General features: G+C 42.2%; 4 protein-coding genes across 4 annotated transcripts; 1 reads left to right on the top strand and 3 right to left on the bottom strand.

Annotated features, from left to right (window-relative positions):
* Positions 1-84,133: 84,133 nt before the first annotated feature.
* Positions 84,134-211,322, top strand: dpp6a (dipeptidyl-peptidase 6a; the record flags this gene model as incomplete). The annotated part of the gene is made up of 26 exons (XM_079181593.1): positions 84,134-84,298; positions 161,589-161,703; positions 171,616-171,714; positions 185,158-185,252; positions 185,731-185,805; positions 187,289-187,341; positions 188,245-188,326; positions 192,741-192,861; positions 199,667-199,821; positions 199,912-200,009; positions 200,521-200,644; positions 200,746-200,784; positions 200,923-201,030; positions 201,297-201,388; positions 202,468-202,515; positions 202,631-202,749; positions 204,216-204,287; positions 206,084-206,191; positions 206,396-206,465; positions 207,214-207,408; positions 207,918-207,972; positions 208,922-209,021; positions 209,786-209,844; positions 209,939-210,011; positions 210,122-210,195; positions 211,173-211,322. 26 exons carry the CDS (start codon positions 84,134-84,136, stop codon positions 211,320-211,322), a joined length of 2,544 nt encoding a protein of 847 aa, XP_079037719.1.
* Positions 211,323-212,364: 1,042 nt separating this feature from the next.
* LOC306711997 (gamma-glutamyl hydrolase-like) lies at positions 212,365-216,526 on the bottom strand. Its single transcript, XM_079181089.1, has 12 exons — positions 216,409-216,526; positions 216,146-216,234; positions 215,844-216,074; positions 215,736-215,762; positions 215,490-215,598; positions 215,326-215,376; positions 214,593-214,677; positions 214,377-214,515; positions 213,957-214,063; positions 213,770-213,860; positions 213,534-213,668; positions 212,365-213,441 (listed from the first exon to the last, which is right to left on the bottom strand). Exons 1-12 carry the CDS (start codon positions 216,450-216,452, stop codon positions 213,323-213,325), a joined length of 1,227 nt encoding a protein of 408 aa, XP_079037215.1. The 5' UTR covers positions 216,453-216,526; the 3' UTR covers positions 212,365-213,322.
* A 2,345-nt stretch (positions 216,527-218,871) lies between these two features.
* Positions 218,872-222,168, bottom strand: ggh (gamma-glutamyl hydrolase (conjugase, folylpolygammaglutamyl hydrolase); the record flags this gene model as incomplete). Its single annotated transcript, XM_079181090.1, has 9 exons — positions 218,872-219,094; positions 219,190-219,324; positions 219,422-219,512; positions 219,719-219,825; positions 220,291-220,429; positions 220,510-220,594; positions 221,179-221,229; positions 221,565-221,673; positions 222,093-222,168. The coding sequence occupies 9 exons, from the start codon at positions 222,166-222,168 to the stop codon at positions 218,976-218,978; spliced, it is 912 nt and encodes a 303-aa protein (XP_079037216.1). The 3' UTR covers positions 218,872-218,975.
* A 1,008-nt stretch (positions 222,169-223,176) lies between these two features.
* LOC306711941 (collagen alpha-1(XV) chain-like) lies at positions 223,177-281,658 on the bottom strand. The gene is made up of 44 exons (XM_079181029.1): positions 281,553-281,658; positions 281,381-281,460; positions 252,406-252,653; positions 252,111-252,281; positions 251,244-251,375; positions 239,284-239,358; positions 238,633-238,725; positions 237,425-237,566; positions 236,979-237,019; positions 236,457-236,645; positions 236,270-236,296; positions 236,085-236,147; positions 235,818-235,898; positions 235,103-235,150; positions 234,731-234,865; positions 233,602-233,655; positions 233,199-233,234; positions 232,752-232,886; positions 232,314-232,373; positions 232,144-232,179; positions 231,825-231,869; positions 231,280-231,342; positions 230,967-231,002; positions 230,761-230,844; positions 230,549-230,614; positions 230,320-230,382; positions 230,071-230,151; positions 229,645-229,680; positions 229,448-229,501; positions 229,149-229,205; positions 228,851-228,910; positions 228,706-228,747; positions 227,908-227,935; positions 227,631-227,699; positions 227,367-227,392; positions 227,154-227,252; positions 226,891-227,044; positions 226,662-226,735; positions 226,416-226,544; positions 225,720-225,767; positions 225,560-225,622; positions 225,048-225,245; positions 224,848-224,963; positions 223,177-224,746 (listed from the first exon to the last, which is right to left on the bottom strand). The coding sequence occupies exons 1-44, from the start codon at positions 281,561-281,563 to the stop codon at positions 224,545-224,547; spliced, it is 3,750 nt and encodes a 1,249-aa protein (XP_079037155.1). The 5' UTR covers positions 281,564-281,658; the 3' UTR covers positions 223,177-224,544.
* Between the last annotated feature and the right edge of the window lie 6,700 nt (positions 281,659-288,358).

The following is a 288,358-nucleotide window of genomic DNA, read 5'->3' as shown; positions in this document are numbered from 1 at the left end:
GCTTTGTGCACAAGTTGCAAGTGTTCTAGAGAAAAGCATAATAATTAGCCTGGGGGATTCCATTTAGTTATAAGTAAGATTGTTCCAATAAAGGAATCTCTGGTCTCATAAAGAAGTCAGGCCTGCCCTCTTAGAGAAAAGTAGTTGGAGCTGAAATGGATCCTTCAGCCAGAGCATCTTTTCAGAGAAAATGAATCCCATCGAATTGAACTCTGAAACTTCAGTCCGCTCCCCAGCGGAACTCCCCTCCTACATTTATTTATTTTTCCGCACATGATCAGTTTACAATGATGTGAGTAATGTAATTGCTGCTTGCCTGACTCGGGTTACCACCGCAGCGTTCAATTCTCCGCTGCAGCAGTGAGACAGGAAACGGCATTTGCATTTCCTGTGGTATGGATTAGTTAACGAGCAGCGGCCTGGTGGTATAAAAGCTGAGTATTTTCCGATACATCAAGCTGACGCAGTTTAATTAGAGAGACCATAAATATATTTAGCTTCAATGGGCTTCCTCTTTTGTTTTAAATAACACTGTGCTGCCTCGGGCAGCAGCATTAACAGAGGGTTAGTTACAGATCCATTTAATCTGGAGGTTTCTGAGGTCTTATGCAAACACTCATGTGCTGCATTACTTTTGTACAAAATGTCTACACGTGTAGTACATGTACAGTAAGAGCATGTATTGCACATTTATTCAGATTTCCAGGCACCATGTTCTAATTCTACAGGAAGGTTTGGCAATATCATCACTTTGTCTTTATTTTTAGGTAAATAACTCAATTTAATGCAGCACAGTACAACACCAATACATGCATCCTTCACTATTGGGGAATTGATTGCCCAGGAAATTTCCCAGCGGCTGCGAGGAAATATTAAATTCCTCTGAGTGAAGTAAACCTCAGCAGAGAGCTGGCTGTGAATTTTGGCTGTGTTCAAGTGGATTGAGAAAGACATCTGCTTTGCTGGAAACACTCAACAGGATGACGCCAAAAGCTGTCACACATCTCTTTGAGGTTTTACAACCTATTGTGTGATATTATGAGAGAGGGTGTCTACACAGCCCCAAGCAGTGGATGAAATATTAATCTGAGGGATGTGGAGTGTAAGAAAATATGTCCAAAACTAAAATACAGGGTGAAAAAAAGACAGATTCATTTTCAGATTTCATCTCTTGTATCTCAGAGGAAATAGTAGATGATAGATTAAGATTAGTTAATGTCTACTGTTATCAGTATCTGATGTGTAACTCAAGGCCTGTCGTGTGTGTGTGTGTGTGTTTAGATAAATATTAACTGGCACAAACCAGAAGCTCCAAACATTTTCTCGTTCCATTCCTTGGTTTCCTTGCTGGAGCTACTTTCCACATAAAGACGGGAGACCACACTGGAACTGAGGGGATTGGACAAATTTGATGAGCGCATGCAACGAAGCTTCTGCTTCCGGCAATTCTGACTCTATCACTCTCAAACAACCCAAAGCAATATTGTTGCTACTGTAGCTTGAAACACGCTTAAGAAGATGACTGAATTGCAGTTGCTTCATGCTGTGTGAGTGGACGGGTAGCTGACAAATTTTATTACATTTTATTACATTTGGCAACACTTACTGGTTCTTCTGTAGCCCCTAACATTGCTATTCGTCAAAATGGCTGCAGAGAGAAAAGTGCATGTTTAACATCACCAACAAGTATGTTCCCATCCACACATATGAGACAGTTAGAACATTCTACCTCCTATATCTTTTTTAGTTTTTGCCTCGCTACATAAAGGCCACTCTTCTTCCTGCATTGCCACTTAACACTAGCAATGGACGATTTTATCTGTTGCAGTATTGTTCACTGCTGAAGGAATTGTCCAACCTTATTAAGGTGTCTGGACATTACATTTGTTGGTAGCATGGCATCGCTGTTGGCTTAACATCAGATTTGGCCCTGATTGACATTGTTCTGCACTGGCTGTCATGAGTGGAAATAAAGACAGCCTATCTTGGAGCTTCATTCCTTTTGTAGTTTTTGTTGTATAGATTCATAGTAGACCGTGGCCTTCTAATCTGCTGTCAACGATATTGCTGTATACAAGCTGCAATACACCCACAGGAAGGGTTAGAGTGAAGGCAAGACAGTTAATGGCTCACACACCCACACAGACGCAGAGGAAAGCTACTGCAAAATAAAATAATTCCCAGCGTTGGTGTGCATTGAAACACGAGTATTCCAAACCCAGGATTATTTGATAAATGATGCTCCTGAGAGGTCTGAAGGCTCTTGTGTCTTGAGTGCTCTTCGCTGGTAATTTAGGGAAGAGGAGGGTAGATGTGTAATGCATGGCAGCGGGATGGGGGCTTTGACCAGCACACACACACACACACACCTCAGGGGACTGATGGTATACTCACCCTCTCCTCCATGTAGGTCGCACTTTATTTTCTTTGGGATGTTGGCTCCATAATGGTGTTTAGCCGAGGGGGTTAGTGAAGAGGAACACTGGCACAAAAGCCCCAAAGAATATGATACGCACTTTGTACACCAAAGCTGAGGGCAGCGCACAGAAGCTTCGGCGTGAACCAGGGAATCTTGCGAAAAGTACACGGTGTATTTCTTACTGTAGTTGCTGACATGTAACTATTGCTTGGTCTTGCACTCATTGTGCTGTTCTTTGGCTTCTCACTCACTTCGTTCTCCGCTTTTAATGATTTCTCTCAGCTATTTTCAACCTGTACACGTTTTCCTCATTTCCTAACTTACTTCACCGGATAGTTTTATTTGGCTGCAGGCAGCAGGAGCACCGCTCCCAAAAAAAATGCACATGGGGCCAATTCCAAAAAGTAATAATACAAGTCTCTACAACACAATAACACGTACGCTGCAATAAGACACTGTAATGAATAATTACTCTTTACTATGTGTATTTATCACAGACATGGGTATTACATAATGCTTGGTTGGAAGCAGCAGCTTCAGTGTCTGTACGGGATGCGTTCAGGCACGTTATCAAGTGTAGGTCACTCGTGTTCTAGCAGTGCTCAGAGTTCAACGCAATCACAGTTCCGCGCTTAAAACAGATGATGCGTTAGGTTACGCGCGTTAAACACAAGCCGTTGTGCATCCTGTGCAGACTGCTTATTGATTTAATAAACTTCATGTGAAATAAAATACACGGATACATATATCGACGCTATTGACCCATGCGTCCAGTCTGACCCCCGCCGCACTATTTTGCCTTCCCCTTCAACAAACGCTGTATGCCGCTTTTTTTTTCATCAGAGAACAATCCCTTTTATTCAGTGTTACTTTTGCAGTCAGGAAAACACGACTTAAGATGTGAGTTCAAACGTGCGAACATGCAGAGAGTCGGCTGCTCTGTTTGTTCCGATGTGACATGAAGGCCGTGGAAGACGGCAGCATAGTGAACATGGAAATAACAAGTCCTACTGTATATCCACTGGAAGACGTGATTGAATTTTGCATTTCTATTAAGCTACATGTAAATTGAGTGTGATTTTGTTGGACTTGTTTTGATTGATTTGCCTCATAGACAAGGTTCTCAATTAAGTGAAACACATTTTCAGCAAAATCAGCAGCCATGATGTCGGAGACTAGTAAATTACAACCCACATTGAAATTAGCTGGTTCCATCCTTTAAATATTTAGCCTCAGACATTTACTCTGGGCCAGCCTCTGCCTAATGGGAGCCCTTTTAATGAATACTAAATGAGCCATGTCTCCACAGAGCGGCTTCACAACAAGTTTCCTGCAATAATGGGATATTTGGCTTAACTGGCTCGGTTGAGAGTTTGAAAAGATAATAGACGCTGAGCATTGATGGTCTCTCTTAAAAAGAAACACCATGCACTGAAAGCAGTTAGCCTTTGGCTGCTTAGATTGGCTAATTCAGCATCATTCCCGAACCTCACTATGGAGACTCTAATGATAGAAACCAGATTCGAGAGGAGTTTATTTGTTCACTTTGGTCCTGAATCTGTGATGTTTTATTTACAGGATAGCCTCTGTAACTCCCAGACCTTCCCTCTGACTTTTGTTTTTGTCGAGAAAACTCTCTCAAGCGGTCTGCTCTTAATATAGCTTCAAACCATAAAAATAAGAATAAGAATTGCTCATATCCACCGCTGGCAGATCCCTAACATTGTCTGCAGTCTGGGAAGAAAAAAAAAAGTGTGTGCAATAAATCAAAGTTGTTTTGCATGGATAAAAATACGCCGTTATCTGACTTCTCAGTTGCAGTCTTTGACCTGTGGGATATTTACACTTCAAACGTGTCTACCTTCCAACAGCCGTTATTCCTGGTGGGGGTGGGTCCTCTGAGCTCAGGTTAGACCCTTGAAGTAAATACGGCAGAACTGTTTGGATCATCCACCTTCCCTCTTGGATGACTGTACTGCCGACTATCCTCTCCATGGTGGGGAAAGGGGAAACAGTACACAAGGTACTTGGAAAGGATCATTAGAGCAGCTGACAGGCCAATTACTTAACCAAACCCAACAATTCCAACTGATGATCGGAAGGAAATTTAAGATAATTTCCTTTATCTAACTTGTGCCTCACACATCTTCTCCTGCAGAGGTCTTCCTCGGATCGCAGATCTCCGCACGGGGCCTAAAATGTCACTCCAGTTTCCATAAGTAACAAAGAGATGAGAGTATTAGCAGTCGACTTCCCGTCTTGGATGCCATTATGGCTCTCAGAGGAGCCATTAGGGGATGGAGGGAGAAACAGCAATGGAGGTGAAGACTGCCATTACTCACCTTGAACTGCAGTAAGTGAGGAACATCAATTACACCGACAGTGGTTCGGCCGTCTCAATGTAATTCAAATAGGGTAACGGGGGAATTGTTATCCTATTTGAGACTATTAATGGTAATGAACTTCACCTCACAGGTGGCTAAATATAAAGAAGCACATCTCAATCTATTCTCCCGAGCTCAGCTCCATGTGGAAAGACATTTACCATTACGTTTTGTTGTGTGTGTGTGCATTTTTCAATCATAAAGCATCATCATTGGGGACCCTAGCCTAGAAATATGAAGTATGAGAACGCTTGTGACGAGAAGTTCGGCAGATTGAATCCCAACCCGGCTGTTTAATTTGAATATGAACACTCTGACTGCGCTGTAAAGCTCATGTTTAATAATTAATCCAGTGGATATGGATTTGTGTCACACAAGTTGTTGTACTTTAAAGCTTCATCATGAGTAACTTGTTGTTTGTGGGTTAGCGTTATGGGCTGGGGACCATGAATGTTCTGTCAAATTTCACTGCAAATCATTGTTAAAGAATGTCCTTGTGATTTTTAGCAACAGACGGACCTGCATTGCCATAAAATGTCAGAGAAGAAAAGAACATCTTTCACTAAAATGATGAAACTTTACCAGAACTCTCATCTCAGTTTGCATTTATAGATGACTCTCTAGAAACCGTTCCTAAATCACATTGGATTGCTTTGCATCACAGTCTCTTTCAATCAAAGCTACAGTATATTTTATGACATGAATTAGATATTTTGCAACACAAAATATCTGCTCGTTGTGACGAAAGCATTATCGAACTTTGTTATGGTTCTATTTGGACAAAGATTAAGGTCTTGGTTAGATATTTAAAAAGTAAAAATAAAACTTGTATGCACTTCGTATGGCAAACATCACCTCTCTCTCACCTAGTGTAAACTCTGCAAACAGATTCTGCATTCATATGCCACGGGACAAGGCGTTGGTGTTGGAAATGCTCTGTTTTTCTTGTGTAGTGTGAGTGGTATTGACCACTTTGAGCAGTCTTGGGTTGAATGCAGGTAAACAGTTTGTTTGTGGAGAACAAAAGCTGCAAAACTCATTGACCAAAATGGAATCTCTGAACCCACCGGCTATTGTCTGACGATGAGCTATTTATTGGTTTAAAATGAGCTTGTAGACTGGCTACTCGTGAAACAACCCGGTCATAGACGTCGTCTCTCAACTACAACTCCAGTCTGACACTTTTCACGTGAAAACTCAAACGCAACACTGGATGTATCTCGGAAAAGGTGCGCCGTTATCTCTCCCCTCTCTGTGACAGCCGGCGTTTCACTCCACCTTCGAATGCGGCCGCTTTGGATCAACTAAAGAAACATTTGATTTCTGACTCGGTCTGACAACATATTGTACAAACTAGTTCTACACCGGTTCGGAGTGTTTCTCGTCTCAGAGGCTGGCAGCTGTGCTCGCTAGCTCACTGCATAAACATAAAAAAAACTGTTCAGAGGTTAATGAGGCTGCATGCGAACGGGCTCCAAAGGACAAACGATGTAATCTCATACGAGTTCGGAATTTTGAGTCATATACTTATTAACTTTCCTTGTCAAGCTGCTTTTAGTCTTATGTGGCTTCTTGGGGCTTAATTTCGGAGATCCTTAAGCCTCCAGGTTCTTTCTGTAACACCCAGAGGGACCACTTCTAACTCTAACGGATAGCTGTAAAAACAAGACTGTGGCAGATCCACCGCGGTTAGTCAATGAATATATCTCTGTCTGGAGCACAGTAGTCTACTGCAGGTACAAAAATTCCCACATCCATAACACACCGCAAGACAGATGGGGCAGAGAGGGGAGGGGGGGGGGGGGGGGGGGGCTGTTTTCATTCTAAGATCTGCACTCTCATTGCATTGGTGGTGAGAGCAAAAGGTTGGCTTTGGATAGATTTTTGTCAGGGCGCTCCTTTGGGACTTTTGTCAAAATCTTTCATCCGTTCGCCAGGGAGGCCCCCAATGAGCAGCAAGAGAGGGGAAAGCTCTCAGGAGGAAATAAGAAAGGAGGCAAAGGGAGAATCTTGAAATTGTACTCAGAACTTTGCAATAAAGCGAGAGAAGTACAAAGTAAAGAGGTTGCAGAGAGTGAACAACCACTTTACAAGGTTTTCAAATGAAAGGATGTTGTATCTGGCCAGCTGTACGCCTTTGCATTGGTTCATCTCTGTGTTTCAATGCCTCTTGTTATATATATATACATGTGGGCAGTGAATCCTCTTTAGATACTGAATGGATTTGAAAGCGGAAACCTTGAATGCCAACCCTCCGTCGTCCACAGAGCAGAAGATCCTTGACATTATTACAACACTCACATTAAAGTCATCATCATCAGGACAAAATGTCAAATTGGTGGAAAGCAACAATCCCCGTAAAACGTGTAACCTTTTTTTTGCCGTGTTCTTTACAGCCTTTTTTCATCCGCAGCCGTTCGGTCACAGAGGTCGAGTTTCGCAAATTTTCCTGACATTTATGAAACACGATTAGTTGGGATATTTGCCATCTGTGCCAAACCTACCTCAAAATCACATTATGCACAACAAGGTGAACAAGCTTCCATGTTACCCCTGAAGATCAGCGACGGAAAATAACATTTCGATGTACATTTCTGTGCAGGTAGCAGTAAAGCATGTAGAGCTTCAGTCCTCTGTGTCTCAAGGTACAGCGGCCTACTGTAAACACACCCGACCCCTCTGTAGTTCACACTTTAAACTTCTGCTGATCTGGAAGTCAAAGAGACACAATTTCAAAGACTTGGGTGCGCCATCGCTTTCAACTTCAAAATAATTCCTCGGCATAAAGTTCAAAGGCAGTGTTGGAAATAGTTTTTTCTGCTCTTCTGTGAGAACTAGAGCGGGGCTTTTTGGTGCCAATTCAAACCAAATCAAAAGAAAATCAGATTGAATTTTCACGTGAGCGCGATCCATTTAGAGCAAGTCGATGGCAGCTCGATCCCGCCACGCACAGGATCACAAACGACAGATGAATAAATAGATAAATGATTAATACATTCATGAATGCAGGTGATGACAGGCTTCCCTTTTTTGTTTTACACGCAAGACTAGCAGAGCATCGCGGGATGGAGAGAAAAGCTTAATTGGCATCCAGATGTGTATTGGTATTGTTTCCCCTGCGATCCATATTATTGATAGAGACTGCACGTAAGCCTCTGATGCACGGATCAATAAGCTCCCAGATGGACTAATTAGGAGTGGCTTTCTATGCACTCTTATACTAGCATAGATTTGTAGCTTAGATGTTTTAGAGATATATATATATATATATGGGGAAAATCCAAATTAGAAATGTTTTCGAAAATATCTTTAAGAGACTGTAAAATACCGTTTTTTTTGTTCTCCTAATTAACATTAAACCACTTCAAAATCCAAAAGGGCATGATCATTTCTCATAATGCCATTGCATATACACTTTTGTTTTTTCCTGACACATTTTCATAAAATAAGGTGGATGCCATTTATACCATCGACATAAACTTAATTTCATTTAAAGACTGTCCTCGCCAGAAAAGCGACAGCACACTTTCAAAGAGCCCCATGTCAATGCGTTATAAACACTTACAATGCATTGTTGTCTGCTTATAGCAGTGTAGCATAAATACTCATATACTTCATAATTGCTGGTCTCTCACTGACGTTTGAGTTGCTTATTATGTTATTTGGGAATACCTAAACTACGAACCGATATCATTCATACTTATTTAATGGAATCAAATGCATATCTTATATTATATAATGCAGGCCTACATATATTTTACTTAGTGTACATATTTATGCACATCCTCATTTGACGAATGATGTATAATAAAGATGGACAGTAAACTGTTCATCTCTTTATAATGTTTATTTGCTTCCAAATCCTCTTGCCTAAAGTGATAAAAACAACAAGAAGTAAAGATCTTTTATTTGTTCAGATTTTTACATAAATATAAAACCAGACTCGGGGACGTCTCTGGAATAAAATCTCTCCCAATCAACGCAGCAGGTGTCAACATGATGAGGTACGCTGCATGGTCGTTTGCTTTTAGAACTTAAAGTGACAGCCTCACAGTAGGGTTAGGGTGTATCCTATATATAAAATATGCTTGATTTTTTATTTATTTTTGTCAGAGAGAACCCACACAGCCCCATGAATATATTCCATTTGATATTCTCTGGGCCGCTTGATCTTGATCCTCTGCTTGTTTTCCTGTGCTATGAATATATTACCAGGACACAAAAGAAAATAATTTCATTTGGGGGGAAAAACCATGGCTGCATGGCTAGGGAGTGGAGGATAAGAATGGCTGAGGAAGGCCACGGTCTTATCAAACACTACTTTTCATAAGTAGTTTTTGGGAGAAAAAAGTGAAAGTAGAACACAGTTTTATCATTTTGTCAAGCTGGCGGCTGTGACTGGAGCTACCAGTTGTTATCAAGCCACTGAAAAAAGTCAATACACTGCTCATTCTGGCAAAATCTCACTGCGGTTTGCACACCGCCAACTCCCACAGGAGGCAGGTATCGCCTTTGATTGCGTGTCCGTGAGGAGGTGTATGTGGTATTGGTGTAAACATTTCATTAAAGCTCCCACATGTGAATTCAGAAAAAAATCTCACGCACGGAAACACATTATGTAAAATAGAGTTTTCCACGTTCCAGCCCACAGCTTTGCACTAATCCGATCAAAGCGAGTGTAACAGAGGATGTTTTCTTCTGATTTAGACCATGTGCACACAGAAGCCGTGTACAGTAGCGCTGAAGGAGTCACTGACGTATGTTGCAACAGTGCTAGCTCATCCAGCAAAGGACAAAATGTAATGGTTAAGAATCTATTTTACTATCTCCTTGATGTAAATTAATGTCAGATTTTACTTTGAGATTGTTTTTGTCATTGACAGTCAACCTAATGTATTATTTTAGGTAAAAGATTAACATGATTTGAAGTTGTTGAATTGACACCCAAATCTCTTTTATGGAATTAAGAAAAGCAAATTGAATTCAAGTAAACCGAATCACAGATTGTTGCCAGTAAACAATTTAGAGAGGTGTTGATCCAACTTGACCCGCATTTTGGAGGATGTAGCTCTTTGTGCTGTTGCGTTTCCATTTTGTTCTCTTAAAAGATGTTTGCAATATTTTGCCCTCCAAACTAATTGACTTTCGTCAGCTTTTGGGTAACTGCACAAGTAGTTTGACGTGGCAATTTGCCTCAAGATGTGATTATCTGTGCTTTGTGCACGTGTAAAGTCATGAGGAGATAATGTGATGTGGATGAGATAATGATTCTGTAGACTCATTATCTTGGTGTGAACCAGTCTTTGTACCTGGATGTACCTGGTTACCCAAATAAGCTGCTTTGTGTCGATGCGTGTGCACATTATTACCAAATGAAGCTGATCCTCTGATATGAGAAATCTAGTTCAAAATGACTTTCTCCTCGTACTAATCAGGTTGCTGTAACATTGACACATCTTGACCTTTTCATCTGTGTGCACTCATAGTCACACCATGCCATGAGTACTTTTCAGTTCAGACAGAAAATATTGCACAAACTATTCAAAAGCATCATCGCTTATTTTCATCCAATTAGAAGAAACCTCGCAGAGGGAACGGGGCCAATCTGAAATGAAATGACAAACATGAAAACAATTATTTTTTTGTGCAATGCAACGGAGAAAAGCTCCTGTAAACTCCAAAATAAGACCCTTCCTTGCCCAATCACATGGACAGAGCCACCATAATAGCTTATTGTTTAACTGGCAGATTTAAGAAAACAGATTAAATCAGTTCACATTGATTAATCAAAGACAAATGAAGCACATTTGGTAGTGAAAGTCTCTAATGTCAGCAACATACATGAGTTATACACAAAACCAAAGTCTTACAAATGTCTTCTCGTCCATATTTGAACCTAACATCACGTTTATGGCTGCTTATGAAAGTCTTGTAAACACAGTGAAGTCAATGCCAAATCCCAAATAGCTGTTGATTGAATTGATGTATAAATATGTCCTTGAGTTCATGTTGAGTCGGGAAGAAAAAAGAGAGGGATTTTAAACCCCCAAAATTAATAAAAGATATTTTTGGCCTCTTCAAAGCAGAGTGAAACAAGTTGTGAGCACAACTTTCACATCTTTTAAGTTAACATGGTGAACTTGTTCTGAGGAGGAGTCACAGAGCAACATGATCTTTCACCTGGAGTTGTGTTTGTGTCCACCTGATGCATGTACTCTCTTTTAGCTCTATGTTTGGTCTCCACCACTTACTTAGGGAATAAATTGTCCCTTTGGCATCTAAATGCTCCACCATGTTTTCCAGCTAGTACCTAACCGTGTCCGTCTGATGTTTGTCGCTGAACAGCTTGTTTTGATATGAGTCAATTCAGTATTCTGATCGCAGAAACTAAAAGAGCCAAATGTGCTGATGAATTACCAAGTGGGTCATGAGAAGTTTTTATGTGGGCGGGTGGAAAAGCAATAAAGCAACTTCCACACTCAAAGACATAATCTGCTGAGAGAATGAAGTTCATGGATTGAGGGTATCACTTGGCATATTTTCACTGCGCAGACAGACGTCAGCTGGAGAAAAACATTCTCGTGCTCTGGATATCTGTTAAATCTCTTGCATGAGTAGATGGATACGTCTATCCACGGAAACAGGAAATCTTTTGGGGAAACATCGTCTCAGAGTTGTAGAGACAAATGTGTCTGTTTGCCAGTCTTTGACATTTTATTCTTTGTTGTCCTGTATGCTTTATGAATGTTTCTCCGGGCTTTCTCCCCTGCGCTGTCTTCATATACATTAGCATGACAGCCCAGGGATGCATATTCAAATTCAGATCTATGATTTGCCAATAAAGTGGTCACCATGGTAACAACTCTGCGGCAGCCAGTGGCCATTCATCTTGCGTTTAATTTAACCCCTCGTTTAGTCGAGAGCTCTCCGCAATCCATCACTCTTACAGTACAGATGACACCGTGACGTGATTTTCTCATCAAACATCATACATGAGAACTGCTGAGCCATTGAAATGCTTTGATGGAAGATACCACAGCTGAATGTAAGTGTCTTTATCTTAAAAAAGACTGGATAAAAGGCTGTTTTGATTTCAGAAGTGAGTGCCGTCAAATCATGCAAAGCTTCTCCAGCTAATAAGAAATCGCAATAGTCTACTTTACGGTTTAATATAGAACAAATCCTGTCACTCTGTGTCCTCAGACGCGTATCACAGCTTTTGTCTTGTATAAGTTGTCATCACGAGAAAGTTATTTGGGCTTATTTTCCGAGATGTGAAGCAATTGTTTTATCCTTCAAGCAATGTGGAACAAGTCAGACACACTTTTATCTCCTGTCACGCTCTCGGCTCTCTTTATATCTATCATCAAAGGTCCTTCTGTCACGTCTCTGCTAATGCAGACTGCAGGAAAAAGGCTTTCACCACTGTCACATTGGAACCGCACATAGCTTACTCCTAGTTTTAGTATCAGTACATTGTCACTTAGGTTAAAATCTGATGTTTTGGTGCTACTGTATGAGGTCACATTCATTTAACCTACTGTTTCCCTTAAGTGTGGCTGTTTGTTCAAGCTTTATTTTCATTTCTTTAAGCATACATATCCTTTTTAACATACTTTTCTGATCTAAGAGTGATCACTCTTCATTGGTAGATGAGCGAGAATGGCAATTTAGTACCGTTTGTAGAGAAACGGAAGAAAAGGGTTGTCAAATGTTTTTCTTACTAAAAGAAACAAAACAAATCAAAGAGTTTAATTTCCCAGTCACAACGGCATTTAAAATGGGGAAATTTCCCAGCTACATACATTTTTTTCAATGGAAACACGACAGATGAATTTGCCCCATTCACCAATGGAAAGTCTTTTATTGATGGAAAGCTAGTGATTCCAAAATGGAAGAAACTGTTGTAGCTTTAGTTGTTACCATCCACTTTTTATTTAAATTGCTCCGACTTAGTAGATAAACTGCGTCTCAATAAAGGAATAGTTTGAGACTTAGCCAATGGTACAATACTAATACATTTTTTTAATTCACTGTGTCAACATTTGGTCCTATTAGCGCTTTGACAGTTAGCAAGCTCGCTAGCTCAAGAAGCACCCTTTCACTTTAAGAAATCTTTATCGAATCAAATAAATACAAATTAAAATTAAATCAACAAAATGGAAATCAACAGCAAACTATTGAAAGTAGAACGAAGCTCAAAGACGTGTTGTGAGCGTGTGTAGTCGTTAGCTTGCTAGCTACATCGAGGAATGAGTTTAGCTGCTCCACTAGAAGATGCATGTGATTTTAGTCTTTATGAATAAAGTGGAAGATTGTTACTTATATTTGTTTAACATATGATAAACGTATCCTTGTTTGGTACATGCCGGTGCAGGATATTGAGTTTAGAAATATGCAAATATGGAAAAGTTCTGTTTTGTTGAACCATGCAGTGTTTTCCAGTCCACCCTTGCCAGCAAAACAGTTACCATATGGCACAATAACTGACTGAAGAGCGACTTCACAAAGCCATTACTGTAATGATCTGTGTCGTGGGCCTGTAAGAATCTCATTTGTCTCTCTTTTTTTCCTCTTTTCTTCCGTCTGCCAGCTGGCAAAGTTACTGATGAAGCAGAGGAGGAGGAGGCCTGACAGCTCAGCTGGTGTCAGTATTTCGTGCAAGTGAAAGCGCACAAAGACATCAGCGCTGCTCCTGCCTCTGCCGTGGCATCGAGTCACCATGACAGCATCTCTGTTTCTTTGTCTTGACACCTTCTTGTGAATAAGTCAAAAACACATGAAGGAGATGTCATACTCGCACCACAGCAGGTTTCCCCTGCAGAGCAAATCTTGCACTTGCGAGCAGATATGAAGGTATTGTTTGCATTTTGTGACTTTTATTCAAATATGCTTTAATCATCACGAGATCTGAGAGCCATACTTGCAAATATTCACCTCACACACTTATGAAATAAATTAATACATATGACGGATTATCACACATTGCCTAGTTACGCATCACACTACTGTAACCCATTGATACCAAACACAGTCTGCTGTCATAACCTACTGTTTTTTTTACCCAACACTGCTACATTTCAACTATGTGACCTGAATACTTAAGTCTTATCTGTGCGAGACAAACCGAGGCTTTCATTAAAGCAGTGTTGTGTCACACACTCCCTGTTTCTGTAAATAAATATATGTGACCTCAAAAAGAAACGTACACAATCTTTATGCAAATGTTGCAAAGGGAATTGGATTAGCGCTCGGTGAAATCTATGCATGTCTGCCTACATGCTTGGTAGCACATATTCTACTCCCACATGTAATCACACAATGAAACCTACAACAGGCAACTGATGAACATCTTAACACGGATGTATTCATCGCACATCCCTGTATAATTGCCACACATGCAGAAACAAACATAATTCAAAGTGGTTTTATTTTAAACCATTTTTCATTATTAATTATCTTCTTTTTTTTTTTACTGTTGGTTGAATATTATTATTCTGTGCAACTGTTATAACATTAGAAAGCTTTACTTTTCAAAGGTTTTGTGTAAAACCGTAAGTGTGAGCTAAGAGGCTGCAATGGGAAATCTTTAGCATCTCTTCCAACTGAATTAGAAATATCTCCTTGTCTGAGGCTTTTATTCATTTTCCTCTCTCAAGTCAATCAATACGCTGTATTCACAGCTTTCATCCCCGACTTGATTTAATCTTAAATTGCAGAGCGCCACATCGTCTCTGTGAGTAGAATCAATTCTGGGAATTTCTAACAAATGTTGGATGGCAGATGACTTTAAATGACCAAGAATTGATCTGACCGTGTTTTTACTGTCTGCACGTTAAAGCTGCTTGCTTGTAGAGGAATTTGAAGAGGTGTTGTTTGAAAGGTAAAATCAACTACTTTTTAATATCTAAAGCACCTAACATACATTCTAGGGTCAACTTTTTACCAAAAGCAAACTTACCAAGATTTAAAGGTGAAACCTGATGATTGTCTGTGTTACAACACGGGGCAAAAGTGTTCAAGAAATAAAAGGTTTATATCAAATAGTCACCATCCAGTTGCATTATGGGAAGTGTAGTCATATCTGTCTCTCAAAAATCTGCAAACTTTATGAACACTTTATCACTCAAACACTCAATACTTTACGTCAGGTTTTTAGTTGGTGTATTCCTCCGGATTCATCCCACCTCAAGTGTAAAAGACTGTTAACAATATTTCGCAGTAAGCATGATGAGCCCAATTATAGTGAAAACTCACGAGGGGATGCAGCTGCCTTGCAAATACTGAAGTTGAATTTGTGAAACGGTTCCTGTCAAAAATGTGCGATGCAGATACGGGTTTTATTTTTGTACTTCCATTATGAGAAATTTCGTCCATTGTTGTTGTTCATTGTTTGTCTCCTTCGCATTTTAATGTGGAACATGGAGATAAAATAATCAAGTTTCATTCATGCAGCACCTTTCAAACAAATCAAATGCAATTCAAAGTGTGTTACAAATGATTTACAAGACGAAAATGCAGAGAGAAAAAATAAATTATTGAAATGTAACACTGAAAACATTGATCCTGAAACAGAAAAGAAAAGGAAAATTAGAGCGAAATAAAATAAGAAAAAATATATGTATAAATACTAAAACTATAGCCTAAAGACACATAAGACAGTGCCCAAAATCTGACCTAGAAATAAGCAATACTAATAAAAAACTAAACAGTAGAAAATACTTAAAAAAAGCCAAACTGAATGGATCAGACTCTAGTTTTTGTTTAAAAATATCAACATTTCCAGCTACTCCCAGATCCTCTGGAAGGCTGTTCTACAGCTCTCTAATGGCTAAAAGCAGCTTCACCAAATGTAAAAAACAAATAACACAAAACACTGTAATTTGGCTAGAAACTAGCTAGCCAGCAAGAAAAGCACAGACAAAACTAAAAAATCCAGAAACATCCATACTGAAGAACTACTATTGTTACAATTGACAATCTGTTCATGTAGCACCCCGTAGTTTATATGTATGTATACAGTAAGAACACATAAGAATGTATGTTTTCAGGGCCTTTTTAATGCAAAAGCAAAGCATACCGTACAATATAATATGCAAATCCAGAGTCAGATAGAGATGGCAGCCCATCCATCCTAATGTCATACCACTCTGTCAACCACTCAAGTGTGAAGGTGGTTATCACCAATAATGTGCCCATGTGTGTTGACAGTTCTCCAGATGTATCCATCAATGGAATGGAAGAGGCTGACTGATCTGAAGTAATAACTAGCCTTCTGCAGGAAGGCCGCAGATTGATGGCGCTGATATCGGTGCGTCATGGAGTGGAAAAGCAAATCATGACTCTCAGCATATTGGGTGAAATCGGTGAATCTGCACCTGAACGTGAGTGCGGTTCTGATAATGACAGGACCATAGTCGGAAATGAGATGCAGTTGTTAGCATTACCGTTAATGACTTCATCTTCACATGTTAACGGCTTCAATCTCATGAGCTTCTGTTATCTGTATGCGCATATGCTACAACGGGGTTTCTCCCCATTTGCAGTCCTGTTGTGTTAACCGGTATTAGATTCATGATAGAAGAACACAGACGAGATTGTGTCTGCACTTATCAGTGGGAAGTGGTGGTTTCATAAATAAATGGAGAAACGGCTCAAAGTCAAATGGGATGTGCTGTTTATTTGAACTACAGGGCCTTTGGATTATATATTTCGCTGCATGAGAACAATTTTACACATTGATCTTTTCTGATGAGGACAAAAGCAGCAGGATTTGGTGCCTGTGTCTCAGATACAATCTATATTCATGCAGAACGTCTATCTGGTTTGACGTGAAGATATCCCAAGAAGGGTGTTCGACTGAGCGATGACATTTTGGAAAAACATGAACGTAATCTGCAACATGACTGGTTGGTGACAATTTGACCAAAAGCTCCCACATTTCTTGTTTGCTTTTGTCTTTTTCTTTTATTACCGACCTGTTGTTTTTAGGCATGCTGTAGGGGCGTCGCTTCAGGGAGGTCAATGTCCCGCTGTTGGTCGTAAATACCTCAACTGTTGAACAGATTGCCATCACATTTGGTTCAGATGTTCAACTCCGACAGGCAAAGCTTAATGAATTTGGAGATCTTCTGACTTTTCCTCTAGCGCCACCAGCAGGGCAAACCTTCCACGTATCCTATGACTCAACTTTGTACAGAAATTCATGGTCCTTGACGATGTGATCCTCCAACTTTTCCTGTAACACCACCACGAGGTTCACATTTGTGGTTTCAGTGAGATGTCTTGACATCTATTTGACGGGTTGCCTTTGAATTTGATGCAGACCTTCATGTTGTCATCCTAATGAAGTGTAATAACTTTGGGGATCTCCTGACTTTTAATCTAGTTCTATCATAAGTTCAAAATGTTTCCATTCATTTGGTTCATTCTCACCAGCCTCAGCTGTACTGTGTGTTTTGTGCTAATTATCAAATGTTGAACTAAGACGGTGAAAATGGTTCCTGTTTAGCATCAGCATGTGTTACATTACCACGCTGATGTTAGCTCAAAGCTGCACTACGCCACGTTACAGCCTCACTGAGCCACTAGCCTGGACTCTTTGGGGTGAATTTGATAGAACCCTTTTAGTTTGTTGTCCATGTGTTGGACTTCCTTTGTGCACCCAGGTATATGCAGTGAAGGCACAGGTGAAAAGTAAATTATTAAGAACACACAACCCTCACGTTTGAAGACTATACTGTAGAGTAGAACTTGTGAAATTGAAATGATGCCCTTGGACTCCATCATCATTTATTGGACTCTTAAATCGCTAATGGAACTTAAGTGGATCAGCTGCGTGCGCAACGACAAACAACCATCATAATGTATAATGTCAAGTAATAACCTGTAAATCATTAGCAGTTTGGCTGCGAGCCAAATGTTCCCTCATTCGAAACAGCAATCAAATAGCTTTTCCACCTGAGAGAATGGGGTCGTCTCCTCTTCCATGCTGGGGCCGAGATCAAAATAAGATTAAACAGCTCATTTCCATATGTTATGGTAGAGGGGCTTCGGGCTTCAAATCACTGACTTTTTCACAAACACGTTTATGACAATTTGATACTGCCACAGTTTACATTTCCTACGATTATGGAAATATATCCAGCAAAGGCGCAGGATTGGTCAGACATTATTGTCTTCTTGAGGAGTCATCCATTATACAAATTATGCTTTGCAATGACATATTTCACAGACTTGATGAGATTGAACTTTAAACAGCATGCACCCAATTTGAATTAGTGCTGCTCTTGTTTACAAGATGTATGCATATCAATGACACGCTGTAGGGGGTCTGGACTGCTCATAACACTGCATGCCATTGTTATTTTGTTACACACATAAACAACATAACATGTAATTTGGTCTGATAATACAAAGTAGAAACACAACGCAGAAGTTTTTTTGTACTCACAGGAGGGAACTTAATGAAACTTTCTTTGTCTGGAGGTTCCAGGTAATTAATTTACTGGAATCTAGTCATTTTGATAAACAAGTCAGTGCTTTCATTTCCTCGTTAATTTGTTGCCTAAATTGCTAAAATTGGGAAAGGATCCAGTCTGTGAACCCTCTCAACCACAGAAATCCTACATTATCACAGATCTGCTGTCGTTATTTATTTGAAAACATGATTGAACTAAATTATGTTTTTGTTTTTTTGCTAAGGACAAACTATTCCGCTCACTGATTCAGATTTGACCGCTTTAACACACACCAACAAAAAGCAAAGCAAAGCAAGCGTTATTGCAGACAAACACATGTATGAAATCTGCTGTCCGCGGGCTGATTCAGGATTAATTGGCATCCAAAGTGTTGCTGAGGAGCCAGAGGTGTGTTAGCAGGCAGGACGGCAGGCAGCAGATGTGGACTGGGATTCGCCCAGCAGCTGCTCTAATCCCTAAATCTATGGGGCGACCTTTTCCTCCTCTGCACTCATTTCAAAGTCAAAATCAGAGACTCAAAACACAACTGGTTCTACTGAATTGCTGTCGTTTTTGAGCCTTAATATTATTTTTCCCTCACATACCTACCTTTAATCTCCCACACAGGTAATCCATGATCACTTTTGCATTGTGTCCAACATTCAGACCATGACATTAAACAAATGTGTGTTTACTGTGCATTCAATTATTCAGATTATTGCTTTAAAGCTCAAGTGTTGTGCATAACATTCAGAGAATCACCTCATTGTTGAGGGTAAACTGAAACAAACAACCCTGCAGGGAACGTTTGAGTGTATTTGTTATTTGCTACATGGAAGAAATGACACATTACGTGACATGGGTTGATCTCAATTTTGCCAAATGAAAGTCATTTTACACTACTTAAAGGTAGCAAGCTTCAACACAACAGCTAATCAACAGCCACTGAATAGTAAATGTTAGTTTTAACATTATTTTACGCCATATAAACACTTCAGCAGTGAGACTTTATAGCTTCAAAGCCGCAGGTAGCTTTGAAGTAATACATATTGGAAGAAGCATTTGGTGACCCAAGTCAACCACAATAAAATGCCTAAATCTCATAAACCGGTCGCCCTGTTAACTCTGTTTCATTTATCAAAGTGAAACGGGTGGAATCTATTCAAGCAATGCGACTTTGCTGCAAAGGCTGTTGATCTCACGTCCGTCTTCTTCACATTGGCTTCCCATCGGCATTCATTTTGAGCTTCTTGTTTTCACATAGAGCCCTGCGTGGTGCATGTCTGACCGGCTCCATTCTCATCTAGGTCACTTGGGTCTTTACTGGTTGTCTCTCGAGTTCAACTGGAAACAAAAGGTTGCTGTGCCCTTGGAGTGGGGTCTGCGCCAATGTGGAACACTTTCCCTTTGGACATTCGATCTGTTAAGTCCTTTTAAAAAGTAGCAGAAGACTCAATTATTTAAACTGGACTCAGTGTCACGTCACGCTGTCCAGTGCTTTTGTTTTATTGTAGGTTTCTTTTACTGTTTTCTTATTTTCTTATTACTTTTTTGTGAAACACTTTGTGGTCTTGTTCTATAAAAGGTTCCTATATCATGAATAAACTTCATTCACTGACTTGCATACATAAATATCTAGGATTTAATTTTCTCTCTCTTTGGTTATCCTATCTTGAAATTGATTTTTATTAAAGTGATGTGTTCAACGCGTCCATGTTGAAGGGATTACCTACTTACATATCTTTTTTTCACCATTTTAGAATCACTCTTTTTGTGTAACCTGAGAGTATTAGAATCGTGATATTAGATAATAACTTCAGGGGGCAAATACTGCCGAAATGTAGAATCTAGTGCGTGTATTAAACCCTTAAATCATTTGCTAAAAACCTGCCCCACTTTATCTGAAAGCATCAGTTTTAAAATGCTGGCCCATCGCATCTAAACCAATTCAGCTCAAACGTATTTGATGTTCTTCTCTGAAGCATCTGCGAAGCTGTTATTGCACAAAGTTTGGAGAACCAGAAGAAAACTGTATTTAACAATTAGGATGCTATTGGGGGGGGGGGGGGGGGGGGGGCGCAGCATCGCAAATGAGATTATCCCCACCGAACATTATCGTGCATAAGTCCATTACCCGGTTACAGCTCGGCAGAAAGCAGCCGACATTAACGTTCACAAAATAAAGCAGGAGTGTGGAGCACTGACATCAATATCTGAGGACTTGCATACCAAAAGGTTATCAAATGGAGATAATCTCCACCATGTTGATGAGAGGCATTTGGAGAAAGAGGATTCCCGTATGAAAGCCACCCACCCATTTTATTAAAGCCACGCACTGAGCTTTACGTCTTGGCATTTCAAACTTTTCTGAAGGTTGATATTTACTGCTCAAGAGCTTTTTCAGAGTTACTAGAGAATGCATCTGGGTGATGCAGATTCGCCTTGAGCTAAAGCTACTTTAGAGGTAGATCTCAGTTGATGTGAAATGTGTTGTTTACTCCTAAAGACAGGCTTGTTTTCCCTCGTTGACTCAGCCTCAACCAAAGTGTTGGACATGTGGAAACTACAGCTGCCTCTCCGGTGGGTAAAGCAAGTTTGGTGTCATTTTTGTCAGCTACGTAGATGGATTAAAATGTTTCTCAGCCTTAAGATACTGCAGAGAACTCTGACGTGTGATTAATACATCTACAGATGATGACAGGAAGTTGAATGGAAAGCCACATTGCTCATGAAAAACAGTCAAGGTAAATGTAGACTAAAGTGATACGTTCTGCTGTTTTGATTTGCCCCACTTTGAACCCTGTAGTGTGTTTGGAGTCTCTCTTCATTAGCTTTAGCAGCCAATGTACCAACCGCATTGATATTGGTCCTAGCAAGCTTAAAGCTGGGGTCTGCAACATTGGAGAAACCAGCAAGAGTCGGCTATATTTATCCAACCAAAAAACCCAGCCTAGTGTTGAATCTCTCTTCCAATGAAAGTAACTAGCAGCACTAGCTCCAAAAGTCTTTTATGGCCCCTCAGCAAAGATACATGCAGGCCTAAACATCTCTGAATCTTTGCAGTGAAAGGGGTCATATGTGTAACAATGGGTTGCCGACATGCACGCCTGTCAGATTGACCGCAACACCTACAATGTCCTCTCCCTCTCTCTGATACTTTCTTTCAGTTTCTCTGGTGACTGAACATTCATGAGGTACAGTCCTATAATTTTGCGACAATTGTAATTTTATTCCTCAATTTAAACATTTTCAACTCACAAAAGCTGCCACCACCAGCGTCTTTCCATTGACTTTGGATGGCGCCGTTTAAAATGAATTTCAGTCTCCGAAAACACCTTAAAAGATTTACTTTCACATGAAACTTCCAACAATCTTCACTGAATGCTGACTGCTACTTATTCCAATATGACTTTTAAACCCTGAAGAACTCCACATGTCCAAACTGGTCATTAATGCTGTCCTCTGGACAAGTCAATAAAGCTGTTTCAGTCTAATTCTGGCATTGGTCCTGCTCCTAAGTGCCTGAAGATTACGGTTTGCAACCCCTTAATTCAGTAACAGCACCAGAGTTTTCATAAGTGTGGCCATTTGCCTTTTGATCACACCATTGTTCTTTTGACTTTCTACCTTTGCAGCGTCAATCTACTCCGAGCTTTTAGAATTTAACGTTCCTTTAGCCTCTACGATAAGAATACACTCCGATGCATGCAGGTTTCTGTGAAAAGATTGCCCCCTAATGCGTTGCAGTCAAGGGACACCCTGCTGATTTCACACTCAAATCTGCACACAGGAAAACATAATAAGCTACGCGATCAATACGACTGTGATGGAGGCCCCCATTCGCTGTAGTGAGTAGTAACAACAAGCAGGCAAACTACTGTAAGTCAGCATTTGTGCCAAATGGAGCGTAAAAACACAACAAAAATGCAGCTCCTCCATGTGGCGTTAAGTTGAGCTTCGAAGCGATTCTTTTAATTCATCATTTGGAAAAGGTTTTTGTTTGGCGTCTCTCTGCCTGAGCCCCTGTGGGAAAAGCTGGTGGTGAAAGAATGAATGTAAAGCCGAAGCCTCTCTCTCCGAGACGATCTATAGGTCAGAGTCAACCCTGGAAGTGACAGCGGGGCGCAAATGTAGAGGCAAACCTGAGTCTCGGATGTCCTTGCCTTTCGCTGTGGATCAGCACTGTCCACATACTGACAACCGGACGCCCACACTGACTGATAGTCTGCTGATAGATTCTGTCAACAGGCTCATTTAAAAGTGGAGAGTGATGTCCTGAAACCAGAAGACTAGAGGTCTTAGATCTAGAAACAGTCATAGTCTGTCTATCAGCAGCCAGGTATCCTGTTGATGTGTCCTTGAGCAGTGAGAGCTAGTCGCTCATATCTACCAGCATACATCTGTCTGATGTGAGATTGTACTCACTCGAATATATGTGCATATAATAATAATAATGAAACAACATGGATGCATGAAAGCTGTGACATTTGAATTCCAAATGCACTGATTGGTCCAATAAAATGTAATTTATTTCAAAGTCATTTAGCACAGTTTTTAAAGAGGGATTGGTAAAGTGTCATGCACGATGCACTTTTTTTCATTACTTTTTAATGTATATATTCTAAATCTAACCTGTTTGTTGGTTAGGAGGCAGCTTCATTATATTTTGCACAGGGAACCAAAAACCTGACCCCAGGTTTTCTGTAGTAATTTGATGAATTACATTTTAATTTAGAGAAAAAGCACCATGTGGACACATTTGAAATGAGAAATAAAGGGTCCAGGCTTATTACAATGGACTACAGTAATATTCTATGGTTCAATCACCTCAACCTACTTGGTAAAACTGATTGAAAAACATCCATCCATGTACCACAACCTCTTCCCTGAGCCTGTTCCCAAGCAGTCTCAAGCCATTGATTGAGACTGCTTGTTTGAAGGATTGCCTGCATGATTTATGTTTCATTTATTCTGAGTAAAGAGGAATATATATCAGCATAAGTCTTTTTATCATTTATGAATGTGTTGGACATATATTGTCTTGATATAATTGACAGATAGGTGATGAATGGAAGGGGAATTGATGCTTCCATACTGAGCATGAGGGTCCACTGCATGCTTTGATGGATATGAAAATAATGTAAAACATTATGCTGTGGTCTTCATAGTTCACAGTTACCCAAATGAACATCCATGGGAGACGCTGGTGAGACGTGTTGCGCAGTGCTCTCCATCGCCATCATCAAGGCACCAAATGAGGGAATATTTATTTTAGAAAATGGGCAGTTCTGGAGGCTCGTGGCACTTTCTGTTAGTTTGTCCTTTAATTTGACACCCACCTGTGTACCGTGAATGCATTTCAATAAGCCAAGTAATCAGCAAACCTGTCTGAAAGTGAGTGACAGCAACTTTGTCACAGCTCAGCGCCACCCCAGTCCATCTAATTGTCACACTTCGGCGGAGGCTTGCCCTCCTAACATTCATTTATTATGCTATAATTGAAACGAAAGAAATTCCCTTCCTCATGTTGAGATAATGATTGTAATTGTCACAAACAATTTGTCACTTGTAATTGTTGGTGTCAGTCATTTTATTTGAATTTGATAGAGGTCACTCAGTGTTTGTGTTATAGGCCACATTAAAAAGACAGAGGAATCAGCCTGCAGTGGCGTTTTTTGTTTGATCAGAAAGTGGGACATTGCAGAGTAGAGACGCATACTGTTGTTTTTATTAAACATATCTGCACAGTGCAGCATCATCTTTTCCTCATCATTGTAGTGTAACTTGCTGTCCCTACTGCTGTTTTCTGCTCTGGAGTGGGCGAGCAGCGGTGACAGGCTTCCTCAGCCCCGTGGCTGTCGGATGCGATGCGCTTGCGCAATTGCTGCGGCGCACACACAAGCACGAACACACACGAATCCGCCTGTGTGTGAGCAGGTTGTTTTTTCAAAAGACTGGAAGAGCGTTAAAATCAGTTAATGTCCTGATATACAGTAAGTTGGGTTCACACCGTCAGTTGAAACAGCTGATTTGGTGGAAAAGTTCTCGGATTTACGTTTGTCTTCGTGACTTATTGGCAGCAGCACTTTGCGTGAAACAACAAACAGGAGGTCTCGTTAAATTCTCTGGACTATCTGGGAATACATTAGACATTTTTTTTCTGGCGAGCAAACACGCTCTTTGCGCAACAGATTACGAGATTCGACATCGGGGGCGATTCCAGCACACCAGGTAACTCCAACACTCATCACATTCATGGGCTCGCCTTCTTGGATGTCAGTCAAACTTTGACACAAAACCACTGCCAGACTTTATTTGTTTTTTGTTTTTTACGCAGAAGTTTTCGCCATGAACCAAACTGCTGGAGCCACAAATGCGTATCGCAGATGCTCCAAAGCTGGAAAGGTAAGGGCATAATTATTCCGAGAAGTTTGTGGAATTGGATTTACTGCTTTCGAGCTTTCATGCTGCAGCTCACGAGGAAGGATGGCAGTGATGCTGGCTGTTAGGACAAGCTTTGCTGGGAGCCGTTTTTCAGCTTGTGGGGTTATTGCGCGTCTGTGCGCTTTGGAGACGTCAGATAATCTGTCCCGGGTACAGTTTGTTGGCTGCAATTATCGGCAGAAAGATGTCAATGTGCAGTTAACAGGCACATTGGTAGCTTTTGAGCAAGAAGAGACAATTTGTGTTGACCACACTGCAAAACATATGGACTTTGTTTCTTCTTCTCAAAGCAATGAACATGCAGAAAACAAGTGCACGTGCAGCTTTTCACACCTCGATGTAATTTCCTGCTCAAACCTCTTCATCTGATGTAAATTGAGATCCAAGATGATGGCACTGAACCACACTGCCACTGTTTTACCAAGCATGTGACCCACATTATAAGGCTGCTTAGAAGAGGGGGGGGGGGGGGGGGGGCAAGGTTGGGGAGAGAAGCAGGAGTATGTGAGAGGAAAGACAGTGAGGAAGCATGATAGAGTCGTTCCAGTGAAACCCTTGGAAGCGAAACAGGCTCCTGTGTGTGCGTGTGTGTGTGCGTGTGTGTGTGTGTGTGTGTGTGTGTGTGTGTGTGTGTGTGTATGTGTGTGTGTATTCTGCTCTCATTCCCAACATATCTGGCTCTGTCAACATGCACCATCAGTGGAGATGATGAAGTATGAGAGCTTATTAATCACCAGCAGATTTCCCAGTGTTTACGAATATGGATTTCTTGGGCTACAAATATTTGGATCTGAAGTGTATTGATTGGAGAAGGTGCTTCGCTCATCGAGGTGTTTGCACAATGATGTGCCAAATGAGTCCTGATGGTGTGGATAAGCATTTACACGCTGTTGCGTCGTGTTGGTTAGCACTCTCAGTTTAATTGACACTGACAGTTTGTTTGATGATGCAGGTCGTAATGGTTCACTCTGGGAATGCAGGGACTTCACAATAAAGGCATGCAGAGCGTCTGCAGAGCACATGATGGTTTAATCATACAATGTTTTGCATGTTTCAGATCTTTTTGGAAGTCCATTTTTTAATTGCATGAAATGTACTCCTGGAGCTACGTGGACAAATTGCAGCTCATTTAATTAAAAACAAAAATATACAAAAATATAAATCATGATTTTATTAGAGAACAAAAACAATATTCTGAAGATTACGTGTTGCAGTGTGAGAAAACTAGCTTGCAAGTGAGCATAGAAGCGTATCAGCGAGGTGAAAGTAGTGGATAAACAGTTCAATTAGTTACCTAAAAATATAAACGTATACGTAAAAGTAGGGATGAACCGATACTGACTTAATTACCTGGATCGCATATTGTTACTATGCATTTATTTGTAACATTAGGAAAGAAATGTCTCAGTCAAACCTGATGTTGCCTTTCACACATAATGACCACAGTCTCTCCAGACAGTGAGGCATACAGCTTATTAATTAAACAATACCATCAGATTGGTACTCGGTGTCGAACGATACCCAAAGCCATCGGCATCAGGACTGATAGAGTCGGAGCGGTGCATACCTCGCTAAAAGTAAAGAATTAACAGTTCAAATTGTTAGCTATAGTCATAGAAAACAGGGTGAATTAGGTGAAAGTAACGGACAAATGGTTGCAACATCCAGCGTCTGCCACTCCAAATTGTAGTACCACGTATACAAACTTGACCAAACTGAGAGATTCAAGATTCAAAAAACGTTATTGTCTTGTCACATAATGATGCTGGGGGCTCACAAACAACATACGCCCATGACTCGCATAACTCACACTCACATGAAATTACATTAAAACACAAACAATGTTAGAAGTAAAGACCATTTGTGCAAAGCTGCATTAAGAATTAGTGACGGTCTAATTGGCCTTGTTTGAAATGGACATTGCAGTCCAAATGATTCATACGATTGTAAGAAAAAAAACAGTGATACTCACTTTTATATAATCAATCATGTTCGATGACTTCCTGTTTGAAATCAGTTCAAATGAACACATGATGAGTTTCTCTGACAGAGCTGTGCTGACATGAGTCTCCCTCCCCATCAGAAATCCATACTTTACATTCACTGCTGCCGGTAACTTACATCTTTACATCCTGTCCTTTGCCTCATATCTGTTTTGTTTGTATGATCAGCAGGCTGATATCGGCGTCCATGCTTTAATATTTGCAAGTGCTTTCGCTCACTGTTTGTTCTAATTCTGGGGTGTTTCATCTCCTCTTCCACATCAACTTTGAGAGAGAAAATAGATTCCGACTAAACTCCTCTCCAAACACTTTTGTCTCCAGATCGCAGAGTCCCGCCAGCAGGACAGTGTGCAAATTCAAACTGCTTTGGTTTTGTTATTTGTGTCCGTTTAAACCGCCGGTGCTGCGGAGGCTTTCTCTTTGATGAGTCGCCTCTCACTCGCTCTCTGCGGAGTGTCTATTTCCAGTCATGTTGACAGTCGGCCACAGAGACGTTTCATCGTGGATTAATGACACTCTGATTAGGTCGGCATGTGTTCTGCAGGCCTCCCAACAGGATAAGCCTCACATGGTCATCAGCTTGTGACAAGCTTTGACAGGTTTGTAAACACCTGAAATAAGAGGAGAGCAAGTGTGCTGAGTCTGGGGATTATTTGGGGATCCTTGAGAATTCCATGTAATGCAATTTCTGCAGTTTGCACATCTTGTTTTGCATGACTGACCCTGAGACGTTAAGCGTATTTCTTCAATAGTCTTTTTAAATAAGCTATTGGCCACGTAACCAGCATTCATGCCCCCATGTTGTTGTTGTTATTTGGTATATTTTTGTCATTCCCATAGCGAACAAGCTAAATGGAGAGCAGCTTTGAATGTGTTTCAATGCAAAAAGATGATCTGGTTTTCTGCAGCACCACCAGTGTTTTGTGTCCCTCTTATCACAGATCAGCAGCTTTTTTTTCAAGGCTCCGTGAGAATCAAAGAGACATATTCTCCACTGACAGTAGCCTCTAAAGACCATCATGCAGTGCAGCAACATCTTGGAGCTTCTGTGCCGTCGAGTAATTCCAACCGTCACACTGTTTCCTGTTTGGCCTGCTTTTCACATTATCGCTCTATCCACCTGCACAAACGGCACAGAGAGGGAGCACCCTTTCTGGGAGTTGTCCAGAGGCCTTCTGGGAAATCTAGGAACTTGTACATCAGGTAGTTTTAAAGGAAGTTCACATAAAAATGACACTTTATCGCAGAATAACTAAACAAATTGATGCCATTTAGAAAGACAATTATTTGACAAGTCAATTAACAGACAATTAATCAGCCACTGTTATTGGTTGATAATTGATAGCCAATCATCATCTTTAAACCAGACCTCCTAACAAGTCTCTGGTTACAGCTTCTCAGTGAATATCTTCTGTGTCTCTATTTTACATCATTATCTTTGGGTTTTGTGCATTTTAAGATGTCACCTTGGAAACGTGATGGACATTTCCAATGTTCTGACATTTTCTCGACCAAACGATTAAACAGCATTAATATTCAGTCTAAGACTGTCAGGGTGGACTGTTTCCTCAAGTCCAGTGTCTGGACAGGAGGCAGCCACTAGAGGGCAGTGTGGTACTTCATGTCGCTGCAGGGAGTGTCGCTTTGTCTTAGAATGTATTCATGGCCCTCTGTCTTCATCCTTTGCTGTCTCTTCTTTGGTTGAGCTTGATCAGCCATTTCTAAAAGTCTTTCCCTGATAATATGCACTGGTTATTTGTTCCGTAAAGATCAAAGTTGTATTTGTGGCTACATTTAATACATCCAGGATTTTAGAGGCTTTTAAGAGTCCCTTAGCTCGGAGATCAAGTCGGAGCTTACACTCTCTTCTGACTCTGTAGTTCATGCGGCTCCTTCTCTTTTGTCTCGTCCCGGTCACAGCCGGCTCGTCTGATCGTCTCGGCCCCTGACAGCCCTGCAGTGCGGTGTGCACACTAAATCCCAATTAGCTCCCCGCAGTCTCAGAACCATTTGCAACTTTGCTAATCTCTGCATCTGCAAAGCCCCGAAAATCCCACCAATTCTTCTGATTATAGTTTCATTATGAGAATGCGAAAGTTTAATTTGTGTGATTTAGTCGAGACACAGAAGGAAAAACAAACAAACAACTAAATTGACTATCCCTTGCAATGAATATGTATTAACTGCTGCTGCCCAAATATAAATTGATCACTGACTAAATCTGTCAGTTGAAAGTATTGGACTTGTGTCCCTTCAAATAATTGGAAATCCCCTGAGGTTCATTTGTCTTTTTGTTTATCTCATCACTATGTGGATTAATTTGTGTTTTTAAACTTAAACTCATTTGTTTCTGCACTCATTAAGCTTCCATCAGAATACAAATGACCACGATGGCAGCCAGTTATTCAGAGAGCAACAGTGCTAAACGGATATTTCAAGGAGCACAGGAGCTTAGCTGAGAGGTCTTTGGATTGAGGTTAGACTTCTTAATTACCGCGGCTTTGTTGGCCAACAGCGGGGCAAGCAGCGGCGCGAACGTGCCAAGTATTGATCCCTGCTCTCATTACACTGCGGGGCCCATTGTAATTCACGGTTATCACTCCGACTCCCTCACACGAGTCTATGGAAATGATCATCGATTTTCCTCTCTTTTTACTGCACTCTTGTTAAAATGGCAGGAGCATGCCTATCTCAATCATCTCTGCTCTTTGCATTTGTGAACTCGAGGAGCCTCTCCCGCTCATTAGCACCAGTAATCTTTTTCTCATCCATGTGACTCTTGGGGGAAGAGGGCCCCGCCGTCGGTCAAACTGAACCCACTCCTGCTGTACAGTGGAGCCCTTTTGCTTTTGAAGACGCTCTTTCATGCCGGTCTCCAACACATAAAAAGCAGCTGTCTGGTTGCAATGTGATCAAGACCGTCTTGGCTCTGTGTCAGGGGAAAAAACAAACAAATACACCTCGATGTTCTCTCTGTATTTGTTTGCGAACTTGTTTAGAGTGTACACAATGAAATTACATTGGGAGCCACATCTGAGAGCTCTACCCTTGTGAAATGAATAATGCAGCACACAGACTCACTCACTTTTAACACCAGTGGGTGAAGCGTTTTTTTCCTTAAATGTGTTGCAGATTGCTAATTCTGCTGTAGTGGCATTTCTGTTTGTAATAACCCGTGGTGTGTGCACTTAATCATCAGGTGCTGCAGCCGCGGCCCCCTCTGCCTGAGCTCTACTACACCGAGGAAATCCTTGAGGAAACAGGAGCTATATTACAGTATGTTAGCCTGGGAAAGGCGTGCAAGCACAACATGCTCGCACATTCCAAGTCCAACGCCGTGTTGGTGTCACTCAGCTGCAGCAGCTCGGCCGCGGCTCTGCTTTTCCTCGGGGGTGATTGACACCACGGGGAGTGTAATTGCATGAGTCACTGGGACCTCCCTGGCCCTTTGAGCGAGCGGTTGGCTTGGCAAAATGCTTGGGTCATGACAGCCCATCTGGTGGCGTATCGCAAGCAGTCAACAAGGCCCTGAGAGACAAACGGCGACACAACAGTAAACCGCCGCCGCTGGTTGGGAGATGGACACTTAAGCCCTATCTAAAATCACAAGCATAACCACCGTGTGCCCCCAGAGGCCTCATCACACCAGACTGAACGCGCTGCATCCAGAGTACCTGATGCTGTCAGAGCCTGTCACAGTGGATTTTACCACTTCTTGTGCCACTTTTATGGACATATGATGCAAAAGAGCCCAATGCATCTGCTCCGCTGAGAGCTCAGAGCTGGCAGCTGGCAGCTAGCTATCTAAGACGACACCCTTCTGTCACTCAAAGCGACCACGCCCTAAGTTGTGCCTAATTTATTTGTAAAAGTCCATAAACGTGTATATTTCTGCTGTAAATTTGGGCATTTTAACATGGGGGGTCTATGGGGATTAACTCACCTTTAGAGCCAGCCAACTTCCTCGTTGGCTTCGTCGCTCATCACGGGAGGTTGCCGCTTGGTGCCGTCTAGCAAGAGCTAAAGTGATGCGAATCACGTTTAAGTTTGGTCTCTGCTGGATAAGAGTTCATGATCTTCAGCGCAAGAGTGACGAGTCTCACGAAGTGAGTTTGTGCATAATGATGCATCTGAACTGGTGAAACCATTAAAATGAATGGTTTCCTAATGGTGAGGCTAAAAAGAAGTGGTTTGCATTATTAACAGTTTAGCTATACGGCTCTGGAAGGCTGTTTTTTAGAAAGATTGCATGGACTGTTGCAGTAAAACATGATTAAACCTGTTTCTAGGCTGCCGTTTGCTTCATAAAGGGACAAGAGACACAGTGGGACTTTCCAACTCATCGTGTAAGAAAACTGCACCTCAGTTTCTCCAGATAAAACACTCCGTCCTCATTAGGGTTTGTGAAAAAAGAACAAACTTGGGCTGGAAATCCAGATGGGGAAAAAAAAAAAGGCTACTTTCTGCTTCTCCAGTCAACACTGTTTATCCTCATATATCCTAAACCCACGCAACAGTGCTCAGGGCAAACTTATGTGTTGAATGTCCTTGGTCAGCTATCCAGAGAGATGTGTACAAATAGAAATACCTGTTCATGGGTATATTGTGCCCGTGTTCTCCGTGCTGCTGTATAGTCTTAGAAAATTGAAATATAAAGAGAACAACAATATCTATAGAGTCACAGATCCGTGTAAACTCGCTTGTAAAAGTTGAACAGCAATGCGAAAATGATTGATTCCTGATTAGTAATCTAACCGCCATTTAGTCTTAAACGCATTGTGTGAAAAAAGTGAAGAAAAAACGTTTTCAAAATGTTTGAAATCTCCTCACAGCAGTGACTGGATATTTACATTTGCAGTGTGTGAATACAAATAAGTCTTGAAGATACAATACATAATGACTTGTCAGAGTTGACAGCTGAGCAGAGTGACAGACGTTTACTCAGTCTTCCAGAATGTGTCAACATGTCCGTCCGTATGCTCGGTGTGGAGGACGAGCACTGAATGAACCATTCCTGGATGTGATCTGATTTCTCTCTGTGCATCGGAGGCAGTTAAAGACAAATATGTCTTTAAACTGGAACTTTTTCAGTTTCTTCCAAAAACATTTTAAACTGTTATTGTTTGTGTCCAGCTCGCCTTAGCCCCTTACATACTATTAGCTTCAAGGGGCAAGCAAGATTTTTTCTATTTGTCAAATCATACACATATTTCTACATTGTGCAATGAAATGCTTGTTTACCTCCTTCAGTACTGTGCTTAACATATAAATATGAAATTACAATATTAACAACAGTACAATATATACAAGAAGGAACATAACTACAAGATAGGTATGGTGGTATGTCCACAATGAAATATGAAATATAGTGCAGAAACAGAATATTAAATATGGTGCAAATAAAAGGATGCAGGGGAATAGCACCTGAAACATGCACTCTAGCTGTAGAAGAGACTCAAACTGTGTTTTTGTAACATTGCTGCATCTGCATGCTGATTGGCCTGTCATGCCAAGCATATATCTGTTTTTAGTCTGGCCAGTTTGTTATTGCACTTGACTTAAACCTCTTTCTCTAGGGGCACAGAGCGTCCACCAGAGCTCGCCGTCTCACTCTTTTGACCTGGGCTTTTACTTCTTGTAAGCTTAATTAGATTTTCTCCAAGTCTTGAAGCATTGAGCGTCTCCAGGTATTTTTCGGCCCACCTGGTTTCCTCTTTACCTGTGGATTGTAGTCCAGGGCTCGTCTCCGGATGTTGTTTTTGTCCTCCCTAAGGGTGTGATCGATCTATTTCCACGTCTTTTGACTGCTAGCTACGTCTTCCTTGTTGCTAATCCTCCACAGTTCCTCATTGGTGGTTTCGATGGGCCACCATAGCTTCAGCATGTAGGGTAAGGATTTGTTGATACACACTTTTATCTTGCTTGTTCGAGGCTTGGTGGTTTTCCACGTCTCAGTACCACAGAGCAGGACAGTCTTGATGTTTGTATTGAAGACTCCTAGCTTGGTGCAGCTGTAGTATCTTGAATGCCTGCTGTGCTTTAGCAATGTGAGCTCTATATGTCCTTATCTGCTCCTTCATTCCTGCTGACGTTGCCTTTTAAGCAACACGATGTTCAATGTCCTCGATGGCCTTCCCCCTGAGTGTGATGGTATTGAGTTGTTTCGGGTTCATGCTCATGGTTTAAGTTTTTCCAGCATTGATTTTAAATCCAAGCTGTCCACTGCTATCATGTAGTCTATCTATCTTCTGCTGCTGAGTGTTGTTTTCAGAGACTAGTGCTATGTTGTCTGCAACATCCAAGTCAAGCTGGAAGAACAAGGTCCACTGGCTTCTCCCCGTGATCCAGTCCTTGGCAATCAGGAAAATCAAAGGAGAGATAAACAACCTTTCCTTAATCTGGTGCATGTTCTTCATTAAAGGGATGACTTCAGAGGGTAGACCAAGGAGCTTCCAAAGCAACAAACAAACGCAGGACTTTCACCCAAGGGACCGCTGTTCGTGTCCTGTGTGAAATCAAAAGTAAACCTTGACTTGCACTTGTTAAGTAACGTCACGTTAGAAAGTCTGCTACGGAAGGTTATTTATTCACGCTAGTAACGTTGTAATGTTACGCTATATGTTACCTCATTATTTTAACACAAACATCTTCTTTTGTCTAACCATAACCAAGTCATTTTAACTGCCTAAACCTAACCAATCATTTGACACTAACCACATGGTATTGTGCAATTCTGCGTGTGTGATACGAGGCTTATATGAAACATATTTATGAGATGTATTGTTGGTCGACATTCAACGTGTCCCCTGGTTTGCAGAAACGTACAATACCAACATTTCTTCCTGGCAACTGAGTTGCTATTAGACCTAAAACGTTCCATTCTATCTCCCACATTGTTTTGCAGCACTCACTCTTAAATTCCTGCCGAATTATGACCAAGGCCTGGACCTGGAGCATTCTCTGATTCCCATCTATGGAATATCTTAAACAAAACCCTTAAAGCTGGATCACTGTGTGAATTCTTTTGTAATTGTAGCTGGATTTTCCCTTTAACCTTAAAGGTTTGGCAGTCAAGTCACAGCGTTTCCGCCAATCATCCCAGAGGGCCCACAATGAGTGAAGTGAAATGTGTGGGCTGGCTTCATGTACGTCCGGTTGGTTGATCAGGGACATTTTCTCTGAAATAAATCGTTTTTGTTTTCAAGGCTGGTTTGCAAAAAGGTTTATTCTTAAGTTAACATTATGCAGCCTGAAAAATCAAAAATCCATACAGCCTTATCAGCCATGGCATTTCAAGATGAATCTGTGTCATTTGATATTGTTATTCGTCATTGATTGGAGCAAATCTGTCGAATAAATCATATTTTCTTTTACTTGTCATATTTTATTATTAAGTAGAGGATTCATTTCCAGTGACGTTATTTCTGCACTTTGATTTAAAGTTCCGTTTCCTGAGAAAACCCCAAGCGCCTTCTTTCTGAACCACAAAGGCTCTTTACAAAAGACCTTTCCACATCAGACCCGTTATGTGGAACCATTTGTGGTGATTCAATAATTCCTCCTCTTCGTCATTATAGTCCTAAATGTGTTCCAGGGAATATCTAGGTCTTTGAAATCCTTTTTATATCCCCTTCCTAAGCCGAGCCTTTCAGCCATAAGCCCTTGAAGACCTCATGTTAGCTCCTGGTTGCTCATGCGTGTCTCTGCACATACACTGCGCAACAAAGAAACCTACGGGTCAAATCCTTTTAATTAGAATCACGTCACTTGATTTCAGGTGAAAGCATATTAGCTTTGTACTTCCTTAAATGTGATCAGTTAAACTCCAGCACGCTGCCAACCCTCCAATTTTAAGGTGTGTTGCACAATTAAGGAGTTATAGTTTCCTGGCGGAGCAGCCTTCTGTTTTTGTCTTGATTTTTAGCTGCTCTCTCTGCTTTACAATGAAACGGTCTCCTTATTTTAGTCCATGTGGTATCATTTTGAAATGAAAAACGTTTGTCGGGGACGTGATATATGTTTCTTAAGATAAACCATCTATAAGTATTGTATTAAAACAGGCTTTGTGTCACTATATGCGTTTAAATTGCCACTTTAATATCGCAGGGATCTTTATTACCACCTTTTAAAAGGGGATTTAAACCCTTCTATATGTGCTGCACATAATCATTTGAACTGAGGCCGTCATTTAGCCCTATTTGGCCTGATTGCTTGGCACTCTGTTGGCTTGGCCGTGACTTTTACATATTGTTTTGCGAGCTCTGTCCTTGTGTGACTGCACTTCCAATCTGCAGGCTTTATTGAAATGTATAGCATGGCCATGCCGCGGCCCATTTTCATATAACCGGTGGTGGAGCCGATTTTATTGACCTATTGCAAAAAGCTGGTGTATAAAAGATCGCACAAGCTTCATCTGTCCCGGCGTCCCTGGCAGTTAAAAACAGATGATTTGTCGCGGTAACTCCTGTGGTGCTGTACATTGCCCAAAAACAAGACGCTGTTCCCCTTGACAATGAACACTTGCCGCCTGAACATAAACAACAATTTTATTGTGTTTCCAGTCTGTGAGCCTCCAAATCAATGCTTTGTAAATCATCCTCGGGAGGCATGCAAACACAAATCCACTCCGCGCAGCCAAAACATGTGTGGACACACTGGCACATTAATACAAATGGATAAAGAGCAATGGGCCAATGCTGTGCACTGTCAGCCAATAATAATGAGAGGAATTCTGGGAGAAAGGAAGGGATCAGTAAAGCAATCCACCATCTTTTCAACTCAATTCAGAAGTTAAGCTGTCATTTAAGTTTAACAAAAGCATGATGCTTTCTGAAATTTCACTACTGCTGAACCTCACCTTGCTGCCTGTTTGTATTAGTTTCACTTAATGGGTTTTGTGCCTCCAGAGACAGGCCAATCTAAAACGAGCAGCAAGCTGCAGACAACAGCGGAAAGTGGGACAGATATGCAGGTGCGATGTCGAAAAAACAGCCTACTCAGCCCTGTCCTTTAGGCTAACCTGGTTTAATGCATAGACCTGCAGTGCATACAAGTGTGCATTCTGTTGCATGGTTCCTCAGAAAAGCTGCCGCCTCAGGGATTTTTCTTGTAGCGTCATTAGCTCATCTCTTAATGATAAAGTTAATAAATGTCTTAATGAACCAGGAGTTTAAAGTTATTGGCGACTCCTAAGGTTTTTCAATTATTATCTTTGATGCTTTGTCAGGTCGACATTCTACCCGGCATTAGTCATTTGCTGTATTTATGACCTTTTCCTTTATATTGTAGCTTTTACAGTTCGCAGCGGAGACTGTGAGGCAGGCACATACTGGATGCAGCATTAGATGTATTACGGCATTGACGACTGTCATGTCCAATCAAATTAATGAAATGAATGTTTGCTGCTCCAGTCATTGATTGACCTTTCCTTCTGATTGGTAATCTGAGACTTGTATCATTAAAGGAATAGTTCAACATTACGCTTATTTGTATTCTTGCTGTGTGTTTTATGAGAAGATTGTTAATGTTTGTACAGTTAACACAAAGGTGGTAACAGGATTTGATTGGCTTAGTTTAGCACAGTGTAACGGTGTAACAGTGTAACCCACATCCGGCTTTGCTGTCCGTGAGCTGCAGTCGGAGCTCCGGCGGGAGGTGGAGAGCTCTGTGTCCCCGGCAGCAGCGTCTCCTCGGCAGAGCTTCGCCTCGCTGCTACGCCGGTCCCCGCTGAGAGCCAACACCGACACCACGCTGCTTGAGGCCCAGGCTTGTCGGACCCTGCTGTAGTTAAATCAGAGGCTTACTAAAGGGACTCTGGTGCTCTTAAAGACTACCACTACCAAAATCAAAAACAAAGTGACACGTCCTTGTAGTAGGACTACTTCTTGGCCTGGTGCAGTCATTTCCTGGAGTCTGTAGACGATGCATCTTGCGAGGTTGAAAGATGAAAGGCCTTGAATGTTCCTGTCATCCATCACTCTGATATCGACACACAGGCATCTGCAGCTAAAATGTACTGCAACCTGCAAGGTAGTCAGGTCGTTTAGACCGAAATGTCACAAAGGGTGTCTTGCTTTAGCACCGCTGTATGATGACAGACCATGATCAGTTCCAGTTTGATGTCGTTTTTTGTCTGTGGAAAGCGCTCACATATCACACATCTCCTGCACATGCAGTACACAGACACTTTTCTTTGATATTGTGTATTTTTACAGTGTTTACCAGACATTTTCCAGTTTTTCTGGCGTGTACACACAGACAATGTGTGAGATTGTGTCACTAATTTGCATGCTGACAACGATTTCTAGCGAGATTACACCCAGCTGATTGATGGCCACGCTGTTGCCCCAGAAACCACCTTGGGCGATGTAATATGACTCTCCCGTTATCAGACACTAAAGCATATTCCTGTAGTTAATCTTCCTAAATGGGCGTTCACTGGAGATATCCAGCATCCACGGGCCTTGACTGGTAATGAAAGACAGCCTTTCCCCCCCCAGTGGCACGTCTGAATGCAGCTCGTTTCAAAGCAGCAACAATTACAAAGAGGATGTCAGGAAGGGAGCTTTGCTGGCATGTTTCATTATTCACTGATGTAGTGCAGAAACTTCCGTGTAAGATCTCAGTACTGTGTCTCTAAATGACAGGAAATTAGTGCTGTTTTGTTTTAGGTGAATTAATTCTATTGATAAATGATAATGTCAGGCGGTAATGCCGCAGATGTAGTCTGGTGCAACGCAAGGGAGGCATTGTGAAAGGACAGAACGTGTAATCGCTGCAGGCAGACAGAGATGTCGTATGTCGATAACGCTGATTTCACTTCATAAGAAGCCATCACGAACGTATATTGATGCATAAGAGAGGTTACACGACAGAAGAGTATATGACACACTCCTCTGCTTTAACATGACAACGCCCCCATGCACAAAGCCAGGTCCATACAGAAGAGAAGTACTGGCCTGCACGGAGCCCTGAACACAACCCCATCCAACTCCTTTGGGATCAACTGGAACACCGACGGCGAACCACTTCTACTCTCGTAGGAGCGAATCCCTCCACCCAGTTTTCAAAACAAATTCCAAAAACCTCCATGGTTTTTGGAATGAGATGTCCAACAAACACACTTGAGTGGTAATGTTTTGGGGGAAATTTTGGCCAAGTGGTGTCATTAACAGACTTTAAAAATCCAGACAAAGTCAATCTCACCGTTAGTTCTACTACTGCATGACATTCATCAGAAGTGCTGTGAAACTCAGTGGGCTGCATCTCCCTGATGGATAATCACCCGGACACGTGCAGAGTACAGCCACCTCCACAGCGCCATCAGTCAACCGTAATGGTTGTTAGCATAACTGAGTAGCCAGGTCTAATCGTTTTACAGTCTGTTGACAGTAGAGTGGGACATGTATGTAAATGTTGATAAGCTGAGATTCTAACAGGCCAGCGGGGAAGGTGTTTACTATCCGTGAGAAGTGACAAGTGATGTTCCTCCCACATTCTCGCTCACTGTGTGTGATCTACCTACAGGGAGACGGCTGAGAAACCATCAGTATGAATCCTTTGCTGATATTTCATCAACACAGCAATGGACCGTGTGTACAGGAATGAATTAAACCACGTATTTTACGGCTTTAATGTAAGCTGTGATTGTTAGCATGTCTGGCTAACCAGCTTCCTTCTTACAGTCGTAACCGACTGCATTTTTATTAACTTACTACATTAGTTGGTGGGGTTACAGGTCACCTTAAAACGTCCTGGAAGAGTTTAGGCTTACGTTAGCAGCTATCTGTCTTGCTCTTTCATTATTAAGTTTACTCTCCAGCAACCTCGGCCAGCGTTGGTCTTCTTCCTCAGCAGCCAAACAGGGTGATGTTACAAGAGAAATAACAGTCTGGTCTTTTTCATTTTTCCTCCTTCTAATAGAGTGCTGCTGGGATGAAGTGTGTTTGTAGGCCACCCTGGCATTCAGCATCGTCCTGCTACTCTCAACAAAAAGCCAGTGGGATTTTGGATTGTTGCAGAAAATGAGCTCTGCGGTAAACGTATATGATATTTAAACGTTTTGTTCAGCAAGATAGTCTTAACAAATTACCACTTTTGATTCTTGAAGCGTAAATGCAATCAGGCGGACGTGTTCGGCGTGATGAGTTAATGACCATCTAGTCTTTTTACTTACTGCATTTTATATCACAGAACAAACCTTAGAATTGCTTAACCATCAAACAAAAACCTATTAAAAAAACACATTAACTTTGTGACGAGGGAACCTGAAGTGCAAAGATTCTAACTCATGGTCGGGTTTTAGGACTCATTCCTGCAGAACTCTATACTAGGACGACCAGTTCTACATTAAGACCATCTCTGGGACATGCAGCTTTAGCCTCAGTCTTTTGGTACCATGTCATGCTTGTGACCACAATTTGCCGAATTAAAATTCCTTTTACAGGGTTGTATTTGTTGTAAACACATTCAGAGACTCTCAGAACTCATGGAGGTTAGGTTAGCTTAGTAAGATTTCAGTCGACAAAATCAACTGTCGCTGGCTAGAAATTAGAAACCTGCTACTGCTGACCTCTGTCTGAAATGAAGGACTTGTTCTTTGTAATTTGGTTAGTAAATCTGCCGCCGTTACCTTCGTAAACTGCATGTGCCGTGTGAGAATGGAAAGCTTGACGGGCATAGCCGGGTGTGTCGAGCGACCACTGCTTCAGCATGTCAAATACCTCATAGTCCTACCTGACCTCTTCAGAAAAACATTCTGTGACCCGATTGAGTCATTGTTGTATTACAGTATATAGGGAGAGAGTAGAAAAACTGATGTAAAGTCAACATCTATTAAAAGTCAAAATAAAGTTTTGTAATAACTCATGCATGCATGCATTGATTTTGCTCTCCCCGTGCTTTCACTTTACACTCGTGTTCACATCCTTTTAGAGTTGCTCAAGTGTGAGTTGTGAAGCCTAAAGCCAGCTGCTGTGCTGGAGGAACTCATCATCCGTCCCTGAGCGGAGGGGAGCAGAGCAGGTTAAAGTGATGAATCTGATCCAAGTTCCTGACAAACGCCTGCTGTTCAAGGCAACTGTTCCATTAATATTCAGATGTGCTTACTAGCTCCGTCATGGGGTGGAGGGAAGCAAAAGTCCCCGCAAGTTGGGAAATAGTTACAGTAACTTTTCTGCCTCGTACTGCAACTACTGAGAAGTCATCGTCTGTGAGGTACAGCAGTTTACGATTCACTGAGTGTCATATTGTATGAAGGTGTGTTAAAGTCAGTGCAGAGCTACAGAACTGAGTAGATCAGAGTGCTGTAAAAAAGGCAAAAAGTGCTTTTCTATAGGTGAGCTAAAAAGTGTATACCAGCAAACACGGAGGCAATCTTCAAACCAAACACCACGACAGTGAAGTTCATGATCTTTCCAGCTCTGTATGTGGCAGTGATGTCGCTAATAGACCCCCTGTATCGAGGCTGCAAGATTAATGTGCACTTCACATGCCTGCGTGCAGTTTTTTTCCCCCTGCTCCTGAATTCATTAGAGATGGTAACGATCTGTCGCACTGACAGTCCGGGGCGGGGAAGGTCAGCAGAAACCTCTTATCTAGATTATGGAGCTCCCCACCAGCGGAGAAGTGCACCCAGCAGTTTTTTGAGAGAAATTCAGAGAAAGATGTTTGAGATGCAAATGTGCTGATAGCGTATGTGCTGAAAGAGGCGCTTCCTGCTGCTCAGTAATGATTACATTTTCAGCTATTTCTGATTTGTGTTTTTTTGACCTGGAGCTCAAAGCTTGAGCCACGTTTACACTGAAAAGCTCCTTGACCCCACATGTTACCACGTTTTAGGACTAGTCTGCAGTCTAGCAGACACTACAGCACCGTTTCGTACTATTTTCTATTTTTCACTTCAGGTTGATTAAAAATAATTTCATTCTTCTTTGAACATCTCTCAGGGTGTCTTTAAAACAGCAACAAGACAAAGGTGACAGCGGCCTATAGGATATCATGGTATCAAGTAATTAAGTTGATAATGAAACCATCGATTTATCCTTCAAAGGTCTCGGTTGAGTTTATTTTGCTGGATGACTGTCGTCACCAGAATGAGGCCTGTTCTCTGGACTCGCTCCACTGGGGATCCAGGCCAATCAATCCTGGATTTGGGGAAGTTTTAATCACTTTTGTCTAAAAGGCTTCCCTGCTAATCAGAGAGTCTTGGTTTGGAACTCACCCAGTCCTTCTAACGCCACAGTGAATACTCAAAAACACACAGTTTCACTGTAGACACTATGCACAATGATACAACATGAGGTTACAAAGCTGCTTCTGCGCAGACTCATCTTTGTGGTTCAAACTAGATGTATGATGTTCAGAACTGTTCTGTGTTTAACAATGAGCTGATATATAGTTAATTTCTGATTTATATTTTTTCGGCAAGATCCTAGATTGGGAGCATTTTGATTGCCTCTTAACGGCTCTCAACATGTCGACGGCGAGCAGGCGGCTCACGGCTAATAGTGCTACAGCGCTAACGGGGCGGCGTTATCAGCTGTAAACGGCAAAATTTGGGCAGTGCAGAGCAGCTAACCTTAACCCAACCGTCTCTGTCTTGACCGGAGGGCGTGTCTTGCCAAGAAGAGCGGTGGGATTCGTAATGACGCAGACTCGAGCTACCCTGAGGGGCACGCTGACACGCTCCAACATGCGCTAAAAGCACACGCTGCCGGCCCGGCTGTGTCGTAGAAGCAGGGAGAAGCTCAGATAATACACACATAAGGATCCTGACTTCTTTTTCTGCTCAGGTAGTCTGGTCACTCCAGTCTTTAAATAGCAAACAGTAGTTTGTTGCTATATAAATGTCCTGAATGTTAAACACAGCTCATTTAATGCAGGAGAATGCCAGTGATAGATCCTGGGGATGTGTATATAGACATTACCATACCTCTTAACGGCCGCCATGGAGCACTTAGGTGAACTGAATGGATGAAGGCCCAATCACACTGACTTTAAATATCTGAGCCGACTTTCTGTCTTTTCTGGTTACCTCCTGACATGGCATTTCTCCATAAATAAAAAACTTGAAGCCCAGGCAATTTAACTATAGGCAATCCCTCAAGATGTATATGGAAGCTCAGTCATTTCATGTGTGTCATTTAATTTGAATCCTGTTTTTTAAAGAACAAATATATTGCCATATAACGCGGCCACTTGTCACTTTTTATGTTTCAAACACTAAAAACAAAGAGGAAGGGTTTGTGTAAATATGCCAGGATGCTGTTGGATTACTTTATGTAATAGAGTGGTATCCAATGAGATAATGTACACCTTAACAGAAGAATTATGTCCTTGTTGGATTATTGTGCAGCACACGATTTATGTACGATTGGAAGTAGAGTTTTTTACTGTAACCATGATCTTTCCTGTGCTTATGTTACCCAACCCTAACTACACCTCAGCCATAATTTAATTTAACTTTTACCACCAAAAAATGGATTAAGATAATTACACAATACTTTTAGTATTCACTTTCTTGCAGTTTCTGATAGGTGGTTGTGTGTTGTGATAATGTAATGAAAGTTACAAACGTAAGTTTTGTATTTTTCATGCTCACTAACCAACTCTGCGTCTCCATATTGGTGTCGGGCAGCAGCTGTCCACACTCCAGCAGATTTCCTCTCCCCAGCAGAGCTCCCATGTGGAGCTATGCGCCGTCGTAGCACTGACCCATCCCTGGCCGGCCATTTTTCTCTTAGCACCCGACAGCAGCTGCCTGCTTCTGGTTCCGCCAACATTGTTGTTACACATGTCCTTGGCCGCCATACCTGTATGTGATGAATTCCAACTTGGCCCTGTGTGCCTAGCAGGGGAGTACACAACATAGCGAATTTAATATTCCATGTGTTCAGGCCAGCTTGTGGGGTCGAGGGGAGTTCATGTGTCGTGTTTGAACCATAAACCCTGATTAAACGTGGCATTATAAGCAAAGCTGTTACTTACAGGAGTTATATGCTGCCAGTTGAAAATGATGTGTTCTGAAGGTTATCTTTTAAGCGTGCCTTTTGACAGAAGAACTCCAGGGATTAGTTATGAAGGAAATAATACAAATAAAAAAACAGCGGCTCAGTAATGAAGCAGCGCAGCCGGGTATACCTATCTTTGCAACTGCTGTGTCCTCTCTCTGTCAGCAGTCCAGCTGGAGCCGGGGGAGCCCGATGCCCCCATTAGGTTGTTTTGACAGCCTTATTCACAGTAATTAATACCGGGCACTTTTAAATGAGATTTATGTGAGACATGCTGTTTGCACTTACCAGTTGGGGGAACCTTCTCAGCGAACTGCTGCTGTGAGTTTAGGACACTCAGCTGCCTGGCTGCATCATCAGTGTACAGGTTGTTTTATTTTTTTATGCAGTACAGTAAACACAGCGTCTGAAGATATGCTTTCAGACCGATATTGATTCACAAAGCTTGAGACAGAGAGAGAGAGAGAGAGAACAAAGGCAGCCTTCATGTCGAAAGCTGATGATGCCGAGGGCTTGGTCTGAAGTGGGTGTTCTGTTTAGCTAAAAATAGTAAGTAGTAAAAGGAATATTGAAGGTAAAAAAAGTTTTTACATCCACACCTAAACTGTATTAAGGCTATAACAGCTACAGTAGGCTATGTAATTAGTTTTCATTTATTTAAGTCTCTTTTGGGATTTGTTATTGATGTCAATAATGGCAATCAATAAGCTTTTACTCTGGGACCTAATGAGCTTTAGCTGTATTTTAGATGGATAAGAGGACATTACACCCACTTTTCAAAGAGCAAGTTCAGAAAAAAATGGAACCACGTGAAGGTTCAAAGGTTCGTATGATCTCCTGCTGGAAGTTACTCCTCATTGTTTGTGCATTTATTCCTACAAAAACCTGCAACACGAGTCAATTTCCGCTCGTTACATGCAAAAACGTCCGTCTTCACAGGAAACGCAGGTAGGTTTATGCAACAAAGCCACTTGGTTAGGTTTAGGAGAAGATGCAAAAAAAATCTACGTACTTGTACTTTACACTAATTTGTTGAAGCCGAGTGCATTCTCTTTCTCATAAAATCAATAAAGGAACGCCAATTCGTAACAGCTTTCCAGTCGGAGTCGGATGAGGAGGGCCTCATCTCTTCAAAACAAAGACAGAAAATCATACAATTGAGCCACTTCTTTAAACAAGGGGGCGAGTTACATTTCCTTTCTCTCAAAATAACTATTTAACCCTAACTGTACAAAACATGAAAGCCTGCTGGCTCTCGTATTGAGTGTTAGGGAGCTTTCAGAAACACCTAAACAGCTGTTACAGTCTGGGTCCATTTGTTTCCACAATAATTGTAAATTAAATTAGATCTTTTTTTGATGTTTAATTTCTATACTTTGTGCCCCAATGAGATGAAATATTAAATAATATAAATACATGTCATGAATAAAAAACAAAGTTTTTTTCTTTTCTTTACTCTGGTCTAGATCTCTTGGTGACCCCTCAGGCCACTTAGGAGGTCCCGACCACCATGTTGTGAACCACTGGTGTACAGACACAGCCATTTGAAAATTGGAAACGTTTGATTTGCAGATTATCTATCTACAGTGGATGGCGTTTCTGTGCCGTGTAACTGCAGATAATTGTCCATAAAGCAGACAGTGAAGAGTTTTGGGGAGAGAGCTGCCTCTGAATAAAAGGACACAGAGTTTCTGAAGGACAAGTGATGAAAGGCTCATTATGGATATTTTCCCTTCTTCAGTCATGAGCTTTCAGGTTACAGAAGATCATCATTCGTCAGCAAACTAGATCAAATTTATAGGAACGTGATTGGCCGACAGCTGAACTGGCGTCAGTTGTTCTGCAGGTTAAAGCTTATGGCCATTGCGCGCTGTCCATCATATTTCAAATGCTAGCTGGCAGCATCAGCATCAGCATCCTGCACAACTGTCCCCCCCCAGAGACCAATGTAAGGAATTCGATTATCTGTTTCTCTGATACAAACACAGAAGAGCATCTAACGCGGATCTTCCTAAAAAGGGAAACCACCCAAACTTATCATTGTCAATTCCCCCCCTTCTCTATGTTTTAATGTGTTTGTACGCAAGGAAGGAGATCTCCACATTTTCAACAGTGCACCGAGGGGAGCCCACGTTGCTTTTTTTTTTTAATCAATCCGCTCGGTTGTAAGCCCACCCACTTATGAACTGGCTCACTACCTACGGGGGTCTGGCTGAGAACTGTCGGGTACGGAGAGCTGACAGAGGCTGTCCAAAAGTCTACACATTTGATCTTTTGTGGAGCGGATCGGAGCGGAGAGGAAGGCAAAATGAAGGAAAAGAGTCTAATAGAGACTGCAAAGATGCAGGGCAACGTAATGGTAAGGTGGCTTTTCCTACATTTTGCATGACGCCGATGAAATGATTTCGTTCCGCAGTAACACATTTTTAGGAAGTGTCCCGTTTCCCGTTGAGCACACGCGCTGTGGCGCACGAGAAAAACAAGAGAATTTTCACGTTTACATTCTGCTTCTTATTTTTAACCCACTGAGGTGTTTTCCTGACAGTTCACGCCCTGTTTTTTTTGTTGATTTCACGTGTTCTCTCCTGCCTGCAAGTAGAACCGAGCTGGCGGAATACGAATCGCAGTTAAAGGAGTTGGAAAGTTTTTTTTTTTTTCCCGTTTTTTTTGACGCCGATCGTAATAAGAGCAGAGTTTTTTGGGGCTTTGCCTCGTGAACATTTTGAGGGCAGAGGTAACCTTTTTGCCCAAGCAGGGTCCCATTAATATTTCACTGCATCTAAAGCTGCGAGGTGCAGGATATATTATACCCTGGCTGTCCTTCTGCTGGGAGCTGCAGGGGCATAAAGATGTATGAGTGGAGTGAATACCAAATGGCTCGTGGGACTCTTGCAGACATTGAGGGGCCGGTGTCAAGACTTTTAAAAGCGTTTGATTCTTTTCATTTAGATTCAGAGTTTATTGTCCATTAACATGTTCCTTCATGCTTTTCTGCTGATGCTATCTTAAAGTTGACCGACTCACTGATTTTCACACAGACCAACTTTCTTCCTGGGCAGTTAAGTTAATGCAAATTTTTCCCCCACGATGACTTTATTAATAGCTGAATAAGCCCTGCTCTGCACACACTCGAGGCCGATTTGTAAGATGTGGGCCACAGCTGTGTGGAGTCAGGCTTTTTCTAAATGGTTCCTCCGCTGAAGATGGTCTTGTTTTTGCTCCCTTTGGCCTTATTTTGTGCGGAGAGTGTTTATCTCTCTTTTATATTCCAGCATAATGAAAAGTAAACACAGGTCTTTATTCTGAGGATTTTGGTTGATTTCCAAATCGGAAAGTCACTTGTGCTGAGTGAGATATAAAGTAAATATTGCCATTCCAGTTGGCGGTTAATGTAGTAGTCCTGTTTACATTTGACAAAGTTTGGAATGTGGGGAGAAACTGGAGCTTGAAGTAATCAGTGTAAACTGAATACCATCAGAAAGAAAAGGGGGTTGAGGTGTTGATAAAAACACGCAGGCTCGTGATTAACACCTCGGTTTAGCCTTTCTTTTTGTTAGATATATTCCCTCCCAGCTAAAGGTGAGATAACAAGTTGACAAACAGCCGACACAGCTCATTCTTCCTAAAATCGTTGGTTTTGACATTTTGGAGAATACAAAGAATGCATGTTAGCTTTCTTGTAGATGCAAAGGCTGATGCCACTCTCGTATCTGTCTTGAACAGCCAGGAGACGGTTAGATTAGCTAAGACGTGTAACGTTTGGCCACATCAGGCTGCAACCTCTGGTTCTGAAGATGCGGAATGATGAAGTGTCTTAAAACCTGCATTCTCTCTACTGACCAGCAGGGGTGACTCCTTCGGTTACAGAAAGAAGTCTGATTGTATAGAATATGAAAAAATGACTCTACTTCTCTCTTGATTTATTACCTCAGTAATGAGTTTATGGTCTCAATCTCTAGTTTCAAGTCTTCAATACAGCATGATGTTCATTTAGTAAGTTATGGTCCGTTTAGAGTCAAATAGACCATAAAGCAGAGTATGCTTTAGGGAGACTTACTGTGATTGAGCCGTATACGGCGTCTCTACGTCAGTCCTCTGCATTCCAAATATGGTAATTGGTTGGTTCATTGGTTGCAAAAAAAACAACATGGCAACGGCCGTAATCCAAGATGGCGATGGCAAAATCGCCAAATTCGAGGCTTCAAGTCTATGGGCCAGTGTCAGAAACTAGGAAACGACCCGCACCTGCTTCCTGTCTTCCCTGCGGCCAGAAGACCACCCCGCCGGTAGTAGAGCAAGTGTGGAATTCAGCCAGCACAAACCCCAGCGCCTGGAGTCACAGCGGGCTGTTAGAGCTCTGGGTCCAACCATTGTAACAGCAGAGACAGAAAGTTTGCTGATCTGACTTGGAGTTGGGGCGCCCCCCCCCCCCCCCCTGAGATTGGACCCCCAGTTCTGTGTTCTGCACCGGCTGAATTCAAGCTGACTGCTAACTGAAGGCCTGTCTCCCAGAGCTGTCGCTCGCCGTTCCCCTGGCGAAGGAGGTTCCCGAGCCGTTTTCTAGTTTCTGCCACTTTGAATTTAATACACCAAACAAACTATCAAAACCTACACGGACCCTGTACCTTTAACGTGACTGACAAGCCCTCAGCCAGCTCCACCTTGTTGTCCTCTCATGTTGGACTGAGGACAGACTGGACGCTACACTGATTCACTGTCGCCTCTCGAGGCACAAGGGTTATTGCAAGACAAAATGGGCCTTGGCTAGCTTGTTAGCATGCCCATTTCAGTAGATATCTCTGCAACAGACTACATAGCTGTCTTTGACATAACATAAACACTGTGACCTCTTCACATTCCGTTGATAATGTTAATTCAATTCTTCAATGTTTCAAACAAAAATTTTGGCCATATCTTACACATTGCACCTATTTATAGTTGTGGAATGGACCTATAGATGATAAATAAGTATTTCATTGCCGATAGGTTCATTATTGATAACTTGATACCACTTTAGTGGTGTCCTTGGCTTTCTGCATTATCAAAATATTCTCTAAAGAGTTTACTGTTTCTTTCCTTAATATCTAACCCTAGCAGTGCATCTTCCAAACTATTTAGTTTCTTAACACACATAAATTCACATATGTTGTTTTTCTGAACATTTATCCTTCAATTAAAGGCATTGATACAATGTGTTGGACAGGTTAAACTTTGAACTCTCAGCAAGAAAGCACATAAGCACAATTCCCCAAAACAGAACCCCCAAATAATTCAAGCCCCTTTGTTAGACGAGGCACTCATCTGAAAATGGAAACAAAATTAGGATTTTTAGAACCAGCTTCCCTCATTTGGAGCAACAATCCTTGCATGAGAGCAGTGGAAATGCACCTGCCTTAAAATGTTTCCATACTGGCTTCATCTCTGAGATGATTCTGCTGCCAGACTCGTGACATTTGTTGGCCCATTTTGGCCTCCTCATTGAGATCTGAACATGTGTGATCCAAAACAGAACCAAGGCTCATTGTTCTCCAGCCCTCCAAGGTGTTCTGTTGCCTCGAGACATAAGGAAGCAAATATTTCAACCTTTTTGATGTCACACAATTGGACATCGATTGCTTGTTTGATTGCCTTTTTGATGCATTCATATTTCTGCATCTCCTAAATTAATTGTTTGATTTATTGATGCAATCAGCTGTAGAAGTATTCAACCCTTGGGGTGGAATTTAGCAAGTGGAAACACGGAAAGTACATGACCCCCAGAAGCAGCATGACCGGTTTATTGCAAGTGATTGCTTCCTGCACAACAAAGCCAACACTCTTGAGACGTAGTAACTGTAGTGTCTCAGTGGGAAGTCCTCTCAATAACGGGGACAAATCTGTACGGACTGATTTATGACCACCTAACATGACAGTCGGACATTGTGGTCCCCTGTTGGGGGATTCGGTGAAGTACTTGAAAATGGATGCCAAAACACCCCCAAGGTGTTGTGTCTTCCGCAGGAAATTGCTGCCAGTCTGCATTCAGGTGCCTAAGGGGTAATGACAGCAAAAATGTTACCACGGAATACTATTATCTCTCCACTTGCAGCGGAGTGTGCGGGGAGCAATCTATGCTTGATGTCTGCAGCAAAATGTATAAGCTTTTGGCACAAGTGTGAGAGCATCCTGAAAGTGTTCAGACGCTCGTTCTCCAGCTCTCCCTCTCTGTTTGTGTGTAATTGTTCTCTGACACGGCAAACATCCCCCTCTACAAGAGCACGGACGCCGGTGTTGTTGAACAACTGATTTGTTTCTCTGGACTGAAAACAAAGAAAAAAAAAAAAATATATATTTTATGGATAGAGAGATTTATCTCTGCAAAAAAGGAGAGGCTTTCAAAAGACTCACCAGGACAGGTTTTGTTGTCATGGTTATTATGTTTGACAGTGAGACTGTTTTTTGAGTTCTCAGTTTGAGTAAACACTGGTATTCCTCCATTGTCTCACGAACTTCAAAGTGTGTGTGGCTGCATGATGCAAAGATTCAACTTGAGCCGCCTCCACTGTAGAAGTATTGTTGTCGCCGCTGTTGGGATTTTTTGGTTTAATGTTGTTTTTATCACTATACTTTTGAATTGCTGGGAGTTTTTTCAGCCGACATACAGTATAATCTCGACCAATATATCTTCCTGGATAGTCAATCTATCTACAGCTCTAATTAGGATTGCTGTTCTATAGATGTGTTGTTTTCTGACAATAACTTACTTAGTGTTTCAGAAGGGCTTGGCGATATGTGTTGAGTCTAGGTCTGACCCCTCTTAGTCGATCGCTCGTCTCTAATTGCTCGTATTGGTCTTCGTCGACTAAGATTTATTTTGTCCTTTTTAGATGCTTTAAAAAAAAGAAAGTATGCCCAAGAAGTTATTTCCTATGAGCACATCTCTGGTAAACAGAATATTTAAAGTGGGGTTTTTGTGTGGTTCTTTGTGGAGTACTTTACAGATCTGTCGATTAGATCAACTTATCGATTAGTCGACAAAATCGACGAAGGCCAAAACGACCGATTAGTCGACTAATGGGCTAAGAGTGGGGGGCAGCCCTAGTCAATATATCGTCATTTTTCACTACCTTAGTGCTGAGGCTCCCAGCCTGGGGGTCAGGGAGATTAAAGGTTGAAATTATTATTACATCCTAATAGTAAATAATTCAATAAATCAAATACTCTGCCAAAACCCCCCCGAAAAACAATCCTTTCTCTGTGTCTTGTCTCAGGCCTTTTAGAAGTCCGTTCAATCGTTACATTCGGGCCGAATAAGGATAATGTTAGGTGAGTGCTTTGGAGGGAGGCCTGAAGGGACGGGCTGTCACTGTCAGTGTTGCCGACTCAAAGACTTTCTTGCTAGATTTAGCGATTTTCGGAACTAGTGCTGCTCGCTACTTTCATTGGAAAAGCGTTGCCAACACTGGGCTGTTTTTTTTTTGTCGGTTGGACAATTTTTTTAAGATTGATGGAAACAATAAGAACCATAAAAAACATTTGTGCCACACAAAATGATATACATACAAACAAATCCGACTGAGCTTTTTTAAGCTAACTCTTTAAACTTTTTCTAATTATCGATGCCAAAGACCGGCAATTAAACATACTCGGTCCCGTTCATTTTGTTACCCTGCTCTACACGTAAATATGTATCACGATATGGCAGATTATTACCTAAACACTCACAAAAGAGACGGTCACAAAGCTACAACCAAGACTGCCCTTAGATGTGAAACTGGTGGATATTTACTCCATCAGACGACAGCAACCCGTGTTCAAACTGTCACCTTTTATTGAACACCAGCCTTATTTGCTGCCCGTTATGTTTCCCCATGAGCACACACTGGAAGCAGATGTGTACCTGCTTTTTTTTTATACTTCTGCTTTGCACCTCAAACAGCTGTTTGCTGTATTATGACTGCTAGTGCACCTTCAGGCTTATGAGTGCATTTTAATGGAGAACCACGCTGCATGATTCAATGTGCGACTACACAGTTAATGCCTTTTCGATAAGAACTTCATGGCCGCGGGCCAACTTGTAGGTGTTATGTCAATAGCTCACTTCACTTGTTTTCATGCCCGGCCATTTCAAACCACGTGAAGAAGAAGTGAAATCACAGCGCTGTTTGTCCAACCTCCGCATGCACGCTGCTTTATTGATCGCTGTGCAATGCCTGCTGCACCCTGCACCATGATTTTCCAGACATCTGGTGTCCGTGCACCTGTTACCGCCGTCTTGTAGTGAGCGAGTGAGTCAGCATTACCATCATAGCTCTTCTGACATTGTTGCTGCTGCAATCTGAGGCTTTCAAAATAATTATCAAACACGTTCTGTAGCAAGGTGTCGGACACATAGTGAGAGCGTTCGAGGGCTGCAACTAATTATTATTTTCATTACCAAATAATCTTTAGACCATTTATTAGTGAATGGATTTATTGATTTATCTTTAAAATGTCAGAACATAGTGAAAAATGTTTTCCAGTCCAACCCGTTCCTAAGGTGTTTGTTTTGTCAAACTGAATTTGATTTACAGTCATGAAAAACACAAAAGTCTTATGTTTAAAATTTGTGAATTTGCTTGATAAATTACTTAAACACTTGTCTTCCAAACAAATACCCAAATGTTTATCAGTTCTATTTCTGCAGATCAACAACTGTTTTCAGCACTGTGTGCATTCTTATTTTGAAATTTGTCCCTGTGGATACTTGTGGGATATTTATGTACTTAATTGGGGTCAGGTTTTTGCAAAATCAGAAACGCGGGCTGCTGGCACTGGGCGACTTGATTTATAGTGACCTTTATGCGGGCCACAGTGTTTCAGCGGTGCCAGCTCACAACAGCAGCATTTCATTAGGCACACTGGAATCCATCATACTGAGTGTTTCCCCTTTGGCTACATTTGTTTGTCGAGCAGTCAAGCGAGGCTGGCAGATGGCTAGAGTTATCAGCTTTTGCAGCGTCGGAGCTGGAATCGTATGACAAGGGTAGTTAGTTGGATTTTTATTTTTGACTCGTGTGAAGTCATCTTGTCTCCTCAAAACAGACTCTTGTTGTTTTCAGTCATTCACCTGGTGGCGCATCTGCTTGTGAGTTCAAAAGGAGTTCAAAAGAGCACAAAATAACTGCAATTGGGTGTTGATGGAGCGGCTGATCAATACCAGTAATTTAAGGATCACTTTGTCTGGTGTTGAAATGTCTGACGTTCAAAAAAACTCACTCTGGGAGCCTGTTCATGTGGCTTTCAATGTGACCTGAGTAGCAACGAGGGCTGTGCTGAAAGCAAACAACATCCAAACACATTTAGCTCTTATTAAACCAAGAAAAGCAAAACAAGATTTGGGCTCAAACCATCTATCGTGATCATTTCTAATTTTGAAAGTGTGAATTTATTATTTGAAGCAAGTCTAAGGCATCTCAAAGGAATCGTTCAATATTTTTGGAAATGAATTGAATCACCTTGAGAGTTGGAGGAGAAGATTAATACCACTCTAATGCAGTATGTCTCTGGTAAATATAAGGCTACAGCAAGCAGCTGGTTACTTGAAACTGCCAAAAACAGTCAGCTTGCTGATTAGCACATTTGTTTAATATGTATAAAAACACCAGATTTTGTTTTATTTAGTTTGGACAGAGCCAGGATAACTGTTTACCAGTCATTATGCTAAGCTAAGCTAACCAGCTGCTGCTTGGTTCATATTTAACAGACAAACAAGAGAGCGGTATTGATCTTCTCATCAAACTCTCGCCAAGAAATACAAAATATATTTTTCCCTTCAATTGTGGATGAGACCTAAAGACAATGTAAATCCAACTCGATTGACAGTACAGGTTAATAAATGCTACTGTTAATGTATCATTAGCTGTCCACGTATCTGACCAGTGATATGTAAATGAATATCTGGTCCCTTCAGTTCATTTTACAAGCTAATCGGTGTCCAAATGCAGCTTGTGTTCATGTTGAGCAGTTACCCCTCTTATCCATGGTATACCTATATTGATGCTTATGTTTTATTGTTACCAGTTATTATTCAATTAAAGGCAAGTCATTTTACTTTTATTAGCTCTTCTAAGCAGGATCAAACACCACCACCAGCAAACTGTAGTAAAACCATTTTATTAGAGTTTCAAGTCTGAGTCTTATCCTGATGGTCTGTTTCCCTGCCAATAGTAAGATGCCAGAGAAAACAACGAGTAATTGTATTATTCTGGCACAGAAATGCAGCCAGTCAGAGACCCTGAAGATCTGTTGGAAAATGCTGTCACTGGCAATCAAACCCATATTGGTAAGTGCACTTATTTTGATCGTTGCTCCATTCATTTTATTCACACCACAGAGATAATTGAATTTCTAAACCTGTTACAGTGGCACCACACTGTGTGCGCAGTGTCTTGTTTTTACTGCCTCATGCATGGAAATGTCCCACATAATGTCCTTGAGACATTCAGAAGCCTTGTTCCCTTCCTTGTGCATACAGTATCTGTTGTCTCTGTCTGTTGCACCCTCTCCCCGGCCCTGAGCAATCAATCACCACTTAGCCAGGCTACAACATGCTGAGTGCTTCAGCAAAAATAATGAGTGTACCGTAGCTGAATATTTCATACACTCCCCATCCATCCTTACATTGTTTGCATGCTTGAGATTAAGGACCCATGCTAGTAAAGGTCTGATTGCGGCAAAGTTAGTCTTTTATGTGGACATGCAGTAATTGGGCTTGTTCCAGTAGTGGTGTTGATTTCTTCCTTCTCTGTTTTTATGTGTAGTTATTCATCATAGTGAAACTGAGATAGTGCCGGCGCGCTCCGTGAACAATGTGCACTATATGAGTTGCAGTTCCTCTTTTCATGAATTGCGAATCCAGGTAAAAGCCATCATCCCATGTAAAGGGGGAGGAGGACATAAAAGACTATGCCATTGATTTGCATGGTTCCATATACACTTTACAGTACCAATGACCGGTTTCCTAAGAATACCATAAGATTTGAGGTTCTATCTCCAAAGAAGCCAGTGGTTTTCGAATAATTTACTGCAGTATGAAAATCAATTATCCTTCCAATGCCAGCCCACAAGTTCTCCTCTATCTTTGGGATCTGGCAGGCTAATGATGGATCATTTTGTTTCGGACAAAAGTCATTTTAAGTAGTCTGTCCTATTAGATGATTGACATCCCACATAAACCATAAGCTGGGCTGCCATTGGTCCTTCAAACTTGGAAAAAAACACGACTTGAGCGTGTAAAATGTAATCTGGTTCTGTGGAGCAGGAAATTAACTTGCAGATGCGTTCAACTTTTAGTTTTTAACATTTATGATCACAGATAACAATGAAAAGGCCTAACTGAGGGATGTAGAGGACCTTACCCGCTGGTGTCAGGAAACAACCTGCACCAGAACGTCAGCAAGACTAAGGAGCTGATAGTGGACTTTGGGAAGAATCAGGACAGGAACTACCCCCCCCCCCCCATGCAGCCATAACTGGACACCCACAATATTATGCAGTTTCCTGTAGCAGAATGCAAGATTAGCCGTGGACAGACAGAGGCGCACACTCACAGACGCACAAGCAACCAACCCCATGATCCTCCTGGCGGAGATAATGGAAAATAATAAATACGGTCTATTGATTCTTATATATAAAAGTTCCGATCTGTCATGGATATGCTGGATTTGAGATATTAATGGCTATTTACAGACTGCATGGGCTAAAACGCACGAGAAGCTTAACTCTCATTTACAATAATCCACTGCATGTTTAACAATATTAGAATATGCAGTGATTTTGCAGGGAAGATGGGGAAGTGTCAGCTTTTATAGTACAGTGGAACAGCTGTCTTATTGCCAGATATTTGTCAAATGTTTGCCTGTAAATGATTATCTCAAAATGTCAATCATAAATAAGGCAATGATTGAAATCAGCGTATATGATGGAATAGAGGCATTAGAATGAGCCAGAGGCCAAGACAAGAGTTGGTTCTGTAGACATAGATGTTCTGCAGAAAGAGTGCAAGTTTTCCCTCTCAGACGACATTACTGCATCACCTTGACAAAAATAAAGGTGAAGAAACATTCTGCGCGATGGATTACACATCTCAAGGAGATTTTCAATCTACAAGTTGACAACTGAAACTGCCAGCAGGTGAGAAAATAATCTCAAAGTATATGTTATACGTTGGAAAATGTACAAACATAAGTGCAATTTGTAGTTAAAAGGCATAAAACAACCAGAATCACCAGTATGGTCCCTTGAGATTGAGCACAGTTGAGGCATGGATTGTGCAAAAAAGGTGCTGCAACTTAAAATCGGGACGAGTTAGCTTTATATTCAGTGCTTTTCGGGGCTGGTGTAGTGAGGTCTGTTTTTGAACAGGACGTGTTCTGACAGGGGTCTGGACCAGCAGACGTCACATAATAAATGGACGGCGTTGCAATTAGATGCTAATTGTCTGCTGTGTAACTCCAGAAGTGTATGTATTGGAGTGAATCTGCGTGTACTGTATAATGCATGTCATAAGCACAGCTTCTGTTTCTCTCACTGTAATTATCTCGACCTACAATGACGGGGAGGGTTGCAGGATGATGAAAGAACAAAAGATGAAGGCCTCTCTTCTCACGAAGGCCCGTTTCCTCCCCTTGCAGAGGAACTCTGCTGTGTCTGTGTTTTTGCTCAGCATTAATGATGATTTCCCACAGTAGCTCTCGTTAGGACTCTGACATGATAAGCTGGTTTCCACCACTTACTCATGGCGTTGAGTGTAATTGCATTTCACAGGCAGACTCTGTGTGCAGAATGAGCAAGCGGACGACTCAATTTGTCTGAAATGGCTACATCTCACTACATCACTTCGGTGTTTACTTCCCACCCTTATGTGTGCGTGTAGATATAAGCTGTAGATAAGTGTGATCTGTGTTTTAATGCAGCGATAGTCTGGGAAACAAGGTAAACATGATGTGAATGATAGAGAGGCAAAAAAAAGAGGAGTGAGACCGACTGACAGACCGAGGGGCAGATGGAGAGAGGGGATAAAGGTCCAATGCCAATTTTTTGACTTTCAAATTGGACCACACTCTCCAACATGATGAGGGAGTTTGGAAACCTATTAAAAACTAAGCTGAGGAAAACAACGTGGCCATAATTCTGCCAAGATTAGCCGCATTCTGTCAGACTGGGCAAGTAAACATCTTTCTCACTCTGACTCTAGAACAGCAGCAGACTCGTCCAAGCTTAAAACAGTGACGTCATGGACAAACGGAGTGGAAGTGAAAAATCGTCCTGTCATGAATTTGCACATGGAAGTCTTCCAGCTGGAATGTGAGTTTGATATTGACCTTTACATGGTATTGAGTTTCCTGACTTTGCTCAAACTAAGCTGTTTTATTTGGGGAATCGATTATGTAAATGATGGTTACAAATCTGACGCAATTCATTATTTGTCACAAGGCAATGAAAGGTCAAGTCTTCAACTGCCTTGTTTTGTTTTTTCCAACAGACTTGAACTTGAAAAAGAGAAAAGCAGCACATTTTTACATTTAAGAAGAGGAAACCTGCAAATCGTTGGCAATTTCTCTTAAAAAAATGACAATCATATTTTATTCTTATATATTCTAGAATAAGCCAGAGCAAAATTCACAAATACGGGACTTTCGTTCACTTTTCATGCCAAAGTAAAAATAAGACATTTTGTCACATGAGCCATTATTTTTGTGAGACGCTCGTCACTTAGTTAGGTTAACGTCAACTTGTTCTAAAGCTAACTTATTGGCTTTGATGCCTAAAACCAAATAGCTTCCTGAAGACGGAAGTTTATTTTGAAAAGACACTATGCATGTTACAAGCTTATATAAGCGCACAGTCACTGACTCGTGCAGAGCCGACGCTAGAGGCGTGGGGTCTCTGGGGGTCCCAGGCCCCTTAATGGACACTTTACACCCCCTGAAAGCCTCAATAGCAACATTTCAGAGCCGCAACAGGTTGCCTGTCTTCACGTCTGTTTGTGGACTCTAGCTAGAGGGGAACGTAGAGCATCATAGTTAGAAGCGTAGCGCCCCTGACCAAGATGTGTTGTTTGACTCACACACAAACACACACACTCCCCTCACCACGGGTTTGTTTGTTGCTTTTAGGTGGTATGCTTGTAAACGTATAACTGTTTGTTTGTTTATCATCATCATCATTATTTTGTGCATATGCGTTGTGATAATAGCTGGTCGTTACAGTCAGTGCTCAAATTCAAACCTTCACTGTTCACTCTGAATGTGGAATAGTACTTTGATTGTTGACATTTTGAGTGAACACCAACTTTTAAGACTTTTAACCACAGTTTGGTTATTGGTCCCTGATCCCAGGGTGGTGCCCCCTTTATTATTAATACACGTTAATAATCCTAGAGATCAATCCTGAGAATGTGTCGTATTTGCTGTTGCAGGGCTGTCTGTTGTAAGAGCTTGACGATCAGCCTATAGGACCTTTTTTTTGCTCTCTGCCTCTTTGCCATCAGGCGGTCTTTGATTAATCTGTGCCATTTGATTCCTGGCAGAGGAAGTTGGGGGAACTGCTGGCTAGAATTCTGGGTAATGATGTAAAACGCAGTCCCTCTGTGGGCATGGCCGTACACAGGGAATTCAATTAGCCTTTTTTTTTTCTTTTTCCTGGTACGCTCCAGAGTCTTGTCCATCTTGTAAGTAAGCGGCTTCTGTTACAGCTGTGACATCAGACAGATGCCCGGCCTCCCTGCTCCGAGCTGTTGTTGTACTCCCTGTTGTGTGGCAGAGGTGCCATAGGCACTTCCCCGGTTAGAGTGGCTGTCTAATGAGATCATTAAAGCTAGCCAGACAGAAAATGAAAAAGCACCTGTTGTAGAGGGGAATGTTGTGTATTCCCTAAACATTAGAAGAATATTACCTCACAGTGCATCGGGAGAACGCTCCGCACTGCTAAATTAACTTTTGTGCACCCCCGTCTTGTGTGTAGCGGGTATATTATTAATTATGATATGGATGTTAGGGATTCATTTGAATTAATTGCAGGTCTCTGAAATGCCTCACGGACTGCTATTTTCTCTCCACAATAGATGCAACACTAAGGGCAATCATGCCATGCATATTTGATTTTCTTCTTTCTTTTTTAGTTTGGTTTCTTCAACAGAAAAAGAAGAAAAAGATTCAGCCGTCTGCTGAGTGAGCTGTGATGTGGTTCGTTACGAGAGAGAGAGAGAAGACGATCACAAAACAATGATCGTGAAAGAACCCAGGATGCAACGTTTTGACGGGTATAAACGTTTTGCGTCTGATAGCCAGCGGTTATTCATGTTTGCAAAGTACATGGAGTCAAGATGAGGTGAAATGCCTCCTCGATGTAGCCAGATACCTTTCTCTCAAGATTTATTATGACCCCCCCCCCCCCCCCCCCCCCCCCCCCCCCACCCCCCACCCCTGCTGCCAGAGTCTGTAACTTTGCAGGGTTGAGGTTATCGAAACTCTGACACATAAAGCTGCTGCAGTGAGTCTGTGTAACTTTGGTTTACAAGGCCTGCTGGATTTACTGTATTTCAGAAAGCTCTCCGGTGAATGGAAATGACAAAAATGTCTTTTTGTAAGCTGATTGTTGACTTGACTATACGGGACTGTAGTCAATACCTTTAGCTCCATTGCTCATAACACAAGAGCCTATGGTAAACACTATTTCAAGTATGATAGAATGTGTAAACTGTATATTCCTCTCACATTCAGTGTAACCGCCACCAAACACACTGCTGTTGAGTCTCACACAGGCGGCTCAGTGAAGCTGAATTAATGGATTACAGTAGCATCCTGGGCTCGTTTGCCAAACCCCACTGATTGGGCAGATGCTCACTGGCAGGTATCCTCCCCGGCAGTACAGTATGGTTCTAGTGTGTGTCTTTACACACACTCGTACATAAACAGGCACATTGATACTGGTCGTATAGAGCGGGACGGATGATTTACAGTGGCTGCTGAATCATGACTGGGCGGAATACCAATGCGTCGATGTTAGAATATTAAGTGATAGCTTCCCTTACTTTAAATCAAGCTTTAAGGGAGGTCAGTGAGTAGCTACGTCTTTTCCTCAAATAATGCAGCAGAAAGCATGCTCCTTCTTCTCTTGACTGTCCTGTTTTGGGAAATTCGGGTTGTCCGTCAGTCCGTCTCGACCGTTTTATCTCAACGTCTCGACCGTTTTTGAATTTGGTGTTCAACGGTCACTGTGACTTCATATCTGTCCCATTCTAGTTATTTCTCAAGAACACCTTCAGTGAATTTCTTAAATAATGCGCAAATGTCCAATTTGACTCAAGGGTGAATGGGATTAGAATTAGGCTGTCGAAGGTCAAGTGACCTCACACGTTTTTTTGGGCCAATTTCACACAAATGTCTAATAGGATGAACTGATTTTGAACCATACATTGATGTAAACTGCAACTTGACTGCTTGGCGGAGACATAGGCCGTGATTTTAGTTTGAAGCTGCATTTTAAGACTTTTTAGTAAGCTTTAAACATTGAAATAATAACTGTTGTTAAGTTTGCTTTGGTTAACATTTTAGCAAACGGTGCCCAATATGCACTCTATCTTAATCCCTGTTCTGTCTCCACCAGCTCCTGAGGGAAATATCCTGCTCTAAAGCTGCTAAAAGCTCCACTATGTTCACCAGCTAGTTGCTAACGTTGTCTGTCGCTTGGTGCTGGGAAAAAAAAACAGTACTATCGGTTTGCCATTGTTTCTGGAAACATCTGCCAGCTGCTGATCCTGGAAACGCAGCTGTGAGAGCGGTGAGACTGAACCAAAACAGTGGTTTTAGTTTTAGTTCAGCATTTTAGGCTGTATGGGAGGCATTTCCGAACACTGGTAACTGTAATTTACTGAGTAAAGAAAAGGCTCTTTGTGACTTTAGTCTGTGTCTGTCTGTCTTGTGTCTTTGACTACAAAGCGAAGCTGGCCTCAGCAGTGTTTTTGTCAGTATGTATTGATCGTGAGCGAAATACCTAGAGTCTGACATGGCCAATTTGTCACGAACAGTAGAGGCGCACACCCAATAACGCTGTACAGGCCCAATTCATCACGCCCTATCGACTCGCCTCAGCTTCTTCCTGGCCATCAATTATAATCTTAGGTAAAGTGATCAGCGCCGTGCTCCGGTTTGTTTATCATAGATGGAATGAGAGTAATTCGAGCTTCTAGTTATTGACTCATTTGTGTTTTAGAGCTAGACACTCAGCTTTCTAATGTAGTTCACAGTAACTGCATTTAGATGTAGCTGTAGTCACTCTGCATCCCATCCTTTCTCTTTTTTTTCCGTACCCTCCCAACCCCATAAAACACCTTCCGATACTCTACATTTACCTTCCGACACTTCCCCCTTCAGTGTCATCTTCCTCAACCTGTCTTCCACAAACTCATGGCATTTCATTTTTCCCCGTCGAACGAGACAGAAAACGCTCCGGGGGTGTGTATTGATAGATACGGGCCATAATGAGAAGGCTCCGACTCGCGGGCTGTCAGGTGAGAGCGCGTCTCAGCGCCCCCTGGAGCCTCGGAAAGGTCAACGTGCCTCTTAATCAAACATCAGGCAGGCCATCCCCACTGTCAGCTGGACGTTGCTTGCTCGCTCCCCGCTGAGTTTAAAGTTCACTCCCATCTGCTCTCTGAAAGTTACCCCGAGCCACAAAATGGCAGCCTTTATGCTCTCATAAAGATGTCGCAAGGTATATTTGATAGCCGTTTCATGCCGGGGCCTGGTGATGAAGAGGCTTTCTGAACTTAAAATGAGCCCATCTCGACTACAGTGCATGTAAGCGAGGCTCAGGGAGGTTGTTTTTTTTATCGACTTTCACACGATGTGCTTTATCTATCGGGTGTAATTGCACATTAAAGATGATTTTTTTTTTTTCAATAACAAGAACGCGGTAAGCTCATGAGATTGGGGTGTGTGGTTTCTTCAGTTCATCCCTTTTGTTCTGAACTTTGTCGAAGCATCTGTTTTTCTTTTGCATCAAAACATGTTCAAGTAAAGAACCGTTAGGTCTTTCAACATGTATCTAAGCGCCGCAGTCTAGAAATGTTTTAAAGTTTTACTCGCAGCAGCGTGATGTACCATCTCAGACCAAAAAGCCGCAGCCTCAGACGTAGCTTTTGAAAATCAACCCTGAAACGCCTGCCTGGGATCTCTCTCTATAGCCTGGACCGAACACGTGGAACTCATTACTCATTTATCGTTCGACGCGTTCCTCTCTGCCAGAGCAAACTTTCTCAAAGAGATTTTTAGAAGTCGAGTCTACTCCAGTTTTCGAGACGCTTTTAACATGAGGACGAGTCATTCATCTCCAAAGCCTTGGCCAGGAGGAATGATACATTACTGTGAGGCCTAATCAAGTTTGGTGTGGCTCATTGGTCCTCTGTGGGCTGCAGCACACTCAAGCACTACTATTTTCCGAAGGCAAATTGGTCGTGGGGATGATGTCCCCCTAATGATTGTTTCTAATGTAAAGCTAATGTAGTGGTGATCAAAGCTTGCCTCTAGAATTTAGAGAGAGAGTGAGTGTGTGCATGTGTGTGTGTGTGTGTAGGTGTGTGTGTGTTTGAGGTGGAGAGAAGAAGAAGATAATTGCCTCTCGGAAAGTTTACAGGAAAGTAATTAGGAGGAAAAGTAAAAAATGCGTAGATGTGTGGAATATTAGATGTGGTGATGACAGCGTTGTTTAATGGGACAAAAGTAGCTTTTAATGCTTCGGTCATTCTGAATACTAGTTAGTGGTAATAAGGGAACTGTTTTTTATGTCTAATGTTTAGATTAAAATTGTATTAAACAGAAGTAGCAAATTCTCCCATTTAAAGGCTAAAACATTTGTTTTCTTGATTAAAGTTCAAATACGTTAATACTTTCATGAAATCAAACCCCGTTTCTGATTCTATTTATGGGCACATTTCTGCATTATTCAGCCAGCATGTCTTATCATTTTAAATTCTGTGTATAAACGTTCCAGTTTCTATTAGTTGTGGGGGAGTCCGGCATTCCGGCACTGGACTCAAATTACCCACCGATGCTCACGGCATTCAAAGGAAGCGATGCAGCATGTAATTAGTGTTTGGAAGTTTATCTCATTTAAATCAGCCTCACTGTTTACTGCTCACTCTTCTACAACCAAATCAAAACTCTATTCAAGGAATACATACTGATCATTTACATGTCAATTACTCACCCTGCGTTACCTTGAATTCCTGAAGAAAACGACAGAAAAACTAGATCAAAACAGTATGATGCCAGTCTCCTTTATCCAGTCGTATGCTCTCTACTACTACCAAACCCTTGCATCGTCACTAAAACATTACTATTTGACTATGCAAATGGTGTTTTTGTGGGTGAAGTATTCCTTCAAGTTACTGCTAATGCTAACCCATCATTTGCTCCTGCATTAAACGCATTCAACAGATGGAATATAGCGTTCCTTTGATGGTAGGCAGTAACAGGAAACCATTGTATTTGTCAGTGGAACTGGATCGTTTAGTGAGACATGGCATCATCTTTGGCATTTTCACCAAAGCAACTGATAATGATCATATTCAATCTTTCAAGAGAATAAAAATCAATTGACGTTGTGAACTGATTGACACTCTATATTGCAGGAATTTCAGATATTTGCTCTGAACTTGCAGTATATTTTAATGGAAAAGAAACTTGCTTGTGTTTCAAAGTCAAAGTGAGCCATGTCTGGGACAGCAGCCATATTGCTCAGCTGGCACTCTGGCTGCAGTGAAATGCATCAATGCGAAGTCTTGGCCTCTCTTTCTCCCTCTGTCTCTCCCTCATCTCGACCACATCCTACCCCTCTTTGCTCCCTCAGCCCGCCGTTACTGTGTGAGATGTAGCACAATTCATCATATATATTCCTACAGTATAATCATATTTGTATTAAATGGAAACTTACAGTTTATTATAAGGCCAAAACATTCACGTCCACTAACTTTTGGCCATTTAGTGTCTGCTTTTTATTTTATGCCCAGTTTGTGATTTCTTCCTCCTCCCAAAACGTAATTAGAATAAAAAGGCGCAGAAAACTATCAGGAAAGCGTTTATTCGTGCCCTCTGAAACAAGGCACTGCTGAGAAAAAGCTTGCACGCACAGCTGGCTCCTCATAGATAAGCAGAGGTTAAGAAGAACTCATAATGCCGATGTTTATTAGTTTCATAATCACGATGACAACATCTTGCAAAATATTCAGGGTTATTGTGTTTGAGTAGCTAATTGTGCAGCCGGTTTGTTAAACACTGGCAACAGCTAGAGATAATATACTGTAGAAAGCCCTGAGAAACATCCAGCAAATAAAGAGAAAAACACAGGCCGCCATTTATGAACAATAATTGCCAATTAATCAGTCAGTCATGTAATTAAGGTTTGATTGGCGTTAGTGTTCATATAAATCAGTTTGTTGGTTGTCAGGTCCCAAAAGATGATGTGTGAAGTGAAGTTTGCCTCTACTGTGGGTGTTTGTGTCCCAGGCCAATCAGCCGCTCTGTAATTATTGGACCTTCCACTTTCTGCAACACAACAACTTCCCTCAAAATTGCTGACAAAAACTCTTCTCAGTCAAAAAGTTCATCTCACCGAACGCACACTAAAATAACAGAAAGTTTGTTTGAGCATAATTAACTTATTGTAGATGCATTTTTCAAGTAGGACATTCAAATTTGCTGTTTGTTGTTTCACGTGCTAAATACTCCTATTTATGTTCTTGTTGTTTTTGTCATGGTGATTCCATTTGTTTGAATCCACTCATACTTGCTAAACTGTAAAGTGAAAAGCAGTCAAACTAATAATCTGACTGTAAATTGTCCGCCCAAAGAAAACGTTAGCAGCAGTTCTCGTTACTGTGAACCTATTTTATGCATTTCATGAAAGTATGGACTTTCTCAAACAAAACATCTGTCAATATTAGAAGTGATGCGTCTACAGCTAAATCTTCACTTTAGTGTACAGCGCACTAATTGGCTCCCACTTTAGACTGCAACGTAATTGCAGCATAAGCTCTTATTTTCATGTAGATTTCCCCTGTAACTAAGGCACTCATTGAAATTCACAGTCGGGGAAATGAATTTCAGGACTGTGCTGCTTCGCTAAATGGAGCAAAATGCATTCTCTCTCTTTTTGCAGTAGAGAAAGCCACATTGTCTCCGGGGACACGTATCAACATTTCTGTGCTGCTAAAATCACTATGTAACCATGGGCGTCCAATGACAAATTTTGTCGTTGACATTCTGCATGTCTCCCTTGCACGGGTAGGAAAACAAATGGATATGGCCGCCCTTTTGAAGGCGGTGTTTGTGTGGCGGAGTTTGTCTATCCGCGCCGGCTCTCGGTTATCATTAGGGGAAGGTGCTGTTTGCCTTCAGTTTATTGTTGTATATATTACTGAGATATAGTAACACCTGGGGAGAGGAATCGTGTCCAAACTTTGGAGTATTATTTCTGCAGCGTGTTTCAGTTCCTATCAGGAAAGACAGCAGTTGAAAGAGGTGGAATGGCTAAGCGTATTGAAACCCTTAAAGATTGCTTGAATAAATGCTCCATGAGGAATATTTCGTACAGGATCTGGCAAATATTTGCCTTTTTTTGCTGCTTACAGTGTGCATGACTTCAGCTTTAACAAAATATTGAAGATGTAAGTGCTGTCATGCAAACCCACGGGGATGGAAGAGAGAGATTTCAAAACTGTCAGGTTTATCTCATGCATAATCGCTTGCACAAATAATGGATGATAAGGCGGGAGAGAGCGACTACGCGGCTTCATATCTGCAAATGAAATGCTTGCCGCTGCTGCGCTGTGGAAGAAAAATACACGGAGGAGAACCACAGTCACCTCTACAGGGACAAACTTTGTTAGGGCCTCACAAACAATAGCAAATAAGCATACGTCGTTACGGCCTGGTAGAGCCACAAATGGCCTGTTAGAAGTGTGAACAGAGCAGTTGCCCTTTATTGCTTTCGGTGGTGTTATGGTGCCTTTGAGTCTCTCTCTCTCTACCGCTCCACAATAAACGAGGAGCTGCTTGCTAACCCAGACCACGTTTACCTTCGGGGCCTGTGTGACTGAAATGCCCCTTTCATCTAGGAGGGATATGTCTGTCTCAATATCCCCCTGGTGTGTATGGCGCTGTGCACACAGAGGAGGAGAGGAGATAGAGGGATGTGATATTTCTTTGTCCACCATAGCGTATCCCCGTTTGTGTTCCTTCTCCCACCCCTCCTCTAATCTCTGGGGGGGGGGGGGGAAGTACGGAGAACGCAATCAGGACAAGCGGGGGGGGGGGGGGGCATCTGGACCTGTCTACAAGGAAACAAGGGGATGGTTGACTGGCAGCGCCTCCAACCTTACTCCGCTACGTTCCGTTGAGCGCCCCCCCCTTCCACTTGTACCTGTCAGCGGTGCAGTGGTTGAGATCTCCGCGGTTCGCTGGTGCTCCCCGCTCGCTGCTCACACAATATCTCTTTATCCTTCGTCGTCCCCCCCCCCCCCCCCCCCCGACCCTCAAGATCGGACCCGCGAAGCGGAACCACGTTTGTTATGCTACGCCAACATATTCTGTATTCTCAAAGGCTCAACTCTTCCCTTTGACATTGTTCAACTTGCAGCAAATTTTCTAAAACACTGAATCGGTTAAGAAGTGTAAGTGAAAAAATGTAAAAGTGTGTGCTAGCGAAACGCTTTATACTTCTGGGGCCTTTTTGTTGTTTGGTTTACTGACTGCACTTTTTCCTACAAGAAGAGCCCAAATCTAAATGATGGTTCATCACATGTGTCACATGTTTTCAATAGAACTAATATCAAGTTGGATATAGCAAAACGAATCAGTTTGAGGTGTTACAAATGTGAAGAGCAATGCTTCTGTCAAGGCTTTCCAGTTTGCACGAAGCAGAGATCAGAAGGAAATTGTTCTTTTAGTTTGAGCATAGAGTAGTAAATTCTTCCTGCAGCAGCAGCTTCAATAGAACATATTTCGTAAAAACGTTAGGTTGCAAGATGCATTTGAAGTGTTTGTTTCAGCTTTTGGAAAAAGCTCCAGTTCTCTTATCGCTCACTTTTGCTCACCTATAAATTCTGAATACTAAACGTTGTCACCTGCTATACAAACACTGGCTGGAGCAGAAGTAGTCGTAGAATCATTACTCCATGGTGTTGGAGGTATCTGAGGATGTGATGTTCCTTTGCTTATTTTTTATTTCCAGGATTTGTAGCTCGCCATCCAGGATGTATAGATATTGTGCTGCTGTTGGCCAGAAGATAGCCCTGAAAGGTTCCGTGGGTTTATGATGTAAGGTCATGGTCACCGGGCGACAGAGACAAGATTAAAGATTAAATTTACAGCCGCAAGCAGCGATACGGTGACCTGAGTCCAGTCTAGATATATATCCAGACACAGAAGAGACAAAGCTTTTTGCATTTGCGCAGAATTCATTGTTGGAGTTAAATCAAAAATCTTCATCTGCACTTTGAGGATGAATAATTCATATGGCCAAATGTGTCCATAAAATAGTCTATAATCACGCTATATAAGATTAGTGCATTCTTCAGAGAAAGAAGGCACGTCTTCTTTTAAATACAGTGAGAACAAGGCCACTAAATAAATGTGAATATTTATCTGTAAATTACGCATGTTAAGTTTGATAGTGTTAAAAGTGGTCCTTTTTGATTTGTTTTAAGATTTGAAACCAACTGGAAGAGTAAAAAGTGAGCATTGGGTTTCTATTGTTTGTATTTAATTGGAGTGATGCAGGGGCTGTGTATTTTTAAGCAAGGTGCAAACCGTAAACTATTGCTCTAGCAATAACTATGAGATCATTTTTTCTACATTTAGTACGTTTTTGGAGAGATGGGTCTTATAAAAGGAAATAAAACAAGGACGGAAAGACAAAGATGGAGAAAGCCATTCAAAACACGCACACGGTGCAGTCGGTACATGCAAAGCGATTGGCTTGGTTGGTAAATATCAGGGGTTTCCAGCTAAAAAAAAACATCTTAAACCTCTCAACACTAAACTGCTGACCAAACTTAACTTTTTTAGCTTTGCTCTCATATTTAATCCTCTTTAAAGTTGGAGGAAACCTATTTATCTGTCCAGTGTGCAGCTGATCTGATGCTGAAGCAGAGCAGATGCAGGAAAGCACATCAGCAGGCGGTGACATTATTGTGGGAAATTACATTCCCCCTCCTGGTCCTGCTGTCATTTACCTTGAGACGCCGCATGACAAGCCTTTACATTATTAAACGCGGTGCACATGCTCCTACATCTGTCACCAAATTGGCCTCTCCTGCCTGTAATACTTGTTTGTCTGAGGTCGACATCCGTCATATGCAGCTGGATTGGCCTGCCGTTGGGATCAATGGTCAGGCTGAGGAGTGGTTCTGACCTTGGATTCATCCCTTCTTCAAACCAAACTCCAGAGAGGCTGGTGGGTGGAATTCAATTCCAAAACTAAAAGGTGAGTATTTATGAGTCCTGGACGTGAAGCAATCACTCCCTGCCCATCCCTATAGCTCTTCAGCATGCAGGAAATGAACTATATGCCAGTGGGATGAGCTTATTTCTTGCTCCACTTTAACTTCTGACAAACTGAGGCTAATGGAGGAGGTGCCTTGGATTAATGTCTCAGCGTTTTGGTTGAAACGCCCTCTCGGGTGAGTGATTGGTCAAGTTGTGGTGTCAGTGAATTACTTTGCCCTTTTGCGTCAGATAGATCTTAAAAGGCGATTAGTCAGAACGTGCGTCGTCCCTCGTCTGTTCTGTCTAAGACAGATTGTTGTGCTGAATGCTGCATTGAGTTGCATTAATCTCTCTCTGCAGACGTCTCGTTTAATTAATATTTTGTCACCGCTGTTGTTTAACCAGAGCTGAATCTCACACTGAAGTGGAGGTTAATTGGTGAAGATGTTTTCATAAAGACAACATTTTTTTTTTTGCATTATTAGCCATTGATATGAGATGCAAACTCCCAACTCGTCAAATACCACAGCTTGGTCAGTGCCCGTCGGCGTCTGATACGTCTCAGCGTCTTTATGGGATACATCTGGCTTTTAACTAACTCTTATTCTCTACCTGCATCCTTCTTAAACGCTTAGAGCAAGTGCCATAGAATAAAGTGCACGATAGTCCGCTAATGGCGGGTACTTTCACCCAGGAGACCGCTGTCCGTGTTCCCTGTGCAACCAAAAGTCAACGTTAACTTTTCTTGGCACGTCAGTTGTTGGTCACCTGACTTGTTAATGTCGTTAGTCAGTCAAGTTAACTGCAACCACGTTCTTTTCCTAAACCCTAATCGTGGCCGAAAACAAATAATTACAGAAAATTTCAGGAAAAAAAATGCAGTTTAAATTTGATAAACTTTGTTTATTGTGCGCTTTGTCATCTTTCTTTGCCAAATGAAAAACACAAAAAAATGCATGTAGGAAGGCTGAGAGAGATTTAGTTTTCTTTGTCACTGTTTTCTTTTTTTTTTCGGGGTATATATATTTTTATATGTGTATTTAGTTTTAATTGTATTAAGGGGGTAAAACTAAGGGAAAGCCACATTAATATGCAAACATCCAGGGATAAAATGGACTTTAAACAATGAGCTACATTTAAATGTTTGCTTTAACAATTTTTATTTTGAGGAATGTGCATAATTAGCACATTTTTGTTTAATTCTCCTCTTTTACTCAATTTTCTACTACCAGAAGCAGCGTTGTGACAAAGTCTAATTTATAGTAAATAGTTGTGTAAGCACATAAAGCGGATGTACAAACAAGTTTAATCTGTTGTGCTCCTTTCTAAAGGTGTGGGGCCTTGAGATTTCAAAAGAATGAAGGACAGAATCTTCCTCCCTCTAAACATGAGAGCAGGAGTGTACGAAGCTTCATCTGCTGGGAGGTTATTGGTCTGCAGTCAGTATTGATTGAAAGTACTTTTTTTTGCAGATAATCTTTGCCATATTGTGGCAGAACTGTTTTTCAGGACTTTTGTCTCTTTCTGAAGTGTCAGTCATTGTCCTCCATGTATTCAAAATGAAAAATCTTCGTCTTTTTGCAGCGTACTTACTGACTCTGTTCCCCTCTAAACCGTAGTAATTGAGATGAGCCACAAGGGAGAAGAAACTTGAAGCCAAGTCACAACTTTCATCTTTTATTCACAAGCCGTTACACAAATGCTATTGCAGACTTCCTTCATCTCCTTAAATCCTCCCCGAAGAGTCTACTTTTTTTGCTCCATGGTATCGCTACATATGGACCTGGCATTATACTTTGATAGTCCTATTAATAACAATTCCACTAAAATAAACCAGCGGCGAGTCTCTCAGACATGGGTTTTATTATGAGCAATGGAGCAATTTGGCATAGAAGCATGTGGGTGTTCAGAGAAGGCCCATCACTTATCTAAATAGCACAGAGTCGTACGCTGCATGTCATATTATTAACTACGGCTGTAATGCAAATTCAATTCAGAGGCCAGATTAAGTTAGCAAAATGCTGAACTGCTTGCTAATCAAAAAAATGGAAAGCTATTTTGAAATGGATTTGTACGATATCATGGTCATTCGTCACCGGGATGACTTGGAGAAATATGTTTTGCTTCCTGTTTTCCACCAAATGTTGCTTGGGTTAAATTTGCCAGCTGGACATTTTAAAGGCATTCACACAGCGGCGCAGTCTATGTTTCTTCTCGCTCCCATTTTCACCGTTGTTTCATTGTTGGAAAATCAGATTATGATTTTCATTCCAGCTCTGTTTTCTCTCCTCCGAGCAGAGCATTCTTACCTGGCTGGCTCCGGCTCCATCCAGCTTCATCTTCGTAGGCAATATGTTGGAATTGCCTTCAGTGCTTCTTTAGACCTCGGGGACTTTCTTTTTTTTCTTTTCTTCATTTTGTCTCTTCACTCCTTTCTTGTGATCTGGGGGAATTGAAAAGTCAGTGCTCAATAATGGAATAAATGGGTTTAAAGGGTTGAGGTGGAGCACGCTGTCCTCACCATGGTATTAGTTAACAGCCCAGCCACAATATCAGACTTGTGTCAGCCATGGACGCTCCATCAGCTGCAGATTTCTCACTCCATCATCTATCTATTCATTTTAATCTTTAATGTCTATATTCAACTATTTTGGTTGCATTTTTTGTTAATGACTTTGTAACATAAGGTTGCATAGAGACTACAATGTGTCCTGTAAAACTGAACAAATCATTACAAATTGTTACTAATTATGTTGAAATAAGCAAATGTGTTTAGCTCAGAATAATCTCAAACTCAAATACAAAAGGGATTAAGTTCAAATTGATGTACTGATCAAATGTTTTTATGATTTAACAAAAAAAGACCTTCTGTGTACAGTTGATACATTTCATTACATGCTTTGTTTATTTGTCATCATAATTGGTGACACAACCACATAATCCAGCTAGGAAATCAATCGAGCAAGCTCATTTAGTTACTTTAGTTTTCATGAATGGAATGCAACTAATCACATGGTCTGTTGAATCTGTAAACCATGAAATACAAGCAATTTAAATCCAAGTCAAGGTGAAAACGGCTCAGCCTGCACCTGAGCCAGGTCTCTAGATGGACCAGATGGTCCTGCTGGTTTTTTAAAACGTGCCTTCCTGAAATGTCTCTCAGCTACTGCAGAATTTACAGCAGGTTTTATACCTGGATCATATAATATTTTCACTATTTTTCCCTCAGCTGAATAGAAAACCAGGCTTTTATTGGAAGCTTTTCTATCCAATTTCCTCTCTTTTATGTCGTCTCCAGTCGTATCCAATCTGCTGCTGCCGCATGGCTACTGTTGCTGCTATTGATGTTGCTGCTAACTGAACACCTCTTCCAGCTCCTTAATTAGTTTTACAGTAAAAGCCCTTCGGCAATTCAGGTTGCATCATTTCTTCCATTACCTGTTTCATTCACATACTTTCATTGTGAAACATCTGCATGAAGTGCTGAGAGTCATTCAAAAGAGCTCTGTCAGGTACGAAGGCCGGGCCTTTGACACCACAGTCTGGGGTTTGCATCCTGAAGGTTTAGGTGACAAATGGTTAAAGTTGGGGACGGATCATAGTTTTGCTTGAATGTTAATAAAGTCATTGCGTCTCAAGTCTCTGCTGACTTGTTCTGTAGTAAACCACGACCATCATCTTTTTCTAACCTTAAACAAGTGTTGCCAGAAGCTTCAAATATCAACACACATTTGTAATAATGCTGTAGTTGCTATGAGCGGATATTGTATTGCAAGATTGGATATTTTGGTGGAAAACAAATGACATACGCTGACTTACCAGACCCTTACTTCCTCATTATGTTACAAAAAACGTAATCCAGCCAGCATTTATTTTCCTTCAAAAAGTAATTGCTGTTGCTGATTAGTCGTATATGGACTTTATTTTTTATTAACATGGTTGTTAAATAAACTAAATCGTATGAAATGAAGCTCTAATGTGAGTACATTCAGGGGGGACTATTCTTTTACACGTTTTAGACCCGTAGTTCATTTATTGTACATCCTGCCATTTACTGCTCTCATGCACGCTCACTCGCAATTTCCTCGCTGTCATTGTGCTATCAGCTGTTCTCATCAGCTGCTCACATCCGTCCAACAGCACAGCAACACACCTGCAGCGTCAGCCCATCATCTTGCTGCTGTCTCAGATTCCCTCTCTGCTTTTAGTACAATCAGGCCATCAGCAGAATCATTAGCCACCACCACCACCTGTGGACTGCATTAGGGGATTTATCTTGCTACCCCTCTCGATTATGAATCATTAAGACGTTTGTCGGACACAGCCTGTCCCGATTTCAGCGGCAGAAAAGGTGTTTGAGAAAAGGCTCCACTGGCACTGATACTGACCTGTACTGTATGCATAGATGATGTGATCGATCCCCACCCAACAGTGTCTTTGTTAATGCAAACCTCTTATTTCCAGCTGTTAGTCACGATAGGCCGTCAACTTTTTAGAGCCTTTGCCTTATAATACAGAAAAGTGATTCCATTGACTTCCGTGTGGTGTGGTACACAAAACGTTACTGACGCTGTTAGATGAAGCAACATTCACTTAATTCTAAGCATACTGAGGCCTTTCATTTGTTCCAACAGACGACACATTAAGGTACTGACTTTATTTGAGCAACATTTTATTTGAGATCAGATTTTTTTCAGCAGAATGAACCAGTACCACGGCTGCCTGAACTGCTTGTTTCTGTTTGAACAAAAAGCAAAGAGAGGCGACGTAGCTTGCATTTCTGTCAACATCGCAATGGTGTTCACAGGTGGCAGCCGGTTTGTTGTTCCTGTTCCTTGCTCTCGACTAAATAAAGCCCCCAAAAGTTTGCAGACTTGGACCAATATTGACCAAGCAAATTAAACTTCATGGGGAACCTCCTGAACTTTATTATCACAAAACGTTTGTGCCGCCCCGAGTGAAATCGCTCAATCCTCCTTAGTCCCGGCTCAGTGCCACTCTTGTAGTCTTTTCACTGCTTCTCATTTACTAGCTACTGGCCCGGCTATAGTGTTGGGCTAGCGTAAAACCGGTCGTTCCGTTTTGGCCCTTTGGCTCACCATGCTGTACCTATAAAGGCCACATCAATTTAGATTGGTCTTGCGCCATGCCCTGGACCAATCTTCCAGAGAGGTGAAGGGGTTATTTACGAGGTGCTATTCGTGGCACGAATACATCACCAGCACTTTATTACAACCCATCACATGGGCTGATTGAATTGATCTGCAGACTGGTGGACGGCAGCACGCACCTGGTTCAGCTGGAGACCTGCAAACACACACTGTAGTAAACATTGTAGACATGTTTAATATCTAGTAACTTGAGTCATGCAAACATCTCATAACAACTTCTAAGTATGTAGATGCATCTGTTCCTTGCATTCTGTTGCATTTTGGCTATTTTGTCAGCACAGACATTTTTGTTTACCGTCTGTCCTCCTATCTCCCCATCCCTCCCTCCTTCCCTTTGTCTTCCTGTCTCTTTGCCCACTCTAAGCACACACACACACCTTTTCCTCACTATAGCTGTGATGGAGATGTAAAGAACGCGGTTTGGCTGTGTTTGCTGGCAGATGCCTCTCCCACGGCCAGCCCGATTACGTTTATACGTCCAATTTAGTTCAGGTGCTGAACCCGCCAAAAAAGAAACAACCGACACAGCCCCTCGTGGGGAAGAGCTTAGCGGGGAGGGAGAAAGGTAGGGATAAGGCTGAGAAAGAATCCAGGGAGGGAGAGAGAGAAGCCAAAAACACAGACTGTGTCGGCAGCTACTACAAGTGGGACTTTTGAGAAGACGACTTGTCTTGAAAAGGCAAACACTGATAAACCCTCTCAGGGAGCAGAGTCAAATGAGAAAGAGTGGGAGTCTGCGAAAAGTCAAAGAAGGATAGGCAGAGCGCTGTGGAGGAGAGAGGGGCAGTAGGAGCGGGAGAAAGCCAGCCAGAGCGACTGAAGCTGGGGAGCACACATTTCCAAAAAACCCATCCCGGCGAATGGATCACTGCGCATCGGACCGAATCCCTGTCGCTCTCTGATCGATTGGCTAACGTGGAAGTGTGCTCGGAGTGTGCTAGACAGCTGTGTTGGGGGGGGTTGGGTCTCAGGCTCGAGGTAGAGGGCTCCACTAATCCTCCTACTTCAGGGGGAAGCCTCCCACTCATTCAGCACTTGTCCAGAGGACTTCTCTGTACTGGGGGAAAAGGAGTGTTGGAGGAGCTTTTGTTGCCACTTCAGCCATGTCGATGCTAATTGCCACCCAGCAGATCGATACCACCACCTCTAAAATGGTAAGCTGCGATCATACTGTAGTGTGCATACTGTTGAGCCGGCTCTGTCGCTGTGACAGCAGCTTAGTGTTTCTCTCCCATGGGGTTTGCATGAAGCTATTTCACTCTAAACAGGCTTGTTTCCCTGCTGTTTTGTCCTAGTTTAGCTGACTTGTTACCATTAACATAATAACACTTCTGATAGAGACATTAATTTCCGATTCGCGGTCTAAGTATACATCATGGCCGTTCTGTCAGGGTAGATGAGTAGCCAGCCAGGTGGACTGGACTGTAAGTGTGTTGGTAAAGTGACAGAGGGGTTGCTTTTTTTTCCTGAAGGGCCAGCGCTGTCCCCGGAGCTCTCCTTCATAACTCACTCACCATCTCTCAAGGTGACTTGGCTAAGGTAGACGTTAAATCAGGCTCTCCACCTGTCTCCTTAAGTCAGCCTCCCTCCGCACATCCTTCCATCCACTTCATTTGCCCCCTTCATTTGAACACTTGGAAACCCATCAACGCTGTGTCACATCAGTGGCTCTGATAGAAAGTGGCTCAGGCCAGAAGTGACTCTTTTAGCGCTCCTGTGCGCTTGTTTGGGGATGACCAGCCCGGTGTCACCAAATGGTATGAATAACACAACGATTTGTAAGTCATTTAGTCTGCATCAACAACGGGGTTTGTGCTTTTTGTGTGTCATTTTAAGCCATGTCGGCTGTACTCACTGCAATGCAAAAACGTACACATAAATATGCTTCGCCCATAGCAAGTGGCATAGTATGAAAAGTGAGAAGGACTACTCATGGGGGTTGGGACATACAAACACAAGACTATCAACCAGGATATCTGTGTTAATGAGTGTTTTTTGGGTCATTTTGACATTATGTTTGTGTTGTTTCCTCATATTACGTTTCACGTAGGTTTTACTCTTATGATTTTCCTAAAAGTGACTTAAGTAAACTGCGGCTGTTTCATGGTAACAACGTGGCGTGACATGACCCAAAAAGCCTCAAATCTGTTATCATGACACTCGGAATGTCTTTAAAATGTCATGGCATTTATACGCCTTCCCTAGAGATCCAGTTGCAATGGCATGTACTATAGTGCAACACACTCGTCACGTGGCCTTGGCTGCAGCGGCTTGTTTTGGCAAATACACAAGTTTCAGATTACTTGGAGGAGGATTTACAAGTTGTGGACCAAAATATTGAAGTTTTAATTAAGGTTTACTAGGCTCTAATAAAAATATAAACTACTAAGTGCCTACTGTGTATATACATATCAAAATGTGACTGCTGTCAGTAAGTGTGACTAACCAATAAGATTAAAGCGCAGTAGCTACAGTAACTTGCAGCGCTCAATTAGAAACCACTAAAGTCAACTCCTACTGATGCTTTTTGAACTTTAGTTAATTGCACATGCTCAGATCAGGCTTGGTAATCGTCATCAAAAATATGTTTTCATTATATTTGTTGAAATCCTCATTTCATCTCGACAGAAATCAATAAACAATAATACACTGACAAAGATGCTTGACATCTGTGCCAAATATTACCTGCCCTCATATATTTGACTGTTTGATATAAAAGAAAAGAAAATGTTAATAAGGTGCATTTGTTAGACAAACTCAACAAGATCGGGGTCTTTGGGGAATTGGTGAAGCCTACAACTATGAAATATGAAGTTAAAGGTTGTATCAATCTATTCTTAATTGATGAAAGTTGTTCTATAAATCACAGAAGACAACCCCATTTTCTGCCATTAAGACATTTTGATATTTATTTCCTTCCTGGTATAGCCATTAAAATCCTTTTTATTAAATTCCCTTTTGAATAAACACATTTCCCATCATATTTCTATTTCAAAGAAATCAAGCATGAGCTACTTCATAGCTGGTGTGTTCTCCCTGTTACACAATGGCTGATTCACCAAGGCCATATTTGCTGTCGAGTTTCCTGCGAGGCAACATTTAGGAAGTCCGCTTTAATGCAGAACATCACAGATTTTCATGGTCGACTTTACATAATCAGCGCATTGCTCAAATAAACAGAATTAGTTATATGTGAGTTGTCAAATCAGGGAAGTATTTTGGATTTTTTGCAGCACTGAAAATGTTGTCCATTGGTGCATTATTCTGTTTATGTAAATGAGGTCAATCTGTGCCGAGTGCATGAGCATAACATGTGGACAGACTCTTTTGAAGGGGGCACATCATGAACAACTCTTTTTCAGTGCTTGTGACTGTACATTTGAATATCCGGAGTGACTACCAACCCACAGACCATGAAATAAGACAAACCCAGTCCGTTTTTTTGTGGGCTGTCCGGATCAGAAAACATGTTCAAATGTGGCTTCCCTTGCTGTGTCACATGTAGGCTCATTAGAAAAAAGAAAAATGCCCCAATCTGAGTACCTTTACGGCTTGAAAACTACCTTTGGGGGGGGCTTAAAGAGACAGGAAATAGAACGGAGCGTTTAGGACAGAGGGTGAATACAGGTATGTTCAGACAGACAGGATGAGAAAAGTTTTTAGAATGTAAATGTTAAGGAATGTAAACCTGTTCTAGTAGGAACCCAGAATGCAAGTATGAACCTGAAAATGAGCATGATACGTCTCCTTTAAAAGAGGACCCGGTTTATTTACTAATGTCTGCTACAAATGATCATGAGTGGGCTCTTTCTTAAAGTAGAGGTGTGTATCTCAGCTGCAGTTGTCCTATTAATGCTAATATCTGATATCAGCAACGGGTATAGTTTAGCAAAGGGCAGTGCATTCTTTTACAGTTGGTATTGTAGATCATAGTGAAAATCAGCTGTGCAGGTGATTTTATTTTGCTTTTTTTTTTTACAAACACAGAACTATCAGAATAAAAAAAGAAATGTCAAAATGAAATCCTTGCCTTCAAGCGTCATGCTGCTTCATATCTTGACAGGCCTCACCCTCCCATCCTCTCTCTGTGTTGCCTTTCAGTTTGAATCCCCCAGTCTCAGGACGCTTCATCCATTAGTCACCACCAGTGCACTTTAACAGTGATGTACTGGGTCCAGTGCTCTCCTCCCTCTGGTCCCGGGGCCCCCGGGTCAGCCCTTTGATACTCGCACATCGGATGATTCATATTTTCAGTAGCTGCAGCTGGGCCTGTCTGAGGGTTTAGATGTCCCAGATTTAACACAAAGCTCCCCCCCCCCCCCCCCCCAGGCAGAAGCCACACATCACTACTCAATGTTAAGATGTCTCATTTCCTAGCTAATGTGCCCAATTCCAATCCCTCTGTTACATTATAATGGTTTCCAGCTCATGAACTATTATCCTTGATGGAAATTCTTCACTTTAAACACTAGAGATGCTTTACGTACGTGCCCAGTAAGGAACGGGGAGGTGTAGCAGAGTGCAGGAATGTATTTTAATGGCATTTTGATACAAATGTTATTGGAAAAAACACTTGAATTGGTTTACCTTAAAAATTCCTCTCAGGTTTCATACAACGTGAAGGCATATTTTTGTGCTATGTGGCAGATTAGTTCTGTAAAAAAAAAGGGGGGATTTATTACAAAAAAGGGGCGAGATTTAGTATTGATTCTTTCTGAAATGACAGATGATTGACTGCGACACACAGCAAAGGCTGGAATATGAATAAGTGAGTTTCTCTGCGGACATTTGTCTCTGGCGCCGCTCCTCTGTGGCATTTAAGTCCTACTTCTTTTCAAATAAATCAATAATTACTTTAAATCCACAGTTTTCTATTTTTTTTTTTTTTAGCCATTCATGCAACCTTTTCACTTTTCGAGCCAGAATACCAGACACAAAAAAAAGCTGAGTGGAGGAATGACTAATGTGGAATTGAACGTATAGATTCTTAATTGAAGTCCTGGCTAACGCGTTCTTGCCAGTTCACTTGGCATCAAGTCAGAAATGTGACTGGAATCCTCAAGTAAAACAAATTAAAAAGCCATCAGATAACGCCAGCAGGTTGTTGTAGTAATAATAAAGTGTGTGTGTGTGTGTGTGTGTGTGTGTGTGTGTGTGTGTGTGTGTGTGTGTGTGTTTACTTTACGTGTGTGGCAGGTTTAAATGCCAGCAGTACAGGTGAGGAAAATGTATGTAAACTTTCCATTTTTCCCGCCCCCTCTTTCCCTTCTTAGACTTCTCTTTTCTTCTTTGCACTCTTTGTTCATTTCCCTTTCCCTCTGATCTAACTTCTGTTGTTTGTCTTCACCTGGTCGTGCCTTGCCTGTAAACCTCATAACCTCACAGTTCTGATTTGAGTACATCTGGAGGTACAAATAAACAGAGGGCTCGAGGTGCGTGTCATGCTGCAGTCTGCAGTACTTGAAGCAAAACAAGAGAAACCATGGAGTAATAAGTGAGAGAGCTGCAAGCAGGCGCCTGCATTCTAAGTGTTTTGTAATGCTTTTCACCTGATATTTCTTTCCATGAAGTGACTGGACAGTATTAAATCCTCTTTTCATAAGCAAGAGCACGGGTGGGCTGATGCTGAGCTGCCAAACATTGTTCAAACCTACAGAACTTCAATTTAAACAGTTTTGAAGATACTCTATTTCAGACCGAATTTGAGATAAATGTGCAGTAATAACGTATCTTGAAGTTGAAAATCAAATCTCAGTGTAAACATGATATGGCTCCGTGGAATAAGATGATTTCAACAAGCTTAAAGCGGCACTGAGGCAAAATGAAACCAGGAAAACTGCATGTTGAGACGAGACTAAGAGTCTGCAGTCACGTTAATGTCTCAGTGAGGCTTACTTTGAGCTAAATGCTAACATCACCATCACAATGCATGCAGATGTTTAGCATGCCACCACCTTAGCTTAGCGTATTAGCGTCCTAACATTTCGAAAAGCTAGTGTGGATAATGTATTTTAGATTTTTTTTACATTTTTCTTGAATCTTTTTTACATTCGGACAACAATCAATGAATCAAATGCTCTGACAAAAAAAATAATCTGGTATCTGTGGCTTCTTTAGGACTGTAATAAGCCTGTCTCCCTAACGGCGTGTTTCTCTGCCTGTGCACTGATTGCGCATCACCGGATTCGTCCACAAGCTGCTCGCTTGACAGCTGTGAGTACTGACAATAGCCATGGTCATTGCTTACGAACATAATGATAATTTGGAGGAGGAGTGTCTTTGGAGGGAGGCCTGAAGGGCCTGGTGATTTTTTTTCTTTGCTAGGTTTAGGTTTAGGTTTTAGGATGATTTGTTGCCTGAATGACTTTTCTTACTCGGACCGCCATCTCCACCATACGTGAAATTATTCTGCTTGCCCCGTGTGGGAAATGGGATCCAAGTCAACAGAGAAGCCCGCGAGAACTGAAATGCAGTTTATTTTTTAGCTATGCATCTACTAATGACCCTTGTGCCTCTTACACATTATACTGTATGTGCTTGATGTTTTGCCCACCATTGCACTCACTCCCGATCTCAGCACCAGGCTCTTTTTCTATTTCTCCCCTTCAGCCCTCCTCCCCGCTCACTCTAGCCCTCTACATTTCCTGGTGACTTTATCTGGCCCATTTCAAATAGGATTGGGACTCAATTTGCCATGCTTCGTGTCACTTTGCCGGAGAATTCCACACTTGATACAGACACGTCATAAAACTGCAGAATGAGTAAAATACGATTTGTCAAAACTCCCCCCCCCCCCCCCCTCTTGCTATTTGTCATTTCCCAAATGTTTTTTGTGAGAGATTCGGCACGGTGGCATTGGGCAGATGGAGGTGTCCATCAAAAAAAAAAAGGTCCTCATCGCATTGGTGTTGAGGCGGGTAGGTGGTTTCACAGCGGCAAGTGACAGCACCTATTAATTTGGCCATTTAATTTTAAGTCCAACGGCGTCAGGCTCCAGCACCTTCAATCTCTTCCTGTCATTCAAAACAAGCCTCTATAGCCAGCGGCCACAACCCCACACACACACACACACACACATATAGAAGAAGCGAAAAGGCTTTTAATGTGAAGCTGAAACCTAGGCCGGCACTGAGAATGTGAGACTTATACCCTACCGCATTTTAAATTGGTGCTGCGACATCCCGGCAATACTTAGGGACAGATGTACGGGTGTGTAAAACGACTGCAGCTGCAAATTGGGTTCTCTTGTCATAAAGCAGAAGTCCAACAGACCCACGTATCCCGGGTAATGGCCAGATAGATCCTCCCCCTCTGTGAAGCTCGGGATTGAAGGTGGAGGTTTATGATAGTATTCTCAGTGAGAAACGGACTCCAGCTGAGAAATGTGACACCACGGTATAAATTCATGAGTTCTGGCTCTCTTATTTATTTATTTTTCTCTCTCACCTGAACCTTTGCTCCCACTGTGAACGCCTGCTCCCATCGCAGGTTCAACAGGAGGATTCTTCTTCTTATGCAAGGTCAAACTTGCTTTTTACCATCTTTTAAGTTTCCCTGGTGGATTAATTAACTCAAGTAGTATGTGTGCATTTAATAAAAGGCCAGAGTGTAGGATTTTGTTGTTTTTTTTCCCGTTGGTTGCAATCTGCAACATCACCACTAGATGGCATCAAATCTTACACACTGTTCCTTTAATGAGAGAGGCAACACCATATGTATGACTTCCCTTCTTTTTTTATTTATTTTAAGGATCAGTTCACCCAAGCACCCATAGTCTGGGTTTCATTTGTCCAGGTTTGAGATTCAGTTTTTACCTGAACTACTTTCCACTGAAAGAAATAGTCCCTAACAAAACCTTTCACCGTGTTGCCTGTTGACTAGTCACAGCAATGCAACACTGTAGAAAAATCACTCAACTCGTTGTTTCACACAAAACACCCATCCACCACAGTCCTGTCCGCCCTTAGAGGACATCTAGCTATGAATATTATATTCATTGTTCTGAGGGTTCATTATAATAAATGCCCATGGGTCTGTATTTGATTTCCTGGGAGTGAGACCAGGCTGTGAATGACAGCAGCCACACCCTTGAAAAGCAGCAACGCAATATTCTTGTCCTGTGTAGCCTAACATTCTTGTACCAAACCCGCATAACTTGATTTTATTTTAAAATGCTAGTCGAGTATAATTAGGATGTCATGAATAATGCCACTTACTGGAATACTGCAAACATAAGAAACATGGATTCCTGGTTTTGAATATTTCACTCAGTGTAAACCTAATAATACTTCAAAGAGTTGGAAAAGAAAGATAAACAATAGATAGTGTCTGACAGTGTGTAATAAGATGACTTTAAGCTACTTGTGGTGTAGTAAAACTGAGAAAAACTGTTAAGTGCAGAACATACAGTATGCTTTCTTTCAACTTGGTTGAAATCACCCTTTAAATCCTGTTCTCCTTAAATCAGAAGCATTGTTCTTACGCCGTCCGACATCAAAGATATCGATCCTCTGGTTTAACTCATGTAACTTAATGCTTGTCAGGATGATTGACCGCCTCCCTTCGGCCACATTAATTGCTGCCTGGCTGCCCCTAACTTGAAATGTGCCGTCAGTGACACAACTTCTGGAAAATACTGCGGCCAGTGACCCGACAGCTCCCTCTGCTAACGCTCTGTGGCAGCTTCCTCCGCACCACCTTCAATTCATGATGGAGGAAAGGATTTAGTCACCGCAGCCTCCAAAGTAGTTCCTGTCCAGGGAGGCACATGGGGCTGGAAAAGTACAGCTCTCGCACAGCGGCGTGACACGAGAAACAGTCATAACACGTGAACAGAAAGAGATGTACTTGACTCATGGCCATGCTTACAATTTTAGCATGACATTTGCAACACTGATGTTTTTTGTTCAGCAGCACAGTGATCTGTTTTTATTCAGCAGTAAATTTACACAAATGAAGCTGCATTCATCCACCAGATGGCAGCCTTTGTCCACTGCTCCTAATTGAACTATTGGATGTCAGAGTGTGCTTGAGTTGTAGTTATTGTCTCTTACTATTACTATTACCTGGCAACCCAATGAGAACTGTGTGCAATCACAATTCAGCTGGAGATATTCTACATTCTCTTCGTCCTGTTTTGTGTTCAGGTGCTTCTGTATGAAGTGCATAGTGGCTGTGTTCAGTATGCCGACTTCTTCTGCTGCTTTTGTCCTCTGGAGGTCGGCCCCACTCGGCTGATATCAGCCCGTCCTTCCCCACAAACGGAAGACTCCGGCAGGGATTAAACCACACAGCTCTTCCCTCTGCCGCCCAGCTGCAGGGCTGATCTGCTCAGGCGTCAGAGAGCCTCAGTCTGCTGCATTTAACTCTTCATAGGGGAAGCCATAGAAAGAATCTAGTTTAGTGCTTCCTATGACCTCAATCGATATGATGGGGTAATCTAATAAGGTGATTTAGCAGGAGGGCCCAGACAGACCACACAGCTGGTCCAGGAAGTGAGTTACCTTTTTAATTTGTTCACATTATTAACATCAGTTTGAAGATGTTCACCCACATATTCAGTCCACCTTAAAATGTACTGCATCAGTACTCTCAGGATTTGACAAATCTTGCTACCCAGCTTTTTTTTTTCCCTTCTTCTTAATCACATCACTACAGTGCCTGGAAAATTAAATTGCATTTGCCACAGTCTGAGATGGATTTGATGTGCAGAAACACATGGCAGTATCCCCCCCCCCATTCCCTCATGAAACCTTTCTTGGAAATCAATGTTAAAAATATTTTTGCAGAAGCATGGAGGAGCTGGAGTCTGCGCTATCTGTGTTTGTGTGTTTGCAGCTGAGTAATCACACCATGCAGCGGTATAGGGTGCGCTTTAATCTGTTTAGGAAGTCGACTTGATTGAAAGGTAAATCTGAGCAGATGTGAGATGTTTGGCTGTAGGTAGGCTGGGGATGTATAGGAGGAGGATCTTTGCTTTTAAGCTTCTCTACAAAGTAGCTGCGTGTGTTCCTGGGACGTGTCTGTTATGGGTTTGTGATGAGTGAACGACTTGTTCTGTGTTTTTAACTCCGACAGGCTCAACTCCCAGCATGCTGCAGCTTGTTAGGTACACGGGTGAGGTATGTGACTGAGGCCGTACAAAATCAAATCAGATTACAGATTCTGTTGTGTATAAAATGAAAAAAAAAAACGTCTGATGGGATTACAAATAAATATGAATGATGTGGCATCAGGCCATCTGGCGACTCAGTCAGCTGTTTTCTTTCTTTTCTTTCTGTCTTTTGAATGTGTAAAGTGTTATCATTTGCCTTGTATCTGTATCTGGACTCTAGTCTTGCTTTAGCATCATGTTTTTAATGTCTGGAAACTCCATTGTAACAGTAGTTTGCCATTACTCATTTCCACACAAAGATGAAATGGTTGATCAACTATTTTACTATTTTTTTAAATTATTTTTCTCCTTTTTCATGCCAAAATGCTGAACATTCAGCAGTTTTGTGAGGATTTGATGCTTTTCATATTTGTCAATAAACTTTTTTTAAATCTGTCATAATCTGATGACTTCCTCTTGGGTTCTGCAATTATATATACATTTTCAAACAAAACAGACAATGGGAAGATTATTGATGCTCAAGAAAAGCATTTGTTGCAACCCTATCTACATGCTGTGCACCATATTGCTCCCGTAGCTGTGCCTACGGTGTATGGATGGATACTGAACTGTAAGTCGCTTTGGATAAAAGCGTCTGCTAAATGACTGTAATGTAATGTTATGTAATATAGCTCCACGGTTCAAAATAAATGGAAGTGTTAAGGTTGCAGCAACACTTCATTTGGCTCTTTGTTTTAATGCACATCAGTTCACTTTGACCTGTTTGAGCCTGACTGCATGTATTATGTCCTTACTGTAAATCCCCAGCAGTAACGTGCTGGATTAGTGGAATTTAGGAAAAGAAAACAGCCAGTTACCTTCCAATGGTAAACAAATGAGTATCATATTAGTGATGCCAGATGAATTCATCTTTTTATTTCCTATAGTTGATGGTTTATTAATACTTCTCTCCTCTAAAATGTGCCATGCCTGTCAACTTTGTCCTGTTTTTCTTTCTCCACATGGGGGCACTCTTGTTCTCCGCACCACACATCTGTCGACCCTGAACGGAGGCACCGATGAGAAACTAATAGAGATACTTGAGCTCCTCTCTATCTGCAAACTCATGATAAGTTTCGACCGCGAACCTCTGATATCTGATCTGTTACTGTGGCGTTGCGTCGCTCGCAGCTGTTCGGGCACATCTGCAGCTCTCTGTGCTCATTTGTAATGCAAAGACCTATTAGTCCCCGAACGTTTATCAGCGGTCACTTTCTTTCCACGAGGGAAGGGAAAGAGGGAGTCTGGAGCTCGCTGAGGCTGGCTTTCTCCGTTTCACGGGTCCGGATCCTGACAGCTTGTACCGGTCTCTCTAGTAACCCGCATTTTGCATCAAGTTGTGAAAGTGTGGAAGCCGCGTCGCTGCAGCATCGGTGAAACCCGACCAGCGAGCCTGTAAGTACGTGATCTGCATCCTGAACACAGCTTGGAGTCTTTTGTTTTTTCTCCAGCTGAACTAGAGCATCGTCTAACCGAACTCCCGCACCCCTTCCTCATTGACCTCCTCTAACTTGGACTTTTTTGTTGTTGTTGCATTTATTGAGAGACTTTTTTTTGTGTGTGTGGGACAAACAGTCAACATGGCGTCACTGTATCAGAGATTAACCGGCAAGATCGACACAAACAAATCCTTCCCCGACCCTCCGGAGGCGAGCCATCTCCTCGGGCAAGGTGTCGACGGGGAGAGGGCGGCGGAGAGCCAGCGACCCCGGCTTCAGTACCGTCAGCACTGCGAGGACGAGGACGTAAGAAACTTAACGCTGCCGTCACCTTTTGCTTGCCCGGTGTCATGTTGGGACCAACTAGTTGTACGCAGTGCATTGACTCTGGAATAGCACGATATAGGCGTCTTCATGCTAAACGTATACAGGACATAACTGGCCTACTTAATGCCCCTTTGCTGTTCATTACAACTCCCCAATTGTGAGGGCAAACTTGGCGAACCTGTGCGTCAATGCATCAATTGGTTGGCTTGTCTGTCAATGAGTGACGCGTCAGTTGCGTCTCTTGTAAAGCGGCATGGGCTCAGTGGCGCTGTCTGGTCACCTAATACGTCTGTTGAATGTCACGTCACTATTTTAACACTTTTAGACGCTGATCGTGCGCTGCTTTTGCACGTGTCCCGATGCTGTTTGTATCCAAGTCTAGCTTGGAATGATTGGCACTAACGTTTAAGTCGTGTCTTACAACATTCCCATGCAGGATCCGCCTTATTATCTCTCTTTTGGGTGTTCGTTTTTGTTGTCTTTGTTTTTCCAAATATGCTCAATATCTGTAACTATTTCCATTAAACTGTTTGTGAAAGGAATTTCATCCAGTTCCGCAGGGTCACCTTGGTATTATAATCCGTGTTTGTTGTCCAAAGCACCTGCCTGAGGCTGAAACCGCTGCCAAGTGTTCGGGGTCAGACGAGCAGACATGCGGCGCTGTCCGTGGTGCTGAAACAGTGACGCACGCCTGGAGTCGCGCGCTGTTGTCACTGTCCATTGTGCTGAAACAGTGACTCACGAAAGCAGCTTTTATGGGGCTGTTTCTATTTGTCTGTTTAATCCAGATATTATAAAACTGTCTGTTGTTGTGAATGCGTTGACCTTTTTGATTCCTTGCCATCATTATTATAAGTGGTATTCAAGGCCCCATGTGTGACTTTGAATCACAAGGTTTCATCTGCAAACTGAGCAATAGAGGTTCAAAGACTTCACATCCGAGATAGCAAAACAGCGATGCAGAAAAGAGGAGAGGTACTCTAAATATCATTGTAGAGGATCTTCTAGATCACTTGTCTGGTGACCTGTCCAATGTGGGATTGGCTCCAGCCCCCTATAACCCTGTAAGGGATTAGTGGTTACAGATGATGGGTAGATCTTCCAGATTAGGTGGATTTCAGACCGATGGATGCTGTCTGCTGTTGTTTCTCTCAGCAGTCTTCTGGTATTTTTTTTTTAGTCAAATGGAGTTCCTTGCTCCATTTGACTACCAGAAAACAAGAATGGAGTGTATTGAATCAGAGACTAGTGAGGGGTGACTATGGATCAGGGTCTCCCTGGTGAGCTGGGAATACTGAATAGTTGAGATTCTTGTCTCGCTGCACTAGATTGTTTAATTTTAGGAGAAGGAAGCTGCTGGTTGTAGCCTTAATCCAGTGGCACTTTGACTATGCAATGCTCGGCCTGGTTTAGTGGTTCATCGCAAAAGTCAAAAAGCTGAAAGCAATACATGTGAAATATTCAATGTAGATATCTTTAGAATACATGTTGTGGGTAGTAGCTTGATTTCTGTGTATTTGATGTTTGGAAATAGGTGTTGCGTTATGCTTTTACATGCTGACCTGTGGGTCTGACTTGAGCATCAGATGTTTTTATATCTCCGTGCTTCAGTGTTTGGCTGGTGTTAGAGCTTGCCGTTTTCAATGATCATTGTTACGTTGAGTAACCGTCGGACAGGCCGGGTAGGATGACAATATCAATGGAAATATAACACACCTCCAACAGGCTGCTATCTGTTGAAATGTATAAATATAACTTTATATTTGTTAGGAGTGAAGGGAAACTGACTTTCTCTAGACAAATTGACTCTGTGTCGTTCTCCGTGGACATTATCCTCCAACATTAACTGTAATAAAAGAGTTCAGTAGTCTCACTATCATTGTTGTGTCCTCTGCAGCCCTCGCGTTGTAAACAGACATAAATCTACTTTAGGAGGCTGATCACTGAGATGTTCAGCATGATTTTTTTTTTACAGATTCCTGCAAATTGAAATGTGACTTCATTGTTATCATCTCTGAAGTAGTGACAATAACTTTTAGTTACTAACAGTCAGCTGTCTAGCATGCTAAAGATACACTTTTAACCAAGTAGAGACTAGTAACTGGTATTTGTAACAGTGTCGCTCTTAATAACTTCAATAGAATGTTGAATTTGTGAAATGAGCAACATTTTCTGATCCTTGCAGCTTCTCTAATCTCAAACACAGAGCAGTGATTTGACTCGGTAAGGAGGTGGAACTTGATTGCTTGTCCTGTGTGCGCTCTGAGCACTGAGCTCTCTCTGCATGTAGAACGTTATCGACAAGTTGGAGAATGAACCCTGGAGGTAAAGCTCTTGATTCAATTCAATTCGATTTATTTTTGTACAGCCCCAAATCACAAATTACAAATGTGCCTCAGAGGGCTTCACAATATGTACACATGACATCATCGTGTCCCGGAACCCTCACATCGGAACAGGAAGAACTCCCCCCCCAAAGGAAACCTTTTAACGGGGAGAAAAGAGGAAGAGACCTGTGGGAGAGCAGCAGAGGAGGGATCCCTCTCCCAGGATGGACAGACGTGCAATAGATGTCAAGTGTTGAACAGCACAACAGACTTACAAGACATTCAATGTCATTTCAACACATTCAATGTATGACAGAGCCACGGCAGGAGGAAAGACCAGGTCCAGGTATAACCCGGATCCAGAGGGACCTGCGAGGCGAGAAAGCACAGAGACTCTGGTGAAGAAGCAGGTCAATAATGTGCATTGGTGGTACAGGTAATGTAAGTAATAAGAAGAGTGTTATTTATTAGTGGGAGTCAGCAGTGTCATGGCGGGATGATGGACCAGGGTCCAGATGAAACCATGATACATGGAACTTCTCTAAGGAGAGAAAGCACAAAGACTCCGGGCAATAAACAACGTCAGTAATGTGCGTTAATGGTTTCGGTAATAGGGGTAGTGATGTTAATAACATGAATTGGTAGTAGGTGTCAGCAGGGCCATGGTGGGCGGAAGGACCAATGTCTAGATAAAACTGCGATCCATGAGAACCTGTAAGGACTTCGGGGAAGAAGTAAAGTTAGTAATGAGCATTAATAGGACATCAATTCATACAGACAGATGAAGAAAAGGAGAGAGGAGCTCAGTGTATCCTAGGAAGTCCCCTTGTAGTCTAAGCCTATACCAGCTTGTCTAAGGGCTGGTCCAAGGCAAACCTGAGCCAGCCCTAACTATAAGCACTGTCAAAAAGGAAAGTCTTAAGCCTACTCTTAAATGTGGCGAGTGTGTCTGAACCCCGGACTGAAACGGGAAGCTTGTTCCACAGAAGAGGAGCCTGATAACTGAAGGCTCTGGCTCCCATCCTACTTTTTAAGACTCTAGGAACCACAAGTAATCCTGAATTAGTGGAGCGCAGCTCTCTAGGATATTATTGTACTATAAGCTCTTTAAGATATGATGGCGCCTGACCATTTCGGGCTTTGTAGGTATAGTAAAAGGATTTTAAATTCTATTCTAGATTTTACAGGGAGCCAGTGCAGAGAGGCTAATGCAGGAGTAATATGATCTCTTGTCTTAGTTTTTGTTAGTACACGAGCTGCAGCATTCTGGATCAGCTGGAGCGATTTAAGACTTATTAGAGCAGCCTGAAAATAAGGAATTGCAGTAATCTAGTCTAGAGGTAACCAATGCATGAACTCATTTCTCTGCATCACTTTGAGACGGGATGTGCTTGATTTTTTGAAATATTACGTAGATCAAACTTTAGACTCATTAAAGCATAAAGGTCAGAATAAAGGCACCTACAACTTAAATAACTTGTCCAGGAGTTCTGCTGTGTGAATAACTAAAGGGTCATTTCGCAGCACGTTCTGTCATTGGTATTCTCCACCTAAGCGTTATATTTCTATATGTGTATGTGTGCTTTCATGTTTAAAGTTCTCTCTATACCCAAACATCTGTGTCTCAGCGACTGCTTGCTCGCCTGTGTTGCACGGCTGACTGTAGTGCGGTACAGTACACCGCAGGAGGTAAAACTCTGGTTGAGGTGTGCATGAATATAACATGAGGTTGATTTATTGACCTGCGGCCCTGTCTTTGTGATTGTTAGTGGAGAGAACTCCGACATGATCTAAAAATCAATACAACCAGTGATGTAAAGTCCCTATTCATCAACCTGAGAGCGTGGCGGGGGACAGAAGAAGAGCGTCGTCAGACAGAGAGAGGTGTGAGTACAGGCCTGTGTCGTGATTATCGCAGGGCAAGGTTGTGATCATGTGATCTCTGTTCTATTCTTTTATTGGTGCAGTCTTCTCTAGCCGTTTTGACCTTCCTCTACCAATTCAATATACACAGTACCTACACATATACCTGCAGAGCACTCTTACTCTGCCTTTTTTCTTTTTTTTTTAATGTCAATCCAAGCTTTGGCATCTACCCAGCTGTGTGGACTTAATGAGAGTGTGGTGGAGGTGACATTTATATCATGCTGCGTGGATGAGAAGTAGAGCCCACTGGGATGAAGAGCTCATTCGCTCACTCAGCCTCCCCACGGGGGCCGCCGCACAGCCCCGCTCCGCCGCTTCAAAACTTTATCCACCCTTTTCTCCCCAGCTGCTATACTCCCTCCCTGCACAGCACTTCTCCGTCACACTCGGCTCGTCGTCGCAGATAAGAACGCCAGATGAGTGTCTCATTCTGCAACAAAAGCCTTCATTTACTGCAGCACATCGTCTGTTATCGTATTGTGTCGCTTATTAATGCGTGCTCGTAGATGTTGGCTTCATTACACTCATCGTAAGTGACTGGATGAAAGCGTGAGTGAAATACCTTCAGTCTTTAGCCGCGTCGTCTCCTATTCCCAACTCTTTCCCGCTCCTAACTGTCATCTCCAGAGACCTGCTGCCTTATTGTTCTGCTGCGGAGTTTCTCACCAAGATCACAGTCATATTTGTAGTTTAGACATTTGGCTGACGCGGGATCAGACATCATTTGGGTGCGGGTTGGGGTTCGCTGTCCTGCTGAAGGACACTGGGCTGTTAAAGGACACCTTTTTCTGTGCCAGGCTTTTCAAACTCCTAGTAGTCCTCCTGACGTGACCCATTGGTTTCTGCCATCTTGGCTCTGAGAAATGGGTGAAGAGGTGGAGCAGTGGTGGAGCTTGATGCTGCAGAGAAGACAGCAAGCAACTAGCTCCCTGGTACGGCACCCACCTGTCACTCAAAGCGACCGCAACCTCATTTATGCATACCTTTTAAGCATGAATATCATTTAAACAGGTCAGTTCTAAGAAATTTCACCCCATCCTACAGTTGTCGTGAGCGGGATTATTAGAGCACCAGATGTTCATCTCTGCTGTAAAGTAGGGCATTTTAACATCAGGCTCTATGTGGATGCACCATTTTAGGAAGTGCAGTTTTTGTTGCCGCTTGATTAATCGCAGACATTGCAGTCAATGTGATGAATTTCTCGTCACCGAGAGCAAAGCGATGCTGTAGCAGCAAACGAAAGAGGCACTGGATCACAATATTATCATGTCAGATTGATTAGTTTGAGCTCCTGGTTACTGATCAGTGTTTGTTCTACATGTGGGGACTCTAAGCAGAGGAGTTAGTGTCCCTCAAACAGACAATGCATTTGAAATAACTCATTATTGCCTTTGTTCGGCACGAGCTTGACTTATTCTCCACCGCGGGGATAAATCCTTCTCTGTCAATACATTTGATAAAGATCTTAGTCTGAAATCCTCTCTGATGATGATTCCCAGCCTGTGAAACAACTCATTACAATCTAATCAAATAGCCCCCCCCCCCCCCCCCCAAAAGAAAAAAAGCTTTCCATCTGCAGGCCCATGCTATCTGCAGCTACTCTGGGTACTGGGGTTCATTTATGATCGTTGACGTAAGATCCACTAATGATCTTATCTGCTGACTCTCACAGTTCAATGTGAATTTGAGCCCTTTCGCCCTCATTTGGTCCCGTCCAACTCTCCCTCTACTGTGATTTTATGTAAAGCCTTTGGGTCCCCACTTGAGCCTCTGCTCTCCGTAAATGCCGTCTCACATTTCATCTTCATTAATTATAAACGTACTCTCCGACGGCATTTAAACCAGCGAAAAAAGACAGACAAAAAAAAGCAGGAATGGATCTTCACTTTTCGACATAACTGCTCTGTCCCTGTGGTGTGATTTTGCTTTCCCTCCACAGAGCCCATTACAAGCGTAAACATCTCTGTTTCATCCGTCTCCGGCTGGTGCGATCGGCGCGTTCGTAATGAGTCTCAGGAGACATCTGGCTAGCATTGCTGAGATTCAGACCTCTCACACACAGAGAGGTGTGTGTGTGTGGTTTGAGTCAACTTTTAGTTTTTTTTACACTCTCTCAACTTATCTCACTTGTTCCGCCGTCTAATGGCCCCTGCACTTTGCATTAAGAGGGTATGGGGGGGGAATAAATCCACTGCTGCACATTAATGCACACACACCTTCTCCATTTTTGTTTTATCCATCAGCCAAACACACACACACACACACACACACACACACACACACACCTACACACACACACACACACACACACACACACACACACACACACACACACACACACACACACACACACACACCTACACACACACACACACACACACACAGAGATGCACAAACACATATGAAAAGAGGATCTTTTTCTCTGTATGGATTATGAGACAGCCGATCCCTGAAATGCTCTTTTAATAAACTGGCTGATTTCAGATTTAGGTTTTATGATAACATAAATAATACTGGTAAAGAACAGAGAAGTAAGTATACACTGTATAATATATGCTTTTACGTCTGTATTCACCGTCGGATATATATGTTATTTTGCAGTATAATAGAGCTTTGAATAAGTCATGAGAATCATTTTTTCCTGCAACAGGCAGATAACAAATGTGCTTCTTATATTATATTGTCCTATGCTTATTATTTTAAAGTGTTTCTATATTGCTCTCAGAGAAGATAATAGCGATGGCTCTATTCTCACCGTGTTATCTTTTATTTGCATTGAAGATGATTTCCTTTTTTCATAACTCTCTCAAAGTAGGATGTGTCTCCAGTACTCGTACACGTGTGTATTGTTTCAGTGGAAGACTCTCTTTTAATTGCCATAACCAATACTAATCTTACTAAGACATACTTGTATTATTGGTAACACTTTCTGTGACACCCATGTCTATAATACTTTATAATATCACTGTATAGTTTTATTTATAAGCACTATAAAAAATCATCCCACCTTATAAAACATTTAATAACTTATGAGGTCAAGTATCAACTGCTGGTCCCTCGTTAACTTTTTTACAAGGTTCATAGTGTATTTTAAGTCCTGTCGCTGTCATGCTTTATATAATGCATCATGATCACAGTTACAGTGCATTATCATTTTAAATAGTTACTCACGGTCATTGTTTGCTTTATGTCGATTAAAAATATACATTTTGCTACTTTAAAGCAAACAATGAGCACTTGAAGTAACAAACTATCACATGATAATACATTTCAAATGTATCATAATGTGTTACAACGATGGGAAAATGAGTATTATGATACTTGACCATAGTTATAAAAGTCTTGTTAGAAAGCATTATGGATATATATATATATATATGTAAATATATACCGTATATATGAATGCTTATCACTATAATCATGTCGTGCAATAAGCAGAGTATTCTGCATTGTAAGATTGCTTATAATGCATAATAGACACAGGCTTCATAGAAAGTGTTACCGTGTTATTTTCACCAGTTTGAATGTTGTTTATCACCAGAAGCCTTCTCCAGAGTCAGCGTTGCACATTTACACAGAGAGATATTCTGTGATCTGATTCAGTTAAATAATAAGAAGCCTTATTTGCTTTTTCTTCCTCTTTCAACGACCCACTTTGTTTTTCATTAACTTGAAGCACTTTGCTACACAGCCTGATTCATTGTTTTGTGTCGGGCCTAATCACTTCAGTTGGGTTCTTGTGCACCATTCGCTGAGTGCACTGTAACAAAACAGTGCGACAGGATATCCTGCTGTGTGAGTCAACATTCTGCATGCATTTGTGTAATTGTTTATTGCCTGTTCAGTCGGTGTGTGAGTGTGTGGGAATGAGGATTAGATTAGATCCGGATGAGCAGGTGGCACCTTGTGTGGCAGCCTCTGCCATCAGGGTATGAATGTGTGTGTGTGTGTGTGTGTGTGTGTGTGAATGGGTGAATGTTGACATGTAGAAGGACGCCACATAAATGTCCATTTACCATTTGAATGTGGTGGTATACAACTGACAACGACCTGAATAGCTAGTTTAGTAACTTCTCAGATACAGTAAATACTGTACTTGGCAGTAAGGTGTGATGAGATATAGTGTTTGTAGTTTGTACTATTGTTCTCTATTTACCCACTTTGAAGTTAGCAGCAGCACAAGTAAAACATGGCAACCTGGCTGGACTCTGATCAAAGATTCAAGATCCACCAGTCTGGTCCAGAATTCCATATCAGCAGACATTCATGTTCCCCAGCAGATGAATCCTACTGACTTTTCCTCTAGCTCCATCATGGGGTTGACATTTTAGTTTCTTTGACGTGTTCTCGTGACCCAAAATGTACCCGAACCCGAAAATGAGCACAATGTGCTTACTTTAATGTGTGAGTGCTATTTACAGAGGGGGCCCATGGCTGAAGTATTACGAGGGAGAGAGCACACACGGAACATTTCCATCTGAATACGGCAAACAATCAGGCGACTGCATGCGTATAAGACTCTGTCTGCCTTCTCAATTCTTTTTCATTTCTTAATTAGTTTAGAATGATCAACGTCTACTAGCTGATTACAGAAAGTGTTACCACGTATTGTGTTGATTAGTAAATAGTAAGTGAGTGATCAATAATGGCACCTCAGGGATAGAGTCATCAGTCCACAAACTCAATTTAGGGTAGCGTCTGTGTGGAGTGAGTGTTTTTCCTGCAGTATCTCCTGACAGAAAAAAAACCAGGGGACCAAGGGAATAACAGGTCTAGATGCTTGTCCAATCAGAAAACAGCAGATGTAATTGTTTCCTCATATCTCCCATCAACAATAACAGCACTGAGCCTTCACTTGATTACTGTCTAAATCTTCAGTGACAAGCCTCTTTGACCCCCCAGCTCTGTTTCCTCGTCTAGGTAATTTCCCCTTCATCAACAAACCCTTGAACACTTCATGTTTATCAAACGCGACGCACTCGCATGCGCGTCATTTACCCCCAGATGATGAATCATGCAGCCAGAGGGGTGTAAAACGGCATTATGGTTTATTTATCGTCAGGAAGCTCTTGCCAACCGAACCAGGTACACATTAAGGGCGGGAGAACCGCGCGTAGCTCCGTTCTCCTCACGCGAAGACCAATCACGGCGGGCCGAAGGAAGTCATGTGATTGGAACGGGACAGAGACTGCAGTTGATTTTGAATGTGTTCCTGTCAAAGTTGATCTCTATAAAAAGGTGTGTGCATGCATGTATTTATAATGGATAGCAATGTGCGGTAATAGTTTTATAATGACCGTTACATTAAACAAATAACATGTCAAGCACTGCAGAAAAAGGACTCTCTAATTAAAAGAATGGCAAAAACCTTCCCTCTGCATCCGCTTTAAATCTCTGTCTAGCACTGATTAGATAAGCACAGAGGGAGGGTAAGCAACATGAGGTAATCCCGTACCGCTCACTGAAGGCATTTGTAAAATAATGGCAGTTTGAATGAAATTCGTCCTCTCAGAAGGCTACCAAAATAAATAAAAATGCTGCACTCTTCCCTGCCCCTATTAGAGTTATGTCATGTCCCTTGGAACCTGTGCTTTGTAGAAATGGAGAAACAAATGGTCAGTAAACGGAGGAAAGGCTTTAGATAACTCTGGGAAAAAAAGAGGCCATCCATCAATACCAAGGTGGCATCATGTGTCTCACTGTTGACGTCTGCAACTCCCCAACTGGTGCTGCATTCCTCTCTGTGGTGCCGCTGCTGTTCTGGCAGGCAGCTGACGATAATAAATGGTGGGCATTAATAACTTTACGTAGCGTGAAATGAATTCATATCCGACCTCTTAGCAGGGCGATTCCACTGTAGGGAGAGGAGCTGGAGGACGGGGGAGGCAGTCCCCAAAATGCTCCTCTTCTGGGTTTTAAGTGGAGCTCTTCCACCGTATCCGTCTCTCTGACACACGCACATAGCTGCGTGCACAAACACACCAGCCCGGCCCGGGAGCGCTGTGCATGCGTTTCACTTTTGTGGTCAGAAAAGCGGAGTGCTGATTTAGTCATTATTTATGACTGGACTCAGTATTTCTAAGATTAGGGAGGAAGCAGCAGGGAGGCAAATAACTCAAGCATTCCCGCTGGTGCACAACAAACATGTGATTTAAATATAAAAGTGTGACCGATGGGGCATCAAACTTGACACAGGAGTTGACTGTTATATGATGCAGTTAGGTCTGGCCTCTATTGGGGCCTTCGCTTGCAATCCTCCCCAAAAGAGTCAAGTTGGCTTCTCGCTCTGAGGATCTAAAATTAGCCAGGCACGTTCACTTCTGTAGGTTTGGTTTCGAGCTTAAGATGCGGTCCTTATGTGTATCAATGCCTTTTTCTTAATCTTTATAAATTCATATAAAGGTCTGTTTCATATGATTTGACACAGAGTACTCCTCTAAGTTAAAGCATATTGCGGTGAATCAAAGCTAATCCGTCAAGCGTATTGAGCTCCCGGGATCCAAAAATAGTCCTCTTATAGCTTTTCTGACATTTGACGGCGCTTAAGTGTTGAAAATACCCTTTGAAATTAATGGAAACAACTCACTTGCATGTGAAATGTAGCAGGTTATTATAGGAATGTTGACATCAGACGGTATTTCTCAGCTGTCTTTTAGAGGTTTGAGAGAAAAGCAAAAGCATCGCTTGAAGTGCCGGCGGTGCACCACTAGAGGCTCTCCTGTTCCTGTCTCAGAGTGAGGTGTGTCATTTCCAAGGCTGTAACGTATCGTTCTGGAAGCAGTGTCTGCGGGGACTGGAGGCCAGTCATACAAAGTGAGGTTAAATCAATGATACAGAGGGGATGAGGGATGATGAAAGGAAAGAACAGAGACAGAGGGACGAAGGGGACAGCGACGGACGAGATAGAGCGCTCGCCTTAAAGGCAAAGGGGCCAACAGAGAGAGACACTTGATCAAAACCAGAAGCAGATAATTGAATAGTGTTTTGTAATGTAATAAGAGATGAATGGTGTACCCGAAAGACAATAAAGAGAGGGTGTGACCCAGCCTGCCTCCGACTGGAGGATCACAGCAGAGGCCTGATCAGTACAGCTGGATGGAAGGAAGCACATCACCTGACTCCCGGCCTCACGGTCAAGGAGTCAAACAACACTGGCAGGGTTTGGTTTGGGTAATAATGTATGCCCTTATTATTAGGTGAAGGCTTTGGATTAAAGGAAACTGTAACACACTGCAGTAGTTATCTATGAGCACTTATTGGTCTTGTTTGCTCTGCATTTACGGATGCATGTGTCCGTGTTCGTTTGCTTTTGTCCCTTAACGTTACACGTGTGTGATGGATCTTGTGCTTTTCGTACTGCAAGCTCAACAAAGCCGTTTCCCGAACAGCGTTTGTTGTAGGGAAATAAATCAAGCAGTTTAATAAATTGTCTGCGGGTCAAAGACACTTACCATCTCTCCAGCTTTCAGCAGACACAAAGAAATCAATCATTAAAGGAGCTGGGATACAGAACTCACCTCGGGCAGGTCCCTCAATAGTTTGAAATGAAAAATCTAAGAGTGTTAAAGGAGCAATATCGTACTCATTTTCAGGTTCATAATTGTATTTTGGGTTTCTACTCGAGCATTTTCGCATGCTTTAAATGTGCAAAAACCGAGTGGTTCATCTTATTTCACAGTTGGTAGGCACTCCAGATACCCAAATGTGAGGTCGTCCCCTTTAAATAGTACATGCACTTTGTGCATTAGCATTCATTTCACACTATAAGGTAGATTTCAGAGCCATATCAGATATGTGTGAACAAACAACACTCGGGTTTAACACATGAAGAATAGGAACATACCAACCTAGAAAATTAGCATTATGCATTTGCAGCCAAAAGACATTGTGTTAAGCTTGGGCGGTAAAATAACATTACCAGAATCATAATTCTGTCTCCTTGTGATATATTTCACCTGAAGAGGTGTATTATAATCCAAACATCTCAATGTTCATACTTGTGGGGAGATTTGAACAACTGTGGGATATGTTGTGGCTCAGCCGGTGTGGTGGCTCGTCCATTACCTTCAGCGTTGACAGTTCGATCCCCGTCTCCTCCTTGAGTCCTCCGTTTAGCAACAACTTAGGTAGACAGCAGCAATTAGCAGCGGCTACTTTTCTCCATTATAAATAATTGATGCCGCTGTTTTCTGGCTCGAAAAAAACAAATGAAATGTGATGCAAAAAGCATCGTTTAAACTTATTTAGTACTAGTTTCAGAAAAGCGCTATTAATATTGACGGCTGTAAACTTTCAGTGCTGTGCAAATTAAATCACTACTTCCTTGTACAGTGCTGTGTCATCGTTGCTGCTGTCGCTGATCTTTACCTACGCACACTGTAAATAGTAACGTTCACAATAGAATGGGTGCTCATGGGTTGGCTGCCTGCACACACCGAGGCCGTTGCTGTGGAACAGTGGCTGCTATAGAACCAACAGTAGCAGCTCGCGTTAGTGGATTCATTTTCTCGTCACAGGCTATAGCGATATGGATTTCATGGCCTGAGACAGGAATGTTGCGACACCCATTACTGGCCACAGAGGGGTAAAGGAAATGGCGAAAGCAAGAGAACATCCTGGAATTAACTGGGTTTCATGCCGGTATGGCACAGACCAATAATGCAGCAGAATGGCTCAGGTAGTGTCATCTTACAAAATTTTCAGACACCGGACCACTTATCGGTCTGGACCTCTTCCTGGTACGTGACTCTCTCTCTCTCTCTGTCTCTCTCTCTCTCTCTCTCTCTCTCTCTCTCTCTCTCTCTCTCTCTCTCTCTCTCTCTCTCTCTCTCTCTCGGGCGGACGGATGTAGGATAATAATACGATAGATGCCTGATTTTTCTTTTAGAAGATAATCATGTGGATGATACTCGGTGCATTCGTTTCAGCACCCAAACAAATCATTATTCCACGAGACAGAGACCAGAGTTCCCTCGCAGGTGATGACTGGTGGCAGATACACAGGTTTCCACATCAACACGGAACAATCCACAGCTGAAACAAAGCATGCCTTTGTGCTGTTATTCCTCTATTTTTTTCCCGGAAACAAAACAAGAAGCACTTCTCTGTTGTCTCCTCCAAACTTTGCTTTTTTTCCAGGTGAATCCATTATGCCAGATGTCTCCGGCTGAAACGCTTTTAACCGCCCCAACATTAAACTCCGAAATCTCAGGGGCGCCCTGACATGTTGTTTTTTTTATGTTGAAACGCAGGGTGGTGGGGGTGGGTTAAAAATAGGAAATGGATTGTCTCTTATTGTCAGGTTGCTGGGAGTTGAACATGTCAGTTCTGTATTCTATCTGTGATAGAGCGGAGTGTGATTGTGCATTATTAATGGAGGGCGTCTGAAGAGACAAAATGTTGAAATCCTACACAGACGGGAGAGGATTTTGAGTGTCACTGCTTGAGTAGCATGTGAGAGGGAAAGTACTGGATGTCTAGAATCTGCAGAGTTTCCTATTGGGTTGTTGGTTTGAATCTAAACATGTTGCTACTCTCATTTCTCTCTCTATGGGTGTGTGCTCACTGTTAAAAGAAGGTATTGCTTTCAGCGCATGCTTGAAGTCCGCTTCTGCTATTTTTAAAGGCTAATTATTCACTCCTTTTGTTCTCTAATAGAGACATGTTTTTTGCAATTACGCATCATAAGCATCTAAATTAGACTCATCTAATTTGGTGTCCTTGGTGATTTTGAGCACATGTCTCTGATTACGCAGTACGGCCGCCAAGTGAGTGCATGAGATATCAGCCAACGCCCTGCAGGTCCACTTGAGCTTTAGGAATAATACAGCCATCATTCAACCTGATTTCTTTAGAAGAGCTTCTCACTCTGTTCTAGTTGAAATGATACTCGAGTGGGTTCACACTGCGTCATAGCACTTACTGACATATAGTGTTGGTTAACAAGTTGAGTTTTTGTGTCTGTAGAGCTTCTGTGTTGGCCAGTCTCTATTTATCCTTTCATCCATTACTGAGTCTCGGCTGTTTCCAGAACTCCTCACAAACTGGAATTGCCTTCCTTCCCCTTCCTTTCCATTGACCTAAGAGCTCCTCAATAGAACCGAGCCCTCGACCATCACCAACACCCCTCCCTTCCTCCCTCTTCCGATCTATTTCCCCCTTTTTTCTTTTTTCTCATTGCTCGCCTTTTTGACCCGGTGTCCTGTCGAATGGCGTCGGCCCCCTGAAGCGTAACATTGCATCGGCAACCTTGTCTCTTGTCCCCGGCACAGGCTCAGCTCAGGTCTGTGGCTGTGTGGACCGAGCTCACACGTCTTTGTGTCCCGGCTGGAATTAGTTGCGTTGAGTCGCAGCTCTCCATGCTTAAACCTTGTTATGCTGGTTGAATTTACCAGCAGGCACTTTGGCAGACACCCACTTGGAGGTCATATTCTGTTTAAAGGGCCAGCGTGTAGCATTTGGGGCGATCTATTGGCCAAAATAGAATATGACATTATAAGCATGTTTTCTTTCACCTGACAATAAGAATAGTTGTGTTTTAGTTATTTTATACTAAGCCGTTTATCTCTAAATACAGAGTGGGCCCTCTACACAGATCCAGACGGCATGTTTCTATAATAACCCAGAACAGACGAAACAAACACCGGCTCTAAGAAGGGGCCTTCAATGTTTTAGCGTTGGCCACCGTAGTTCTCCACACGGGAGAAGTTTAAGATGGTTGCAATCTGCAACCTCACCGCAAAATCTTAAACACGGGTCCTTTTTAAGGTTTGAAATGTAACCGTAGTGTTGCCGACAGGATGGAATACTAAAGAGTCTACTGTAGTTAAGATGCCCGGTACCTCTCAATTTGCTTAGATTGTTTGCATGACGCTCCAGCACATGATTCCAACGTCCACTGCCAGCACAGGAAGCTGTGTATTCTTTATGTAGGAAGGTGAAGTGAAAGAACACCCAACTGTTAAAACAGGATGAAATTCACCTTTGATACATTGTTCCAAGAGGAATATGTTAAGTCTCTTTTGCTTAATCCATTCTAACTCAGGGAGCATTGTGATATTGATTTTATTTCACTTTCTCTGACCTTAAGCATTTTTTCTTGCATAACCATACGTGTACCTCTAAGTATCTATCCACACCTTAATCGCAGCTTTCTGGCGAGCCCTAACCGTGACATGACCGTACATTACGCAAATACAAACCTCAACCAAACTCTGTTTACCATGTGCAGATATTATGGGACTAATTCATTAACAGACAAGAGCATTTAACATTGAACGTGTCCAACATCACAATCTGTCCGGCAAGTGTGTTGGACTGCATCATCCTTCCAATTTCTGGAAGACATCGCGTTTAACAGACGATAGAACCAAATGCTCATGGATAAATGGTTTACATATTATAAACACATAAAGATGCTCTTGTGCTGATTTAACGGAGCAGTGTGTAGGATTTAATGGCATCTAGCAACCGACTGCATACCCCTCTGTGTCGGAGAACCACAGTGGCCTTCAGGTAATGTTAAACACTCCAAAGGAATTCTTTAGAACCCAGCGTTTGGTTTGTGTCCGTTCTGGGCTGCTGTAGAAACATGGCGGTGCAACATGGTCCTTTAAGTAGCAGGTATGTCTTTCTCTCTGTGGACGTTGACCAGCCGCATGACGAACTCTCTGCTTCTCTCACACAGTCTCTGACCTGCTGCAGACACACACCTCATGTCTGCACGTACACATTGCATGGAGAGACACAGTCCTTAACAAATGACCTCGGCCCTTTTTTATTTCTTTTAAATCCATACAACCATTACGGGACTTGGAGAGGCCGTGAGCGGGCCCGCGACAAATTCACCTCCCTGTATGTGTGTGAAGAATTACTCTCCGATACGAACCGAAGGGAATGGACAAAAAAATAAATACCCTTGTTTTCATTTTCAACGGAGAATATTGCTTTTTTCTGTGGCTGAGGAGATGTATGTGCTTAGAGCGGAGCTGCCTGAAAAAAAAATTACTTCATTTGAACAAAAGAAAATAATTTGATGGAATAGGAGATGGAAGGCTATTTGTGAAATGAGTTCAGTTTCTATCTATGGACTCCTGGATGTGAAAAGACTGAAAAGCAGACGATAGGTTATGCTGGAGGTCCATTGACTGTCTTGACTGGTGTTTGTGGAATGCAACAGAAGGAGGACAGCAATATTTTAAAGTGCCTCACTGTCAAACATAAATATTGTATATCATAGGAAGGACACAGTCTTCTAGTCCAAGGATATGTTTCCTGGTACACTGAAAAAGGCAAAAGAAATACACTTAATTCAAGAAAATGTGCGAAAGAAGTTCATTTGTATTTGTTTTTAAGAGAAAAAAGTCTCTTAGACCTCTGTAATGAACACAAAAATGATATGATGGAGATTGTTGCTGTGCATTCTGCCTTTAGTTTTACTGTTTTATTAATACTAATGAATTGTATTCATTCTATTAATCATTGTCCAAAACGATAACAGTGTTGGCCTTAAAGCATTTGCTAAGTTGTTGCTTTTCATGGTAGAGTGCTTGTTGTTTGTCTTAAGTTAAGGGTTTTACGGTTCACGCATACAACCCTATCAGCAGCTGACTCAAATGTAGTATTTTGGAGTGTCCTTGAAGAGTTGGCAGAATGTTTCCCTCTGGCAACTGCATTACCACACGGCAATAACATGATCATGACGATAAAGAATTATAGCAAACTAAATTGAACGACTGTCTGGAATGTTGGAAATGAGTAGAAAAAACGTATGCTATGCTTTTGAGAATGGTCGGCACATCCAGAAATGTATCTGTGCAAATGGGCGCCATTAGGGGGGGGGGGGGGTACTCCTGTGCTCTTGCTGTGCTCCTATGAGTAGTGCTCTGAAAAGGTCAAATTGGTTGCGAGATATTGCATTTAAAATCCTTTGCTGCCGAGGGTTTGAGTCCTTAAAATGAGGCTGTTAATAATAATGGTTATAGCGTGCCGTCTGTGTGGTGCAGGGAACACCGGGGGATGAGGATTTGTAAACGAGCTCTGTGCAACTGGGTTCCGCAGGAGTTGGATCATTACACTGCCGAAGCTCCCATGTGATGGCCGTTCGGCTTGCGTCAGCGCAATCTACAAAGCAGCGCGGCGCGAGACTCGGCGGGAGACGCGGAGGCGCGTGTGTGTGTGTGTGTGTGTGTGTGTGTGTGTGTGTGTGTGTGTGTGTGTGTGTGTGTGTGTGTGTGTGTAGAAAAGGTTCCCATGCTCTGCATAGAAGTGCTCTTTGAATCCGTGTTTGGCCCTCGAGGACGCGGTTCCCTCGTCACCTTTGATCTGACGGGAAGTGAAGCCCGGACATGACATTAATGACAGTTTCTGAGAGCTGCAGTGTCTGTGCTTGCCAGCTTCAGGGGGGGGGGGGGGGGTTACCGCAGAGGCATTGCTGTGTTTGCAGGTTGGAGGCAAATACACCCAACGGCTCCCCTCCATCCCAGCGGATATTTCCTCTCAAGGCAAGCTGAGTGTGCACTGCACTGCCTCTGAGTCTGTCCAAAGTGTCACTTTCTCAGGGTTTCCTATTCATTTTCCTTCCTCCTCTCCTCTCTTACACACTTTTCTTCCATTCCTGTCCTCTTTCCTCTCTCTCACTAAGCCCCTATCTTTATTTCTCCTCTCTCTCTCTCTCTCCTGTCAAACGGACAGGTAACGGGCGCGGCCTCCCCAGCGTTCCCACACCGCCTGCAGTAGTTTGTCTTTTTTGCTCCATCTGATCCATTAGTAATCCATTTCAGGGGCTGTCAGCCATGTAGCAGCTGCAGAATGCAGCCCGTACGCTTTATCCGTCACTGTTTGTCAGCCTTGCGCTGACCGGTGAAGGCCTCGGATGGGGCTGCAACAGTGGTTGTTGGACACGGACTGAATAATACACACTGCTGATAAATAATGTCCTGTACGTCAAAACAACCTATTCAGGAAAGCAGGAGCCACGTGCTCAGTCATATTTATATGCACTAAGTCCAAAGAAGTCTTCCCTTACAACTTAGATTCACACACTATTTCTCCATTTCTTACACACATGGCGTTTTACTGCTACAGCCTCAATTAGTCTGCCATTAGCTTCTCGTTGCTAATGTTAGCTAATATGAACTAATAGCACACTTTAGATCCTGTGTAACTGACATTACTGAGTCAGTTAAGCTTTTGTTTGCTTTGTGCCTCTCTTACACTACATTTTAACATGTCATAGCATGGCATGGGTAAACTCAACCGTGTGCAGTGAAGGAAGTTTACCATTATCCTGTAATTGCTACTTGTGGCCACAGTTGCTAACTGTTAAGCAGCGGTTGCATTGCGTTGCTTTAAACTTATCTTGAAGAAGAAAGAACTGGTTTTAATGCCTGCCCTAATATTGAAGTTCAAAAACAGCCAGCTTGTTTTTACCATATGCACTAAATAAATCTTTTAATATACTAAACACACTGTTTTCCCTCCAAAACAATCTTACTGCATTCGGATTTAGCTGCTAGTCCACTAATCCTATCGCTGCAGCAGCTTGTTTGGTAAACAGAGGTATGTGAAGCTTTAGATTCATGGTTGTAATCCTGACTCGGTCAATGTAGCGCACAGCTTTTTTATGAATTAGGCTTACAGGCTGTGCTTTTGAAGTGGGTTAACATTCTGTCACATATTGTCTAATTCCCAAAATGAGCATCGTTAGCCTATAAAGGCCACATTTTACGCCATGTAATTTGTTTAGTGGCAGAGTTTTCAGAGACTTTGTTACAGGCGTAAGCTTTATTACTTCTTTGAATGTCTTTGCTTTAAGAAAAAGGAAATGCATTAATGTGCATTTGCTGCTGTCTTAAAGGGTTTATATTATTATTGCAAACTGGTTAATGTACGTTTTACTGTTGTCCCAAGTCGCCTCTGGGCTGGACGTCTCTGATAAAATATTCAAAAATGAAGTTTTCATATCAACAGGGTTGCAGTAGATTAATCCTATCCAGGCTCTCCTCAATTGGCAGCTTTAGCTTTAATGATAAGCAATATTGTTTTAAACATCTGTGCATGTGTGGGCAGCCGATGCAAATTACTGCTTTGAGTGAATGCGTGGGTTTTTCATTATTCACTACAATCAAGTAGTGCCCAAGTGGGCAAATATTGCAAATGTGTAAACACCCACAAATTTGCACACAAACCCTCACTTGACGCAGGTGTGCAGCAAAAAAAGTGCCTTCTAAGCTCTTGGAAAATGTGAAGTGTCTCATCTCTTCCACATGTGGGCAACTTAATGATTGCAGTGGACATCAAATGCAGATTTGTCATATTTTATTGGCTCTGCCATGATGAGAGATCTCTTCCTGACGAGGGTGAGATTGTTATTATGAGGCTTCAACTGAGATGAATCATCACTTCTGCATCTGGACCGAATAAAAAGTTATTGCTTTCACGATGGTTTTATGTATTATTTCAGCACTAGTTTTGGCAATGGTGATTCTTTTCCATGCAACATTTTACGGTGAACTTTGTGTATGAATAGATTTTATATAGAGTTTGTGTATATTTTTATGTACTTGTCACTTCATTTTCCTCTGAAATTGCTCCTTTATCTTAAGCTCGATTTGGTTAATTTGCCTTTGATCACGTTCATGTTCTGTGTACATGCAGTGATGGAAGCTAACAGGAGTTGGGGTGGAACGAGGCAAAACATTCATGTTGATGTCTTGGGGTCACGGTTCAGTACGTTTTAGGTACACCTGGGAAAATCCCCAAAATCCAATAACAACAAATTACCTTTTTTCATTTATTTAAAAAATGTAAAATAAAACATTCAACAGTGGCTCATTGGCCATAGTTCTTACCGTAACAGTTAAAGCACTCAATAAGAAAACATAAATACCAAAAATAAACATGTAAATGTAATGCTCCATCATAATAATGATAATTGATGACAATACTTCCTGAACTGGGCCGTAGGTTATACTGGGCAGGCACAGCAGACTGACTAAAATGCACATGTGAAGGCACATCGTAGCGGGGCTCCAAACACTTGGCCATAATGCTTTAATTCACTCCAAAGCATTAGTCATTACTTTGGCTTGGTCTGCAGTGGGAGGCTGCCTGAGCCCTGCAGGGAGAAGGACTTTGCATTCGGTTGATACCTTTTGTGAATTTCATGATTGAAGTGTATCGAACCGTCGACAGATATACCCGACTTGAACAACGTCGGCGTACGGTTTGACCGAAACCGTCGTTCATTGAGCGTGACTAACATGCCACAGCGCTGCTACAGCTACTGGTGGCAAAACTAATAAGTAATAGACATTAATCGACTACTTTGACCAAACCGAATGTCCTGTACTGAACAGTTCACATCAAATACAGTACCGTTCAGTCTATAATAGGTGTCCTGAAAATAAAACACAGAAACTGTCGGACTGTTTCTCACTCTGGCTCGAATATTTTCGGTCCCGACTGATCTCAAATCAGCCGTTTACCTGTCGTGTGCACTCCGCCATGCTGTGACTGAAATGGCTGAATAAACAGTTTAGCACTGATTGTTCCCTCAGTAGCTTCTCATATGGAGGTGTAGAATTACATCTGTTCGCCCTCCGTCACCCCTCCCACACTCCCGCTGCATCTGTATCTCGGCACTCCTCCCGCTTATTAGCTTAATCCCTCTAATCGTATTGTGACGCCGATAAGAATGAGGAGCGCCTCATGCAATTTGAATACGTTGCTGTTCATGAGGACTCTCCTGGCGTGGGTTGCCTCCGAGCAGAGAGTGAAAGCTGATCTTGGCCGTGACGGTTTCCGCCCTCCATTAGGGCCCGTTAATGTGCGGCCCGTGCAGCAGGGTTTGGAGACAGAGGGCCTGGCGGTTGTTTGTGTTTGCATGCAGTTTCTGGGAAGTACACGGTGTAATGGCTCTGGGTGTGGCAGCTGCTGCCTAAATGGGAAAGGCTGGTGTTCTGTCAAAGCACACAGTGGCTCGTTTGCAGAGCAGCTACAGCGTCCTCGGGACAGTGAGTGGCGAGCGGGCAGCAAGTGTGTACCGCGACTTCATGATGTTGTTCGATCACACGATGGGGACACCGCTGGGCCGTCACAGGAAACCGTCCAGGGTGGAGTCGGCCAAGAGACTGTGGAGGGTGAGTCTTATTTTAAGTGATGGAAATGAGCTTCTGCCAGTGTGTGTCTATGTGCTGCTGCATGTGTGTGAGGCAGCAAGTAAAAAAACAACAACACTGCAGTGTGAAGATCATGTAACCTGTTAGAGAATATGAAGTGCATCACTGCTGAAGAGCTTTGTGTGATTGATTGTAGAGTCAGAACTCTGCTCGAAGCTTTGGGAACGATCGGTGAAGCACATAATGTAGCAAACTATCCCAATGCATGCATACTGGAGCTTTGATTCAGATTAATTAAAGAGAGACGTGTTTGCCCTTGGTTTATGTCTTCATCTTTTACATCATTTGAGAGGGGAAGGGTAGGTAACTGGTGTTTAAAAGAAAGCACATTTTTCTTGAATGTCTCTAAAAATGTCATTTAAAAAGCTTCACTGTCGTCTATAAAGCTTATCTCGCTAATAAAGACTTGTCCGCATTGCTCCTGGAAAAACAGTCTAATGAGCCTGTGAAAGACCAACTTCTGGTCCCTTTGAAAAGTCTCCTTCAGATCTGGCTCGCCTCGGAGAACACCCAGCCTCAAAGTTTGTCTATTTCTTTTAAAGGTAATCCCGAGAGAGGGGAGAGCCTAATGAAACTCGATGCTGTGTGGTGGTAGGACCAAAATGCTACACGGGGTGTTTAGAGCACCCGCTCGAGCCAGTCAATATTGCACCCCCAGGAGGGTGGCTTTAATAGGGTAAAGATGGACTCTTTCTGCTCAAAGTCGAGCGCTGAATACAGATGCATGTGGTTTGGGCGACTTGACTGGGCGGCTCCTCAGAATGAAACCTGGCGTTAAATCAGGAGTCTTTCTTGATCCCTGTCGTCTCCGTAGCTCTGTTTTCTTTTCCTGCAGCCAACCTTAATCTCGCTGCCTTCCAATGCCCAGGAGCTTTCCCTTCACTTTAATCTCCATCACTCATCATGTGTGCGCAGACTAAACTCTCCCCATCTCATACTGTCGACCTTTACTCTCCACTATTTGATCTGCACTGTGGCTCTCCACCCCACTTGGCGCCACTCTGTTGAGTGTCAATCAGGACGGCTCTGCACAACAACTGGCTCTGCTCTGCAGCTCAGATCTCCTCAGATAGCTTTAGATGTCCACAGTAAAAACTTTTCCAAATGAGGAGACAAATACCCTCACATCCTGCTAAATGATATTCTCTGATGCTGTGCTGAAAATCCCTGGCCTCCAACATTTGTGTGTGTGTGAAGAAAGCTTTGCCAAATAAATCCTTTTTTAAGGCCATGTCTTCAGACAGGAAGTAATATTATGCAGACATAGTGTTTTTGTGTCTTGCTCGAAAGCAAGAGTACAGATGTGGTTTCCTGCGTTATTAGGTAAACCGAGCTGATGACAGTTGCAAAATGGCATTACGCCGATTTAAAAACGTGATTGGAAAGATCGATGCTGTGGCATGTCTACATCGTTCTGTTTGTTTTTGCAATAGAGTATTTAGTTTTTCACCTGAAGCCTTGGGCTACACATGTCTTTTTGGTCTTATAACTTTGTATGATATCATGTGACATCACCGCAACATACATACATTAAAATGGCCAATGTTGTGCTGAAAGAAATCAAATTGATTACTTGCTTTTGCCGTACAGTACTGAATTTATACACATTTTTATTTATTAAGAATGTCTACTGTAGGCCCCAGGAAAAGAAACCACAGAGGGTGTTAATGTTATTATTTCACTTGTTTTATTGCCTCGACAAGTATCCGACTGTTGACATATTTTGCTTTATTTCTCAAAGTACAATGTTCTGAGGGTCATTTTTCCCAGAAAAGGGGAAAAGTTGTCTATTTCATTATACATTTTACTTTCCATTTCCCGCTTATGCAATTTCTCAATATGTGCTAGTCGATTACCTTATCCAATTTCCTTTTACAATATCATTTTCTTTAAAGCATTCAATTGTCCTGAGGAAAGTACAATACTTGTCTATGAATTGTTCATGCCTCTTTAAATCTCCAGTTTTCTCTTTTACTTTTAGACTATTTCACTAAGAAGAGTCTTTTTTTACCTTTTTATTTTCTCAACATGTCCCTCCATATAAGTATAGGACGTTCTTCAAGCCACATATTTTCACTTGACTACATAGCTCAAGCCATCACTTGGCTCTTCCTAACAGATTGGACAGTCAATGATTGCACTTGGCCTTAGCTCAGCAACGACTTCAAACTGCCTGTGACGCTCACACTCATTCACACTGTCTTCTGTTTTTTAACAGAAACTACAACTTCTCCGCTCTTCTCAGCCAATCCACCACAACATCCTTTCCTCATCATGACACATTAATCTCCCCCTCAGAGCCAGAAGCTGTGTGAGCCGATGTCTAGAGGCCTTTCTGTGGTTGTCAGATCAAGTATCATCTCATAAGGTGTTTGTTATTGTGAGGATCTTGCTCTTCCAGTAAGTCTCTGTGTCTCCTTTGGAGGTTCATAAAGTCAGTGAGGTTGAATACAAGCCGTTTCCAGGTCAATTCAGTTTTCTGCACTAAAGCGCCTTCAGCCATTGTTGTTTCCTCCCCCACTGCTTCCCCTTCCCACCAGTCAAAGACAATTGCGTTATATTCAAAGTTGCTGAAGCAGCATGCAAGTCCCTCCTGGGTCGTCAAAGTCTTCTGTTCCTCATTTATTGAAATTAAACATTTTAAGCAGGCTTTTCCCCCCAATCAGTACGTTAAAAACAGTCTAAAACTGTTTTGTTTTCATGTGCAGTTTCTCTCTTATGGCTCCTTGAAGAAAAGGAAGAAAAACTACTCTGAAATGTTCATTCCGTCCCGTGTTTCCGCATCATTTCTGTAGCCCTGTCATGTCAGCACGCTACATGAGAAAACGGTGTTGATGCAGTACATGTGTAGGGCTGCAGGGTGGCTGTGCGATTAGATTGCATGTCTTACAACACAAAGGTCACAATTTCAGTCTTCCCAGCAGCCAATCTACGTCGATCAAGAACTGTAAACCTTTTGACTTGTTTGGGTTTTCCCTCGTATCAAATTGTCCAAATTGAATTCAACAAGGTCTCCTTAATACAACCCACTTGAGCACCTGAGTAGCTCATTTATTGAACATATTGTGTAGCTTGTCTTTTAGACTGCAGTTTCATTTTGTTAGGAGGCTCCAATGAATTTGGCATCATCTTTAAATTCGTGCTTTGTGTGTTTTGCTCTGCTAGGCACCTTTTTGAGCGAATTTACCACTTTGTATTTGATTTTTGAGTATGCTTTCAGCCTTTTAAGGAGAAATTAGGGCTGCACTTGGGCTTGTCTTGGAGCACTTATTGTGCGCTCCTACCTACCCTGATTACCTGAAGTACAGCACAGCGGTAAAAACACTCCAGAGTTCAAAAAGTCCAGTCCAGACTTGCTGAATGATTTACAATGTCTCTGAGTTCGGTGCAGACGGAGAATGTAAGAACGGGAGGGGCCGGGGAAAACTTGTAGAGAAACCAGATATAAATGCAACCAACCGACATGCAGCTCAGTTAAATGTAGCATCAGTGCTCAACACCCACCCGACCACCCTCCATCTCTTACAGGAGACCAGCCCACCTCTGGTGACAGTTTTTCGTATACTGTGAGTGTAAGTCACATTTGTAATCATTGCTTTACTTGGGGTCAGAATATTTGGATTCAAAGGAAAGGTTACCAGTCTGTGAAACCACCCCTCTCCTCTTGGCTAAAATAGAGATAAAATACTTTGATATGTGCTTCAGCTCTGGAAATGTAGTTTTTGCAGCCACTTTTAATCAGGACGGGGACTAATATTCCCTCAGATAAACATTGTATTCAGTAGATGATCCAAGATATACTGATTTGCAATTCCAACTTGTTTTTTCTCCACTTTTCTCACCAGATGTGCGTATGTTATGCACTGCTGCTCTCTGTAATTTGGCTGTAGCAGAGTGCAGCGTAGTCTGCCTTGTACCTTTTGTCTTGTCTTTTTTTCATCAGCTCATGAAACGGGAACAAAACATTTTCCCTCATTTATCAATGCCTCCCACTCCCTCCTCTTTCCTCTCCAGCTCTCTTTCTTCATAACTCTCTCAATCCTTTGCTGGAGCTGTGGAGCTGACAGGAAGGTATTGTGTGTCTGATTGCAAGGAATCTGGAGCAAATGCCATCTCAGTGTGACTTTGGTTTTCTCCTTTTTCTCAGAGCAGGAGAACAAGCCAATGGTTGTTTTTTAATTCATTTTATTTGATGTATTTTATGTTTAATGGGGTACTCTAAAGGTCTTAATTAAAATCAATTGGCGGATCTTATGGTGTGCTAAAAAAACAGCAGAGGCTGATGCCATTAGTTTTGCAGGTATTTGGTCAGTAACCAAAGTATTGGACTAAATGGGTTTTTGACTTAGTTTTGGAGCTGGATGTGAAGTCAGAGGATCGTCAACGAGATTACAAATCATCCCGAGTGGTCTGGACCAAAATCTATAGCAATCCATCAACCAATTTTGGGATTTTTTGACGCGAGGAGCAGCAGTACTCCGAGCTCATTCCGGCCGCTTTCGGTCACTACCCAAAGCTTCTGGGTATAGTGGCTTTAGCTGAGGGTCTGAACGTAGATGGACTGGTAAATTGAGAGCTTTGTCTTCTGGCTTTCTCACTTTGGTTCTACAAGAACCAGATGGCTTGTAGCAACTAGCACAGTATGCCGCATCCCTGCTGTAACCCCTGCAGGACTCCCTGAGGGACATGGTCGTAAGCCTTCTCCAAGACCACAAAACACATGGTCCACTGTTACCGACCAGGACACAACCCAGAATCCTTTCCCACCAGTAAACCTAAAACATCCATCTCTTTTTTTTTTTAGCTACAAGGGTTATAGGGTGTTGTCCTTTCACCTGTTTTGAGGTACTGGCCATAACTCAGCTGATATGGCTCTGAGAATGAATGCGTACAGGTAATTTATGACCCACTTAGACAAGGTGCTTTATAGCCTCATACAGTATTTATATACACTGTGTTTTCAACCTCACTCTGAAGATGTGGTCGGATAAAGAAACCCAACCCATATGACTGTGTCTGGGGGTATTGATGGAGCTATAATGAGGAGGCAGACCTTTTAAGATTCCACCTTTGACTGCATGGTTGGAATTTATCTTTCTTTGTTTCTGACTCAAACCCTGCTCTTAAAATGTACTTGTTCTACATCTGATTTTACTAGTTTCCTCAATTGACGTGATTAAATCCCACATAGTGCTTTAACTCAAAACCATAAAACTGTAAAATATAACAGAAAGGAACACAGAAGAGACTAGCAAAGAGCAATATGTTGCCTTTGGTATGAATTTCAATGAGTCACATGATACATTTCATATTTAAGATGTTGACCATTTCCTCAGCCAGTAAAACATCGTGTCACACTCACCGATCTGCTGCTTTGAATGTCTTTGTCTTTTACCTGAAAATTCACATTCACTCATTAATTCCTGTGACTTCGAACTTGCAGGTCAAGGCTTCCTGCAGATATTTCAAACCAAAATCGTAAAAAAAGGTGGTGATGCTGGTGGAAGGCTTTTCATTTGTGCAGAAAGTGTTGGGTTTAATAAACAGTAGCTCAGTATTATGGAAAGGAATAATTCATCAAGGCACAGGTAGGAGCAGCGATGAAAAGCATTGACAAAAACATTGTTTCCCTATGGTACGGGGCGCCGGTGTCCTCTCTTGTGCTCCGCGTCATGCTTTTCTAACAGGTTTTTAGACGTCCATGAACCTTAAAATATCCTCAACCTTTCAGCAACATTTGTGAAGTCGCACCACTTATCAATGTTAGACGTGGCCCAAGCAGCCAAAGAAATACAGCAAGAGGCGGGCTTTACTACTTTGCCACTTCCTTCCTGTTTTGTGTGGTAGGAACAGGTGGCAACCTACGGTTCTGCAGAGTAAAGCCAATGCAGAAGTGTCTTAATACTTGCATTGTCTTTACTGACCAGCAGTGGGTGACTCCTCCGATTGCAAAAAGAAGGCAGGAATGTATAGAAGTCAATGAGAAAATGACTGTACTTCTCTCATTGTGAACATGAGTTTATGGTCTCAATCTCTAGTTTCAAGTCTTCTTCAACACAGCATGATGTTCATTTAGTAGATGATGGTCCATTTAGAGTCAAACAGACCATAAAGCAGAGTATGCTTTAGGGCGGGCTTACTGTGATTGACAGGTCGCTGCAGCTACCAGATCCGTATGGGTAGGAACAGTTGGACAGTGGCAAATGCAGAAGGACGATTGATATTAGCGTTATTTATTTAATGATGATGAACTATGTATTTCACGGTAACAATAACTATATATTGCATCTGCTTGAATACATTCTCTTCCTGTCGATCACATTTGATCACCCTGTTGCGCACACAGTCGTGCTCCACAGGTGCACCGCGGTGCTTAGCCAGAAGTGCTTTGCCAAGATGTTTCTGAAGAAGCCGCCGCCTTTATCGACGCATCTCGGTGTGAGCGGGTCCTTCCTCTGTGCACGTATCTGTTCTTGCAGACACAGACTTAATAAAGCTGCCGAACACGAAGACTCAATTCTTAAAAGCAAATGAATTCAAAGTCACTTAGCCTCTAAGTGACACCATAGTGAAAACTAACTTGGAGGTGACACGTTGTGTAGTGTGCAGGTCTGAGACTGCTGCTGGGCTTTATTGAGAGTGATATTGCAGTGTGAAATGTCAGATGATGAGGATGTCTGAGGGAAGAATAGGATCAGTGCAACCCTTTTTATTATTCATGAACAGGAGACTCTGGTCACTGCAGAGAAATTTGTTAGAAGGCAACTCCTTCAACCTTTAAGGAGAGCAGGCAAGAGTCACTCAGGCTGTGTACAGCATGCCTCGGTGTGTATGTACACAAACTGCAGGTAATAGGGACATTTACACCAAGCCCATGTCAGTGCCACTTAGTACGTGTGTGTCATGTAGGCGGTGGGCTTTCCTTTTGAATAACAATAAGCATGAAAAATGATACTTGATATTAATTGATTTTGTCAGTCCTGAGTTCCCATAAATCTTTGGGGAATACAAACAGGAAGTATAATGGATTCAGTGACACATTATGCTGTGGCTGATAGCTTCAGCCCTGTTTTTTTTAATTTAATATAATTTTAAAAGTATGCCCAATTAGGTATTGACACGTTTAGTTTTTTTCGGACCAGATTTCTGTACATTAATTTACAATGGACAGCTGTGATAATGATACCCTCACAAAGTGTAAATCAAGCCGAATCCAAACATATGACAAGAAGTTGGATTTCTTTAAGCAAATTTCAGCAATCAAAGTACCTTATCATCTTCCGTGTGCTGCTTGTTACTACTGCTGCAGCAGCAACGTATCGCTGTGTTGATACGCCGGCCATTACGGAGGGCAAACCCCAATAACTAACGACCCGTTGTTCTTTAGAACATACCACTGGTCAATTCTCCCACACCTATACCTGGGAAGGCAAACTTTACAGTTAGAAAACATGTGAGTCTGTGAGAGTAAAGGTGCCATATATGTATATAAAAACGATGGCTATTAAATATATCATCTTCTGTTGCATTGCGCAATTCTAAGTGCACGTATCGTTCTGCATTGGCCAACGTTGAACCAGGAAAGTATGTTTTCAAGATCTTCTTTATAAAGAACAGTTTGAGTGATTATTTTAAAGGTCCTCTTCATTATCACTTCCAGTTGTTTTGTTACTAAGTTTTCTAATAATACGTTTTCGTTTGGGCATGTTTGAGCAATGATGTTTGTGAGTTGAATGTCATCATAACCAACAGGAATGTTGGCCAAAGCTCCAAAAATAACGTTGTTAAGCAACTGAATTTTCCTTCAGGATTTCTACACTCAAATGGTTTGTTCTCCTCTTTGTCAAAGCACTAATGAGATCCTTTGTGGGTAATAATGAGTGTGAGTTTCATTCTCCCTCCATCGACTAATAAATGCCTTTGATCGCTGCGTGTTGATCCTTGCGTGGTTCATTTCAAAAAAGCAAATTTGCTTCACTGAGTGTACTTCTAAGATGCGAGATGTTCTTGGGAGTGTGTATTGTGTTTCATTGTGTATTCATTCAACACACACACACACACCGCAAGCAGCGCAAGATATGGACCTCAGAAATTGATGAATTCTTCCCAATTCTGCTGTTATGCTCTCATTAGGCATTGTGGACTTGCACAGATTTCAAGGTTCTACACCGCACTAATCAGCAGCGTTGTTAATATTTAATAAGCACCAAAGAATACATTGGTTTTATGCCAAACTAAAATAGTTTGACCCATTGTGGTGTACTGCCACACTGAGACTCGAATCTCCTCTCTGTATGCATGGCCAGGCTAACTCACAAAAGAAACCTTTTATGTTGTAATCAAATATTTATGTCATAATGGTTTAGATGACAAAGCCTCTTTCTTTTTTTTTGCCATGCTAATGTGCTAATGGCACATTTGTCTGTTCAACGGCCTCTGTTGTATGAAAATGAGACAAGCTGTAGAAAGTTAGGGAACATATTGTGGGACAGGGGGATGACGCTCCAAAGTGTCTAGTTAACAATGGCAACATGGTGCTTTAATAGGAGCAATATAATGAAAGAGACTTCAGCAGAGTCTGGTAAATAACACCCTGCCTGTCCTGATCGCTACAAAACCACCACGTATTTGGTGTAGACGGCTGTGGTTTTGAGTCCTCTGGCTCTACATCTGCCATCAAATGTCAGCATCCTCTGGAGTGGAGTGGGTGTTTGGCACAGATCAAGCCTCTGTAGGGCTTTGTTTTGGACTAATTTGGGCGCATTTGTTTCTTTATAACCCACAGATGGCTTAATAGCAGGTTTGGAGAAGTTTTAAGCTTGCTCCCTTTTCAAAGAGAAGTCTGGTTGTATAGAAGTCTATGAGAACATGACTCTACTTCTCTCTTGATTTATTACCTCAGTAAACCTTGTCAACATATGTTTATGGTCTCAATCTCTAGTTTCAAGTCTTCTTCAATACGGCATTATGTTCATTTAATAAATGATGGTCCATTTAGAGGCAAATAGACCATAAAGCAGGGGATGCTTTAGGGCAGACTTACTGTGATTGACAGGTTGCTACCGCTACCAGAGCCATAGAGGGCGTCACTACGTCACTCCTCCGCAGTCCAAATGTGGTCACAAACAAGATGGCGACGGATAAAAAAAAGACGAACTCGAGGCTTCAAAACAGCAGTACACAGACCAATGGATGAGGTCACGACCACTACGTCTGCCTCTTATATTTTTCTGGACTATTTAAACATTGCTGGGTTCATCAGCCCCTATTTATTTATATTCAATAAAAGCCCTCAGATGCTGTTAAACTACTATAGCTGTCAAACCCCCCAGTGTGAGCATGTGTGTGTGTGTGTGTGTGTGTGTGTGTGTGTGTGTGTGTGTGCATGTACCAAAGGTGTTCGGGTCCTGGCTGCTGACTGTGCTGCAACAGATAACAGCAGGATTTGGGAAGGCCGACAGCTGTAATGGCCTGGTGATGAAACTGGCGAGAGGTGATAACACGGTGACCTCAGACGAGCCGAATCAAACGGACACGGTTCAGAGGGAGGGCTGCCGATCCTGAAACGCTCCCCCCGATGATAACAGGATGCAGCGACACGAATGCTGTATGTTGAATGCTTCTGCGGTAAAAAGGCGGATGAGACCAAATCGGTCCGATATGACGCTCTCTTTCATGTCGATCACGCTGTTTCAACAGAAATGATGGAAAGATTTCCCGCATGGTTTCTTTTGACTTTATCGTTTGCTTTTACGCCTAAATCCACATGTTACATTAATGCACTAGCACTAAGGTGGATGCTTTTCTTTACCTCCTCTCTATACAGAGAACCGTGAACACACCGCATCAGATGTCATCTGAGAGCTAATCCACTATCTCTGTTTACTCCAAAAATCTTTTTCCTCTCTGATCCTCCAGCACAGCTGCAGCCTGGGCCTCTAGGGTATAATATGTACAAAGGGCCAAACGCCTCCCAGCAGCGCCATGATGCGCTCTCACTCTCTGGCACCAATGGCTACTAATTATGGCTCTCCTGCTGAAGCTAGTCATCCATTTTGATGGGAAGGGTTCGTGGGAGGTGGACTTCCTGTCTCAGCTGTGTCACTGAATCAACCCCCAAACCCTGGCCGGTTATTTAAACCAACACTTGGGCTTCAGTTGCTGAAATCTTTTCTTGATTACAGTATCACAGCTGCCTAATGGCATTTTCATAATTGCATGAATGATAAGTTGTCGTCAGAGCAATCAAGGAGGAAGTCTTTCCAGCCAGGGATCAGTAGTTTGTCTGGCTATAATGTCAGAACATGAAAGTATTTTTTTTCTCTGTGATATAAATGGGCACATTAGGAGGCAATGGGCCCCTGGGCACAGATATGTAAAAGGCCCCCCACGCCTCCTACATACCTTGTAGTCGGTTTGTGTCTAATTCTGCAGGTGAACTCGAACTCTCAGACTCAGAGACACAAAAAACTCTCTGAGATGCTGTTTTTTCGTGTATGGTAATCGGTTTGCATCTCTTTGTGGTTGTCGTACATCTGTTTGTGGTCCTTTTGGTTTTCTGTGTGTAGTTATTTTAATTCCCCTTTTAGTTGTTCTTTTGTAGATATTTTTAGTCTTTTTCTCTTAGTTTTGAGTCTCTTTGTGGTGGTCTTGCATCTGTCTGAAGTCCTGTTGTGTCTTCTTGTAGTTGGTGTGCGTCTTGTTTGTGTTTGTTTAGTGTCTCTTTGTATTAGATTTGAGTTTGTTGTCGTTCTTTTTTGTCTTTTGTAGTTCTTCTAGTACGGTTTGTAGATATTCTGCGTGGCTTGGTATTTTTTTTGTATTTGTGTCTCTTCGTGGTTGATTTGTGTCTCTTTTTATTCTTCTGCATCCGTTTGTGGCAGTTTTGCATCTGCTTCAGGATGTTTTGCGTCTGTAGTTGCAGTTTTTAGTTGTATGGCATCTCTTTGTAGTCGTTTTCGGTTATTTGAAGTTGTTTGTAATTCTCCTCGTTTAATCACGTTGAATCTCTTTGTGGTCCCTTTGACTGTCTTTGCTGTGGTTTTGACTTGGTTTGTACTAATTTCGCATCTTTCTGCTGTCATTCAATTATCTTTTCAACAATAAATCCTCCATTCCTAATGAGGCCTCCTGACCCCTTGTAGGCGCGCTTATAAATCCACCCATGCATATTTTCACTACGTCAGACCTCCTTCTAGGTCGGGCCTGGAACTAAATCAGCTTATCTTCCTCGAGCTGCTCTCCCTTTGGATTTATGAGATAGGGCCTCAGGTGAGGCATTAAATCAGGATTTATTTGAATGTTAATTCCACAGCAGGAATGATGCTAAAACAGCACACTCACAGTAGTTCATATTTCACTAAATCGCAGACCAAATCATTTTCCTGAAGAGAGAAAGCGATAGCTAAAGAGTGTCTGAGCATGATTTAATGAAAGCGCAGCAGCACAGAATCTGAACTATTCATGTGATAAATAATACACAAGAACAGCCTAATCTCTCTCATCTCCTCCCCAGCCATCATTCTGTATCGTAGGTAAGGAAAAGCATTTATCTGAAAGCTTTTCTGTCCTCCCCAGATGCATGTGTCTTCGCTCTAACAGCTTGTATTTCTGCTCAGCGGGAAGCGGCGGAGTCTCACAGGTCTTCATTGACACTTTGATCAACCGACCATGCGCTGTTTTGATTTCCCTTTGATTTGACAGTCTGAGTGCACTGTCGTCGTCGTCCCCCCACCCAGAAGTACACCTTGCTCACTGACACGAGCAGTGCATTTGTATTTCCACGCTGTCATTCTCAGCAGATGGCTGGCGGAGCTGTCCAAATGTAGCAGAAGTTGTCATTCTACTTTTGAAATACGAGTTTATGATTTATGACCATAATGTTTTTGTTTTTCCCTTCTGAAAGCTCAGACCTGCCAGACTTTGATGTGAAACGTACCGTGTCATTCTGTCTTCGAGCACACGCCGCAAGAACTGACAGAAAACATGCTTCAAACTAATTGCAGATTTTTATTCTTTTCGACTATTTTTACCTAAAAGTGAGTATTACATAATGACATACTCTTGGTACTTTGATACTGGATGGAGGAACTGCTACAAATGTAGAAAGGTATCTTCTATTTCCTTTGTAAAAACAAGGATGTGTATACTCAGTATTTACAGATTCAGCTGCAAACACTTAAATCCATGAGGATACAACGGTTAGGAGTATGATCGCTCATCGATTTTTCCCAAATGCAGCATTTTCTTTAGTTTTCTCTCTGGTTCTCATTGGACCTGGTTGCTGCTGCTAAAAAGTGATGTTTTTGAGCTGCGTCTTGTATTCCAGAAGTGAAAAAGAGAATATTTAACCTTCACCTTTCACGTTTGGGAGGTTCATCTTTGCTTGCAATGCTTGTGCTCCGTGCGTCTATTCCTTGTCTCTGCAGCTCTGGATTGCTTTTTCTCTTTCTTTATAGAATGTTTTCTATTCCATACTACTACCAACTTCTCTATCTACAAGTAAAATGTATGCTCTTGTTCACATATTTGTGTGGTGCGGGTCTGGGCTTGGCCCTTTTTAGTTCCAATCAATGGGAATCTTAAAGCTACAGCATAGCATACTATGCTAATGGGACGGTTTCCCCAGTTTTGTGTGGGAGAACTTGAAAGGTCTGCAACGAGACCTGACCTCAACCCCAGTCAACACCTTGAGGATGAACAGAACTGCCCTCCAGGCAGACATCCATGGCCAACATCACTAATGCTCCTACTGCCAGGTTCCAAAATATTGTGGATCGCCTGAAGTGTGGAGCAGAATATGAATACCAATAGCTCTCGCATGAGATGTTCTACAATCTCATATATCCATAAACGTTTGGCCATGTTGTGTTTTTACCTTTTGTGTTGTTTATTGTCCTTGGTCTTACTTTAATGCTGCACTCATACATTCACCGTGGCCCAGAAAGATGGAGACGCCCACGGTTATCTGGAAAGCAAACGCACTGGTTCATCCGAGGTTTGTATTTTTATGGGCTTTATGCTGGAACATAAACTAACTTTTATCCTAATAAAATGTCTGTCCATGAATTCACTGCATTTAGCGTTACTGTATAAGACCCTGATAAGACTACATTTGCTACCATAAGCTTCCTTTCTTGTTCCCTCTCGCTGTCAGTCTTTCATTTCTTCCTCTGCCTCCCGATGTCACACTTTGTTCTTGTCCTTAACCGACTCACCCTTCGCTCTGCAGAGCCCTGCCTGCCGGGCTTGATATTTGTCGCAGAGTGCGTTTGCTCACGAATCCGTTTCAAGTAAATTAGTTAGGCAGGTTTTTTCTTTTTTGCCCCGGCCAATCGGAAATCCTTCCGCAGCTCGTGTCCCTGACTGGGGAACAGTGGAAGGTCAAGTCGTCTACCTCAGGCAATCGAGCAGCTGGCCTGTTGCTTGATAGGAGGACGAGTACTGCCTGAGAGAGAGAGAGAGAGAGAGAGAGGCAGAGAACTGGCTCCTGGCAGTCAGAGTTGCTCTCTCCTCTACCACCTCCCCTGTGTTCTCTCTCGCTGCAAACAAAGCAGCTCGTTGTGTTCAATTATACTGGGCAACTATACAGCAATTAATCATCAGAGCAAACAGGACTTCACACTGATCTTATCCAGCAGGCAGTAGCAGCAGCTAAACGTGTGTTAAGACATCATTCGGTCCGTTCAATGTTATGCTCGAACATGTCTTTAAAAAAAAAACAAGACAGATCATATATAATATAGAGCTCATTATCATCCTCAAGCTTCCATTCTTTTTTGTTCAGAAGGAAAAAACTACTTCCACGGAACAATGGGAGCTATTCCAGACATGTAATCATCACATAAACTGTTGTCACGAAGACATTCTGATTGTTTTTCAGGCAACATGACGTTTGTATAACAAATTACTTTTACAAAAAACGCTTTAAACGTATTTGTACATTTTAAGGGTGAGGGTTGTCTAACTGATGCTTGGGGAGGTCGTCGGTAAAAACACAACACGAGGCAAGTTGAGGTAAGGCTCAGTTATCTTCCCCTTTCCACTAACACGCATTCGTAAAACACAGGTACAACTAGAAAGGTGCACTCAGTAGAGTGCAGATCTCCGCCTGGTGAGTCTGCAAAGACCGCTGCTGTATTGTGTGAGTGAATGAATAGTGCATTCAAACTCAAAAACAGGCGGCGATGGAACATAATACAAGCAGGTTGCTTGAAGTCGTCGTACAATAAACACAAAGGTGAACTGACCACGCTGTCTGGCCACTGAGCAACAGCTGAGTGGTGGCGATGTACAGCAGCGTGTTCACTGCTTTCTTTAGCTGTTAGCCAAACACACCATCCAAAACAGTAACACCGCCCTTACCACTGGCGAGATTACATAACCCAACGGATAAAACTGGGTCAGAACACACAAAAACATGAACTAGAAAAATGCATTGAGTAGAGAGCGAGTTGAATCCTCTCAGTTGTGCCTCCCGACTCGTGTCCAGTCTATATGGCGGCAAAGATAGCAAAGACGGGGATTTATTCATCTTGTATTGTGCCTGACTTTAATGGATAATAACATATCGGGTATGGAGTTAATCTGCAGATGCTCCAATTCAAAAAAGAGACCAAACTTTTGTTACCGATTCCACGGCAAAGGCCAAAACGTGGCCTGCAGCCAGTACACACACACACACACACAAACACATGATCACCCCACAGGCTTAAGCCTGGCGGAGGTAATAAAACAATACAACATTATTATAAAAAGGTGGAATTCTAACAGTGATTTTAGAGAAAGTTGCAGAGTTTGCTGCCCTGATCCTCTCAGGCATGTCTCGTGTGATTATAGGCACAGCCCACCGTCGCTCTATATCAATAAAGGGTCAAATATGACAGTGAACGACATATTAAAACACACGTCAAGTATAAACCCAGCTTGACAGATGTATGTAGTAGGCCATCAATTTATATAACTCTCATTTAACCATACAGCCACAGTTATGCTTTGAGTCTAAAAAGACCTTCAGAAACAGCATGCCGCATATACAAGCCATTCTCCACATGCAGCTGTATTGGTATGTATAACTGCAGCCCACTGCGTCGCCACTCTTTTGCAACCAAGTTCTGTGTTTGAATTTTTCCAGAACTCCATAAGCTTAACAAAATAACATACATCAAACGCACACAGACATCCTATTTAAATATTTCAAAAGGATGTCACTCTTAAGCCGTCACGATTTGTATTCATTTTAATTTCTTGACTGAACCTGAAATAGTCTTTTAGTAAGTCTGTGCGTTGGTCGTTACTGGAATGCAGTTCAGGGTCAATATGTCAGCGGGCTATTTAGTTTTCAGTGCTCAACATTTACAGTACAGACCTCTCCATAGATGTCATGTGCAAACGAATCCATATGCACTTTTCCAACCCCATCCAGAAAAGAAAGTCGTGTTATTGAAATCCACGTCGTTGCTGATATGCAGTGGGCTTTGACATTGAATCAGAAAAAGCGTGATAAAAGGAATGATTTTGATAAGGAATCACTGCCATCGAGCTTGTTTGGTTTGTCTTTGTCAGAATCCGCCCTCCTCACCCAGTTGCTTATCTTCTGTCTTTGGAGACGAGAAGTTTTAATGAGTTATTTTATTGCCTGCTTCGAGGAAGAATCCCCCTGCTTGCAATCTCGCCTTTAATATTTCAAATCCTCCTCACCTCATCCTCATACGGAAGAATACTCCACGGGTGAACGCTGCATATCTGGAACACTTTTACTTCTATAATTACCGCTTGAATCAGCTTGCCATCAAGGCCGATTTGTTCAATCTTCAAAGCTCCAGACAAAGTGATTGACTTCTCAATGTAAAGCCACTGATCTGTTTTGACTCTTGCCTTTTTGCGACGCAGACGGAAACCTGAGTGCCAACTTTACTTTTGGATCCCGACTTCCCCCACGATGCTGCGACGCCTCTGCTGTATTATTCTGGAGTGAAATGGCAAGGCACATACAGTATACTTCGGTGAGGGGGACTTTTGTAGGTCGTGCTTCTCGGAGGGATGTGTCAAGTAGAATATGGGTACCAGCGTATATAAAAGAAGATCCAATTACAGTGTTTCCCTCCCTGGGCATCGGCAAGTCCCCCTCATCTTCACGATCCATTGTAGTCCGCTTTTTATTCGTCTCTCTACAGTGCTGGCGCACACTAAACATCACTTCAGTGTGGCATATGTCCATAAATCTCCTTATTCAAATGTTCCCCGTGGCACCAGTGTCCTACCTGTCAGAAGCTTTGCCACCTAACCGTCTATTCTTCTTCTGGCCGGGGTTTGAGAGCGACCCCTCCGAGCTCCACTTCTATCTCGGCGCCACCGTGCACTGCTGACCCTATTAGAAACCCGAGGGCATGGCTAACGCAGCCTGGAAGCTCCGGCAGTGACAAATTCACAACAAAGCTTTTCTGTGAGGAATGAAACTACCATGGAGGTTGAAGGAATGGGAGGCGAGCCGGAGACCTATGGGGGTGGAGGGGGGACGGGGGGGGGGGGGAGACCTGGTGTGATGAAAGGACATGTGGCCCGCTGTGACAAATGTTCCCCCGACTTGTGATTCATCACGGTGGGGAGACTGAGAGAGCATCACGCTCCAGCTCAACTACTGCAGTTGTGGATAATACACATGACTTCTCGTAGTAAAAACTCTTTTTATATTTGCTGTTTTTATGTATTTGTTCATTTACTTGAGCCACATCTTCAAACATAGGACCATAATGAGACACAGCATGATTGCAGTTCAACATCAGTCACTTTTAACCATTGAGCCCGTGACTCATTTTGGGGAAACTGGGTGTTATCTTAATGCCTCTGTGGAATAGAAGAGATGCTTACACCATTTGAAGTCACAGTTCTATTTCTCATTTCAGACAGAGGAAGCAAAACTGCTGAACCGTACAGTTTGGTGGCTTACTGTTTATTGAATACACTTTAATGGAGCACACTGCCATGACGCCGGACCAGCAGCACATAATTAGGAGGCAGGGTGTGTTATTTTCTCTGTTTATGCTTTCTCTGAACCCCATTATATTACGTTAATGCGAAACCACTCTTTGTTTTTCATCACAGATGCTGAACAACAAATAAATTGCGATGCGAGCAAAACGTGTCGCTTAGCTGTTTGACTTCCATTCAAATGAAGAGATGTTTACTTGCGACCCCTCGTCACTGCTTGTAAATATCAATGTGTTGTAGTTTTCAGAGGTACAACAATCGAGAGAGATGTGTTTTTCTGCTCCCCGATCCAGCTAATCATTTTGTGACCTTTAAGATCAGTCTTGTGGCACATGTTCAGGGTCCTGACCCCCAGCTTGTAAACCTCTGCCTCAGGCGGTGAATGTCCCTTTAGAGGTCCGTTTTGGTTTGGTTGAGGTTGCCCATAACCCACAAAATCACCAGAAATATGAGATTAAAAGCAGAGGCCATTTGTATTAATAAGAAGTGGTTATTATGAAATAGTTAAAAAGGCAGTGTTTTGCAACCAAATGTACTTTTAGACTTAAATGTATTCATTTTTTTAAGAAAATGCTTTCTCCATTTTCTGCATCATTGGGAACAAAATGTTCCCTCTAGACACTACAGAAAACCCTACAGTGCACATTGAAGGTGCTCATCCCTTTTATAGTTGACCCGTATAACACATGGAGGCTGCAGAGCACTGCAGTACCGTTTTGAGGTGCTCGTCTTGAGTATTTCTAATGAATACTTCTCATACTTTTATTTAGCCGTTATAGTTACGAGTTTGATGCTGGCCCTGCACATCCACACTGGTGTTTGCTGTGATAGTGGCTGATAAGTCCCGCCTTGTTGGAGTTGTGCAATGTAATGCAGGGATTTACTCAAGGTGACAGAACTCCAGGTACTGATGATAATGATACCCTGCAGAGAGAGAGGTCTATCAAAATAACCAGATAAGACGTCTGTGGTCACTCAGAAAGGGGCTTTGTCTATTGCGTCTGTCGATTTCTCCTAAATTCACAAAAAGTTGGCATTATACAATGTCTCATTTGCATATTTAAATATACAATTTCAGAAAGAAAGTTGTCTTAATGTAAGTAATCAACTGAGGAAGGTGATGTCTATTAATGAACATGTTTACGCTGTTCACCTGTAGTGTCTTACACAACACTTCTTTAAAAGCGTTACTCAACATGTTTTTTTCTCAGACTCTGAGTCATAAATCTCCACGTCAGCAGCTCTTACAACCACCAAACTTTACACTTTGACTCCTATTTATATTATGAAGGTTTTTACTGAGGGTGTTTTTCATATCTCATTCATAGCCTAAATAATAGAACATTTTATTCCTGAAAACATTGCAAAAGTGATAAAAAAGAGGTATCCAAAAATTCCAAAACACTTTGACGTCAATATGTCGACAAAATGGAAGAAGAGTTTTGAACCTGTCTTTATCCAATGTTCAGATTCTTGTTTAAGAGATTTATGCAAATAACCACATAAATAAGAGTATGCCCCATTTATGTATTTTAACATAGTATTTTAGAAAACGTTGAGGACAAAAGAATAGTCACCTTAATGTAAGCATTAACTGTGGAGGTTTCCTGGTGATCTCTAGAAGTTAAATTCTTCACCCTGTAGTGTCTCTTCTTAATTTATTGGCTGTAACTTCCCAGTTAACCCGGGATAACCAGTATAGATTACAACAAGATAAAAGCTTCCTAACGTGTAGCATATACTCCGCTGTATTATGTCTTAACATTATACTCAGTTGCTGTATATTTGCCACTGGCCTCTGATGTGCCAGTATCTGCTTGTTGCCTCCAATACCGGCTGCTGTGATGTGCACTAATAAAGAAGCAAACAGATAAGTTGAAAACATATATGTTACTTTACCATGAGTGAAACTGTCAGCCTGAATATAAAATAGCTGTGCAATAAAGAATGATGATGTTTCATTATTAACAGCTGTCATACAAGAAGGAATTCTCCCCAGCCGTGTCAATTTATAATAATGATGGGAGCCTAATGACATGTGATGCCTCTTCAAGATAATTTCCTCCTGGCTTCTGCACTCACCATCGTCTGCACAGAGGGGAAAAAGCCCGTTGTTGTGCCGGCGTTCTTCTCTCCCTGCTCCCTCTTCTCGGTGAAAGGAGTTCAGGATGTGGCGCTGAAATGCACTGTTGGATCTGTCCATTAAGTGGTGCTGAAATCTATTTCAGCACAGTGAAGCTTTTGATGGCGCCCGGATCAGTGTTGGGAGCTGTCCTTTTTACCTGGTGCTGAAATGTCTCATAGCATGCTGGCCTTTTCGTGGCGCCCGAAATGTGTTGGCAGGTGCTGTTTGGAGGCGAGCTATTATCCCGGGTGTAGCAGGAAGTGTTAGTCCTTGAAGGGGTGCTGAATCAGCCACTTGTCGTCTTCTCAAAAAGCATGTTAGATTTTTTGGATTGCTTTTATGTCTTTTTTTGGATTTGCGCTGCTTACGAAAGTCATTTATCTGTTCCATTTATGAGATTTTTCTTTTTGTCTTAAAAGGCTTGACGATTATTTCAAAAAAGCTTTTCACAGTCCATTTTTGAAGCATGTAAAACAAAGCCATCCTCAACAAACCCCATTTAATGCACGAAGCATCTGCTGTTGCCATGACTGCGGAGCCCATTAAAAAAAAACAAGGTGATGTCCACGCGGCACCTGTTGAGAATATGTCGTTAGTTCAGGGACAAAAATAGAACCGTGAAACCTAAACAGCGCTGTACCCACGTGTACCTCCAGTATACTTTGGTTGCATATATGCAGTTTGTCAGAAGCTTCAGCATGTACGTACCGAGAAGTATCGCACATGCGTCTAAAAATGTAAAGTCGGTCTCGCTCTCCAGCAGAGAGGGGTACACTGTGCATAGAGAGCACCCTAATAAGGACGGAAACTCATTCACCAGCACAGACGTCTGCGGCACGGTTGAGGAATCTGGCTCTGTTGACATTTCACGGCTGAGTGGTGAAAAAAACAAAAGTGCCGTAATCCGGCACAGAGGAGAAGCTGCACCCTGATGCATCCCCCCCCCCCCCGCTCTGTCAGGATGATGCGTCCGAGCTGTATTTATGTAAAGACCTCACATAGAGTATTCGCAGGGAGAGAGGGAGCAGGAGGAGCGAGGGAAAAGTAATTACTTTTTTTTTTTTTCTTCCCAATATCCCGACGCTCGCCATCATCTGTCAGACAAGTATAGGAGTGGGGAAAAAATTGAGGCACACAGTCCTACGACGCGCCACCTGCTAGGAAGCAGAGTGTCGGAGTGTGAATCCCAGACCTTTTGGTGTTGCTCCGTGTCAACACCACGGCAAACACTTATCCATCCTCGACCTCGCTCTGGGCCCATGTTGGTCTCATTTTGTGAGCTGGCGTCCTCCATCTTGTAGTATACCAGATGTGTCCCGCATAAAATGTTGCACTGCCGCCCACACGGAAATGGAAACCTCCTTAAAGTATTTAATCAAAGCACGCCATGGGGGTGCTCCAGCACTGGGCAACTTTTGTTTTTGAAACATCCCATTACACTCGTTCCCCTGGCTATTCTTTGCACTGGGGGCTTGCTGCATAGAAGGGTTTGATATAGGCATTAATGCAACACTGATGGATGGCTTTGGCCATGTGCAATGACAGAATATGTTCTGGGAGAGTGGAGCTGGCTACAAATCGGAAAATACTTTTCTTTTTTAATATTCCATTTTCTCCACAAATGGGTGTGTTGGGACACATTTTATGGATGTGGAGGTGTTTATGCATGAGCTTAAAAACCAAATGGGGACCGTATTTTATGCACGTGGGTGCAGACACTGAACACAACACAATATACTTGGTTAAAATAATCATATATTTCATTTGCCGAAGTTATCTTATTTGAGCGTTTTAAGCCTTTTCTCAGAACACACTGCGCTGTTCCGCTCTGCCTGGCTGTGATTTCTAACTTCTCCGAAAACACACCAGATTTTCATGTAATATGCGCCAAACCTCTCAGACCCAGTGGTGTTGACAGGGTTTTAACGCTTTAGGTCTCCACATATCTCAATTAAACAGCCGTACAGCCGCAGAGCACTCGAGGATACAACTGTTTGCTCTGTGGAAACTAAAAGCTTTGGACAGACTTTGCTTTGGTTTGTGCTTCTCAAATTAAATTAAGGGGAAAAAAAAACATAGATTGACTTCAATCTGTGCAACATTTAGTTAGTGGCTGTCAGACCAGCAGCACTTCCCTTTTCACCTCATCCCCTCAATTTGGAGGATCAGAGGAGTATCATTTCACTTTTCAGAGCTTCCACTTCTCTGACTTTTTCAGAGAAGTTTCCTTTGTCTTCTCAGCCTATGGAGGCTACTTTAACGAGGATACGCATGCAAATAAGTATCGGAGACCTTTCGGAGTCAGTCGGTCCACCTCTCGGCTGCATTGAAGCAATCTAGATAGAAATGCCAGACGCAAATATTACAAGGTTAATTGGAGATTTGACAACAGCAATTATTTATTTTTTTATCTGCAATCAACACCCAGTAGCCATGATTTTGTTTCAAGTAATTACAGATCTATTATCAGTGACAAAATAATGCGCCGTTGATTAGGTTGAAGTTTAAATTGGGCAAAAGCGCTTCCAGGGAGTTCATTAATGTCTGCTGCTAGCTTAGCGTTAGCACTGAAATGATGAGGCAGGAGTGAGTGGACGGCTCTGTCTGTTTAGGCAGGTTGGCACAAGCAGTCAGTTAATTCATGACTTTCCAGGAATGTGTATTTAAACAGATCCCCCCCCCCCCCCTCCCCATTGAGCATCCATCACTGCCGTCCCTTGTCCATTTGTCAACATCAGAGACATGAGGTTTGTAGACTCGGATCGTAACACAGCCACGATAAGGTGGTTATTGTGTTCTCGGCTGCTGCGGTCGGACCGCATAGCATCCGTCATCAGCCAATAGGGCTGTGGCCCAGAGTGGCCGTCGTTAGTTTGGAGCTGATTGATTGGCTGTTGAGAAGTCCTTTCGGTTTCATACATCACCAGTCTTGACGGTAAACACAGGCTGAGTTGTTGGAGAAGGCTGCTTATGTAGTTTTGAGCCACAAGTGGATGGTGCTGTGAACGGTAGGTGGGCTGTCCTTCTCTTTCATTCATCAGAAATGACAATGGTCATTAAGGTTTGGTGGCTTTATTTCACAAACATTTAAAAATGCTTCACTTGCTTTTTTTCAGACCAGTCAATTTTTTCAAAAATAGTTCCATACTTGAACCATAATGTATCATTACAGATCTATTGTCACTACAATAGTCTTTGTAATACAAACCCCCATCAAAGAGTCTTTAGCCACTCTTGCGTTGTGGCTCAATGACTGTTCACTGTTCACTAACCTTTTTACAGACATTTATAGTTCCCACAAGATGAGGCCTTGTGACTTTTTCCTCTGGTGCCACCATGAGGTTGACATTTTTAGTGTTTTTAGTGAAATGTCTCAAAACAACTTTTGGCTTTTTGCGTAGTATCTTGATCCAGAAGGTTTGCGTGGTCCGTTGCTCTACTTTTAATATTGATTTTTATCCAAAAAGTTAAGTTCTTAGCATGGTAACATGCTAAAATATGATGGTAAATATAGTTAACATATACCTGCTAACTGCCAGCTTTTTAACATTGTGAGGATGTTAGCATGCTGCGTTTAGCATTGAGCTCAAAGCGCCACAGTCTCGGTTTTGTCGAATAAGCAGGTGTGGCAAACAGAGGTGTTGCTACAGTTACGCTCTCAAGTAGGACTCAAGTAGACAAACTAGTTCTGCGTTACGCCTGCTCGCATTTAGAACTTTTACTTTGGGAACGGTGAAAACGGTACATTCAAATGCAGACAAGTCACCAGCAGAACTGAAACTCCTGAGTGACAGTGAATTACAAAACAGAAATAACACAGTGATATGTCGTTCAAAGCTGGGTTTGATCCTTTGAGGCTGCTGTTCCTTGAAGGACGAGCCCTTTTCCCGCCCGCTGCTCTCTGCCGATCACATCAAGCACCACCGCAGACGTTCATCTGGGATTCCAGGGAAATTGACTTTACCGAGCTGCCACCTTACTTTAATTAACAGTGCAGCACGTTGGGTCGCACACCTGCAATATAAAGAGTCAAGCTGGAGACTGCGGTATTAATTAACATTAAGTACATCTCAGAGAAAACCAAAGTAAGTAATTTGCTCCCAGTGTTTAATAGGGATTGTACAACACTTTTTGTAGATGTAATTAACTGAACAAGCCAATGAAAAGGCGTAAAGTTCTTGTTGTGAAATATAGACTACACAAGAGCTTCTCCTCAGCGCTGCTGCAGTAAACTGAATATGCAAATGATATGTCAGTCTCAAAGATTTAGTTCAAATCTGAACCTTATTAAAAGCTGTTCCACTTTATTGCGACTTCTTCGCCGTTGCATTCATGACTGTTTACGCCCACTAGTGTCTTAAACATCATTTCAAAACATTCTCGCGACTCAGTGTTATTACTTCTGCTGCAGCTACAATTGAATCCTATTTCATTGCATTTAACCCACTAAGTGTTCCTGTACCATTACCAAGGCGTCAGTGCAGCAGCACATTGGTGTTTTGTTTCTAATTGCTGCAAGAAAGTTACATAACACATACATTTATGCATCCGAAATTCTGCAGGAATACAAAAGACGAGACTTTACCACAACATTGTCTCTGGCAAATGAAGGGACCTCAATTAAAGAGACAGACTTTTATTTTGTAGTGAATGTGATTAAACAATGAGAACCATAAATGTGTGAGACTGTGATTGAAATGGTGTTAGAATGTCCTTCTGGTTGCACATTAATATTTGATGAGCTTATATTCCTCATGAATTTAGCATTAAAGTTTCAGTATTTCATTTCAATGTGCATTTTTAATTGATAATCCACTCACTCCCCCCCCCCCCCTCCACACACACACACGCACATCCTACAAGCCATGCATGCATGTGTGTGTGTGTGTGTGTGTGTGTGTGTGTGTGTGAGTGTGTAGGCGCCCGCGCTTGTGGAATATTGAATGGCTCACGCAGAGTCCCGCATCAAGCGTTTAAAGAAGAGATGCGCGGCTTTTCTCTCTCTGTCTCTGTGTCTCTCTCTCTCTCTCTCTCTCTCTCTCTCTCTCTCTCTCTCTCTCTCTCTCTCTCTCTCTATGTCTCTTTATCTCTCTCTCTCTCTGCTGTCTCCTCCTCCTCTTCTCGCTCGCCTCCACTGTGAATCTTTTTGCCTTTTCTCCATCCTTCCCACCACTTGTTATTTCACACCTCGGCCGCTGCAAACGCAGCCTGTGAGCGCCTTAAACAGCTTCCTCTTCTTCTTCTTCTTCTTCATCTTCTTCATCTTTCTGCCGGTTCTCTGCTGCACCGGGGTACCTTTGTCTGAATTTGCAGTTTGTTAGTTTTTTTTCACCTCCTCCTGCCGGGAAACAGTTTTCTCCCAGCTGTAGGGGAATCATGACCACGGCGAAGGAAGGCAGCGCACCGTCCAAAACGGCTCACCAGCAAGAACAGGTACCGACGAGCCCCTCGCATATTAACGTCAACGTGAACCCGTGTCGCCCTGCTGTTGGTTGGTCAACTCTGAATAGTGTATTTACATGCAGCGCTGCGGTGACTCTTTTCTCTTCTGACCGCTTGTATAATGATGCACTAGAAAACAATCATGTGGTAACCTACGCTCGTTATACACGTTTGCACTCGGAGTCAATTGGAAGTGATAGCCGGCGCCGTGCTTCGTGACTGGAGATTTTTTTTTGTTTTGTCACAGTCTCGTGCTCGCTTGTGATCGTCATCGTTATTATGCTGTGATCATTATTCTGTGACTTTACGCACGAGAGACAAACGAGCAGTTTGTGTGCGTGTGCGCCATTCACCTTGCGGTAGGGCACGCAAATCAGCTCAATTAGCCCAACTTGAATCAGATTGTGCATTATGTATATATACATATTAAAAAAAGGCCAGTTAAAGTCGCATTTAAATGACCGTGTCATGTGTTTTTTCTATCTATCTAATAAACCGCCTACAAAGCGTCTGACCCCCTCAGAGAAGCTCAGCTGTCTCTCAGTGTGAAGGCTGAGAACACTGTTGCATGTCAGTGTGGTGCAGGGTGGCTCTGCAACCTCCATCACTCAGTCAGCGATGAGGGAGCATCCGTCCACCCGACTACCTCACGGCCGAAATCATGGAGTTTATTTTTGAATGTCGATATATTTTATGAGCCCCCAAAAATAACAATAGCTTTTTTTTTTTACTGTGCTCTGTTTATGTCATGGTTGACAAATAATGCACCTCATCTTGCAGTGTGGAGCCAGTGAGTTTCAACAATAATGCACATTTTTACTTGCTGACATCTTTTTTTTTTTGCAATGTTCCCATAGGCATTGTAAAGTTTATGGACTAGAAAAAAGATGGATTTAACTTTTCCAGATTTTGAAAAGGGTATCCCTTTAATATATACAATATAGAAACTACAACATCATACCCAACACTCTCTTTTTACAGCATCATGGCGAGGACAATGCTCTGCTCAGTTTTGTCATAAAACTGCAAAGATAACTCTACTTTTGGTCACGATGCTGTTTTACCGTGTTTCTCATTTTCAGACCTTGAACTTAACCAGACCTTGAAAGTCATTTCTATGTCTGTGAATTTGCCAGCGTGGTAACATGCCGTTATCCCGCTGTTGCACATTCAGTCTGCTGTCACGTGCAAGAAAAAGGTTTCATTTTGTCAAGTTTCCTCGTTTCGAGTCAGTCCATCAACACAAACTGTAACTTTTAGATGACATTCGTCATTCCTCCACCTGTCTAAAGATGACAGAAAAGGTGAGGGGGACACTCGGCTTTATCCTGCTAAGCAGACAATCTCTGCCTGCTGTGATTTAGCTGCAGACTGTCAAAGGTCTGCCAGTCCCACCCTGCATATCTTGTACACCGGCTGTGTACCTGATTTTACCTGTTTTTTGTCTCCACGCCAGCCGTGGCCAGAGATCATCATCATGTTTTCAAGTTGTCCATTCATTCTCTAGAAAACGTTAGCTCAGGACCACCTTGAATGAATTTCTTCAAATTTGACAAAACTTCCACTTGGACTCGAGGATGAAGTGATTAGAACGTAATGGTGAAAGGTAACGGTCACTGTGACATCACAAAACACATGTTTGGCCTCAAAAATGGATGTGACAAATCGAATCAAATGAGGAAGTGATGACATTTTGGACAGACATGGATGTAAACTGCAACTTAAATGATTGGTGGAGGCATATAACTGTGAGACATTTCATTTATTTTCTTCAAAGCACTTGTTTTGTCCAACCAACTGTGTTGAACTTTCAAATATTATAAATAGATTGTTTGTTAATTGTGCTTGATAATTGATTAATATTGTAATTTATGAACAATTCATTTTCAATAGGTTAATCGACTATTCAGCACTAGACTGAAAAAGAAATATCTGAACGAATGACTGACGTAGAGACATGTCTTAGATTAGAGACCCTGCAGCAACTCCAGTAAATAGCAAATGGGGGCTGTCAGGGGATTTTCTTCAGGCGTGAAGCTCCAGCAATGTGAACAATTGCTTCAAGCCTATCAGATTGTAAAATCGCCAATGTAACATAGGCATGCATGCAGGCGGAAAGGCACATGCATTACAACTGCCGTGCGCAAACATACACGCAAACATGCACAGCCACTGTGATTACGTGAGGTCCTGTTGTGGCCTCCTGATTGATGGTCTGCTGGCCGGGCTTGTGGTCTGGGGACAGAGGACGGAGATAGAGGGCAGCTCACCAGAGATAGCAACCGCTCTACAGTAATCATCTCGCCACAGCACACGGAGAGAGACACACCACTGGCACTCATTACTGCAACAGGGTGGAGGTACTTAAGGTGTGAAAGGTCGAGTCAGGGAAGGGTGGAGTAATGCACTGTCAGAGGCAAGACAATTTGGACTAAATTCAACCTTATGTAGCACTTTTTTGTGGTCAAAATACTCCCTTCTTTGGGTGCTGGAACACAGAGTACTGTGATTGGGAAAGTGTAAATTTGGCACAAAGTATTTGTTGGAATTATATTCTGGTGCCTGCAATGGACAAACAGCAGTGAGTAAATCTTGTGTCCAGGGAAAAAAGCATGCTCCAAACTCTGCTGGCTCTCTAAACCTATATGGGCTGTGAGCGATTGTAATTGGGGGATTTTTCCCAGTTCAGATTTCTCAGTTACTTCCCACAGTCAGTTGGAGCTTTAAAAGCTGGATCGCAGCACCCAACATTTAATGGGGAAGCAGTTACAGCTTTTTCACATTCTGTGTGACTCACGAACTTGGGAAGCAGTGGCGGGTAATGCATGCTAAAGGGGGAGACTTAGATACTGTGAGAGCCGAGCTGAAAAGCAAGGTCTGCCCTGTTAACGTTGATTTGGTAGCATCTCATAGTAGCAGAGCAGTAAGTGACTTTGGGGGAAGATTCAAAGCCGAAACCTCAGATCAGGACAGCAGCTTGAGAAACAGCTGAGCCGAACAGCCTGCGGGTGTTCCTGAAGAGAATAGGCACCCAAGGGCCAAAGAAGGAAATGAATCACAGACAAGCCGCAGCATGGGTAGGATGGAAAGTCTTACTCACTTTCTATCTTTCTGTTGCTTTCTAATCATATTATTTTGCAACACATTTTTAATACAATATGCTAACCGGTCTCAGCTCCATCACCATCAATTCAAACCAATTTGTGTCAGTATTTGACATCTGACATACAGTAATTCAAATAGCTTGAATGTCTGTGTAGGTCGGATGGGTCAAACAAACACACTGGGACTTAATTTACCTTAGTTTTGTTACGTAAGATCTGGACTTTACTAACGGTAAACTTGAGATTCATAGTCATTTTACGTAAAAAACAAACTTATTTTAACACAAACAACGATCTTATCCTAAACCAAACATAGTGGTTTCATTGCCTAAACCTAGGAACATAGTTTTGTTTGTAAAAGGAAACATAAAAAGTGTGAGAATGTGTTGGAATATGATTAGAGGTATCTTGCATCATTATATGTAGCAGGAAAAGCAGGGAGCTGTTTACATCCCCAGCAGGCCAACACTGGAGTTAAAAGTGACAAGGACTACAGCATAGCGGACATCGCTACTCTAAGTTCAGGAGGAGAAGGCTATGAAATCCCTTCCAACTTACAAAAGTGCAGGACTTCCTCGGAGCGTATTTATTCATCTGCCATACATTCTTAAGTTTGTTCTAAGATACTTTAAGACATAACCTTGGTTTGCTCAATGTCATGAATCTACTAAGTAAGTACTTGTTGTACTCTTGTCAAATATTATGTTTATTTGAAATGCTGCCTGTCAGCTATGAGCTCACTTGAATGTAATATTATCGACAGGAGGGAGAAGCCTGACGGGAACACCGTCTTTTAAGATGGTGAAAGGCTTAAATATTGTGCAATTGATGAGATATGACTTAAACATTTTGCTGTTTGCGTTGAGAGAACTAGTGTGGTTTTTAATCAGCCGTGTTTGGTTTCACTCACCTCGCTGTGGAAGGGCTGCTGCCTCAGTGGCCTGCTGATGAATAGCTCAAGTGATAAGTGCTTAAGCAGATGTTAATTAAAGTAGCGACTTGCACACAAGACACAGCGGGAGGACGAAGAATCATCTGCGAGGAACCTGCGATGGCTTTAGTGTTGCTGCATGAACTCACCTGCGGTCTGTGCGATGCAGCAGTGACGGCGTTTCAGTGTCGCAGAGCTTCTCTTCTTTGTATTTTACACATTGGTGCGTCTATGCATTTGTGTCTGTTGATCCAGTGGTGCCACTGTTCATCAGCTTGTCTAATGTCATCAATCTCGATGCACAAGCCAATTTACTTGTAATGTGATAAGTGGTCTGTTGTTTAACTTTGATAGTGAATGTGTAGCATACCGCTCTGACGGGACAGTGGGAGCTAAGGTAGCTTATTAGCTGTGTTGAACCTAAAAACAGAAATGTCAGGAACGTTTCATCCCAAAGGCAACGCCAGCTAACCAGATAGCTAGCTCAGCGAGGTTCATCATTTCATCCAATAAATAACTCTTCACTGAATCAAATGATGTACAATCATGTGAACAAATAGCCAGGAAGAGTAAATGGATGCACCACAGACAAAATACAAAAGGAGCTGAAGTGACTGACTGGCACTCGGGTGTTCACTGCTGGTTAGCTGGTTAGCTGGTTAGCTTGTTAGCGGTTAGCTGACCAGGAACAGTAGTTTGTCATCCTGCCCTGCGAGTTGTCACCAAGCTTTACGTCGAGTGTGAACCTGCAGCTTCTCCCTCAGTGCAACATAAGAGTGTCAGCAGAATGCTGAAAATGTTAAGTGCAAAAATAGAAACTTAACCCACCTCCCAAGAGGCAGCTTTTCATATGGATGGCTATATAGAGCTCATCCCTGTATCTCCTCTGCATAATTAGAATTTGTGGTTCTCTTGCCAGGTTCTAGCTACTTTGCTTTCTACTCAGATTTACATACTAGAATATTACTTCCCTTTTGGGAATGTACAGTTTTGATCTGACGCCTTATCTATCAGACATATTGTTGATGCTTTGCTTACTTGAAGGTGAATCAAACATGGTGTCAGGTCATCAGCTATTATCACGTACACATAAGCTCTCTCGGGTTTTTTTTCTCCCTCACGTCGTGCCATTGCAGCACAGCACTTCTTAACGAGAGAGATAAGCAGTGAGGCCAGAATAGGTTTGGAAAAGCTAGTGAAGAGATGATTCACTTTTGGAATGCAAATAGATAATGGGTCAATTCCTCCTGTTTGCCGAGTGCCCTTGGCTGATAAGAGGGAACGGGAGATGGATTTAGTGCAGAATTGAATGCCCGGAATGTTTTTGCCATAGTTCATCTTAAGGGCAATTATGAACAATCAAGCCGTGATGTTAGGGGCCTGAAGTGGTGATTAGAGGCGAGATTGCCAGGCAGCCGCCACAGCGATTCATCATTATTGTTGTCATGATTTAAATGTTCTTTGCCGAAATGACTTATAACATGAGAGGGGGCGGGGGTCTTTAATACGGCAATAAATATTCAGTGTTTGGAGCAACGGTCAAACTAAATGTCATGAGAATCCTCCATCTCACTAATGGTCTGTGTAGACATCAGGTGTGTGTGTGTATGTGTGTGTGTGTCTGAGTGAACACACCTCAGGAGGGGTTTCCAAACAGTGTGTAAAAAGGCTTCATTTAGGAAAAGGTCAGCATTTTTCCAGTCAGGTGTCTTCCTTTGTTGTATTGTAATTGTGTCCCACAGCTATGAGAATCAGCACAGGATATGCATATAGATCCCTTTAAACTCTGCTCAGCTTTTTCTATATCAACCTGAGTGGTCATATTTCCATAAATGAATGTCTCGCCAAGAATCTCAAACCAAAGCTTTATTTTGTCTCGCCATTGTGTTCCGGGGAATAGCACACTTTCAGAAGGAGGTAAATAAGCCAAATGCATTGAATATATATATGTATATTTATATGTACATATTTTGATACGTAGACTTTTTTAGACATAGACTTCAGTAGGATTTGGGACCAGTCTCTACTGTATTTTGTTATTTTCATACACATACAATAACACTTCATAAAATACAGTTAATGGAAAAAAATAAGGAATGCGACAGGAGCTTATACAACGGATCTCCCCCTTCAGTGGTTGCAAGCACATTTTGTATACTGAGAGAAAATAGTGAGGAATTGCGATTAATCATGCTTCGGACTGTCAGGGGAGTGTCAGCCTGTATCTGTGTCTACGCGCCATCTAAAGCGTGCTTGGATCAGTGTGTAAGTTGAAATGTCTTTGTGTTCTTGTCTCCGTTTGCGTGTGTTTATCTGCGTCTCGCCTCGGTCCGTTCGAGCTGTGTTTCCTGGCCCCATCGACCTGCTGTAATTAGGAGCCCAGAGCTGTGGAGCAGGAAGGCGATCAGGAGCCGCCGTGTTCCGCCGAGCCTCTAATTGAAACGTTGAGCGTTGCCGGGTTCGATGTCGGGCCCCCCCCCTCGAGTCCCGCTGTCGCCTCGGCGCCACCTCCGCGTCAGTGACAAACATTCAGAAGAGCGAGTGAGTCACGAACGATAAGCAGGTAATTGCCTGTAGGCTCAGATGAGAATTAGGAGAAGCTGGGGCTCCAGCTACATTGGACATGCTGCTCGGGGTTGTTTGTGCCGGCGTCTTGACAGCTCAAAGTGATACACATAGCTGAGGTGAGCTTGGAATGTCATTAACTTTGTCTTATTTAAGCTCTGGTTTCAGACTTTGCCTTTAACGTCTAGTATAGGTTGTTAAAATACTCATTTTGCAGTGTTGTGTCTTTTCCTCAAAAATAAAAATGGACAAACAACTTCCTCCTCATTTCCTTTTGGTGGTGCGATGAGTAGCTCGATGAGGTGACACATAGAGCCACTCAGTAGCCTGCAGGAGGCTAAAGGCCTGTGTCCAAATCTTGGCATTCTCCGCCTGGCACAGGCTTAAAAGGAACTGGCCCAGTCTTACAACCAGTGTTCCCGCTGACATTTATCGCCTCGAACCTTTAGTGTTATTGTTATGGCTGCAATAATTCTCACCGGCGCGGAATACTGACGGCGCTCCAAATTGACCAACTCGAGGATTTTAATGTGACAGCTCATCACATTAAGGTGACGGGAGCGTGAAAGTAGGCGGCCCGCTGCAGTACCGCCTTTCTCGACTTGAGAAGCCTGCGTCGCTGCCATCCGTCTGACAGTCACCTCGTCAGCTCAGCTCAGCCCTGGCCTGCCTGTCTGCTGGCATGCATCCCACTCCAGCTTCCTCCGGCTGTGAAATAAAGTCTGGGTGGAAGGGAATTGGTCAGAGGCGGCAATGTCAACCCCCTGCTGATTTTCCACGCTCAAAATATTGGCAGCCATTACATGCCTCCTCAGTGGTGTTTAGTGGCCAATGCCTGAAATAGTGACTTTCATCATGACATTTGCTGGGCACACTCCTAACGCCCGACGGCAGCCTAGTTTCTATGGAGATGCTGTGGCTCAGCATGCAGCTTTGTACAAAGGCAACACACTCTCACACAGATTAGAACAGACCAAATGAGTGAGGGGAAGTCATATTAATTCATTAATTTCGTCTCCATCTTGTTTACGCGTTCCCTTTTGTTGACGCGGGACTGAAATTGAATCAAATGCTCAGCTAATGTGAGAGCACGCGGGCCTAATTTCAGAGTGCTCCAGCAAATGAGCGTCCGACTTTGTTCCAACATCAAACACCGCGGGGAGCTTGATTGGGGCTTTTGATCTGGTTATTGTTCTGCTGAAATGTGGTACATTGGCGCTTTGCTGGAATTGGCATGCCACGCAGGATGCTAATTACTTCAGAAAGTCGGCCCCACGCACATTTTTAAAGTGTTTTCATTTTCTAGTTCATTCTCTGGAAATGCTGCCGTTCTCAACCTTGTGGAATGTGCACGTTGACAAATTGAGACTTATCCATAAGGTTTGCTTTCTTGATAGTAAAAAAATAGTCCACAAGCAAATGGCCCACTTAAGTAATCAGCCTTGTAAAATGCATCATTCATTTGCATATTACAAACAAGCAAAGATATGAAAAGATTCTAAGTGGCGGCTACACGGCATGATTGAATCTTCCTCCTTTAGAAGTAGGATATTAGAAGTCCGCTCCGTCCCTGGGTTTGCACTCGGAGGTTTATTATCTCGTTCCAGTGATCCTCAGGGTGCTGTCAATTGCCACTGAATTATAAGCTCTACCTGCTTATATCAGTGAAATACAGGTTCTCTTCCACTCAGTAATTTGCTATCTTTTCAGAGAAGAGGAAGAACAAAAAAACATACCCCTGGGTGTAACCTTAAAAGGCTATTTTTTAGGGACTTTTTTTAACACATATTTGTTCTGAGCTGCACTTATCCCTTAGTTGCTGAGCTATCTAAATGAGCAGTGATTGTTGGAGTGTTTCCACTATTAGTAGAGAACATTTCTGTCTTCAAGTTATTGGCATCTTAGACCTCAGGGCGCTCATTCAAATACCTTTTATATTTCATAACCATGTTAAATTGTATTCTTTTGTGTATAATGTTGAAATCTGGACTCTGCTATAACTTGAAAAGATAGGGATGTTCTGCTAACTTTTTTTCCCTTCCCGGTATGACTCCAGTAACTTGTGTATCTGCTGATACTGACTTCCGATCAGATATCGGTTTATGCAACGAACTTTCTATGGATGTGATATGATTGATATCATTGTTGTATTTCCTTGAACAAATACAGGGAATGAATTCCAGAGTTTTATTTAATTCTATTTTGACAGATTTTCCTGTGTAAGCTCTGGCTAACATTACACTGTGTGCTAGCACCCGCCCAATCGGTTCTGGGTTTGTGCAACTCTCAACAGAGACGTTCTGATGCACAGGTGCAGTACTGATTTGGGATGTGAGGGACATGTGTTGTAATTGTTGTTCCTGTTAAGTGTAAATAAGCTGATGGTTGATAAGATAACATGATATCAGATTGGTGCATAAGCTTGCGTAGTTGTCGATACCCAAAACAGCAGTTTAGGCTGGTCAGAAGTATTTCTGATCCTTTCTGATGGTATCGGAATCCGAACAACTCTAGGAAAATAATCTAAAATATTGAATACACGGTAGCCTTTGCCAAACGCAGAGAAACCAAGCTGTTCTTCATCTGCCACAAGCTGGCGTGCATATGAACAGTTTGTGTGATGAGTACAGTGTTGTTGCACAAGTACAGGAGGAGGTAAAAACACAGGAAGGTCGTTTTTAATCAGATGAGGGTGAAGATCCTGAGGCGCCTACCCGCTGGAAGCTCACAGATTCAAAGACTCATTCAAGGTCTTCATTTCGGTATCTAATGCCTTCTGTGAAAAGGTCTTCAGTTTCAAACATAAGCTTCAGTTCCAATAAACGGAACCGAATGTCAGAGGATGTTGTCAAAGCCAAACTACCAAGTAACAAAAAAAAATCACCGAAACCATTGTGCTGCAAAATGGGAGGAAAACAAATTAAAGTAGGACACAAATGCGGGACACCCATGAGACAAGAACAAATAAAGAATAGTCTCTTACTACAGGCCTTATATCATCGCTGTTCTTCTGCCTTGTGGTGCTGAATGGACAGCTCCCATTACGTTTCGCCGTCATGTGGTTTTCTGTCTTTGTGGCTGTTTGTCCCTGTCCCTCTGTGGCCTTCACGTCTCTCTCGTTCATTGTTCGCGTGAACACGGCGCCTGTTTCTGTCGCTTGATCACTCTGGCTGACTGGCTCACTCCTCGTCCGTGGCGGTTTAACACAGATCACATAGCTTCTCTCAATCCACCACTTGTTGCTTCTTGGTTTTTGGTGGTGGTCTATCACGGCCTGCAGGCGGCTTAAAAACCAGAGATGGCTGTAAAACACTGCTATTGAAGATACTATTTTCAAGACACTGTTCATGGTTCGCTTTGGGTCAACTCTATTTGAAGTTTATTTTAATTTAAGCTTTTATTTTTCTGTCAATTTAGGGTTAACGCTTGCTGTAAAGGTTCATTTTCGGATTCGTTTGTTGAATCCCCATGGGAATATCTGTCCACGGTATTGGAGGTATTGTGACGAGCCTGCGTCTTTACACAGAAGTCGTTGGTGGGGTTTTCTATTGTGGAGGTAACAGCATATGTATTCTTATCATATTGTGTCAGGATTTCGATTGCAAGAGAGAACCCTTGGCTCCAATAAGTTAAGAGCATTTCTTTTACAGCTTTACTGATTTTCTTCCTCAATAAGGAACAAAGAACATGCTGAAAATCAATTTCATTACACTTAGAAAGTGTATGCCGATGTCTGCTAGTGGTGACAGAATGCATTAGAGAGCGTCAGTGCAGAAAGATCATTGAATGGTAGCGGGTTCCGTCTGTTCACACTGACTCAAAGCAAAAAATGATTTCCAATGGAGCTTTAAAACACATATTTTAATTGATGTTTCTGGTGGTGCTGCCTTTCAGTGAATGTTTATATGTTTTACGTGTGACAAGCTCGAGCTATGTCACAAAAAAAAAAGTGAGTTTTTGAAAAGGCTTCTGTAGCTGTGCTCTCAACAGCAAAGCAAGCAAGAGTAATGGCACAACATCAAACGGTCAAGTGTGAGTAATAACTGTTTCTGCCCAGATGTAATGAATACATGCCAGACGGGACATGGAAAATGACGCTTCCGCAATGGATACTCAGGGAGAGTTGGACTCTTCCTGTTCATCCGCCTTTTACCTCTTGACCCGCTAGGAAGTTTGGACGATATGACAAGATTATTGTTCAACACAATATTGGTTGGCCACAATAAGGGGCCCTCACGTGTCAGCAATAGTAGATCATTTTGTGCTATATTCAGCTTCTTTTTCAGTTTTTCTCTGGCTTTCTCTGTGCTTCAGAATATTCTTGTAGTGTATACAAAAAACGACATGCTAGCAAACATCTGATTGTATGTTGTTGTAACTATATAAATGTAATTCAGACTGCCCCGTTCATACAGGTCCGAGTTGGAGAGTAAACCCTTTTTGACTGCAGTGAAAATGTGGTTTTTGTAAGGCTAAACGCCAACAAAATGGATTGGAGCAGAATATTCTGTTAGATAAAACATTTTGAATTTTAGATATGATCACACCCACTTTTATTTAAGTGCTGTGTTGCTCACTGTGTGTGTGTTTGAGAGAAAGAGAGAAGAAGAATGTGAAAGCCGGTGGTTTATTGTGCGCAATGTTTCAGTAAGTTAATAATAATGATAATATAAATGTCAACTCTCATGGAATTGTGATATGAAAGGGTTATGAAATGTAATCTTCATGAAATGTACTGTTTTTGAAATTGGATCTTTGGGGATGAAATGTAATCTTGTAGGTTTGTAATCAATAAGAAACAGATGTTGTGCTTTAAGATGAAACGCATTAATAACACAGCAGATAATGAATTTAGTTGGGTGTCGGTGTGTGACAGGATATGGGTGTGTGAGGATGAAGTCACAGTCTTTTCTTAGATCCCCTGCAGTGTGGATGTTTAAGATTTCCTGCTTATATGGAGCTCATTTTGAGGCGCCCTTTCACTAGGAGGGATGCCAGGTGTGCAAGCATACAATATCTTTTTGAAGAATTGATGCTTTTTTTGTTGCCCTCGAACAACGCTTCAAACTCTTCGGCACAGCCCTAATAATTATGTCGCCCCAACTCCAGCAGGAAAGACGTCCATTCTCGTTAGCAAAAATAATGCAAATGCACCCATGAAGGTGATTCTTTGGTTTTGAACCAACCAAACAAAAAAGAAGAGCCAGAGAACTTGAATTTTAACGTGAACTTGAGTTGTAAGCTGTGCAATAATCTAGTCGGGACTAAACGCCACAAATCTCCGTTATTACCTTTAAAACTCGCAAGCAGCCGCGCCATAACCTTTATCAACCCTCAATCATCGGGGCTTTTGCAAAGGCAACACATTAAAACACATGGGACGGACAATAGTGGTAAGACTGTACGAGGACGGTAACTAGTAGATTTATCAGATTTATTGATACCAGCATGCCCTCGTGTAAAATAACACTGCCTGCCTTTTCATTGTGGCCACTTTAAGCCTTTGTGCTGTTTAATGCCGTCCCTGCCGACGGTGCCATTGCGAAAGCGTAGCACCCGCTCTCCGGCTCCCCCGCAGGTCCCAACACTGGGACCTAACCCTCTGTCAGTACTTTATTAGCACTGTTAGCACCGTTATAGCGATGAGCCTCCAGCCCGCTTTCGCCATGTTGAGAGCTGTTGAGAGGCAATCGAAAGGCTCCCACTCCCGTATCGTGCACCTTTAAGGCACAAGGATTAATATTATATGTGAATTATAAGCCTTATTGATGTTTCCTCTAAGAGCTGAATTCTCCTTCCACCTTATATTTGAAGTGAACGTTTTATTCCCTTTCCACATCTAGACATGGAATGTGGTGTGATTAAATTGATGTAAATGCTTCAATTGCGATGCACCGTATCGGCATGGCATAAGACTTCTCCGACTGTGTCAGTATGATCTCATATTCTTTGTGTTGTACTTCCTCTGCATCTGCCAAAACACATATTTCATTTAAAAGCATATAGGTTGGCTGATGTTTGTTTGACCCAATAGTATAAATAAAGAATAGTTGTGTTCAGAGAAACCGTATTCTTTTTGCTCTTTTTTTTAAATTATTGACTTCCTGTTGACTTTCAGTTCTCTTGGATGAAATAGCGGTGCGACCATGCTTCAGGCTAAACCACCCGAAAACACAACCACAGTCTGAGAAAGTTTCCTGAGTAAACCTTTCAAACTCTCTGTTGACTCCGATCCCACTTGGGATGAACCCACCAGAGAACCCCTGCTACATTTGAACGGGGCTCCATTTCTCTCAGCAGTGGTAGAAGCGATTGCTTATATATATTTAAAGTTGTTTGAGAACGAGGCTGCGAATGCTGATTTTATCACACTCTACCCAGTATGTTCTCGGAAGGGTTACATGGATATCTGACAGCAATAAAATCAGTTAATTCTCACTTGCTTGCTCTGTGTATAAACTTCTCTGAATAAAAGCAATGCAATGGCATCAATATATTCTATAACCTCATAAAGCTTCCCAGTGGCATTTCAGCTCACGCTCACCCACCAATGTACTCAGCCATTCCTGCGTTCTCATTTGATGATAAGCCCCTGCAGTGCAGGAAGTCAGACTCTCTCTGTCCACCCCACATATCAAAAGAGGGTCACTGCTTTACTGCCTGCAGATTCTTATTGGACAATAATAGTGCCTGAGATACCCAGCAGGTGCCTGAATAAACCCTCTAATAGAGCAATTATTCTCAAACAAAAGGTCACCTCAGGCGTGACGACAGGCCCGGAAATCAATAAAGCTCCCAATTACGACCGAAGCACGGGGCCTATATTTGGTCTCCAGTCGCCAGCCTTCCAGGAGAAGATCAGATTTCAAGGCAACCTCATTCCTTCCGTGCGTCTTTGAGATCAGATTACCACATTTTATTTCAGGAGTCTTTGCTTCACCCCCTTTAAAAATGCATAAATGACTCGGGCCCTTCTGATGCTGCCCCCCCCCTTGATAACAGACACCCAGGGAGTCATGTGGCCTCCCTTCTTTTTCTTTTAAACTCACATAGAAGACCACATTTCCATCTCTTCAGTGGGAATACTTAAGCCTCCATTTAGCCACGACATCTGAGATCAAGATCTCTTTTGCAAGAGGGACCTGAGAACAGATTACATATTCACAAGATCACAACTGCAAAACAAGCAGTGAAAAGAAATATCAGCTTGTGAAGCTTTAAAGTCTTAGAGGAATGAGTGTCTCTCTGTGTTGCAGCTCATTCAAGTACTAAGGTACATATAGTACCTGAATCCAGTCTTCTCAAGCTCATAGTGCATGATATGACGGACATTTAAATTAAACCTAGCCTGTGATCTGGTGTCATGGTTGTTAGCTCTGAATTAACTAAGGATGTCAAATACGAAGCAGAGCAGAATATATTCATAGTAAAATGACGACAGTGTGCTGGATTGTACAATGTTTTCAAAAGGAGAAACATTTCAGTATAAACATTTTTGAGTTTTGAGCATGCTGTCCAACATGAGTTTTTGTAGGACAATCTGCCTTCTATCCCAATTCTTGGTGTTAATAAAGTGTTTGTATTGCTGCACTGTTTGTGTTGTGAGGAGTGCCGCTCACGCAACGCCTCGTTGTTGTCAGCAAGGATCCTCCACCTCGCGCTGAAATCGGTGTTGAATGATGGGTTCTTTGATGACACCGCCTGCAATTGAGTGTTTTTTTTTTTTTTTTTTTCGAAACTGAAAATTGCTCCGAAACCTAAAACAACGTGCCGGGAATTGCATTTTGCACTCAGAAGGACATTATCACGCTGCCATTTTGAAGAGCGTGACGACGCAACAGTCTCCCACTTTGTTACCCGAGATTTCACCGGGAGCGTTGCCTGAATACAGACAGCGTCTGGATGGTAAAACAAGGTGTGTTGTCCACACGGACCTGAGAGGCGACGGGGAAGATGCATCTCCTGAACACATCAGTGTGTGTGTGTGTGTGTGTGATTCTGAGTGGCTGGACGTAATGGTCTTTCCCGCCCATTGCAGTGGCAACATTGATTTTGAGAGAATGGCTTGTGGGCTGGCTGGTTGAACAAGCTATTAGATTTTAGTGCAAGCCTTTTCATTCAAGGTCACGACCAAACTAAATTTCTACTGGACTAAATCAGAAGAAGTGCTGCACTTATAGCATCAGATGGCAACAAAACCATTACATTGGACACCAGCGTTCCTGCTTGGTGCGAGGTTTTCTGCATTTTTATGCTGCATAACCTACAGACCCTATCACTTATGACACAGCCTTTCTTTAATTAAACAACAAAAAAACACATATTTGAGTATCAATACCCACCCTCGAATGTTCAGTGTGTACTTCGTCATTTCCTACAGTTTAGAAATCCATCCGACAGCTGTGCTACAGAGGCCTAATCCATCTTCACGAGATCGATGCTTTCTTTTGTGCGTAGAGAAATAGTTGCCCTGTTCCTCTCAGGTAGTACGTTTGACGACTGGTTGACAACTCTCCAATAAGTTGATAGCGAGCCTTTGTGCTCACAGGGACAGTTGAATGGATTTAAAAGTTCACGTTCTATCATTTCACTCGTGATTATGTGTGTTTTTTCTGCCGGCGCTGTCACAGCGGTGCCAAGTGCTTCATTTTGTTAGACCTGCCTGCTAACCAAATGCATCGTGGTCAACGGCAGGAAATACATTTTACAACTCATCACAACTTTTTTTGTTTTTTTTAAACCTCAAATCTGATCGTCGCATGTTTATAAAGCATACTCGGAATAAAGAGGTTTTTTTTGTTTACAATTACTTTACATAAGGTCTAATTATTTAGGACTAGAGCTGCTGTAGATGTCAAGCAAACTTGGATAAATGTACTACTCCATCTGACTGGTGTTATGAGTGACTTTAACTTGCATCTGTACCTGAATGTGAAGCAATTAGGGATGGCCAAAGGTAAATGTGATTAAGTATGATTAAGCCACAACATGAAGTTGTCATTTTAAATGTATTAGGTCAAGTAAACTCACCTTTATTGAATTACAACTTCTCAACTTCTCCGCTGTTTAAACAGTGCTATTGCAGTCTGTGTATAATTGGATGACAAATTGACAAAGCAGAATCGATAGCTTCACCCTGTAGTCCTTGACTTCATCCACTATTGGCTCCAGTCTAAGAGGCATTCCGCATGAACTAAAACCTTGTTAGCCTGATTTTTCTGTGCATATTGACATCCGCGCACACATGGGAGCGTACAATCCCCCGCAGGCTTCATTGTAATTGAACGGCATGCTCAAAACTCCGTCTCAGACTCTCTCACACTGTAGCTTTACTTCTCTACCCTCCTTACGCCTTCAATTCATGACCTACCTCGCAATTCTCCTCGCACCACTCTGCTACTCTTTATTGTAGGAGAGGAGGAGAGGAGGAGAGGAGGAGAGTCACACACCCAAACCTAATGTCTCGAGACTCTTAGATGTCTGACGATATATTTTTTGAGGCTACAGTGTAGTACTTCAGTCTGAGAGAGCAAGGAATGGCTCTTTGCCAGGGATCTCCTTCTTCATCCTCCAAAAAGCCTGCGTTTGCGATAAAAGTACACATTATAGGTGATTATATACTGTTGTTATATATTGCTGTCAACGGATGGGCAGTGAGTGTAGCATATACACAGAGAGTCATTGTCCTCCTGAATATTATACCATAATACATAAGGCACTCTTTATTCGTGCATCATAGATAGTGTGATTTAAGGGGGGATTACACGCTGTAAACTATTCTTTAAATAACAACAGCCGGTTAAAATCACTTAACTTTTTGCAGTGAGGTTACCGGACAATCATTCCAAAAAAAGTCTGCATCCAGTGTTAATTCTAAGCTACACCAATCGCCTCCCAGATCAGGCACTATATCTAAAGAATTAGAGCCATAACTGTCAGAGAGTATCTTTCAAAATGGTTATTGAACTATAATGTCAGCTTTTAAACAAATTGTTTGTCTGGTGAGAAGAGTCTCGGAGCCTCTTACACTGTGAGCGTATACCGTTAATACTTGACTGACACATTATCTTCATTATAAAAAGATTGACCACCGCTTCCGTCTCCCTGTTCAGATTGGATGCACCCGCGGACGCTAATGCACACATTTTTCTTCCCGCCGACACTCGTGGGAGACACCCCATCGACCTTTCTTTCCACTGTAGCTTGACAGGAGAGCAAACTGCTCCTTGCTTGTCAGAGAAGAGAGCACTTTCTCTGGGCTATTTTCAGGCGGCGGCAGCAGCAAGCTGGAGGGAGGAGGGCAGGAGATAGGGAAAGGAAGAAAGGGGAGCAGAGAATCTTTTTCATGGGAAAATCAAATGTCTCTCGGTACATTTCCTCATGATGTTAATTAAAAAAAAAAAAGGCTGCATCCCACTGAGAAGACACTTAGTTATTGTTATTTGTTTTGTAATGTATTCATGTGTTTGTGTATGTTTGTGTGACTTGAGTTTTGCCATACATGTCCGTCTCCTGGCTAATCATGCTAATCGTGCTTCTCTTCAAATACAATGTCTGTGAGGTGGAGAACATGTTGAGGTACATGTGTGTGTGTGTGTGAAAGTGCCATCATCAGTCTGCATCTGGTCAACTCTACTGCCTGACGAAGCGTGTCCGTCAGAGCCCGATGCCTCCACCGACAATTGCCGCGACAGATTTGATGCACCTGAGAATTCGTTCAGGATCAGCGGCTGGTTCATTGGTGGACTTATCCGTATTTCAGTGCATTCTTCTTGCCAGTAATTGTCTGCTCAGCAACTGAAGTGCCGGGCTCGATTGGAGTCTCAAGCTTTGTATACGGAAAGGCAATGTCCAGAGACTGTATTAAACTGTGTTGATGGGAGTGGTTGAGCTATTGGAACGGTATAATTATAATGACTGCAACCCTAACAGCAGTCAGCAGTAGTATGATAGGTTGGAGGATGGTGAGCATGCAGCAAGCAAATGAAATGGTGTCTGATTGACTGTATCGAGTGTGTGCTACTGTCAACACGTTCTGTAGATGTAAATCTGAATTTACAAACCTTGTGAAGAAACTTCATTTGCACTCTAGTTTCCTCTTTTACCTTCACAGCTTTCTGAAGGTGAATTTTTTCTTTTCTTTTCTGTCCTTTTCATCTTTGCCACAAAAAGAAAAGCAGAAATTACCAAATTCCAACCTTTGAATTCGTTCACATAGCATGTATTTAAAACCCGTAGCGTGACAAAGCAGAATTTGAAACATCATTACGATTGGTACATTACATAAACCTGACATTTGTTTTGTTTCTTAGTCATAGCTTGCAACTGAACACCACATCGTGTACATGTAGCTTGCAGTTTACTGTATATTTATAGTGATACTTCAATTTGTGTAGTTATTCAGTATTTAAGCGGAAATATGTTAAATATAGTTCATATGTTTATATGTATGATTGTTAATGTGTAAGTGTGAAAAAACAATGAGTACATTTAACATAAAAGTTATTAATAATAATTATAATAATAGTGAAAGACAAACAATTTAGAAGGTCATTTTTTATTCATTTTCTTCACCCATGTGAGTGGTTTTATATCTCTCTCTGGACCTTTTTGCTTCTCCATGTATCGTGATTGCGATCCTCTCTAACGGCTTTGGATCAAAACAAACTACAGCCTGTTCTACATGAAGACGCACGCCACGAACTTTGTACAACAACCTTTCAAATCTACAGGTTTCATACTTACAATGAAGATATCTTTTATTAGGTGTGTGATGTTCCAGTAAGATCAAAGGAGGCATATCAGGAAAAATGTTTTTTCTAGATTAAAAGTTACACGATACACAACTTTTCTTTTTTGCCTCTTGGCGGCAGGAAGTGTATCTGTAGTCCTGCTCTTCTCCTTCTCTGCTGGTCAAGTTCATGCCCCGAAAGCTTGATGAGCTGTCTACCTTCAAACAGCATCCAGACACTGAACCGGCATCTGTAAAACCTCCACAGGCAGTGAGGCACCAACACGTCCTGCTTTTGTTCTAGCCTTCCTCCTCTTTCCTTGTTTCTTTGGTTGAAGCAAACAATCCGCTGCATGCAAAAACACCCTGAATGTGTGTTTAAAATAGATACACAAGCAGATAATTGCATTTCAGCAAAACAAATGTATTGTTGCTTTGAAAGCAGAAAGAAGATAAGACACATGCCAGCGCACTGATCCAACATTTTAAAGTTGTAATCGTGATTATTTTACAAAATCAAACCCCATGTGTTATACTATTCATGGCCTGCACTTGTTCAGCAGTAGAGATCCATGCATTTGCATTTTGTAATTATCATTCTAGACAGTGGATTTGCATTGTTGGTGGTGGATCTCCTGTGGATTCATAGGAGACGATGCAGCTCCAGCGTTACTGTTTACATTAACTTCAACTTTTACATCCACATGAACTGTTCACATGGCGTACAGCCGTATTGAGTTGCTACTAATGCAAACGGATCATTTCCTGTTGCTGCCGCTGCACATTAGAACCGGACAAAACACGGGGCGGCTTTAATTGTTAAGCAGCCACAGGAAATGCAATGTATTACCGTGGTTGGCGCTTACCGCAGTCATTGATCAAAAATGGGTCTGCAGATTAGCTTTAAGACCTTTTTTAAGGTTTAATGTTTTCACAGAAATGAAACATGACGGAGCAGCCACAGTGAGCTGTTAGATGAAGAGCTGGAGGCCACAGGCTGCTCACCTCCAACCTCTCAGCAAGGTAACCAACTTAACTGAACGCTGCTGGAGAACTACTCATGGCATGAGAGGTTGGAATGGGTTGGTCCACCGACAATGCCAAATACAGAGAATGTTGCCCTTTGCCTGACATCTGGCCGGGCAGTTAGTTTTGGTTTTCCACTGAGGTTCTGAGATAGCTCTTTCAGACGTTGGTGGATTATTCCGAGTATAACGGGGGGACAGTTTGTTTCGTCACTGTTGAGCTTTGTTGAAGTTGATGAGCCGGACAGTAATTGCGCACATGTCCCGTTAGTCAGCTGCACTGATCCATGAAGTATTTTATCACAGTGTTTATGTAGAAACCACAACTGGCCTGAAGTGACCTGATGGACACGTTCGCTCTGTAACGTGCTTTCAGCCATGTTGGCGTTTGTCACGTCTCGTCTCGACGGCGGCTTTGTAGAGCAGATGTTGCTCGTGAACGCATTATGTCTCCGTTATGCAAGAACGGCGCTGACCTTGAATTGCTATTATTTGTACGCTGCCAATTGCTCGCTGGACCATTATGCCAATAGATGTGGTTGCTAGGCAATTAGTGACGCAAGCGTAAAGCCTGTATAGTTTTAAGCGCCGAACAGCAATTAGCCATTCGTGATTTTGTTGAAGGAACGTACGAAGGACTCGGATACAAAGGAAACAAGTGAGCTCAACGCACAGCTCGCCTATACTGCACACACAAAAAGCACTTTGCACTATATGTGCATTCATCTTCTGTTGAGTGCAGAAGGCTGTAATAACTGCTAAGAGTCCGGCAATAGAAAAAAAAAACATTTTCTTCCGATTGAGTTGTTTTCAGTCACACATAACGGACACATGCTCCCGTAATATGTAGCTATACGGGGAAGTGAATGCTGAGCACAAAAAGAACACAATCATTCGATAAATATAGTACTTAAAAGCTCTGTTGAATTAGTAAGCTGCCACTCTTACATGCAAAGCACACTCTCCCAATTTCAGCTGAATGGCATGAACGATTGGGTTGCAGCAGCAACAACAGGTGGCCAGATTGATGGAGAGCGGTGAAATACTTTTTTTTTTTAGGGTTGCCACGGAAACAAAGCAACAAAAGGCCACACAAGCAAAGTTGATGGATGGTAATGGCCTGTGTGTTTGTGTACACACGGCCGTACCCGGAGGACTTCATCACAGATTTTGAAATGTTATTCTGAATGGATTTCCTCAAGGGTCCACTGGGCCACTGTGGAGAACTTGGTGAATGTATGTGAACATCGACTGGGCGGTCACTGGGACGCTGTAGTGTTCAAAACACATGAAATGACCCATCAATGTCCCGCCTCTCCGATCTCCAGAGAAACAGTGACTGCTTTTACGAGTGAAGTAGCTGCCCCAAGCGGTTGATGTTATTCTCTTGCAAGATAGAGGTGAAACCAGGTGTTTTTTGAATAATATTAATATTTTTTAGAAAAGAAAAATACATTTTTCATTGCGAGGGCACTTCAGCCAAACATTATGCCAGCGATAAGAGGCTGGAAGTCTATTCTTTCTACATGAGTGTTCACATTTTGTCGCAGAAAGCGATAAAAAACAGCAGGCCAGAATACATTAGCCCGGGTAAACATCAACTCAAGCAGCAGCCTCTTTTTATTAGACCCCTGCGCCTGGAAGCAGTGGGTTGTGGGGCATTTCATTTCCAGGAAGCGAGCGCGTCTGCCGGTGCATATTGTTTCCATGACGGCAATTTATTTTGCTGGAGTGGCACGACGAAGTGTTGCGTTATGGAATGAAGGCTGATAGATAAGAACAGAAGGAAAGATACTTTCCAGTGAATCCTGAGCGATGCAGCACACACTAGCACTGCCGCCGGGCCGCAGTGAATACCAATCGCTCTGGGTGTGGGCCGAGGGACATGCAGTGAAATCCTCCTGCCCGGCTTTCTCTCTGGTTTTCTGTATCCTCCCCAACTCTCCTCCTCCACAGCGGCTCGGGTGACTTTCTTGTTAGTTTGCAGCTGGAAAGTATCCATGCAGAATGCTTCTCAGGCTGTTAGACGCTGTCAAGTAAGCCTGAGCAGCAAACACGCATCTCGTAGAGTAACTTGAGCGGCTACAGAGTGCTAACAGAGTGGACCAGGAAATGAGTCTGCAGTTTAACGTTTTTTCTCACGTTATTTTAACTATATTTTAACGTAAACATTCTGTTCTATGGTATAAAATATGTCAGCAATTACCACTCTGGTCAATTTTGAAGCTTTTACGTGTCTTTAAAAAAGGCGGTTGCTAACAAGAAGCTAAATGGGAATACGTAATGTCATCAAACCAGCATTTACGCTCATGCGACTGTGGTGTAGTTTGTTCATAGCCTGACATTAGCTCTTCAAAAATCTTTGTGAAGATTATCATGCTAAAGAAAATGTGTAAGTATGATAAACCTGTGTTGCCACAGAACTATTTTCAGCACTAATCAAAACTGGCTTTTTGTCCAGGGAACCGGTGCGATTCTAACTTCTGGGGTCGGCCGACAAACGTGCGTCATCGGTATTTGACGAGTTGGGAGTGAGAACGTGTTGGTGGATGGTTTGGCGCACGTAGTTTCTGACTGTAAAGCATGACTTATGCTTGACACATCTGCGAGGGCGCTTCGGAGGGGGTCATCCACGGTCTTCTAGCTACGCGGATGAGCGGAGAAAAGTGGAGAACTTTGAGGATCTTCGAGAATGTCGCCTTGCCGCCAGGAGGAATCTGCACGTTGCATAAAATAACATTTCCTCGTCACGATTCCACATCGGCTCATGTCCGTGCAACTATCCTTGCAGAAAGTATAACCGAGGCCTAAAAGTTTGGGCTGTTTCTTTGTTAGAGGTAGAAGATGAGAAAGTGCCCAAATCGATCTTTTTTGCAATGGTCGTAATTAGTTTTGAAAAGCGATTAGACTACAATACAGACTACTTATTGTGTTGTTTAGCTATGTGGACTTGTTGTCAACATTCTTTTGTTTTTCTGTTATTGTTTGTGGTAGTTTTTTTGCCCTTATTTGACCGAAGAGAGAGAGCAATCACGGGCACAGAGAGAAGGGAGGTTTCTGTGCTGCATCCTTTTCGAGGCTGGTCGTTTACAATCTTCTTCTCAGTGGATAATTGACTAAGACACAGGCGTCTTGTCTTGCATATATAGTATAAGTATGCTGCGCTTTTAACCATTCTGTTAAACACCCTGATAAAAGCCGTGTGCTGAGCCATGCTGATTGAATGAAGCACAGTCACTTTCAACAAGTCCTTTTTAAGTGTTGCCAAGTTATCTTTTCTCATTTGCTTCTTTGTGTCTCGAGCACCTACTCGACTGATGAGGCGCACTCTTTGTATAACTGAAGTTGACAGAAGAATTAGCCACTAATTACCTACAGAACATTAAATGGTGTGTCCATTGTGTGTCAATAGGAATTAATGAATACGTGGCTTGTAGAAGGTTACCCAACCAAATGGAAAAGAAAAGATGAATGAGCTGATTTGACTTGCAGGGTGTCAACATGTACAAACAATGGCCTAAAATGTACTTTTATACATATTTAGTGGAGTTTAACATGTAAGATTCCCTTTCTAAAGTGTAGTGAGACTGAAAGCGATGCCATTGACTTCAGCTACAGAGCTTATTTTGGAGTTTGTCACTGATGATCCATACAGACCCAGTTTACGTCAGAGGTCTGGGACTTGCTGCCTCAGAGAGACAGCACATCACACAGGAATGGCTTCATATACTCGGCTAATGATATGCTTGAGCATTTCCTGTTGCTACCTTTGAATATTAATTTGTCACTAAAGGTAGCAAGGAAGGATGCCCACACAATTCATCATTTTCTACCTGCACGATGGTCTAAGCAGACCCCCCCTCTTCCTCTTCCAGCAGTTATTTATATTTGAGATGAAGGGAAATCTTTGATTCAGCTGAGCCGCAGTAACGTTTGCGGATACATTTAGCTTCCCCTGACAGATGTGTAGACACATACTGCCACAGCAAAAGTGATGAAATGAGAAGAAACTCTGTATTGTTCTCGTTTCCTGAAGAACACTTATGTGTGCAGGCTGACAAAATGGAAAAATAAAGATTCATGCACCAGGGTCAGGCCGTAAACGCTTTCCCCTTGTGTGTGTGTGCCGCATGGCTTGTTTAGCCATGTCACAATGCATGTCCATCTATAGCTATAGGGGATGCTCAACGATAAAAACAACTCTCATTTCCAGTTTCCATAGTGATGAGGGAAAAGATTAGATTAATTGCCTCTACGGATGGGCTACTTGCAGGAAAATGGGCAATTTGCCCATAGCTCCTCAGAAATCAAGTGTAAAGTCAACCCTGTCATCTAAATCATTACGTTCCCTTGCAGCCACACTGCACTGTCAATTACCTCGAGGGAAACATATTTCTCCCGGATTACGGTCGCAGTTTGAAGCAGTTGTAAATTTAAACAGAATGAAACAAAATAAATCCATTAGGTTAGGGCAACAAAATGAAGGTTTTGGTAAGAAGACTTAATGGTTTGGCATAACATATGAAATTCAAACAGAATTGCAACAAGAACTTAGTTGGATTTAGGCACCAAAAGGTTACTTTTAGGCAACGACGCTACTGGTTATGTTTGGACAACATATGTATTTGATTCACATGGGACACAAGCAGCAGTGTACAGCAGTGGACCTGTCCACCACCTTGACCTTCGTTTGCACTCATTTGAAACTTACATGTGATACATCATATGCAAAGGAAATATGTTTCCACTGAAACATAATTCAAAATGCATTGTCACTGTATGGGAACATCATATTTTAGGAGACATGTTGGGAAAAGTAGATACATTATGAGTTATGGGATCGGCAATGGTAATTGCTTGTGGTGAATCCGATTCCAGGTCGACTTTTCATCACATATGCAACTTGTATCAGGATAAACATTCCTTCAGGTTTACTCCCACAATGTTACGGCAGCTCTGTGCCACACCCGCTGACTCATCCTCTGGCAGAGGGTATTATGTGCTATTTTACAGAGATGTGATTTAGTGCAAACTCTACAGAGAGGTCAGCTGGCGGTGGCGCCCTCCCACCAGCTCTCTAATGGACTGGAAGAGATTCACTCACAAATCAAACAAACCAGGCGGAAGATGCCCAAGAACAACACACACACACACACACACACACACACACACACACACACACATACACACACTGGCCTGTTGGAAATTAGTTCTCCTGCCGTGAGTAACAAACAAGACAGCTTGTTTATGGACAGCCCTACTCCCGCTTCATGTTGTATGACAACAACGAAATTGTCCAATTGGGTTTGGATTCAATCACATTGCCATCAATGTTCATCGACCTGTGAAGCTCAGAGCAGGAAGAGGCGCTTTATTTTGAAATTTTTACTGAGAAGGGCGCAGGAGAAAATCCATCTGTACTTAAAACCACTTAAACAATCCTGGAGGATTTTCATTTGAGATTAATCTGCTCATATTTGTTTTGTTTTTTTTGCAAAAACGAAGTTTGTTTGAGGAGGATCAAAGAAGCAAAGATTCCCAATCCCTCTATTTGAGGATTGCAATCACATCTCTGCGCTGTGAAAATGAGCTGAAATTACATCTTCGCTGTTTTTTTCTTCTGGAGAATTTAAGTATAAAGGAAGAAGGGAAGTCAATGTAATTAAAAGTACAAGCATAGAGGATGTTTATATAATCATGTATCTCATCCAGTCAACTGTTTGTGAAGCAGTTATAGTATATTATTATATTAAAAGAAACTACATTTTTTATTTTTATTTTTTACAAAATTACACGCATGTTTAATTTTAAAAAATGTCAGCAGTTGCTCTTATCAACTTATGTTGCTCAGCGTTGTATCAGACAACATCACAGCCGTCGTGCTGAGAGACATCGCTCTCATTATTTTATGATTTGCATCCGATGTTGGGGAGTCTGCACCCGACAGCGGCTACAGATTTGATCCACTTAGATGCCAACTGGTTCCTGCTAACAGCATGTGCCATCTTGTGTCTGTCAAAGCGTCAGTGAGCGAGCCACCGAACCCCTGGCTGCTTGTCTCTCTGGATAAGTGCATGAATTAAAAAGCTGACTGACACATTGCATTCTGTTGCTTTTAATTGTAGCAGAACAAATACGCTGTTCTTTGCTGCAGTCTGTTGACGTTCCCTCTCTGTGCCTCCATGATGTGTTCAGGCTTTCTAGAAGTCTCCTATACTGTCTCCTTTCTACGACTCCACCAGTATTGTGCATTATGACGCATGCCTAATGACAAAGTGGTATTTTATTTAACACTATTGACTCTCTGTATTATGGAAATGTGCATGAACGTACAGAAAATGAGAAAAGGAAGACATGCACACGTGCAGCTGCACACGGGCCCTTTTTACTTATACAGCAGAGACTCTGCATGCTTTAGCTCTGGTAGCGTGTTGGAATTAATGACCTATACCGTTACTAATACTGAAGCCCAAAGGCATTATCATTTCATCCTCGGCGAGAGCGCATGTAGCTTATACGCTTGCACAAAGTCTTTTAGTTTGAGCTATTTAAGCGGCAATGGAAGATGGGCCGAGCCTTCATTTCCAGTTTAGCATCTCATAAAGGTAGCAGTTACTCACGCTACACAGCTTTTCTCATGGCTTGTTCCTAGTCAAAATGGCTACTTTATTTTCTCTTCAAAATTGAGTTTAGTTTTTATGTAAATTGTATTTATTCATTTTTGCCATCATATACATTTTGTACAATTTTATTTCTGGTTTACAATCTCATACAAAAGCAATTCAAAGCTATTAAACATAAAAAAGGTTAAAGCAGACAGGCAACACACAGAAAGTCTTGGCAGAAATGTCTTTTATTTGTTCCTCAAGGAAGATGCTGCTGATGCAAACCTCAATTCAGCAGGTGCTAGTTAGAATTAGATGGCAGGAATTAATCCTGGTTGATAAACTGTGAGCATGCCAGATAATCAGAGTTTTATAGCTCAGGATCTTAGAGTCCATTCTGTAATGAACAGGTAGACAGTGCACATGTTTGAGAGCCAATGGACCTCATTCATCAATGTTTTCTTTCATTTGTTCTTATGAAAAGTCTACATCAGATTTGTGACATGTTGTTAAACCACAGAATTGTTCTTACATTGAAAGCTGGTGCCAGTTGATCCTATTTAGCGTAGATACACACTCTGGCAATCGCCATGAAAGGACAAGAGACTGCAGGGCCGTGTGCACACCCAGAAATGGAAAAGAAACATTTTGATAATTAAGTCAAGAATGTCCAAACACAAGTCTAAAGAATGTGGAGCACTGGACTCCAAATATGGAAAACAACTTATGATAGCATAATAGTTGTGAAGTGGAGGTACTTCTGCAGAAAGTGAATCAGTAGTGGATATAAAATGGCACTAAAAAGATGCATGGGATGCTATTACATGATCAGCGCTGAAGAGTTTGTGTAGTGTCCGTTGTCCATGTTGCTTTGTAGAATAATGAAAATAATTCAGAAAGAAACATTATCAAAGATTTCCTTTTGTTTTTGTTTTAGCACAAACATGTCAGCACTCAAATGTGTGCTCTCGAGTCTGTGTAGAATCCCAAACAAAGGTTTGACAAAAAGGCTGGTCAGCGTCCCTTATTTAAAGTGCCCTCATAGCAATAAACCTGATGAGAAGCTGTGAGTGGTGCAACAAGGGCTTTGCTGGCTTTTTGGAGCTGGGCTTGGCCTCCCGGGCTGCATTCAGGCTGCCCTACCTCATATTGGTGAAGGTTGGATGAAGCACACTGTTCAGGCCTGGAAAAAAGCCCCTCCATTGTATAGGATCTCCATATTGTTGTGTTAAAATGATTAGGATTCAATCTTTCACTTTTTTATTATAGATTTCTCATAAAAAGACACTTACATTGAACAGCCGTCTCTTTCAATCTTTCCTTTGTGTTACTTTCCATATTGCGGTGAGCAACTATGCCCTTGTTAGTGAATATGTGGGCGGCTGCATTTTGAATGCGCTGAAGCCACTGAATGGCTCTTATGTTACAGTAACATTCTGCATGACAAGTGTTCTCTCACAGGCATAGAAATCATCACATTGCTTAGAAATATTCCTGACATGATGGGAATCTTCTTTGGTGATGGTGCTGACCTCAAATGAGAAACTTGAGAAGCATCATTGTTCTCACGCGATCAGGACTCTAGAAATGAACATCTGCGGCTTCTGAATCTAGCAAATAATACTTACAGCCGTTTCTATGGTCCAAAGCTGAACTTGTCTGTAGGTGCCCCAAACTCTTCAAAAAGTCTTAAGACTAACTTCCCAAGACATTGAGAGTTGTGTTTCACGCTCTCGGGGACGAATCGACATTGATGATTCCTGTACATGCTCCGCAGGTTTTAACATGACAGCTGCTGAGGACAAGAAAACAGCAGGATCTTGTTTTTTATTCGAGTTTGGACCTGGATCTATCGACATTGTCCCATACTTTATTTTTCTCTCTCTCTCTCTGTCATGTTTTGGTCACGCCTCAAGCTTTCCTGTCAGTGAATCCCCCTGCAGCCTCCCAACATGTTATTTATTTACTCCTCCTGCGAACTCGGATGTCTGTCTCCTCACTGCTCATTTCATACCTCATCTCTCCTCTGCCATAGTCGCATGTAATCACACCGTTATTACTTCAGCACATACGGTCTGGCTAATTAGTCCAGTCATTCTTATAATTACAGATCAGAGGGGCACGATCGGGAAGGTTAGGCAAGGATTTCAGCCTGTGTCTGCATTCTTACCCGGGCTCAGTTATTATTCCCTCCAAGCCCGGGAATAGGAAAGAAGTTAAATGATTTCTGTTTCCTGAATCCTTTGGGGTCTAATTATTAGCATGCCTCAACCTCAGCAACATATGGATCCTCACAAGAATGCTGCTGAGAGGATTTGTATTTTTTGAGGGTTATACTTTCCAATGTCAATATGTTCCCACAGAGATGCTGATCTATGTGGAAGAGCTGTGTGACATGGACTCCTTAGTCACCTATGAAGAGTGCAATAGATCTGTCAGCACGCCGGATGTTCCTGTTGCAGAAAGTGTAGGGAAAATAAGAGAGGCAATTTGCAGACTTGCAACGTCTGTACAGCCAGTGTGTGTTTATGTGTTTGCTTGTTAGTCATCGGTCGGTCTTAATTCTTTCTTAATTCTACTAGACTAACTATAAATCTCAGAGCCCAGACCGCCTTCCCACTGTCTAAGTAGAAGTGTCACACATTTGTTGGAGATCTCCTCCCACCACAGTAAGAAAGGTTGAGAAGAATTTAAAGATAAAATCTTCACCTGGAAATGTCGTTCTGAGACGCGCTGTGAGATTTGATGCACGGCCGAGCGCACATAATGGAACAAAATCGCAGATTGCTGTCGCTACACAGCATGCGTCCACCCAGCTGTAGTTTAGGTCCAAACATGCACGCGCACACAGATACGATTGTTACATTTAAGACGCTGTGATGGACTCATGCCCAGCATGCGATTGCGTTATCTACAGTGCATAGAACACAGAATGCTCAGCATTGCGTGGGGATTTTATTCAGCTCTTTTATTGGGCATTACACACATGGCTTTACATCCTGTTATTGCACCTAAGTAGTTGCTCTCTGCTCTCGACATTTTGTTTTCCTCCAATTTCGTCACCATTCTCCATACTGTAAATCCCATTGAGTCACACACTGCATCGACCGCAGCAATCCGCGGCGGGCTCCGTGCCACTCTCATAAAATCTCCAGTCGGATTTTCAGTTCTGCAGGAAAAGAACAAAACATAACGATTGTTCCAGAGGGATGGCTCAGCACAGAGTGAAAAATAAATCGCATTGTAGACTGTCGGCTCATCACCCACAACATTGTGTTTTATCAGTTGATGTCTTGAAATGTTCCCCACTCAATAGAAACAACTGAACTAGGGAATTACCGATCACATTTTTCAGTTCCGGTGGAACACCGATAACTAGGCTTTGGGTATCGGCCGATATCAGTACCGATCTGATACCAGTGTTTAATTAGTACAGCTGTTTACCTGTGTGGAAGTGACTGGGCTCATTCTTTTATGTGTAAGGCTTGACTTGTATTAACCATTAACCATCCAGCGTCGTCGCAATGCATCCAACAGAGTCAGTTGCTTCTTCGAGCCGTCCCCTCTTTTTGATTGGTTGAACTCGTCAAATTGTTCGGCTTGATGGATCTGGAGGTGCTGGATTAAGTTGGTTGTGCGATATCTTGTGATGCTACTGCCACCCCTCCAAACATTGTGCTGTGCAGATGTTGCGAGTAACGGTAGAACTTGTTGGCGTAGCAAATGTGAAATACCAAACAGCTGACATGTTTGTTGTTAGCTCCCTCCCTCAGCTGCTGTATGTGGTCTACCGGCGTGCTGCTGACGCATGTGTAATCAGACGTAAACTTAGCATTTAATCCAATAGATCAGTCCCATTGGCACAAAACTCATGGCTGAGCTTGTTTGTTGTTTGTGTATTGATCCGTTCATTTTGCAGAAATCAATCCTGAACACGTATTCCTCCATTTGTTACAAAAGAAATGAGTAACTGTGACAGATATTTGGTTCTTTATTGTGAAAAAAATTTTTTTAGCAATACTGAAAGTCAACACACAACACAGCAATACACAACACACACAAGCCCCGGCAGAGGCCCTGGGACTGTCACAGGCTATAACTAACTAATGTAATGAATATGTGTAATGGGCAGTCTGGTAAATAGCCCCGATTGCTCTTATCTGCCGGCTAATGATGTCTCGGGCTCCTTTCAATTAAGGTGGGAACGAGGTCACTTTGCTTCATAGCTCAGCCATTCAGCTGCGTTAAAGCCATAGCGTGTATTTATTAACGCTCCAGCCACAGGTCCCCAAAGTACATGCTCTGCTTTGTGCTTTTTATCCTCTATAAACTCATTAAGAACATATTAATCCTCAACTAATAATGTGGGCTCGGGACTCTTTCGGCAGAGTCCCCCCTTGGTTGTGAAACCTTCAGGGATGCTTTGTCTTAAAAAGTTTTTCTCTGGGTGCTTTGTTTGCGAAGGCGCTCTGATCTGGAAGTTTTTGGAGGACACCCGGAGTCATCCATAGCTGCTGGACGGGACTGTCTCGGATTGTTACCGTAATATATTGTGGAAACGTTGTGCTGAACCGAGCCGCATGCTTCACATCACCGTGTGTCAAAGACATTTTACCCAATTTGATTAAATTGACGCATGAGCAAGGAGCCTAAAGCTGCCCCCCCCCCCCACCCCCACATTTGTTTTTATGTTATATCTTGCGGTTCTACTTTGTCATGTGACATTTTCATTCTTCAGAATCAAGTTTTCACTTATGACCATACTGAAATGCAATAAGTCTTATTTTGCTTCTGGAAAAAGAATCCCCTCAAGGTTGCTTACAACTCTCGATCGTTTTCCCTAACTCTTCTCTCTGCTGTTGCCGAGCTTTTGTCAAGCATGCAATTCACCAACGTGTCCTGGGCTCCATTTTTATCTGTCACATTCGTTTGGGGTTGATGGCTGCTGATGCTGGGCTCATTAAGAACCCCCCCCCCCCCCCCCCCCCCCCTCCTCCTCCTCCTGGTGCTGTTGCTGGTGCTAGCATGTCTCCTTGAGAACCCGAGATACTGCGACTGACTCACGTTCGTCCTTGACTGACACCCACATCCTTTTCAACAGTCTGCCATTTATACCTCTTGATTCTTTTTTTTTTTTAATCTCATCTCTCTCTTTTGCTCCTTTCCCACGTCACGCACATTGATCTTTTCAATTGTTCTTTCATTCTGTCCTCGTCTTTTGTAAGTCGTGCCCTGATTCGCTCCCGCAGTAGTCTTTCTCTTTTTTTCTTTACTGTTTCTGACCGTGTCTTCTCCCCTCCTCTCTGTGTCTCTCTGCAGGAGCTGGTGGGCAGTAACCCTCCGCAGAGGAACTGGAAGGGAATAGCGATCGCCCTCCTTGTCATTCTGGTCATCTGCTCGCTGATCGTCACCTCCGTCATCCTGTTGACACCAGGTACACGTCGCAGGCCGAGGGAGGCGGGGGGGGGGGGGGGGGGGGGTCACTACACTACACACCACACATCTCTCTGTTCACACGCCTATTATTATGCACAGACATGCCCATGAGGTTTCACAATCAATCTCGCCAGCAGCGATGCAAACAGTAACGTGTGTATGTCAGTGTATCTGCCCTTGTGTTCGCTCCGTGCTCTCGCGCAATGTTTGCAGTGTCACCAACTGTAATGTCCCAGTTATCTGGGCACGCTTCCCCGCTGTAACGGTCACATTTAGTGAAGGTCACTGAACCTCGTTGAAGTCGGCTTGCGCAACATTGCTTTCTCCACAAACGCCGTCCCCATCTGGCTCCCTTACTTAGTCCTTTTCACGGCACACACTTTTCTTTTTTCTCCCTGCACTACAATAGCCTTAGTTATTTTAAGGCGCCTTAGTTTCATTTCAGAGTGACCTTCAGGTTTTTTGTTGGCACATTTACATGAAAGTTTAATCAATAGGCCATCTGTTTGTATTCAGTCTCATAAAGCTCCTGGATATGGTTTTATGTGCTGCCAGAGCCAAATCCGTCAATACAACTGCCAGTGTGTGTGCTCTATAATGCAGTCACAAAGACAGTCATCACTGTTCCCTTGTTTATGAATTTCTGACATGTTGCAGTTGCTGTTTCCCGAGGAGGTCGGGGCCGTAGTGGCAAAGCAGGGGTTTGGTAATATAAACCAAATTCAATGCTGTGTCTTCCTACATAATTCTTAGAGATCTAGACAGGCGTCGGAGTCAAAAAATGCCGCCGAAGTAGACCTCAGCGCAGCGGCAGGTGTCAAAGCAGCGAGGCCTGAAATGCCACGTCACCTCCTCCTGGCTGTGACCTGTTCCTATTCCCGGGGCGTTTGTTATGGACTCGGATGAACCGGAGCTGTTTAGCGTGCCACTGCCAAACCCAGGCGGGCAGGTGGTGTCTCCAGCCTGTATAGCTCACAACCTAATCCGTCCCCTCCCTGCGTCGACTCTGCGTGCCCAAGCAGAACCACTGTTCCGCTCCAAGTCTCGACACAAGCTGGGTTCCTGCAGCAACTGTGGGGCCTCCATTAGACCGCCCATTAAAATGAGCTGTTTGTAAAGGATATTTGGTATTTTAAAGTCTTCGGGGATATTACAATATGCTCTGGCCTCATCAGATGCAGTTTTGGAAGTCAGTGTGGATTAATTGGGTGTCCTGGCCAACTAAGATCAGCTTCAAAACACTGCAGCTCCGTGTATCGTTCCTCAAGGACAGTGGTGTGTTTGAGCAAAGACATTTATTTGACTCCTTCTTGAGGTTATTGTATTCGGGTTGGAACGGTTAACTGAATCCCTGGATGCAACAGAGTCAAATATATATTTGGGAAAGCCCACCCTTAAATGTGCTGTTATGTATATCTAATCTTGGACGTTCAGCGCACAAAATAGTCAGGAGTTCGGTTTAGTTTCAGAGTCTTTTGTGCGTTTTGTTGTCGTTTCCTGTCACGCTAGTTTCTCTCTCCTCTGGTCACTTTCTCTCCTCTCCGTTGATGTTTCAACTGAGGCCAGAGCTTTGTGCACTCTGCAGTCCGCTAACATGTTGCTGTCGCTACCAATATTAGCTGCTCTGTTTCAACAATGTTGGGCTGAAAAAAACGTGCATGCGGGCTGAAATTCAAACGGCGTGTTGCTCTTTCGAGAGATGCAGTGACTTAATTAAAGCAAGTGGAAGAGTATAAGAGTGAAAAAAAGTCCACCAGCCACCAGGCTAATTCATGCAGTGTGAAATGCCACCGGCATTCAGGAAGTGACCTGTCTGAGAGCTGCCGTGTGGAAACCTTATGTTTTTTTATTGCAGTAAACTTACTGTAATGTTTATGTACTGAGGTGGCTCACACAGGAACTGGTGTTGACAAGATGTCGATTTTTGAGGCACTTTCTAAATAAAAAGCTACTTCAGCTACATTTGACTGCTTGTATAATTGATGAAAAAGTAGCCATGTGCAGTAATATAGAACATTGTTATCGAAAGATCCACACTTCTAGTTGTAGTTAATTATTGGAACTTAAGATTCACCTCGCCCAGAACACCCACTTGTGTGAACTGTCGGCCTGGGGCGGTTTCAGGTTTGGTCTTTGGTGCTTTAGTAGTTTTTGTATCTTTAGTATAGGCCCCCGAGCACAGAGTCAGGTCCACAAAGAACACAGAGCCCTGACCTCAACCCCATCCTAAACCTTTGGGATGAAGTGGTACACTGACTGCAAGCCAGGCCTTATCGCCCAACATCAGCAGGCTGACTAATGCTATTGTGGCTGAATGGGAGCAAATCCCTGCTGCCAAGTTCCACAATCTTGTGGAAATCCTCCCAAGAAGAGGAGAAGTGGAGGCTGTTTTAGTAGCACAGTAATGCATAGATTTAGTTGATCAAAAATCACATGTGAGGGGTGTTTTTGGGCAGCCATGAAGAGTATGTTGAATATCATCCCTTCTTGAGCCGCTGGACCTTATGCACAATGCACATCTCAGTGGGTTTGATTTAATAACTGAAGTCATAACAGGTATCGGATTGTACTTGCTGTTCTTAAAAACTAAAATGTCCCAAATCTTTATGCACACGTGATCTTCATTGAATATTTTTCCTGTTGAGAAAAACTGTGTGAAGAAACCACAATGATGTGGCTTTCCTTAACTATGTACTCAAACTCTTGAATCGTACCTGATTTATGTATTGATGTATGATTGTGAACAAAATGGTGAGTGTGGGAGGAAGGCCTTTATTCTCACACACTCACAACACAACTGTACGCTTACTGAATATTTGTATTAGCTGCTGTAAATGAAAGACTGGCTGGCCACTTATCTGTTGGAAAAAGAAGAATTTGCACTTCAACAAACTAAATCATTTCCCAGGCACAATGAAACATTGAACCAGGAGGTCTGCATTCATCCACCAAGGCCTATGATTTAGTTTGAAAGACAAAAAATTCTACCGTATTTAATCTTGAAAGAAGAATTAAAGGCAGTTATTGTAAATGCACCATCATAAAGAAATATGAATATCAAAAAACCTTTTGAATAAGCTGCTTTTCCCCGCTGTTTTTAAGGTAATAACATATCAAGGATGTAATTACAGACATGGCATTGGGGACATTGAGCATTTTATGCAGTGCAAATGGGCCCAGCAGTGAATGGTACATTTTTCCTATTAGAATGCAAATTTCAGCAGTTATTCAGAGCAACTTATTTTGATGTAATTTGACACATCAAGGTGAAACATTTTGGGAACAAGGGCACCTCAAACTGCAAACTGTAGCTGCACGGCTCATGTGAGGAGTTATGAGATAGCATGTTGCTGCCGCTCAGTTAGGAGGGTTTGTTGATGGATGCTCCCCTGCCAGACAGGCCAGACAGTTTCTAACTGCTCCTGACAACCACTTTGTTCTCTCTCTCACACACACACACACACACACACACACACGTAGAGTTTTGCTCCCCTTTTCCTTCTCTGCCAACCTGTGTCTGCTTTAACTGATAGCTCCATATTGCTAAGAGGTTGGTCTGTTCTCTACATCAATACAACTGGGTCAGATGTTCACAATTGGCATCTGGGTATTCCTCAGACTGAGGGATGTCAGGCTGACTGACAGAGTGACAACTAGCTGGAACTGTGGGGAGATGACCTTTTTAATTAAATCATGTTGTGCAGCTGAATGTAAGCAGTTACAGAGAGTGTTGCACGGAGCCGATGCTAAGTGGCTACTTCTGTGGCATTCAACAATGCGCTGTACGTCGATGCTCACTATCCCGGTTTTTATTCTTGGCCTCGTTTTGATCATATTCAAGATATGACATGAAATATATAGCAGGCGTTCATATCAAACACAATACAGATTTCCCGATCACCTGCAGGCTCTGACTCTGTTGCGTTCCATTATTCCTCTACCAACAGAGCCGTATAGACAAGAAGGAATATAAAGTTATCCCATGGAAAAAAAAAAGATCAAAGCATTTTCTTTTACCTATATTATTTATATATTTTTTTATTTATTTATACTGTTCAGTTATGCTTTGTGTGAATGTTATTTCCTAACACATGCTGTTGTAAATAGGGATGCCCCGATTGATTAAGTAAGAAATATGCTGAAGAATGCTTTTTAGTCTCTGATCGGTTGCTATTATTATTGTTATTAATAATTGTATATAATAATAATTGTAATTGTTATAATTGTATCATTAAATTACAATTAAAATAGTTTCAATTAATTTCGATAAATGGAAAACACTGAAAGTCAAGATCAAGAACAACTCCCAGACCGGTCAATCACAAGGTAGCCACGCCCCTAAAGCAGACCCGGCTTTATAGTCTATTTTATTCTAAGTTACGTCTATTTAACATAACTGACATATTTTCTCCTCATGCAGTTGATATGGTGAACATGTTAGCAAACAGTTGCTTATTTAACCATCCAGCAGACACAGAGCAACGTTAGCATTCATTTGTAGTCGTGTTTCTGTTCACCTCGTCCTTTTAACTTTGCATTGGCCTCTAGTTTTATGGTTTATGAATATCACATTTTAGAATGACATACTTGCAAAAGCACAATATGATTAGATAGGAACTTTTTTCCTTTGTAGCCAACTTTGCTGACCTACTGTATTTTAACTGTGCCACTCAAACTTCCTTTCATATTGCCGGGTTCAATGTTCGATCAAAACTCTATTGTATTGAAAGGAGGCTGCGTGACATTAGCATATAAACTGTGAGCTGACCCTGCTGGGGCCGACGGTTGGCTTTTGTCAGACTAATTCAAAGTTCCTGCCTACGATCACAGCACTCTGCGAGGGTGAGATAGAGACATACTTAACGGAAAATGGATTTGCCTTTAAGGGATTGTGCTATATATATATATGAAGATATCATTTTTTATGTAAATTCTCATGTGTATAATCTTTCCTGTGACTTCCTCTGTGGTAAATCCATGAATCTGGCTATCATCACCGATTTAAAAAAATCACCATTCATCCCCTCTAAGCCTCGCCATCTGAGGCGAGGCTGCAACTTCCGTGCACTATTTGGTTCCCTTGCAGTCTGTAGTCACTGTGTGGTGACTCCGATAATCACGCTCAGCACTCAAAGGAGGCCCGCGAGCAGATGCCTTCAAAGGTGTTTTTGTCCCTCATGATGAAATCGGGGAGGAACTGAGAATCAGTCGGTGCCTGTCCATCTGTCGGGCACAATATGCGGCGCGCTGTTCACACACAGCTGACGTACACAGTCGGGAGAATGATGCAAGTCATTGTTGCGTTCTTGCAATTTAAAACCACTTTGATTGGTGAAAAAAGGGGAACTCTGAATGTTGCCAAAAGTTTTCTTCCCCCTACCCTTGAGTCAAAGATATTTTCTCAGACACCACTGACCTCACTTGAACTATTACTAGCTCAATGCGGGGACTAGATTCATGACATCACTGGTCGAGTATTTCCAGAGCATCTTGTATTAATAAGCTCTCATTTTTTCCACCCTAACACCAGCCAGTGAATTCTATTTCAGCCGAACCAAGACAGTTAAGCCCTGTATCTAGTGGATTAATGAATTAGTCCGGTGTTTCCCAGCCTGGGCATCGGGACACCCACATGAGGTCGCAAGATGGATCTAACAAGCCCTGATGGATAATTAACAATCCAGATAATTACCGGTGTACTGCAGGAAATAAAACAAATGACTCCATAAAAGTGTTTATTTCTCTGGAAAATGTATAGAATGAAGGAAACGTTTGATTTATACTGCAACGTTGTATTTCTTGCACTATCATTTATATTTCTTTTACACTGATTTATTCCATTTTAGCTTCAGTTCATGTTTTCAACACTGTTTATGAGACTTTTTTTATGTTGCCTTGTGTTACTTTTATGTCTTGCCATAAGGTCGTATTGTCTGTTGTATAGAACACTTTCAGTTGCCTTAGTGTTGAAGGTATTGCATTGCTTCATCAGGTATTGGAATAAAAATGTCTGAAAAGCTAAAAAAATCCCTCTTTTCAATCAATGACTCAAAACCCCTACGCACCCTGCGATGAGGGGACACAAGCACAATTTTGCTAAATATTAATATTAACTATCTCAGGTGATTTCAACTAAATTATGAATTAGTTAAAGGTTTTATATAAGGCATTCTGAACATTAATATAGCAGCAAACAAGATAAACACTGTTAACTGTCAGCACCTGTAAAGAAATCTTACTTTCAGCCACATAGTGTTTGCTGTTCAAATGCATGTCGGTGAAATGGCTGAAGATAAAAAGCATATCAAGTTTCAAGATAGTGGATCAGAGAACGTGTTCTCCGTGATCTGTGATTGATATTTTAGATGTGCTTGAGACACTCGGAGTCACTGAAGTGTGAATATTGCTCCTTGGTCCTTGGTTTTTTCCTGATGTAAGATCTCAGACTCGTTTGATTACATCCAGTTTTTGAGATCTCGCATTGATCCAAAGGCTGACATCATATTTTTTTTTCATCAGTGTGTAAAGTGATGATGTTAACATGACATGAGGAAGATGTTTAGTGTCATGTTACGTTGCCAGACTCTGTCTGAACCTCCCCCTCGTCCATCGGTCTGCTCTTTAAAGATGATTTCTCCTCGACAGCTGCTACACACGGATCAAAGCTGGTGTCAGCTTAAAATTAGGGGAAGTGGTCACAGTTAAGCTTCACTAAAGAACTTTCACAGCTCTGAATTTGTAGTTCAGTGGTGCTATACCCGTTATAAAACCTCTCCCTTAATGACTCTTTTTTTTTTCTCTTTCTGACCATGAGCGTGCTGCGTAATTTATATTGAGCCCCAGTTTGATCAATCATTGTGACTTCATCTGGTCAGAGTATCGTATGCTGTGTTGGATAACGTTGTTTTTTTGACCGTGCTACATGGAATTGTTGCACATAGTCCACTCAGGATTTTCTCATACACGTTTCATAGCTAAACATAATAATGCACTTTGCATTAAACCTATAAAATCAACTCGTATAATCCAAGTAATGGTGAGCCAGGACAGGTGAAGTAGGGAGGCGGTATAGTGGTGGATACCCATTAAAACAAACCACCAGACTTTCACCCAGGAGGCCGCTGTTCATGTCCTGTGTGAAACCAGAATTTGACTTATTTGTCACGTAACTTCCGTACTGAAGTAACGCCACTACCGTTGTTATTATAACCGACATTTTTATTTATTTGTGACATAACTTCCCTACTTAAATAACGCCACTTTCCTAATTATATTATTTTAACCCAAACCAAGATCTTAGTAGTGTTGTTGCCTCAACACCACAGGGGCTTTCACATGCACACTGACAGCTCGTGTTGCTGCCCATTTGTAGGAAAACGCACAAAAGAAAAAGACAAATTATCTTTTTTTTTTTAGATATCATATAAACCGGTGCATGAAGATACGTTGCATCACGACCAATAGTTTTTAGCCACACGAGCGACGTGGCTCTAGGGATGGTGATGGCGGTCGGTCAGTCCCCCACTTTGGCTGATGACCAAATAACTGTAAAGCTAATGGCCCCCCCATCAGCCTAATCTTTACTTTGTGAGCGTTGTACAGTTGTTAGACACACTTACCACAGCTTAGCAGGTTGATCAGTGTGTCTTTTCAACCTTGTTTGAAGCCTTGTTTTCTTTGTGCCTAATGCCAGTATTCAAACTCAACAAGATACTCTACCTAATCCATTACACCTCCTAGTATTTGTTTTCCATCTATTTATAAAACTGTTGCTGTGACTGCATGATAAGTGACACTTAAGCCACTTTTGATACTTCTTTAAATGGATGTGCTTGCGAGAAGCTAGATTTGGTTGCCAAATATCACCCTTCTTAATGTAAAAAAGCTTATAAATTCACACGTACAGTTGCTTATTGTTTGTCTTAACTGTAGCTGTGAAGAAAGTGTTCCCAGCTGAGATCAGCATTTGAACACATCATGTAAAAGGTAAAACACATTACCAGGCAGCCACGTCACAAGCTCCATGTGTCCACCACTTGATCCTACGTATATTAGATACAATGCCTTACCTACATGAAGTGAAATCACTGGCTGCGTGGTAAAAGCTTTTTCCAGTCTGAGATCCTAGAGTGCAGTATGATATTTTTAAATGGTCTGCTGAGATGTAAAGTGAATGCTATTTATATTTCATTGTCCGCTAAAACATGCAACATTTTCATTGTTCGGTTCCAGAATTTTCTCTCACACTGAATAATCAAAAAACATCCCTCCTTATGGACCGTCAAACTCAACTAAAAGCATTTTCATTATTGTGGGTTTCAATAGACAAAGTGTCACACAGTGGTGTACATCCTGATGCTCAGGCTTCAACCTTGGAAAGAGGAAAGTAACAAAAACACTTATTTCTGGACATTTTTCAAACTCTCTCTGGTCCACTTTTGTATGTTGCTGCGTAACTTCTCTCCCAATATCTGTTTGTTACTGAAATAATCACAAAACATCACTCAAATATTGAATTTGTATCTCTGCCAGTTATTTATTGTTTTACTATGATGTAACTCTTAATGGTCTTTTTATTTGATACATTACTACAGTACTATAACTTTGCACTTCACCTTATTTTTCTTCTGCTCTATTCACATTTTCATTAAACAATTCATTTCTGTAGGAAGACTGATTGATGTATTTATTGTATATTGGTTGCAGTAGCAGTTGTGATACCAGGGGATAGGGCTGGGTATCAGTACTTGATACCTGTTAATTAAGGTACCAACCAAAATAACCCAGTACCAAGTAATATCCAAACTTCTCCAGTCAAACTATACCTGTATTTTATCCTTTTTGAACCCAGTTCTAGAAAAAAAAAAGACTATTTGTTCGGCTTTGCTTGCAGCCAATCATCGCAAGCCTTCATTGATTTGACGCTCGGTGTGATCAGCAGCTACAACCCTTACGATCTGTAAAGTGGTGAAGTCAAGTGCGGTGTATTTGTCGGAGTTGGCAGTTCAGCTAGCCGAGATGCCAACAAAACTTTTGAAAGGATGCTACACTGGACTCCTGTGGCGTCTGATAGATCTCCATAGAGTACTTTATTTGATACCTTATTTTTACCAGCCACGGCAGTGGTGTGATCCCATTTCAAGACGCTCTCTAGTTTCTACTTCATTAGATATTCAATATCATGAGAGAACAAAAATGTATGATGTTGCAGCCAAAGGAAATGTTACCTCACATATAAAATGACAGCTGCAGCATGTGTGCTGGCAGGTTTAGCAGAGGTATGAAACATCACACGTTAGGATGAGAGTCCTGTAGCTAAAATATCACAGCTTTGATCCTCTTACCAACCAATGTCCATCAACTGCCATGTCTTGTCAATGTGTACCTGTGCAGGAGACAGTTAGCAACATGAAACGTCTGGCTCAGAATGCTCTTGTAAGATACATAGAAGCTCCTGGTTTATTGTCTTTGGCTTTTTTTGTCCTCCCACCGTGTATCTGGAGGTGAAACGAGTCATATTATGTATCAGGAGACGATATGATGAGCATTGATGGATGAAATTAAGCTGAAATGGATTGCGGGAGGCATCTGCTTTATATACGCTCGTTCTGGTCTGATGATCAGAAGCCGCTCTAGTCTTGATCAAAGCCCTGTGGGAGTTATGGCAATGCTTTGTTTCACTCCTGTATTTTACTGTCTCAGCTATTTTTTATTCTTAAAAAAATGAACCGTTCAAAAACAAACGTTGCTGAGATACGGTTGGTGATTAAAAAAGTGTCAAGAGGACATTATATATACAATATAAATACCCACAAGTGTAAGATGCTATGTAGTATTGTACTGTCACTTAATTGCTACACAAGTAGATGTTCTTTGTGTGAACGTTAACGCTGAGTTCGTTTCTTTGCAGGTGAAGATGACCAGCTGGCCCTCAAGAGCAAGGTGACTGTTGCAGACCTCTTTAGAAAAGAGTTCAAGGTTCACGACCCGAACGCCAAATGGATAAGCAGTAAGTAACCCCGTCATATGCACATTTTGATGAATTAGGATTTGATTTGAACACGTGCATCAAAATGTTGCTTTGAAATATTCGTGTTCACGCATCGCAAGAACAGACAGATGTTTTTCTCATCTATTGGCAATCGTTAGAAGAGAAGGGGATAATGGAAGTACTTGGTCTTCATGGAACCTTGTATTTCTCTTCTCGTTGATCAAATTCGTTGAAAGGGTAACCGGTAGTTTTTTATACTGGAAAACATTTTCCCATGTTTTTGTGTCTAAGTGACTAATGGAGAGAACATTTCTTTTTAAATTGGTCCAGTATTGAGGGAGAGCGCTGCAGTCGCAAAACAGGTTTGCAATGTTATCGCTTGAGGCAATTCTTCTCCGTCGATGTACGTCCACTGGAAGTGTTTTTGCTCCTGACAGGCTCAGTTTGTGTCTGACAACATTATGGACAGGAGAAATTAAAAACATATACTTACCTTTAGCTTGATCCAGTCTGTTTTTATTATGTTTCTTCAGAGACTTTTTTAGCTTTATAACAAATTACAAAAAAAAGAAAACGTGTATCACACCACATACTTTGCTAAAATTGTTTATTTCCATTGACTTCTTTTACACCATTTGTCCCTCCTCTGTCTTTGCAAGGCTGTGTGTTGCTGTATGTGTGTGTGTGTGTGTGTGTCCTTCCTGTCTATCATTACGCCAAACGATGTATTCCATATGCTCCAATAACTACCCAATTACCTGCAACCACCACCCCTCTCTTTTCTTTCTGTGATCAATGACAGTGTTGATGCTGCTTTTGTTACAATTCAACGCTTGTTTTTTTTTAGCAGCGCGTCTGCGACAGTACAAACACTGACAGCACCACAGGGAGACAATGAGATAAAATCATATACTTTATTTTTCTATCAAGGTAAAACAACGACTTGATGCAGCCGCACACGTCTCAGCGCGGCATTGAATAGAATGATCACAGCTCCAAGATGTGAGGGGATCTGTACAGCTGAAGGATTAATAAAGCGGATTTTGTCCTCTCTCGTGCACAACATAGCTGTCTCCTCCAATCACAGCATCTAAGATGGCTCGTAGAAGCGGCACAGCTGTTAAATCTCATATCCTTAAAAATGCAAAGCCTTCCCCTCGGTTATTGACTGTGATTAGAAAGCTGAAAACCCATATTTATTATATTAGTGACAGGAAGTCGGCATTACTCTGGATCTCAGATGATGGAGCTGGGTAACGGTCTGATTTCAGGGCGTGTGTTTGAGCTACAGGGTCCCCATGTGTGCTTCGGGATGAGACGTCTCTCGCGTGGCTGAATTGTCGCCGTTCCTATCTGTGACCCACAAAAAAATGCAAACAAATCCATCACACGCAAGTGAGCCTCGGTGAACATCCCTAACTGTGGTGGTATTGTACACATCTGGAAGGTAACAGCTGTTGTGTTCTCAGCGAAAGCTCAAACGAGGATCAGGAGCATATTTCTACTAGCGGTTGAATTATATGATCATTATCATGAACTGTGGGAATGTTTTACTTCCCTTAACCTGAAGCTGTTTTTATAAGAGGCTCTAAGAAAAGAGAGATGGTGTTGAGAAAGGCGGCTTTGTAATAATCCATATAGCAGCTGAAGCCGCCATGAAACAAGACGTGTCATTAGAAAGCAGTCCGCTCCTTCATCTCCTCCTTTTTGTGCTGTTGACAGTTCAATCCTCGATCTCGAGGTATTTTTAGTGTATCATTAGACGCTGCTGACAAAAAAAGGAGAGAAAGGGGGAGCGATCCATCAGCTGATTATTTCGACTTTTGTTAGTGTGTCATTTTTACCAGACCCGGTGCTCGACCAACCTGCATGCTTTCGGGGCTGTCTGTAGGATTTGCAGTAATGGGTGGTTGGGGACTGAAATTGAATTTTTTTTTAAACCTAATTTAGCCCAGTTTTATGTTTTTTCCTTCCCCTGCTGTCTCCACCTATCAATCAATTCCCTGGAGACAGACTGAATATAACCTCGAGAACCCTTAATGTTCACATATTGGCTATTTTTACCAGGAGAAATTGCTTCCTCATGTCTTGTCCAACAGCATTAACTTGGATATATTGTATTATTAGGTGCTCTTTAGCTGATGCTCACAATGGTTGCAGTCTGCGCAGTCAATGGATCATGATTTTAAAGGATCATTTGGCCCAAAACCTGGGTTTTATTTGAGTAGTTTTGGCTATCATTCTCTCACTGTCTATGATAACATTGTACTCACTAAGTTACTTGCAGAGATCTGGGTATACAGAAACATAATTTAATTGAAATCAGTGAAAGAAAGAAACAAGCTTATAGAAAAAGGGCAATATCTGGCCAGAATTTGAATTTAAAACAATTTATCAACAGAATGTGAAGATTACAGTGTTGACGTTATGTCAAAGAAGTCTATGTATTGTGTTGCACGTACTGTAAATCTACTGAGCATGCTAAAGACCTCCTGTCTCGTAATACAGATTAACCTCGAGAGCTGAGAGTCTCTGCGTTCAGTCCGTCCTCAGTCCAACATGAGAGGAAGAAGAAGTGCGCTGCGACTCGTGTTTTTTTTGCCGACCCTGCAAATAAGTTTGGCTGAGGTCGTGTTCGGACAAAAAGCATCACAGCATCTCTGGTCTGATAGCCCGTTTTACTGGGGGTTTGTTTAAAAGGGCAATGTTTAATATATGACTGAAGAGTTCCATGCTATACAGGCAGATACACGTAGACTGCAAGGCCCCACAGTGTTTTACGAGGTAGCCAGAGATTTAAATATAGTGATGGAAGGATTGTTGGTGTAAGCGCTTTAATACAGCTGACAGCTGGCCAGAGGGACAGCCAGAGCTCCCAAGTCAAGTTAGTCAACCTTGAATACGATGGCTGCTGGCTCCTACCTAAGGCCCACTCTGACTTCCCGTTGACCCAAACTTTACTGTAGTACAGTAAGTAACACAAATCTGCTATTTTTATTCACATATGCTGGTTAAATATTTTGGCAAACACAAGTTTGACTGCTTCCTTCCTTTATAAATAGCAAATGCCGTGTGTGTAGAGTCATGGTGCATTTAGGTGATTTACTGAAAACAGAACACCAGTGGTCTTATCTCCATATATACATCTGTGTACCTCAGTGCTTGGATCATTTTCATACATTCCAGTCTGACTTGTTCCCAGATCTCAGTCATTTCCTTGAGACTTCAGTGTTTCCAAAGCCAGTAGCATAGACAAGGCCACACAATGAATTCTGTGATATATCTGCATGAACTACTTCTCCCTGCACTCTGCATCAGTAGTCTGATCATGTACTGAGGCCACCGCTACAAGCCCCCCCCCCCCGTTAGGTAATTGCACACAGCTGATATCTCACATATGCCTGTTTTTTTTTTGTTTTTTTACTATTCCATCTGAATCGAACAGCATCACCATCATTCTCACACCACCAAGGTGAAGCCAGCCCTGTGGGACACAGTGCAGGCGCTCTGAGCAGCTGCTTGCCATTTTAATGGCCACGTTCCTCTTGTTTGCCCCTCCAGAATGCCTCTCGTCTCGTTGATGTTTGTCAAATATGATGGAGGGGGAGCCATTCGCAAAGCAAGTTGACCGATTGGGACTAGCTTAAAATGGGGGGGGGGGCTTGTGAATGTCATTGAGATTGAAGCCTAGCGATGTTTGTTATCTCCGTGTGTGTACACCAATGCGAGCATGTTGGGATCACCTTGTTTCTGAATGATGCACAACCTCTTCTCAACCTCATCTCTAATGTGTATGTAAAGCAGTCACTTTGGAGATGATTAGCCAGTTGTCTCACTCGCTTATTGACTTTTCATAGCTCTGCTCCTGTGACACAACATGAGTAATGATGTCAATGCCATTTGTTAATGGAGTTCTGCAGTTGATCTTTTTTCTTACCAATGAGACGTATCAAATTAGCCCACACACTCACTGTTAGCATCCAGTGTTCATTCAGTGTCACAGACAATCAGCTTTTGTAAAATGCAAACATTATATGAAGCAGGCGGTGCATACATCCCCGTTCGAGATGGCCCAGTTCTACAGAAAGAGTGAGCGGCGCTTAATCTGGGAGGGGGGGGGTGTCCTGGCACAGACTCGCATTTTGTCGTCCCTTTCAACCACCGGAGAGCAGCAGAAATGGTGCGACAACATTTCTTTTTATAGAATCAAGCTGTCACAATATACTGATGTTGTTGAGTGGTTTAATTCCCTGGGAGGAATAACAAACAAAAAAAAAACGGCATCTGATGCAGAGCCCAAGAGGAGAATTACGCGTCTGCTTCATTGTGTCTCATGGCAGATTCAGCAGTCTCCTTAGCTCCTTAGCTGCTAACCTCAAGGCGACATCTGAAGAGTTGAATGTCATCTTTGATCCAAGTTTTGGAGTAACCAAAATTGTAAAACAGCTATTTCAGTAATCTTTTGTCTGATTTAAGAATCTTGCTAAAATTAGAATACGTCTTTCTCTCAGCTAGACAGAGAAAATGAACCATGTGCCGCGTAGGAGGACTACAGTGGCAGACGCGAAAAACGTCAATGGCCCCGTCTCTAGTGCCAATGTTTGGTTTGTCCGTTCTGGGCTACCGAAGAAACATGCGATGCAACACAGCGGACTCTGTAGATATCAATGGCTCATTCCAAGGTGACTAAACACACTGATTACACACTAAAGAAAGTGTACTTATTAATGTTCAATCTCTGCCAATGTATAATATATATATATAATAATCTAACTAATTAAGGTTATTCTGTTAGTTGGCATGTGCGGTGTTTACAGCTGAATAATGTTTTTTATTTATTTATTTCATCTCTTGCCTGTTCCGTCTATTATGGCAGCAGTTGAAGTATTTCCATGCTTTTAGCAATATTCCACAGCCTGCCAGCTCAGTCCCAGAGCACCACAGTCCCACATTACTGTAACAAGCAAACCTGCCTAAAAAGCATCAACTGTGCTGTCTGTTTCTGCCTGCAGAGATGAGAAAAGACAGAGATGGTGTTAATTAACAACAAGAGTACACCACCACACACACACACACACAGAGAGAGAGAAAAACAGACACATGCTTGCACAAAGACACACGAAGGGGTAGTCATGTTTTGTAGCTGCAAATAGTGCAAAATACTTTATCCGCAGTCCTTGTTTGTGATATACTTGAGGTTTCCCAGTTCTATTAGCAGAGGCATCTGTGATGTTATGGCGTTAAATGCATGATGTAATGTTTCAGTATAGCTACCATTGTTTCGACAGACACGTCTCTACTGCAGCTGGATATCCAGTAAGCGTGTCTACAAGCCACATCCCTGTAATGCCGACTGCACTTGGCATTCACATCCAAGCCGTGAAATGGACTTACAATCCTTTGAATTCACTTTAGCAGTCTTAGCACTGAGAATTCCTAGCTTAGCTGTGTTTGTGTGACGCAGCAGAGAGGCTGTGAGCATCCCTTCACAGCAAGAGGCCTGCTGGATCATTTTGTTACAGCGATTCTACAAAAACATCCATTTCTTCTGTATGGATTGGGAATAAACTTTCAAATATATATATACTTTTTTATAGAGCCAAAGATTATACGTTCAGCACACTGTTGTGTCAAAGCTCCATTAACACAAAAGAACCACAAAACCACGTTTTACTTGCATTCACAAATATGAAACTTATAATATAAAAGATGCATATTGAGAACAGCATAAACAACTAGAAAGGTGAACTCAGTAGAGTCCAGACCTCCACCAGGTGTGTCTGCAATGACCACTGCTGTATTGAATGATGATTACACTCACCAAGCTGTCTGCTCAGCAATGTGTGTGTGTGTGTGTGTGAGCACTGGTGGTGTTGTTAGCGGTTAGCCAAACACATTGTCCGGCTGGCGGTCGGCGATGCTTTTACTCGTGCTACCGCTAGTGGCCTCTTCTGGCCGGAGGCCGGTTAAGAGTGGTCAGTGAGGAGTCAGCAGTCAATGAGCAAATGTAAGTCACTGCAACCACAGGAGGTCCAAGAGCATGCATCAATCACTGGCCACCCGAAGGGAGCCAGACTAGCCGTGGACAGACACAGAGGTGCACGCTCACTCACGAATACACACGCTGGCAGTCGCTTGATCCTCTTGGTTGGGATAATAGGTAAACCAAAAAGAGAAAGGAAACGTTTTCAAAACAGGAAATTAAAGAGTTACATTCAATTAAATTTGACAAAGATAAACTAGATATGTACATACTAAATATAAGACATTAATTCAATCTAGGAATAGGAACACATCACAGATCGGCCTTATAAATAAACCCCGCCTGTTTCCCTCTTCCCCTCACCATTAGATAAATGAAACGGTGCATAAGTACAGGCTACAGCTCAGGAACTGCTTATCATAAGGTGTGATATTAGGGTTTGCCAAATTGCATCATCAATTATCCTTTAAGATATATCTTTCTAATTATACTGATTAGATATTACGCAGCCACACCTTGGAGTTAAGAACGGTTGTTTCTTTCCATTTGTTCGGGAATGATGAATGATTATTACAAATAACTGAAATATGGAATGGTTTGACCAGTGAGGCTTCTCCCTGGAGAGCTTGCATAATTAGACTCGAGCCGTGTTTCCTGTTGGTCAAAATAAGAGAGTCTGATCCCTGCTGTGATGTTAAATGTCATGATTATTCTGGTTTTAATTGATATCTTACGGGCACTAGCTTCCCTAATGAACTTACTTACTATGAGCAGGAGCAGGTCTTTTCAAGTTAGGTGTGCAAGCACAAGGAAACACACCACGGCGACACTAACGCACAAAGAAAGGACGGAGCAAGAGCACATGCGGACTGAATCAAGTATAGCAACGGAGATTGTGGATTTATGAGGAGAATATGATCAGCTGGCAGACACTGATGAAATGACTGTCACCTTTAGAAGCAATGAGTCAAATCAACGATGACACAATGACTTAAGGATTAATAGCAAATTGAGGTTACAGGTCATAAATAAAGCACATGGGGTTTTCAGCTAGTTGATGGGGGGGGGGCAGGTTTCTGAGAACACTTGCGTGCTCCCTTGGGAGTCATCCTGGAAGGAACACGGCGTTAGATGAGCACGGTGAGTTTCTGAGGACTTAATGTTTAGCACATGATCTACTCAACTGCTTTCAGGGGTAATAGACTTACAGGGATTTGTTCTGGGACAGGTGGGCTCCGATCTTGAGGTTGTGACTCATTTTAAGCATGATCCTATTGTCATAATATGCTATTTGTGACCAATTGGGAAGTCCAGATGAGCAAACTAATGTTTCTGGCTTGGGGCCATGGGGCCCTGGATATAGCCATGGTGTTATCACAGGAGGTTAAAAGGGATTCTTCTCTGATGGCTGGATTATGGACCTTTACAGCAACCTCTCGCCTGGACCTCGCTGCCTCCCCGGGGCCGTGGACGTAGTTGTTGCTGGCTCTCTGCGTTGTTTACGCCTGGTCAAGTGACGATCAATCATTTTGTGTTATGTTGTCCTATACTTGAATTCAGAGGATGCAATATAAAAAAAACAAGCTGACCTATGAGCATGGCTTTATGTCAAACAGGATTTTATCTGCAAATTCTGTGTCATGGTGTGCTCTGCAGTCCACAATAAAGAGTGGATTTGAAGGTTTCGGTGGCATTCTTTTTACTTTAGGAGGGTGGAACATCAAAGATATTTCAGTCATCTTTATTAAAGAGGCATTCTAAGTGTGATGGAGGTATGTCAATAGTTTGCTCTTTTAAGAATAGAATTTAGCTTGGACCCCTGATGCCTTCAGGCATGGAACGTCTAAATATACCAAATAATGAGATAGAGAAAAACATTATCTATATTTGAGAAGCTAAACAGCGTGAAACAGAAATGGCTGTGCAATGTGCCATGTTTTTTTTTTTCCAACCTTAATGGTGAACTGGGAAGCAGGAGAGGCAGTGAGTAATGAAACCAGCAGGCACCCGCTGATTGGCATTCCTGATAAACATAAATGACTTCCACTGTGAAAACCGGCCAGCAGCAAGTTGGCAGCAGCCCTGGGTGGTTTGTCAGCAGGTTCATGCTTGAAATGTTCCTCTCATTTCTTTGCTCTGCCATTCATCTATTTGCGTGCCCATTCATCAAGTTGCACAAAAATAATATTCAAATCTTGTGGTGTTGCCAGTACAGCAGAAATAAACACACACACGGTATTATGTGTAATTCCCTTTCAAGAACCATCCACGAATGAAACTGAATTACTAGAAATATATAAGGGGGAGCTTTTTAATTAAAATACCTATTGAATTTTTTATGAACCTATATTTCACAGCAAATCCAAGCCAATGGGTGGCAAAGATTTAAGACTGTGTTACCGCATTGGAGACTTCATTTTGTTTAGCCACAGACAGACACCATAATTCTTCCCCTTTTATAAGACCAGTCCTCATCTGGAGCCTTGAGAACAGACCAATGACCCGTCACCGACCAGAATAATCCTGAGTTTCATGGTCCTCTATACAACATTAAGAGCATTAACATAGCAGCAGTCAATTAGTTTCAATGTAAAGATATAGTGGAGTAACGTCTACCTGAGCAGAGAATGAAGTCTGCGTGTGTTGTTATCCGAGATTCTCTGTGCTTCGTTTACACAGCCGGGTCGGCCTTTTAGTGCGTGTTTAGTGCATGAGAGCGTGTCCCACTGACGCGGAAGGGTACAGCGTACGGTGACCAGACACCCCGGTTTCTACCCAACCCAATATAAACCATAAGAAAATGTCTCTACGTCTCAGATAAATACTGTTGTCAGCACTGTTGCCGTTGTCATCACTGTTCAGCGCTGTTAGAAGCATAATTTTTCTATTACCGGTTTCTATTTTCATGCAAAAGATGAGAGGACATTTCCAAGTAATCTGCTCCATCAGTCTACATTTTAGACATGATGATTGTTTACGCCGAAGGAGAATGATATTCTGTGAGACAAAGAAACAACCACAACACTTTCCTCTTCTTTGCTAATCCAACCGATCAGCCGCTTCATTTTTCTATTAGAAAGTACCTGTTGAGGACTCTCCCAGTGCTCCGGTGGAGTGTTTTTAACCATCTCAACAGGAACTAAAGACACTCAGGAGAACACTGACTGCGTTGAATGATGTGACCACAGTTGTGCCTTCAAGAACGGGTTGAGTGGGAATGGTTAAGGAGGAATGAGAAGACAGTAGAATGAGCAACTTTGTAAAACTGTCACCGTGCAGTAGAATTCCACTTCAAGAAGCTGGAGTGGATTTCCTTGAAGTGGTAGCCGATGATGCAAAAAGGCTTGGTTGCAGCATTAATGAGGCCTACTGTACCATGAAACCGTTCAGGTATAGAATAACATTACATCCGTTGGAATTTAAAAAATTGGATGTGGTTTCATGATTAAACTAAATGTTGATCTGGCACGCTGATTAACAATAAAATAGCACTACAAAACATCTAAAAGGTTGCCCAGCCCTGCTATGACACATCCATTTACGAACTTCACACAACTCGTACAGTGAAACAATTCTAATTCATCCAGGCGTCTGCTCTTTTCCACGATCAGTCAGACGATCAGTCAGATTTCCGAAAAAATAACCAAAAGGGTGAGCCAAACCTAACGAGAATGGTCAAATTGTTACGCAAACTTTTTGCAGTGAATCACAATTCACATATCAACCTCCTAGTTTCAATTATTATTTTTGTCATATCTTTCCACGCACACGGAATCTGGCTAAACCGTTGGTCATGTATATAGTTGTTTGTTATGTCATGGATATGGATTTATAAGACACCAAAATGCCAGTGCAGCGGTGGAGGAGTCGGATCAGAGCATGGCTTTTACCCGCTCCTCATCTCTGCTTGAGGCTAACGCAAGGCTACATTTGCAGCTACTAGCATAACACACGTAGATGGTTTTTTTTGTTACTGTCCATTGTAAAGTTGACAATGTTATAGGAGTGCAATCAAATATTGGTGTTTTTTTTACCAAAAGGTGAGCCATTTCAAACAGAGATCTGCTTTTATACACTGTCAATGTTGTTTTTCTTCTAATAAACTATAATCATAATGTAGGCTTGGCTTCTTAACAGCCTTATTTCAGGATCTGGCTGCTCATGTTTCTTGATACGTTCCACAGATAAAAGGCTGTTTCATAAATATTCTTCATTTTTTATTCCGTCTCTCTTTCTTAGTCTCATTCGAGTGTGTCGCCTCGTATCTCTGCCTCCCACTCTTCCCTCTTCCTGGTGCTCCCTCTGCCTCCCACTCTTCCCTCTTCCTTGTGCTCCCTCTGCCTCCCTGGAGTGAGGCTGGGTTAGGGCTGTGCCCAGGGCAGGAGGCTGTATTAATAAGACATACTGCCGTGGAAAGGTATAGATCAGAGCAGAAAACAGCGCCCTGGGCTAATGCACAGCGAGTTAAAGCAGAGGGGAAAGAAAAAGAGAGAGTGCTAGAAAGAGATAGATTGAAGGGAAGACATAATGCCTAGGGTACTGTGAAAGGATAGATGGCTCTCGGTCTTTGAAAGAGCAGAAAACAAAGAGTTGGAGAGGTAAAGGAGGGATGATAAGGTCTAAAATGATGAACTCAGCAGGAGGCATACAGTATAAAGGGGCAGCGATGGGAAGGGTTTGAGAGATCTGATGTGTCTTGGGGCGTGTGGATAAAGGAGATCAGCGATTCAGTGAGGAATAAAGATGAAAAAAAAAGGGTGCCCTAAAGAGATGCAAGTCTCTGAGTTTAAATTGAAGCCTGACTATGAAAACAGAGCGAGTCACGAAGCAAGATAAAGTCCAGTCAATCTCTTTAGACCACCGATTTGTCACCATGGTGTCTTTCTTTTTAAGCATTCAAGCCCCATCGTCCGCGATATAAAAGTAGAACGTTTATCAAGATGCCAAACGGAGTCAAACTAAGATAATGGAGCATGTTTAAAGAAAGGCAATCTTTTATTTATCACCTGAGGACTCCGTTTTATACCCTTGTTAGTATGCCGATGGTTTTGAACAAGTAGACAATAGCTGTTGAGGGGGCGTTTGGCTACGCCAATCTAAAATGTCTGAAACTGCTCTTCCCAACACGTTCTGAATTAAAGCCATTGTGATGGTAATTTTGTCACCTCTAATGGTCAATTAGATATGCAAGCAGATAGAAAGCACTCTGCATAACAATCTCTGGGTTCTAATTACCTCGCCAAATGGAGTGGTTGCTCATGCGCCTATGGATCACAAAAGCAATAAGACAGAGGAGCACAGAGAGATTGAAGGTGAAAGGGGGCAGCTGCTGTATTAAACTTATCCTTCCCTGATAAAAGCCTGATGGATGAGAAGCTGTATGAACTTTCATACATCTTTCAAGTAATGGCTCCCTTCAAGGGTTTTCTCCAGTGGCCTGAACTCACTGTGTTTGTGCTGGAAGCTTTTGTATTCAGGCATATTGAAAGCTGTGCGTTGGCGGATAGGTCAGATTCTCGAGCACTGTTGTTAAACGTAGCGTTTACCTTTGTGCAAAAATGTCACTCTCACATTCCGTGCAACATGCGAAGGACTATATAGTCTTACTAAAGACCTTCCTCAATTCTCTTCCTATTATAACTAACCTGTCGTCACTCTCAACTCCTTAAATACCATTGTTTGGTAAGTGGCCCACGGCGACTGATGCTGACAACCTGTTATTTGAGCGCCACAACCACCGGGAGATTAAAAAAAACCCCGCGAGCAACAGTTAGCAACTAACCACAGCAACCGAAAATGGCTGAAAATTTGGGAAACAACAAGGTCCAGAAGCTCCGTACTCACCGAGTAGAGGACCTTAACAAGTTGCTGCCCGATGCTGATGTTATTCGTCACAATAGACCCCAGACGCTGTTGTGTTAAACGCCACGCCCGAGTTTGCTCCCGTGATGCTGGCTGAAATCACGCTGTGGGGCGGCAAGATGCAACCGTGGTTTGGTTCAGTGTGAAAAAGCAACGCCGGCGTAATGGTGGGTCTTCTTCTTGGCAGTATTGAAAGATCTCTATTTGCCTAAACCAAAGCAATTAGTTGTGCATGAGTAAAACTACGTTGGAAGTTTATTTTGAAAAAGATACTATGCGTGCAACGAGTGGAAACTGACCCGCCGTCCCTGTTTTGTCCAAAACTAATGCTAGAAGGGGGCTAATACCTGGAGCGACATAGTTTGAAGTGTAGGGACCCTGACCAAGTGACGATATTTGATCATTTGGGAGTGAGAATGTGTTCAATTATTGATTGGGTCCTACATGAACACGCCTAACATCCTACTCTTCCAACTGCTTCCAAGTGGGCGGGTTCGTTTGAAAAATGGTGATGTCATGTGATTCCATGCACCAATCAGGATTTCGCATTATTTTTATTTATTTTTTCTCTCACTCTCTTTAAAACAAACTAGTGTCTTCTGAGAGAGAAGTATAAGTCATGTTGGATGTTTAGTGACAGTTAACATTCCACCCGGCAGCCTGACCTGCAGCTGCAATTGTGTTTTGGAAGCTGAAAGTGTTCGATCACACGACGCCTCTTACTGGCCAGACGGTTTTAATTGACTTGGGAGCACTTGATTTGACAAACCTTCACACATAACAAGGCTGTATAATTGCAACCGATAAAGTTTGATACATTGCTGAAGCCCAAATTGTGATCACAATCATTATACGAGCAACTGCACAGCCTTGCTATCCAAGCCCTGCTTCAATATTTAAATCCACCAAACTGGTGACTCATTCTTTTTTTGTTGCACTTGTTGATAAAAGCTCCACTTTTCAGGTTGCTGATTAATTAATAAGACCCTCCAACAATCTAATTTCATATGCTTTTTGTATTAAAAAAGGTGATGAATTGAAGCGTTGAAATTGAATTATGTCGTCAATGCTCAACAATAATGACTTCATTAAGATCGGCTTTTTCTATCAAGCGTGCAGTTATTTAACATTTTCGAAGGGTTACTTCCGAGTTTTGAAATCTCAAATCTTTTGAAATTTCTAGCACTACTTCTTGCACAGAATACTTGACAATTAGACAAACTAGACAATTGAAATGCCTGGTTTACTTCTGACATATTGGACATCATTGATCTTTCGCTCGCTCTCTCTGATGTCACTGCTGTAAGGTCTTTTGTTCTCCACCTGTGGAGTGTCACATTTTACAGGATTTGTACATAAAGAGATTCATTACTGCTCCTCTTGTGTTCTGACTTTAACAAGTCAGTGAATGTATCTGCCCATTTGTCTGACACACAAATAATTTGAGGTTAATGTCTTTTGGTGGTCTGATTTTGAACGGGCAGTATAATTATATATGTTTGTGTGTTCATGAGGGTAATCTTGTTGAATTTCTCCAGACTTTTAGAGACGCTATTACACGACACATTAAGGAACATCTGAAATGGAATGCTCTGTTTCTCTCCCTTTCCTTGCAGGTAATGAGCTCTTATACCGTAATCGTGAAGGCGACGTCGTCAAGTTCAACGTCGACACTGACGAAAAGACCGTCTTGGTGCATAACAAGAAGTTTGTAAGTCTTTTGTCATCGTGTCTTCTCTCTTTACTTTCTCTCAATCACAGGACTAAAGAACTGACCATGGTTGCCCATGAATTAGATTAAAACTTTTCTTATAGTGTCAGCAAATCAAAGCACCCAAAGCTCTTTTTTTTATTACAAAGCTTAATCAAATGATCCACTATTGCTCTGGAATGTGAACTGCATAGTTAAAACCCAGGGCATGGTTATGTGGGGGTAACGTTGAGATGGAAATGGAGACGTAGCATCAGTGCTGAGGCGGCCCTGGGTGACGACACACAACATTATGTCCGCCATCAAATTGCCAAGCCCTAGTGCAAAGATTAATGCAACTCCCATTTGCTTCAGGAGCCGAGCAATCCGTCAAACGCAGTCATTTAAGCACTAGTTTAATGAAAAAATACCACGCATGGTTAAAGGTCTCATCTTTTTATCTTTTTTCCCTCTGCTTACATCTGCCTTTGCTTCTCAGGAAATGTACAAAGCCAGCAAGTACGAGGTGTCTCCTGACATGAAGCATGTGCTGCTGGCCTACAACGTTGCACCGGTGAGCTTCTCATTTGTTTGCTTGTTTTTTGAATTAGCAAACTGACAGCCAAATATGTCAGCAGCCTCCACCGTGGGGTGAGGGCTGGGGGGGGGGTGTATGCTCACATATAGTGCATCAAAGGCAAGGGGAGAAAGGAGGGGAGGGGGGGGGGGGAGAAAGTAATCATGGCGGGTTGTGAAGGCCTGTCGCACACCGCTGCCTGTCAGCGATTGCGGCGGAGGCCAGCACAGCCGAGCGGAACTGTAGCGAGGGAGGCAGGAACACAAACAAACCCCTCGGCGCTGCAACGGCCTTGCAGGGAGGGAGACGAGGGCGACGGGAGGCACAGGAAGCGTTGGCTGGGAATTTGTTATTTCTGGGCAATTCTGAATAAAGTGTCCCATGACTACATGAGCTCTGCCAACGCCCTGATATGCATCAAAGCGTTGCAGCTCCCACTATAGGTAGATAAGATAGAATCATTTTGTGTTTGATGTGTTTACTTCATTCTGCTTCGCCACTGAGTCACTACGGAGAGTTTGTGCCTGTTGTTGGCGAGTGAAAGATGCTGGGAGGGGTATAACCTTGTGTTATTGCCTGAGATGAACGGAACATATTACGACGCTCTAGAGATGCCGAGTGTGTTTCGCTGCATTTGTTTGCATTTATTATTCCATCTAAACCTCCCATCGCCTTGATAGATGACAGTCGTTCCTGCTTTACGCTCACATAATGCACACTCACGCACACCTCATCTCTATAACATGTGGTTGGGGTCACGGGTGTTCATAGTCAACAGCGGCTGCATACTAATACACAAACAAACCGTCCTCCATTTCAGTGTGAATGTGTCTCTAGTTGGCAGTGAGTTAATACATGCCAGCATTTGTGGCATAAAGAAGGTTAATTGAATACATTGCAACATGCAATTACTGTGGAAAAACATCTATCGGGGAATGTTCATAAAAACATAAGATTTCAAAGATGAAAGTTGAGTGTTCGCCATCTTTCCAGGTTTTTAATAGTCCGGAGCAGCTTCTAATTAAATAGAAGAGCGACAAATGTGGTGATGTGAAGAGTAACTTTACAGCAGGTCGCAAAAACAACGTGCTCTGACCTCTCTGGTTGAAAGTGGCAAGGCTCTTTAAAGTAGCAGTGATGTCACGGTGTACTGACACACCCTAGAGTACAACTGTGCATCGATGCAGCACGGTGACTCATTAAACCACTAGATGTTCTAGATTTCATGGCAGAGCTAAAGATGTTGAAAGTATTCCCATTTTCTTTTGTTTATTTCATTATTGTCAACTTCTAACAATGTTTTCCCCATTCTACAAACTTCATTTTCACAGAGCTATTTATTAAGTCTGACATCCACATAGATTTCTGTAAAATAACAGAAAAAATAATTCAGTTTAAAGGTTGCCTGCGCTCTGCATATGCAACCTGTTTCGCGTGAAGTGATCTGACATGAATCCTTTCCTGCCACCTGTTCTTCCAGGTGTACCAGCACTCCTACACGGCCTTCTACATCATCTGCAGTCTGGATACTCCGTAAGTAGGCGTCAAGCCTGCGTGTTTCCATTGATATTGAATTTCCTTATCTTGTCTAATAATGCCTCACCTGACCTTGCTGCCTGTGAGCTCTGAGAGCAACTCACTCCCACCTGTTTTAACAATTTCCCTCCTACAAAGCACCTGCGACATCAACTAAACAGTTTACTTCCAATTCCCTACCACTCTGTGAGGTGAGAGGGTTGATAAGTAATGTCTGACCTCAAATGGCAGGTGGCAAAGGGTTTGCTGTGGCATCTAGGTCTTACAGCTGGCCAGTTAAAATGCCTGGAGGAAGGAACATGCATTACTGAAGCATAACAAGTCTTTGCTACAATTTCACCTCTATGATCTTCATTCCTTTTTGTTAAAAACACATGAAAACGTAGCTGAAAATGTTCATTTTCACTCCTGACAAGCAATACAAAATCAGGACACACATTTGCAAGAAGCCAGAACGTATAGCACTTAATCAGCTGGTAGTGATTATGTTGTGTTATGACACCTCTCTTATTTACCATTTAAATTACATCCACAGCAGGTCACAGTTTTACAGCACTGTCAGGAGCTCTCTCACTCAAGTCCATTTGTGTGCTTCCACCTAGTGGTGATGTGCAAACAAATAGACCTCAGCTAATGACCTCATTCATTCTCAGCTTGAGACAAAGACATAGATGCAGCGGCACCTCTAACTCTGCAGTCTGCACTGCGCAGCACTTTTCCCAATAAGGAGAGGAGACACTGTTATAGAGCGCCGGTATTTATGGATACACTTAAACCTTTGTTCTCAGATGTGCTACACTTGTTCTTCTCCCCCAGCAGCGCTGGGAGCAGACACTCACTGTGTGTATGTGTCTGCACTTCTGTCTGATAGCGTTGTTTCCTCTTGTCTGTGCACCCCAGGGCGACGTGGAACTTGAACCCTCCAGAGGTCAGAAATGCTCAGCTGCAGTACGCGGGCTGGGGACCCCAGGACCAGCAACTGGTAAGAACTGCAATATCCATGAAGTCCCTTGGCTCACCTCTGCCTGCTGACCAATGATGGGTTCAAACCATCCGTACTGTCTAACATGTAGCTATTGAAACTTGTCTTTCTGTGGATTATAAGTACACACTGGATTAACAAACTGCTAGCATGCAGTGTCTGTTAATGTTGCTTTATAAAGGTAATGGAAGATAGTATAAAATGAGTTAAGGGGATTTATAGCAGCCCCCTAATGGGAGGAGTTGGAGTGAGTGATGAACGGGGTGTAAAAGGTACTCTCCTATGTTTAAACCTGCATTCATTGTTTGTTTTTGTTTTTTTTGGCTACTTGGAGGAAGCACAACATTGACAAATCATTGCTTATGGAGTTGATATGGCATATGTGTCGACCATGAAATTAAAACACTAAGCAGAGAGCAGCTAAAACACTCTGTAGTACTGAGGGGAACTGCAGAGTGGTAATTCTCTGTGGATTCACCGCCAAGTCTGACACTTTTGACATACATGTAGTCCTTTAATTTATTGTTAAGATGAAAACAGGGTGATTAGAGCAGCTTTTATGTTACTTCTTTGGCAATCCTGTGCAGATGCCAATGCCGATCTTTCTACAGATGGTGATTCCTTTGACGGATGCAGCCCATGAAGGTGGGTCAAGCACATAAAACAAAATTAATGGTGCATTCAAGTGTCCCTTGTCAAATTACAAAGTCAGATAGTTCAGGAAATTAACCTTAAACGGCCGAGTAAGTTCCATCGCACCTGAGGTCACAGTCGGAGTTGTGACATTTCACTTACACACACAATTGACAACCGGCAAACGGGGAATCGGTTTAATGGGAAATGTGATCATATAACGTTTATTTGTAACACCCTCTGGTTCACGAGATAGCCAGGCTGCTCAGAAGAATAAACGGTGACGTTAATGCCTTGACTTCCATCATTTACATCCTCCAGTGACGTTCCCATCGGTCCACTTCATGTGACAGATGTACTAGGTTATTGATGACCCCCTGAACACAAAAACCTGACACACACGAAATGTTTACGTTACATTCTCTGCCTTTACAAGCTCACCAGCATTACCTAAGAGCTCCATTACATAAACCAATTGACAAGTTCACAAATAATTATGGGATACCTGAGGGCTGCAAAGACTTCAAATATTGTGTCCTCTAAATTTGGTGGAAAGACCGCTGTGTTTCTGTCCATTTGGAAGAAAATGTGATGTGGGACAGGCTTTCTGGGCCCTTTAGGACAAATTCGCACCAGATATACGAAGGAAACTTTAGAGGATCCAGCCTCCAAATCAGGACTCAGGGGTGACCTTCACATTTCAGAGGCAGCATTTTCCTCACGTCAATGGTATGGTATGCGTTTGTCCTTGAAAGCAGCACACGAAAAAATAATTTGTCCCTCAAATCATCCCAACGATTCACCGAGATTTCACAGTGAACACATTTCAAGTTAAACACCATTGTTCACCATCACAAGACGCAATGGTCCTTTGCAAGTCTTCCGAGATGAGTCATTTTCCGCCTCCATCATCACAGTCCAACTTGTCAGAGCATTAATGAGCTCCAGTCTGTTGGTTTGCAGGGCAGACAGAATGTAAGTGATAACATTCTGCAGCACAATGCTATTAATTACCTGTTATCTCCTCAGTGGATTAATTAACACAGTCGCTAGACTGATATAGCCTCAAGTTTCCCACCATTAGTCATGAAGTGGTTTTACTTCCATCAGGCGAATTATGTTGGCGTGAAACTGAGCAGCAGCTGGTTTCCCTGAAGGTTCAGATGTCCTCTGTTGGAGAGGTGGAGGTTGAAGTGAGAGAAGTCCGTCAGCTAAAACAAGCTAACGTGTGCAAGCCAAGGCATGTACTGTCATGTTTGGACATCTAATATACATGAATCAGCCCACCTGCTATCCTGTTCCCAAATCCCTTATGTATGTAATTAAATATCATGTACTTTCCAATAGAGGATGAGCCCATATTTACACTCCCAAACATAGCTGTCCAGCCACATGTTAAGCTATTTCCACACTAAAAAGTCAGTGTATTTCTGTAAATCAGTGGCATCTCAATTTTGCAGAGGCGTGTATCTGCACAAAGAAGTTGCGTACATTTTGTTTGTTTTTGTGGGAAGCAAATCCTCCTGTGAATGGAGGAGAGACTGTTCTCTGTAGGCAGCTAATCTTCTACACACAAGTGTGTGTGTGTGTGTGTGAAAGAGACTGAGAGAAAAACAGACAAACTGTAAGACTACCTTTTGTCCAGAGTATGGATCAACTTCCTATAATGCATTTTGGTCGAACGTTTCTTCCGACCTTCCCCACTTTTACTACACTCAAATCTTTCAAACTCCATATTACCACTTTATGCTAAATAAGCCTAATGCCTGAAACACACCAAGCAAGTGTGGCTCGCTGCCATAATGATGTTTTTCTCTGCAGCCAGGAAGCGTGTTCATCTGTTTCAGAGGGGAAGAAGTTCTTTGTAACAGAGGCCAACATGTCACAGGAGTCCGTTTACTGATTGGCTGCTGGTATCCTCCGACCGCAATTTACGGCCGAGAGTTAAATGAATCCCCAACATTTAGTTTGGCCGCACCTCGCCACAGAATGAAAGAGCTGCAGCGCTGAGCGGCCGTAGCTTTTTATTTTAATTGCACGTCGCCTCGCCGCAGGCCACTCTGCACCACTGCTCTGGTGCCTTTTAGGTGCCAGAGTACACCGCCATTTAAGTGGCTTTGTGAGGCTGCACTCAAGCTAAATGCTGACTTCGGCCTCTGACCAACTCACAATGAAAGTGTGAGCAAACTGAGATTATGTGTACCATGTTCATGGTCTTAGTTTAGCATTTCGGCATGCAAACTAAATAGCATGAAACACAGCTGAGGCTGCTAGGAATGTAATCAGCTTTGCAGATATTTGTTCAAAAAATTTAGCCCCTTCACTCCACTTGAGAACACTTTAATAGGTTTAATATGTTGCTGAAACCTTCACGTTTCTTTTAATGTGTCAAATTTACATTCTCCTACCCAAGCAGCACCATCATTTCATCGGTAAAGAAGTGTAAAATAACAGGTCTCAGCAGCACAGCAGTGTCCTCACCAGCCCAAAGACCCAATTTCGTCCAAATATTCTCGCTGAGGATTAATGTGGATCCCAGCCATCATTGGCTGAGTTCTACCTTCCTTCAGAGAACAGGGCCAGGTCTTCTCTCTGTGCTGTGGCCTACATTAGCTTCTATACAGGGACTCCATCTGCTCCGAAGTGACACCAAACCACGTGGGCCCCCAGCTCAAAACTCCTCAAGAAAAACTAATTGTGACAGATTCTGTGTTACCTTTTTAAAGAGATGCAGGGTTCACTGGAGAAACCTTTAACCAGCTTGTTAGTTTTTATGCACGTGTGTATCCCCAATGCCACATTGCTGAGACAATAAGTGCTAAATTAGTAAATGGGGTAGATTGTTAGTGTAGTGTTGATCCGTTTTACAGTGTAGAAAGTAGTAAACATTCAGTGATCGTTGACAGCTGCAGTATCGGACTTCCTGCTGTGCACCATCCCAACGTTTAGACTTCTCAGTGTGAATACTTCCAGTAGAATCATTCACAAACCAAACTGATTGCATGATAGCAACTGGAGGCCCACAGATTCCCTAATCCTTGAGATCACGAGCAAACCCTTTTCTGTAATAGCCTGGGATTGATTTCAGCACGGCATTAAGATTAACGTTTTAAAATTCTAGCCCCAAGAGCCACCCGCCCTATCACGCTCACCGTGGGTGATGATGATCTATTATTCTCTGTAATGAAAGAGTTGACCTTCAGTTATCTTGAAAAGCCTGAAGGCCCTGTAGAGGAGAGCATCAAAGTCAGAATATGGTCCCACGGTTTGCCATCTTTTCACAACCATATTTTCAGAAATTGAAAAGACATCTTTTTCCTCTTTTCCTTTTGTCAAAACTCTTTGGTGTTTCTCTAATATAAAGGTAGCATTGCCAACATGTGCACTCTCTTGTGTGTGACAGGTGAAAAGCCTTATGTGTTGACCCCCGGGTTGATTTTAGCTGTGATAGCATGACTCCTCACCCGCCATATAACGTGTCGGTATGAATACCAAACTCTCCCTCAGGCTTTCTGCTGTGAGTGTTGATAATAATAATAATAATGTAACAGCTCATTCACAATAATGAAATTCCCTGTAGGAAGGCTGTCAGTCGGGGTCAGGTGCAGATCAACATTCGTATCAGCTGGAAGGGATTATATGCTTTGCTGGATGGGAGCTGCTTGAAAAAGAAGTTCTTGTCGTGGGTTTTCCAGTGTGTCTGAAGATGGTTTTGCCTTTTCCAAAATGTGATGTGATTCACGCAAAATTCACTTCCCCTCTCTCTCTCTGGCTCATGCAGATCTTCGTCTTTGAGAACAACATCTATTATCGCTCCAGGGTTGACAACCGCTCCATTCGTCTGGTGTCTACTGGCAAGGAGGGCGTGATCTTCAACGGGCTCAGTGATTGGCTGTATGAAGGTAAGGCAGAACACATTGTTGCTGTCAAAGGAAAAGAAATTCTCAACATGTTGGACTACTCCTTTAAAGTTATCTTGACTACATGGGGACTTTTCTATGTACATTCAATTTACCCCCAGAGGCATGGCGGTATTATTGCAAGATTTCCAGACAGGAAATGTGGGAACAGTGAGCATTACGCTGTCAACCCGCTGCTCTAAATCTCCCACACAACCCCACGAAAATTGTCATTTATTCACATTGGATTTAACAAACAAGAACGTGTTAAATAGGAAGTTTTAGTGTTGTTGTTGAGCAGATTGTTTCAACTTTTGACAGAGCCAAAGTAGCTGTTTCCAGTCTTCATGCTAAGCTAAGCCAACCACTGCTGACTAGAGCCCTATATTAAACCAACGGACATGAGCGTACACCGCCATTTAACTGGCTTTGTAAGGCTTCACTCAAGCTAAATGCTGACTGCGGCCTCTAACAAGCTCACAGATATTGACTCTCTGTGAGAGAGTCAATATCCCAAAATGACGAACTGTTCCTCTCATCAGGTGACCATTGTCTCAAAAGTCACTCAGGCCAGCGGCTCCCAAACTCAAAGTAAGGACCTCTCAAAGGGGTCACAAGATAAACCAGAGGGGTCGCTACATGATTTACAGGATAGGAAAGAAGACAAAACCTACTTACACTTACTTACACGCATGCAGACATCAAAGTGTCATCAAAGGTAAAAAGATCCAGAAGCATGAACGTACGTCACGATGACCAATAAGGACAATAAGTCAAGTGAACCTCTCTCTCCTCTCCCTATACCATTACTTGATTGTGAACACTCTTACCGTGTATTAGCGAGTAATGACATGAGGCGGTCCGATCCCCGGGGGCTGCATCCCCATTAGTATTTTAGCCGCGTCGCGCTTGGTTTCTTGCAGGTAAATTAAAAGTGGAAACCCTGTCAATATGCCTCCGCTTTGCAGGGCCCCGAAAATGAGTGAATGTTCTACATCGGTTGATTTGCATTTGCTCAGCGCTGGCGCGTATGTTGTACACACTCTGATACAGATGTCATGGTGCTCTGAGAGCGTCGCCGCCGCCAATCAAAGCTCACCTGTGTGCCTCGCAGTCAAAAAAGAAAACGGGACGGCTGCCATGTTAGCGCTCAACTAATGAATTTATATCCGCTGCGCTGGGTGCACTCTCTGCTCCAGTGGAACTGCATTTTAATAACGGAGGGAGATGGGGAGCGGCAAGCACATAGATAGAGAGATAGCAGAAGTAGAGAGACAGCCCACGACATACAGCGAGATGTTAATCCTCGAGTGACACTATAAAACAATACATATCCGTTTGGTGATGTGATTGGCTGCCACGTCTTAGGTTATCTGAGGTCACCGACGCACCAGGACGAGAGCTATGTGGCTGTTTCCCTCTCCGCGACTGGATTGTTTTCATTTAATTTTGTCAACCCACGGATCCTCTTATCGCCGCATTAGCCGGGCTGACATTTGAAACCACGTCCATCCTTCAAGAGCAATATACAATCCCAGGCATTTAAACATTAATCAGAGTGTTATTACAGTGTCTAACCCCCCCCGACACGTATGTGTGCGCTGCTGAAGGCCTGGTAATTTACACTTATTATTCCGGGATAAATCTTTCACTGAGAGATAAAACATAAAACACAGAACCAGCTTCATAATGCTGAGATAAGAGGGAATTGTAGAGCAACAGAATTGTATTTTGTTCCTTCCTGCACATCACTTTCCAAGTTTTTGTGATGTGATGGCATGTTGACGTTCCTCCAGTCCGTGTTATTATCTGGAGATGTCATATTGTGGAATATTTGGTGCTTATCTTTACTCTATTCGTTTGCCTGTTGTCATGTAATGTTTCATTATTCAATTCAAATGAATGCAATATATCCCAAAATAGCAGGTTTTAACCAATTATTAGTATTCAAGATCCTAATGTTCAGATTTTGTTGAAAGTGTTTTAGAGAGGTGTTGATTCAACTTCATGGTTGGAGGCTGTAGTTTGTGACGCAATTGTCTTGTAAAGGGTTGTACTTACTACTAAAGTAGGGTTAAGAGCTATTGAGATACACTACATGGCCAAATATATGTGGACATGCTTGTTGTCTGGGGATGTTCTCCATGGTGTCCGGATGTTCTACTGTTTCCTGTCTCGACATATGACAGTGCCCCCTGTGCATGAAGCCAGGTTTATAAAGACGTTGGGGGGTTTTTTTGGGCCTGCACAAAGCCTCGACCTCTACCCCATCCAGCACACGGTCTTTGAGCCAGACCTTATCAGTGGCAAAGCTCACTCATGAGTGACAGCATATATCTGCAGCCAGATTCCTACATCTTTTGAAGAAACCTTCCCAGAGGAGTAGAGGACGGTATAGCAGCACATTAATGCCCATGACTTCATATATAATGTCCAGGAGTCAACAGCGTTTTGCCAAAATGCATTCCAAGTAGCTGATGATGATAAATTGATTATTTTTATCTGGTATTATTTGTTTATTTTTGGTATTATGCTAAAAGTCACTATAATGTCTATTATTGATGAATCCCTTTTTTCTTATAAATGTCCGTAAGCCTGTAAATAGATTTGGCTGTGGTCCAGAGGTGATGCCAGCATCTGCAGGGGAGCTTAGAAGTGGCGCCAGGCTGTGTGATGTTTACATTCATCAGTGGGACCGCAAGGCCGAGTATTTTCCATGCTAATGTGAGGCTCTGCTCTGGCCAAGGTCAAGCTGAGGCTCAGACTGCCGCAGAGGGGAAATGAGGTCTTAAGCTCTGGCTGTCGCCGCGCGGCAGCTTTGGTGGTGAGAGGGTGAAAGGTTGGCAAATAATCTCCCAGGCTTGAATATCCGCTGACTTGCATTGCTGTCTTAATCCACGAATGTGTGTGTATGTGTGTGCGTGTGTGTTTGTAGTGTGCATGCAGGAGAGACGGAAAGAGACGAGAGAAGAGAAGAAAATGAAATTAAACAGACGCAGCCGAGATCCCCGTCGGCTGTGTGTAATAGTCCAAAACGCCTCAGGAGAGTCTCAAGTGTTCCGTCATCTGTCGGCTGTGTGATTATTGAGGCTGCACTGATACTGACACATCCTGCAGTGTGACGCGGCCCGAGGAAACAGCTGTTCATTGGGCTCTGGTGCGCCGAGATAAAAAGCTGGCGTCGCTTTGATTTGAGTCATGTTTGCCCCATAGATGTTTGGCTAGATGACTGTTTGCATCGCGAGGCTTGTTCGCAGGGTTGTGTCTGTTTATCGCTCTGTTTGTGGCTGAGCCTGCGGGGCCCGGGGTAACCATATAATCAACACTTGCGCGCTGGAAAGGAAAAGATTATTAAAAAGGACTAAAAATGTTGTTTTTTGGTTTGTTTGTGAAAACAAGCTGAAAACTGATGTGAGACACACAGTTGGGAATAGTTTTGTAGAACTTTTAAGTGACATTGTCGGGAGGATGTGACAAAAATCTGAATTGGGAAAGTATGTGTCTTCTCAGCATGAAAGAAATGTAATAGATTGTTTTGTTAGATAGATACCAGTAGATACAAATATCTATTTCTGTGATATTGTCATTGTAGGATAGTGATTTAGAGTTGCTCGTAAACTAAATTGTCCTGATATAAGTCAAGTGTGCTTGAGAGGGCTTGCATTTTGAATTGTCTGCAGAAATCATGGAGCATAAATGTGTGCATGATATAAATAAATATGTTTTATTGCCCATTGTGCTATAAAACTAAAACCTTTTGAAATGTAATGGAAATGTCCCTCCAGAGCCACATAAGACATTACTGCTTTCAAAGGGGGAACTAGGACTCCTTTTGACAAGTAAACATAATTCTATGTTTAAAATTGATGGAGTGCCCCATTAAGCTAGAAAGGCTTAGCACCGGAGAGGGTGACCAAATGTCTGTGCTACCATTACAGGGTAAATGTATTCACAGGGGCTATATCCTCCAATGCTTCTCTTCCCTCCTCTAGTTTAAAGCTTAAAGGGTAACGTCAGTTCAACCTGGATGCATGGTTCACATGTTGTTGTGTATCTAAGTGACTAACATGGACAACTGCTCCTGAAATTGGTCCAGTATTGAGGGAGAAAGTAGCCGCCAAACAACTAAGCAGTAATGGCTCGGGTCAACAGCTCACCGCCAGTGTGTGTCCACTAAAAGTGCTTGTTGTGTCACATTATGGAAAGGACCTGATAGAGAAATATCATGATCATCTGCCACTGTTATCTTTAGGCGGAGCCACTCTGTGCTTTTCTATTCTTGCTCAGTCATCACTTGCACTGTCACCTCAGTCAGCTCAGTGGTAACAGTACAGTATTTATAGAAACAGCTGTTTCACCCACATGTTCTCAGCGTCTTGAGTCGTGAGTCGGGAGGACGGTGACGGTAGGAGTGATGCAATTGTTACCTCTGGTTGTTGGGGTGGACTGCAGTCTATGAGTACTCAGAACACAAGAGGAAAGTAGTCAGACACTTAAAAAGCTGCGTTTCTCTCTGTGATATCGTGCTGCTCTACTTTATGATTGTGGGATGTGACACTGCTGCCCTCTGTTGGAGACATGTGGCCATAATTCATTCAAGAACAGTCTTCTTGATCATTTTGTCCTCACTATTCTGTTTCAATACTACCGTACGGATCGTGTAATAGGCACATCTTTCTTCTAATTGCAAGAAATGGACAAAATGCCACTAGCAAGGTTTGATTTTCTTCTCTTTGTCTCATTAGTTCACTCTGCCTGTATCTGCGCTCATTATTTCTCATTCGCCACTTGACCCTCGTGCATTAATGATGTCCTTTATTCAGTGAATAATGTAGTCTGCGCAGCAGGAGGGAGAACATGGAGAGAGGAGATGAGCCTCTGACAGCTCACCTTGGTAATCATCACTGGAGAAAGAAAGAGATGCTCAAGAGAAAGGAAGTGAGAGCTGGCTCATCAGAACTAGTTCACTTACACTCCCTTACTTTCTCTCCCTTTTGTCCCTCCACTTTCCTTTGTTATTGCGCACAGATCGGGATACTTTTAGAAAGCTAACTACTTTCTCCTTGACTAGCCAAGGTGACTGGGCGTCCCCCAGCCGAGCGGATCCGACAGCCCCGGCGGTTCCACTCCACATGGAAAGCTTTTTAAGCTGCTGCTGGTGAAATCAGCAGGCAGCGGCAGAACTAGCCATGCGGGAAATCTCTCTTTTTTTTTACCATTTGCAAATGCAGCATAAGGCTGTCCTGTGCTGCTCTGTTCATCATCAGACAGTGTGAACCAATCTTTCCCCACTGAACTCTGGCAGCAGGGTGCAGGTGGACGCAACAGGCAGGCAGGAAGGGCAAAGACTAACTGGACTAAATGCAACCATTGAGCCCATTTCTTCTCATGCCACTGGCTCAGAGATGTGTGGCGTTTATAATGTAGCAGTGACTAGATACTACGGGGCGCAATTACTTCTGCAGGGTTGCATCAGAGAACAAATGTACACAAGCGTCTGCGCTGAGGCTGTTTGTCAAATGACGCTGCATATCAAGTAATTCCACCAAGCGTGCACAGTTAATGAAAATGCTAATTGGTAGTTGATGTCTGTTAATTCCCCGAAGCAAGCACCCAGTCCCACAGATAAACAACATTAATGCAATTTTAATTGCAAAAGTTTCTATAAATGTAGCTAGTGGCACGCTGTAGCAATACGTGGAACTGTCTCAGCGCCGTCTGCGTCGTCGCCACAGACTTAATAATGAAGTAGGATGGAGACGGCCGTGCTCCGTGTTGTCAGAAAAAGTTCCCTCAGTGAGCTTTTATTTGCATAATTTCTTAATAACCCACTGTGTGTTGACAGAGGACTTTGTGTGTGTGCGTGTGTGTGTGAGTGTGTGTGTAGCTGAAGAGGAGGAGGTCTGTTTAACATGAGTGTGTGCGATTGCAACATGATTTTAAATACACACACCTGCACACAGAGGGTCTCAGGGGAACTCTCTCGGTCGTAAGTCTGAAATTAGTTTCTTGCTGAAAATGGCACGCGCGCACACACACACACACACACACACACACACACACACACACAGAGACGTGGGGGCAACCCAACAACTAACGTTACGCGGTGAACTACACGGTGTAGTTGTACCTGGTGAGAAATTGCTGTTTGGTTCGTTTCTAGGAAATCTGGCCGAGTTCTATTCTGGTCGATGTGCTGAGATTAAACGCCGTTGTGATTTATGACCTGAACATTTGGTACTCTGTGTGTTTTTCTGTGTAGGTTTAAGAGAGAGATACAAAGTGAATGAGTGAATCCAAATATAGCAAACAGGTCAGGCAAGAGTTACAGTATTGCTGATAGGGCACATTTCCTGCCGCTTTGACCTGTTTTTTAGAAGTATTATTGTATTTTTAATGGAGGGATTTATATAAAACTTAATTTGTATGTATTTATGAAATGGTTTGTGATGAACTGTGATTATCTTCTGGTACTGGCTACTGTAGGTTTTGTCCTTTTGACACCGTGACGCTTAAGCTGCATATTTCTTTTACTATTGTGAAATAGAAACTTTACATCCATAAATCATGTATGATCGCCAACATTCATGCAAGACTCATTTAATGAGCTTCTGTGAAATACTAATGATGCAGCATTTATACATTTTTAAATAAATTTTCCCCATAACACCTCTTAATACCTGACCATGATGAGCAACAGCAGTGTGGTTCTGTTGGCCTGCAGCCAGTCCCTGCTGTGCGAGTTATTATTTCATGTTTTATTCACCGTCATTATGATTGATGGTTCATTTTGTTCTCACCCTTCCAGAGGAGATTTTCCAGTCCCACATTGCCCATTGGTGGTCTACAGATGGTGCCAGGTTAGCGTACGCCACCATCAATGACACCCTGGTGCCCAGAATGGAGCTGCCCATGTTTACGGGCACACCGTACCCAATGGGGAAAGAGTACCACTACCCCAAGGTGCACAGTTTAATTGGATTATTGGATATTTTCTTTGGATTCTAGAAGTTGTATCATTGATATCGTCTTCTCGTTCCTCGTCCCGTTCAGGCCGGTGAGGAGAACCCAGTCATCACTCTGTATGTTGTGAACCTTAACGGCCCTCTTCACACCATCGAGATGAGGAGACCCGATGATCCCAGGATGGGGTGAGGCATGCAAACTGTCAACCAATCAATCGCTCCAATCAGTCAAATGATGCAAATCTTACACCACATGCATTCATTTTGTGAATTTAAATCTCTAATTCAAAGTCATATGTTCTCTCGCGTGTGTAATGTCTGTCAATGTATTCATTTTCTGAAGCTACATCTTTTCATTTACTTTGTGTCCTGCAAACGATTCTGTAAGAATTTGATTTCTCCATTGATGCATTTTTACTTAATGTGATCCCAAGTTTAGTTCCATTACGTTTAATGTCCCCATTTGCTCTGTTCATATTTATACCCAGTCTTTAATTCCTCCTTCGCTGTGGCTCATTATCTCATTAATGTTTCATCCCATTTTAAAATTCTATCATAATATGCTGTCAGTAAATGGAAACTTCTTCGCACATTTTTGTCAAAGCGATTTGTCCTTTACTCTCCGACTATGCTGATTTGCAGACCTTGCAGTGTAAACGGAGTAATTAGTATTTAATAACGTCTTTGTGTTTGTCAGTGAGTATTACGTGACCATGGTGAAATGGGCCACCACCACCAAACTGGCCATCAACTGGCTGAACAGAGCCCAGAACATCTCTATACTCACACTGTGTGAGGCCACAACGGGGGTCTGCACAAAGGTATGTGTGTGTGTGTGTGTGTGTTACGTGTACTGTATGTCTCAAAGGCGTTCCGTGATGTTGTATTACTTTCACTCAACTCTGTCAACCTGCTTCTACAGAAACATGAGGATGAAAGTGAAGGATGGCTGCACAGACAGGTAGTTAAAAATGTCACCTCATTCGCCTGTAGGGTCTACCCATGTACGTTCTTCTTTTGCATAATTATTGCATTTACCAACCCTTTTTTTTTGAGGTGCTATTTCTTTTGTTTAAAATAATCGTCACCATGTCTCCAGAATGAGGAGCCTCTGTTTTCCAAAGATGGGCTGAAGCTGTTCTTCACCCGTGCCATTCCACAAGGAGGCAGGGGCAAGTTCTTCCACATCTCCATGTCCATCTCCCAAGTAAGAGAATACTTGTGTGTGTGCAGTAATGTTTAGAGTCAGTAAACATCCATCACATGTTTGCTATTCAGTGTTTTAAGTATTATTCAAAAGTGTGTGTTAGAAGCTTCAGGGGTATGAGTCAGCTTTCAAAACACAGCTAAACTTTATACTTGTTGAGATAAACATACTGTAGCTCACTTGTCTGTGTTGTTTTTTTTCAGTAGGCTATAAAATCAGCGTCTTTAGAGTCTTGATTCTTTTACTTCCTCTGTTTATCTCCGAAGCCCAACACCAGTACTGACACACTGCAGTCCATCACATCTGGAGACTGGGATGTCACCCAAGTCCTGGCCTACAATGAGGACAGCCAATTGATGTGAGCACCCACAAACCGCCAGCAGCAGCAGCAGCCAGACCAACCACCACACGCTCACAGCGAAAAAGCACCAGTATATCATAATTCTGTAGTAATTTATGTCGGTACACGTTGTTTAATTATAAGCAAACAAACATCGTATGGTTGGAAGCGGTAATTTTGTCAAGCTTGTCATTCCGCTAGAGATTTGGCCTGCAGGTGTATTAAAAGTAAACTTTTTCTACTCTCTTTAACGTTAACTACTTTGTTTTAATGAAGAAATGTGAGGAACTAGCTGGCATGAGCAGAACGCTTAAGTCGAACAATAAATAAGACGTTTTTTGATCTTGTTTTAGTGTTAATTATGTCTAATATGTGTTGCTCATTCCAAAATATAAGGTTGAACAAAATACCATTGAGCTAAAGGTAATAAGATCAACTTAGAACTTTAATGTACATGTTTTTGCTGCCTCAGAGAAACTCACTTGTTTCTGCAGAGAGCTAATGAGTTGAATATTTCAGCACCACGGACAGAGACGCAGAGATTGTTGCCGTCCAACAGGCAAATGGCCCTTTTTATTGTCAAGATCATGGTCTTTTTAAAGCACCGATGCTGCATTTGGAGACAGCAACTAAACTTATCGTCTGTTGCGGAGCTCTTCCACCAGCTCGTACGGTTCCACACAATAAACCTCTTCAAATAGGCTCGGTGTAAAAAAAACGCCCTGCTGTGACTCATCCCCATCACTCCCGGGTGATTTCACACCCACACTCTGGGCCACGAGGCAACTGTGATCCGACAAACATGAGCTCGCATGTACGCAGCTTGCATTTCGCGCACACAAACAGAAACACAGTTACTCATTCCCGGTGTTTGAAGTGACTTGAAAAACTCTCCCAAAAACCTCTTTCCCAAAGGGGGCAAGATTTGGCCTACTTCTCTTCTAAAAAAAGATTCATCCCCCTTTTATTACCCCCCACCATTCATTTATGAGACAACTATTCTAGTGAGTATTTGGGGCCTCGCTTGTGTGTGTTTTTTTAACACGATGTAGCTAAACGCTGCTTCCATGACATTCTTTTTTTCTCTATTAATGTAGATACTTTCTGAGCACTGAGGATGGTCCAAGGCGAAGACATTTGTACAGGTAACGGCTGTTCTCTGTAGTATGTTTTCTGTAATGGCAGTTGTTGTTTTGATTACATTTTGCTCATTTGGATGAAAAACTAAAAATGTAAATGACCTCTTCTTTGTTACCGTAGCGCGGACACCTTTGGCTCGTTCAACCGCCGCTGTCTGTCCTGTGCGTTGTCCGACAGCTGTGAATACATCAGCGGCTCCTTCAGTCACAACTTGAGCTATTTCCTGCTTAACTGCCAAGGTAGCTAACACAGGATCCTCTAACTAAACTCTATCCATTCCTCTGTCTTCCCCCTCAACTCCCGGCCCAACTTACCCATTCTAAGGCAACAAGGAGGTTGTGACAAAACAAATGGCTCACAAAGAGTCCACTCGTCCAATTCGGCTTCGTCAAGGGAGAAAATGATATTAGCCGACCAGTTTGACCGTCATTTTGCAGCGCTGGCTTTGCCGTTTTTTAAAATTTGAGGCTGCCGATGTAATGCTGCAGTTCTTCCTACTGTCAGACGGCTGTAGGGATTTGATAACCTGAAGGGGAGGACTTATAGTGTACAGGTGAAGATGTTAGATAAAGGTCTTAAGCACAATAAAGATAGTCTTACTAACACCTTTTCTATTGTTGCTGTACATTTGTATTTCTATTGTAAGTCTAAATGTGTAGTAAAAGTCTTGCTTTCGAAAGTATGAACAACAAAGTGTTGTTTTTTTACAAATGTAAATGTACTTGGTTACTAGTACTATTCAGCATTAGTCTATATTTTTGTATCTTTTGTAAAATAAGAACCAATCTTTGTGTGTCTATTCTCTAGTTTTTGCCCGAACAAAATAAGAGCTTCCATCTTGCTGTTGTTCCTTACAACCTTGATCTATATGTGCCGTGCTGGCCATGACAATAGCAAAAGAACAGGCAAAGAGCTTTTTAAGATCAGAAAGATGTCAAAGTGTCGCAGCACTGTCTTCACACTGCTGCAAAAAACAAAGCAATTCATGTTTCTTTGATTTCAATCTGACTCAAAGCTTCAATATTTAATCACTAATCCAAGACTTTTGTGTCAGTCACCTCTGAACCGTAGAAAGTGATCGCCAGTGAAGTGAGATCAAACAGGGACGGACCACAATGCCATCAAACACTCCCTAGAAATCACTGAGAGCCGATTGTCCTGCATCTCATACATTTGTAATCCAGCCCTCTCCTCACAGCCTGCCTCAAAGAATTCATGTGATGAGGCTATGATGTGATTACCACGAGGAGAGCGAGTGGGAGGACGCAACGGAGGGACGTGAGCGATCAGCCGCTGCACTTTCCACCAGACGCCAGCACAATGTTCCTGCACTGTGTTCCCAATGTTCTAAGTGCATCAATCACTTCATCTGCTGTCCCTACTCCCTCCAATTTGAGGTCGTACGGCTTTAGCAGGAAGAACTTTTCCCCTGTCGGTGGCCTAGTTATGGGAAAGCTACTTCAGCCACTGCATTACATAAATCAAATAAGCACAGATTCGCCTCTTTTACTGACGGACAAAGGATCTGGGATGTGTCTCAGGTTTTTACTGCAGTCACTGGAGCAGACTTATTTAGTTGACGATGAACGCGGACTTTGCTCTTGCCACAAACAAAGTCTTACTGCAGCATTGTGCCTGTAACATTTCTCTGATTTGTCATGGATGTCTCTGAAACGATGATGAAACTTTCTGATTTCCTCCTCAGGACAGGGCATCCCATTCGTAGCCGTCTACAAGACGCAGAGAGACGGGGAGAGTGAGACGCAAGACAGGGAGAGTGAGTATCTACGCTAAGTGAATCATTTACTTTGGACTGTGGATTATGTTAAAGGCATCACGAGTGACCTTGTACGCAGTAGCATTGATAGCTACGTTGAAAATGACCTTGTCGAGAAAAAAGTGTTTTCCGTTGCAGTGCAGAATGACCACCTGTGCACTGCTGGTCTGCAAGCCGAGTTCAGCGTGTGACGGCAGTAATCGCATTACTCCCCACGACGGATGTCCTCATTAAATTATGAGCTGCCCTGCGTCAATATCACCCAACTTTAATTTGATTACCACGGGGCGCATGTGTGTGTCAGTCTGTTTTACCAATAGGATGTCCCTGCCCTGCTTATGGTAAAAGACCTCTTGATGTTATTACCGTCGATTATTTCATGGTGTCGGCTATTAAACGGTGCTTTTTGTAAGAGCGGTAATGTTTCCTCAATGTCAACCTACCGAGCTGGTGAGTTTGTTGTTAGTTTGAAAGGCGTCTCTTCGCTGCCGGATCTAAAATGTGATTGACAGGAAGATGATTGACGCTCGTTAAGTGTCGCATAGCAACGCAATCAGGGTACCATGATTATTAAGGAGGCCAAGAGTCTACAGCCACGTTGGCAGCTCTGTTAGTCTGTTAGTGATGGCAATTACTGTTCTTTGAAAAGAGACCGATCTTATGGTTCCTTTCCGTTCGATGGCACTTTTCAGTCAACGCTGACTTGGTCAACTGTGGTCTCCTGGGTGTAAGTCCTGTGTTTGTTTGACCCGGACATCCACCCCGTCCCCTGTCCCTTTGAAACGCTGTCGCTCTTTATACTACGTCACTTTACTTTGAAAGCCCCGTGCGAATGTGTGAACCAAAATTCATGGCAATACCATCCAATAGTTGTAAAGAGGTTTCAGTCTGGATCACAGCAGTGGACCAACCCAACTGGCAGACGATGTCATTTCTACAGCCGTACTGCTAGTGTGGCCAATACAACCGTTGTGTTTTAATAGTATATGATAAGCAGAATTACTCTCTGCATGCGTACAGAAACACACTGGTATGGCTTCAGTCAATATTTCAGACGGAGCTCTTTTTCTTCTTCTCCTCCCTCTCAGAAGGTTTAATTGAAGTTCCATCATCCTGTCAGTTTGTCAGTACAGGCAGCCGCGTGTGGATTCCCGTCCTGGATGCTGCCTTTGGACCATTTACACACACCAATCCTAAAATACAATGTTCGCTACATGCCCTTTGACTCCAGCAGCCGTGGGGATAAGTTAGTGGTGCATAAAGCAGCTGTAGCTGTTGGATAAGTACAGCCGGTTCCCGATTCAGGACAACCTTTTGACGCATGGAGTTTGCCATGAGCGAATCCAGGTCACAGTTTCAGCTGCAGTCGTGCTGTCTATTTTTCATGCTAAAAGTTTTGGAGGACAAGAGGCTCTGATGGATTAGCTTTCTCATATGAATATCAATGCACAGCTCCAATCATTATTCTACACCATCAAAAATGAATAATTTATTTCGTTGCACCAGGAAAACCCATTAACTATAGAAACTGCTTATAGGTGGTCCTTGTTATATATATATAGTTATATATATATATGCTTATAGGTGGTCCTTGTTATATATATAGACATATATATATATACATATATGGAAACACAGAACAGTCATGCTAATAATGAGTGATTTCTATTTAAATACAAGCTGATTACATTTTAGTTTAAATTCTCTGATGAGAGTGTATTGTAACATGACTCGTTTGTTAGTTTTCAGAACTTTGTAAACTGCCGTCTCATCGGTTATTCATGTGCTGTCCACAGGCATTGCAGAAGTACATAAACTGGAGAGCAATGAGAACCTGAGGCTGACCCTGGACTCCATGCAGATGCCCACCGTGGAGTACAAGAAGATCTCCGTGGATGACTACAGTATGTATCGTGTGTCAGAGCCACAGTCACATTGATAGACAGGTTATGTGTATGAGACAAACTTTATATAAAACAATATATACCGTATGTATATAAGGTTCAACATATATTTTAGAGTTTCTCAATGAAAGGGGGCTAGTTGAATTGATTGTGTAGTTCACTGTGTTGCGTTTGGGATAACACGTATTTGTGTCTGCATTACAGCCTTGTCGATGCAGATCCTCAAACCCGCCGGCTTTGTGGACACAGCACACTATCCGCTGCTCCTGCTCGTGTAAGTATGAGCACATGTTCTCACACATTGTATACATTTGGTGCACACACTTCTGCAGAGAAAAAAGCGTGTTTCCATTTGCAGTGCAGACTCGTCAGTGGAGACTGGAGTTTTAATCTGGCATATTCATTTTAATAATCCCTGCATTGTCCTCTACTCTAGCTGGATAATAATTACACTGTGACTGAGGAAACTTACCCCCCCCCCCTTTCTTCCATTTGCGTTTCTTTCCTCGTGCCTTTAACCGTCTTTTACTCTGCAGCTCAAATCTAAGATTTTCAAGAATTTGGCCCTTTGTGCTCTGCCTGCCTCTGTATTGTCACTCAATTTAAGCACCAACGTGTCTCGAATAATCAGATAATAAGAAGAGGGTATCTGCAACATTGACAATTATTAAAAGATATCATAATTCACCTTTTTGGAACACGTTATGTCTGCCGCAAGTTCATTTTTCTTTAATCCTCTCACTGTTCCTTTGTACTGCTGAAGTTGCAGTTCCTTCCCTGCACAATAGAGCTCACTGCCAGCTCCACAGCAAATAGTACTGACCCAAAAATACTAAATATGATTGAAAAGCATCTTTCAGACAAATGCTGTGTACCCACAGGGTCCCAAACAGACACAAGCTCATACCTTCTATGCAACGTTTGTATTGATATTGTGATATAATTGGAGGAAATCATTGCTTTGCATCGAGCAGTCTCGACGTCACTGATCTGTTTGCCTGTTTGTTTGTTTGTGTGTGCAGCGATGGGACACCTGGTGGTCAGACGGTGGCAGAGCAGTTCCACATGGACTGGGCCACAGTGCTGGTGAGCAGCTTCGGCGCTATCGTGGTGCGCTGTGACGGACGAGGCAGCGGCTTCCAGGGCACCAACCTGCTGCACCGGATCCAGAAGAGACTGGGGTTGGACGAGGAACAGGATCAGAGGAAAGCACTCGAGTATGTCATATTTTCATACTGTCTCATTAAAGATTTAACAGACATCAGGGTAAAATGCAATAAATAGCTACTTGGGCGCCAGAATTTACTATTATGTGACAATTAAACGATGCGTTCCAACACCACTGACATGCACCGACATTAGACTATTCCCTACGGCTTATGAAACAGTATCTGTGTTACATGAAGCCACATAAATTCCCCAAATAGAGTATCTCAATCAGAATGAATTGGTCCATTTGGAAATGAATTAAAATCTGTTTGAACCTATAAATTGCTGTCATGCAAACATTTTTTTTACATTACTTATTATTTTTAAGAATGTATATCTTTTATTTTTAGCATTTAGATGTTGAAGCAGTAGTTGTTATAGTAGTATTATAAACAAAAGTCCCTTGTAAAGTTGTGAAAACATGTTGTAAGCTACAGTTGCTATGCTGAGACGGTGTATACTAAAGTCAGAATAGAAATGTTCTTCCCAACTAGAACCAGTTTTCCATCTCTTGCAGTTTTATGTTGGAAGAGTCCTACGTTGACAAAACCAGAGTTGGAGCTTTTGGGAAGGTAAGAACATTGTCTGTGTGTACCTGAAAGCAGCATGCATGTCTTTGTTAACACCAGTCAATTTTACTCACAGTATCAAAATGAACAGTACGTTTTGGAATGTTCCATATCAGCGTTTTAATATTATATAATGATCTTTTTGGATTAACAGTGGCCGTAAAGTTCAAATTTCTCATTTTTACGGCTTCACAGTACATAAAAATATGTTTCTGGAAACATTTGAGGCGAGAAATAGGCAACGCGCTGCCTAGATTAACAGATTGATCGGAGTTCAGAGCTTCACTAGCAGTGTTAGAGGCCGTTAGGAGCACTGAAAGGAGGCAGAGAGACCTGATGTACTACTATCTGGATATAATGACAATTTGAGCAAATGTGACAAAAAAAAGTGTTTTTTATTTATGTTACCAGCTGTATAGCTATAATGTGTATGTTGCATTTTACTGCTGTAGATGTTTAAGGTTGTGCTCATTTTAACTACTTGTTTGATAGTTAATATACAGCAAGGCATCATAATCTATATGTTTATAGCTTCCCTGTCCCGTGAGAACACTTATCTCTTAAAAAAGTCGACTTTTTACGAGTTCAGAGAAACAGCCCTGTTTTCAGCTCTGCATTTTTACATCTGATCCAAGAGGCTTTCTCAATAGTTTATTCAGCTTCAGAAGTAGGAGGATTTGAACCACCTAAAGAGTAAAGAAGCACTTCGTCCTTCAGCTCATCACAAACATTCAAAAGCAACACATTTGGAGATACCTGCTTTTCACTGGACGGGAAGGGGAAGGGGATGACAAATTGTAATCTGAAAAGTAACTGTCAGACAAATGAGTATGAAGCACAAAGGCCTCCGCGCTCCAGTGGAGTATAAGTCATTGTACTTAAGTACAGTAATTAAATAAATGCTCTTCGATACATTCCACAAGTGATAACGTGCACGTTGGTTGTACCTCAGGTTTACGGAGGCTATGTGACCAGCCTGTTGGTCAGCGGCGGGGAATCCTCTGTGAAGTGTGGCGCTGTTCTCTCACCCATCACCGACTTTGAATTATACGGTAAGCTGTTTGTTTGCAGAGAATCTGTACACTAGCTTTCTAAAAGCTGTAGTCTCTGTGTACATAGTCTCTTCTGTATGTAATAAACCACTGCAGTATCCCTGCATGATTATTCCTGCTGCTGTCAGGATGTATCGAAAAGGAAAAAGAGATTGCAAATATACCACCTTTAGCGCCGCAACTGGGAGTTATTTCCATGACTATTTAATACATGTGTGTACATGTGTGTGTGTGTGTGGGGGGGGGGGGAAAGAGCTTGTTCGCCTTCTCAGTGTGATGCTGCAAGATACACCTTGAACCCAATCACAACAGTGCCAGATAAAGTTAACTACACCAGCCTCACCTCCGCTACCAAAGGAATGAAATGTGTGAAATGCAGAATTGTGTGTATCCGGAGAGTGACGGAGAAAGAGAGACGCGGTGCTCTCGTGTCGGCGCAGAGTCAGGAAACTGCAAATTAAGGAGGAACTGTGCGTCACGGTGGGAGTGATTTCACATCAATTTGATTTCTCTCACTTTGCTAGAGGGGGGTGCCACGACACTGTATACGTTTGGAATTGCAAATGAAGACATGCTGCAAACGCTTTGATACTAAAGAATATGTAGATGAGTGAATATATTTGAATATGGAGAAAAACCTGGAAACATTTGTCCTTCAAAATGTCCGAAGAACAAGACAGAAAGGACTCATCAGTCTTGTTGAAGTTTTGATTTGATTTTTATGTCAAAGCAAAGTATTAATTGAAGCCATCTCTCCCTTGTAGCATCTGCGTTTTCAGAAAGATACCTTGGGCTGCCTAAACCTGATCCGAGGGCATACACGGTAAGATTTGATTACGTTTCAAATTCCAGTTGTGATATTTACTCTAACATCTCATTCGATCTAATTTGTTGCCGTGTGTCTCATCACTCCTCAGACGGCAAATTTAGCACACAGAGCATCTCAGTTCATGGATAAGAAGTTCCTTATTATTCATCCAACAGCTGATGGTAGGTCAAGGATGTTCAACAACCTACATCTATTTATTTTGTTTGTAAATCTTACATGAAGCAAAGAGATAATTTGACATTTCGACGTGTATATCATTATGTTTTCCCAGAAAAGGTCCATTTCCAACATACAGCTAAATTCATCGCCCAGCTCATCAATGAGAAGGCCAACTATACCTTACAGGTATGTGGATTTACTTTCACTCCGTTGTAATTACTACTGCTGCTGATCCAATTTATCCGCCTGGTTCACTTATTCTCCAACCTCGGGGAGCTCTGTGATCCCAGCGGGATCCAACAGCAGGCAGAGGATTAGCCCTCACAATGCCTTCATTCCACATAATGAGATTATGAGACCTTCTTGGGCCCCTTGCATTAACACCAGGACTAATCCAATTAGGATACAATGTTCTGCAGCTGAATGTTCATCGGAGCTCATTAGTGACCGAAGGATGGGTTACTGTGCACACATGCTTTAACCTGGTTTCTCTTTAGGACAACTCATGTAAACATGATAACTCGGTTAGAATGTCTTCGTTAAACTAATAGAAAATCAGTGTGAGTCCCATATAGTGCTAAAGACTTTGCCTTGCATTTGTCCTTTTCTTTTTCACATTTTGAAAATTAATATTATTAATAAACTAAGAATCCACGAATTAATTGGTAATTGAAATGATTGTAAGTTGCAGTTGTAGACTAATTTAAATATGTACTCATGCAATGGGTTATTGGCAAATGTGGAAAATAATCATTTCATAACAGTTTCAGTTGTATATAAGATAGCTTTGACTTTTTATGGTGTGTTTGTATGTGTGTGTGTGTACAGCTGTGTCTCTGACAGAGCGAATTAAAGAGCAGGCGAGAAAGCAGACACATTTTGTTTGGATTTAGAATCGATGCTTCATCTGATCCGCTCTTTTGACCGGCCTTCATCGAGCCAACCAATCAAACTAATTACAATGAATATCATCCGATAACAATCGGTGGCAGCACAACCGGGGACACTCTGCATCCATCCATTATCCGTAACCACTCATCCTATTCAGGGTCCTATCCTTCCCAATATGAACGAGATCTAACCAGACAAATTATTATTGTCTCTGCAGTTACAGAGAAAATGGCCAAACACTGTGTCTCAGTCACCTGTTCTTTGTGTCCCAGATCTACCCAGATGAAGGTCACTTCATTCACAGTGAAGCAACCAGGCAACACCTCAGCCAGTCCCTGGTGAACTTCTTCGAGGAATGCTTCAGGCTACCAGAACGAGTGTTTGAGGAGGCCCTGGATGAGGAGAGCGATGAAGAGGTTTAGCTTGGCCCTCCTGAGGCTTGTGTGCCCTACATCCTTCCCACCCATACTTTTCGCCTTCCTAACCTCCATCCTGTCCCGTGCCCAAGCACAACACTGACATACAGTTGTACAAGATGTGCAACTCTCGTCTGTTCTTGCTCAATTTGCATTTGGACTCCCCGCGTCCGCATGCTTAACCTGAGACTGGCTTTCAAGCAGACGACGGATCTAGTCCTACATCCATCTTCACACCTTTTCTGCCCAGAGTTCGAATCCAACAGCCCTCCAGAGAGCCAACAAAGACTGGTGACCTGACGTGATGTTTTGGAGTATTCTGATTGGTTTAACAGGGAGCAGTCTCCTTCACAGCCGGGATGGACCAGCTCCTTTAAAAGCAGAGACAAAGCATCAGCTTTCACACAAACTTCCCAGCTGTGAGGAGAAGGAACACCTTATAGCACATAACTCATGGGCTTGTATATCAATGAAAATCAGACGCCTGGTGAAGAACACTGGTTGACAGTGTTCGCAGTGGTTGTCTGGAATTGTGCCGATACAGGAAATGTTACTATTTTTAAAGTTGTGAAGAACCTTCATGTTGGACTGTGGTTGTGTCTATTGTTCTTACAGTATGTAAAATAGCACACAAACATTCACTCGGCAATTATGGAGATATTTTCTTTTGGTATTCATGTTTTTTCCCGATGTTCATCTCGTAGCCTCGATTTATGTAAATCAGCGATGCTGACAGAATTCACTTACTTGCTAAATGTTTGGAAGACAAATTGCGCCATGGGTTTCTTAATTATCATTCGAGACAGTTTTATTGTGACGCTCCAGTTTTAACAAAAGCATTAACTTGTTTTAGTCACTGTGCCTTACTTTGTCAGAAGAAATCCTGCAGCTGCAAACAAGCTACAACAAGGCCAATGCTGTAGGAATTGTTTGATTTTGGGAAATAAACTTAATAGCTTAGCTTCTTATTGAGAAATAGAAGAGAAATTTGGTTCCACTCTCATATCGGGTCCTTAAATATGAAGCTAGCTTAGCATAAAGACTGGAAGCAAGGGGAAACTAGTGCTACTAGTTTTTATGCTCAATGTTTTCATCAAAGCCTATAAGCAAGAAAGCAAATAAGCATATTTCCCAAAATGGCAGCTATTGTTTAAAATATATAGCTTGGAAAAAGATTATTTTGAAAAAGATAGCTTTGCCACTTTCAACAGCTGATACTTGATTGGGAAGCTGTCGGGAGTTTGAAGTTTCACAGAAGAAAAATATCCTGGAAATATGCCCAATGATGACTCCGCTAAAATGTACAGAATCTGCATGCATCATGTTTAAGAATGGTACAGTAGGTGAAGAAAACAGTGACGACACTGCTGTGTCATTTACACTTGGCTTAAATCAGCAAACACATTGTTCAAAGTTGAAGGCAAGAAGCTATTGGGATTAGTGTTCTACCCTGCAAAATGATGCATTTGTATATAAGGGGGAAACATTTTTAAATGAAGTAATGCAAACATGGCATACAAAATAATGAATTCTTGAGGCACATGTGTAATTATTATTTTTTTATTTGAATGACCATTTGTGTTCCGTTTCAGTGCATGTTAAGAGGTTATTTGCAGCACTATCCCTGATAGCTCAGCTCCACGTGGTCATTTTTGACATCTTGAATGTTCCTTACTGGATTGCATAAATTACATTTCCAGTAGTATTGTGATTGAGAGCCCAGTCTCGTCAGCTTGATGTGTAAATGTTATTCAAATATCATTTCATTCTAAATAGAAAAAAGAAACAATATGTGTCGAGTGTTATTTGTGCATAAAGCATTTTGGAAGTTACATTTGACTATTCATTTCTGTTCACCTGTTGCTTTCCTACAATTTAGATTTTAGAATTGAATTTAACGAAGGTTACAATGTTGTAACCCTAGTACTGTCAGCACAGGCGGAGCCCTCTACTGGACTATGTGGGTAATACTCTTCTCCAATCATGAGCATGCATTCTTCTCAACATCAGAAGTAATAGATTTGTTCAAAGACACTATTGGGCCCAGTGTAAACAGGGTTGTAGTTGTATATCAGCGCTTTGCGCTCCTCCTCCTCCGATCCAAATCTGTGAAAGTTCTTCCTGGCTGTGAGGAGAGAAAATACAAATCACAAAGGCTCCATCATGCAGCTCGTGACTATTTCAGTCAAGGAACAAAACAAATGGCTGTGTTCGTACCTTCACTGACAAAGAATTCAGCCATGTAGAAGGTGGTCTTTATCGCTGATGGAGAGTGTGAAATGTAAGGCTTCCTCCATTCGAATGCATTTTTCTCTGGATGCCACTGCGTCCCATAAATTGGGTAATCATATGCTGCCGAGAGGGAAGAGAAAGTGCTGATAAAGATAAAAGTTACTTCCAGCGTTATATTGCTGTAAACATGTACCGATAAAGTGATGCTGCATTGGAACTACCTTCCACCGTTGACACAAACTCAGTCGTTCCATCTGTATTTGTGGAGAGAACTTTGTAGAAGCTGTTCAGCTCCTCGTTTGTTTTATGAGTCTGAAAGAAACAGACAGAGAGACGATGCACCCAATCAAACTACTATTTTAGATCATGTTTTAGCACTCGTGTTTTCTCATCATAATAGTGACGTACCGACAGTGACACACTCCACTTGTGATTGTTTGCCGTCAGCGGCTCAAAAGCCAGATCTTCAATGAGTTCATCTGGGAAGCCTTTAAATATCCTGCTGTCTTTGGCTCCTGGAAATGGGTCATAACAACAGCTTTTATCATTAAGAACAAAGCTGTTTTGTTTTTTTCAAACTAATATACATATTTTCATCAGATATATAAATCAGTTAATGTAAAGAAGGTCCATTGTTGTCCTGTAAAGTAAGAAAAATAATTATAGTTTTGTGAAATGGCCGTTCATACTGCATATACTGTATTTAATGGAGAAATGACAGACACAATGTACATACATAATATTCTAAAAAATGAAATAATTACATTAAACAAGTTTTGGTCATGTTTATAAAATAATACTTTTCCATTTAACGCGACACTCCCATACCATTCATGAAGTTCAGAGGTAACGGCACTCCACTTGTATTGGTACGTAACAGTAAGTTCTTTCCACTCGTCAAAACGGTCAGCTGCTCATATCCAAGACAGGTGCCCCACACAGGGAAATAGTCGCCTCTCTTGTTTGCCTGAAACGTCACATACAGTCTGCAAATCAGTCCTGCATCAACACACTGAAACCTAGCTGTTCATATTTTACACTTACCTCAATAGCAAGTTCATAAAAGATTTGTGCAGCTCTTTGATAACCAGAGGACGTGATGCTGGCACTTCCACCTGGGTAAAGGATCCTGATGACAAAGACACAAAGTGTTCTGTAGCTTCATTTGAAAAAAATACACATCAGGGGTGGACAAAATAATAGAAAATGTCCACAGACTGAACTCAGTCACCATGTTTTAAGGTTAATGTCACTTTGTGAGTTTCCACGTTATAGAACTGTGTTTGCATGTGATGCCCAACATCTTGAGCTAGAATAGCTTCTCTGTACATCTGTGTGCAGCCTACTGTTGCCTTGAACCGTTGTTTACAAACGTTGTCATCGCAGTGTTGTTATATATTACTAATTCATATATTTAACCTGCCTGTTTAGTCTAACCTTAAACTTATTCATCTGTCATTATAATTAAGATTCAAGATAGTTTCAATCATGTGACACGGTAAGGGTGAAAGTCATGACGACAGAAGCGAAACACAGAAAAATCACATTAAGAAAAAAAACTATCCTTTTTATATCCATTATATTAAACTCAATCTCAGCAAAAACTGACCAACTAAAGTTAATACAAAGTTACTGAAACATGGGCTATGTGAACCTGTTAGCGAATGTTATCTTTTTATAAAAAACACAAATATATCTCATTATGCATTTTGAAACAAATCCCCCTCAAACCTAGAGCATAGAGGCTGTGACTGTGAACATATTGTAACCCATTTACCCGTTAATGGAGTTGAACAGTTCCTTATACTCCTCTAGTGTCTGGTTAATCCTGTAGAAATAGAAAGGGGAGGTTAAAGGTGTCAGTTCAAGAACGCCGTTGTTGCAAAAAGCTCTAATGTACTAAAGGAATGACAGTTAAGGAAATGTTTAATGATAACTCACATGACGGGCACAACCCTCGCTCCGGCTGACTCCAGGGACTTGACATAAGAGGCGCCAATGTAAGCCGTTCGATTTGGTTCTGGGGAAGCAACTTCTTGAGCCAGTACTCCTATCGAGAGAAAAACACAACCAGTTTAACCACGTATAGGTAGTGACGACACTAAAACAATAATACAGTTAGTTGGAAGCTTTAGCCTATATCAAAATGCAAGGAAAGCCACATTTAAGTTAAGTTAATAAACTTACCAATGACGGGTCTGTCATTCCTCTTGCCTGAAGAATAAAACAGCAGACACGTAAGAGAAATTTCAAAAAGCAATTCAGCACGTTATTCCCCTTTGTTTCATATCATACCTTTGGTCCGTTCACATCCAGTCTGATCACTGACTGTAAGGCGGTTTATGTTCACACCGGCAGAAGCCAGCTTATCACGTAACTGGCTATTGACATCCTCAGTCAGCACCCGGGTGCGAGCCAGGATCCAGGCGAAGTCAACGTGGAACAGGAAGTAGTCAGTACAAGAGTACACCAGAGAATATGTCTGGTAGTCTGTGGAGAGTACCCAGTAGGGACCATCTGGAACACCTGGACACAGATATGGTATGAAATAAATCCATGTAATGTATTAGAATAGTATTCAACTAGTTTAAAACTACCTTTAAAGAAGCTGACACCCAGAATAGCAGGTTGAGATGAGTTTTTAACTCTGGCAACACCCTCAATTGTATTTCTCTTCCCATTAGACCTGTGCAGAGAAGAAGAAAAGTATGACTGATGCAAATAAGGGTTTCACTTGAATGGTACAAGAAATCCAAATCCATGCAGACTTGGCAGAGTGAATGAACAGACTAATAAAGGCAACCTTTAGCCAAATATAAATGTTGGAAAACATGTGAGAGCAGGGCAGTTCAATCCTTACAGCAGCTCTGCATTGCGAACTTTGACCGTCCCATCAGCGAGCATACTGTATGTCGCTTGGTTACATTTTCCTCTTTCAAACGCAGCTGGGAGCTTCTCGATTTCATACCAGGTGCCCAAATACTACAAGGAGAACAGCACAACGGTTGTTAATCAGCAGCTGTGTTTTCGTGACATCTCCTTCAATAAGAAACTCCGTTTATATTAACTTAATACTCAAAAATGGAAAGAATGGCAACACTTCATAAATTACTAATGTAAAAAATGATAACCTAATTGAGGTAAGTCAACAGTATTTTACCTTCATAACATCGAAATCCTCTTGAACAGATGGTTGGGGACATTTGCCAGGGTGGAAAGACTGACCGTCAGCTGCCGCAGCGGTCAGCAGGAGACCGAGCAGGACCTTCACATTAACGTTAGAATAGTTCATTCAATACGCTCCAGTGTCAAAACCAAAGTAAGAGTGCAATAGCAGGCCACCCAATGACAGTGGATTGATTTAGCATGTTACAAATGAGGAAACATGCTTACAGTACCTGGTATGCCTTCATGTCCAAGTGGCCAAAAAGACTCACAAAAGATGCTCTGATAAAAGAAAAAGACTTCTATGTTGCAAAGTAAAAGCACACCGCCCTGCTCTACAATCATGTACTCTCACGTATCAGTGTAGGACAAACTGAGAACCGCTTGGTTTTTGTTTTAGAAGTGGGGTTTTTTTTCTCCATGCCCTTTGGAAGGAAAACATGTTTCGAGATCTGTTTACAAAACCTTTACCCTTTGGCCCTCGCTGCTTCACAGATAACAGCAGTTACCATGGATTCAAGTGACAAAATTGCAGCAAAGATAAAGTACCCCAAATAAGTCCTAAGCGATAATGTGTACACCGGAGAGGGCAAAGAAGTTCATTTTTCACCTGAAAAATGTCCTGCTCTGAACGCATCTCGGACATAATCTCTACAACCAAAAGAGCAGCATAAATAGTGATGTTTAGCCAGCAGAACAAACGTTAAACTGGTCTCAGCATATTTCCCAAAATGGAAGCTATTGTTGTAAAACAAAATCTGCATGCATTCTTGCTTATAAGATGTTCAAGAATAGTACAGTAGGTGAAAATAACAGTACAGAGCTGGAACTGTTGAAAGTGCTGAGTCACTTACGCTTGGCTCAAATCAGTGGAAACAATGTTCAAGGCATGAAGTGTTTAGGAATGAGGAGAAATATGCATTTGAATGGAAGATTGTCAAATAAAGCAATGCAAAGGGATGAATTCTTGAGGCACACGTTTTTATTTCAATGACCATTTGTGTTAAGAGGTTATCTGCAGCACTATCCCTGGTCGCTCACAAGTCTAGCAGACACACGGTAGCATTATCATTCATTTGGAGTCATGTTTCTGGTTGTAACGACGCGCCGCCGTTACTTAGACCACGGATAGTGTGTGAGGAAGGAGTCAAGGACCATACAAGTTTATTGGATGTATGTGTGTGTGTGTGTGTGTGTGTGTGTGTGTGTGTGTGTGTGTGTGTGTGTGTGTGTGTGTGTGTGTGTGTATATATATATATATATATATCTATCAACAAATTACCTCTGCCGGTTTCCTCTTCCCAGGGTGTTCGGGCAAATTACTTCCCCGGGGGCCCGAGCACCCATTTATAGTTCCGGGAAATACCAACTATGTGAACATATGTGTTGCTGTATTTATTTAGATAAGTTATGGGTTGATCATGTACGTTCGGTATAGGACTTATATATATAGTTGTTAATTAATATTTGTATGGTTGGTGTGGGTAAAATTAGGTAAATATTGATTATACATAGATAGCTAGCAATAAACTTACCTGTAGGTGCTATGGCTGGTCCAATTAGATGGACCAGGTGTACAAAAGGGCCCTCATTTTGTTTGTGCGGGAAATTAGTGGAGGCCACTAGACACTGATGGGAACGTTGGTGCAATGGTCGACTTGTAAAATAAAGTAAGCGTCTTCTGAAACCTGTCTGGACTCCTGATCTGTTCATTTGCCTCCATGGCCGCTCGGGCATGTTTACACTGGTCAACCATAAAATACAAACTACTTTTTCAGCTCTGTTTTGGTCCCCGATAAACCCTGAGAGAATTATTCTGGCTACTAAAGTAGCTAAATGATCCGCTATGTTCCCTAGCTCGTCTGTATTCGCCCAACCACACCAACATCACACATATACAAAAACTAGGCCTGTCAGAGAGCAACAAAACTAACAAAGAACAAACAAAAAAGACAAATAACCATGAAAATAATAAAAATAAATTAAATAAAATAGAACAAATAAAAATGACACTGATTACTTAACTTACTTCCATTTTCCTACTTGTTTGGTTGAAGATTCAACAGATTGAGACAGCAAACAGGCTGTAGAAATTCATGCAAATTCAAACAAAATGCCTTCCTGTATTTATAAGCTTTGTCGTGTTTTTCTTGTGTAATAAATGGACTACAACTGCATTTTGTTGTGCAACCCTGTGTTGCACAACAAACCATAAATGATCCTCGAATCCTTCAAAAGGAAAAGCCACTCAGCAGACAATCATCAGAATAGATACATTTGCTCAAAGAGGCTTTGGGGCCTCGTGTAAACAGGGCTGTAGTTGTATATCAGCGCTTTTCTCTCCTCCTCCTCGGATCTAAATCTATGAAAGCTCCTCCTGGCTGTAAGGAGAGACAAACGACTTACAGATCATATGCTCTATGATGCAGTTACTGACTCTGTAATTAGGGAACCATAAATAATGCTGTGTTCGTACCTTCACTGACAAAGAATTCAGCCATGTAGAAGGTGGTCTTTATCGCTGATGGAGAGTGGGGAATGTAAGGATTTCGCCATTCGAATGCATTTTTCTCTGGATGCCACTGCGTCCCATAAAATGGGTAATCATATGCTGCCGAGAGGGAAGGGAAGAGGAAGTAAAAAAAAAAAGTTACCTCCGGAGTTGTTTTGCTTTCAACTTGTACTGATTAAGTGATACTGAACTGTACCTTCAAACGTTGACAGAAACTCTGTTGTTCCATCCGTATTCGTGGAGAGAACTTTGTAAAACTTCTTCAGCTCCTCATTTGTGTGATAAGTCTGAAAGAAACAGACAGAGGTTAGCGACAAAGCACCCGATTCCACTGCATCCCATTTACTCTTTCACTGCTCTTTATGTGCTGAAAGGAAAAAAGGCTCATAATTCACATTAATCCAGCAACAATGGTGTACCCGTGCGCTCCACACTCCTTATTATACTTTGTGTGGGTAATGTTTTCTCATTATAATAGTAGACACTGACGTACCGACACGGCCAAACCCTTCTTGTGAGAGTGTTCCGTCAGCGACTCAGTAGCCAGATCTTCCATGAGCTCAGCAGGGAAGCCTTTAAACAGTCTGCTGCCTTTGGTTTCTGCAAATGGGTCATACCAATATTATTTGTTATTGACCATTTAAATTTGTCAACAAATACACAATTTCAGAACATATTTCAAGAGGTTGATATAAAGATGGTCCATTTTTGTCGCATAAACTGGGATAACTCTGCTGGTACAACGTTGATATGGGAACTGATGGAAGTAATAAACTAATGTTCATATTACACTGCTCCACTGCGAATGTGAGTGTGTTAATATTACAACAACGCAAACGTGGCCTTTTAACCTATTCAGCTCATTTGCTAATTGTAATGTTTAAACCATGGATGATGTTTGAAATGCGACATATTTTTACATTTAGGCTTGTAAACAACTAGTTCTGGTCATTTTGGTAAAGAAACGAAAAAAAAAAAAGTTAAACACCTCACTCACTGTAAAAAAAACTACGATTTCCTGACCTGAAGGTAACTTCATTCATCAGCATTAAGACAAAGCCATACCATTAGTGAAGCTCAGAGGCAACGTCACACCACTTGTATTGGTAAACGACAGCGTCGTCTTTACACTCGTCAAGTAGAACAGCTGCTCAAATCCAAGACAGGTGCCCCACACAGGAAAATAGTCGCCCCTCTCGTTTGCCTGAAACATCACATACAGTCTGCAGCATAATCCAGCGCACACACAGTAAAACCTAGACACTTAATATTTTACACTTTTACCTCGACGGCGAGCTCATAAAAGATCTGTGCTGCTCTTTGATACCTAGAGGAGATGATGCTGGCCCTTCCTCCTGGGTAGAGGATCCTGTTAACAACAACGGGGTCATGACTCAAAGAAAAATAAATGTTCTGGATCTTTTTTTTGGATCTTTTTTGGAGTTGATGCAACAAATATATCCTCGATAAGTAGCTCTGCATGTCGTTTAACTTGTGGATTTTATTCTGCTGAGGTGGGCACTGCTCAATCCTCTCTCTAATACAAGTTCAGCTTAAATCTTTCCTTTTTGTAGCAGGTTTTAGCAGTTGACTGTGTTACTTTGTGTCTGTTACCTGTTCCCTGTCGGCTGTCGCTAAGCAAACAAAAAATGCTGTCCGTCCACACATGAGGAAAAACAATTACTTCATGGCATATTTGGTTCATTACAATGGCCTTAACATGTCCTTAAGGTTAAAATACTGAGCATTATGGGCTTCTCCCAACCGCAGAGCTTTAATGGCCTCATATGGTTTCTGTACTTTTTTACTTTTCTGACACACACTGAGCTGTCAGTAGATTCCAGATGGTCATTTATAAAAGACCACATACATATATCGCATCATTATTCATTTTGGAACACACTTCCCTGATCTTTGACAGCTAAATGGGTTACCATGCTGTAGCACATTTACCCGTTAATGGAGTTGAACAGTCTCTTATACTCCTCCAGTGTCTGACTAAGCCTGTAGACATAGAAAAGAGGGAGGTTAAAAGTTTCAGTTGGGAGAACTGCTGCATAAACAGCCTGCGGTGTTCGCACCAAACGCGAAGCAAAACATTTGCATAAAGTTTGAGGTTGAGTCACGATTGTGCTAATTTAGATTAAGGCGAATGGTCAGCTCTCCATAGAGATGAATGAGATCTGTCAACACCGGATTTGGTGCATCACCACCTTCAAGAGATGCCAAAATTGGCTTTGCGTTTGGTGTGAACACAGCATCAGGATATTACAAAGCCTGTGTAACTGGAGGCTCCTGCACTGGAGGAATGACAGCAGACAGTTAAGACAATAACTCACATGACAGGCACAACCCTCGCTCCTCCTGACTCCAGGAACTTGACATAAGAGGCGCCAATGTAAGCCGTTTGATTTGGTTTTGGGGAACGAATTTCTTGAGCCAGTATTCCTTTTGAAAGAAAAACACAACCCGTTTAACCAGTTAGGTCTGTAGCCTAAGCAAAGAGTCACGTCCCAGCCTTAAACAATGACAAATAAGGTGTTCTACAAAACGGTATGAGGCCAGGGGGCATTTAATAAACAAACATGCATGTTTGTGCATTATTGAAATTAAAAGTAAAAATGTCAATTAAATTATCATTGTGAATTAAAAAAGGGTGAGCGGGACATTGAGAATCACACAGACTGTATTACAGAAGCACATTGGATTTAAATAGATATTTGTTCTATTGTGAATGCAATGCGCTCGCGTAGGTTTTGAGTTTTTTTTTTTTGTAACGGTCAGCCATGGTTTTTTTAAGTTTGGTGTCGCATAGTGCTTTAAACTTCAGGAGTTGTTGCATAAGTGTTGCAGTGAGTAACACTTACCGATAACGGGGCTGTCATTTCGCTTGGCTGAAGAATAAAACAGACACGTCAGAGAAACGCTAAAGAATAACAACATTGTTTGGTTGTAGAAGTAGCACCTGAGCGCACAGGTAGTTAGCACCAGTCCAGCTGTTACAGAGTTGAATACATCACTTCCGGGCTACTTCATTCAAAATAAAAGCTTTCCATTTGGCTCCAATTCCCTATAAATTATACTTTCGTTTTTCCAGAAATACACGGAGAATTAATTAACCACCGAGATGCAAACATGTTGTGAATAATATATTATGTGGTGATAATTAAAATGAAGTGTTTTAATTAATTTGTGAAATGCTTTGTTTAGGCTGTAGGATAAAATATGTAAAAACTAAAATGTCCAAAAAACGGTTATTTTAATTTTAATTTTAAAATAATACATTCCAACTTCAGTGAAACCTTAAAAATAATATTCTACCAAAAGCTATGTTTGACTGTCAAACATTCAGCCTATGTGTGCTATAGGTGGCTCTGAACAGCAGCTGTGGTCAGCTGAGATGTAGCGCAGTAACAAGTGATTCAAACTGCTTTACAGTTATATGGTCAACACGTTTCAAAGATTCAGGAGTAAAAACAATCAAAGGATTTATGCTGAAAGTTTAGATGCATTTGGCTAGAACACTGAAACATATTGAGAGAGAAAGAATAAATCTGATTATTGTTTTTTATCTTTGTTTCTCTCTCTGGAGTTCAGAAAAGATTCAGACTAGAGAGAAGCTAGTAGATTTACATGGCCTATATTTTTATTTTTTATTTTAACTTATCACAGATTTATTGGAATGGGTGTATAATGTATGATGACCAGTAAGTGTCACAAAATTGCAGCAAAGAATATACCAAAAATAGGTTTGAGACGGTGCTTTAACATGACCACCGGAGAGGACAAACGAAAAGTTTACTTTTCAGCTGAAAAAGTTCCGGCTCAGAAGTCTGTGGGCATAATTCTCTATAACCAAATAATATTTCGGGCCAACTTGGTCCAGCAGAACAAACAGTAAGCTGTTCTATTATTGTTTCTGCACTGAATGGAGAATGAAACAAGAGCAGATTATGAAAAGAGAAAACTTTATTCAACAAAGCACCAATATTTACACAAAAACATGTGACTTTTCCCCCTTGGAATTTCTTTTTCTTGTATTCTTATTTTTTCAGGAAGAAAATATTTAGCTTTGAATTGTATCACTACATTAGGGGGAATTTAATTTTGACTGCTGTCACCATTATCCAGAAATCTAGAAACATAAAAAAAAAAAAAACTGTACAAAAAGATAGAAAAGAGGCAAAAAGTGAGAAGAAACAGTCATTTGACAAACGAAAAAACTATAAATTACATTCTTAACTTTAATCATCTGATTTCATGTTATGTGCTGTGACGGTATAAATAAATCATTGAATTTAAATTAAATAGCCTATTGAGAGAAAGAGCTGCTAAGATGTGAGATCACCAAGACGTATGAAAAGCTGCAACACAAACGATGTTAAACTAGAAAATGTTTTTTTCCAAATAAAGTACAGTGCATCAAAAATGACTTTGGTGGCAACACTGGTTGTCTGGTCTTCCCACTGCTGGACGAGGGACTATGTAAGTTACGCAAACAAATGTCTTGCCCGTAAAACAATTCTACAAACTTTTTTAAAACACTCTCCATGACAACCTGTAAACAAAACAGTGACATTTATATATGCTTCCATCACAAAAGTCTTTGGAAATCCCCAAGAACAACTGCCACGTTTAAGGACAGGCGCAGACTCCTGCAGCCGTTGCATCTTCAGTCTCACACAACAAAGAGACGATAAACTTGAAAAAGAGACGTCTTATCCTCAAAACACCTCGGTGACTATGTGGTGAAAAGCCATTTGTGCTACTTTGTTTGAATCTGAAATGACACAGATGCGTCTTGTTGCAAATGAGTCAACTTTCTTTGAATAAAGGTTAAAGGTGCTTCGTGTATCATTTTAACATTGATGAATCATTACCACATTCTCTTTGAGATGTTAGCATTATTGTCATGAACATGTACAACTGCTGCCGAGGAGACCGGCAGCCTCCATAAGCCTCAACGTTGCATTTTACATTATGTGCCACCAGGTTGAATAAAAGAAGAAATCTTCCAGGATTGCTTCACAACACGAAAGAACATATTGACTTTATGTTAGTTTACCTTGCAGGATTTTATCTTGGCTGTTGTCAAGACTTTGTTACCGCCTCTTAACAATATTCTCGCGCCTCAGAAATAACACAGAGCGATGTCAGAAAAGGGATGAGAGCAATTTGTACTGTAACATCCAAGAAATTGCGTTAAATGTGGTCCTCTGTTTTAAAAACCACAAAATGCTACACGTAGCACCGAATGTTTTCCCCGAGTGTTTAACGATTACGGTGGCTGGCATGGTGGAGTGGTATGGGGGGGGGGGTTTAAAGGTTTTTGTGGGTCTCGATGCAAAGAACGATGTACTGGTTGGAACAGCTCCTCGTCTGCTGGCCCAGGAGCAGACCTGAGGTCAGGCTCGATGACTGGCCCATGACAGACACGTGGTCCGCTCGCCACGTCTCACAGTGTTTGTCCACAACCCGGAGACCCCTGCTGGTGGAGCCGTGCCAGATGCTCTTCTGAGGCCTGACAAGTGGATGACAGAGAACATCAACATGACAGGAAATAACAGAAAAACAACAGACAGACACAAACAAATAAGTAGTAAGTCAATCAAGTTAACTGACCAGAAGGGGTCAGCTAAAACGTCTCGTCCGTCGAAGGAGTAGACTGGTATCCTGGCATCTATTGGCCCACCGTCGCCATTGAAAATTGACCGCCAGTTCCTAAACATCACGTCCCCCTAAAAGAAGACACAGAGTGGGTCGGATGCAGCCAGAAGTTCTTTGTACGTTGAGGATTCCTGCGTGATAAACAGCGGACTCACCCTGAGGTTGGTAACTGGCAGAGTTTCCCGGAGACCGGGATAGACCACGTGGACCAGGTCCTGCCTGTGGGAAGAAATGAAGGCGCGGTAGTTTGGAGTCAAACCCATCGCCTTGGCTTGCTCGTAACACATCCGGTCGGCTACGTCGAGCCCCATCATGTCGCCAGAGTGGGGCTGGTTCAAGGCCACGAGGGTGAGCTGGAGGGAGAGGAGGCAACAGATCGGTGTTAGTCCACTCTAGGGTACGAGTAAGAATCCGGAATATTTTGTCTTGAGTGACCCCTGCAAGGTGCACAGTCACTCACTTACTCAGAAACTCACACACAAACTCATTCACTCCCTCATTCTATCCCTCCCTTCCTCACTCCCTCAAGAATGCATACAATAATCAATAATTCATGTTTCGTAGTATTCCTCTGCAAATTCAATGTGGCAGAACATTCAATATTCTAACCCCAAATCAAGTGATTTAAGATATTTCATTAAAATAACACAAACGTATTGACACTCACCCTTTCATTGACTGAACGTATTCTTTCCATCGTGTCTCCTCTTATCTGATATGAAACCCGGGGCTAAATAAATAGTTGAAAAGAGATGTTAAATGGATTAAATACTGCATATTACAAGAACTTTTTCTTTTACGAAACAAAAAGCCATAAAAATAAGTACCTCGTCTTGTGGAATAATGTTATTGGAGATGTGGATCAGACTGCCGAGCTGTGGAGACAAAGCAGACGGATCATGTTGTGTTATTTGACCTCATGTTGTCATTGCATTACATGTGTTGGATGTACAACAACAAAAAAACAATATGTCCCAACAACCGGTTTGTTTGCTCCAGACGCAGACTTTGCGTTTAAGTTAATGAATAATCATGTGATTCAGTGTCTGTGGAAGCTTTTCACTTTTACAACCTTGTTCTCAGCAATGAAGAGCATTTCGTCGAATATTGCCGTACACTGGTTGAATAATCATTGATCGTCTTCTCAAATAGAGAGACCGATTGGCCTTCAACAATGTTCTCAGAAGCCAGTGGTGATGTCGGAGTGCTGACTTACAGCCAGTGAATAAGACACAACCATGAGGATCTGCAGCAATCCCTCCAGAGAAAGACATATTTTCCAGCCAATGGATTTAGACAGGTTTCAAATGAGGCACATCAGAAAACTCACTCAATGCAACGCTGACCATGAAAACATCAAAGTAATGCACAGAAATACAATTAAACTGCTGTTACACCAGTCAAGCTCTGACATACACGCATTACATATTAAACATTTACTAGCACCGGTATGTTGCATCCTCATTTTTCAGCTGTCAGATTTACCAAAGCTATAAATACATAAGACCAGCCCAAGTCAGTACCTGTATCTCTTTCCATCCCTGGGAGACCTTGAGGAAGAGACTTCCTGTGGCCGTGACGTACATCAGAGTCCCCTCTGCATCCCTGACGGTGTGCTGCATCATACTCTCACGGGAAGCAAATGTTTTCAGCTGAGGAACAAATAAAGAGAAGAAAAAACTTGACCTATCTCTGGAAATGTTGATGTTGTTATGATACTGATCTAACAGCTACCTGGTGTGTCCCCAGAAGGGAACAGGTTCACTTACAGATGCCGCGTTACTCGAAGGTCCAGGAGGTCCAGCAGGTCCAGCAGGTCCAGGCGGGCCAGCAATGGTCAAAGCTGCCGTAACAAAAATGTCAGCAACTCTCACGCAAGCTCCTTATTACATTTTGTTTGATCTCATCAGTTACAAGAATGATATGTAAACCCATGATTTCTATAAAGGATAACATTTTGCTGTCATTGTATGAGATAAGTGAGGTGATGAATTGTACCTGAGCCATATCTCGGGGCTGACTCAGAAGGTCCGGGAGGCCCCGGCGGCCCAGTTGCGCCGACCGGTCCTGGTCTGCCATAGCCTGGAATACCCGGTGAACCTGGCACCCCAGGGTGGCCTGGTGGACCGAGCACTGACTCCCCTTTGGGTCCCTGAAATGCGTCAGGAGCAGCGTTAATCTCTTTAATGAAATAAAAACTAACAAGGACATTAGACAAACGACTAAGACTAAATACAAATATCCATGTAATCTTGACTCACCACAGGCCCTGGTCTTCCGGCGTTACCTGCTTGCCCGGGCAACCCTGCATCCCCCTCGTCTCCCTTCTCTCCTTTAGTGCCCTGCTCACCTCTTGCCCCCTGTGATTACATGGCAGAAACAAAACCACACAAACACACACAAGACTTGAAGGGTTAGTCTGCACTAAAAGCACTAAAAACTTTAAAAAAATGAAACTTTCATATGAAACTTACCCAGCCTCCCCTGGGAAGAAAGGAGTCTAGAACAGAGAAAACAGGTGGGAGAATTAACTAATGATTTTGGGGAAGTAAAGAGAAAATAAAAAATTGAATGTCCTTCTGCAGATAAAATCAGGCCTTTGAATTTGCTCATCAAAACACACTTTATAGATGTGTTTTGTTCCATAGTTTTCCTTTTCGTTATAGATTATCTTTTTCTCTTTGATGGCATTTACATTTTTCAGTTTCTAAATATTGAAGAGCTGAGTGTTGACTCACTTGGCGGCGCAGGGATCCCAGGAAGACCTTGCTCTCCCATCTCCCCTTTCGCTCCCGTCTGACAGTTACCTTGGAGACAAAAAGCCAAACTTAAATTGAATTGCTCGTCTTTACATTTGATGGCTTGCCTACGCAGCGATTTATTTTAAAAGTTTTAAAAACTGCGTGTATTGCAATTATGTTTTACGAGCTTTCTTTCAAAACAACCTGCAAAAGTGTTGAAAACAGACTTCAGGTTTTATCATTGACGGCAAACAAAAGAGGTGACCCAACCTACCGACTGCAATGGTTCCATTGGGATTAAGCTGAAACAATGGAGCACAAACATATTAACAGCAGTCAGTGACGACTGAAGTTAGAGATCATACATAAATCATATCAGGGTAATCATCCAAGAAAGGAAAACTCATCATACTGCATTCCATTTCCAATTGGTCTTGTTAATATCATCCTCAACATGCAGATTTGTCTGTGGATGTGATGTTAGTACTACCTCCTTCATGGATTGGCACACAGCCTTCACCTTTCCAGACTGGACATGCAGCATGCAGGAATATTTCAGAACCATCCTCGAACAGTTCTGAGTGATACAAGGTTAGGCAGCAGCAGTGTTAAACAGAGCTCCATGCACCTCGTGTGCACATGGAAGAATAAAAGAGGGGAGATGAGTGAGAGGAGACAGATAATTAGGGGAGTCTGTGATGAGGAGAGATGTCTGAGTGGGCTCAGCAGAGAGATAATTAGATCCATAAATAAAATGATGAGGTTGTGGAGGGAACTGAGGTTCAATGAAGACGGACGGCCACTTAGGATGCAGCTTCGCCTTCGCTGTACAGGCCGGTAGACAAAGTAGTTCAATCATGTCGACTATTGTGGTTTTATCATGTGCTAAAGGTAATGAAACGGCATCTCTCGTAGACTCCTGAGTGCCTTTTTTTTTAATATGATTTAGAATATAGACAAAGAAGGAGGATGACAGATGATATTAGATTAGAAATGAAATTAATACATAAAAAAAGTTAAATTCAAGACGACATGTTTCGTCAGCAACAGGGTTGCAGAGACGGAGACTTACCGGCATTTTGCAGTGGGGTCTGGGAGGGATGGGGAACACGGTCTTCAGGAACCAGGGGAAGGGAGAGGACAGTGAGCACATAAACAAAACACACTCCATGAGAATTGTGTCAGAGCTGTGTGTTGATGAATGGGTGTGTGCTTACTCCTTTCGGGCAGTTGAATATTCCCGGAAGGCCTGGCAGCCCCGGGGAACCAGGAGGTCCCTAAATGAACAACCGGGGGAAGAAAAAATAATACATGAAAATGAAAGAAAGAAAGAGAAAAGGGGAAAACAAGGTGCTATACAACCAAAAGGCAATATCAACTCAATCATATTCTACTACTCAATCACTGCACGTTTCACTTGCAGATTGTGAACCAGTATCTTTTGTATTGTTTTACACATGCAAACTTCTACAGTCTTTTCACATGCTCTTAATTCGGCTCAGGTGTGCGACTCACCGGCAGCCCTGCAGAGTCTCCACTCTCTCCTTTAGGTCCCATCAGGCCTGGACGTCCCTACACACACAGGGAAATGTGGGGAGGTGGGTAAAATGTGTGACTACAGCAGGTGTATTGTAACTCTGGGTTGAGAAGCTTTGGGTTTTTTTTAAATGCAGAAGTCAAAACATTCTCCATTGAAAGGAACATAGACAATATATATTTCTAATCTGGATCTCCTGATCAAAAAGCCAACAATTAACATAAAAAAGTGTCCTTTTAATCAAATAGTAAATGTTTGGTGAGTTCATGGTGCTTACAGGTCTACCAGGCAAACCAAATTCTCCTTTGGGTCCTGGTGGTCCGGTAGGCCCCTGTTGGGAACAAAACAAAGTGAGTGACATGATTCTTAAATGCATTCATTGCACCTTCATCCAAAGCAGTGGCAACGATTGGAGTAACTCGTGTTACAGAACCTGAAATGTGAAAGTATTTGTTGCTCGCTGTCAATACTTACTGTAAGTCCAGCAGGTCCGGATGCACCATTATCTCCCTGCAACCAAATGTACATTTAAACTGATTTGTAAAGTCCCATTGAAATGTTTTAAACAGATATTTAAATGCTGAAGAACGTGCATACACTAAATATCCCCAGTAAGTTCAGGCAAAACAACTACGGACCTCATGCAAGAACATTTTCATATTCTTTGTTTCCCATAAGGTGGGATCATACGATTCATCAAGCGCTCCTAACTTCGGATATTTGTGTAACTGTGTAACTCTTAAATTCTGTTTGCACCCAAGAGAAGTTCTCCGAAATCGTACAAGCCACTTAAGGATGAATCTGTTCGTATGAGTGTTTTTTTGCGTGAGGCCCAATATGAAGAAAATGATCTGGATCCCGAAAGTTTTAAAAAACACAGAGGTGAAAACGAACAATAACCTTGAGTCCTTTGGGTCCAGCGAGGCCGGACCACATGGATCCATCTGCTGCGGTGGCAAGTCCTGACTCACCCCTTTCACCCTGCGTGCATACACACATGTCAACAAAACCGTATGCAGACACGGTAAGGCAACGTGCATTTATCTTGTATACAGAAAAATAAGAGTACACGTCATGTTTGTTTGGTCTATTCAGTCTGCTAATATATATTATGTATCAGCAGAGACAAGGCATGCATATCCCACTTACTTTCAGTCCTCGAGGTCCTTGAACTCCTGGCAACCCACTGTCTCCCTTTGGACCCTGTGGGCCCTGCAAACATTTAGGAAACACAAATTACTCCAAAATCTAAAATAATGTCTCCACATGTTGTCATAACCATGTTTGTGTGCTCTTTTTGAGTCATGTGCTATGCTGTTGTTGTTGTCTCCAAGATCACGTGGTGTTCTGGTTGAAGCTTTTGTTGTTTGGTTCTTACAGCGCGTCCCTGAGCTTCAGAAATCCCTGAGAAGTTGAAGGCACCATCTGTATCGTTCAGTAGAAGCTGGATTTGAGGCAGAAGGAGAATGTTGTCAATGGAATCAAACTGATCCCACAGATAGGACATGCAAACAGCAACACTGGACTCTCCCTTTGCAGCCCACTGTAGGTAAGCCTGGTCTTGAGTGGTTGAGCTCAGGTGCTACTTACATCCTGGAGGTTGATGATGGGTCCTGCTGGTCCAGGTGGTCCTGGAGGGCCGGGCAGACTGATACTATCCCGTCCCTTCTCTCCCTGAAAAAAAAACCCCGTTTGACATTTGAGCCTAAGAGTAAATGGCAACAGAAATGCTCTAAATTAAAAGAAAGTGTGCGTGGGTCCACATGTGGGTTTGTCCATGTCACATGAGGTTCTACCTTTTGTCCTGAATCTCCTTTGTTCCCCTTTGATCCCTGTAGATGACACAAGATAAGACACGTTTCACTGATATATTCCAAATACATCGGTCTTTAGTTTGTCTTTGTATAGCTGAGAATGATACATTAAAAGTGGAAATGCATATGTGTTTTAAATTAGGAATTGCAGCCATCAACACATTTTAAATCCACTTTTAAATAAAAAATGTAAGTCACAATAGAGCCAGTAAAAATCAGTCTGAACCATTAATAAAATCTGACGTTTTGCTGAAATCCTTTATCTGTTCATGTATCCATTAGTCCATTTACTGACCTCTTCCCCTTTAAGTCCCTCCAGTCCTGGAAACCCGGGTCGTCCTGTAAAACCTGCCTCCCCCTACAGACCCCGCAGAGAAACATTCATCAATCATACACATCGCTGTTATGCGATAACCTGCTTCTTTCATTTCACTCATGGTAAAATGCATTTCCCTCAGCTCCGTGTTGCCGAGACAAGATGACAACACAATGAAGTGATGTCTGCCCACTTCAACACATTCTAACACATTCTCTGAATGAGGTTTTGGGGATAAAAGATAAAGTCAGGTTCACTGCAGTGTGTGCTGTGATGCTTTGTTTCTGCAGGAAGGTTACACGAGGACCTCGGGTCAGATTCAACAAGAACCACAACCGGGGCGGGGGGGTCGTGAACTTGGTCACAGTGTCTCTGCTCTCCAGAGCACCTCGCTGGCCTTTCACTCTACAGCTGTCCACCGTGACCTAAGAGTTCGAGACATTGACGAAGCTTGGGCCAGCAGCTTGTGCTGAGATAACTTCTAACTCCTCAAGAAGCGTAGCAGGACATGACAGCAGACTCACCTTTAGCCCTGGCTTTCCCGGGGAGCCGTCTAAACCATCTTGTCCCTATGAGAGGCAAAGAGGGAGACAAATGTATTCAGAGGATGTTTGAAATAAAATCTAAATGATCACTTGCCTGACTTGTCTGATGAACTACATCTATCGAGTTTAGTGGTGTCAGTCACATCAAGAGTTCCTTTTCTGTCTGCTAATCTTAACTTTAACTATAACCCTAACTTTAAAACCAAGTCTTTACCCGCATATAACAACATGATCAGCTTTCAGAGCACAATCTGATGACAGTAACACTGTGAGTATCACAGACGTGTAGATATCTCACCCTGGGTCCTTCAAGTCCGGGGATTCCTGGAGGACCCTGTGTAACAAATACAAGTACATTTATCTGGACGTCACAAGAATGGCAGCTGATGGTTTGATGAAATGACACTGTATGATGATTGATATTATGAAAGCTAAATATTATGGCGCAGAATTCTCTTTATGTTGTACCTGTGGGCCTCTGGACAGCGCATCTCCAAAACCACCCTGCATCCCAGATCCTTCCAAGTCCTAAAAGATATTTGACAAAAAGAAATTCATAAAGGATCAAATTGTGAGTGTATAAGATATGTTTGCAATAAAATCCATGAAATTACCACACCACACTGGACAAAGGGCAGGTAGAGTAAGCTCAGGCTTAATTGTTGCATTGTTAAAAACTGACTGCAAATAATAAATTTGAGACTAAACTAGATTTCTGTGATGAGATCAGGCGTTTCTGGAACAGGATTTTGGGTTAGGTTTAGATATGATGCTAGAAATCAATGAAAGGTCCAATCATCATGCTGTAAGCCCTCAAAAGAAAACGTCTCCTAATTCCTCATGATATCATTTATGCCAATGTGACAGGTTTAGCCTTTTCTGTAAGTACACCGAAACAGACCGTACCTCAAAGCCCATGTTGAAGCCTCTCCCAGGAGGACCCGGGGGCCCGGGGGGGCCAGATGAACCCCTGGGACCAGGCTGTCCCTCTGGACCCTCTGAGCCCGGTATGCCTGGAAACCCTGGAGGGCCCTGATCTCCCTACAAGGGATGAGATCAGAAATGATGAAGAAATCAGTTAAACCAATAAATTAACGAAAAGCGTGAGGGGGGGGGGGGGGGGTGAAGGGTGAAGGGTGAGATGGTGATATGGGTATAAAAGGAGAACAAAATAGTTACTTAAATAAAAACACGGTGCTGGAGACTAAAGAGTAGAGACTTAGCGTACAGGGTGAATGTAATGTAGAGGACAAATGCCACTTTGGGTACAATGTAAAGAAGCAATACAACGAGTGATGATATCAGTAATGGGGCTTCACTGTCCAGTCATGGATGACATCATCAATATTTTACCTTTGCTCCCGTTTGCCCGCTTGCACCATGCTCTCCCTGTTCAACAGATGAAATGCATTAAAATCACAGCAGCTATTGCAGCGCAGACTTGTTTACACTCGAGCCCCTCAGCTTCATTAGTCCACGGGGTCGTCTCATTAGGAGCTCGGCATCTTCGTGTTAGGTGGTTATCCAGTTTGTGTGTAATTGTTTCTGCTAACGGAGCACTAAGAGGCCTGCTCGAGGGAAATCAGAGAGAGCTCAGACAAAGTCACAAAAGCGAGTGCCAGCTCGTTGGGTGTGCAGCACATTCACGTATGAGGCTTTTTAAACTGTACTGAGTAGGTCGATGCACGTCAGTCCAGAACAGGACTACATTGTGATGATGCATTATGTGTTGCAAACTAACATTCATCAGCCTCACCTTGTCTCCGTTCGCCCCAGCGGGTCCTGGATGCCCATCTTTTCCATCAACTCCCTGCAAGAGTGACGTGACTATATTCAAATTTCAGATAATAGATGCATGTCTATCTATTCCAGATGGGAATCAGCTCTGTACATTCACTGCACAGTTGGCAAGGGTTATTCAATTGTTGGTGTGTATTCATCATTTTGAACTAAGTAGTACGTTAACTGGTTAAAATGAGAACACGTTGAATAAAGCTAATGGGCTAACGGAATAAACCTTATATGCACTCAACAGCAGAAAGGCTTGTAAACCTGTGAGTAGTCCATTCACACAGTTAGCAAAAGCTTCTGGCATTTTAAAGACAAAAGACACATTTCCCCCAACAGATGCTGCAGCTCAGACCATGTTCAGAAGCTCTCACAGTAGTTTCTGCCTACGTGCCGTTACTGGAGCTTGAGGATACTTGGAAAAGTACATGACTTATTTGAACTTTTCATACCATGATTAATACATGCACACAGTTCGTAAATGGTCCCACTCTCTGCCACACACACACACACACACACACACACACACACACACACACACACACACACACACACACACACACACACACACGTGTTTTAATCAACACTGTACAGCAAGCAATGGCAGGAAAGCAGTACGTGAACATGGGTTTTCAAATGAAGTTGGGGGAAATACTGTCTTTCCAGTCCCTTGGATCTTACGGGACCAATGTTTAATACCTGACCAGACCCTGAACCAGAACCAGAACCAGAACCAGACCCAGACCCAGAACCAGAGCCACTAAACCACTCTTCAATCCCCTGAAAACAGAAGTTGGGTCAGCAGGGCCGAGTTCACTAACTGAGGATCGGCCTCAGTGAGGTTATATTGATATTGCACCTTTCAAACAAATCAAATGCAATTACAAATGATTGAAAAGATGAAAACCAGACAAAAGAGGAAAGAGGAATCCCTGCTATGAGAAAATAAATGGTCCTCTAGCAAAGTCTGCCTTATATTTAGCTCTGGCACTATGCTAAATACAGAACAGACATTATGGAGGATTATGTTTGTGTTTCGCTCTTATTGATGAAATGTACATGAAAAATAGGAAGAAAGAAAAGAATGTTTAACTTACAGGCAGTCCAGGTTCACCATTCTCTCCATCCTTCCCATTTTTTCCAGGGACCCCAGGTGGTCCAGGAAAGAAGTCTTCCGATGGGGTTCCCGGGGGCCCTGGCTGTCCCGGGAGGCCGGGAGGCCCTGGAGGCCCCTGATGAAACAAGAAGTCTCGGTCACACAAAGGGGAAAAGTTTTAGAACGCACCTTCCATGTAGCTCTGTAGTTAATGGTCCGATGTTAGCGAGAAGTGAAAACAGGCAACAAGGTCACAGAAGCTGGCTTTTAGTGTCTCCGTTTGGAAAGTGCAACAGGAAAAGGGAAAGTGGGATTGCAATGTGATGCTAAATATTTACTAATGTCACAGAGAGAGAAAACAGAGTTCACTTACCCTGATGAACTCTGCATCACTGTCAAAGTCTTCAAATCCCGACCCCTCCTAAAGAACACACGACATATGACCAGTTACAGTGACTACATTCAGACTGGTCAAATCAAATCACTGCAAAAGGGTTTCAGGTCTCAATGCTTCATATTACAATCCAGTTGTGTTCATAATTTGAGATGTGTTCATACGAGATTCATAATTAAATACTATTTTCAGTATTCACATGATGAGCATTTTATTTTCGACCAGAACCACCGAAATGCCGGTGAAGATGATGACGGAAGGTCAGAAACAACAGAGCACAAGTGTAGCAGACAGTACACGTCTCTAACTACGTCTGTAACTTTAGAAAAACAAACAAACAAACTGAACAGAGTTTGATGAAGAATGAAAAACAACAGGATTATCAAATGGCTGAAAGACCATCTGCAATGTTTAACTATCTCTAAATTCAACAGCAGCAAAGACAACAGAACGTAGTGCTGGTGCACCTGGAGAGACGCAACCCTACATGACAGATGCTCAGATAAAACAGAGGCCCATGAATAAAAACATTATGGATTTTGGCTTTGGTTTTTATCCCCACTGCAGCCCAATATAATTATACTTCAGCCTGGGGCTGGACTTAAATGATCATTTCTGAATCAAGTGCCATTAATAAAGCAGATTTTACGAGGACCAAGACATGTTTGGGAACAGAAATGGGTTAATAACCCACCGGGAACGTGGAAGACTTGCTTGGTCGACTTGCAGGTCCAGGAGGGCCTGGAGGACCCGGTAGTCCAACACCACGATCACCCTGAAGGAGACAGCAACGGGACGTTTATGTGATTATTTGTACATTTAATGATTCATTACTGATTCATACACTAGCTCGTATTACAAGTATGTGACGATTCACACAGCAGTGGAGTGTCTTATAGGTAGTTACATTCTGTTCATATTCAGGTCCAGGTATCATGCTATCAGTGGGAGTATTGTTTACCTTTTCCCCTATAGGACCAGGCTCTCCCTGTAGTCCTGGGAATCCTGGAATCCCAGTTGCTCCCTGGGAAAAAGACAGTAACAGCTGTGCTCAACGCTACATGAGATCTCACCATATCAGAGGCCATGTTTTCAGTTGTAAGAAGGGAAAGCAGGTTTGATACAGACGGTGATATCTTTACTTACTGGGACGCCCGTTTCACCTTCGCTTCCCTGAAGAGAAAAGACAAGAATAGAAAACAAATCCATCATTTTATCTTTTGACCTGTCAGACTGACCTAAATAACAGAATGTGCTAAATCATATGTATGATGTTCTTTAAACAGTTTCTGTTTGGAAGTAGATTGTTTTGAGTATCGCAAATAAAACTCACAGGCCGTCCATCTTTCCCAGAAAGCCCAGGTGGACCTGTAGGACCCCGTGGTCCTTGTGGCCCCCGGGGTCCCGGCTCCCCTCCGTCACCATCTCCTGAGGCCTGTCCTGGAGGCCCGGGCGGTCCTGGAGGACCGGATGGACCTGGCTCCCCTTGCTCCCCTTTCGGTCCTGGAGACACCTGGAGGGGCTGAACGTTGAATAGACTCTGAGTGACTCGTTCATTCACTGGAACATAGCGACGCATCCAAAGAGCACGAGACAAACATTCCCTTTAGACAGAAGGAGTATTCTTGGCTTCACAAAAGGAGTCAATGAGCAGTCGTTATTGGTTATTAATTGGTCAACAAACTCAGTTATAGTTTTTAGCTCAAAGCATGGTATATATGCATTGAACACTGAATAAAGCAATGAATTATTAATCTATGTATACTTTACTGAACAAAAACACAGATACGTGTATTACTCAGTCTTTCATATGCATTGCATCGTCATCTCAATTATGAAGAAAATCACTACTTACAGTGTCAAATACGGAGTCTGGAGCACCCTGAAATGATTTCCCTGCAACAAAGACACAAAGTGAGCCCATGAAAATATATATATATATACATATGTTTACAATACAATGGCACTTTATTGCCATGATTATATGACCTAGTAAGATAATCATAATGTAGGGCAGGTTGGAGGAGAGAAAAAGAGAGACTCTTCCAGCACCATCTGCTGGCTAATTTTGGAAATACAAGCCATGTTCATGTATTACGGCATTAATTCCATGTCAGCACAGACAGATAAAATACATGCCTGTGTGTCACATGTATGTGACAGAGGATAAGGTAAGTCTTTGGTTTAGTACCCCAAAGAAATAAAAAAGGTAAAGATCTACAGTTTGCTGCCAGCAAAGACAGATTTCCTAAAATACAATAATTCAAAAGCAAGAATTGTGTTTTTTTTTGTTTTTTTTACCTCTTACTGTGGTCATCTCCACTTCCTGTCCAGAAGGCGCCTCTATGTCTACATCATCATCATCATCATCATCCCCTAGCGGCATCTCAGTGGGCGGAGCTCGGACTGGGGTGCTGTAAGTGGGGTCCAGCTCCGGGAGGGGCTGGAAGAATGACATGTCATTCAGCATGTTTCTATGTAAAAGCCATGCAGACAATTAGGAGATCATTAACGAGCCTAGCATGTGTGCATATTTTAACTTTTTGATTTATTCATGAACACAGTGGCTCAGGGGAAACAAAAGCGAAGAGAGTGTTTGCCGCAGATGGTGGGAAATATTTCCCCTCAGACCAGATCCAACTACAGCGTAACAGGAAAGCAACACTCCACACATTGCACCAAGCTGGCTCACAGCGCTGCATTACTTCAACAATATTTCTGCTGCAATTTGCAACTGAGGCACTTCTGGTACCATCCACGAAATCAGAGTAAAATGATTTAATTTGGGCTCGAAAAATCTGGGTATGAAGCAAATCTCTCTCCTGAGTGTGTCTACGTGCCCTGAAACAAGCCACTGAAACCGCCTGCAGCTCCAAAAACCAATGAGGCTGAAATTGTGAATGTGCGACAGTACAGTTTCCCCGAATAGAATACAAAAAATCACAAAAGGGGAAACTGGAAAATAGTGCGAGAAATGACACGCTGCGTTTACCAAAAGCCAGTAATAAGACTTATTAGTTGGATTTCTCTACAGCATTGGGAAGTAACTTCAGTACTTCTTACTGCAAATAAAGAGTACAGTCTAAAATCATTTTACTTACACAGTTGGGGAGGAGAGGAATACAATCCCAAATTAAAAATGTTATATTTATAAAATAGAATAAAATGAAATGAAATCTGCTCAGCTAAGCTTATTGGTGCCAATTTTCTCACTAAGCAAGAAACTTTCCAAAACGTGGAACTCCTTCCTTCAGTAAAATAATCGAGGACTCTTTCCAGCCCCTGCCTCTCTTCCCTTGCATTCTTCTTTTCTTTTTCAGAGAGCACAGAGCTGGCAGGGAGCAGCACATATCACCATGTTCCAGTCTCCGCCAGGCCGGCAAGGATAAGAGCTGTTTTCTTTGGTCCGAGTCCAACCCAGCTAAATGGGATTGACCGAGAGAAAGTGTGTGTGTGTGTGTGTGTGTGTGTGTGTGTGTGTGTGTGTGTGTGTGTGTGTGTGCAGTCACCAATGTGTACTCTCTCTCCTCCACAATCTTCTTCACTTCGTCTATTCCCTTAATGTCGTCATACGCGTCATCACCGCTCCCGTATCCAGAGGCCTGGAGAGAGAATGAGAGTCAGAAGATGAACGTGGAGAAAGACAGAAATGATTAAATGCTCTTCAATGGACAAATATGATCTGAGGTCGAGCTGCGGCGGGAGAATTGAATGAAAACGACACCGCTAATTAATATGGAGGACTTTGAAAGACAAAAACTATGAAATTAGACGGGATTGAGGTCAGGTCTCTGGAAAACCATTTCTTTATGAAGCTTTATGAGTATAGGTACTGAGACAACACAATGCATCTCCAGAAGTGCAGGAAAGCAGTGGATATGAGTATACTGTGTACATAATGTGTATTAAATGGAGAACCAAATACACACGAGTATAGAGACAGGACTGTCCACATTGTCCACACGGTTTACTGTAGTGCACTGTTTCCACCAGTAGAGGGAGGAATAATTCCACGTTGAACATGTTTGGGCTGCTGAGGCAACAGGAACTTCCCTTCTTACAGACTCTGTGTGTGTGTGTGTGTGTGTGTGTGTGTGTGTGTGTGTGTGTGTGTGTGTGTGTGTGTGTGTGTGTGTGTGTGTGTGTGTGTGCACACTCACATAAGGATCGTCCTCCTCACACTGGTCATCTGGGGCCGTGGGATCCGACTTTAACACCAGCTGCTGGATGGAGCCCTGGAGAGGGAAAGAGGAGAGAGTCCGTGTTATGCTGCGTGGTAATTTCAGTTCACTCTGTGTCATTACATTTTATTAAAGCCCAGAGATTTCCCACGCAGCAAACACGCTGCCTCCATCTCTCAGCGTAACAGTTTATCCATCTCCCCCTCCACCATTACCCCACACACTATCCAGCGCATACACAACTGCACACAGTGACACGCACAATCAAATGGACGCTCACAAACATCTGGCAGTCAAACAGGTGTGTCACGCTGATTCAAACCGTCCGCCCTACAAAGACGATTTTCCCATCGATCTTAAATCACCGTATTACAGGATGGATGTGGATTCACGTTCAAAATACAATCATTTTAGCCGACAAATATAATCAGCATAACATGTTTTAATTCATATTAATTTTGTGTGTTAAGACTCAAATCGTAACATAATACAGTACACCTGTGTAGTGACCAAAAAAAGACCCTCTGTTTAGAAATGCTGGACCATCTTTGATTCTGGTAACAGCTGTCTGGTGTCAGACAGCTGTTCATGTCTATGGCTCAACAAGGGACAAAGTTCACACTCTGACACTTTACCACTACAACCGTTTAACAATGTTGAAGCACTGATGTCTGTACAGTTAAACAGGCAAAGGCTAGTGGGCGGATCCTCCTTAATATAGAAGCTGCAAGTGAATCCCAAGAGGTTTAAGTTGGTTATTATTTAACTTTCTGGATTATCCCCAGTCTGTTACGATGTTAACCAATTCATATCTTTCAATCATTTTGGCCGTGCTTCTATAACACATTTCTAATAAACTCTGCAGCTAAAAATACAGACACTTAAAAATGTCTCGATTGAAGCAGTAAAACCACAATGTTTGATCCCACAGCCATTACAGCATTACATAATCATGCACTCTATTATTTAACCTGTAGTGAAATGATTTTTTAACTATGCACCATTTCCTCTAAAATCAACAAATTGTCTCATGAATGAGATTATGAAGGGCTTTAATTTTGAAATGCTACATCAGAATGTCCTTGTTATGTCTGAGTGACACCGTGAGGTGGTCTGCTATTAACCCGTTGTAAAATTATTTTGGAACTATGTACCATTTCCTCTAAAATCGACTCTGAAATTAGACAAATTGTCTCATGAATGTGATTTGAAGGGCTTTCATTTTGAAAAGCTACATCAGAATATCCTGGTTCTGTCCGAGTGACACCATGAGGTGGTCTGCTATTCAAGCTTTAAGTCTAGAGTCCTGGCTTCAGAATTGTACTTTTTTCTATTTTCTACCAGATTGAACCATTGTTTTATACTTGTTTGCCCCATGGGACTAATACATGCTATATTAACATCGTTGTGTTCAAAATCCATGTTGCTGCTAATTATTGACATATCCCAGAGTGTGCAAAGAAAAACGTCCCCTAGCATATGGTATATAGAAAATAATTTAAAAAATGTCGTAACTATATTGCCATTATGTAAACAAAAGGGTTACAATTCTGAAAAATAAACATGATTTGGTTGTTACGATCACTAACCATGAAGAAGAAGTCTGTCAGTTCTGTTCAGAGTGTCACTATTCTGATAAATTATCACAATAACTTCTAAATGCTTTAATCTGTTTATGAGAGAAGCAAGTGTGGAAATATCTGATGTACGCAACCGTTGAATGCCGATGAAAAAAAAGGCCCCAGATTCTTTTTTTCCAATTACTTAGTGCACGCACGAGTGTGTGCACACATTCAATTGGTCCTTCAGATCTGAGAGTCAGTGCACCTGTCCCATTATTAGATCAGTAAAGACTTGCTAGAGGCAATTTCAGCCAAGTTTATTGATATTGAGTTCAGGCCAGGGGACAAACACCTGTTTTTAAAGACATGGAGCACAGACTCTGAAATGTAATGGTGGTGAAGGAGTGACAAATAGAGGAGGAGTGGAAGAACAGAGAGCAAGAGAGAGAGAACGGGTGGATATGAGTCGGGGTAGCAACCAAAGCGGATACATCTGTTTGTGCAGTAAACAACACATCTGAAATAAACAAAGAATGTGCCACGCAAACGTTTCCGCTCCTTTCAGTGTGTGAGTTCCTGTGTATGAAGGATTTAGATGATGGGTTTGTAAAACTTTTTTAATTACACGAATGTAAACACTTGAAGGCAGTGGGAGGGGTTCTCGGTGCCAGGCTGTTAGAGTTGCATGCTTTAAAAGCTTGCTAACACACACACACACACACACACACACACATCTAAGCCTGTAACACAGATGACTGCTTCCAAACGTGCTCTTCAAAGTCTCTTCATTCAAAACACAGACACACAAACACGCACGCATGCACAGAGAAGAGATGGGCAGTATTTCTATTACTTGTAATTGAAATACGTATTTCAATTACTTTTGAGTATTTTGTAATTTGTATTTGATAAGGCCGATTAAAAATCTAACGTAATTTGTAACAAAATACTTTAGAGTGGAGTAATTTTGTATTTAAAATACTCAAAATACTTTCTCCACGAATCAAAAAACAGTTCACGAGTTCAGTCTTCAGATCTTCAAGTTCAACGGATTGTCTGTCAAGTAAAATATTGTAGCCTATTGTATATACATGGTGATGGTTATGATATCAAGCTAGCGATTAATGCTAACATGCTAGCGATCGATGCTAATATGCTAATGACGCTAGCATGCTGTCTAGGCTAGTGCATAGCCAGTGTTTAGCAAGTTAACTTATCAGTCGAGTAGCTAGCTATTTAAGCAAAGCAACTTCACGTGGAGAATCTCCAGAAACTGAGCAGAGTGGATCTGCTTCTGTGTTGAAGGCATAATTATATGAAATGTTCTTATTGTAGAACATATGATGTGTCTACTGAACTAATCTACATCAAATTATTTTTATTAAACATGTTTCTTTTTGTTAACTTGTTTAGAACTTTTCTTCTTTTAGTATACAAGTGTTCATGACAATAAGATCTTAAACTGCCTTTAAATATTAGTCTTGGCCAACTAAAGTCCAAAGAACCTGAAATGTAGAGATGAGTATAGTGTCAGTAAGCCGTTGTAATGAAACATGTTGGTTAGATGTCTTTAGGAGAAGATATATCAACCAACATACTGTTGTCTGAGGTGCAGGGGAATGTGTCACAGACTTTCAGATGTGAAATAACTAAATAACATTACAATGAATGAGAGAGCTTTAGGGCTCTCTTAGTGTTTGGAGCTAAGTTGTATTTCCTAAACGTGCAAAAGGACTAAATATCTGTTTTAAGTTATCAATTGTGTATCAGAAGGCACATTTGTGAGGCTTATAAGGACTTAAGTGTGAAATGTTTGCCTAAAGCAGAACAGCAGGAGGTTAGAGTGGGTGACATCAGCTGCTCCGCTATCGCCCCCTTCTGGCTTGGGCCCCGTTCCTCGTACTTGGTTCAACTAAGTCGATCAAATGTCCTATTATCCAGCTTAAATTGGGAAAATGTATAGGTTAATTTTAAGTGCCTCATCACCCCAATCAATCAGATGATATTTCTTTAAATGTGCCTGCTGGCAGTAGGCTTAATGGAATGCATCATCCAATGAGATCTTATAGCGAAAATTATTATCTCAACTCTTTCAGAATAAGTAGATAAAAACAAGCCCAAAGAGTATCTAACTGATACGAATTAATAGATACTTATGAGGATATATGTACTGTATACGCTTATGTATCATGTACTATATATATGTGTATATACATGTATGTGTAGTTTACCATATACAACTAGGAGTTTGAATATGCGTGTGCAAATCTGTGTATGGGCGTATCAGTATATGTATTATTCATAATCAGTAATTCAATCAATTGAAGCAGTGAAAATAAATTATGTGTGATTCTCTCTATTCTTATCATGAGTCCACCTTAATCATTTTCTACAATAATGATATGCTATGGTGTACTAATAATACTGTCATATAATTATGAGTGCTTTCAACCATCATGTAGTTGCAACCCAGCTATCAAGAGGACATGGGAGCGAGTAAAAACTAAGCACTAAAACATTATTCAGAATGGTGAGTCAATATGAAGGAAATCACTGTCAAAATCCGAGAGCGCAAATGAGCGCAAATGAGATCCATGCGCGAAATCAAACAGCCGCGCTGTTACTTTGACGAGCGCTTTTATATCACTCAGCGAGCAAAAGTCCGTCTCTCGCTCGTGAGTCTTTTTCCTGCTCGCTCGCGAGTAGTTTTTCTTTTTGACAGTAAGTGGGCGGACCCAGTCTCCCTTGTATCTCTACATATAATTGGTTACAAACCTCGTCTTTGGATAAACCGGATATCACTCTGACTTTTCAGATTTTCAGATTGCACTACAGGTCAGGGGCAAATAATGTACATTTTACTGCACGGGTACTTTTACTTTCTGCACATAAAGTACATTTTGCTGATAATAACATACTTGACAAAGGTTTCGATTGCAGGTATTTTAATCATAGTGGATTATTGTTTCATCAGTATGTTATTAGTACGTTTACTGCAGTGAGGATCTGAATACTTTTTCATCCACTAATTACTTGTCAGTGATTTAAGTTGGGTAAACAGTTAATATACAAATAGTGGTCCCTAATCTCGGCTCCAGATCCTTGAGCGGGTCCAAATTGTTGCTCATCTTATATCTCTTAACTTCTGTAAACACAACAGTATGATTAAATATGATAATCATGTTTTAATCAATTAAGATCAAAAAGTGTCTTTGAGCTGTTTGTCACAAGAGGTTTGACTATCAAACACACATTGTCTGTAATAGAATGATGGAGTGAATTTAAACCAATCTGAGCAACTTGACTTTAACACATTTTGTATTGTTGTATTTAATAACGCTATTAAATTGAATTGAAAACCACCTCTATCAGACCTAGCATCTGCGTCAGAGTGATATCGGGTTTATCCAAAGACGAGGATTTTAACCAATTATATGTAGAGATACAAGTGAGACTGGGTCCGCCCACTTACTGTCAAAAAGAAAAACTACTCGCGAGTGAGCAGGAAAAAGACTCGCGAGCAAGCAGATTAAAGTTTCGCGAGCGAGCAGGTTTAAACTTCGCGAGCAGGTTTAAATTTCGCGAGCGACTTTTGCTCGCGCGAGACGGACTTTTGCTCGCGGAGTGATATAAAAGTGCTCGTCAAAGTAAAATACGCTCGCGGCTGTTTGATTTTCGCGCGCGCATGGATCTCATTTGCACTCTCGGATTTTGACAGTGATTTGCCTTCATATGCGGCGTGTGGTGTTCAATGTATGGCTCGAGAAGGTCTTGTAAATAAATGATTCCGTGTCGGCAGAATCGATAGCGCTCGTACAGGAAGTCATCATGATGTGATAACGGATCTTGGCGATCTCGAAGAACTCTCTCCATAGTCAAAATGAAATAAATACGTGAACAACAATGTGACTACATCCTGTATGGGTCACATTCTTCCCCATATATACATTTCCCCAGATATTAGTTTACATCACCGCAAATATGAATACAAAGCACATCACATGTATTTTACAGCATCCAAAATATGCTTTCCAGGTCAGATCAGAGTTGAATCACTGAATCCATGGAAATATTATAATGCATGTTTGATTACTATATTTAAAAATGTTTGAAAATTATCATCCCACAGATATGAGTTGCTGTCAAGTGCACCTTTAAAATTTTAAAGTGATATTCAGAGATTAATTTAGGGTTGTAATTGTTTTAGCCTGAACACATTGGTCAATTGTTATTGGGGTGGATATGTATAGATATGTTAATTTATTCTAATCTTCTAATAAATGAAGTATATGTACGTATATGTATATGTATATGTATATGTATGTAATATATGGGTGAAGGGGTCAGTTTGTTTTTTCTCCAGGATTTAGTTTGGTTCATTTAAAATGATCAAGATTAAATAACATTTACAATGCACCACCAGTAAACAACATTTTCCTTTATAATGTATCAAATCTGGAGTCGGTTGTTTTAAAACAGTTATGTGAATAGCTCTGAAATGTAATAGTGTAGTTAGTTATGTTAGCAGGTTGTAATTAAGTTATTTTTAAACCTTTGTTCTAATTCTAACTGATGTAAAAAGAATGACTGAAAATACAGGTGGATGGACCATAATAAAACCAACAATAACAACTTAAAGTTAAAAGGAATTGTATTCACAATGTAATACAGTTCAACATAACATGTAACAATATGTTAGAAAATGAACAAGTACATTCAGCATTGTACATTCAGCATTATAGATGAGCATTCTACACTTTACATGTGTTTTAAAATAGTTTACACGTGTATAGTAAAGTATGCTCATCTATTTTAATGTTGAAATGTTTACATTATTGTAAATTATGCTGTGAAATGCCGAGCCGACAAGCTCCGCTCCGTCGAGTCTCCAAGTTCAGATGCAAAGTGACAATCTGAGGTCCGCTGACCTTTTATAGCGTCGTGGTGGTGTCGTTTCCATGACATTTACTGAGGCACTCATGTGTTAATTTCAACACAGCAAATGTGTAAACCATTCGCCGTCAAGTCAAGGCTCCGCTCCGCCGTCAACTGCCGACAGGCTCGGCTCCGCTCCGCTCCACCGTCAACTGCCGACAGGCTCCGCCCCGCTCCGCGCCGCCCCGCTCCGCCGTCAACTGCCGACAGGCTCCGTCCCGCCCCGCTCCGCCCCGCTCCGCTCAGCCGTCAACTGCCAGGCTCCGCTCCGCTCCTGCCGTCAACTGCCGACAAGCTCCGCCCCGCCCCGTCCCGCTCCGCCCCGCCCTGCCCCGCTTCGGCCCGCCTTCAAGTGCAGACAGACTCGACGGGCTCCGCTCCGCCATCTAGGGCCGACAGGCACGCGAAAAGCCGCCAAGCTCCGCCGAGCCACAAGCTCCGCCAGCACAGGCTGCACCGAGCAGACAACCTCCGGCAATGCCAACAAACTCCGCCGAATCCGACAAACTCCGCCGATGCCGACAGTCTCCTCCGATGCCGACAGGCTCCGCCAATGCCGACAAGCTCCACCGAGCCGACAGTCTCAGGAGACTGTCGGGTCGGCGGTGCTGCTCCGCCGAGGCTAACGCTCGGCGGAACCTGTCGGATCGGCAGAGCCGCTCCGCCGAGCCTGTCGCTCGGCGGAGCCTGTCGGACGTTTGGCGGATACTGTTGGATCGGCGGTGCCGCTCCGCCGAGCCTGACTCGGCGGAACCTGTCGGATCGGTGGAGCTGCTCCGCCGAGCGACAGGCTCGACGGAGCCATGAAGGCAAGGCTCCGGTGTCGGGGCTCAAGGCTCCGCCGTCAAGGATCTGGCTTCGCCGTCTACACGCCATGAAGGCAAGGCTCCAGCGTCAAGGCACAAGGCTTCGCCGTCAAGGCTCAGGGCTCCGCTCCGCCGTCGATTCAAGGCTCAAGGCTCCGCTCCGCTTGCTATAGCGCCGTGGTGTTGACGTTTCCATGACATTTACTGACGTATGCGCGTCCGTTGTCATGCACCCGATAGCAACAGAGACTCTGTTTTTATTTAAAAATCTAGAATCAGAATCATAGAACTGCTCATCAAAGCACTGAACTTCAAGCACTCTAATAAGAAAGAGTAACTTCTCCTCCTGGGGTAGAACATGATTTATCTGACCAAATAAGTGCTTCCCATGATACTGTGTGTTTAGTGGCAGCAGATGCAGTCCTGTATGTCTGTTCATTTACAGTCAGTGAATGTGTAACATAAATGATGCTAATTGTGAAATCTTTGTGCATGGATGACTTAAGTCCCTCGAGTATAAGATCAGCTTTCTTTAAAGAACCAATGTTCACAGGGTAGGCATTGCCGACATTGTATTTTGTATTACAGTATATATCTGTATAGGAAGAGGATTGGGAGCTTGTATGTCATATGTGATGAATATTTTCTTGTTGATACAACGCCAAAGTTTATGGGCTGTTAAGTCCCATTAATAAAAATATATATATACATAATCAATGAAGTTGTTGTCTTGTAAAGCTTTGCTTAGTTACACTGACATTCCGTGACTGTTCTTCCTTTTTGTGGGGTTCACCAGAGCTTTGTGTACATTATAGCCCAAACCTGAATGCTCTGCTATACCAAATTGTGAGAAAACAGAAAATCCAGAAAAAAGTATTTCCTATATTTTAAATTCAAAATACATGTATTTTGTTACATTTTCTGGCACCAGGATTTTGTATTTTGTTGTAATACATTTATTTGGGGGTATTTTGTATCAAAATACATTTTGATGTATTTTTGCCCATCTCTGCGCATGCACACGATGAAGGCTAACAGGAGATCTAAAATCACACTGTGGGGACAAATATCCTTTCACACAGTCACATATGAGGAAGGTTCCGAAAAAGAAAATAATTCCTATTATCACAAGGCTAATGAAAATGAAAATTCCATTAATATTCCGGTTTTCATGCAGCCGTGTAGACTCCGATAAACATAAAATGCCCCTATGTACCTTTTAAATAACTTAAATTTCTCTTGTTGTCGTTGTTCTGCAAAGCATATAAAAAAACCTCAATTGAGACACAAAGATGCAAAGAATGCTCCTAAAACCTGAATAATAGTGGCATATCCCACTTGTCTTAAACGGAAAATGCTACATGCGGGATGAGGAGTGTGCATGTAAACGTTCGAGGTTTGGTCGGTAGTGACCTTTGTGTGAGAAGTGAAGTAACTCAGTTGCACTCTGGTCAGCGTCCTCAGACGGATATTCAGGAGTTTTCAGATGTCGGGGATGGTTCAGAAAAAGGTAGAAGATAAGTACTTCTAAGGTCCTGTTCTCTGTCTGCAGCTACTGACAGTCACCATGTTGAGGAAAGTGTTGTTGCCAAAGCAACAGAGAGCAGGTCACTTTCGATGGTGCTGGCCAAGTGTGTGTGTGTGTGTGTGTGTGTGGGTGTGAGTGTGTGTGTGTGTCCAATAACAAAGGTGCTTGAGCTGATTTTCTATTGTAGGGCCGGACGATTAAAAAAAAATATATCTAATCGCAATTATTTTGACTGGTATTGCAACCGTGACATAATTTGATATAATAGATGGAATGATAACTTTTACTTCATTACTCTCAAAGTCATTAGAAAACGTAGCTAAATGATTGTGTTGTGATGTTTGCAGGGATCTGTACCAAACAAAGATGTTTTATTATCTCTGAGGAACATGATCAGCAGCCAGAGAATATTTAATACAAAAATGGTAGTTTCATACACTATTTTTCCTTGAACAAATGTTTCTTCTCCTGAAATTAGAAAATTGCAGAAGTCTGTCTCGCAATTTTGATGCAATTTGAATTAATTGCGCAGCTCTATTTTATCGCCAACTCTGCAAAACAGTCAAAATAGTGCGTCCAAAAAGCTGCATCCAGCATTCCTACAGCTCCAAATCGGTATGCTTGAATCTTTGCCAAGAAATATTCAGCACGCATGCACACAGCTTGAACATAAGCATCGTTCAGTTGCACAGGGAGAATCAGAAAAAAAAAAGAAAAAAGGGTTTGCGCACACACATGCTTTCTTTCTTTTTCACACAAGCGCAGACACGGACAGATGGTGCCAGCCACACACCCAGCATGGGGTGTGTTTCAGTGAAACCGAGGAGAGCAGAAATATGAGTGAATAAGTCAGTGTGGGAGAAGGTATTTTGGTATATTTGCTAGCATGTGTAGCTGTGTGTGCGTGCGCTACTGCAGAGAGCTACTGCAGCAGCGCGGCTGTTATTGCGCTCCCTGGGAGGAGATGGAAGATCTCTGACGGAGCTGCCAGTTCAAACACCGAGAGCAGCTGCAAACCGACAGTCACTACGGGTCCTCTTTGTCTGAGAGGGGAGGAAAGAGGGAGGAGAGGAGGGAAGGGAGCACTGAAAGAGAAAGAGATGGTTCTTTTAAGCAAGAGATACGAGAGAAAAAGCTTTAGAGGGCCTCTGGGTGATGTCACCCAGCTTATGATGGCCATAGATGGGATTTCTGCCAGACAGTAAAAGCTTACAGCGTGTTATGATCCAGCCTACAGCCTACATAACCTCTCTCTCTCTCTCTCTCTCTCTCTCTCTCTCTCTCTCTCTCTCTCTCTCTCTCTCTCTCTCTATCTCACATAGAGGTTCCTGTTGTTAGTTAATATTTGTTATGAGAGGGATAAACGCTCCTTTTTCTCCCCCTGTGGACGAAAGCAGCAGTGTTTAGGAGCACCAGATTCCCTTTAGGAGACCTCTCAATTTACTGCAGCAGGGTCTGACAGTCTGCCCTACGCAGTCCTGGTTCTGGTTTTCCTGTATCCCCCTTCCCTCCAGCGGGCCCAACATCCCAGACTGAGCCTCCAGCAGCGTGGTGTCGGCTCCTTGCCGGTACTACTACCCTACTCCGCTTCTACGAATATGGATTAGCTTAGCATATGGGGTTTTATTATAGTGGTTTTATTTCAGATAAATTAGAAATTTGAATAAGATGCAACAAAAATGATTTTGTTCCCACGAGGCTTTAACAAAATGTCAATAACTAAGACTCGTGGGTTGAAATGCTGATGGTAATTCAACTTAAATTGAAATAATACTTAATTGAACTATATTACTATGGGAAAAAAAAAAACTTCCTGTTGTCTTTATTATAGGTCCAGCATCTCTGCTACCCCACCAAGCCACTATAAAGTCAATAAAAGTCATCCTCTGGAGTCAGTCAGAACAGAGAAAATGAAAACATGAATTGACTTTAGCTCTTCATGATGGTTTTTAACCACAGTAGGTAGAGAAACCTCTTCGATACATTTTTCCAGGAACAAAAAAAATGCTGAATAAACACACTTTCTCCGTCCTTGGCTCATTAGATTTCTCTCCTCAGATTCCTCAGATAAAAACTTAACGAGGGGAAAAAAGCAATACGAACTTCTTTCCACTGTCCTGGAAGCAGAACATCTTGTAGTGTGCCCGCCAGATGACCTTACGTAAGGACAAATAAGAGGGGAAGAAGAGGAAAGAGGTTGCAATGCAGCAGAGGAGAGGAGCCTGGTTTTTGTTTAAAAGATCAAATTCAAGTTTAGTCCCCAGCCACGAGTTCATTTATTCAGAAAAAGATTTGTTGGCATGTTTCATAATATGCTCGAAGCTCTTCTCTTATTAATATTTTATATTCCGGGTTAACAGTGAAAACTCGTACATTTTTTTGGCTCTACTTACTTATCCCATGCATGCAGTACATAAATGAGTTCCCAATACACTAAACTCTTTTCTCCTCATCATCTCTCTAGTTACACTGGGACAAACACGGCATCGTATCGCAATTACTGAACAGCGAATCATAGATGATTGGGAGGGAAAGTGCTGAAGCATTTACTGGTTTATTTTCATTTACAAGAGCCCTGAGAGCAGAATGCAGCGCTGCATGTGTTACCACCTCTCCTCCTGGATCTCATTTCTCAGCACTTCTCTATCACACACCCTCATTATGACCACACATGGATATTTTTAACATTTGCATAGGATTGGGAACCTCCAACCTTACAACCGTCCTATTGTTTGATTCCACTCTTTTCAATTAAAGGATTGGCATTCGCACTCACAGTAAGTCATTCAAGATGAGACTCGGCTATATTTCCTCCCCCAAAAAAATGTAAATCACATACAGCTTGTCATTAATGAGCTCTCACAGGATAAGGTAGTGCTCATAAGCACATGCGCTCATCCATCCCCTGTCTCCCGTGCCGGTCGTAAAGCTGCCAACAAAGACTATTGTCTTCATGTCTCCAATGTAAAATAGGCAACCACCCAAACGCCACGTTTGTTTCTGCGACTCGCAATGGTCTTTGACATCTACTCTCAACCCATTGAGCCGACATACTGATTTGCACAGAAGCAGAGTAGTTATGTAGGATCCAGTCCCATCCAGACTCACCACAAACTGCGGCAGGCCCGTACCCCCAGCGTTCCCTACGAAGATCCCCGAGCTGGCCTCGAAGGTCAGAGGCTGAGGGCTCCTGGTGAAGGCCACTCGGTGGTATTCCTCACAGTCCATGTAGAGACGCACCTGAGCGACAAAGGGGCACAGGCACACATGCTTATCAAAAAAAACAAATCTGTGGAAGAGACTTTATTCACTGCAGTCACACATATTGAGACATTTTATAACAACACCCTCATGTAGTAAATAGACATCTGTCAAAGATAAAAGAGCCACATGGAGCCTATTTAACACCCCTGTGTGTAGCTTTTGAAAAGTTTGGACTACTTCTACCACACAGGCAACAAAAACTTGCATCAACGTATTGTTAAAGACTAAATCTGTTTTCTTCTTATTGTTAACATCCCATCCCATGAAGATACTAAAAACAACAGCGGATGTAACCTCAAAACAAATACCGTATCTGCAGCCAAAGCCTTATTTCTCCGTGCTACAGAGCTCCATTGTTGTCCATAAACTATTATAAACACATCAATGAGCCACTGTTGCATTGGCTGACATGATCCTTAATTACAGGGCACACAGGCACTGTAGTTTATTTTGAGCGTGACAAAGCCTGACTCAACCATTTGTTATAATGCTTGTGCCTCAATATTTGTATCATGAACAAAACGGTCCATGGTGGTCCCAAAGTTCACACAATTTATTTCTTTACTTCAAAATCCTTTTCTCCCAATTTGAGTGCAGAAATCAGTAGAACCAGCCAATTTTGTCATTTAAATGATCAACCTGTTTGTGATTCGTTGATGTGGAAATACCACCCATAGTATCTTTACCCAAACAAAGGGACAGTAAACCCACCTCTGCCCCCTGTACAGTCAGGGAGAACCGCGCCCATCTTCCCGTCAGGTCTCCCATTTTGAAGGAAGCTGCTTCCTGGGTCCCACCTCTTGTTCCTGGGTCGGTGTAGTACAATATGACTCTCTGGGAAGCATCCTCCACCTCGGACAACGCCACACCTAAGTGTACAATCTTACAAAAAATGCCAAGAGATGTAGAAAATCGTTATTTACTTCCATGTAGAGAGGTTTGTGCTAAAGAAAAGGTAATAACAGGGAAACAGAGGAGTGGAGATGAAAGGATTTACGTGGCTCACCTTTTGGTAAGCATCTGTGATGGCGAACAGCACACCACCACGCCGCGTGATGGGTTTAGCTGTGACCGTGATGGCGAAGTCGTGATAGAATGGGTCGGGGATGAACGACTTTGTGAGGCGGCCCACGTTGGCGTCCGGGCCGAAGCTGTAGGCGGGGTAACCCTCGAAACCCGTAACAAAGGAGACGGAGGGAGGAAGGGGGACGCCGATCAACTCCGTCAGGTCCAAGGCTGCCAGAGAAGCGCGGTCTGCAAAAAAAAACAACATGGACACCGTGTTAGTGGAAGGGGAAAAGAAAAGACGTTTCTCTTGCAACCAAGTGTATCGACGGCCTACTGACACCTTTACCAAACAAAAATAAACTAAAGCTGAAAAAGTCCTCAAACAAAGAGGCACTAGAAGACTGATTGCTGCCATATGGTCGTATGGAAACAGCGTGGTGTCAAACTGAACTTCACTGGAGTAGATCAAGGCACTTCATGCATTTGCATGGTGCCAAAAGCCAGTTTTATCTCAGTCACCGCAATTAGTGTGTTAATGATGTATGACAAATCCTGATTGTCTGGGAGCACCTACAGCCATATCTTCCCTTTAGCCTTCTTCTCAAGAGAAGTGAAATATATCCAGGTCCTTGTATGGTTTGTACTTTCAGGCAATGTACACCACTAAAAGCCCTTTAATTAGTTAACGACTACCTCAAGTCAATGGCATTTCTTATACATTTTTGCTTGTAGTTATTCCTTTGTGAATTTGTGTTTGACTTATCTGAAACGCCGCAAACCCGCGGCTGGGCCGGCATCTGTGGCTAGACAAGACATAACGAAGCTGCCATGTGAAGTGTGCTGTGTGCTCCGCGTTTGACGGATGCTCGGAGGTGACAGCGTACACAATCCATAGAGAGACAACGGTCGACCTGCAGTTCGTTTTCGCCCCCCCTTAGTGGGTTAATCCAGCCATGGGTCAGAGGACTGATATGTTATCCTAGAAATTAAAGCATTCCACAGTACAGACAGTGTGGGAGGTGAAGTCACCTTATAATTCATCTTTCCATTTCCTGCAAGACTGAATTTAGCGAAGTTATTAAGCTGAATAGATTATTATTTTCATTACATTCTGATTTGTTTCACCCAAAAATATATATTTCATTTATATTAAGAGAGCCGTGCGCTGTGAGCGCTCTGAGGTTCCAGCTATCGTTGCTTCTGTCTTTATGTTGAAGTTGAACATGTTAGATACACCCCATAAAGTTTGCCAAGAGTGTGAGAAGGAGCTTCCATCCATCTAAAGCTCCCACTCATGTCACTGCTGTACGCATGGCTGAACGCACACTCGCCTATTCACTTTTCTGTCCGTCATGCATGCACACATAAGTGCAAACACACACAAACACACACGTCCAGTCCTTAAGCATGCCAGAAAGCGCGTGCTCTCAACTTCCCTCTCGACAGACACACAAGCACTTAGTGAATGCCCACCTACTGTACCGCAGTACAGTCTTTTCCTCCTGCTCTTGCCCCGTCTCTCTGTCAGAGCTACACACACACACACACACACATGCACACTCGCAGTCCCATCTACACCTGGTTCTCCTTAGCCAGAAGAAACCTGGAACAATCGTCTGTTCTTTGAGAGCGCATGGGGCAGCGGGGTACAGAGGCTGGGCATCTGGAAGGCATTAGGTTAGACTAATACACACGTGCTGCGCAGTGGCAGCTCCTGTGAATTAGGCTTACCGTGTGTGTGCGTGTGTGTGTGTGACGGAGTGACAAAGACAAAAAGAGTGGGGCAAAGAGACACAGACTTAGGGGAAACAGTAAGACTTCCACGAGTTCAGTGTGTGTGCGTGTGGTCAGTAAGCCTCCCCGCAGGAAGAGAGGCACACTTCTTTCCCCCCGAGCGTTAATTGGATTGAAACGCCGACAGACTGTGGCAATTAAAAAATAACAAGGAAGTGCAACCCACACCGCTCTGCTGTGCAACCTGAATACTGGATTGTAGTTTAGAGCTGCATCTGTTCAAACACTGTCTCCGTGATACTTTGAAGGAGAAATACTGGATTGTATTTCTTTTAGCCACCCAGTAATTTTGTCTGCTACACTTTTGGAGCTGTTTAAATCTGAAGACGCCGCAAACAGGCTGCAGTAAATCTCTTCTACTTCCTCATCTTTCGGTCAGAAAACTATAAAGAAAACTGCAAAGAAAACTGCAAAGTTAGGTGAATTTACGAAAGCTCAGTTTTCCTCATTCACTCTGAAATGCGAGGCAGGAGTTTTCGCGCATTTCTTTTGGAAAGCTCCGTTTGGGTGCGAAAAACGTTCACATTATGATTTATTATGGACGAAAGGTTAAAAAAACAGGAACAAAAGGATGTGTAATTGTACAGGTTTAGTGCTGACGTGACGTTACAGTTTCCTGATTTTTATAGAAGCAGAGCCAAAATCTGGATGTGATTGTGATTAAGCAGACTTTGAACAGTCATTTCTACATTACAGTACACTAACACATTGGAAGACGCTTAGGTTAAAAGTGATTTACAGAAAAGTGCATTAGTTTGTATTTCTCTTGAGAGGAAGTTCTTTTCTTCACTTCCAGACTCTCATTAATCTGACTCAGTGAACTCTAAGAAAGCTAAAACAAGTTCTGAGAAATATTTTCCAAATACTCTTTGACCCATTTCTGATTCCAGTGAGGCCTGTTGGCTGCCTCGCCGCCAGACATTATTCTCTCTCTGTGTTGTCAGAGGTCAAGTCCTGCCAGAGGGTGTCGGCCAACATTCTCACAGTTCGGCTGATCACTTCGCTCCGTCTTTGCCCGAAAGTGACATCACTGCAGATGTTCCTCCGCACAGCTGGACAGATCCCACATGGAAACTAAGACAGCGGGAACCCACGAGAGCTTCGCCCGAGTCAGCGCCCGTCCTGTGTCACACATCGTCCCAACGACACATCTGTAAGCAGCTGATCATGTTGAGGAGATGTGAAGACATTGATGAATGTTCTCGTCTTAAGAATACTGTGAATAATGAAAGCGGAGCGGCGAAAATGTAAAACATCCCAGTGCGAGACGTCGTCAGCTGTGAGAAACTTGTGAGTAATTCGGGTTAAGGGTGTGACTTCCCAGGGTAATCAGGCTTGGCTGAGTCGGAGCAGCACCTGCACTGGAACAGGGCGAGAGAGAGAGAAAGCAGAGGAAACAAGGAAGACTCTGGAGATGCCGTACATGTCCTCCGGTTACAGCGCTCGCAGTAATAACTTCAAGGTGTGCGGATGCTGTCGCGTGATTCAGTCTCGGAGCCTCCGAGGAACACCACTGGCTGTAGTGAGGTGAACTCCCTTTTCTTGGGAAGAGGAGGATGTGTTGCCTAGTAAAATACATGGAGATGAGCTTAACTCTGTGTTTGTAGTGCAGACACACAGTGACATCACACTTAATCCCAGCACAGGCAGCACTCTCACACACAGGATGTGATATTTAGTGTCAATCACAAAAGTGAGACATATAAAGAGGTACTTCACACTTTAACGTGCTTTTTGGGCCGTAAACTAAATGACATGACTGTAATGTGTTGAAACACATCAATGCAGGCGTTAATATTGACATTTATTTACACAAATTAGTATTTCATAGGTTGAAAATGACTCAACACGCAATCACGTTTGGCATTTTTTCAAAATGATGCTGTGGGTGGAGTTCAGACCTGCAGGAGGTAAAGATGGACTTCAATGGGCAGCAAAAAAACTAAATTACAATTCACACTAATGAAATTAATATTCCTTACATGAAAACTGCAGTATTTGCACATAAGACAAGTTGAAGTAATCAGGTCTATTGTACTCTGTGTGTGTGTGAGGGTGTCTGTTTAAAGGGCATGCCTGCTCCCTTTCTAAATGAGCAACAGTCGACACAAACACCGCCGTCTCCGCAAGGCTGTTTCTTAAATGGGTCAGTGTGTTTTGTGAGTGTGTGTCTGACTGAGAAAGTCCCTGTGTGACACATTGTTATGGCAAAATGTTATGAATAGCACTACTCTTACATGAGCACTTGAAAGACACGAGGATTGGACTTTTGTAAGAAAGGAAACCCTTCTTAATTAAAATGACTGGCAGCACACACCAGCAGTTCAGCTTAAGTGAAAACAGAAGAAACCAAACACCACAGCACTCAAAATGAACAAAATGCTGTGTCTATTACAACATAAAGGCAGACAGGGCTAAACTCTTTGTGCACCACTGCTGCTATCATCTTTTTACCTGAGGAGGTAGGACTTAATGAAGCACACACAAACTCACACAACGACGCACAAACACACACGTACCGTGCTCACAGGACGAGGAGAACAAGACGGATCCTTCTGGTTAACACACTGTGCACTCTTTTAAACCCCCCCTTCACACAGCAACTCCAGGGCCTGGATTTGTGGTGCAGCTAATCAACGGTGCAAGGTATGCGTGTATTTGTGCATCAGTATTTGAGGCTAAATCGGCAGGAGAGCTAGTTAACGTTAGCTGTTAACTTGAATAAACACAGTTGTGGAGGAGATGTTTTTTTAACAGCAATATAAACTATATTAGAGAGGGAATTAATGCTACTAATTACTGTTAATGCAATTTTTTATTCAAAGATAATATCTAATTATTATTGTTTCAAAACAGCTCTAACTCAGTTCTAGTTTTCAACAGGAAAACAAGCTTTTTACTTTGACTTTGCTAAGATATAGAGATACAGTATTAGGGCTTGATCAGAAAGAAAGAAAGGAAGGAAAAGGTCATAATAAGGTGGAGATGATGGACACAGTATTTGGACAGCTCTAAATGTCCTTCAGCGGTCAGTCCACAGCAGTCTGTAATGAGCTGTCACATCTAATGACAGACTGAGCAAAGGGAATCTAATCAACCCTCAGTCATCTATCGCTCCACATCACAGATACTCAGACCGGTGTTTCAGCACAACATGACAGAATAAAAGTGGCTCATGAACTTTATCCAAATATGTGGCGATGCAAAGTCTCGTGTTGCACAAAGCAAATCCTCTGTGGCATGTGGTTACACCACATCCTACTCTCCCCCAGGGCCCGTCACACCGTGTGATCATTTTAACCAACATCTTTAAGCATGATTGACGTGGACTTATATAAACGCACATGTGCCGAAAAACTGTTAATGTCATAATCCTGGTTTGACAGTCAGCTCTAAATAAAGGTAATAATGAGCTAAAAAACAAGATGGCAGCTAAAATGGAAACAGTGCTGTAATGAAAATGTGAATTTGTCCGTTTCTTGCATAAATAGTTACTTCTTGCCAGCTGTCTTTGCCATATTAAATGTCTGAGTGCCCCTGAATGCAACAAGAGGGAAAGCATCTGCTAACAATTGCATTACCAGACAACAATGACTTGCTTTTGACAAAAAATTGACTAAATGGCTGCTTTGAATTTGTTTCAAATCATAGAACATGCTGTCGTATTGTGAAGCACACTTTAAACATAGAAGACCATCTATGTTTGTAGCTTTCTAAGATGTTATGGACCCCGCCAGTCGTTTAATAACACCTGTTTAGTTGTGAAGTGGCTGACTGCAGGTAACCAGATGTTCCCCTCAGATCTGTGGGTTTAAGTACATTTGAGTCAAACAGGGATTTCCTTTCTACTCTGATCCATTCTACAACTAACTCTGTTTCCAGAGGGCCTCAAATCTTTCCTCCAGGTAGACAAAACAAGACGCCTCACATCCTTTCATCCAGAGGCTCGCGGTGTTTGACTGACAGCTCCGAGGTGATGTCAGCCATGTGTCGAGTTGAAAAGCAGGAAGTTCTGGGTAAATTGCTGAGACCACACAGCCTGCGTATTTAACTTGAGAACGTACACAAGAGCGTGAGTGTGTGTGTGTGTGTGTGTGTGTGTGTGTGTGTGTGTGTGTGTGTGTGTGTGTGTGTGTGTGTGTGTGTGTGTGTGTGTGTGTGTGTGTGTGGCCAGGTGAGGTTACAGGCCTCCCATTTAGCACAAAGCTGCTCTGTTGGTGTTGAGCTAAAGCGCCAAGTCAGTGCAGTTATTAAGAGGAGCAGAGCAGATGTAAGTGTTAACGCTCTCACTGTGATCAAAGACTCACAGCGCTTTGCTCAGCGATGAATAGATCTTGTTCAGGGTGATGCCAGAAACAATGGCACTTCTTTTCTTCTCACTTGTATTATTGTTAGACGAAAGAGACTATAAGCTCATCTGTGTTGGCGTAGCGTATAAAGAAACAGAACTCAGGTGCTGCAGTTATGTGTTTCTTGACTTTAGGGATACGTCACACTTTGCTTAGACAATGAAATAGTATTTGTATAGATAGAGGGCAAGATCTTACTGGTGATGCTAGTAAATCTTATTTTCTGTAGTCAAAATGTATATTTTTATTTCTCAAACTCATGGATTTATAAACATGCTAACCAGTTTAGCAGGCATTACCAGTTATGTAAGCAAGGAAGGCAGAGGAACCCAAAGTGCCACTAAGTTCAATGAATGATGTGGTCAAGTCCCACTGTCTCATCCTCTGACCTCTAACAAATGGGAATGTGGCCGGTCATGTTAAAGTAGAAATGAGAGATTAATTTATTTTAGGAATGAGGCAGCACCTGCGTATGTGACTCCTGTATGATAGGAATGTGACAGTCCTGCTCAGATAGGAGGAAGGGGCCTGCTGTGGTCGTACCACGTGCAGAGAAAGAGACAATCTTACTAAAGACCGGGTCGGGGCCCACAGGTGCGTCGCAGGAGATTTTATCAGACTCGCCAAATACATTTGCCGAATTTCTTTCAGTCTTAAATTCAACATTTATATCTGCAGTACACCTTTGAGCCACATGAGGGAGCCTGAATATTCGTATTGCTCTGATCATTTTGCTTACTTATGACATTGAATCGAATATGAAAGGCATTCTGTTTCTGATGAGAGGCAAAAATGATGTCTAACTCTTGCATTTCTTTGGACTCATGTATTAAGTATTTAATATGTGTATGTTTGCATGCATAAAACTAAATTTCTCTTTCTTTTCAAAATGGCTGGTTAACCAATGTAAGACAATATAAAGTAAAACGGCAGTAGAAATGATCAGGAATGTGAATTCACGCACAAATTGGCTCTTCTATTGATTTATAGACAAGGCTCTCGTGAATTGGGTCGCGGTGGCTTCTCATTCGTAAAAAGTGGGTTTCCCAGAAAAACATTTCTGGGACAGATCTAACACAAAAAGAATGTCTCAAAGTCAGCAAGCTACCAGATTTGTTCAATTTGATGCAGGATTTCAGAGACGTTTTGATCCAAAACAGACAGTCTGTGGTTGATGTTGCACCCATATATTCATTCCAATGGGACAAACAGATTCCATGGTGTTGCAAGCACCTTACTGCAGCAACTGAACCATGTGAGCAACACATGGAGACAAATACTGTGAAGATGCACTCGGGATGATTTGCATGGGAAAATCGTTCCTGCTGTTAAGAGGGCGGGTTCCTCCATGTGTCTCTTCCTCCATGGTGAATCACCTTAGATACTCTTAGTCAGTCCTTAGGTAGCGCAGTTACAAAGGAGTCCTTCATATGCTCGGAAATGCAAATAGATATCTGGAGCTGCCGTGTGGGGTTACCTGGTGCAGCTTTAATGTACAGCCAGCTCCTGCAAAAGACTCCTTCCATTTGCAAAACAGTTCTATGTATACACAAATTAATAACATATATATACTCAAAAGTACAATGTTAAATACGTTTGTGTTTGTCACAGAGTTGAGTGCCAACAGTCCTCATGAAGCAGAAGGCCATTCTCCACAGTAAAGCCAACATGAGTTCACGCTCTCATAGCTTTGCAACAGGACATCAACATAACACAGCACAGCCGATTATCCCATAAAATGGAAACAGCTTCGACTTAAATTTCAACTGCTTGTGAGATGAACCAGATGGTTTACGAGAATCTGAATAAGCCGTTTCAAACCTCGCCATCCTCACTGCTGGAACACAGCCACAGGCATTTTAATTCATATTTGGATAAATCTCTCTCTACCACTCTGTTCTCCTCTAAGATATCAACAACTCGATTTGACCTTGCTTATCGGGCCAATGGCAGTTACAAAAACATACAGGACTAATTTGAGGAGCCAATCAGTCTCCGTCGGGCTGGCGATGAGCGCATTTTTTCAGGGTATTTCCTGCTCGAACTATTTGAAATGACAGAAAAGTGTTTAAAAATAAGTTTCACAAGAAACAAACAAAAGTAGTCGTGATGCAGCTGCTGAGAACACACGAACCACAGAAATGTGCAAGCGTTACTGTCTGGAGAAGAAAAGAAAAATCCTGTCCGTAACCAACAACATCACCACCACTCACATCCAAATTCTATCAGCAGGATTACATAACCATCGATTTTCCCTGACACGTTATGCTCTTGGTTCAGCAAGTTTGCTCTACGAAGTCTCAGAGCCAAGACTGACTCAACCAAAACTCTGTGTCCAGTTAACCCCAGTGACCCTGATTCCCAGTGACAACTACTTCAGCATTGTGCTCGGGCTGTTAGTTCCCAGGGTGGGGAAAAAAAGAAAGATAATTCACTTACCTCGTCAGGTAAAGGGAAACGAATCTTACACCTTTTGTATTTTTGGGGAAATTCCACAGCAGCCAAACAAGTATAAATAATACTTGAGGGGAGGAATTTATAAGCTGGATGGAGAGCTTCAAGTGGTTTTAATAACAGACCCTAAATACAAATCTCTGTGGTTAGTATCTTTAAAACTCAGGAACGTTTCAAGACTGAAAACAATGCATCTTTGAATATTTCTAATCAGGTTTTTATCGCAGTAATTATATTTGTCTGATGAGAATGCTGTGCTCCTCTAGCCTATGCATGCGTTAAGAGCAGAGCCAGCTCCTGCAAAACACTCCTTCCACTTACTTTCACTTGCAATTTGTCAGCCGCTGCCTTTGATTGTGGCCCAAACAGACACACCTCATTGTGTCGTTGTTGAACAAGTGGATCTTATTCAGCTCCAATCTGTCAATTTCTGCTCCAAGGAATGACTCGCCGTACCCACCGCAGCTGAATGAGGTAGTGCGCACTGTCTCGTTCTTATTGATGCCAGCTGCAGTACTGAAACCACCGAGCGAGGCTCCCAGATGTGAGGGGATGGGATGTGTTATTGCACGGATTGTGGGCCTTGTCACTGATGCGGTTGTGATTTTCATGGGACAGAATTGTAGGGCGCAGTTGAGAAGTGTCCAAGTTCTTGATGACTCTATTGTTGTCTCCACTTTTTGCCGTGGAGGATTCTGATTGCTCTGTTGGCTTTATTGGCCCGTGACCTCCCATGTGGATTGGATAAAGTGGTTGGGATGGAATTGCATAATGCAGGTTGGAGAGAAAGTTGTTGCCAAAAGCGGAGAAGATGAAGTAGCTCGACATCTTTTCCAGTGACGACAACAGTTGCAGCGTCAGCAAACCTGGTGATCAGACATTAGACTCCTCTTGATGGAGCTACACATTAGCTAGCTAGCATTCGGCTAACATTAGGTATCTTAGGATGTGACTAGTACAATACGATGTGTCCGTGAAGATTGAGACTTACATGGTAATGTTACTCATGTTAACAAACGTAGCTTATCTATCGAGGTGTGAGGAGAGGGGCATGTTGACCGAGGTCCTGCCTGGTACCAAGCTTGCTCAACAGTTATTGGAGCTCAGAGTGAAAAGGGGCGGAGCTTAGGAAGGGTTGCCTGTTCACTATTTGTGCCCTGGAGGATTTTCACGGAAGAGGCCACAACCTCAATTTTGGGTACAGGGCCATCAGAGACCATACAAGTTTGAATCTGCAACTATGACATAAAAATGTTTCTTAATGCGGCTTTTAAAAAAAAAGTTTCTCTTTCTATGGCTCTCTACACACACACAACGGGAGCCTTGTGTGACCGGTAAAGTGAGGTCTGGACCGGGGGAAAGGGGGCTGGGCGGTAAGCAGAGGAAATTCTTGTGTTTCATCCAACATCCATCTTGGGGAGCAGGGTTGTCTCTCAGTGAGGCGAACCAGATTCTCCTCGGCCGGTGGTCTTACGGACTACTGTCCATTTAATGTATGATAATGTATGCAGTGGAAAGCTGTTACTGAACTGCACTGACTTCTGGTGAAAAACTGTTCTTCGATCAACTTTCTCTCCCGTGAGAGAAGGGTTGCAGTTTATTGCAAATTCAAACAGTTTACAGACGATGAGAAGTTCAGTCAAATGACGTAGGTCACATTAGTACACTGAGAACAAAGATACGATTTCAAGGATCTAAAGTTGTCTGTTATTTTGTGTCCCCAAAATAGCTGTTATTTGACTTTGCAAATATCTTAGCGCTGAGTAGGTCTTAGAAAAACAGTAGAAGTCTGCCAGGAAAGACTGCTGACGCTACACTGGGGTTTAATGGCAGCACTGCTGTAGGTTTTAAAAGGGGTTAAAAGGTCTCAGTGTGACTCCAACAGACCGTGGAAGAGGAGCATATAATGACTTCATAATGACAGCAGTGTAAGTGTAGCATCCAGGAGGAAGGGGGTCATTGCAGGTCAGGAGAGAATAAGCTTGTGGTGCCGTGATATATATATATATTTTTTTTTTTATTTCTAAATGAATGGGCTGACTGTTTAGAATTTATTTGATGCAGAGTGAGCATTTCATGTTACAAATACCTGGTGAATAACATAGTATATCCCACCTGCTGCACCTTTCACACTCCGTCCATGTCATGTTACACTTAAAGAACCGTTTCTTTCTACTAAAACCTCATACTTGGCAACAACACAGGTTGCCACGGAGTACAGGAATCGACTTGGCTGAGTTATACAGAAATTCAAACTGTCCCTGCAGATTGAAAGTTGTTTTGGTGCGAGTCTGGACCAGTGATTCAAAGCTCTGGAGTGTGCCCGTATAAGCCAACAGTGGACAGGACTGGGGTCACCGATAAGGGTCGTTTTTCCGTGTGCCCGTACAAGCTGGCATGTCCAAGGCTGCAGAGAGCCAAAGGCCAAATAGTTCAGTTGGTTAAGACAGTGGAGCCAAGTATTACTCCTGTCTGTCTGGTCTGAACACACACACACACACACACACATACACACACACTCCCCGCTCCTTCACGATTCTTATCTTCCATCTTAATATGGGGACCAACTTGGCAGTGTCTGCAGGAGAACAGTATCACCTTTGTAAACGGGAATATCTGCCATTTTTTTTTCTTCATTTTTCACTCAAAGCCCGTCGGGTCACTTTTCAGCACAAATATCAAAATGACTTGAGTTTTTGAGGTGCATGTTTTTGCAATTTAAAAACAGAAGTCAAGTTTAAAACTGCATTCTTCATTGCTTCATTGCTTAGGTATACAGGTAGAGATGAACATCTGTATCACTGTTCCTCCATGTCCTGGTCTGTGTTTCATTATGCTTCCTAGTGTACTTATCCTAGTCTCAGAATACAGATCACGCAAGTGACATATAAAGTACCCAACAATACAGTTAAAACCATTTTGGTCTGATTAATGTGGAAATAAAGTAGGAAGCAATAGTAACGTTTATCATTTCTCATTCTGTGCCTTCATTCATTTGAACAATTTGTACTGTTTTAAACCCTACAGCTTATTTCTTCATTTGTTTTGCATTAGACAAGCTAAAAACCCCAAAATGGCCATGCCAAATTTAAAGTTTGCTCACTCAAATACAAAATGGACGCCGGTGCAGAAATTCTTCCCAATATTCTAAAAGACACAAGAGGACCGAATAGAACAGAACCTGGTCTTAGAACATCCGGTTTGGCACTTTACTGGAGGGTTACTTCCAGACATTCTTAAGGAAATAAAACACAAAATAACGTTGAGAGTAAATGTATATACTCACAGTTATAGAGGCAAAACCTCGGAGTAGAATATAAAATGCTGACAGAGCAAGTAAATGCCATGCCAAAGAAGAGCTGGAGTTCACCTCTCATCAGATCTGTTAATATCTAAAGTGATGTGGAATAGTGTTTAAAACATTTTTGAAGTGATTCTCCCTCACCCCTGCCTTCAAGTTAATTAAAGCAACTGTGGTAAAAGCGGACGTCCACAGGGGTCAGATGTCATGGGGCTCCGTGTAAACGGCACGTTGTTTCGGCTTACCCCAAGCTGTGTTTAACCAGCTGTAGAAACTGCACTCTGACCAAAGTGTCAGATGAATGATGGGCCGAAAAAAAAACCCTGCCTGTTTTTGGCAGCTTGCCGCCTGCATGTCCAGCCTTCAACGCAGAACTTTTGGTGAGAAAGTGCTTCTTTCTTACTTCATCATGGAAAAGGTGGGAAGCAGATGAGCTGGTGATTTCTCAACAAATGGTGTGCAAGAGGGAAAAGAAGAGGATGAGCTGATGTGGATGAGAAAGAAAGAATCAATCGCTCATGAATTAAAATAGGCAAAAGAGAGGAAGATGTACAGCTTCTTTCACACTAAATCAAGAAAGCAAATAGGACCTTTTGACATAGCAATGGTTTGTCAGGGCTCCTGTCAGTAGAGTAAAAAAAAAGGGAGGGGAAAAGGAATGGAAAAATAAAGAGACCAAGACAGAGAAAAAGTAGAACGACAGCAAATGTGCTAAGGTGCAACTGAAGGCTCAACATCTGCAGCTGAACATCAACATATAACTTTTTAATCTTTATCCATATCAGCTCCTCAAGGCATAAAGCAATCCCTTAAGATCCGCTTTCCTTCTTTTCCAGTGATGAATGCCATGGCTTTGCGGTCAGCCGAAGGTTTGGCATGTTTGTATTCATCACATAGGAGATACTTGTGTAGCTTATCCAAACTGTTCCTACAGAGGGAGGGTGAGTGGGGGCGGGGGGGGGGGGGGGGGGGGGTCTGAGTGATACCATCTGCTTTGGCTCTGCAGCGCGAGTTGTTCGCTGTACAGTTTGCAGAGCGGGACCTCGGCCAATCCGCGTGCAGTCCGGCCCTTTTCATTGACTCAAGTGAGGCGGCTTCCACGGCGCCGGTTCACTGTCACTGTTTAGAGAGTCTTGACCGGGCCCGGCTGACCCAGATGACAATGACCTGGATGACCTGAGCTCAATGTGCTCATTGCTGTTGGTTGAGTAGATATATGCACTCTTTTTTACAGACCATAGAGCAGCCACTTTAAGTGAGTGGTGCCTGTAAAAGGTTCCTGTTTAGTCATACAGACAGGGGCAAAAGAAACAACATCTGAGAGGTAGTCATTGTGTATCTTGTAAATATGTAGATGAATCATTAAGGAAATACTTTTGTTGTGTGATGTAAATTGTAGTGTTTGTTGGCACTTCTGAGTTTGGCAAATCCCAGAAGAACGCTTCCATCCTGATTAGTTACAGCCAACTGTAAAGCTCAGTGAGTGGACGACCCTGTCCACATAACCTGTGGTCTGGTACTCTTTGTTTCAGGCCCCTTAGAGTCAATTAAGGGCAAATTATATTTAAGACAATACTTTGCTTCCAACAAGAAAGTCCCTTTCCTGTTTTAAGATGACATTGCCCCTGTGCACAAAGCCAAGTCCATAAAGATATGGCTTTGACAAACTTGACTGGTCTGCACAATATCCTAACCTCAGCCCCATCCAACACCTTTAAGAAGAACCGGCATGCCACCTGCAAGCGGGGCCTTATCGCCCAACATCAGTGCCCGACCCCTTCAAGCCCAATGTTATTGTATGTGACATTGGGCTGTATTGTTCTTCACATCACTTGTATTTCTAATTGATACAAAGTAATTCCGCCTTTAGCCAGTTCACGACATTGGCTGTAATGAAGACCTCTTGGACCGAGAAGGAGAACTGCTTTGCGTCTCAGGAACCAAGGGAAAAACATAACTGGAATAAATACAGGAAGAACTCTTATCTGCACTGTTTCTTTCATGGTGCTTCACTACTGACTGCTGCCATACTACCGCCGCTAATACTCATCGCCATACCTGCAGCCAGAATGATGCAGATTACTACTGAAATCAAAATGCTCCTTCAACAAACCTCTGAGCAAATCACGAAAGGGAGTCTTCATGCATCCCGACTGTCTCTGAATGCAGCTGTCAATTAGTTGCTAAATTGGGTGAAAATGTAGTCCAGGTTCAGCCCAGGACCCCGATGCTTGACCCCAGTGTCCTACAGCAATTGAGAACACTCAGCAGCCGTTAGCATCATTTGTCGGGCCAAAACCAGGTCAAGCTCATTGGCTAGTTAATTGAACTTGGAATTCCTCTTGTCTGTTGCTTGGAGTGGTGTGGCCAAAACAAAGGCAGAGCTTTTTTAGAAGTACTCATTTGGAGGTGGACGGACAGACGTTTAATTGTTTTCAGAGTGGCTGGATTTTCCTTGTCGGAGAAGTTGGACATGGAGTGGCAATTCTACTTGTCTGGGCAAACTGAGAAAAGCATGTGAATTGGTATAATCTGCAGGGTTTAGACATGTGTTGAACTGCATTTGACATGCAAGAAGAAGTAGAAGTAAGAGAGAGAGAGAGAAAGAGAAACATTGAGTTTAGTTTGAAAGAGAGGAAGATGCAATTACAGAGAGCAATATATATAAACGACAGAGGCGGTGAGAGATTCACAGTCCTTATTAAAGTTAATAACAAACACTGGGTAAACACTTGGATCTGCCTGCTCTTATTCCCCTTGTAAAATTGTACTCAGGTATTGAAGGGGACCTTTACGTTGCTTATACCACATGTTCCTCGTCGGCTCTGGTGTACAAAGTTGAATTCAAAGAGGAGCAGAGAAGAGGTTTGGTTTAAAACAAACACTCTAAAAAAACAACACAGGCAAACGGCCAAGATCCCAAGGGTGCAATTTCACAGAATGTGAACTGTAACGGTCCGGCTGCTCAGGATCACCAGCGCCTGTGATGTCTCTGCTCCATCTGCTGCTCCGCATGACGGAAACATCGGCACTGTTTTTACAGTCAACATGATTTTAGTCACCATATTCACACTGCGTTCATATTACTCCACAGAGAACATCCTCGACTCGTGTGTCTCCACAAGGTCAACGTCTTAATGAAAACATTGTGTTGAGATGTTGAAATAATGCCATGGGTTTTGGCCAAACTGATCAAAAAAAAACTGTGGGGACGATCAGAGTTACGAGGTCTTCACTTCAATTGTTAATCATTTTTCACAGCACATATGAAACAAATAGAGTAAACCCTATTATTTTGTTATTACTGGCTCTAACACTTGGCATCCTGTTGAGTATACATGGTAAAGGGAGTCACAGACATGGAAAGAGGCCAGTGAGGCTTGCAGTTTCTCCTCAAGGATCATTTTTATCAGCAGCAGTGGGCAAAGTTTGTGTTGTACCTGGTGTTCTTAAGAAGAGCTTTACTGTCTCTACTATAGATTGACGTCCTGTCACCGCTGCAAAATGCATGTAACGGAAACACTGGGTTTGTCCAGCGTCTGCCGTCTCCTCTTTATTTGATGTTGTAGTGAAGTGAGCACTGGATCCACCTCGTTTCTCCTTCTACCGTATGCATAAATGGAGTCGAAGCGTCTTTGACCAGAGCACCAATAGTGCTGAAGACTACTAAATATGTCAGTGTGGGTGCAACGGCTAAAGTTCGGAAAAATAAAGCTACGTTATCAGTTATTACAAAAAAAGACCAAATTCTATTCATAGTGTATATCTGTATCTAATGCGATCACTGTCTTACATAAAAGTGAGCATATGGGGGTCAACCAAACTTGACACTGCTTCTGAGTGGAATCTTTGTAACGATAGTTTTCACAATCCTAACACCTGCAGAAATAATCAGCCATGAAACTGGAAGTTAGGCCGTTAATCTTTACTTCTAGAGACTACACACACACACACACACACACACAAACACACACATAGAGAAACAACCTCTTTCTTCTCTAACAAATAGCCTCAGAGCTCTACCAAATGAACACTTTGATTTACAGTCATGGCTCAGGTAACCTAATCCAGGAGCAAATGTTACGACTACACCGGTCTACAGACACACATCTGCAGGCACACGTGCGTAGAAGTGTGAGTTCTTGCATGGGTGTAAAGCTGTGCACATTTAGAAGCTGGCCTCTCTCCTTGTCCTCCTATAACAGAGGAGATTGCATGTAGCTGTTAGCACCCATAAAAGTCCTCACCAAGTACCTGCTGGCCCCTTTGACAGGCTCTTTGATCCTGAACATCTGACCTGGAGCTCATTTCCTCATCCGGGAGATGAACTGACAACATGACCATGATAAGTATCTCAAGAAACAGGGAATCAAGATCCGCTTATGGAGTTTGAACTTTCTGATATGATATATCATGTTATCAGCTGGTGCTTCAGCTGGAGTCGTCTTTTTTTCATTTGTTCTATCGTTAGCCTTTGCTCTAAATAATCCCAGGTGCATTTCTGTTCCAACTACAGCTTACAAACTCCTTAAAACGGTTTACTAGATGTGCTGTGCCTTGAATATAATTTCTCAAACTAAATTGGTTCCAGCCCCTCTTCCTTGTACTGGCAATGCATGCAAATTGCTAACAAATGCTGAAAAACCAAAACACCTGTTGGGATAGTTTGGGAGGAGCGGGCACAGGCCCCGGACTGAAAGACATAATCAAGACTCTGCATCTATCTGATTATACAGACCTGATTCTGGGATGCTTTGGCAGAGAAACACGCGGAAATATCAACATGTTTACATCAGAGTCATACTCATCTCCGCTGTCCGACCTGACCCGATGAGACCACAATGAAAGTGAAAGGAATTTTGGGTCTGAAAGGATTTGGGTCAGTTTAGTTCATGTTTTCATATGTGAAGTGAAACTTTATAAAGATTTTACATTTCTAAAAGTACTTAATCTGAACTGTCTCTAATGCAGGTGTCATGATACAGTTTCTACGCACAGTTTTGTATACTTTTAGGAACATTTGATTGGTATCTGGTGTGCATCAAGATTTCTTATCCTTATTTACTCATCTTTAGAGGTTGGGCAAACCAAACAAACCCATCTGAACTTCCCTTTCTGCAATGTGTTCCTAGTTGAGAATATCAGAGAAAGTCATCTGCAGCAAAGCATTTTTTGGGTACACAAGTCTTTTTTTTTAAAGTTATAGTTGACTGCTGCTGCCCAATGAACATGGAAGAAACATGTTACTGAAACCACAAACCAGGGAAGACCTCGGTCTAACCCTAAAGACCACCATGTCACTCTCCACTTCAGAGCTCCAGGGTTACAAGACAAGCCAAGGCTGTAATAATAGTAATAACTATGATCCTGCCCGTCCCCCCTGTTCGTGTTCCAGACCGTTACATGCACGTTGCATCATCTGTTGGAAACGTCACTGGAAGGCTGTGAAGCTCCTCAGCAGACTTCATATTGGGCCGGGGGTGAGCTGTCAGGTTCACAATCATGCCATCAAAAACATGTCTTTGGGAGTGAGATGAGGGAAAAGAAGGACGAAAGGAAACTGTTACAGAGTTAAGTGCTAAAAACGCAGGTGATATTTCCATCCGTCCAATACAATTCAGTCTCAGAACGATACAGCCTGCCAGATATATTTGAAGGTATTTTGCAAACGTTTTTAAATCAATAACTGTCTGTATGTTCAGCTAACCCTGTTCAGCTAACACGCAATAACAAAAAATGAAACAAATGGAAACAAAAGATTAAAAACTTCAGTCAAAATTGGATTTCTTTGTTACGAAGTGTTCGCCGTCAGGTTATGCTCGATAACCAATCAAAAGCAACGCATTTCCCCAGTTGGTGTTATTTGCTGAGAGGAAATTGGGCCGGAGTTCATGTTTAGTATCTGCTGCCAGTGGGAGAGATATCAAAAAGAGCAGCATCACATTAAATGGGTTCCCTTTGGCCATGTTGCCAGGTTTGTCTAAGCTGTTAGAGTTTGCCGATAAGGGGATATGCAGGGCATTGTTCAAACGAAAGGAGACTTTTCAGAGAGAGCTGCAAGCTGATTTGTGAGCAGGGACTTTGAACAACGGTGGTTTTTGCTTTGAAACTAAATCTTACATCTAAAACAAAACTGTTTTAGAATGGACTGGTACTGTATTGTATTAATAGAAGTAAAAAATGTTTGCATGATTACATACATAAATCAATGAAAGCATTTTTTGATACAAGAAGAAATCTGAGCAGAACACTATCAAATTATAACAATCAAGGACGCCAAGAAATTGTAATTCATAACATAATAGAATTGACTAGTTTCAGATTGAATCGTCCGTCTAGAGAAACCTCTATGTTCGCCAGACAAACCACAAACAAAATCTACCAGCATTTCACTGCAGTTAATCTCAGGTTGTGCTTGCCAGATACATGCTTCTAACCGCCATGATTTCCCATTAAAACTACTGCCTACAGCTCTCCCACAATGCCAAGTTTCATTCGCTTTTTATGGGTACTTCGTTACTGAACCACGAGGGAAGAGGCAGTTCTTGAGAAGGCAAATTGCTTCTTACCAGGACCACTTATGGCAAATAAACAGAAAAATCCAGCTGATTATTTCATTCCATTTTATTTCCTAATTCCCATTGTTTGATAGTCGCCAGACTGGAGAAAAGTTGCTGAAACAGCAAAAAAGATTTTTAATAAATTCGTTTTTTTTTCTCTTGTTAATTCCAAAGCATGACCAAATGATACACATGATGACCAGACATTTCTGGTTAAATGTAATAAAAGCATCAGGAGAGTTTTCAGGGGCAGAATAGATGTTGAACTAAGCGGATCTGTTTTTTCTTCGTATTCTGGTCAAAAGACGCTGCTGAAAGCTCTGGAGGCCTGAGCACCAGTTTGGGATGTCTGGTGCTGCCTGATGGACTGAGCGATGACAGCATTGTTCAACCAATGGAGGAGGAGGAAGAAGAAGAAGAAGAAGAAGAAGAAGAAGAAGAAGAAGAAGAAGAAGAAGAAGAAGAAGAAGAAGAAGAAGAAGAAGAAGAAGAAAGGCACTATACAAAGAGTTCAATTTGCTCTGCTCTCCCAATCAACCATCAATCAATTTTCAACACTTGAATCAACTAGTGTTTGAGAAAACAATGCCAGCCTGATGATATTTCTTCCATTGTATTGTCTGACATGGTTCATTATGGCTGCACTTGCTTTGCTTGTCAACTTTAGTGCACGAACCAGGATTTCATTTTAAACTGGGCAGATGTGAAACTTGCTTTCTCTTTAAAGTAAAAGCTCAAATGAACTGGCCCAACATGACTTTAATTCTAACATTAAGATAATACACAGAGAAGACACATTCGTATATCTCTGCAATACACTGTATACAAAGAGGAAAGTAATCAAAATCACATCTCTGGCCGCTCTTTGCTTATTAGAAGTGTTTCAGATTCATTGAAGGCAGGACTGTACCGGAGTGACATCCAGCTTTGACAATGATGAAAGAGGGCAGAGAAATGAAAAACACCCAAAATGCTTCTCTCATAAACAGTGAAGCTGTTTGTTAGAATCCCTTTGGGAAACTCTTTAATTGCAGACCATCATTAAGTATAATTACAGAGACCTCAACAGCTTAGGACACGTCATTACATCATATGAAACAAATCTATATTAAGTCCTCCAAGTCAGAGAGTTACTAGATGTTTGACATCATTTCTGTTTGCAGCCTTCTTGATTCCAGCTCGCAAAAGTCTGTCGTATCCGAGTTTGAATGCTGTGATCCGAAGCCACAACCCTACTCCAGTCAATGTTGAAGGCGTTACATCTTCTATCTTACCATCTCTGTCTTTGTGAGCGCTTACACTGTAAGAGAAGGGCAACATGGAGGGAAAGACCGGAGGGTACTCTGCAGTAACAGCAGTCTGATTTAATAAAAGGCTTATTTACCACCACGGAGGGCTTTTTTCTTTCTTTTTGATGGCAATGTGCAACATATTCATGGTGTGGGAGGGGTGTAAATGAGAGAGTCTACCACATGCATAAACATAACAACTGTTAGTGCTAATGAGAGGCCGACATCAGACACTGCGGCAGGGAGCTAACCGCAAACCAGGGTGAGAAAATGACTAATTTTCACATACTTTGTGAAATCATTTCCTCCATAAATTTGCAGGATAAATAAACACACAGTACAGTAAACAGCACTCCGCTTTAAAGGAAGAGGAAGAAAGAACGCTCAGGTAAACAGAGAGAGGTAGATAGCTAATGAATGAAAAAGGACAGAACCAGGCTCTGACACATGAATGAAGGTATGCAAAGTAAGACAGTAATTAAACAAAGAAAAGAGAGGAGGGCAGAAGGCAGATGTTTGTTGACGTTTACTCACCAGTGGTGGGGACACAATAAGGTCAATTGAGACCACACCATTAATTAGAGTTGTGGTGGGGTTTTTCAGGAGGTGGGTGGACTGTGTGTTTAAAAACAACGCAGCTGCGGACCAGCTGAGCGCACACACACACACACAGACACACACACATAGTGACACACGCCAAAAACGCCATCAACACCACCACTAATCCCACCTCCAACTGTGAAACACTCAGGACCCTCTGCAGATGCTCTTCAGGGAATGTTTGTCACTCTTTTGCTACAAACCATCGTCTCCCTCCATTACGCTTCAGGCTGCCAAAGAAAACCGCCAATGAAGTCCACCAAAAAGACATCATAAGAGCCCCTCGTCATTTCAATGGGAATCAAGCTGGTGGTCTTCAGACTGGGAAAACATGTTCCAACTTCAGAAACAAGACAAATGAAAGCAACGTGTGAGTTTCTGTGGTGAGTTTAAACTCAAGACTCAAGGTCTTTGAAGTCTTTTTTTTGGTTGTTTGCCGATGACCAGAAGTCATCTATCACCTAGACAGGAGACAAAACCAGAGCTATGAAGGTTCAAGGTTGGGACAACATACCAGTAACACTGCCGGGTCTCTGACCTTGGGTAAGCTTGAGCCAGTTTTATTAAAAGTAGACCTACGATTTTGTATTCACCGAGCAAGATAGTGAAGAGAAACTATGTGGACACCCCATGTACACATCTTAATCTTGATCCTTCAGAGATATTCTGGTGTGGAAGAACTTTGACTGGACCACCTCACCAGAGCTCTGGCATCAACCCCATCAAACATCTTCTTTGGGAGGAGCCAGGCCTTATCGTCCAACATTAGTGGTCGACCACATTAGTGCTCTTACGGCTGAAGGGGAGCAAATACTACAAAAGTGGAGGCGGTTATAGGAGCAAATTAAAGCCTGTGTTTGTTGAGTGAGATTTTCCCTGTAATGTCTCGATGTTAAAGTCTAGAATTTGAATTGAATCGCTTCGATTCTCCTGGTAGTGCTTTTACCGATGATTAGCTTAACTTCCAAAAAGACATAACCTGACTTCAAATGAGGCGTTACCTTCAGTCAAAGTGGCAATAAGATTACACAGGCAGGAAAACATCCTCATCTTCAACACCAACATCCTGGTTTTGATGCAACACACTAATCAAAGAGATCAGTGAGCAAAGGAGGGTAAAGGTGATATTTCAGAGTCAAAGAAAAAGAAAAGGAAACCTTCATAAATCTGTTCCCGCCAACAACTGCTCTGTCATTAGAGGAGCACTCCATCTGCAGCGCAGACACCGGAGCAGAAACACGCTGCATACATCTACACACATGTCAATGCAAATTTAACAAGGATTGAAGTAAATAACTGTGCATGTTTTATAGCCACACACGGCTGCTCTGCACTCCATGAGCTCATCATGTATGACGGGACATGTCCTCTCTCCCACTCTGTGGTCCCCACCCGGCTGAACAGACACCTGCTTGTTTCAACTGTCTTTCCGGCCCTGACAGACTCTTTCCAGGCCGTCAGAACATTCCATGTTTTCACCCATCGGGGCTTCTGTGGTGCAAAAAGCCAGGAAGCCGGCCGCTCCCGGAAAAACAAACATGCCCATTCAGAGGCACGTTACATTATCGTAAATTGCAGTTTTGATGCACCTCTAATCCCGTCTGACGGCAACCTATGAGCAAATATGCAGGAAGACGTATACGTTCTATTAACTTCCTCGTAGTACACAGGATGTACTGTGGTTCAGTCACAAGCATGCCCTTTACAACCGTAACCATGTTTATGTGCTGTAATCTTCCAACACTCAGCTACAGAGGGGAATTTTCTCTTCATCCTGCGTCACACTTGCAGTGGCACTCACTTCGCCAACAGCCACAGTCTGTCATTAGCCACTGAACAGCTCTCCATGAGCAATGGGCAGTTAGGAGCCTTGCTCAAGGGAACTCCGTCAGTGGGTGTGGTCGTGATAGAAAGATTTTCTCTTTTCCAAGCTGGTCTGGGGTTTATCATTTATTATCCTCAAGTCGCAGGCCTGCTCCTCTAAGCTTTAAAGCTGTGTAAATGCACCAAAACACGTGACCTATGACATATGTGTGGATGCTCAACATGGTTATACCCCCCAAAAAATGAAGAAATAACATTAATTCACAGGAAGGAAGCCGCCATGACGCCCTCAAAGTGTTGCTCCCTAAGGTTTTAAATGTGCTCATTTTTGGTTCTGCTATATTAGCCCTCGGCATCCACTGAGAGAAACTTCAGGGTCATGTGACCACTTAAGATGGAAAGGGGAGGGGATGCACAGGTGCCTTATATGTATAAAATGCACAATCAAAGCAGAAGAAAAGGATCAATATACTTAAAGTCAGCTGCTGATATATAGATGTGTCACATTTTGGAATTAAAAACATGACATGGAAAGACAGCATAAACAACAACAACAGCAGAGAAAGGAGGCAAAGTGCTTCTCCGTCCAAACTTCAAAATGAAGGCAAGGTGGAGAGAGAACAGTCGACCACATCAAACGGCGTTCAGGACATTTAGTGTAAAAGCTCTTTGATGGCCGAAGCTTTGATTTCAATGAGTGATGACTGATGTTCAGATAAGGAAGAATTAATTGAAAGGGTTAAACAAAGATGTGTTATCTTAAGAATCCCAAATTGGTAACAATACGTTGTAAAAAATGTCCCACTAAATTACATATCACTTGTACGTTTCTTTTCTAAAATAAAACAGACAGCAATAAACTATAAGAGTACAAAGGACGGAGGTCAGCCTCCCACACAGAATCCATCCCATACTTAACACATCCTGTGTTTGTCCTCTGGTTTGACACGTTGAAGAAAGTCCTCTATCTCGTTCAAGACCATAGTATAGTGGCTTGTTGTGTCCCGGACGCATTAAGCGGTTCCTGTTTACCCCTCAGGATAACGCACATGTTTTTGGTTTGGGGGTTTATTCTAGATAATTTGCAGATACAATCATCGAGGCCCGGGGACTGTGGAGCAGACATCTACAAAGTGTTTAGTCAGCGGAATCACTAATAATATTAATATTATTATAATAGTGATCCATTTACTGCTTTGACATTGTCTCCTGTTTCCATGAGTTCGTCACATCTCCTCATCAAAAACAAAGAGTAAAAATAAAGTCAAAGTCAAACTCATCACTGGGAGGAAGTGACAAAAACAACAAGCTGCATCTATTTATGAGTGAAAGAAATGAATCAGGAGCCAGAAGAAGATGGAAACAGCTGTCCTATTGGACCAAATCTAACAGTTGTTCAAAGTAAAAATAAAAGCTCTGGGATGCAGATACATGTGCAACACACACAACCCGCAGAGCATCTTGGATCAGTTTAAGCTTGCAGACACATGGCTGAGTAAACAGCCACAGAAAGGGCTCGTGTCACTCTCCCAAGAACAAGCACACAAATATAAATCCAGTTAATTCAGAGGGGATTCAATTATGAATCTGTTGAAGTTTCAGAGACTCATGGGTTTGAATGTTTCGAGTTTAAAGGGAGAAGATATTACGTGGTCACTCCTGGGACATTTTTTTGTTTAACTTTTCAGTTTTCTGTTCGATGATGGGACTTTTGCTTCCGATATGAGGCAGATCAAATGGACAGCTAAGCTCCAGCCTGGCACGTCGAACTGGATAGGAAGGAAAAGTGTGACCCAACAACGACCAAGTCCAGAAATCCTGATCACATGTCCATCATTTTGCCAAAGTGTTCTTGAGCCAAAAAGTTAAAAAAAAGCTCTCTCACTGTACCAGATAACCACATCAGCATAATAATCAACCCTGACAGAATATATTTTGTATTTATGGTTTTGTAACAGTGAATTACTTTTCATGTGAGCATCTGCCAAATATCTAAGATGTAAACGCTACTTACATCATGACCTCATAATACTCTCAACATGCAGAGTGTACACAAAAGAACATCTGGCCACTTGTACCTTGCCTAACGTTTGGTGAGTCGTCCTTTGTTTTGTTTTGAAATTGTTGACAGCGTTGGTGCACATCGATGGGATTCATTCCTCAGGAAAGACCTGCCTTGTATCATGCATTCCACAGCGATACGTGTAAAAAATAAGTTTCATGAACAGGATAGAAGCAGACTGACTTGTGTGTTACGTCATCTGGGAACAAACTGGACATTCATTAATAGGAAAATGTCACCGACTTTAAAAGTCCCCGCTGCTGTTTTTTTTGCTCATTCATGAAATCATTGTTGGACGGCGCCGACAATCTTACTGTGCTTGAGTTTAAATTACACTTTGAATCATAACGTCATGTTAGCTCTCTGCAGGGTGATGACCATCAAACTGAAGCCAAACCAGAGTCTCTTCAAGTCAGAGTCAAGACCAAATGGAAGGAATTACACATTACCTCCTTAAACTCAGTGCCATCTTACTTCTCCTGACAACAACGAAGAGCCAATCTACAGGTGTCACTGATACCTATTGTATGTTCAGCTGAGTTCATGCTAATAAAGTAACAGATTAAATGAACGCAACATATTTGTGTGGACATAAGTGAGAAAGCAAAGCTTCAGGTAACAGCTTCTGTCACATCCCTGTTTTGATTTACTTTCTCCACTTTAACATCGCCTTCTACGCAGCTTTCGCTTGGACACAGGAGAGGAGAGGAGGCTGTAAACTGTTTAATAACACAACATTTTGCAGACACATTTATGCATCAACTAAGAAAGTGAGTCATAGGGTTTTGTGTTCAATTTTACCAGCTAATAAAGCAGAGATGCTTCGCCAGTCTTCCTTTTAACTACAACAGACCAAAGTCTGGTTCCCTTTATTCCTTCTGCAGCTTTCTATGTTCTTGGGGAATGTTTTTATGGTGTTTTTTTCATCAGTAATAAGTTTAGATGCCATGTGCAGCGTACACTTCTTGCATAAAAAGATTGACCTAAACCTGCACTGGGTTGCACTTCTGGTTTAGTTCAGGACTAGTGGTGCTGATGTAACGGTTGGTGAGGTTGAAATATTGATAAACTTGAGCTGTGGGAGGGGAAGCAAACTCAGTTGACCTTCTCTGAACAAACAGCAGATAAAAAAGATGAAATTGACGAGTCCTGCCTTTGTTAGTAGACCAGACTTTGTTTTACTTAAAAGTCAGATAAAACAGGGAATGTCAGTTTGCTTCCAAAATGGTATCTGCTTTGTTTTGGAGGCAAACTCTTCAAATGAACTTGAAGCCCATCGGTGACGCAAGAGTGACATTTATCCAAACAGCTTCATCTGCAGGTCGAATGTGTTCCAATTATGAATCTGTTTGAGACTAAAACATCATGATTCTGTGTTGGTTACATCCAGCAACACCCTTCATACACGTCACTGATCTCTACGGACTCGCATCATAGTCATCTTCGTCATTTTCATGTCACTCTTGTCCTCGCCATCATCATCATCATCATCATGATTATCATCATTATAATCGCCTCAACGTAAGTACCATAACCAAATTCTCTGAGACTCGCATCATCAACCACATCATCATATTCATTATCCGTAACAGCCAACTGTGTCCCGGGCATTCTCTTCAACATTTGGGAATAACGACCATGTGCACAGCAGATGTGCATATGCATCCTCTTTCGGTGGGTGTGGCTGATAAGCATACGCAAGCGTGTGCAAGTGTACGTGTGCGTATATGTGTATGCATAACGAGCAGTGCACCAGCGAAATATGTTATATGTTTGTCAACAAGTTGCTCATTAGTAAAGATTAAGATCATGCTTTTATGATTCTTCTGTAGAATGAAAAGCATGAACTATAGAACAACAAAGGCTTATTGAAGATGACTCGGTGCAAAGCCACTATGATGCTTTGTTGACTTTTAAACATCTTGATAAGATATTCCACTGCAGTGAGATCATGCATTTGTTCCTTAATTAATCTGCTCACATACTAATTGATTACTTGTATCATTCATTTATTTACCTCATTATTATTAATAATTACATATGTTCATTCATTAATTCACTAATTGTTTTGTTTTTCAATGCTAGGAATGTTCCTAACGACTAATTTTCCTGATGTTGAGATAAAAATATAAACTTAAGACTAGTCGTTTAGTCTTAAAAGTAAGAAAATACACAATTGTCCAAAAAAGTATCGCGTATATCATACAAGAGACATTTTAAATCGTGTATTACATTTTTCAATAACCAAATCTTATGGAACTGTGTCCGCTCCGGTCGCCCGGCTAAGGACTGTGCCTCAGGAACCCTGTGTGTGGTGCAAAGTGACCCCGGCAGGGACTGTGGTCTAAGAAGAGTCCTGGTTTGGCGTCACCTAAACCATCAGAATCTACGTGTGCAAGTTTGATTCATCAAGCCAGCTGGCGTTAGCCTGCTTAGTCTGTAGCTTAGCTTTATCCTTTAGCATATGTGCTAGCTACCCATCTAGCTAGTCGGCTAGTTTCAGTGAGCCAATCCAGTCGATCGGGAGAGAACCAGACTGACCCCTGAACCAAGCCGGTCAGTAATCAGGTCGATAATAATGGGTTTAATCAACCAATATATGTGGTGCCGACTAGCGAGGGGCACATCCCGAGCTGAAGCATTTGTTCATTCACACACTCGTATGGCTTTATCTTTCTTGCACTCGTTCATTCGTGTGCTAAATTATTTAACTTTCAATATGTTTATCGCTTAGTCACAGATGCAGCTGGGCGATATGTCAAAGCGATATGTTTAAGCCACTGCTAAGTTCTCATTCTTCGGAGGCGGAGCACTGAATTAGCAAAAATAAAACAACAAAAAATCCATTCACTGTGTGTTTCACACAACCAAACAATGCAGATTTGTACTCTTGTCTGTAAATTCAATTCTGCTGCAACCACACTAACAGGCACAGCTGAAAGAAGCAGCATGCACTCTTTCACACTGAGGACACAGATTATATCGGTTGTATTCCAACAATCGAGCACAGAAATGTTAATGTTGCCACGGCGACAGCTCTGTTTTCAAGAATATTTACAGCTGGAAATATTTGTCCCCGGTGCTCTCTCTCTGGCAAGTGAGCCAGCATGCGTTCGCACACACACACACACACTTCTTTTTTCCCCACTCTTGAAAAAGTGAATCATGGCAGAGGAATATGGCAAAAGCACAAACAGCCTGACAGCGGAGCCTCTGGCTCAGCAAGGCTCTGCAGGATCTAGAGTAGAGGAAAGTGGACCATGAAATCACACTTTAAAGGCCTTTCTTTAGTCTTTAGACACATCTATTGTCAAGTTCTGCTGTTCTGCAAACATCCAAAACTTATTTTGAGTCAAAACTCACTCCAACAAGATCATATTCCACTTCGTCTCATAATTAGGGACAGGGTTTTTTTATTGCAAAGCAGTTGCAGTTTTTGAGCCAAAGTGGTGTTTAATTTAAAATGTCAGACTCGGAAAATTAAGCTCCGTGGGGCCACGTTAGCTAAAGAGACCCCGTAATTATTTGACCGGGCCTTGACAATGCTGCTTTTGTGACATGGAGGTCCTTGTGGTAATCATAGGTCAAGATACCCACACACACGTAGCTGCAAATGCCAATCTGGATTCCAGCACACTGACGACAGCAGCGATCGCAAATTGGCCTGTCTCAAGGATGAAAAGTAATAAAATGAAGCTCTCAGACATAACTGACAATGACCTTCATCTCTGACAAGCACTTTCCAACACACACACATTCAAAACTCAGTAGCATTACTTCATCTCCGCTGCCTTAGTTGTGCACTGCTACTGATTGCAGAGCCTGTCAGTCAACGTGCACGTTGGGAGGCCTGTTTCCAATTGCAATGGAAAACAAACTCTGCAGTGCTTTCGGCACTAATTGTGAACATGTTGACGGGTCCCGATTGATCCGTTCATGGTGGAGAAAATCTAGATTTAAGCTGTGAAAACAGTCAGTAAAGACGGCGGGGGCCTGAGAAACATATCAGTCGAGATATAATTGAAACCATCACACAGAACACAGCACAGGAGCCTGCAGGTGTCTCCCTTATGGGCTCTGGTGTCATTAAAGGTTAAAGGTTCATCTAAAAACAATGGTTCCCAAAAGTTTGGGGAATGCCATGTTTCCCTCTCCACACCGTTATACTTCCAGTATAAACAGTTCAATGTAAAGTGACTTTGGACACATTCCAATCCCACATTAAGCATCCCATGGGACAAACTGATCTTATCAAATGTGGGGGTCTTAAAGCCAATATGCCTTTCAAAACGCAAACGTAAAACCCCTAAAGACTTTCCCATGGTCTCTGCTATAGAGACACTTTAATTATCATCTACATGTGCATGAAGCGTGAAAGCTAAATATTGAATTAATAGAGAACTTTGCTTGCCTTTCTGAATATTTTGTAAGCTACAACATCACTATTTGAACATAACTATGACATTCATTAAGTTCACAATGTCACCTCAACATTCACATGATCTCCCAACAACACAGTATACCAATGTTGTTTAATTTAGCTTTTTTAATAATCTTTCTTAAAGTAATATCATCCTGTACCTAAATATAAAACCATCTGTTTCCAGTACCAGAGCGCAACAGTTTCACCATTCATATTCAGCAGATCAAAAGTCATGAGCCAGCAGAAAGTTCAGCAACAGCAGAAGAAGAAGAAAAAACACACGATCCAGCAATAACAGACAAACAGAGTGCACATACCGTCCAACAGCTGAGCAGAGGAGGGACGGCAGCAGAACCGGAGCGCGAGTAGAAATAATCCAAAGAACCAGGGGGGAATGCTGTATAAAGACAGGAGTAAAGAGTTGGAAAACTGACCAAAATGTTGATATAAAACAACTTCTCCGAAGAGAACACAGTGCCTTTCATTTACCGTGAAGTCATCTTCAGTGATGTTAAGCTTAGATCCAAACTAAAGTTGTCCTGTTCATGTGTGGTAGCCCTGGTAAGAGAGAGAGAGATGGAGCTCACTCTGTCACTCTCTCTCACTCACTCCAAACTAAAAGCCTTGCACTCTCCTCCTCCTCCTCCTCCTCCTCCTCCTCCTCCTCCTCCTCCTCCTCTCGCTTGCTCTCTCTCTCTCTCTCTCTCTCTCTCTCTCTCTCTCTCTCTCTCTCTCTCTCTCTCTCTCTCTCTGGTTCCCAGTCAAACAAAGGCAGCTTCAGTGAGTCGGACTCGAGGGGCCCTCGCAAAGCTGAAATCCGACTCCTAGTGTCTCTCTACGGACCGCCGCTTTTCTAATCCAGCCCACCCCTCAGACATCACAACTCCAAATACAAATTAACACACTCCAGTTAAGTCCTCCTCCCCCTGCTACTCCTGCTCCTGCTCACTGGTGTGGTTTCTCTCCCTTTCCCTGCGCTTTAATGCACTTTTCTGGTGGACTTATGGGAGGAGATGCCTCAGGGGGAAACTTTTGCCTAAAGTAGTGAAGACAAGAAGTTATAATTGGATCAGAGTAAATATTAAAACAGCTAAAACAAAAGCTAATCTTATCACTGGCATTGCATGAATGTGTTTTCAACCAAATCCCTAATCAGACTGTAACAGTGTCTCACTACTTCCAATTTCACTTTATTTTCCATAAAATGCCCAAATGTATTGGAAGTAAAACCATCCAAAAAGTGCATTCAGTCAATACAAACATGGTCTTTTCTCAGGGGTTGTCAAATATTGCATGAGTTCAAGTCATGGTGGTAACAGGATAAATAGGGTATCCGAGGCATTTTTCCTTCCCCCAAGCAGGTCTTCCAGCTCCTTTTGGAGGATCTTAAGGCATTCCAGGCAAAATTGGAAATATTATCCCATTCTGTTGTGAGTCTTTCCCCAACTCTCCCAGTTGGACATGTGCAGAATTCCTGGCCAGGGGCATCCGGTAGGCAACCTGATCAGATTCCCAAACATCTCAAATGGAGCAATGGCTCTACTCTAAACGCCTAACGCTTTCCCTGAAGATGATCCCTTGCACCCTGTGAAGGAAACTCTTTTTGGCTTATCATTCTTTTAGTCACTTACTATTAAAATTCATGACCATAAGAGAGGGCTGGTCCACAGAAAATGGGAAGCTTTGCCTTCAAGCTGACGTTACCAATCCACGTGTTGATCTCAAACTACATTTTAACAACAAACAGAACAACATCATCCGCAAAGAGATGTAATCCCGAGGCTCGCAAAATCTACACTTCTCAGCTGCTTCCTTGAACATGAATGTATTACAGTGAGTAAATGCATTTTCAATGAACTACGATAATAGGTTTGTCTGTGAGCATATGTTACTGAACAGAAAAGTCATTAGCTGTCTCTGGTTTTCCAATATGTGACAGTCAGGATTAAGAGCACAGTGACGTTACACATCTCTGCTGGTGATGATGCCATCAGTGATTCCTCTGCCACAATGTCTCGACTCAAGTGCATAATGCACTGGTGCCAAACTCTGCCGACAACAAACAAAGACAAACATCCACCAGTCTAGCTGCAGGAGCCAGTGTGGTAGAGGGGAGGGCTGATAAAGATGTGTTCAGACCTTGATTCTGACAGCTCAGACAGATAAGAGCCTTCACGGCCAGCGAGCGATGCTGCTAGTGAGGGTTGCATCAGTGATAAGCCATCCTCACTTCACTGACCTCGCGCGGAGTGACCAGCTCTGTTGTGAGGCGAAATTCCTTAAACTACAACATTTTAGTCTCATATTGCCTGACAGCTGTTGTGGGGGTTTTGTGTCTTTTTATAAACGTCTTGTCTGGTGTGTGTCAGGTTTAATACCAGCAAAATATTTTCAGGGGCTCCTCCTCTGAAAAAAGGTTTATCATTTTTAACCTTTGGTCTTGTTATATATCAGAATTAGAATAAGGTTTATTGCCAAGCAGGTTTTCACTTACAAGGAATTTCCCTCCGTGTTTAATGCATACAACAAACATAATAAATCAAATTTCGGCAAAGTCCTGCAAAATTAAAGAAATAGAAAATAGAAAAATGCAATATAAATATGAAAAAGATACCATAAAACGTCCAACAACTATGTACAGAAGGGGCTGTTACATGCTTCTCGTAAAAATAGTTTAGTTGGAAGTCATTATAAACCAACATGGAGGAAAATGCTTGCAGGTGTTTACTTTGCTTCACAGGTGTCCAGATTACTCACCGTTTCTGAGGCAGATGATGGAGGTTCTGTTTAGACAAAAAATAAGCTTTCAACTCAGATATTCACACATAAGAGTCAGTGTTTGCGTTTCTGTCTACATTCGTACTTTAAAAACACAGCTGGCAGGTGGAGGCATATTTGGTTGGATGGATGTTGCCTCCAAAACAAATACTTATTTGTCTGTGTTTTCAATTACGGCATTATATGAGATGTAGTGTTTTTGCTCCGTACAACAAAGAAATCACATCTAAAACACTGACATCGTTGTCGAAAGTCCTGCGTTGTGAACACCAAACCATCCATCCAGGTCATAAGAACGTCCCACTTCCTGCATTGGACCAACAAGTTGCCAGTAAATGTAATAAAATAATTAGATTCCCTCAAAGTATATTTGCCTGTGCAAATTAGTTGTATATAAACTGTTGCCGTGTCACCACTGAAACAAAAAGTGATGAATCAGCAGATTCCAGATATGTGTCGCAATCTAACCGTTCTTCAATGGATGTTTAATTCACAAATTTGTGGGTTGCCAAGATTGCTCTACACCCCCTCTACACCCACTCTTTTAGGTGAGTGATCCGAGGTCTCCATAGCAGTCTGTGTATTTGGTGGTAAACAAAGTTGAAAGTCCACTCTTTGTGAGGAGGGAGACAAGGAGACAAAGAGCAACAGACTGGTGTTTCTATGCAAAGAAAACAGTAACAGAGAGGATGGGGGGGGGGGGGGGGGGCGCGAGTGATTTCAGCTTGTGGGTGGCCGTAGATTAAAAAGGGGTCCAAGTCCGAGGTCCTGCTGGTATGACTCAGTAAGATACCGGATCGTCATCTCTCTGTAGCCGACAGTTGTAGGAAAGCAGGCTGATCTGCACCAGCTGACTTCAAAACGCACCAATGAACAAAAAGAAAACACATCTGCTTGCAGCGTCTGGCTTTGAGTCTGAGGGGGGGGTATTTTCTTTTAGGGAAATTCCATGTTGTGAACCTAAGCTGTTTGTGGTTGTGATAGACTGCAGTGCTGCCGAAAGACATTCAGAAATGTAAAGATAAGAGTTGAATTCAACACATTTCATTGTAAAGAAAATAAATTGTGAGATGGAAATAAACTGTTATTGTCACATTTAACGTCTGCATTTATCCCTTCCCAGTTTCAGGAGCAGTGGGCAGCTACTATACAGCGCCTGGGGAGCATTTGGGGGTTTAGTGCCTTGCTCAACGGCACCTTGGTGGCGATCGGGCACCTCCTCTGCTACCAGTCGGTGTAGGGACTTGAACCGGCGACTCTAAGGTTCCCAAGATAAGTCCCAACTGACTACTGCTACAATAGCAGATTTGAGTAAAACCACACTGTGGTGATATTGGATATCAAGTCTTATCGAATAAAGCAGATGGAGCCTGGTAGCGCTGATAAATGTAGACCAGAGTGAGGAAGCTGGAAAGGGGAACCAGGGAGTCAACTTCATGCTAGATAAGCAGCGTTTTCCACAGCTCATATTTTATATATTTCTTATCAGAGGCCAGGATTCCTCGCAGCACCTCTGACCCGCTGTAGGTGTCCATTAACCCTCAGGCAACAGTGATAAACTGTGTGTGAGGAGAATGAACACCGGGAAGCTGCTCAGCAGATTGGGTTCCAATGAAGTTGTTTTACAGGTGCATTAATTCATTCACAGCTAATCTAATAGTCTGACTGACAGTTGACTGGCTAAACATCCCCTGCTGGTCATTACCTCACTTTTTCATCCTTACATTTGTAGTGTTATCATGGCCTTTTCTTTGGTTTTCATCTTTGTGTGTAGCAGCCTTTTTCAATCTCGAAGCTTTTTGAAAAATATCGTGGCCTCTTTGTGTTTTTTAGAACACTCATCTTCCTCTCTTTTTCTTTGCTTTTCATTTCCGCTCCCTTCACACACTTGAGAGGTAGGGTCTGCAGCATTATGAGGCTTCTTCACAAAGCTGGTGGGGGTGTCGTGGGTTCAGAGGTCTCTGGGGGGGGATTGATGGTAGAGCTGCAGTAAGAGGTTGTGTGTGTCCCAGGTCACGCAGAAGATAGCAAGTGCTTCTGGTGTTTTTTTAAGCTGAAATTCAAACGCAAAGTTAACAAAGGAGGTAGCCCAACTACTGAAAACAAACCAGGGCTCCACCATTCAGTCTCAGAGTGATTGGCAGGGACATGAGCTACAAGGTTAAGCTGCTTTTTTAAAGTGAAAGATGAGCTTTAAATGAATGGATTTAGACCTCCAGGGTCTAAATCTATTGACTGCGGCAAAATAGACCCATAATTCATTATTGACGGCTTAAGAAAATAAGCTTTTCCACACCATGCATGCACAGACAAATAAAATAAAATGCGCTGCACATTGGTGAAAACGTTGTACTGCAAATATGAGTTTATCTCATAAAGTATGGAATTTTCTTCAAGTCTCACACAGTTTTCTCTACCTGCAGACTATCAGGCGTTGCTCCATTTTCACACGATTATGTTAATCTCCAAAATTGGAGTTGTGCCATTTCTCCTGACACGGAGTGTCACGGTCCAGCTCAAACAAACAGACGACTTGTTCACATCTCAATCAAACTACTCCGATTAGGCTTCACGCGTGTATCCCAAGTTCTTCAAAGCACGACACCCGCGTGTGATTGTGGAAGTCGTCACATCATGACATTCTGCGTTTTCCAGAATATAATTACAGCCAGAATTCCGCACAAAAACACAGAACAGCAGGGCTTTAAAATATGCATAGCTCCACTTTAATGTTTCCTTTCCGCTCTCGTTGTTTTATAGGAACATGGCTGTGCTTACAGGTGTTTAAGACTCCGTATCAGAGAACGTGCCAAGCAGTGAGAGATGCCAGTGTTGTCAAATTGCATTTAAATTCCCATTTATCTTTAGATTTACTGCTCCAGAGTGGATGTCATTAATGTGTCCAGGTGTAATCGTCCTTATAGGCGTTCCTGGCTCCAACTACAGAACTGTAAAATGCCAAAAGCTGGACTTCCGAACAGGCTGTCCTTGACTCTGCTCACTGACTATGTATACACATATAGGATCAATTGCGTGTTTGAGGGACCAGTCTGAAGTCTGCATGGTAATTATGATGTTAAATTGCCATTCTGTGTTAGTGCTTCGCTCAGAATTGAAGGAGTAAATGTAAGCACTGAATGTAATGGCACGTCAGTCGGGGGAGGATACGGGAGCAGCCAGATATTGTTCATTCATTCAGTGTTTGGCTGTGCAGCTGCAGCTAGGTGGGGAAAAAAAGGTGGAAAAATAAGAAGTCATGTTTGTCATGTAGATTATACACATTTAATAGGAACAGAAATCATTCTTAATTTAAATTTTTCTAAAAGAAAGACTAGTTTGTGAACCAAAAAGTAATTTAAAAAAATATTTTTGAATCCGCAATGTACTTGCATTACCTCTATGACTCATTTGTGTACTTTTTAAAAGATGCCTGGCATTAAAGCCAAGTTTCAGTTCCCAGTTTCCTTCCCTATACTTTGCACTGGATAATGTTATTTATGCCCGGTTCATGCAGGGCTCGACACTTTTTAACACATAAATAAAAAGGGAGAGCAAACAGCTAAATGTGCCGCCAAAAAGAAATACAGTCGGAACCAGAACCAGACAACAGTGCAAACTTGCGTTGGTGCATTGACTTGTGTGCGCACAGGCACCCATTCATAGAGACAAAGGTACAGCCAATGAAGTTGTTTGGCTGTGTGGTGGAAAGCTTGACTAACTCGTCAACGTCACAAACAAATGATTCGACTGACAAAAGCAGCAGATGAACCTGAACAAAAAAAGAAACGTGTGAAGTCTAAGGGGGAGGGGGGCAACATTTACTGCTAACCTCTAGTGTACATGAGACTAGAATAAGTTACATTAAGAAGCGTTAAAAAAGGGTTTTGTCTTTGCCTCACCAATTAATTTCAATAAAAATGCTATGTTTTTTTACATTATTGTAAGTGTGTTAAGTCATATGTCACATGCATCTTCATCAGTTCTTGAAACGTGTGGCATCGTGTGACGTGTGGCATCTATAGAGGCTTTGGACAACTTGAAGTTAGTTGTGCACCAGTAGACAAATGAAACATAATCATAGAAAATTGATCAAGGTAAATATAAGGAAAACAGCATTTTTCTGTCTCTCTTCAGATTATTGGTGCGTACCTGTGTGCTTTGGCTGGGTAGCTAATATATCAACGCACAATCCTACTCTTTACCACTGATGCTCACTTTACTAGATAAATGCTATGAAAAACACGAAACTGGATCCTATAAAATAACCAGTTCCCACTAGAACAGCCACAAAATTCAGAATTGACCTCCAATATGGCTGCCAGATGACAGCCTACCAACAGAGATATTCATCAAATTTACCAAAATACAGTATAAACAGCATAATACAACACCAATTAGTGTGTTATGTAAATCCAAGAGTGCATGTACGTGCATATTCACGAGTGTGTATATGCACTGCGTGCTGCAACCGTTCCTTCAACTGATGTGAAAGAAAACACGGCTGGTAAACACAGAGA

Source organism: Pholis gunnellus, assembly GCF_910591455.1.
Source record: "Pholis gunnellus genome assembly, chromosome: 20".
Classification (NCBI taxonomy): Eukaryota; Metazoa; Chordata; class Actinopteri; order Perciformes; family Pholidae; genus Pholis; species Pholis gunnellus.
Note: the sequence above shows the minus strand (reverse complement) of the source record. Positions and strands in the feature narration are given on the sequence as shown.

Bases quoted from the DNA above. Each gene is read 5' to 3' on its own strand.
- LOC306711997 (XM_079181089.1), bottom strand. From the start codon at position 216,452: ATGCTCGCTGATGGGACGGTCAAAGTTCGCAATGCAGAGCTGCT. The intron at 216,075-216,145 runs GTAGTTTTAAAC...ATCTGTGTCCAG, and splicing joins GGGTGTCAGCTTCTTTAAAG to GTGTTCCAGATGGTCCCTAC. The intron at 215,599-215,735 runs GTAAGTTTATTA...TTCTCTCGATAG, and splicing joins GAATGACAGACCCGTCATTG to GAGTACTGGCTCAAGAAGTT.
- LOC306711941 (XM_079181029.1), bottom strand. The intron at 238,726-239,283 runs GTGAGTGTGCAC...TTCTCTCTCCAG, and splicing joins GTGAGGAGGACGATCCTTAT to GCCTCTGGATACGGGAGCGG. The intron at 225,246-225,559 runs GTGAGTGTCAAT...CTCTCCCTCCAG, and splicing joins TACGTTCAGTCAATGAAAGG to CTCACCCTCGTGGCCTTGAA.